Raw genomic sequence first — 288,358 nt, 5'->3', positions numbered from 1 at the left:
GCTCATGCTGGTACTTGGTTAGTTTAGCTCAGCATAACGACTGAAAACATGGGAGGCACAATAAAATAAATATACAACAATACACATTCTCCAGAACATATACCACAACACATACATCGGAATATAAATATTGCAATACACATGCCACAATACATATGCTAAAATACACATACAAGAATACAATAATACACTTACACTAATAACCCTTGGAAATGTTCAGTGCAATCAGCTCAGAGTGTGTACAGCTCTGGTTTGCTTTCGGGCAGCACTTGACCTTTGCTGTGAAGGATTTTAAGTCTGGAATGAATTTTATTTCAGTTGTTAATGTGTTCAAGAGTTGACAGCCGTTTATAGAGCTTGTTGCAGTGTTAATATATGTGGTTTGGATGGTGTCACTTGAGAACAGGGCTGGACAGTACCTGTCGCATGTTGAAACGTTGCTGATAAAGACATAATATAAGGAGCACTAAGGTGCTCACAGGGCAGGCAGGAGGTGCAGTGGAAGGGTCCAACAAACCCCAGACTTTTACCTAGGAGGCCAGTGGTCGCTACCCATTTGAATGTGATGGGTGTTTTTTCCTACACCTAACCATGTGCCCTCTTTCCTAGGCCGCACCCTCGGTGCCAACGTATGTTGTTGTTGATGTCCAAATGTTTGTTCCCATGTGCTCTTTCTCATTCCAAACTCATCGAATAGCTCCACTCTGTCAAGGCTTTTGGAGTTAGTAACTTTGATGTGCACATGTAACATCTTTCAATTTCATCAACAATTTGTGCACTGAAGCGTCACTTGAGAATGCTGATGGGAGGAACCTATCACGTGCACATGACGTGCGTCAGGATGACATCAGGTTGTAATGCTAACGCTGAACGTTATAAAGGGAGTGCAAGGGCACTCATAGGGCAAATGGGAGAGGAGGTGGATAGTTGGGTGGCAGCTTCCTGTTTGAATGTGATGTTTTTTTTCTAAACCTTACCATGTGCTTCCTTGCCCTCAACCTAACCATCTTTCCTTTTGTTGCACAACACCACCTAACTTGTAATTGAGTTGAGATGAGAATGTGTTACATGTGCTTTTATTGACATCACAATAGCAGTATCCATGAAGGTAAATAGCAGACGCAGAACGATTCCTGGGGCATAATATGTAGACGTGGAAGTCCACGGCAATATGTGACAATTGTGACAACATGCTGAAAAGCCTCATTACGTGGATTTTCAGTCTTTATCCTGTCAATGCTTTGGTCATGTGATTGCTGCCTTCCCAATTACATGGATAACACACAAATTACTGGCTCATAATTGTGTAGGTTATACACAAATTGTGGTGGATTACGAGATGATTGTGTTGCAGTAGAGGTGGTGGAGTTTGTATGTCCTCCTGCCCTTTCCACCTGCTGTTCACTGAGTGTCTAAAATGAGTCCTGGGGGACAGTTGCGGCCGCAGGGTGTGACAGTGTCCTCTGAAAGCCTTCTGTTGACAGAGCAGCTGGACAGCAGTTCATTGATGCTTTTCACATTGAGCAGGCTGATCTCAGCGAGCTGCTGACCTTTACTGAGTGTCGTCTGGGGGATAATTTAATTGAACCCTCATTTTCTGACCTGAAACCACTTAGCATGGAGCCATAAATTGTAGAAATCTAATGCTGACTGAATGCCTGAGCTAAAATGCTGCTTAGTTTGGCTTACAGGACCATACTTGTGTCCTTGTATGTTTCACCCCATTTACTACTAATTATATATACTTAATGTTTAATTTGCATTCCTGCTGGCCATTTTGAAAAGCAGACTGTGCAGCTTTTGGGTTGTTTTGAAAGTGTTTTCATAAAATCCAGATAGCTGTTGCTTTTATTTAATTGCCTAACATGATAAAAATCAGTTTGCAGACTGAAACATGTTCGAGTTCAGGTCTTCTGGGGCTCCAGCCTCAAATGTTTTCTCAAAAGCCCCAAATCTTTTCTTTACCCTGCCAGCTCCCTTAGACCGTATAATGTCAGATTGAGCCTATGTGTGAATCGAGCGGGTAATTGTCCGGAGATTTCTAGCGAGAAAGTGGGCGTGTTGATGATGTCTCTATCTTGCGGCTTGCGCAAAACCGGAGGGAAAACAAACATTCAAGGGTGAAGAAGAAGGGTCATTTCCATGGAGACTACAATGTAAAATGTCTAACTGGAGAGACGACGAGATTGTGGAACTTCTTTTATTAAAGGTGGACGCCCAAATCATCACACAGACAGCAGCAAGACTCTGCTGCATGACCAAATTACAAGCTGGCTACTTGACCGCGGTGTAATCTGTGTCATGTCCTACCTCCTGCATGCCTTAACCAGGAACCACCCTTTGTCTAAACCAAAGTATTTCCAGTAGGTGCAAACGCTTCTGATGGAGATAATCTCCTGTTGTGTTTACTGACACAAACAATTAAGATATTTGGGTCCAAATAATAAACAAAAAATGTATATATAAGATAAACCCATTAATAAAAACATTAAAAGAAAATAAAAATAACGCAGAGTTCCATCTTTCAGGAGAGGCTTGCTGGTGCTCCAGTAATGCAAGACAGCTGTAACATGACAAGTGTCCACAAAGAGTGAACTCAGCTCAGTGGAATCATGCCCATACTTTGTACGGATATCCTGTGCACAAGGGCACATGGGTATGTCTTCTTCATTTTGTATGCCAGTCTTACAGCAACACACACGTTTTGGCTTTCCCTTCCCATTTCCATTCACACACTGTGAGACGACAACCGGAACCATGCAAAACTCATTCTCAAATGGTGTTTAATGTGTGATGTATTGCTAGTATACAGACGATTGACAGAAATATCTTTTTTGATAGATAGGTAGGTCTTGTATCTTGTTCCCTCGTATTTTCTCAGTCATCTTTTATATCCGGACCTGATTGTCCAGACTTTGCCCAAAGCTCATACTAGGTTCAGGTTATGGTAAACACAATGCAAGCTCAACAGTTTGATTTTTTCCCCCCTAAATTCTGCACAAATTTTCGGCATTCTGTTATCTTAAATTGCTTGAAAAATAGTGCATGTAGCTGCTGTAAATTTGAAAAACTCTTCCCAGGGGACCATGCCCGTGCAGCCCCTTAAATTTGGGCTCAGCTCTGAATATTTACAACATCTGGCTCCACCAAAACTTCGGTTTATTTTAGCTTGTTTTCATAGTTTTGTCCATCAGAAATTGGAAAATAAATAATTTATTTTTAAAATTTTTATTAGATTCTGAAATGGTTTTCAAAATCCAATTAACAAGAACATTATGTGTGTATATTTGTAATGGACTTAACTTCTGCTGCTAGTCTTCTATTAGTTTCTCTTGTAATTGTCATTCTTACTTTTAAAAATGTTTTTATCACAACTGTCAAACCTAAACAGAGGTGAAAATGGCTATAAAGGGTTTTAGTAATTTTCTGAGGACTGTTGTGTGTTATTTTACCCTTATTATCTTCTTAGCAGACCCCAACCCATCTGTTGTTGTAGTACAACAACAGATGGGTAGGGGTATCAGTAAGAGCACAGATAAGTATTGATACCAAAAATGATGTACATTTACTCAAGTACTGTACTTAAGTGAGAAATTCGAGGTACCTTTATTCTTTTACATTTCATATAATTATAACGCTTTATACTTTTAGTTACATTTGCCTTATTATACTGTCAATCAGTTTGCAAACAGACACTGCTTTTCTGTCACTTATAGACACTTGGCCCTACATAACACACTTCTCCCCTCCTCTCACTAACACACACACACGCACACACACACACACACACACTTTCCTCCCTCTTAACCTCTTGGTTGCCTGACTTCCTGTCTCCCTGCAGCCTGAAAGCCGAGCCAAATCAATTAGTCTGCAGAAATTACAGAGCAATAAATAACGAGGGCCAGTCGGCAGCAGCGGAGACGGGCGGAGGGGAAGCCAGAGTTATGGGGCCCATCCTGTCTGCATGTGTAGCTCAGGATGCCGGGGCCTCCAACTGCTAACAATATCACAATATGAGCTTTCTATGTACTGCACTGCACAATGTTTACAGAGTGAAGAATTTCTGTAAGGAGAGAAAGAATAGAGACTAATGATCACGGCATTTTATTCTGTAATTTTTAACTTGTGCTCTGTGTGATGGGAAGTAATAATAATGTCTCAAACTTCATGCATGTAAAGTAAGAGAAGAAAAAAGATTTCGTAAATATATTCTTTAATACCATAAGCTCCATCCATCTGTATTTCAGCACTGTGGGTAACCACAGACGCCAGGCAGGGGGTTGTCTACAGTTTCGGGGTGCTGCATCATTTGTGACCTTGGGCTGTTCTCTGATGTTACCTGATCCGGCCTGTTGCAGACTGTCCCAGTCACAGCATCGCTATGTCTCCAACACACACACACACACACACACACACACACACACACACACACACACACAAAACACTGATATATTTAAGGCTTTTAATAACGATGTGTTCATTCATAAAAGCAGAACAGATCTTTTCTCTGGATATGAAAAAAGGTTTTAACCTTACACGATACTGCTACAGGTCTGGTCAGACATGTTTTAAGGTTAAGTGATACTTCCTTACAGCCTGATATTTGATGACGTTATGAAATATTTCCAAACCAAATATTTCCAAATTCGAGATTTCTTGTACAGCTGCTACCGTTTTTGTACTTGAAGATGTGCCGTGATCTGAGGCAGGTTATGGGGATTCTTGAAAGCATGAAACTGTACAATAGGATGTGCATATTTTTAATGGAAACAGTAACTTCAAAAGTGACCTTGACACCATCACCAAAACTGACCGTGTCCCATTCATAATGCTACCTTTTTCCTGCCTGGGTCCGTGGATGTGTTGCTAAATAAAGCATAATCCATAAATGCTTTGTTAAGCAATAGTTCAACAAAAAATAGTTGTGTTTTGATTTCAATGAGCTGATGAATGGATATAAGGCACTTGGATGAAGCTATGCAGGAATTTTCACAACGTTTTTGGGATGTATTATAATCTGTCTTGCTGTCTTTCTTCTGTCAAAGTCTGTCTGCACTGATATGCACTCTGTTCTCCTGAACGCCATTCAATAGAAAACCTTTTCTGGGACCATAGGGAGCCGATTTGACGTTGATGGATGTATGTCATAGCTTATGATAATGTTGATAATATCATCGTACAATCAGCATACGTTAACTTAATGCTGTACCCACATTTATTAGATCCATGTTGCACAGTAAAGCTTGACCTAAACTTATGAGATTGCTAAAATCTCCCAGTCTGTAGAGGAGTTTAATGAGCATGTCTCCTTTTCCAAATATTCTCTATTCACCTGACAGGTGTGGCATATCAAGATGCTCATTAAACAGCATTATTACTGCACAAGTGTGCCCTGGGATGTTCACAATGAAAGGTCACTCTAAAATGTGCAGTTTAATCACAACGTGATGCCACAGACGCTCCAATTTTTGAGGAAATAAGTCATTGGCATGCTGACTGCAGGAATGCCTACCAGAGTTGTTGCCCATTTACTTCAAGTTTATTTGATTACCATAAGCTGTCGCCAGTGTTGTGTCCCTGAATTTGGCAGTACATTCAACCAGCCTCACAACAGCATAAGCCAGTTTTAAAGATGAACTGCAGTCAGGTCTGAAATTCATGGGTTGTGAAAAATCAGCTGCAGCTTTAAGGGAAGAATTCCTGCTAGTGTCAACACACACCAGCTCTCTAAAAAACAAATTAATCACAATCATTCAGATGATCTGCACAGCTCCGCTACTGTATACTGAATACTTTGTGTCTGTATGAATAATGTGTCCAGTCTGTTGTGCTGCAGTGTCGAAGAAACCATTGATTTCTTACTCTTTCTAGATGTTTTTTGTTGACAGAAAAGACAGATAGCAATGGAAACATAATGACAGGCTTGTGAAATAACTGGTTTGAATGTTGCACAACAGTACTGCAATTTTATTGACCTTCTGAAATGGTGAATATCAACCACGACCTCCTGGAGATGTCACAGCTCCGCTCTCTCACTTGTGTTTAAGGCTCCCATTGTGGGAGTGCTGGGCTTAGCGTTGCATATTTCAAGCATATTTGCATTTCATCAAACTACCACAAACCAGCCAATTAAAAGCAGATTTGGGGCCTCTGAGGATTTGCTTCATGCGAGCAGTTGCCTGGTCAGTAATAAAAGTTTTTAGCACTATTTATGCAAACAATCTGTCCATCTAGCAGCAACAGTGGGATTTTGTTTTCATAAATATTAAATTATCATACTTTTTTAAAAAAATGTTTTTGGAGAGTTAATGAGCTCTTTAATGTAACTGGTGACCTCCTTCCAGCAGGCTGTGTCAGCACACACCAGTATGGATCCACGTGGCTGCCTGTTGTGTTTCTGCAGCTCCTCTGTGTGATAAGCTGCTCTCATGTTGTCCCAGTGTTAACTCAACATCCTGTGTCCACACTCTCTTCCTGGCCTTATCACACACTGTGTGTGTAGACAGAATCACAAATACTTCCGGAGGTCAATAGATAAAGTAGACCAACAAACATTGCACCAGACACACACACACACACAGTACGGGACTATAAACTGTGTGTGTGCTTATGGTCCAGGGTTCAGTGTGCTGCAGCAAAGCGGTTAAAATTTAAACGGTGATAAACAGAAGAGTTGCTCCATGTCTCTACTCCATCTTCTCATTCTGTTTACAGGCAGATTATATTTTTTAATGGCAAAATGACCAATAAAGCTCAACGTTTTGTCCCACATGTCAGCCCGTTCTCATTCTGAAGTCATCAAATACCACTGATTTTACAGTGCTTTCGGCATAAGATCCCGACGCCAAAAGCAGTCTTTCATGTCTGCATGGAATGCCACTGGATAGCATCAGCTGAGACCACGGCTGGACAGAACCGGTGTTATTATGGCCATGTAGCCACTTTTGCAGTGATTTTGGTGTAAGTTCCAGAGCCACCTTTTGTGGCTTTATGATACGCCGCTGGACAACATCGTGTTCAAATGATGACTGCTTACAGAAGATAAACACAGTGCCACACTTGGTTTGGAAAGGCCACAAAATAAAGACACTACCCTCCAAACCAAACTAAATGTTCAAGGTGTACAGACCTTTCAGTTCACATACAGTAAATGAATTATTTGTAAAGGCATGAGTTTAAAGATCCTTTTAAAAAAATAATTCTGTCTTTCTTTCATGAGTCTGATGATGCTTTTTTTCATTTTTTGTTTTCTTTTTACCTCTCAAATAATCTCTTTATCCTATCCCATGGAGAGTTTACAGCTCCCAGGTAACCAGGACTTTGAGAACTGGGAGTTTGTTTGAAGTTGGGATGGTTACCATTTTTGGCACTGAAGACCTTAAATATTTAGGCTGCAGAGATGAGAGTCTATTACTTTTGGAATTTCTATGATGTTATGAGGATGACGAGTCAAGAAAGACGAGACAGATATTTTCAGTGGCGCAGTTTACTTTGCCTCTGATAGACATTTTTCTTGCCTTTTTAAGGATCAAAGTGTCTCGTCTTGGTGCCTTCATAACAAATATGATCCTTTGATTATTGAAATTCTCCAAGCGATGATAACTGCTGTTGATTCAACAAATATGGGCCGGAATCTACTGAAAATGGATCTGGAATATGTCTTACTCTCGCTCCCTGTTCAAAGCTGACACATGTGTGGATGAGGATGTGGGTTTAAACCTTCAAACAGTCAGTTATCATGACCTCCAGTTCACTCAAACACTGGACTTTTCCCTTCTTGTTTGGCATATTTTGGCAGGTGAAGAAAACTCAATGAACTCACATAACTCTAAATAACAGCACCAGGACGCCTTAAACTGAAGATTTCTGATGTTTTAAGAAAACTGTGGTTTGTGTGGAGCATGAACACACAGACCATAAATCAGATATGCTGTAACATCTGGGGAGATAACAGTGTTGAATTGCTGTGGGACATTGTTGTACCAAAGCCCTGTTAAGATTTAACGTAGAATGGTTATCCAGGAAGAAACTGCTTTTTTTCTTCCCTTGTGAGTTATTCAGAGGTGACCTGGTCAACAGGGAACTGAGCGGTATAACGGCAAATTTAGGAGAACTGGTATGTGCCCAGTCGGATTAACTGTGTGAGAAACAAACTGGACTAATTAGATAGAGGTCTCTGGAGGTCTACTGCCAAAGGTATCTGTGTTTATATGTCTAATACACAAAAAAGCACAAAAAACGGAATATAGGGTATATCCACTTCATCCTCAGTAACCTAGTACATCCACCTCATCAACTACCACCACACCACTGCCTAGCTATAAATGCTTCGGCTTGACACACTGTGACTAATGAGATCCATGCCTGAAACAAACGTGGATGTCGGAAACCCCTGCATTTCCAAACTAAATTGTTGGAATTTAGTTTGGAAATGCGAAACTCTTTCAGATTTAGAAAACTTTGTCTGTCGTGGCAGAAAATCGTCTTGGACGTGGCTCAACATGCAGTGCAAAACAAAGTGGGCAATAAACATACAGCATGTGTTCCTAAAAACAGAATAAATACATGATGCAAATAATTTAGACAGAATAAAAAGTACAACTGCTTTGTGCAAAGTGGCACAGTGTTTATGTAGATGTGCGGATCATTACCTTTTACTTAAGATATTTATGACAGTGGGAATGAAGGAATTTTTATAAGTGTTTTTCTTGGCCAAGGGGACTTCATAGCGGTGGCCTGATGGTAGTACCTGAAAACACCTATGCAGAGGGTGAGTGGGATCTTTTGTAATGTGACTGGCTTTCCTTTCAACTGCTTCGGTTTGAAGTCCTGTCCCTATAAAGCTTCACTGTGATTGACAGTTATACGCTGTAATGTAACCGCTGTTGTTTTTTACAACATCTATTGCACGTCTGTCCTGAAAGAAGGATCCTTCCTCAGCTGTTCTTCCTGAGGTTTCTACCGTTTTTGTTTTTCCCCCTGTTAAAGGTGTTTTTGGGGGGAATATTTCCGTAGCCGCCTGTGAGGGTCCAAGGACAGAGTAATGTTGCAGCTGCAAAGCCCCCAGAAGCAAACTGTGATTTTTTATGTTGGATTTTTTGAAAATAAAATTGAATAAAAACAGCAGCAGCATTTTCAAAAGTCTGATTGCAAACATGGCAATAGTTTTACATTTTAAAGGTACTAAAAAAATTGTGCTGGTAGAAATAAATGTTAGACACACACACACACACACACACACACACACACACACACCTCCAGACACCCAGACTGAGAGTTTAATCAGCTCGAGCAGGAGGGGAGCTCAGAGAGAGACTCTATGATCAAGATTTATTGTACATGAGAGATAAGACACACAGACACAAAGACACACACATACATGAGCAGACCACACACCATGTACACAGGACATAACAGTCACACACACTGACGTATAACCATGTACACACACACTCACACTCACACACATCAAAAGCCTGTGCTGGATGGGATCACTGCTGCCCTCTCCTCCCTCCTCTTGACCTTTAACCTCCATCTCTTCATTCTTCTGTCTCGCCGTCTCTTTGTGCCCGTCTATGTCTTTCATCTTTTTCACATTTGTTTTTTTCGCTGTCTGTTGCTGGCTCTCTGTTTTTTTTAATTATTAATTATTTAAATTGCTGAATTGAAAATAAAAACATTTTACAAAATCACACAAAAGTCAAAGGAGCTGCAAAAACAGGTCAAGTCTCGCAAATTTAAATGCAGATTTTGTCAGAAATTCTAGATTAGACATAGATTCTAGATTAGATTAGTTTAGCCGATGTGGGTTATAAACTGAGAATTAATATATAACGCAAATATTTTGCAATGTGTATGTACAAGTGAAAAGAAACAGCCATGTGTGTGTATTCAAACTACCTATGGGCACATTTGCCTATATGAGGACTGGAGAACCAAACCAGCCACATTTTTGCTGATGTAGATCTGTCTCACGAGATCTCAAAATCCTGGACGAACATCCATCTTCGATGTTACAACTTCAGAGTCTATGCAAGAAGTTTACTTAAACAAAATTCTTGAACGGCAGCTGAAAACCTATTCATTTAGCCTGGCTTAATATCAGTTCTCTTATTTTTACTGTTCTTAATGGTCTCTGTACTTTTTTACTTCAACTTTTATATCTTGTTTATTACCGCTTGTCTTTTGATGGTCTAATCTTGTTTTTTGTGTTGCATTTTTTAACCAGTTCCCTCCTGAGAGCCCAAACATGACAGGCTGAATGGCCTTTTTTAATGCAAAAAAGGAAAAAAAAAGCACCCAGAGCTGTTTTATTTTAAATTATACTTTATTTCATATAAAAACAAAACAATAAACAAATAAATTAGATATTTCTAAAATAATTCTCTTGAGGAAATGTTTAAGAACGCTGTGATTGTTTGTATCTGGGAGAAGAGCAGATAACTGGAATGTAAAGATGCAAATGTATCTGGACACTTTGTGTTTGTATGTAAATGTAAAAAGAGCGTCTGTCCAAAATGAGACACCAACTGTCAACAGATGATTGACAGCATGAGGAGAGAAGATACATGAATCCTTCATTGACAGAACGGGTGGCTGGTTTTCCACACAGGAAGATGATTGGATGATGCATTTAAGGCATTTTGCAATGAAACCATGCACTTTTCTTTACACTTTACAACACTTGAAAAGGGGGACCAAAGAGTAAAGGAGCAATACAAGAAAAGACGCTGGCAAATGACATGTGTTTCAGGAGACTGAGGGAGGCTGCAAGCTTTGAAAACTGCTAAATTTTGGATGAATTTGAATTAAAAAAGGCAATTTTTTTGCTACGCTTTCAACAAGAGTTGGGTCATTTCCATCCAACTGTCAATATTTATTTTTTCATGTGTCTTAATTTTTTTGTCAGTGGTCAGATTCAGGACCTAGTTGGCATTTTTTAGCCCACAGGGGAATTTTCTGCAGCTGGTCCCGAATCTGAATTAAGATTTGTAATTTAAAAGATGGTGGCTGTGGGGATAAAGATAGGGGCGTTTGGGAGAGAAGAGGACACATTAACATAATAAGAGCCTCTTCATTTGCACACAAGCCCAAGCTATCCCCACACCACCACCACCAACCCCCCCCAAAACTCCCTCTGGTCCGTAGTCACACCCATTAAGCCTGCAAAGCCTTCATTGTCCAGCCAGGCTGCGGACCTGAGGACCCCTCGCCAACAGATTGGGCTGGGTGAAGGGTTACAGCCAGACAAAGGAGGCTCCCTCCCCATTCTCCTCTATTTGAAATCAATCACACTGGCTTTCACATTCAGTACCCCCCTCTCCTTGTCAGTAGTGACAGTGGGCTTGGGCCAGCTCCCCAACAGAGTCCCCAAGGCCGAGTCATCAGTCCTCCTTTTGAGGTCGAGTCCTTGCCCTGGACGCACTGTCTCTGACAAAGCGATCATGTAGACTGGAAGAGCAAAGCTGTTGTTAGAGGAAGACCACGACTCAAAAGTTTACTAGTTGTTTGAACACGTAAACGAGTCCTGTGACCTTTGAGACTTTGTTCAAAAAGAAATGCATTACAGTGAAAACATTTTTGGTGGTTTTCGTCCAACAAGAGCTACAAGAACTGGAAGTCCTTCTGGTATTTAAACCACAAATTGTTTTCCTGGGCTGGAGGTCGAAGCAGATTTACTTAAAAATGACAAACAGAGGGTTTCATTCCAAAATTTCCAACAGTAAGGCATCTTTAAAAGTCCAGTCCATCATTTTTTGACCACACAAATTTTGAGGTTTGAGTCAGAAAATGAATATTTTGTGCGTTGATCAAACTACAGGCTTGTTTTTCAAAAATGTTTACAAAAGTAGCATCCACTGTTTAGGCATGACTTTAGGGGTGACTTATGTTTTAATTTGGGAGATCATTGGAATATTTTGGAGTGAAACTTGAACATGAAAACAGCTGCGACAGGTTTGGCACGTTGAAATGATTCAATTCCTCTCTCCTTTCGCCCTCAAATAACCTTCATTTTCGTGTCATTCAGAATAATTTATAAAAGGCAATCGTCTATCTGCTGTTGATATGTACATACAATATTTTAATATTCTAATATATTCACAGGAAATCGTAAATTCAGGCACTTTGCTGCAGCTACAGCAACTTCTTAGCACAAGAGATCCTGAGATTTAAGACCTTTTTTTTTAAATAAGCAACACAAAAGTAAAATAATCTTATATAGAGAGATTTATATTTAACAATCAGTTTCTTCTTTTTTATCATAGCAAAATAAATCTTTTTTTATGTTAAAAATGTCTTTATCACAGAGGTTTCACGCCCTGGTTTTGGGTTGTGTGAGGAGATCATTGTCCTTCGCCTCTCTGATGATGAAAGAAAGCATTTCGGGGCATTTTTGAGTACCAGGGTCTTTTTCTGTTGTGTTTAGTGCCACAGTTTTCCAACGTTTACAGCTGTTCTTGGGCACAGAGCCAGAGCTGAAAGTACCACATTTTGTTTGTCTTCTTCTGCCCACGATGAAATGTTTTTCTTCAAACCTTCACCATGTGATGAAGCCCACCGGCCTCAGTGCTCCACGTGCATCCATGTAATTCTGTGTGTGTGTAAATGCCCCTCTATATCTAAAGGCTTCGTCTGGTGCCATAATGGAGGTTCAGAGGAAAACTTCATGAGGATAACTTAACTTTGCAGCTGTGGACCTCCAATATGGCCACCAGTGGATGTGTTAGTGTTGTGTTTGTGTATGTGTGGGTGCCTTCAGTTGGAAGTCTATCGGAGCGCTGTCTTTATGTCTATCCGGGAGCGCACGTCCTGGTAGCCCAGGAGGCAGGGGTCGGTGGACAAGGCATCGTGGGTGAAAACAGAGTCGTTGTCGGATGAGCAGGAGCTGGACGTGTCTTCGCATGATGGGGAGTACTGCTCGAAGGGCGTCGAAAGGTCCAAGTACTGCGGGGAGAGAGGGAGTGCAGATGTAAGAGAAATGTTGGCGTCTCAACACGGGGAAAAAAAAAAACGAATCCACATTTAACCCCTTGAAACCTGTATCAACATCAGTTGTTGTGCTGTGTTGAGATGGGTTTATAAGCAATTTAACCCTTGAATCCCAAGCAAATTAGTTAGATTTCTTTTGAAAACATAAGGAAAAAGGCAATGAGCAACTTGGCAAGCAATGTCTTGCGAATTGTAAGAAATTAATGAAAGCTGACAAGAAAATGACATGAAAATTAGTGAAAAAAAAGTCCAGAGAAAAATGTCTATAAAACAAAGCAGCCAAACATGATTTTATTTCTGTTGTTTGGAGTTTATAAGCTCTTGATTCTCGTCTTTGTGCATTCACTTTCTTGTACTGAGGACATCTGGACGGCAGATTGCGAAAGAGAGGAACAGAATGTGTGTGCATACATGCGCGTATTCAGTTTCATTGGGAGTAGGTGCGTGAATGTGTGTTTGAAACCTACCTCGTCAGAGATGGACAGCAGCACTCTGTCCAGCTCCTCAACCAGCTGTTTGAAGGTCGGCCTCTGGGTGGGAACAGCATGCCAGCACTCACGCATCATCATATACCTACAGAAAAGACAAAAAAGCACAAAAATTATTTCTACAATCTAGAAAATCTACAGTGACAAAAATGTTTAACAATATCTGTCACTCTTTGTCTTATTGCCCAATACGTGTTTGTGTTAGACTGGACTGTGTTGTTTTATTTTGAGGACTTTGTTTTCTAGGTTTTGGGTTTTCTGTTGTGTTTTCCTTGTTTGATGTCATTCATTCATGTTGAGCCTGTTTCCTGTTTTATTTTGGAGGTTACTCCATGTTATGTCTGGTTTTACTTCCTACACTTGTGCATTTTCCCACCTTTGTGATTCTCTGCATCGCCCTGATTTGTTTCACCTGTTCACCTACCTGCTGCCACTTGTCCCTCGTTATCACCCTCCTCTACTTAGTCTTTGTGCTCCTCTTGATAGTCTGTCTGTGTCTGTGCTCCTTGCTGGATTCCCTCCCTGTGTTTCTCAGTTTATTCCCAGTTTAGTTTTAGTTTTTTTCATTTGTGCTTTGTTTTTCCTCAGTCTGCTCATTCACTTTTGTTTCCCGCCTGTTTTTCTCCTTTGGTGTTAGATTTATTTTATTTGAACTCACCTTTTGTTCCTTAAACTGAATTGCTTGGTGTTACACTTTTGGGTCCTGACATATTAAGACCAAACAGTTCTGGGAAACCTCTGCATGAACTACAGACCTTCAACATAAGACAACCTATGCATATACTTTTATGATGAGTCTTCCCTAATGGTCCTCTTGTGCAACTTTTCATTTTATTTATTCCAAAATCCAAAAACGCCATTTGTGAGCTTTGCAAAGTTTTTAATGACCTAAAAATACACCCTGTCCAAAAAAACTGTCTGTGAAATGACTGTTCTGAGGAAAATAAACCCCTCTCAATGCTGTAGTGGAGGTGAAGCTCGTACAATATTATATCAATGTTGCACTACTTTCTTTTTTTTTTTACATAAATTATCATTTAAAAAAGCTTTTGGCTAAACCTCCTACCTCTATTGGACCCCTCCCTCACTGCTTTTAGCTAAAAACTTCTGAAAAAAACCCATAAGAAACTCTTTAGTTAAAGAGGAGTTGCTGCTTACAGTTCATGTGTGCAATTGGAGGGTTTGTCCATGCGGTGTCCCTCCTTCAGCAGCTTGAAGAGCTCCTCAACGGGGATACCGGGGTACGGTGAGCCACCCAGTGTGAAGATCTCCCACATCAGAACGCCAAACGACCATCTGAGCAAAGACAAGAGAAACGAAAGCGTGTTTGTGATCTGGAGTTTTGTTTATTGCTGGATGAGAGGGTGAACAAAGATGTTAGCTGAGGTCTACGTTGACTAGTACAGAAGACTCTGTTATTAAGAACTTCATGTTTTCCTGCAGCGATTTTTCTCTATCGACTTACACGTCGCTCTGGTGTGTGTAAACTCTGTCGAACAAAGCCTCTGGTGCCATCCACTTCACCGGCAGCCGTCCCTGCAGAGCAGACATGGAGCACATTTACCACAGCGACTCAACACTTTTCATCATGAACACATTTTTCTTTCTGTCTCACTGTAATTTTTTTTCACTCCATGCATGCTTGCTCACAATCCTCCCCCTCCTCCCTCCTTGTCTCCCCTCTTTTCTAATTAAGTCCCATTAAGCCTGCTGCCAATCAGAGGAAAACATCAGACATCATCTGTCTTGAGGAGTATTAAAGCTGTGAAAGGAACCATGGGGGCACCTGGCTGAGGGGCAGACATGTTTACAAGCAGTTTTTTAATAACAACCAGCTTCCCATTTCACCTTTAACATCAAAATGTCTTAAAATGAAGATATTTAATTTTTGATCCCTCAGGGGAAATGTTCACGTCATTTGAAAGGGTCAGAGGTCAAATATTTACAAGCACAGAAACTTAAGCAGTAATTTAGCTGCACTCTCCTGACTGGAAAACAAAACTCTCCTCTGGAAAGCTACAGGAGCAGGAAACCTGAGAACACAGCGCAACAAACTGTCACTCACGTTGGTGGTTTTCTTATAGTAGTCGATCTGGTGGACTCCTCTGGCCAGGCCAAAGTCTGCGATCTTCATAACGTTGTCCTCCGTCACCAGAACGTTTCTGGCGGCCAGATCTCTGTGGATGCACTGCAGAGAGAAAAGAGAGAATTAAAGAGTGACACAAAACCCAAAAGTGAGCTTAAGCTCAACTGCTGGGTCTTTAGTTTCGAGTATTGGTATGAAGTTTAAATAATAAATAATATTTTTTAATGTGCTCAGAGATTTAATGTCTTTTTATGAGTGCTAAATTTGTGTTTTTTTCCTTTTCTTTGTATTGTTTTTAACACTGCTCTCCTGTTGGCTAAAGCTTAAATTTACAGTCAAACTTGAAATTTAGTTTTGTTAACTTAATTTTTAGAATTTGCAAGTTGAAAGATGACATTTTTAGTTTGATCAACGTCAGTTTACCAAGAACTGTGCTTTATAGAATCTGTATTCTGCTGGCTGGGCAATAAGTTTGCAACTTGTCAGATTTCACAGTGATGAACCTGAACATCGAAACTAAACTTTATTATCGAAGCTTTTACGTTCATGAAATGCTCTTTTGAATTCAGACCTGTGACGCGGCTCATTCTCGTCTGTTCCACCTCGTGGTTTTGGCGCAATCATGTAAAAACATGGAGGTAGAAATGATTCACTGCAGATTTTCTCCAAAATGAAAAGACTCAGGAGTCTAAGTCAACACAGAGCGCTTCATTTTAGTGAACGCTACAAAATGAAAATGTCTTAATATAGAAACCCCGCAGTTTGAAGAAAAAACAACCCCTTTGGGAGGGAAAAAAAAGAAAGGCGCTGTTTGCCCACATTGAATGGATGTCATTAAGTTTATTTTGGTTTTCATTCGAAATAGACGTGGGATTTGTGGGGACGTGCGAAATGAACCAGTCTCGGTTTGTGGGTCTCCCCATAATGGAGGGTTAGTTTCAGGCTCCTGCATTCTTAGGAGGCCGTAGAGCCAGAAACCTGATGCCTACACCCAGATGACGGCTCTGCTGCCTGTTTGCTAACAGATTTATGGCAGCGCTAAAAAGGACAAAGCCCTGCAACGGAGGGACAGACAGATGGATGGAGGAGAGTAAACAGGACTGAAGCTGCGGCAGCTCTCTGCTCAGGAATGCCTGTCTGAGACACCGGCTGGCAGACAAAGAGACGTGTTGATAAGAAGCGCACAGACAGAGTGCATGCTGGGAAAATGAAAGAAGTAGAAACATGGGGGGTGGGGGTGGGAAGAAAGGGACAGACAGAGGATGGCAAGAGAGACAGGGGAGAGGAAAGAGAGAAAGGGGAAGGCTGGTGTTGCTGTCCATCTGAAGGCCAAGTGCTAAAAATCCAAAAACACTGAATTATATAAGAACTCAATCTTTATCATGAATAACTATCCTTCCTTCATTTGTGGCTGTATTTCTATGTTCTAAAACGTTATACTATAATACAGAAGATTGTCCATTATCCATGCAGAGTTTCCGCTTCAATCAACAAAAATTTTTTATAGTGCACAATGAAAGCTACATTACTCTACAATAAGCTTTGTGATTTTTTTCCCCTTATATCAACTCATTTAGTCTATAAAACATCTGAAAAACATCAACGAACTTCAGATCATGTCCTAATATCTTGATTTGCCAGACTAAAAGTATAAAATGTACTTTTGTAGTGACATAAAACTGAGGAATAGTCACATTTAAGATGCTGGAACCAAATTAATTTGGCACTTTTTTAAAAAAAAAAACTTGATTGCTACATAGTTGTGAATTCACACAGTGACAGTGAGCCTCTGAGTACAGACATGCAAAGGATCCCAACACAGAGGAGCAAAACACACAGCCTTTGGTGGTTTTGCCTGTTTTGTTGTTGTTTTGCATTCTTTTGTAGTCGTCATGCATCTTTTTGTCATTTTATATCTTTTTGTGGTAACTGTTAGTCTTCTTGAGGTTGTTTTTTGTCTCTTTTAGCTCATTGAGTCTCTTCCTGGACAATATGTGTAAATTTGAGTGACATTTTGCAGGTAAAGGCCAAGGAGGACTCTAGCACATTTGTTCTGTGCTTTCTAAGCCCATTCAGTAATCCATCCATACTTGCATCCATGACACGGTTGCAGAATAGATTTATAGCCACCAAAGACCTAGATACCTTCTCAGATGCTTCTTCTTCCTCTATTACAACTTATTTACACTCCTTGATAAAGTGAACATACCCTTTTAGAAGCCAGGTACTCCATCCCTCGGGCCACCTGGTAGGCACAGGACAGCAGGTCTTTGAAGGTGAGCTGCTCCTCGGGCACCTTGGTCACATCAAAGGTGTAGTCCATGCCTGGGGGTCTCCGGGCCCGCAGGTACTCCCTCAGACTGCCTTTTGAGGCGTACTCCACCAGCACATACAGAGGGCCTGAGGGGGAGCACAAACAGGATGAAGGACGGGGGTTGTTTCTATTGTTTTTCCAGCCTGGAGGCTCGGGACCACCATCGTTGAAACACTCACTGAATTAGTTGTTTGTTGAGATTTACAATGACAACAGGAAGGTCGGAGCAATCTTTTTTACCCAAACCCTCAGTTGAAGCAGGGAGGAAATACAACAACAGACAAAGGTTTCGGACACTCACCGTCCTGTGTGCAGACTCCGAGCAGGTTGATAATGTTCTTGTGTTTGTCCATCACCTTCATCAGCTCCATCTCCGAGATGAGGTCTGCCAGATCTTTGTCTGTGGCGTCATCTTTAGGAAAAATATACTTTATTTAGAAAAGACAGCCAACTTAAGCTGATTTCTAGTTGTATTTTTGTATCTGTGTTATTTCTTTTCTACCTTTGAGCATCTTAACCGCCACTGTAGAGGAAGGATCCGGAGAGTCCTTGTTGATGCCGTAGGCCTCAGCTCTGACCACCTGACCGAAGCAGCCTTCTCCTAGAGGTTTGCCCAACGTTAAACTAGAGAGCGCAAAAGCGAAAGTTAGTCAAAATAAGTATGGCCAAATGAAAACTGTACAAATCCATAATTTGAGGCTCTGGTTTCTTAAAATATAGGTTGGGTTGAGCCGAGAATGGGCTGCGGGCTCGTCTCTTTTTAGGTCCCCACATGATGCGAGAGCAACAACGTTTAAATCCGTCCCAGAGGCTAAAATAAACTTAGTGAAGAAATAGTCTCTTTGCAAGAACATTGAAGTAAAATCCATAATCACATCTCTCTCTTTGTGATTTTAAACACAGGAGTGTTTTTTCTTTACAAATGTGATTCTAAGTTGCTGATAACTTACTTCTCTCGGGGGAACTCCCAGTCTGGATCGTACGGCAATTCAAACTCCATGACTCCGGCCAGCATCGGGGAGCAGCTGGATGATAGGCGAGCCACCCTCATCAGAGACGCACTGGACTTCCCTGATGAGTTGGACTCCACTGAGTACTACAGAAAGATATACAGAAAATTCAGTTTTGAGAAACAAGAGGGTGTGCATGTGGCTGTTATGAGCACTTTGTTTTACAGATGATGCTTCGTATGAACTTCATGCAAATCTCATCCTCAAGTCATTGAATACTTTCCAGCTGTTAGAGAAGACAAAATCTAAGTTCCCATAATGTATAAGTACCTGTCTGCGAAGAGGAAACTTGGACAGCTTCTGAACAGGGAGGGCGTCAAAGGGCTCCCTCCTGGGGTGGACCTGCATTCGGCACAACACCACGATGACGATGGCCATGATCAGAGCTAGAAAACCGCAGGCGTAGATAATGATGTCGGTGTACTTTGTCTCCATGGTGTCCATAGCATCCGCTGCTTCTTCTTCTGTAGGAAAAGGAAGATTATAAAGCATTTTTACCAGTTCAAAGTTTGTCAGTACCAAGCTGTGACTCGCTCAATCTCTTGATTTAAATTTTTCATCTTGATTCAAGCATTTTTTGAAGAATTAAAAGTAAAATTAAACAAGCATTAAATCATATAGCTTTCACTTACCTGAGAGGACAGTGAGCCAGGCGGACTGGTGCGCAAATCCAATTGAATTTCCAGCTAGACAGGTGTACTCTCCTGCGTCCTCCATGGTAACTTTGGACAGATAGAGCACCTCCACCTCTGACATGTTCAGACTGCCGGTCTGCACAAGACGGATGAAAAAAAAAAAGTGAAAAACTGTATCCAACAATTATTGCAATACAACTTCTTTAAAAACTTCCGCTGGTGTCTTTTGCTGTTGTTGACTGTGAATAGCAAACTAATGCTACCTTTTTTGGCTCTTATATACAGTATCAGGAAATCAGTCTTTTGGTTATTGATCAGAACTGGAACAAACATAAGCTTGAGTTTGACCAACCTTGAGGACCCGAACGTAGGGCGTCCCATCAGAGCCATATCGGCTGCCGTTCCTTTCTATGTGTTTGAGCCACTGAATGTGAGGCTGGGCATCGCTGTAGACCTTACAGTGGAACTGGACGTCGCTGCCCACCACTGCTGTGGTGTTGGCTGGTAGACCGGCCTGCAGGATGGGCCGGTGTGGGGAACGCTCTGGATCAGAAAGAAATCAAAAGGAGAGATGAGCAAAGTGGACAAAGATGAAAGATCACATTGAGCTCCAGAAAAATCCGGTCAGAGCTTAAATGATTCCCTCTTTTCAGGGCAACAGTTCAAAGGTGAATCAGGGACATGACGAAGGAGATTTAACTGATCTGCCAAGCGTGACTCCGAAAATACCCATCTCTCCAGGAGTCTATGCAGGAAGGACAAACATAGGGGAATCTAGGAACTACAACTGAGGACATCCAGATTTTTGGTGTTTAAAAGCTGGCAAACATAACTGCTTTGTAAACAAACGTCTGAAAATGCTCAACAGTTGTCACTGTCACCTATAATGTGTTTGCATGCTGGCATACAAGAGCAGGAAATGTCATTTTGTGGATGAAATCGGTTCCATTAGTGTGGCTCTTTGTCAGCTGGTCGCCGGGCTCTCTTTGATCTGTGGTTACTCTCGCTCTCTGATCTCGTTAGTTGTCTCGTTAGTCTTCTCCCCCCGTCGACGGGGACGGAAACTGACCCCGTGGTGGATGGACAGCGAACAAATGAACAAACAAACCGCAGCCCTCCTCGATCTCCTGTCACAGGTCAGCTAGAAAACTGGTGTGGACGCCTGACCGTCCACATCCTGCCCAGGCGCCCCTGTCACCCCGGTTATCCCCTCCCTCAGACTGGAGGCTTCTATTTGAAGGCATGATGCTTTTGCACAAAGTACTGACCAATAACTGTTGCTTTTTCTGCCAGAAATACTGTCAGCCAGATCACAAATCATTTAAACCTGGGTTTAAAGAAGAATCTCTCACGCCTGTTTGGTGAATTCAATAATTCAACCCACATTCATGACATTTTTTATTTGCACAACCTTTCTCAATTGTCCTGATAGCGCTGAATCAACTGAATCTTACCCAGGACATCGAGAACGTAGCTGTGAGTGATGGAGCCATATTTGTTCTCCACCACGCAGGTGTAGTTTCCTCTGTCCGAAGGCACGACGCTCTCCATCACCAGGCTCCAGTGCTGGTGTCTCAGCTAGCCAAAGAAACACACAAAAAACATCAGCTTGGATAAACACTCACTTTATCATCCAGATAACAAGATGAAGCTAGAAATATATCGCTGAAAGCTCTGCCCAGCTTCCACCCATCTTACTTAGACTTCAGGAGATAAGAAACCATCCTCACCTTGATGCCTCCGATGCGGTGCTCTCCTCTAAATTCACGTCCATTTTTGAGCCAGCGGATGCTCGGCATGGGACTGCCCATGGCCGGGCAACGAAACTTCACCGTGTTGCCTGCTGGGACAGCATACAGCTTCTTCTCCATGCGCTGGGTGTGTGTCCAGTAGGGACCTGTATGGACAAAGACCAGCCAATTAGAGGACGCTTATAAGGCCTGAAGGTTGAGAATTCCTCAGAGAACAACAACACACCTCTGGAGAAGTAAACCTGGTCGTTTTCGATCTCAGCCGATGAGTCTTCCAAGCCATTGTCCTCATCATCGTCCCCCGACCCCAGCGAGTCTAGAAACAAATAATGAAGGGATTTTAAAAAATCACTCATCGATTATTGTTTGATCTATAAAATATGAGAGTGAAAAATGCTAAGTGCAATCCAAAAATGCTTGAGCTGACAGATTCAAATAATTTGTTTTGTTAAACCAGCAGTCAAAAGCTTGAAGATAATAGACTTATTCCCAGTTGGTCACCAGTCATTATATGTTGATACTTGGTTAATTTAGATGACGTTGACATTTTCTTGGTATGAAACCGAAATCCAATTTTATCCAAATGCCTCTTGCAAATTTATTTTGACATAGAATTACAACATTTAGTCACAAGGTATGAAAAAAAAACAGGAAGTTGTTGTTAGCCATTAAGATATTGTCATCCTGATTTTTATGTAAACCAAAATATAACTTCTATTCGACATAAGAGTCCAATGTCTTTTTGACATCATATTGAAATCTTGTGTGAGCTGGGTTATCATACAAACTTAAGAAAAACAGCATTTTTTTTCCATTTTAGAAGCTGGAACCAGTTAATATTTGAAAATTTTGCCTAAAAAAATAACTTTTAACAATCAACCATTTATTGTAATTGTTGGCAATCAATTCTCTGTTTGTAACTGACACACCACTCATTGTTGCAGCGTTGTAGAGGCATATACTGCATGTGCTTATATTAAAATATAAAGCCAACATTATTTGCTTTGTTAAAAATAAATCTTTCAGTAATAAATCAGCAGTTTTGGTTACCTGCCACAGTGATGGTGAAGTTCCTCACAGGCTCTTTGGAGCCCCTTAGAACACAAACATAAACGCCAGAGTCCTCATATGTCACGTCTGTGATCTCCATGATGGCACTGCGCATCTGGATGCGCGGCGTGGGCAGAACTCGGGCTCCTTCCTTGTACCAGTTCACTGCCATGCCTGGCCGAGTGCTTGTGTCGCAGCGCAGTTTCAGGACGTTTCCCGGCTCTAACAGGAGATGTTCTGTGGTGTCTTCACTCAGGTCCTCGAGAACATCTGTTGAAACCAAAGAACATGCGAGGTGTCATCACGCTGCGATGGAGGATGTTTTTTTTCTCTTTACTTCATTTTCTGTTTATTTTACTTTTTCACGCACACACATCACCGATCTGGCCAGTCGGCTGGTTATTTCTTTATCTCCTCTCTAAAGCAAGTAGCCGTCCTCTCAACTATGACCTTCAACACTTCACCCACATTATCTCCTCTCCCCACAAACACATAATGAAATTACCATGGAGACTAGCAGGCCTGACCGACCCAACCCTCCTGCACACACCCTCCTCCTCCCTTCATCTTTTTGTTCCCTTGTGGGTTATTGTGGGACTGAGAGTGTTCTCGCCAACACTGCAAACTCCCTCCCCCAAAAAAAGGACAAGAAAGGAGGAGGAAGAGAGACTGAAACTAATGAACATGTTGCAGCGTGACAGTGGACGGAGAGTAAATCTGAGGGGCGGTGAAGGTTCACTGGAGATCTAAGTGAGCGACGGGATGGGAGAAGTTCATTCCAGTCTGGGGAAGAGGACGAGCCCACACAGATGGTCTTCAGCAGTCTGTATCGTCTTGTCTGGGTTTTATTAACATATTTCTTACAGCAGCGTAAGCTGGACTGACCAATGCAAGTGATTGCAACTGAAACAAAGGCAAATTTCACACATTTTCAATTTTTTTTAAGGTGTGAGAAAGGGAAGTTACCTGATGGGATGTCAGCAGCCGTCAGGTCCACAGTCTGGGAAATGATGGTACCTGTTGAAGGGGAAAGTTGAAGTTAGAAAATTTCATGATACTTGGTCAGATAAGCTTGAAACATTGTTAATAAGAGTGTCTTACCCGGCAGGACCTCGAGCCACGCTGTCTGCATGGCCTGTACCGTCTGTCCTCCGTGGGTGCTCTCAGCCATGCAGATGTACTCTCCTGCATCCTCCAGAGTGATGTTGGACAGATGCAAAGTGTTCACCTTGGACCCGTTGCTCTGCAGGGCCTGCACGGAGATGCGATGGATGTGAGATAACTTTACCATCTTTTCAATATCAAACAAAGCATGACATTGTTTGTTTGTATCTGTCAGCTAGTGCTTCCTCACCGTCAGAGCCCTGAGCCGAGGCGGTCCTCCCTGGCTAGCCTCTGTCTTCAGCCACTGCACCTTGGTGGACACCGGCCGGTGGACTTTGCACACCAGCTTCGCTTGACCACCCACCACCCCTGTGGTGTTTTCTGGGTAACCTGGTAAGATCAGAGGCCTGGAGACCCGAAGTTCTAGATGACAAAAAAACAAAAGATAGAAAAGCAGTCGTGACTTTAGTTTTTTTTCTGGACGCATTTCACTTCCTTTAAAATATCTTTTTCAGGGATGACATTATGGGCATGAAGAACTTTTTCCTTTGAATGATTCTTGCAAAAGCAAAACACTGTGTTTAAAGTGGAAATAACGATGACTGCACAATGTTATGACGATAAAATGATGACATCTGCATTTGCAATACTTCCCTATAAACCTTGTTTTCGCTTTGCAATTCTGCCAGCGGGTATAATCTCCTGGGAAAATGGAGGCTTATTTCACTGCATAAAGGAAATGCATCAAATATTGCACAACCACAACAGGAAGTAGCTATCTCCAGCTATCCTCACTTACCAAAAAGTATAAATGTAAGTTTTTTGCAGTTACTATCATCATTAGCAGAAATGGCAGATGTGAAAGAACCAAAGTAACTCTTTAAACTGTGTTGCTAGGCTCTGGGGAAAAAAAACGGAAAGTTGTCTTTGTAGCTACGGCACCAACAATAATATCACTTAGTAAAGCTCTTGGGGAGAAAAGCTGAAAAACTGTCAGTTTTCCACTTTAAAATAAGCAAATTCCAGTTGTCATGTCATGGTTTTGTCACAGAATAAGAGTTGTCTTAACAAACTGCTACAAATTTCCCTGGCGTAAATGCCCCTCAAGTGACCGAGACAAAAATTATCAAAAAACATCCTCTCGGTTTTAGTTTAGGTGCAGCAACATCAAACACACCATGTTCTTGAGCAACTACTGTCACTTAAAGCCACCAGAAACGGGGGATAGACAGCCCTGGCAGCTGCTATCGTGTCACCATCAGCCACAGTGCCATCCATTCAGTGGGTCACTCGCCCATTCATGGGCTCGCCCACTCACTTGTTGGAGCATATGTGCGCCCTGGCCGAGGACCTCGCTCACTCTGCTCAGTCACTCAGAACGAGCAATTTCGCAGGGCAATTTTCTGTTTGATTGCTTCCTGTGAGCGCTTAGTGAAAAGGCAATCTGTTCGCTTGTCAGGAGTGAAGTGCTGCCCAGAGTACACGCAGAGGTAAAGCTTTCAGGAACAAATACACGGTTAAGACCTTGTAAGTGGGAAATCAGAAACGCTGATTGGTCAAAGCAGCCACAGGGAAAAGAAATTAAAAGAAACATCTTGATGGATAGTTTTAATAAACACCAAATGTGTCCTCTGAGTTCAAAATATTACAGGATCCTAACAAGCCAACGCGTCTTCATCTAATGGAGCAAACTTGAACTCAGTAAAACAGTCGGCAGTAAATCACAGAGATGAACACACACACACACTTACAGCCATGCTAATGAACTTGCAGAGACAGGGACGGTGCCCTGGATTTGAACTCGCAGCAGAGTGTGAATTGTCACCCAGAGGCGAGGGGGCAAACAAAACACAACACAACACAAACAAACCGCTCGACTGGTGTGTGAGCCAGCCATCAGCCCGCCGGCTGGGCTGGCAGAGGAGCAGAGGGGAGCCCGCTGTGGAAACCAGTTTGGGACAATGAGGAGTCTCATGCCCTGACCCGGGACCATAGCAGCAGAGCTACGGGTCTGTTTTATAACTGCATAACTGCAGAATCAGATTTATTACCAAGTAGGTTTTCACTTACAAGAAATTTGCTTTAGTCGTTTTTGGTCTTTGATGCACACAATATTAAGAGGAAATAAAAAATGAAGATAAAATGCATCAGTCAAGAACATAATTATAGAATAGAAACAATCAAAATATGTAGGAGACTTAAAAAAATATTAGAACATGCCAAATATGTCCAACAAAGCTGTTTCAGAATGAGAAAGCTGAGCAGTTTTGTGCAGAACATGCAAAAATATTAATTATAAGATGTGCAAAAGTTCACAGTACAGCATGTATATGAAATGTACAGTCCCAGTTTTGTTCCTGATGCTGGATAATTGCTGAAATTCCATCCAATCAGGTCAGTTTGCTGCTTTAATTTCAAGAAGATGGGGTAACTCTTTACTTTAACCCCCTAAATTTAGAATTTATAGGAAGTATATTAGAATTAATAAACCATTTATAACACACTGTAAATTGAATTTTAGGAGTGTTTATTGATGTTTTCAGCAACTGTTACTTCTCTTGTGCAGATAATGCATGATGGACGATGCTGATTGCTTATTTTACTCATAAATATTAACTTATTAGAAAAACCTCTCCACCCTTGTGACAAAGAGAGGTGACTGAAAGCTCTGGAAGAATTATAATAAGTGGACCTTAAGTAAATAAATTCTTGTCACACTGCTGTTTCTAAGCTCAACATCACTGACTTGTATAATAATTAATCAAAGGATTTCCTCTTCAGTGTCATTATGATTATATTTGTGTTATTCTTTGCTCACAATCATCCATTATCTGTTTATGCAGCAGTTACACATTCTCTTCTATATGAGAAGTTGTAATAAACAGAACACTCTGCATAACCAGCAGATTCACTCCTGAAAATAAATGCCAAACCACAAATTATGTACCGAGACCAAAGCAAAAGATGGCAAACACACTGTTCTACTTGATGTTGTGCATTTAAATGAATAATAGCATCACTTTGATTTGTGTTTAGAACAAAAAATGCTGCACAAATATGTTGAAGGGAAATGTTTTATAATCTCTCAAAAACACAGCAGCCAAAGATTTACATCGTTGACGATCCTTTTAAACTTTGACATCATCGGTCTGCATTCCTTGTTTTTATATTCTCTGTGTGTGAATAAAGAGCAGCCAAAATGTACAGACAAATGCTGCACTCAGACTTTTCTATAATCTGTAATGATGTGGCAGAAAACACGACTGAAATGAAGTTTTTTTCCGCGGGGGAGGAGAAAAAAAACATTGGGACAAGTCAGATGCCTGCATTTAGCACCATGTGGTTAGAAACATTAGATGTATAATTACATTTAGAAACATTACAGAAAACGCCCCATGGGCTGAGAATACTTTAAAAAGACTAATAAATGTTTTGTTGGATTAAACACATTCCTTTGCAGAAAAAGATGTCTTTCTTTCAATATTTTTTCTCCATCGTCCTAAATTTGAGCTATTTTCTAAAACTCTCTCTGCATCACATCCCTCCACTGGATCACCCTGTGTCTGAGCAGTGCATTGTGTTTGTGTTTATTGTGCCCCATTCTTTAGACTTTGGCTCCTAAAAGTGTTTTAAGCAGAAAAGTAGGAACCACTCACCCAGTTTGAACATGGACTGGAGTTCATTCTTGCGATCACAAAATCACACATTTGTTGCAGGCGAAACTGTATGAAACACCAAGATAAAAGTTGCAATTCTGCCTCCACAGCTGCAACCTGCGTGTTTTATGACCTAAAGATCTTTCTATCATCAATCCTGGTTTGACTTTTTGCTCATCCATCTTGTAAGAAAACCTGAGTTTTTTTTTCCCCTGGGCCCCTTCCAGACTCCTGCACATTGTCGTCTGAACAAGCAAGCCCCGGCTGGCCTCGCCGGGCCCTGAAGTACAAAGTGAGGCCACAGAGATGGAAAAGAGACAGCTTCTGTTCTCGACACCTTCGGGGCAACAATCCACTTTGTCTTTCATCAATCTACACACAGAAAAAAAGTCATCTAGTCCTTTAATCTGACTTAAAATCATCATCTACTTCACAGCAAAGAGAAACAACTGATTTTACTTATTGTTTTGAACAAATATACTGATTACGCCAATAGAACTGACAATGGTTGACTTATTGTATTGGCTTCTGTTTGGAAAGCATCAATGAAAGAACCTCTACACCCTTCCTCCTCCTCCTCCTCCTCCTCCTCTACAGCTGGCACACAGCCAGGCAGATTTACACTTCCGAGCCTCAGGGCCTTGGATGGATCAGGTAGCTCAGTTTACGGCAGCAAAAACACTGAGAGGTTTTTTTCTCTCCCTCACTCCATCCAAGACACGACTGCAGCCTCGCTGTCATTTTTCTTGTCACCTTGACTTCCTCTGTGCTCACTGCTGCTGAAAAAACTGACACTTTCTAAGAAGGGAGAGTGGACTGAGGCATAAAAAACACTTTTTCTGAGCAGTTAATGGTAAAGGAGGATGTTATACAATTCACAAACCTTTCAGCCACACACTAATGCAACACAAGCCCCCAAAAGATAAGGATGGAAAGAGTCTGTAAACCATCTGAAGAAGATGTTATTTCAGTTTCAGGCATCATGATCTGCAGAAAAAAAGAATTCAGGTCTTACCTTTAGTCCTTCCTTCCTCAATGGCCCTGGCCGACAGTTTGTCCACCAAACAAAGCAGGAGAATGCAGAACGTGCAGATCCTCGCCATCTTCTTGACGTTTGTCTTCTGATTGAAAAAGGTAGAAATAAACTCTGGAAGCCGTGAAGTGGCCTCACACTCCGGCCCCTGGCATTGGAAACTTCAGAAACCCACAAAGTCTCTCAATCTGAATCCTGCAGACGCAAACAAACAAAATTGGAGACAGTTATCAGTTGATCAGAGACTTAAGGAGATCTGACTGCAGAGACACAAACGTCTCAGTTCAGTTTTAAAATAGGTGGCAAAAAAAATCCACAGACAAATAGTATAGGAGCCTGTTTTGACTGCGAGCAGCTGTATTCTTTTATTCTCAGATGTCCTGCTAACTGTCCTGCTCGTCGGCCTTACATTGTCCAGGCTCTCCTGCGTCATGAATAAGGAGCAGGGCTGTTACCGCCTGTTGTTTGTCAATGGATGGCCCGGCTCAGTCTGCCCCGGGATAATGGGCCCTCGCTAGGAAAACACTTGAAACTTGCCAGGAAGCTACAGAATCTGAAGGAGCAGCAGAGATTCGACTGGCAGCTGATGAGACTTCAGGTGGAAACAAACAACAGGCAGATATATACTGAAACAGGTGACTTGTTCACTGGAGCGAGAAAGGGAGCATCATCTTCTCACTCTGACTGCACATGTGATACCTTAAATTTGAGCATTTTACATCACACCAAAACTCTAAACTTCACTTACGATCTCTACTGGGAGCAGATTTGGCAATAGGACTGGAATTTGTACCTCATACCCTAGTTTTGAGGGTACAGATGTGGATGTTTTCTGTTTAGATGTCTTCTGTCATTGTGTTTGATTGTGAATGTAGCTGCCGTATTAAGTAATTTTCATAAGAATCAATTGTATTTATCTAAAAACAGGCTTGCCACTAACAATTTCGGTCCAGAACTTGTCATAAACTGGCAAAACAAATGTCTAGTTTTGTCTCATCAGCAGTCCAAAACCCCAAAGGCACTTGCGTTGTTATTACATAAGACAAAAACCCTTGCAATTATAAAGATGGAATGATGATTGATCTTTTCGTGGCATTTTTGCCAGACTAAATGACTTAACCTCAACATATTTGAATCCTTCTCTTGTTCCATCTCTAACTTAAACATGTTTTCACCTGTTTAAACTGAAGAAAATATCTTTAACTGCTGTATGCATTGATGTTAAAGTTAATTTAAAACTTTCACTTTCTGCAAACATGTATCTCTGTTCAATGGTCCAAATACCTCAATAACTTGGATACTACTAACTACTTTTATCACTTCTGGAAATATTACTACCGAAACCTTTTTTTTAAATCATAAACTAGTTCTGCACAGAAAACTATAGCAACCTACAGAAGGAACACTAAAGGAATAATGCGCTGATTTTTCTGCTGCTAGTCGGGCCAAACTGCGCACAGGCGCCAGACCCTGGTGCGTGCGCTCCATGCAGGCCGCGCCCACACACACACACACACACCGTTTAAAGAACCAGCCTACTGAATGAAACGTATTCTTTCTCAATTAAGGGCTGGAAAAAACTTTTTTCTCCTGCTGCTGCTAATTCCGCTGGCACGCTGCCTCGCCGCTGCAGCCAAAACACTTCTACTGTATTCTACTCTTCAGCCCCCAAACACGGAAACACTGTGTAGGCTTTTATTTTTTAATGTACTGCATATTTATGTAACATAAATCACACTTAATAAACCGGTCATATGCACTATTAGACTCAAATAGCCCTTGTAGGTGAACCAAAGAGAAAAAGCTACTATATATATGTTAAAGCCTGCATTCATATTGACTCGCAGGATCACATTGTGCCGTGAATCAATTAGTCATCCTGGGATCAATAAAAGAAAAAAAAATTATTTTTTAATAAACACATTTTACTTTAAATATGCCCTAAATAGATAATTTTCTTGCAGAAGTGTCTCAATGTTGATTTGTAAACTGCATGCGTGTGAAACAGCAATTAAGTGTGTCATTTTTAATTATTTGATATGTGAGATGCTTGTGGTCTGACAGGAGTTCAAACTCCGCTCTGAGCGTCTTCTCTCCTGACAAATAGTCCGTGTGTGTGAAAGGTTCAATGTCTAATGAGTGACTTGTTTTGGATCTGTTCGCGTTGCAAAACACAAGTTTAACTTTGCCTCATATCAAAGCCTCAGAGTCTTCCCTGAAGTCCCTGTTTAAAATGACAAATCATGTATTTACAATGCAAATGAGCGATCGTAGTAGGTGGAGAAGTGGACCTTCTTGTGCCTTATTTCAAGATGTGAGTTCTTGTTTATAGAAAAGCGCAGAAAACAACTGAAAATAGAATTAAGTTGCTCTCATAACGTGACTTGAGGCTTAACGTGATTGAAAAACAGGTTTCTGGTCGTAATCTAACCAATATGCTGCCGCTGAAAATGAATGAACCACCAAATCTCCAGCTGTCCCAGTCTGTAGTCACCCACCTTTCCTCCCGGCCTGATGACTGGCACCACGGGGGAATCACTTCTTGTCCCGGTCGATACGACTGAATATTGAAATCCTCATTTGGAGCTCTGTATCCTTTCCCAAAATGTGTATCTGTGTCTTTTAGCTGCTGTGTATCCGGCTGAAAACAAAGTTATAAATCCATCAAAAAAAGCCCCCTGGAACATGAACGACAGCTGCCGGGCTCGGCTGGTGATCCCCCTCCTGGGCAAAGTCCACTGCAGCCGGCCGCTCAGAGGGCTAAATCCATGGAGAGAAAGAAAACCAAACACGGAGCGAGAAAGTGGATTTGCGAGTACAAAAAATGTCCTTTCTCGCTATAAAAAAATGTTAAAAAGGGATCCGATGATGTGCGAGAACAAGAGAGAGATTGATAGAGAGTGACAAAAACGTGCCTCGTAATTCAGAGTCCTCTCTTGGATAGCTCGTAACGTGCGTCTTTACGCACAAGCTCTCCTCTCCTGAGTGAGTTGGTCCCGATGAGTTCTGCCGCTCAAATGTGGAGCTCAGCCTCCTCAGTCCGTTTCCTTTCTACTGCAGAGAGAGACTGCGACCGTCACACACCAGCTCTCCTACAGCACTTCTGCTGCTGCTCTCCGGACGGCAGTCACAACAACAATGGTCTGAGAGCGGCCAGGGGAGCAGGAGGAGGAGGGAGAGAGAGGGGAGGGGTGCGCTTCTGTTACCCCCACACTAAAAACACCCCCCATCCCTCCAAAGAGCTGGCAAATAAAACCAAATACCCTCTGCCTCTCCCTCCTCTTCCCACAGCGTGCTCCTGAAAGTTATATTACTTTTATTTTTCTATTATTTCACGAGTAAACTACACTTGTTTAAATCATATCCCGCGTGAAAGGAGAGCGTGCCAAAATGATTCACTTAAAAAAAAAATCACGCCTCATAATTTATTGCGGGCTAATTGTCCTTTATGCAAACAGAGCATTAAGGCCTCTTTTAGAAGGCGCATTCAATTAAGTTGCTGCAGTGAGTCAATGCGGTGAACTGCCTCCATGTTTTTAATTGCATCAGTAAAAGAACAGAACCGCGTAATCCCATTAGCTGCAGCGAGAGAATCAAGATCTGCCCTGTTTTTTTTTATCAGCTTAACACTCTGAGCCTAAATGTGTCCCTGCATGTTAAAGTAAGGCCCGTGTAAATGTCTAAAATTGTGTAAATGTCTCTTTTTCATTCACAAAAAAATATGGAAAGCAAGTTATTATGGTAAATAAGAGCAATAAGTTTTAGTTGCATGACAGAGGAATCCATCTACATGAAATCAGCATACAGGGGAGATTAAAAATCACCTGATAATCACAATAAAGTGATACAAATGTGAAAATAAGATCACATGAATACCCTTTCTAACTCATAAACTTCTCATTTTCTTCCCTTCTTCAGTTTAGTCTGCTGGCCTTTTAAAAATTTGACAAAAATTAGCAAAAGATCTCTTTCTGTATTGATCCTCAACACTGTTGTGCAAGTCATTAAAAATTCAGAACAAACAAATATTTTTCCCTGTCTTTGACTTAAATTTTGAGCTTTAAATCTGTGTTCATCTGATGATTTAGTAAAAGTTAATTGTAATAGAAATACATTTTTAAAGGATGATCTTTAGTGTGAAAGAAATAAGATAAAAACAATTATCTATGATGTCTAAAGTTCAGAAAAAAAGTTTGGATTTTTGCCTCTTTTTTTAATGTTACTGTAACCTCTTCTGTACTTGATGGCATTAAAAGCAGCTTTTCAACCCAGTTCCCAGAAAAAAAGTTTGCATTAAATGTTTCTGCAAACCATGGCTGTCATATGTTGGTATGTTGTTTTGTAGTGGATACGTTGAAACTTCACGTTTCTCAACAATGCTGTGCTGAAGGTTATGCTTAGGCACAAAAATCTTACGTTATGGTTAGGAAATGATCAAGTTTTGGCTTAAAACACCCACATTTGAATTTCAGGGATCAAATGCAGCTTAGAAACATTAAGGTGTGTCTGCGAAAAACACCCAGCTCTGGTTCCAAACTGACAGAAACGTTGTGAAGGGTCACCAAAAGACAACCATTGTTGTTTTTGTTGGTTTTGAACAGAGGTCCTTATCTTAACAGGCATCTCATTTAGGTACTACGCCATCCACAATCCCCTCCACCTCCTGATGATAAAGGCAGCTCATGTACTACGCCACTTTAAAAACCTTGATATGAAGCATATGAAATGTATTCATAGTTTGCAGAAACATGCAATGCCAACATTGTCTTCTACTTACTGGGCTGGTCTTTTATAGGATTTTATGAACGCATCACTACATCACTCAGGACGTATTATTTTGGCATATTCAGAGCATAATTGTACCATATCTATACTACATGTCCAAATACCACCCATATAGACACTCTTAGTTCCAATGAAGGGTAATCTTACAGCATACAATTAAGTTTTAGATAATGTGCTTCCAACTTTTTGGCAACAGTTTGAAGAAGCCCCTGTGCACAAAGCCAGGACCATAAAAAAATGGTTCTCCAAGTTTGGTTTGGAAAAACTTGACTGGTCTGCACAGAGCATTGACTTCAACCCCATTAGACTCCAGCACACTTTGGACAAGTGTGAGTCAAGACCTCATTGCTCCTGTGGCTGAATGAGAGCAAATCCCTGCAGCCAGGTTGCACTATGTGATGAGTGTGGAAACTTTCCCAGAAGAGTGGAAGGTATTAAAGATTAACACCTTAAGCTTGATATCTCATGTGCAAGGGGTGTGAAAGGGGTGTGTGTGTGTGTGTGCAACAAGTCGATGTCTTTCTGGATTTATGTAGATGTATAGATACACTTACACCAATACAGAGAAAATATATTATTTCTAGTCAAATAATATGTTTTAACCACAGTTGGTTCGCAGTCATTCAGGTTTGCCAGTTAGCTAACTTGTGTGCCTATAAATGCCTGCAGTGGTTAAACTCAACCAGTAAATTCATTTTAGGATGATTTTTTTTTGCCTGTGCAGGACAGTTTTTATTGTGAAGAGGGACAGGAAGTGCTGGGGAGAGAGAGGGCAATCACAAGCTACAAAGGTCCTGGCCTGGATTCAGACATGGTTACGTGATACTTGCTTTAGCTGAGCCACCAGGACGCTCCGAGAAATACTCGACTAAAGCTAAAAAGCTCCACCAACTTCAAAATAAAAGTCCCAAAACAAACCAGGGAGGAAGCATACTCGGTTTAGTTTTATCTGTGGGTCAAACTCCTCAAACGGGCACAGTGTGAGTGTTTTGGATGAAATTTATGTGCTAAAATAAATTCCAGATTTGACCTTTGACTATTTGTGGTGCTACTGCGGGTCAGATGGAGCTTTACGGCGAAAGTCAAAGTACACAAATAAATGAGGCAGAGTGGAAGTCATAAAGCAGATAAGAGCTGTGCTAATGCCAGCCGGCGCTGCGTGGTGGACTGCTGGGTCAGCCTGTGTGTGTGTGTGTGTGTGTGTGTGTGTGTGTGTGTGTGTGTGTGTGTGTGTGTGTGTGTGTCTACACTTCTACAACTATCTTTGTGAGGACCAGCGTGAGTTTTAGACCTGTGTGAGTGAGGACATTTTTGGAAAGTGAGGATATTTTGGTCAGTCCTTACCTTCAGACAGACTTTAAAAGAGTTATTTGAGGGTGGAAGCACCGTAAACCTGCACTCTTTTTATGGCCAGCAGGAGGCGACTCCACTTTATAGAAGCCTATAAAAAAATGACTCAACTTCTCACTTGATTTAATACTACTGTAAACATTTTTGTAATGAGTTTATGGTCTCAATAACCAGTTTCAAGTCTTCTTTAATACAACGCAGTGTTCATTTTGTGAATTATGGTCCCATTTTGAGTAAAATAGATGATAAAGAAGAGTATGCTTCAGGAGTGGCTACTTTTTGATTGACAAGTTGCTACCATGGAGAAGATGGGTGGGTGAGTTCTGAGTCAAATCCATTTCCTGCTCCGCTTCACTCACCTCATCCAAATATGGTCACTTCTGACTTCAAAAAACACAAAATGGTGAGAACTGAAATGCCAAATTTGAGGCTTCAGAACGGTAACTCACAGATTTATGGGTTGTATGAAGGTGACTACATCCATTTCTTTTATAGTTCATGGATTTGGGTTATTAGTCCAAATGGATAAGATCAGGGATTCTGTTAATCAGGGGTCCTCAGAAGTAGGTATAGGGTTGTGCGTGTGTGTTTATACTGATCGATGAATAAGATAAATGTGTTTTTGGGAGGGGACAGCAGTGTTAATGTTATTGCACCTTGTTGTTGTGCTAATGAAACACAGGTATGATTTCAGCCGCCTCAATAGCTTCAAACACACATACAACACACACACACACACATGCACACTTTACATTTATTTTAAAGCCCTAAATTGAGCAATTGAAATAAATACAGCATGCTTTTTGGAAGCCAACTTTAAATATTTAACACCAACTTATGTGTCAACTCACAGGCAGTAAAGAGACTTAAGTGATGTAGCAGAATGCTCTCTGACAAAAAAATATCATCATCTCACATGAAAAAGAGCATTTGGGACAGCTCTGAGGTGAAAATGTATGAAGTAATGTAAAAAATAAAAATAAAAAAAACACCACAGAAACTTTATGATCTACAACTTGAACTTTTAGACACCTGCAAGCCATTGGTGTTTCAGGTTTCCAGATAAAACTGGAAAAATATACTGACACTTTTAGCGTCTTTATCATGTCATACTTCAATTTTATGACCAATGCGTTTTTGTTTTTTGTGCTTTTTATAGCTTATTCTATTTTGTTTGTATCCTTTTTTCTATGTTAATGTTTTACATTCGTAAATTAGTAAATTATAAAAGTTTTGCATGAGACACTGTCTGAAAATGTGCTGTTTTCCCATATTTAACCCTTCGAAACCTGAGCAAATTGTCTTGTTTTCTGAAAGAAATTATCCAAAAATCTGTACAAAAAAAGGAAAAAGTTAAAAGACAATCACCTGAAAATTAGCAAGAAAAGAAGAGTTAAAAAAAATTAAGGAAATAACCTGGGGAAAAGTGCTGTAAAATATATGATTTTAATAATCATAGATAGACATTTCTGGACATTTGTCCCCTTTTTTCAGGTATTTTTACATTTTAATTTCTTGCTCACTGCCTTTGTTCATGTTTATGAAAGACATCAAACAGAAATGCTTGTGAAAGGCATTCAAATGCAGTTAAACTCACTATGACTGCCAGTTTTTAACTTTTGATACTAGTTTGACCACTTGCAGCAGCTATAAACATCTTTGATTTCCTGCACAAGATATCGTTTGAACCACATGTTTTCTAGGATAGCCCAGTCATAAGTTGTTTCCCATAATGTTGAACTATTCCCCTGATATTTGTGCTAACACATGTGTGTTGCAGCACACCTGAAGCAGAGCAAGAAACACCATACAAATATCAGATACCACTACTACAATTTCATGATAGAATCAAATACCTTAGCTTGAGATGTCCCTCCCATCGACTGGGTCCAGACCTTCTTCCCTCCCAAATCTTTATCTGATGACATCAGAGATATGGTGGATCGCTCCCGACCCTCCCGGTGCCCCCGGGTCCAGATAGCATTGATAGGCTGCTGCATACAGATGTAAATGCTAATGGGGAATACCAGGGCTGGTTGGTGCCTGACAGCTGATAACAGATTGTGGAGGAGGGGTGATGTTGGGGTGAATGATAATCATCGGGGTGAGGTGAGGTTAGGAGGGTGTGTGTGTGTGCGTGTGTGTGGAGGGAAAGTGAGGTGGGATAAAGGTCAGGAGGAATGTGCGAGGTGTGGCTGGTCGCTCATTAGTCTACTTCACAGCAGGGACACATTATGGAAACATCAGGTCCTTTTCACATTTAAATTTTGGAATGTTGAGCGAATGCTACTCTCGAAGATGTAAACAAGAGTGAATCTTAATTGAAAAGCGTTATTCCCTCTAATGTGTTTACACTGGAGCCAAAAATAACTTAAGTTTCCTCTCATAAACGGAATTATGAAAGTCCGAATTTGGGGTGTGTGCTTCTGCACTTTTTGCCAATCTATGCAGAACATAAGCATGTCTGTGTCACAGATTTTGTTAAGTTAAAGGCAAAGAAATTAAAGAACATTTATCAGGATTTCAAAGGCTTTTGGGGGGGATTTTTGCAACCTGAACTTCATTTAAATGCTGATTTAATCTAACTCGCTTTAATTCTTTTAGCATGTGCAATAGATCTGCATGCAACAACCTCTAGAAAAGTGTTTGTCAATTGATGTTTCAGTTTGTGTTCCACTGAAATGTTGCACACGGTGCAAAATAGTGTACCTCACTTTCGTGCATGGTCACGGTAATTTCTGTTGGTAAATGTGGCGCATTCATGTCACTCATCTCTGCTGGGTTGTGCAGAATTCATGAGGATCGGCTGTATTTGCATTGACTGATGTGATAGCAAAGGTGGAACATCCTTGGGCAGTTTGCAGACACCCAGTGTACTGTCTGAGCTTTTGGTCAAACAGACTTTCGGTGCAGCATCAGGCCCATTCGAGAGATACAATAAACTCTGTGATTGTGATGAAGATAAATACGCAGATGCACTGTTTTCTTTTGTATTTACACACTTATTTTGTCTCCAGCAGCCTGTTGATTTTTGATATATGTGTGATGGCTCCGGATATTACAAATCAGACCAAACATTGTGGTTTTCCACAAATTTAATACTCAGTCTCTTATCATTTAAATATTGGATATACAGACTATTAAGTCTCATAGTAAGGAGTCCATCCACTAGGAGTCTAAACAACAAGAATGCACTGAAACACATGCAGGTGAACAACACAGGGAAGAAAAAACTTCAACTACAAAGCTGAAATCATGCAGTATTCTTGGCACCTTGTGGCTTTGGTTCATCCCAAAACCTTAAGGCCATCGACTTCATTGCTGGCTGGGTGCTGCAGCTCCCATTGTTGTGTGTTTGTGTTAATCATTACCTGCGATGTTCGCAACACAATGGGACAAGCTGAGAGTACGGGCTTTGTGATGCAGGGCAGCACTGCTGCCAAAACACAGGGCTGAAAGAGAGACAGAGCCGAGAGGCAGAGGGGGGAGGGCAGAGAGGGCAGGGAGGAGGCTCCCACAGCAAGAGACCTGAAACATGTCATCGGACGTACTGGTGGTCCTGTCAGTACAAATGCATGCTGTGCAGCCAAACTCTGCTCAAACCTGCAAAACTGTATTTTCAATTGTAGCAGAGATCCTAAAGTTTTTAAATATACTAAATGTGTCAGGATGAAGTCTGAGAGAAAAAAAGAGATTTCATTCTGCTTTGTTTCCATGTGATGGAGTGGTACAACTGTATACAACATGGAGTCCATCAATTTGAATATTTCACTCAGTTTAAACATCTACAGTGAAGAGCTGGAACGAGCAAATACACAAAACATGTAATGCAGTTTGACAATAAGATGAGTTTAACACTATTAGAGCTATTCAATACTTACTTAATTTTTCTGACTTCTTAACTTTTTTTGAATTTTTATGCGTTGCTGGTTAATCAGATTTTAAAATTGCAGTTAAGTTTATACTTTTTGGTTTTCAAACTGTTTGTCTTAGTGTAGTCAACCTTGTTCAGCTTATGTATTATTATTATTATTATCATTTTTAAATTTAATTTTTTTTTGCAAAACAGTTCCTGGAAAAAAAAAATTCAGTGGTGAGATGTAATTAAGTACATTCACTCAACTACTATACTTAAGTATTAAGTTGAGATTCAGATTACAGTGTTTCACCCCCTTCCTGCAGTTGAAACATCTAAAGATGTGTTTATTTTTAACTCCTTTCTATACTGATGGGTAGTTTAATCTACAGTTATGCATCACATTCGTTAAGATCGTCATATGTTTGCAGCGTGATGGTCCTGTGAGAACTACTTTTGTCTAAAAAGTCAACGTTTTGTGTCAGAAAAATTGTCAGCTTTGTAATGATGCATTTTCCAGATGATCCAAAGAAGTTTTTAAAGAGTTTATTTAGCTCAAGAATTGAGCTTCATCCCCCAGTTTATCACAAATCTTAATCCCAAAACATCAGATATAATAGTTAAACAATGACAGGGAACATTTCACTGCACAGTTAGTCCCTTTTTTGAGACACTTTGAGTGCATTTGGCTGATAATACTTGTACTTAAATGAGGTTTTGAATGCAGGAATTTTACTTGTAGTTGAGTATTTTTGAAGTACTTTTACTTTAGAGAAGGATCTGAATACTTTGTTCCATTACTGCTGGACTAATATATTTTTTGTTACCTAAATCTTACTTAAAACTCAGAGGGATGTGACATTACTGTCATTACAAACACACACACACACACACACACACACAGCTGTTTACATGAAGATGGATATCAATGACAGCCACTGTTTTGCCTCGCCTCTTCTCCCTTTCTTCTTTGGTTCCCTAATCACATCCAGCAGGGGAGTCCCTGTTCCCCCCTCACACACACAGAAGGCTGAACCCTGCCTGAACCCTGCTGCTTTAATTAATCTCACTGACTTTGTTAATTATTTGTTTGGCTGGCTGACTGCCTGTGTGTGTGTGTGTGTGTGTGTGTGTCCCCATGAACACGTCCCTCTTTGAAGTATTTGGGACGTATGCCACGGCTGAAACAACCCCGGCACTGATGATAACCCCGAGCACAGGAGGAGGAGGAGGAATCCCTCTTTTTCTGATGTCAGTTTTTGTTGTATCTTTCTGTGGAGAGAGTGATGTTAGCTGAAGTTACAGGATGCTCTTTTGACCCTTAACGCCATACCAAACAGAAAAAAAGATGAGAGACAGTGATCGAGAGAATGTATATGAATGGACAGTGCCTACTTTACATTTCTATTTTTATGTTGTTTTCGGCAGAAAAGAAGAAAATATAGAAGCAGGCAAAGTGTGTAAGACGCAGTACTTCGTTGAGGTTGATGTCACACGCTGCTCATGCATGTAGTGTGTCCCGTGCATAAGCTTTCTCAAGAACAAGCCATCCAAATAACTTCACAGTGGACACTGCGCTTCTTTGGGTCCTGAGCAAAAGACCTGCCATGACGGAGTTGTGTCCCCAAGCATTGCCAGAAAATACACCTCATAGTTTTTTGGTACTAGGCTATTTCCTGGGAGCAAAGGCATTCATTTGAAAAGTTAAATCAATGATGCTTGAAATATTTTAGTTTGCTAGAATTTAACATCTCTGGCCTCTCTTTCTTCATCTGTTCCTGAACGTATGGTAATAAGCAACAGTGAGGAAACTGTACCTGGCATGCATGTGTAACAGCTGATAGGGGTCCTCTCACGACATGCTACACAGTGTATACTTCTTGCAGTAGTATCACATTATGAAAGTTTCTCTTAGATCTCAAGAGCTGCACTCCACACTGCACTTCCTTGGGTCCTCAGCAACACACCAGCAAAGTGTGAAGTCGATCAGATTGTCAGGTTGTCGGGAAAATCAAAGGACAGATATACAGTAAGACAGCGACTTCTTCAATTTTAGTTAAATGTTTAAGAACTCTTTGCACTTCTGGTTGATGAAATCTTCAAAGATGAATTCTGCTGTCCTGTGTAGGCTAATTCTCTTCGCCAAGGAGGTTATGTTTTTGGTTGAGTTTGTTTGTCTGTCAGCATCATTATGAAAAAAACTACTGGCTTGCTTTTCACAAAACTTGGTGGAAGACTTAAGCATGGATGGAGGAAGACCACATTACATTTTGGAGATGATCTGAATCATCGATGCACAAATCGCTTTTCGTTAAAATTGTGAGATAGACCATTCTCCAAGAACACATCTAGTTATATGTTATGTTTGATTGTATGCCAAGTTTATTTTGACATTTAGGCTGAATTGTAGCACCATCACCTCTATGATCTTGTTGTCTTGCAGCATTCGTGAGGTCGTAAGATAAGTTTTAGGGGACAGGGTTGGAGCATTACTGTGAAAACATTGACGTACGAGGTGGTCCACCTGCTGTTCTGTCCTTTGACTTGTGGAACGAAGGATAAAAAAATAACTATATTCTCATGTAGTTTATTCTCATGTGTGTTTTTATTGTTGGCTGGCAACAGAGGGGCCGCTGCCGTCCAAACACACTGTGTGATATACCCAGGATGTACATGCGGACACATGTTTGGTTAACCTCAGCACAGCATGTTCTGAGCAAACGCAGACTCCCGGCTGCAGTGTTCTGGAGGAAATCCGGTAACGTGTTACATATGGGGGGTATTATTCATGATTACAGTTCAATAAACAGAAAGAGAGGATGGAAACTGATCTGTGGTCTGACTCTTCTGTCTTCTCCACTTCTTTCCGGTGTTTTCTTCCTCTTCTCATCACTTCTCTGGGCAGATGGTTTTTGGAGATCTTTCTGATTAGCTAAAACAGTTAAAACATATTTTATTTTTAATATATTTTCTTGTGTTTGTAGGACTTGTTGTAGAGCTTCAACGTCAAACACAAACAACTGTGTTTGCAAAACAGTTAATGTGAATATAACAGGAGATTTCAAACTTTTGAACGTTACATTTTTTGACAAGTTGACATTCTGACAATACTGTTTTCGCCCAATAAGAACAAACTCCTCTAACATTCAGCAAACAACACTGTGAATGGATGGTGACTCCATCTGGACACACCAGGTCTCCTCTCTTTGAAAGCCCTCAGGTCTTCGCTCCTCCGCCCCTGCAGCCTGCTGCTGTGATCACATGAAAGGTCTGGAGCGCCCGGTGTCACAGTAGCTTTTGCTAATGGATCCGCCCTCTCCATTGGGGCAGGAAGCGAGACACCCCCTCCTTCACATTAAGAGCCACGCACTCCAGCTCTCCGATGAATGAACCCCACACACCATGTAGTCTCTTGTTGGCCTCCATTGACTTAAAGGTCCAGTGTATAGGATTTAGGGGGGATATATTTTCAGAAAAAGAACATTTTTATTACCTTTTCATAGAGTTTAATCTAGGTTTTAATTTAGGTTTTTTGCATTTTCATATTTTTGCATTTTCACGTCGGCCTCCGTGGTTCTTTTACACACTTGACACATGGAAAATATTTCAGTTCTGTAACATCATCACTAGACGCCATTAAACCCTCCACCAATACCCAAAGCTCATGATATTCAGTTTTCTAGTTTTTCTTCTTTAAATTGTTTATCAATAATATATATGCAACATCTAAAAATTTGTAATACACTTTGACACTGGTGGTAATCGCTCAGTATAGCATGGTAGCTCAGCTACCGTGTTAAGAAAGAGAAGAAGAAAAAGAAACAAGCAACAGACACCATAAGCCTTTAACACAGCACCTACAAAATAGAAACATAATGTGAAAACATGTACGGTGAAAGAAATATGTACAATTCAGTTATGTAAATTGAATTAATTAATAACACAACACTTGTATTTTATTCATTTTTTTGGTAAATCTAAGTAAAGAGTTAGTTAAATTAAAAAATATATATATTTGTGTGAGAATTTCGTTAAAAAACCCAAAATACTAAAATATAAAGAGTGACCTTGGAAGCCGAAGTGATACAAATGATACACAAATGAAAAGCATCATGACCTTTACACACCAGGGATGAAGCAGAACAGAAAAACTAAATATGTGCTGAATCTTTTGTTTTAACACTTAACATCAACACCGACATGAAAGCTCTAACTCTGTGCCCCCAAAAACTGAAAGTTCACACCATCACAAAAAGCAGACTGTGTGTATTTACAACTCAAATATTTGATGGAACACTATTTTTTATCCTATATGGTCAGGCTGATGCTGTCCTTATGATCTTTACTTTGTTTTGTTTGAAGGAAAACAAAGTTGCAATTCTGTGACTTTTTGGTAGGATGTGTGTGATTATTCTGTTTTTCCATCCAGTTCTTCCAACATACATACAGGAACATACGTAGCTGCTAACGCTCTGTTATGTGCATTTTGCCTTCTTGGTTGGTCAGTGTTATGAATAGATGTAATCATGTGATTAAGGCAGAGGAGAGGAGATCTTTCATGGAGGAAAGGGGGATGGTACGGGGGCCACAGGGTGATGGTTGGGTTAAGAGGTGGCTAAGCAGGGGATGAAGGAAGGCTTTTGGATGGAGAGGCTGAGGGGGATAAAAAAGAGAGCTGGAGGCTTTCCTCTCATCTTTCCCCTCACCCAATATAACATCAGCCACCAACCACTCATTTTTGTATACCTCTCACTTAGCCTTAACCAAATCACCAGAAGAAATGTTAGCATTGTACATTTCTGCAAACAATGGATAGGTTACATTTGCATGTTATTACGTACAGATATGTTACATTTTAAAATTTCAACAACACTGTGGTTAGACCATGTTTTTGCTTCAAATACCTGGTTTTGGAGGCATGATCCCAGCAGGAACACAGCAATGTCTCTGTAGAAAATAATTACTTTTTGTAGCACTGTCACCACTGGATACACAGCAATGAGCCTCTTCAAAGCACTTAGTGGCTAAAAAAGCAGCTGGAAACACAGCCATGACTTGCTAAATCCCAACTGTTGTTGTTGTTTTTTGGTCTTAAACTGTGGTCTGCTGCTCAGCAGGCATCACAACTTAACAGCAGACACGACTACTTTAAGGTACCACGAAGTGTATTTTATGTTTATCAAAATGAAGAGCCAATCTGACACTTAAAGGTGCAGAGAGGGCGATTCTGTTCATCACAACTCCTCCTCCCTGTATCACTGCGACTTTCACTTATCACTTGCAAAGTGCAAGACCAGCAACAGCCAATAAAACCTCTTCATAGTAGGGGTGTAACCAAATCAAATATTTGGAAATATACAGTTTAGAAAATCAGACGTTGAACACCTTGCTACAATAAGGATTCACAATTTACAGCACTGTCTGGAAACATAATGGCCAGAAAAAATATTGGCATTGTGCATTTCTACAAACCACACATACATTACATTTGTACCTTATTATGAAGTAAATATGCTGAAAACACATTTCTGTATGTTTCAACAATGCTGCGGTTTACTAACGTGTGATTAGGTCTAAGCACAAAAAGAACTTGGTTATGCAACATATCCTCGTCCAACGTTTCATATGATATCCTATGAATTTACGCCCCACGAAGGGTAAGATGTATAGGCAAGAAAAGTTAATATAGTAAGGTTTAGGAAAAGAAATGGCTCAAAGTTCACACACTTCCGAACACAGGTCTCCTGGGGAAAGTCCTGTGTTTAATGACCTGCCTCCTAATAGAACTGCTTCCTTCTCTACTCCGGTCATTGCATTGGTCATGTGATCAGCCATCCCAAATACGTGATTTATACAATAATTATTGGCAAATGATTGCATGGGATATATACAAACTTTGGTGCATTACTTGTTGTAAGAAAATGTACAAACAATGCATGATAACAGCCTGCATTAAGGAAAAGATCATATTTTGGCTTAAAATACACACTTCTGGTGGCATTATTCCAGCTGGAAAAGCAGCAATGTCTCAGTAAAAATCATCTGCTTTTTGTGGCACTATACCCAGTGGAAAAACAGCAATAGATCACTAAAAATATACCCAAATTTGGTGCCTAAAAAGGCACCGGAAACACAACCATGTCTTGCTAAAATCCACCAATTCTGTTGTTTGTTGGTCTCTGACAATATACGTGATGAGATTGAGATTGTTCATGTTTGCAGCATGAACAATCTCAAACTGTTAAATCATGTATTTTTGCATCTTAGATCATAATGCCTTCCATCCTTATGCACCTACGCTTTTCTCTCCTCCCTCTATCTTGCCCTCCTCCTCTCCCATAAGGAGGCCCCTTCTCCAGGGTAGATCTCTCTCTCAGTAATCCCATGGATCAGGCTGCCCGCTCCCCCCGTCATCCCAGCCCTCCGCTGCTTATTAGATCAGGCCCTCTGTCAGAAAGCAGGGATCTGGGCTCTCATTGTTTGGCCCCTGATTAAGAGCTTCTCACACCGGAGGATCAGGGAGTGAAGGAGAAGGGAGCTGGGGGTAAAAAGAGAGAGGATCTTTTCTTTCTTTTTGTCTGGGGGGGTCCTATGGGCCACATTGTTGCAGGGTTCAGAGAAGGCTTCTTTTAAAGGTGGGCAGGATTTGGGGGACAATGGGATGTTAGACGATGAGGGATTTAAACCTTAAGCTCATACTTTTGGGGCCTGTGGCCGTCCGTTTGTCCACTACTCGGTCCCAGTCCATCTTTAGATGTGAAGTGACACTGAGGGCAACATCTCAATATAAAGTGATTGATCACATCAAAACATCTCAATATAAAGTGATTGATCACATCAAAACATCTCAATATGAACAGACTGATCACGTCAAATCGCTTTGATTCAACTGAATATGAAGTACCGCAAGGTTTTGTATTTTTCTTTTTAGACTAATTTGTGTAAAAATAAAAAACAAAATAAACATATGTTTGCTCTGTTGGAAATGTTGGAAATGCTTAAAGACAGTTTCTTTATCTACATAAAATATGACATTAAATTTGAGCAAACTCATAAATGTTGGTTTCTGGTAGTTCACAAAATAATAATCAAGTTTGTTGAAATATTGGCAGATTGCACAGGGACAAGAGCAAGACTCTTGAACCTTTTTTGTTTGTGATAAATTTATTGATTTTATTATCTTCTTTTTTACAGGCACAATAACCAAAAACAACATAAAGGGACAACATAACCACAGGAGTCACAACACATTCTCACTCCCAACTCATCAAACACGTCCAACTATGATGCTCTGAGTACCCCTCCAGCATCGGTTTGGGATGCTCTCTGTTGGCGTGTTGGCGTCAATTTATGCTTGTTACATGCATTTCAATGTTCAACTTAAACACCATCACACTGACAACTCTGAGCAATTTAGAGTCTCCAAACTAGATTTCATGTTTTAGCACCAGTGGAGAAACATGCAAGGTTAAATCCAGGATCTTGATGAATAAACACATCACCATGCCACCTGAATTGCTTAACTGAGTTAAAGATATTTTTGTTTAAACATGAGATGTTTGTAGTATATTAAAAACAAAAAGTAGAGCCAATTTTTACAAATCAATCAAGACCACAACTCAAACAAAATCAGAGTATTTGTAAAGGACAGAGGGAAACCTAAAGGGCCATTAAATAATCAATGATTTTTAATGACCCACATAGGCATCGGCACGATTGTAACAACAACATAACAGTGAGAGACAGAAGCTTTCTCAAAGAAAAGAAAGTGTTGAATATTTTAACTTGGATAAAAAACAAAGTGGTGCTTTTTTTGTGGCCCCATCCTCCTCTTTTCAGACACTCCTCACACAGTAAAGTGAAGCCAGTGATCTCAGCAGCTGTTAAATGAAATTACAACCTGAAAGTGTGTAAATACACAGTTAATATGATCATTTTGTGTTAACTTGACAGTGCAACAGGCCTTTGCTTATTAAAAACACCCTACTTTCATGCAGACAGAAACAAACCCGTGACTCCATTCAGGACTCATATTCTAATTAGCCCTGATTGTAAAGAAAGACGTTAGTTTGAAGGGACAGTGGTGCAGCATTCCAGAGGGATTGAGAGGCCATGTGGGAAAAGCAAACCGAGGTGTTAATCTCAACAGAGTGACTGCCCTCCCTTCATGTCCCATCATCCTCCAGGGGGGTTTCTCTTAATCCCACAGTTTCTCCGGCATCAGCTCGTTCATTCTCTGACATGAACAGGCCCTCTTTACCATCACTGGACACACAAAGGGTTAATTAAAGCTGGTCAAGCTGGAATACGAACAGACGATTGTTGTTCGTCGTAGGTGCTGATTGGTCAGCAGTCGAGAAATACTGTATGTGTAAGAACAACCACGTGCTTCAGATGGATGGTGAGAGCAGGAATCACTTAAATATATAGTATTATGTATTTTTATGATATTTACTATCAGATTGCTGCCTGCAGAACTGGAACTAAGTACATCTGCTCAAGTACTGTAAGGTACAAATTTGAGTTTACTTGAGCAAAATGGTGAAAACAGTATTTAGATACTTTACTTAAAAGAAGTAATACCACAAAGTACAAAAACTCTGCATTCAAAATCTTAAGTAAAAGCACATACGTATTGGCATCAAAATTTAAATATGTATATATAAAATACTGTTGCAAAGTGGCCCATTTCAAAATAATATATATTATATATTTGGGTTACAGTTATTGATGCATTAATGTCATCAATGACTTAAATGTTGCGGCTGGTAAAGATGAAGTGAATTTACTTCTGCTGCATAGCTTAGTTCTTGATTTTACATCATAATTAATCAGTTGATTATATTTTGTACCAATAAGCAACATCTTATTTATTAGGTAACAAATGACAAAAAACATTAAGTCAAAACAGTGAAGTACAACATTGGCTCCCAACATATAGTGGAGAAGAAGTGTAATTTAGAATAAAATGGAAAAGTTAAGAATAACTACCTCAGTACGGTAACTTGGTAAAAGTATTTAGTTACATTCCATCACTGCTTTCAAATCTACATTTTGTTGGAAAAGTTAAGATGTTTCAGAAATCTTAACAGCTGTCAAAGGCTATAATTCTCATATTTGTGTGTATGTGTGTGTTTTGTTAGCAGGTGTGTCTTGCATTGCGGCAGGGAGCACGGATCAGAGACGCTTAATCGCACAAAAAGCCCGCTAACCACCTGGCCTATACACACACACACACACACACACACACACACACACACACACACACACAAACTAACACAATGGTCCTATCACTAAACCACACAGCCTGTGTGTGTGTCCATACTTCACTATCACTACCATGTAAAGCTTTAAAGACACACACACACACACACACACACATACACACCTACACACAGTGTGTATTCCCACTCGGTGATGGACAGAAAGAGGGTGTTGGTTCCGCTGAATGTGCGAGTGGAGAAGACAAACAACAGTGATGATAAACTGGCAGCTTTTCTGTGGAAGTTTGAGTCCTGCTGCTCAGTTGAGGGTAAACAAAAAAAAAAGAAACAATGACGAAACACCTGGGAGAGAATCAGAAACTCCAACGGCCAGCAACACAAGTTACCTAGGTAAAGCATTGAAATATTCTAAAGATAGCTACATCTACAATGACACTTATTTTTTTAGGTGGCTTATTACTAACTAATTAATGCAGAGTTTACTGTTTTATTACATATATGCAACACAGCAGTTTTCTACCGCAAAGTTATCGTAAATAAACAGTTGTGATTATGATTCGGCCTATGTCATAGACTGTATAAACAATATAGGTTTATAGCAACTAGCTGAGCAAGAGCATATCCACCTGCCTTGGTGAAGTCTGACATATTTTCATCTATACATGGATTCTCCCCCAGTGAATGTAGTATACTGGGACAAGGACAGTAGTCCAGTTAAATGGCCTAATCGAGGTATAACCGTAGCTCGACTTAACTGTGCATGTAAATGTACCGTGGGTGGGTAGATCATAAAACAGGAGATGCTCTCGACTTCCTTTCCTTTGATGATTAAGGGGGAGTGGTCTTCACTGCGTCTTCTGAAGTCAATAATAAGTTCTTTATTGATTTATTATTTCATCATTTGTTTTATTTTGAAAGCTGCATAATGACTTACACCTGCCAGCCAGCGAATCAGCCTTTTATGGCCACAGTGAAGCTCCACTTGAGCTGTAGGGAGTAAAATGCCTTGCTCAAGGGTACATCTGTGGTCACTATTAAGGAAGGGAGGATCAAATATTCCCCTCCCCGGCACCCATCTCTCAATTAAAAATTTGAGAAATTGATCCCATCCCTAAAGAAAGCCGTCTCTTCCCTCCACACCAGCATCATAAATATCTCAGTTCAGAGGTTGACAGTTCAAGCTTGATTCATTTTCACGCATGTACATATTTGTATTGGATCCCTGTCAAAAACAATTATAATGGTCCCCGCAGGATTTCAGCCCCCCTCTCCCTCCAGAGAGGCGTCTGCTGTCAAGACTGCTTGGATGATTTTCTGGAGTCGGGGTGTCCACATCTGTGCCTGATTAGCACAACAATAAGGCCCAGCACCCCCGACTTAATGAGAAGGCATCTTCAGCCGGGGCTCGAGGACCCCACTGACAAAGACGCTATACAACCACTACACAAGTGTTTTCCTCCAGATCCATTAGGCCAAAACCTGCCACCGCTGCACAACAGAGTTTATCAGGGGGGCAAAACTAAAAGTCTGAGGCAAGTTTTTCATATTCAGAAAACGGGTCTTTGTGCTCCAACCTGAGCAAGACTGTAAACTGGAAAATAAAATGAGGCTAGACATGGAGCTAAAAATTACACCGCCAAAATTAGAGGGGAAACCTGGCTCTCCGACGTGCTTCCATCGATCTTTTCATTTAAACGGCAGCTTGTGATGCTGTCTGTTTTCCTAAAGTCAAATTACCAAAAACTTTCCCATGTGTGCAGCCTGTTGTTAAGGGTCACCTCCCCGAGCGTCTGAGAAACCTTTTGTGTAAATGTTACATAAAATTATAAAGGAGATGCACTCAGACTCACAAATATACAGTCGCACACTGTATGTTTAAATTCCTGGTGTTTCACTGACGCTGTCTGTCAGAGCAGCTCGCTGAGGGGTGGGCGCAGACAACAATGGCTCTGTCATTATACCACAACCGTATGTGTGTGTGTGTGTGTGTGTGTGTGTGTGTGTGTGTGTGTGTGTGTGTGTGTTGTCCATCTATGTTTGTGAGGACATTTTAGAGCGAGAACAGTTTCTCATTTTTGGCTGAACCTTCAAAAGGCTGTTTCAAGTCTATCTATTTTATTTATGTAGCCCAGTTTTAGAAATTTGCCTCAACAGGCTTATGACTCACTCTGTCCTTTGACCCCTGCATCCATAGAAGGAAAAACTCCCTCAAAAAACTGTGATTGGGAATAAAAGAAGAAACCTGAACAAGAGCAACCGAGGAGGAATCCTTTTCCCTGGGTGGACAATGTGCAATAGATCTTGCGTTTCGCAGAATAACTAACATAATCAATCTACAGTAACAACAATCAGGATAACAAAAGTATAAATTGATTTTATACTTTAATGAAGAGTGGCTCGTTTGATGAACATGTTCTTATGCCAACTCATCACATGGTGCAGCTTTGTCATCTTCTGTTGTCTACTTCTGACATTTTTGGTAACTGTCTACGTCAGTTGTTTACGCTCCATGTGGGCACAACCGTGATGTCAACAAATGCACATTGTGCAAAGACGCAGCACTAATGTTTAGAAAACATGGGGACATTGCAAGCATCGTGTACACATGGTGAGGTGGAGATTAAAAAAAAACATAATTCAGACGGGAAGCAAACACCAGACTCCTGCATCAAAGTCCACATCTGTGGGACCAACCCAACACCCCTCCCACCCGCCGTCTAAGTGTCCTTGCACTCATTACATTACGTTTTTACAGGCAGCGTTTAAACCTGATGCTGTCCTGCACGCAACAGGTTCACCAGTGTTTCATCACACTTAAACTGGTTTTGTCCAGTAGTGTTCTCAGCTGATGTCGTCCAGCAGCATTTTATGCACATGCAAAAGGTGTGTGTGTGTGTGTGCGTGTGTGTGTGTGTGTGTGTGTGTGTGTGTGCATAAAGGACTTTGATTTCTCTGTCTCTCAGAATATTATAACATTGTTTCAATATTGTGTCATTTTCATTAATTATACATTCTAGGTTGATTCTTGCAACAGCAGCAGAAAGTGACTTGATTTGAAATAAAATACTGCAGAGACTAAAACTGAGCAGCTCTGTCTGCCTCCCTCTCATTGACATTTCATCTATTCATTTTGCAGCACATGCTCTTTGTAATTTCTTTGTTTAAAAATGTGCTCCTTTCTCAAACACACAAAACAAACCTCACACGGAGCATGAAATTAACTCTAAATTGAAACAAAGATGCCATAAATGACAAGACAGACAAACTTAAATGGTGGCATACAAAATTTGGTTTTGTTTCATGCCTTACTTTGATGGAGATACTGTTTTGGAGGTTATATTTCAAGGGGAACATGAAAGGAAAATGAGCTCTTATGTCCTCAAACGAGCTGAATGAGTACAGAAAAATAAAAAGGCTAGAAAGAAGGCAAGCAATGTATAATAAGAGTATTATCCATTCAAAGCTGTCAATTAAGATCTTAGAGCAAATTTCACATTTCTGTCGCTGCTCTATTCTTGCTCCTACTGTGAGAGGATTTGTTTTCTGGAAAAATATGACTATCTTTCTATATTTTCTTGAGAAAGGGCACAACCGTCAGTGATTTTTCTCCTTTTTTATTATTGAATTTAACAACAAATCCATAGAGGTCAGTTTAATACTCATGGAATCAAAGAGAAAAGCAGAAACAGAATTTGTGATACGATTCCTTTGACTTTTGTCTCTTTTACTGGATTTGTCTTTTTTTTTGGAGGCTAACAGACAGTTTAAAGTCAGTCCAGCTCATCCAGAAAGCAGCTTTTACCCAGCCTGCTCCCTCGCCTTGTTGTAAACGGTCAATTAATCTAAATCTCTCAGTGTTTATTGGTCTCCGTTAGCTAAATGAGTGTAGACTTCTCCTCCCTCTTTGCGCTGTAAAATGAAAAAATGGTGCTAGAAAAAGAGACTTGCTGATTGGCACTGGCGCCCTGTGTGGCCTCGGAGGAGTGACGGGAGGCGGAGGGGAGAAGGGGGGGCTTCTCAGTCAGTTTTATGAGCCCCTGTAATCACCAGGTGTTAAACTCAACAATTAGGAGCTGCTATTTTGTCGCTGGTTTATGGTAAGAGGCCGCTCAGCCGACAGGCAGGGGGAGGATGGTCTGAGCTGGAGAAAACACAAGACATTATGACAACTGAGGTGCTGAGTTTAAACATATTGTTTCTGTTCTGACTCCCTTTCCCTCTTGAGTGAAATTCACGATTGTCACTAATAAAATGTCTTGTTGTGAGAGCTGCAGATTACTTTTATGGCTGGGAAAAGATGCAGATCTCAGGTGGATTAGAGACTGAAGATTGTGATGTTGGCTCCCAAAAGAGCTCAAACGTCGCTGGGAGACTAAAACCTGCAGGGAGGGTGGTTTTTTGGGGCGAGTGGAACTTATTAGTATTGGGAGTTTGTGTTTTTGGATAATAGACTGTTGGAGAAATGGGCTGTTTGGTTCAGTTGGACATTTTTTGGATTAATGTGGCTATGGAGTTTGAGCCATCGGAACAATAGCTTTGCTCCTATTTAGAGGCTAAAGAATGTATTTCCCTCAAGAGTTGGTAAAGAACAAAAGCAGAGGCAAAAGAAAATGCAAACTTTACATAGGTGTGTCAAGAAATTTGCCATTAGGTTATGCTTATTTATCAATGTTCACAACCTAAAGAATAATACTCCTGTAAATAAAGGGAACCTAACAGGAGTTAAGCACAATTATGTGCTGCAGTTTTTTTTATCTGGATTCGGCTAACCACAAGAGAATTTCGCAGAATTTCTCAATTTCCTCAATTAAATATTAAAGCCAGCATGAAAAACATACATTATATGGTAATGCACTAGTGTTGGCATGTGTTTACAATCCAGGAAACCATTTCTAGTAATATTTTTTGGCCAATACAGTGTGTTGCTGGATAACGTTTCAGCAACAGTTTATCTCCTTTTTCTTTTTTTTTCTTTTTGCCAGATACAATGCAAAGGTCTCATTGAAATGAATGAGGAAGCTGTGTCTTTGATGTCGGTCTGAACATGACCGTACTCATTACTTAAATTTCTTCACACACACACACACACACACACACACACACACACACGGTGGTGTCAATGCAAGGAATGGCTCTCACCTTAACACTTAAATTACAGGTGTACTTTGCTGGGTCCTCTCAGGCCACGGAGGTTGGAATGTAATTAGACGTGTCATTGTGCCGCGAGAAGATTACATGCAGCGGCTCATCAACTGACCGCCTCTGACCTCCCTTCTCACCTCACTTCACCTGACATCGCTTTCTCTCAGGTTAAGTCAAATGACAAATGCTGGTGGTTTTTAAAATGTTTTCTCAAAGTGTTAAAAGACATGTTAAATGTTAAAATGTCTTAATTTCCCAGATTCAAAAATATTCTATTTTAAGTTTTATAAAACAAAGGAGAGCAACAAATCCTCACATTTTGATAAGGTAAAGCAGGCACATGTTCAACCTTGTTGCTTGGAAACTTTAACAATTGGGCAATTATCATAATAGTTGCTGATTCATTTTCCATTGAGTGACTAATCAGTTAACCAAGACAGCATCAATTTCACCAAATACCCCCAAAACAACAAATGCTCCTGTTAAAGTGACAAAGCCCAGTGATATCTTAACATCAAAACTCTCGCCAAACAGATTTAACATCCAGTATTTCAGTCATACCTACGTCTAAAGGATCAAAATATCAGGATAACATGATTAACGCTGTTTGTCCTGTTTTAAGTCTCATACTGTTGTTGTCTTTTCATCACATATCCTCTGCTCTTGTTCTTACATGGTTTGTTTTCTTATTTAACATGGCAATGTGGTATTCAAATAGTTGTTGTATGATATACATCAAAGGCACTGAGCTTCTTGATATTGTTTGCTTTATGCTGTCTGTAAACTGCCTAAAACATTTTATTTTGGCTCCCAAACATTTAACAAATTATTGTAGAGTATGGTAATATCTGTTTATCATACTTCCACACGCATGTTAAATCTGTAAAAGATAAGTTAGCATACTAGTAGACTGAAAACAGAGTTGGCTCGGGTTCATTATCATTTCTAAAATCAGTTTTTTTGTCTTTGGGTATGTTGAAAATGCAGCTCCAAGAGCAAAGGTTTCGTCCCCTGACCTCCTCTTATCTAACTTCACCTCACCTTGCCTCACCTGCTCTGCTTCCCTCAGGTGACACTGCTCAAACACCTGTCACCCAAGGGTGCTCTGAGCTCAGATCATTTTTCTTTGACTGCTGCAAAGACAGCGAGGCAGGTATTTTAAAGTGCATGATGTGAGGTTAACGCCTGTAGGAATTTGTGTTAAAAGTAAAACTTTTGTGGTTTCCTCTTTCCATACAGGTGAGCTGCAAAACCAAATAAGATAAATAATTTTCAAAGCTTAGGCATTATGGAAGGCAGCATGCAAAGCCAAATACAAATAACTTGAAAGCTATCATTGATGACTGATGCAGCAAGCTTCAAGTTGTCATATGCAGGGCGGTTGCAGAGAAACAGTTGCTGGAATTAAAATCTTAGATCCCACGCTCCCTTTAACAATACTCATTTGAATATGGATATTTAAAAAATCTAAGACCTACACAACACAGAAATGCCGCAAAAGGACAAAACAGCTTAAAACAAGTCATAAAATTGCCCCCTAAAACATATACTACTTCTCTTACTTAGACTTCAGTTTTTTGCTGTGTATCTTTTTTTAATCCACACATTCTTCTTCCTTGTCAGAATGCTTTGTTGCCTACATTACCCACAATGCAACTCAACCACAAACAGTTCCGTCATACATTCAGGTGTGTTGAGCTCATGGCTACAACCTGCAGCAGAGATGAGGAGCAGGCTACCGAGGCACGGTAAGCATAATTCTTTCTAATTCCACACCACAAAACTTTAAGCCAGCAGCCCAAACATGCTCAAGTGCAGTCCAAGCGCCATGACAAATGTTGGCATTGCACATGTCTGCAAACTATGGATATATAACATTTGTATGTTATGTTGGTGGTACATTGAAACTTTATGTGTGTTTACATGTTTACAAGGCTGTGGATAATGTTTGGTTATGCTGCGGCGTAAAAAACTCGTTTAGAAAAAACACATTTGGTCTTGAAATACCAGTTTTAGGTTTAGGGGTTATGAGGTTGGATTAATTTGGTTTGTTTGAATCAGTGGCCTGCAGATTGGCAGCCGTCTTGCTTTGGTGTGATGCCATCCACGATCCCAAAGTCAGCTCATATGCACCTAATCTGGACTACGTCACTTTATATTATAGATGTGTTGGTATGATACAAGTTTGTCCACATAGTACTTCCAAAATCAGCAAACAGACTATGATGTGTTAATTTTCCAATAAATAACCAGTGAAGAGAATCTTCTAGTTTTTTAAACAAAGCGAATCCTCCTCAAACTGGGAGTTTACTGGATTTTTCTTGAACTTTACATGGTCCTTTTCACATTTTCGTGTGAGTGTGTGTGTATTTTGTGTGTGTTGTCAGTAATGACAGGCAGGTGGTCAGAGCTGTCCAGCTGAGCTCTCATGGGAGAGATCTCAGGTCACAGAGATCAGAGGTCAGCGTGCATGTGTTTGCACATGTGTGTGCACATGTTGTAGTCTGAAGGTGAAGGTAGGTGTGTATTTAAGTGTGTGTGTCTATGTGTGACTAACTGACACGCTGTCATCAGTGTGTGCAGACCCACAGCTGCAGTGCAGCTGATTGGTCCTCCGGGAGAACAACAGAGGAGCTTTTTGTCCGGTCAAACAGAGCACACACTCACACACAGCTCTCGTCCTTTTGGCTTTTTAAAAACAAACTTATTGCACACTTGGAGGATGAGAAGCAGCATCCGTTCAGAGACAGGAAGCAACAGGATTTATCTGAAATTTGTTGGCTTAGAAACATCCGACTGTCATCCAAGAAACTATTTTTGTCCTTTTTGATGGTAAAGGATTTATTCATGGTGATAAAGGGAAAACTTCCTTTTTATTATGCTCAATGATGGGTAGCTAATAGTTTCATTATCGCAACTTAGCACATCCACTTCTAACCCCATTATACTTTGCCTAACTGCAAGATGTTAATTTAGTTTATTCCTTTCACTGAACTGGTGTCTGTGAGAGTAAGTGGTGTGCTACATGTGTCTTCTCTTAGAGTTTTGGAAACACAGCCTGTCTCAAGTTAAATTAAAAGTATCATTTTGGCGTGTGTCTGCGAGTCACTTTTCGGGATGAGGAAATCAACTCTCCTCCTGCAAACTCTGATAACAAGTCAAGGGTTTCAGGTGTAAACATCAGTAAACATCGAGAAAAAGATGGAGAAGATGGGCACCGGCTAAAATCCCGACCACATGGACAAGCAAGACCATCTCTGCGTCCATATCTACATCAGAGGGAGCGAGGCAAGCATGAAGGGATCATTCACAGTCTGCAGTGGTGATCACCAAACTAGAATCCTGATATCCATTTTACAAGCATTGGATGATAAACTGGGAGACCTCCATGCCATCATCAGTGTCCAATGTGATATCAGGAACTGTAATATCCTTTGTTTTACTAAACCTCAGCTAAATCCTGGACAGCCCCATTCAATCAGGTGACTCTGTATCTCTATCTCTATCTGTATGCCGATCTAACAGAGCAGAAGACTGGTGAGAGAAGGGAAGAGGCGTGTGCTTTATGGTGAATATGGACTGGTGTGACAGTGGGAGTATGAGATGCTGTCCTGTTCCTGCTCAAACTGCAAGGGGAATAAATGCTTAAGGTCACTGCTATACGGTATTTGTGGGCGGATTCAGAGCGAAGTTGCTGCCCATGTTCGGAAGGACAACAATGTGGCTGTCTTGTCGAGGTCAAGGTGTGTAATATGTGTATGTAAAAAATTGTGACAATGTCCAGTAAAAGAACACGAGAACAAGAGTTCACAAAAAATGAAAGAAGACTTGAGTTAACGACAAAGAAAGCAAATTGACCTTTTCAAACTGCTTATTAAAATACTTTTCATTCATGAAATCTGTCGTGATGAGTAATGATCTATCATTTACCACAGACAACAAAAGCATCGGAAAAAAGTGTGTAAAAAAGATCTCATCCCTAAAACACACCTCATATCTGAAGAATATGAAAAAACAAAAGAAGCACACTGTGCTTTGAGCAGCCACCCTGATACCAAACAAGACGAAACTGTGACAATAAACCTAAAAACTACCATCCTGTACATGAAATACAGGTAACTTCAAACCACGAGAAACGTAATCAGACGTGTAAAAAAACATAGAGTTCAGTATGGAAGCACTTTGAGCTCTTGGCCTGAGTGGTGAACCGTGTAGTTTTGTGGTGCCACACGTCTTTCCTGTGTTGGTTTATGGATGTGTGGTGACATAAGTGATTCCAGGCCTGTGTGGTAGTGCCGTGACGCAGATACAGCCAAAGAAAACCCTTCAGACAGACGCGCATGTGTGTGTGTGTTTGTGCGTTCTTAAATCTCTATTTGTGAGAGAAGTACTGTAGTCACTGTATCAGAGTGTGAATGTGAGCATGGTGTTTGGTTTTAAAATAGTGACAGGTTCAGAGTGTGCATGTTTTTTAAGATCTAAATATTTGTTCTTACGTGTTTTCTTAATTTCCTCCCATTTTAAGAGTTTTAAACGCTGTTACATTTATTGTGTAAAGAAGAATTTATAAAAAAAAGTATCCTGGTCTTTTGCTACTTAATGGCCTTTGTGTGTGAATCACTATGTTCGTGCATTTATAAGCACAAACCCCTGCTCTCCTTTTTTCCCCTTGAATTGCAGTCATTATGTCCATTAATTACCTGTGAAATGGCTCTCAGGCAGAGGCAGGCCTGCTGCATTCAGGCTGCCAGCAGGCGATTTGGGTTGGCATCAAGCCACTGGGCCAAATATCCAGGGCAACGCACGCATCCACCTTTAGATTTTATATTTCAGCCCATTAGCACATAAACCACACTGATTTATTGTGACTGCATGATAAGATCATACTCACCAAAAGCAACTGAGTCTGACGGGACCCCAAAAATGAGATCTTAAACAGATGATCTTAACCGCTTTATTTTGAGGCAGCGTTTGGGAATCTACTTTGAATATGCAGCCAGTGAAGCTACAAGCTACTTTTCACTGGAAGTTACAGTTGTGAAAGAAGAATTAACTTTTTACATACTAAGTAATACCAAAGTATAGAAATAATCATTAATAAATAAATGTCCAAAATCTCACCTAAAGAAGCAGGATTTAGAGCTAGAAAAAGTATTGGCCACTTCTTTCCATTTGTGTCAATATTTTTGCCTGCCAGTTTCTCAGAATACAAGTGTAAATATTATTGCATCAGTCTTTTTTAGAGAGTTTTTGTGCTGCAGCACTTTTGTTTTTGTTTTGAAATCTACTCTACTGGCTCACACACACACACACACACACACACACACACACACACAAATACGTAAGAACCTATATCAATAACACTAACCTAATCGCCAAAAAATGTTACATTTGCACGTAATTATGTAGTGGCAACAGCAATGGGTTGCTGAAAAAAAAAACACACTTTGGGGGCAAAAGAGCTTGTGGTAAAAGAGTCACGGTTCAATACAAAACACCAACATGTTTTAGGGGTAAAGGTCTCTGCGATGTCTTGCTAAAAATGACCTATTTTGTTGTTTGTTGGTCTTGATCATTGGTCTGCCACCAAAAGTAAGCTCATACACTACAACACTTAAGAAACGTTGATATGATATGTATGAAACAAAAACATTTGTACCTTGCAGACACGTACAGTGCTCACATTTTCTTCTGACGACTGTGCTAAAAACACAGATGTGTGTAACTTAACCCCACAGTTCGGTTGAAACCCCTTTAATTGACTCAGTCATGAACAAACAAACACACAAACACACACTTGGAGATGGCCGCAAGCGTTTACAGTATTTATGCACAGTAGCCGACAGCAAATATGTCTGTGATATTCTGACCACAAATGGAGCAACACTGTGGCTGGAGCTACTTGTGTCTGAAGTGTCACACAGTTAAAACGTCACACACACAGATGAAGAGTTTCATCCAAAATGATTTACTAAGAGAAACACAATCAGTGGACCTCCTTTATTAAAAAAAATCTTTAATTTCTCTCACAGTTTGGCAGATTTAAGAATGAAAACTTTAAATGTCTAAAAAAAAAAAGAGAGAGAGAGAGGCAAATTTATTTATATAGCACATTTCACACCTAAAGGGAACCTAAAGTGCTTTACAGATAAGCCAGATCAAAGTTCATTATGGCCTTATCATAAAGCATGCCTCAAAGGGCTGTGCAAAATAAAAATGGTTTCTATTCAATTTCAGTTTTGTCAATAAAGTCCAACACATCACAATGTGCCGCAGAGGGCTTTACAGCATACAACAGGATCATAACCTTTTTTTTTCTTTTTTGATTTTTGGTGCTACAGAGTTCCCATTAATCTTCAGGTGATGCCAACAGAAAGTTTTGCCATGAAGTCACACAAGCCCCACATTTTTAACCTAAATTCGTTTACACTTTGGCAAATGTCAAACGTTTGGCTGAAACACGAGACCTTGCTCAGTCAGCCTTCGTGTCTCTACTTGTGTTCTCGGTCCAGTGGTTGAAGAAGTGCTCAGATCTTTTACTCATGTAGGAGCAGTTATAGCCTACCACGAAATAAAACCCCTGCATCAAAATCTTCAGTCAAAGTGCATCAAAATATATTTAGGACATGAAAAAATGTAGGCACTGTACAATTTCTGCAAATCACGGACAGTTTACATTTTGAATTTTTACGTTTAAACAATCCTGTGATGAACCTGTGGTTAGATTTGGACATAAAAACACTTGATTGTGTTTTGACTTTATTGACTTGACTTTCAATACGTAGTTCTGGGAGCATAATCCAGGAAAAGTAAAAAAAACGACCACCTTTCGTGACATATCATATCATATGATACATATAAAACATGCAAATATCACATATATCCGTGGTTTCAGAAACATACAACGCAAACCTTTTCTTCTAATGATGGGGTTGATTTATTAATTGATGTATAATTTGTATTAATAATCAGAATATGCAAAGTAACTCAAGTTGGTGGACAATTGTGGGGGAGTAAAAAGTACATTATTTGCCTGTGAGGTGTAGTGGAGTAGAACTAAAACATTTTGTGAGTCTGTTTTTAGCCATTACGCTCCAAAACGCTGGCACAGCCTGTCGGAGGATCTGAGAGGACTTAGAAATAGTGATACTTTTAAATGTAAACTAAAAACTTATCTCTTTAGTCTGGCTCTATGTAGTGTCTTACTATCACAATTTTCCATCCATGTTGTTCTTGTTTTTGTTTCTTTAATGAAACTGTGAAACACTTTGAATTTCATTTGATTTGTTTGAAAGGTACTACATGAATAAAATTTTAGCAATTGATCTGGAGTAGAATTATATAGGAGCAGAAAATGGAAAGTACTTCATAGTTGTGAAAAAAAGCTAAAATACTTCAGTGAGTTAAAGTACTTTTCACTACTGAGTACATTTACTTCAGCTTTCCAAATATCCCTTTCATGAACCAGATCCTCTGTCCTTTGTAGATATTGCATCATAATCAACCTGATATGTTTCACTCTCCCAAATTTACATAATAATGCTGCAGTATACTTTTGTCTCAGTGACTGTCTTCAGAGTGGACAGGCCCCTCCCAGCATGCAGTGCAGCGAGGCCCCCGGCAGCATGCATCCTCTCACTGAAAGAGCGGCCAGGTGGAGAGGCCCATTCACTGCAAACTGACCTTGACAGAGTTTGATTGAATCCTGCTTCCTCTCGCTGTTTCCCTCTCTGCCGCCCAGACGGCAGGAGTTTCCCTCCCTCCTCCTCCATCTTTCATTCACCTCCTCTGACTGACACCTCCCATCAATGTGCTTTTTGTTCCCAGCTCCAGAAGTTTCTGTCTCTCTGTCCGTCCTGTTTATCTCCTTTCTCAGCTTTTCTCTCCCGCTCACTACTTTCTCTCTCCTCGAACAGGATGAAGATATTTGTCACGCTCCGCTGATTCCCGTCTTCGCCCTCTTTCTTTCTCTCCATGTATCTCTCTGTTTCCTGTCTGTCTCCCTGTCTTCCTCTCCCTCCTCTGAAGGATGAAGACGTCTGCTGCACACGACTGCTTCCTAACACACTTCTTTGTCTTTAATGGGAAGTAAAATGTGCAAAAGCAAAGGAATTTTGATACCGATAAAAGTTTATAAAAACGTAACCAAACTGTTTCGTTAAGTTTGTCTGTTTTTTTTTTTTGAATTGATAGTCAGTTTTTTTTAAAGTATTAATTCATCATTACCCTCTAAACCTTAAAAAACTATGCCAAGTTTTGGTGGCATTTGCTCTTTTGTCAATTTTTCTGTCAACATACAAGCCAACTAAAGTGCCACTCTTTAATTTATGGGTTAAAATTCAATAAATTCTATAAAAATGAATATAAGAGACAATGCACAGTTTAAGAACATGGATCTACAGCCACATGGGAGGTCCTGTGAGGCTCTGAAGACTTGAAACACGTCTAAAGAGAAAGTTTCAATCTATAAGGAACATGACTTTTTTTTTTTTAAAGATTTTTTGGTAACAAATTTGCTAAAATCTGTGTTAGTGAGCACTTGTCCTTTTCCAAGACAATCCATCCACCTGACAGGTGTTGCATATCAAGGTGCTGATTAAACAGCATGATTACTGCACAGGTGTGTCTGGGGCTGGTTCACAATAAAAGGCTGCTCTGAAATGTGCAGGTTGCTCACACGGCATCACACCACAGATCTTGCAAGCGTGCAACTGACAAGCTAACTACAAGAATGTCCACCAAAGCCTGTGAATTTAATGTTTATTTTACTGAAATAAGACAACTCCGGTGTCATTTTACCTGAATTTGGCAGTGGCCAAGATCATGTTTTGGCTTAAAGCAAGGGGTAAAAGGATTTTAGGGCCACACTCCTGTCTGGAAACAGAAAAAAAAAAACCAAAACATTTTTTTATCTTTTGTAAAAACATCCCCAGTGGAAAAACAGCAGTGGGTTGCTGCACAACACCCATGATTGTTGTGTAAAAAAAGCTCCTCGAAAAAGCAGCAGTGACTTCCTAAAACACAAACAATTTTGTTGTTTGTTGGGTTTGAACGGTGGACTGCAGCTTGGCATCTTGCCTGGGTGCCATGTAATCTCCAACACTTCCACCTCATGATGACAAAAACAGCTCATGAACTACGTCACTTTACAACGCTTGATATGATATGTATGGAACTTGTAATGTTTTGTGGTTTGAAAAAACGCACAATGCCAAAATTTTCTTCTGGTGACCGACCTGCACTCTTCTGGTGGCTCCAGGTTCAAAAAGCCAAAGTCATTGGTGCACATTGTCTGGGAAATTAAAATAAAAGAAGTACAAAAATACAATACCCAGCTAGCAGGGGACGTTCCCACAACATTGGCCAACGTTGCCTACAAGTTGCAATAATGTAAAAAACAACATTTTAATCTAATATTGTAAGAGTGTGTCAAGGATGTTTATCATTTCAGATAACGTCCCTGTAAGGTTAAATGATGACTAAGACGTAATGTTGTAGCTGCAACATTCTGAGGGTGTTTTGGGGATGTTGAGAGGGGACAGATCAGAGAATGTTCTTTTTAAAAAACGTTTCCACAATGTTACATGAGAACAAAGGCAGAACATTTTCAAAGCAACGTTCACAAAATGTTATTGAGGCCTGAGATTGCAGAACTTTAGGACAGAACTACCCTAACTTTGAGAGAAACATTCTGGGAAATAAAGAAAACTTTTCACTGGAAACATTACTAAAGTATTGCAGAACATTTTCAGAAACCCAAATTGCTAGCTGGGTACAAACAAAATACAAATATAAAACAAACATTTAAATAAGACACATCCAAAGTTCTTTTACAGTTGCTGGATCAAAAAGTCAAATTTGATTTGGAAATGCCTGACAAAGATCTCTGTTAGATCAAAGTGTTGCAAAATTAAAATTTACTTGGTGCTTTTAATACAGTGTGCAGATCTTTTGTAAAACCGCTAAAGTTAACCTGCTGGTGAGGCCAAACAAAGAGTCAGAGAGTCACCAAAGTGTTCAGGATTCATCCTCAGGGAAACATTGACAACATGACATTTTGTTAAATTATGTCAGTCTGCACCACTATGGTCGAACATCAATACTGCCATCCATAGAACCATGCTGCTAATAAGAAAATCGTGTTGTTTTTATAAATTTGGATTTAGATGAGTCAGTTTTGCACCAATCAGATTATGTACCAGGGATAAATTGATGACGCTGGTGCTCATGTTCTCACGATTTAATGAGTAACCCGGTCACGAGGTCAATCTCTCAACAACAAAGATGGTGGGAACATTTGGGTTCTTTATGTCTCCCAGCAGGACGCTCAGTTGGCTCTCTGTTATCGCTCTGAGGGAGCCTGAACGTCGGACTCTCGTTACGTTTATCTGCATTTCTCAGTCACTGCAGTCCTGAAATAGAGACTGAAAAACAGCTACGATGATCTACACTGTACCTCATGGCTGCTCTTGGGGGTTAGAGGTGATGTCATTGCTCAGCTTCTTTGCCAAAGTAAATCTGCTGTGTAATGAGCGGACAGCGTAGACGGGTGGCCATTTTCAGTGTTGGAAAACAACCTTTATGCAGAAGTTCCAAAACAAACAAATGTTGCTTTTCTTGTACAGTTCATACATGTCAGTTTCATGGATTCTGGTGGGCTCCACATCTGCTGTCATGATTCCTCCAGCTTCTTTTGGCCCGATTCAGAGACTCTTAGCATGTGGATGTGAACAGTGACAAGAGTTGAACCCTGAGATCATCGAGTTCAGGTATCAGTATTTTTTTTCATTTTTGTGTGCTTGCAGAACAAACCTGGATCTGTTTCCCCTCGTTTGTTTCCACTTTAGTTGCTTTAGGGTTGTTGAAATCTTCATATTCCACCCTGATGCTAACAGATCTGTTGTGTAGTAAAATGTTTACCCCAGTGAAAGTGTTTTTATTTTCATTGTTATTGGGAAATATTCTGCATAGTTTTAGATACATATCCCGAAAATTCAGCCAGAAAGAAATTGCGTGCATATCTAAAAACTGTTTAAGTCAGGTGATGGAAAATAAGAATAGCAGTCATCAACATGAAAAAAGGTCTGCACACTGTAGCTCAATTATGTGCAATTTATTGACACATCCACAAGTGACGTTTCAAGCTCTTTTCCAGACTTGGTTTGATATGAAAAGGTGCAATCTTTGAATACCAATGCTGGATCACATGATAGTCACATGGTATTTTATGAAGAAATATGATAAATAGCCCTCAAATACATCATATAATATATATACAATATCTACAAATACATGATTTAACTGTTTAAAACAGCACAATTTGAGAAAAACACAGTTATACCTACATGTATATAGAGATGTGTATGTGTCTAACAAAAATTGAGCGTGAGCCCAAAATGCGCCCTGACAGTTTTTGTGCTTTTGGAAACTTTGCTCTCTACCTGCAATATGAAGTAAAACTATGCAAAATTTCCTGCAAAGCATGAGTTTGTAATGACAGAAAACACCATATCAAAGTTTGCACTATTTCCTGTCAATATTTCATGAGACTTTGGAACAGTTGTAGCTAAAAGCACGAGTCCAACAAACACCCTGTCTTTTGTAAACTTCAGGCTGTCTCTGCCTTTCCTCCTCCACCTCTCTCACTCTCTCTGTCCCTGTCCGTCCCTCTCTTGTCTCTCTCTCTTTCCTCACTTCATACACAGCTGACAGAGCGTGAAGCCTCGCAGGTGTACTCAGTCTCCAACAGCCTGGAACAGCACTTCCACCCTGGAAGCAAATCAGTGAACTGCGCTGTAAAACAAATAAAACACTTTAAGGGCCTGTCTGGTGATATTTAATATATAATTGATTCTACTAATAAGTCTTTTGTGGTCATTCCTCTGTTCCATTATCTTCAGTAAATACTCACAGTAACAGTAAGTTCATATAAATCCGCCACTGAAAGTAGTCCCAGAGTGCACCATACAAACTTCTGTTGAAGTCACCTGCATTTTTAGGAAATTATTGAGCCTTTAAAAAAATGAGCTTTTAAAAATGTACATCTTTAGTAGGGGCTAAGATGTCAACCAAGGTATAGTAGTTTATTGTCAAATGCACACAGTTACCAAAAATACCCATGCAAATATGAACAAAAAGAAAAAAAAACACAGCCATAAAAAATAAGAATGCAAGACATATGAAGTGTATAACTTAAATTATAGGGGTAAAATAGCATATAAAAATTTTAAAAATAAAATGATACATATTTTCCTGTTGACAGGTATACAGCAATTGGAAAGTGAAAAAAATATAATGTAAACAAGGATGTATTAAATATAAGCAGAGATGTAGACAGGTAGTAAGACAGTGAAGGTATAAAAAGGCAAAGTGACAATATAAAAGAAAGGTTGGTCTTTCGTGAAATTTTCTAATTCCTTTACAGATTTTATATTTTATTCTTTATATGCTTTTTGGCAGAGTAGAAAAATATAAATTATAAATAAAAAATATTCTCTTTTTTGTACATCATTTCACACTTGGTACGTCCCCACAGATATTTTCTCACTTATTTTAATGTGCTGACGAATCAAACCGCCTTACTTATGATGTTAGTGATGTATATTGTCTGTTTCAGATGCTCTTGGCCTCCTCTGGCTATCTCGTTATTTTAAGAGTGTATTTTTTGCCCGAGCAGCAGCAGGCTCTGCTATCAGCCCTGCCTGCGGTTAGCGATAGTCTGCAGCTTCTGGAACAAGATCCGCTTATCAAAAAAGGGGCATGTGTTCCTGTGATGTGGCCCTTCAGGCTGCTATCAGGGGAGCAGGACAGTCGACCCCCGGCCACCAGCCAAGACGTCCTTTTGGTGGGCGGCTTTATCAGGGAGTGTGGAGGCGTGGACGGAGAGGAGGGAGATGAGGGGGGGAAATCAGGTTTGATGTTGTCATGTAAGAGGCCTTTGTGCTCCTAATATTTGTTTCTTTGGCCGTCTTATTACAAAAGAAGTTTTGTATCATTTACTTGATGTACGTGTTTATCTGTTTTTGGTCATTTATTCAAAGTCAATATATCAATTGATTCCAATGTACATAATGTTTATGAGACTGCATAACTGAATGGATGAGCTATGTAAATCTAATTTCTGTTATGGCACTTTCAAGTGAATTGTCACCTCAAAACTAAATGAAAAAAGGAAAAAACAATCAAAAAATTGGTCTCAAAAATAAGTTTTGTCTCTTTCTTATATAACACAAGTTGCTAAAACTTTGAACGCAGATTTTACCTTTAAAGAGGGAAAACTTTTCATGAGAATCCAGCAATACAAGCACATTAATGCTAAATTAATTTCAGCATTTTACTATAAGGAGATGGGATAATTTGATTTTATGCTGAAACCAGAAAATGCACACTCACAGCTGTAAGTTATGACATGACAGCAAAATGGCAAACCCTGAACTGTTATGCTCTGAAACAGTAGTACAAAAAAAATGACTGGTGTAAAACGCTCATTCTCACTTAGCCTTCTCTGTGAATTATGAGGAAACAAACACTGATTAATTTATTTCAGCTTCCACACACACAAAACAGGTAACGGACTCAGTAAGAGAAGATTTGTTCCCCAGAAAACACCTGAGTCATGAAGAGGTGCTGCAGAGTGCAGCTGAACAATAACTTAACTTTAAATATCAAGTCCACTGACTCAAAGTACATCGTAGCTCTAGTTCAATAAAAAGAACAATATTTTCCTGCACAAAATTGAAATACTCAAGTAAAGTACAAGTACATGCATGAGTACAGCATGTGAGTAAATGTACCAACAGTAGTTAGATTCCACCTCTGGTTGCACTGTTGTTTCCTATTGTTAAATCTCTGCAGGCTGTGTGAGAGATAAACCAGGAGGAGGTCTGTTAGTCACACAGATAAACTGTGGTATGTCCAACACACACACACAAACACACACACACACACACACACACACACACACACACACACACACACACACACACACACAGCTTACGGCGCTGATAACACTTCGGTCTTTGATGTGACTCCTAGAGGGAAGAAAGAGTGATTGAGAAAGAAAAGAGAAAAAAGTGATTGAGAGGGAGGGAAATTGAAAGAGATTACAGGAAGAGCTTCAGGGATGTTGTTTTGTGTTTGTCACAGACCCTTCCGCCATGCGCATACATACACACACACACACACACACACACACACACACACACACACACACACACACACTTTTACAATTTAATTCTTATCAGTATACTTTTATCTTATTTCCTTTCAGGTGGAAATAGAGTCTGCACAAATAGCTGCTTCAAACAGATTTTGATATTAACGACGTTTTGTGGCCAAAGGCCAGAAAATAGTGCCGCGTCCGGCCCTGTGTAAGCAAGGCGATTTAAGATTGAAAATGATGTAATGTCCATTCACATAGATGAGACAGATCATAAATTATTTTTATACTTATTTCATAGTTGTTATTCCACTAATCTGGTATTGTTTGTGTTATGTTTTTGTACAGCATTTTTTAATCCTTTTTCATAATAATAATGATAATAATAATAGAGGAAAAAGAGGTTAAAAAAATAAACATAGTGCAACTCATCACCTCAGAAGCAAACCTGCCATCATGAAAAGCTTTCCTCAAATACGCCCTCATTTTTTACATATTTCTCAGGTCCATGCTGTGGTGTTATATCGTCTCCATAGTAACAGTGAGTTTGTACATGGATGCGAAGGTTCAGGGTCACTGGGTCAAATATCAATCAGCATCAGAGCCAAAAATCACAAGATAACTTCAAGTGCAGTTCATTTTCTTGGTTTCTATCGACATACAGGTGACCATGTAATGTAGGTTTTCAATAATCTACTATATAAAAACAATGATGAGCACTTCTCAGGGCATCAGTATAGTCCTGTCTGCAGGCTTGGGTTCAAGGTTGGTAAAATAGCAGCATTTGTTAAATCTCTTTATAAATCTGTTATTTCCCATTATTTTACAATAACTTCTTTTTTCTTTTGCAGTGTGCCACACAGCCATCATCTAAATAAAGTCAAAAAACTTAATCCATCAAAAACCTCTTTTGTCTTATGCTCGCTGTCAGTCACTTGTATCAAAACTGTGACTCAATTTTTAATAAACAAGGCAAGTTCAAGTGATCAGTGGTGTGCAGGGTTAATCTGGATAATTGAGACGTGGACTGAATGTTTAGCAGAGAGAAGTAAAGAGAAATAGATAATACATATAGATAATAAACTGATATATGCAAGTTGTGGAGGCAAAGGCACCCTCCTTGTTGAATTGTATTGTTTAGGCTACATGTGTTTCCATCATGTGTTTCCACTAGTTTGCAATTAATAGTCATACCTTGTTGGCTAAGGTCCCCACACACACACACACACACACACACACACACACACACACACACACACACACACACACACACACACACACACCCCTGTCCAAAAAGGATAATTTATGGGATTTTTTTTTTAGGAAGAAATGACCTTGCACATCATTGTTTGAGTAATATGTAAATTTTTAATTTCTTGAGGACATCATTCCTACGATTCTTTAAACTACTTTAAAACTGTGAGAAGCAGTTGAGCGGATAACTCTAACACACACACACATACAGATTCACACACACTTCTTCCTACAGGATGTTATGCTGTGAAATTTGAGTATGACATGAGAAAGAAGAGGAGGAAGAAAGGGGTAAAAGGTGTGTGAGTGTTTGTGTACATGTGTGTGCATGCGTCTGTGCATGCATGCCTGCATATGTGTGTGTGTGTGTGTGTGTGTGTGTGTGTGTGTGTTTGCTTCCTGTAGGATGTTGTTCTGTGACCTCTGAGGAGGATGAACTTAGGGTGAGAGTGGAGGCTTTCAGTGCATCCTGATACTAATAAGATGCCCCCGTTTTGGTTGTTATGTGTGTGTGTGTGTGTGTGTGTGTGTCCTAGTGCGTGTGTGTGTGTGTGTGTGTGTGTGTTTCTGACACACTGCATGCACTGCTGAAGTATCCTGATAAACAGATGTCCAGTTGAAGCTCTGGACAAGCAGCTCTTCGTGATCGAGTGGAAGGAAGTACTTCAGCAGACTGATAGCTTAAGTGTGTGTGTCTGTGTGTGTGTCTGTGTGTGTGTGTGTGTGTGTGTGTGTGTGTGTGTGTGTGTGTGTGTGTGTGCGTGTGTTACACTATGCTGGTTTGAAAGGAACCAAAAATCCATGATACACTGATTATTGCAACCACAGCAGGAAGCAAACACCAGCACTTCAGCGAGAAGAGTGTTGGAGGTATTACTCTTCTCCATGTAATCCTGATGGGAAAACAACTTATTTGCATTTTCAGGTTAAAACATAATGATCAGAAATTGGCGATAAATTAACAATTTCAAACACATACTTTCTCAAGGCAAGGCAGCTTTTCTTGTTTAGCATATTTAATACAACAGAGCAATTCAAAGTGCTTTATAGAGCAATAAAATAAAAACATAATAAGAGATAAGAAAAGAGAGATAAGATATTCAAGGAAAGGTAAAATTAATTACTAAATGATTTAAATATTTTTAAAATAATAATCACCATTAAAAATAGCAGAAGTGCAGAAAAGTTTGCCTGGTGCTCCTTTCTCTTCTTCCTCCTCCCCTTCATTCATCTCTCCATCTTTCTCTCTCCATTCTGTCAGCGTCTCCCCTGGCAGGAAAAATAAACTTGACCCCTGCATCCTGGCGAGAGGTGACCTCCCACCCTCAGCAACCCTTAAACACACACACACACACACACATACAAAAACACACACAATCACTATTCATTCCTTCGACCCACTTTTCTCCTTCCCTTGAATTTCGTGACTGCTTCAGGATGAATTTTTAATTTTTAATGACTTTGGTGATCGCTGACATTTTCTTATGTGCCACCAGCAGGTCACATTTTCACTTATCCTGATAACTATCTCAGCATCTAGTGAATGGAGAGGGAAAGAAACGTTGCTGGAAACATTCATGTTCCCCTCAGGATGAACTCTAATCACTTTGGTGATTCCTTTACTTTCAACATCGTCACTTCTTAAAATGGCAATCTCGAAGATTTTAGTCCTGCTTAATTTGGCGACACTTGTAGTTAAAATGTGGTTTAATGCTAAAGTTTCAGGGAGCAGCAAATAACAATAAAGAAGTCTGACAATAATTGGCATTTTTCCACCATTCTGTGAACAACCGTGATCTGATTTTACACTGCACAGGGCCCCCCAAAAATTAATGCATATATGTATAAGTGAGACACACACACACACACACACACACACGCGCACACACACAAACACATGCACACGCACGTAGTAAGACATACATCTCTACAGTGGATGCAATATGCCTTTCTGTTATTTTCTGGTGTGTCACATTTAATGCCACAAACACGCAGGAAAGTCAGATGTTTGTGGGACACATCCACCAGTCCTCTATGCACATTGGCACTCCTCATTTTGTATCGTCACTGGCAGCACGACTACCTGATGCCCTCCTTCCACGTTTCATGCACATGCAACCGGTTCCATCCAGCCGAGTTTTCGAGTGACACTGCCCGTGCACATAACATGTGGACGCACCTGGTGCCGTCGGACCAGCATATAAAAACAACACCATCAGATCTGTCTGACTGCGTTCTCTGCTGACGCCTTACAGCTGCGATCCAGGCTGACGCAGAAAGTGGCCATGGGCATCATGAAAGCACTTATGGAGCGGATGAATTTGAATTTGGTGTGTGGAGGAGCTGAAAATATGCAGGAATTCAACTTTGAGTGTTCTGGTCTCATTCTTTAAACAGCTACACCTCACAACACTAAAAATGACTTTGGGGAGAGATTGTCTGATTGTTTGTGTGATGCATTGTGTCAAGATCACAAAGGCAAACATATCAGAATGGATATAAACGTGTTTGACATGGTGAGACAGCGCTCCATATCCACCCAAGAGTCCCGAAGCCTTGAAGAGTCATGGAGGAAACTGAAGAGAAGCAGGAGCAGTGCTAACTGTATGTGCCATAGGGAGAGGAAGAGGAGGAGAAAGGAGGAGGAGGAAGGCTGCTTTTAGCCAATGGAAGGGGATGGAGGAGGAGGAGAGGGAGTGCAGCAGCAACAACACATGGTCCCAATTTCACGGTTGTGGACGGAGGAGTGCCGGCGGATGCGGGGGCAGGAACAGGCCTGCAATCTGGAGACATTAATACCTCAGTAATAGTCACATTCACTTCCACAACCAGGAAACTACTGCTACGGACTTACTACGTGCGTGTGCATGTGTTTGTGTGTGCGTGTGTGTGTGTGTGTGTGTGTGTGTGTGTGTGTGTGTCTCACTTTGACGTTTTCTGTACTCACATACCCTGACACTAAGACTCTAAGTTCTTCTGGAGCTCATTCTCTCTCTCTCTCTCTCTCTCTCTCTCTCTCTTTCTGTCTCACACACACACACACACACACACACACACACACACGCTCACGCTGAGACAGAGCAGACCATAACAGAGTAGTAAAAGGCATGCAGCAGGGCAGAGCAGGACACAGAGAGCCCAACTTCCTGAGCTCTTAATGAGACCTGTTACAGTAAACTACCGCCTCCTCTTTCAGTCCATCTCTCCTTCAACCATCCAACCCTCCTCCTCTTTTTCTCTTTCTTTTCTTCCCCCCTCCCTCCTTTACTCTCCTACTCTTCTACAACTTTTTGCAAAACGACCAAATCTTTGGAATCACCTGCTATATTGATGTTTGTCCTCGCAGTTTTCTTCCTTGCTGCTTTTGCATGTGCAATGCAGTTTTTCATGGCTTGTTTGCGCCACCTTTTGATAAGCAGAAATGTCACCCACATCTACAAAACATAGCTTTTTAGTCCTACAATTGGTCAAAAACCTCAACAGGGTATTTTTAGATCTGATATCGGGTCCACTTGCAGCCAGCACAACTTGCTTGGGGAAAAAAAACAACTTTTGGGCCTCAGTGATATCAAACAGCTACAGGACTGACTCTTTCATGAATACCAAGATGAAGCCTATAAAAGTAAAGAAAGGCAAATGTTTTCCTTGGTTTTGCCGTTTGACCAAAGAGGACAGTGAAAACACGACTTCAGAGCTCCTCTTCCACCACCAGCCTCTTCTCAGTGCTCGGAGGCTATTTTGATCATTAAAGGCATGGGCTCAGAGCGCTGTGGGTGTGTGTTGGTCGTCCGATTAAAGGGCAGCCATTGAAGAGTGTGTGTTTGTGGTTTAAACCAACGGTATGCAGGACGCCATTCGGGCCTGGGCTGACGCAGCAGCACCACACTGAGATCTGAGCGTGTGCGGTCGAGGGGTGGGGGAGAGGTTGTGGGATTGGACAAGGGTTGGGTGGGGGGCATTAAAGCATCAGGTTTTAAAACATAAACTAACCCCAATTTTAATGCTTAACCAGACTGTCAGCTTTAAGAAGCAAGGCCGTGCTAAAACAACTTCACATTACAATGAATGTCACTATATTAAAGGTCTACAATTGAAAAAACAGACACAAGCACAAGGCAAAGAAAGTTTATATATATTGCACATTTCAGCAAAAAGTCAACTCAAAATGCTCTCCATAAAACATCACAAAGATCAAGACAAAGTGCAAAAGACACATTATAAAAGGAATAAAAGAGCTACAGAATGGAAAATAAAAGTGAGCCAAAAAATCACGACTAGACAGGTATAAAAATACAAGAATAAAAGTTACAGCACAATGCAAGAAATGAATAAATTTTTGATTATTAAAAGATAGTGGCAAACAGAAAATATGTCAGCCTGATTTTAAAGGATCGAGAGTGGCTGCAGACCAGCAATTTTACCAGAGTTTATCCCAGATATGTGGTGCATAAAAACTAAACACTACTTTCCCATGTTTTCAAAACCTTCTTATTTTCCTTCTGTCTAAAAAACAGGAAACACAACTGAGGGTGCATGCGCGACCTGTTAAGTATAATTTAAACAAACCCTTTGTTTGTGTGTTGCCCAGGTAGAGTTGTCTCTTTGGGTTGGTTCAAAAGCAGTTAATTAAACCGAAAAGACCACTTACAATGAAGCGGCCTGGTCCGCTACATACTACGTGTCATTTTTTTTTTTTTTAAAAATTCATTTTTTAATTCAGCTATTGTTTGAGACAACCAGTTTTTAAATATATTGCATTTCTTTAAGAATTCCTGGTAAAACCAGTATACTGCCTTATGGTACACCAATACTGCATAAAGGGGGCTGATTGTTTAATCAATGTCAGTCATTTAAAAAATAGTTTAACAAGGAATTATGAAGAAAAAGAAAATGAAAAATCAGTTTGACCCAGAGAATGTGATGTTTACTACACTGTCAAAAGTGAATAGTAATAACAAAATATCCAAAAATATGTGACATTACGAGCAGTTTTTAATCAGAAATTGTTCCATGGTAATATCCACTTTGATATTCTTTTTTAACATCAGCAATACCAGTTAAAGGTTGCTGGACTGGTTTGAGATCTATACCTACCATACATAATGCACCAAAATTAATTCATGACCTTAAAAATCATGAGCAAGTAATCATTGTAACCTACATACCTGGGAAGGCTGCTATCACATGACCAATGCACTAACAAGAGTAAAGAAGGAAGTAGTCCACATAAGGAGGAAGGTTGGTGACTAGCCCACAGGAAAACAGCGACGGGACAGCATGAAACTAAGTGAACTTTGAGTCATTTTAAGGTACGCATGATTTTATGTTAACCAGAAACAAGCTACCTGCTGCTATCCTGCCAGAGAAAACCATCTGACCCTGATTAATCTAATGTGAGTGATAATGATGGCTTATTTAAGTACTGTAATTTTTTTAACAAGATATTTCACATTTAAAATATGTTTTGAACAAACATATCAGAGTGGACATTTATGTCAAAGGGTTTCTGTTGTTGGTCAATGCTTCAGCCTGAGACAAGTTACCAGTGACTCACTGACTTCTCTCTTTCTGTTTAGATCCCTCCATCTCTCCTGCTTTCCCTCCCAGTAAGCGGCCCATTGACTTACCAAGGACCTCTTTCAGCATGTCTTCAGGTCTGTGGCTCTTTTAAAGCAGCCCGAGTGTGGCCCGACAGAAGACGTTTTCAAACTGGCCCTGACATTGATGAAACACCTCCGGTAGTGTCCAGAGGCTGCAGTTAAACACACAGTGGTGAGAGTGTTGACTGTGGCCACAGAGTCTGTGTGTGTGTGTGTGTGTGTGTGTGTGTGTGTGTGTGTGTGTGTTTAGGAGTTCTCTAAAAGTTAAACAATACATAGAGGCCTATTTGATGTCTGACACTCTGAGGATCCATAAGCGTTTGGAGAAAACTTGTTACACTAGTGGCTGCCCAGTAAGGTTTGATTTTCTGTATGCGATATACATCAGGGTTCAGAGTTTGAAATCAGCTGTTGTGCTTTTAAGTTGTAGACAGCCCTCTTTGCAAATAGATGTTATTTTGTCTGAAGGGTTTGTTCTGTGCATGGAGAACAAAATGTTGTACAGTGGTTTTTGACAGTTTTTTAAATTCAACAAATTGCTTCAGTTGTCAAAACTGGCTTTTCAGTTAAGGCTCTTAACCAAAGTTAAGTCCTAATCTCCCCAAATTGCTGTTATTTGAGTCTTTAAGTGATCTGACGCCACCTAATCGATAATAATTAATGTATCTTTCTACTCCAGTTAGAGCACAACTGATCAGACTCAAAACCAGCAGCAACCAAACCCTTGTGGTAGCAGCCCAGACGCTCTGGGACAGCTTACCTGTACAAATAACAGCAGCTCAGATATTTAAAAACCGTAAAGTCATGACAGAGGACCCACCAGTTTTTGTTGGTGTATGACTGAGTCGAGCCTGACAAAGTCCAGCCTGTTAAAAAAAAAAAAAAAAGCCAACATGTTTCAACCACTGCCAGTCTTCCTCAGGGCTTTAAAGACAACATTTAAAAAAAAGAAAAACATGTTTTTTTATGTTTCTCACACTTTTGTAGTACCAGGATTTCCATTCTGTTTGTTTCCATGCTGTTCGTTCCTGTTTTCTTTGAGCACCCGATACAATTTTTTAACCTACATTTGATTGTAGTCTACAGAGCAACCAATCATCTCTCCTTTTTTCTGATTTAGTCTTTTGTTGTGCATCATCCTTCTTGTGCTGCTTGATTATGTTTCTTGCTATTTCTGTTTGCTTCTGTATTATCTGTTTTGTATTTAATGACTGTAAAGCACTTTGGTCAACTTTTTAAATGTGCTCTACAAATAAAGTTGGCTTGACTTGGATCAGCCAGACTGACGACTCAAAGGGCAAAAAGAGAACACGTATAACAATTTAAAAAAAAGAAATTATCAATCAGGTTCATGTGATATACATGTTTCTCAGACAGCGTAATTTCCCCTGGACCCCTGAGCTGAAGGAGGGTCTCTGTATTTACGGACGTGTCAGGGGTCATTAAGGACGGGCTGGAGTACAGTCGAATCTCTGTGGTGCTGACACTTCCACAAACATTAGAGGAAGATTTGTAGGTGAAACCTGAAAGCCTTCGCTGTCTGTGTGGCTTTCAGAGAGGGACGTTTTCAGCCTCTCGCAGTTGAATGAAAGACGTTACTGTGATAGTACACCACCTATCTATCTTTCTATCTTTCTATCTATCTATCTATCTATCTATCTATCTATCTACCTATCTATCTATCTTAATAAATGAATAAAAGCAGAGAGGGAGGGATAATGGGGGTGTAGAGGAGGGAGGGAAGACGTCTGGGTCTAATTTACGGCCCCAATAAATCCCCACTCTTTACCCTCTAACCCCTGAACCAGCCAGGCAGCTCCCTAAAATCTTAATCACTCCCCTGTCGGCCCACTCTGTATCCTCACGGAGGGAGAGAGAAAGGAAAGACAGCGAACAGTGGCCATATTATTCTGCTGTAAAACCAAATGGCGTCCTTATAATCACCTGACTGCCCCGTCAGCCAGACAGCCGCTGGAGCAGTCGGCCAATGAGACAGTTAGTTATTCAGCGGCTGGCAGCCTGGCTGGGTGACTTATGGAGGCCCCACTAGCTCCAGCACACTCAGATTTATCCCTCATCCATTCCTGCTAATTCTACTGTGATAAATCTGTCTTTTTTGTCTGTCTTGTGGCCTTATATTCTCAGTTTTTAACACCAAAAACTTATTTTTTTATTGTGGATACATTTAGAAAGTCATTTGTAAAGTGGACAGAAACAGAATTGAGTCACATTTGCTCTGAAATTCACAAAAAGGGTGGTTTTCTGTCCTGTTATGCTACTTTTTATTCTTTTTTTGGCAGTTTTACCCTCCTAAAACTTACAAAAGGCCCCTTGTCTTCTCTTTTCCTATCATTTCCATTGACAGCAAGATGATATAAAAACTTGTAAAAGTTTGCATCAATTACTTCATACAGGTAATGTAATGGCATCCAGAAGATTTTGCAAAGATCACTCTTCATTTCTGGATTTTTACTCGCCTCAAAGCCACTGCACACCAAGTCTGTATTTTTCGTAACGTGTTTAAAAATCAAAAACACCGATGTGTCCGTCACATTTAAACAGTGACAGATTTTAAAGAGTTGTCATGGTGCCAGATGTAAGACACACATATATACACACATATAAATAGCTTAAATATTCATATCCAGGGCTATTTATAAAATTTTCAGGCCTAGAGCCTCCGACGCCAAGGGCTAACACCAGTGAGACTCACTGTGCACTGTTCTCTGCTTAGTGGTTTTTATTGGATGAGGGAATAAAAAACACATATGAAAAATATGGACTATGTAAATAAGGCTTTAATTGTACTGATCAGACCAAATGCACATCTTAAAAATTCATATTCAGCCACAGACCATAACAGGAAGCCTCTGATATACTTCAAGGAAGGGGAAGGAAAGTTTCCAAGAAGACGTGGCCAGAAATGTGACAAAAGATGCAGGCCTCCTCATTCATTTCAATGATAGAGCTGTGTCTCAGTCATTAAGGACTGAAAAAAAAAGTTGTGCAGGACAAAAGGTTTTAATATGTACTTAAATACTTGAGTAAATGTACTTGTTTACATTTCACCACTGCCTGCAGTATTTGAGTATTCCTACATTAGCACAGGAACTTTTTTTGTGTTGTCTGCTCCACTGCCAGCCTGCCTGACTGGTTAACATCACACCCTCATAAACACGCTCGCTGGCTTCTTCTCTGACGGACTGCAGCACTAACTGAGTGGCCGGCGTCCTGAATCCTGCTCGTCTGGCTGCAGAGCCGGCCTGTCTCTGGTTTGCCGTCAGCTTTGGCCGCCTAACTGGACTCGCTGACTGACTGACTTGTTTCCTGGTTGGCAGAGTGGTGGTGTCAGAGCAGATTTATGTCGTCCAGCCCTGGTGATAACTCATTTCAGACACACTGAGCTCCCAGCGGGGGAGCCATAAAACCTCTCAGTGTGTTAACCTGTTTTCTCCTGAGTTCAGTGAAAACACTCAGACGACTGCAGAGGCTTTGTCGATGTTTACGTTTTCATCTTTAGGCCCCTTGACGATGCCTTTGTGCACACTAACTGAACACAACAAGCTTCAAATGCCTCATTATTGACATTGCAGCAGTCAGAATTAAACCAGTCACACAACAGATGACAATTTCCCATGTTGATGATGCTGTTTTGAAGATACAAATCAACCAAGAAGTCCCTCAAGTTAAACAACCTCTTTATGAACACATAGAAGTGTTTTCTGTCGTGGCGTCCTATCAACAAGGCGTCATTTCAGAGATCTCAATAGTCTTTCTTATTCTTGTTTATTATACCCAATTATGCTTCTCAGGAAATTTTAACATTATTTTTTCCTTTTTTATTTTCATATATAAAAAACAAGAATATACAATGCATAATAAGAATGTAAAGGAGTATTGCAAAAAAAAAACCTTCAAGGGCTTGAAAAGTGGCATTCTCCAGGCAGTGATACAAGAAAAAACATAAGAATCCATTAAATTTATAACATTTTAAGAGAAAAATAAACATTCCTTGACAATAATTCTTCCTATAAACATCCATTTGTTTCATAAGTAGAATAAATCAGTCAGGGTCACATTAACACACATTAATTAATTAGTATAAGAAGTGTACACAAACACTACTGTTCACAAGAACCGACTCTCATTTGATGTGACTCAATGATTACATAAGACAAGAAAGTTAAAAAAGAAAAACATGATTACACAAAAGGAAAATAAGCAATATTCCTAAAAAGTTGGAAAAGACAGACTGGGCCCAGTTTATACTGGCCCACTTTATGTAAGGTATTGACTGCACACAAGACGTGATTTTAGGGCTCTTTTGTCTGGAAGCTCCCATTATCATTCTGATATAGGGAAAAAACAGAGTTGTTTGTATTTCTGTAACCCAATTACAATCTTCATAGGCAGCAGTAAGCCAAGGATGCAGCAATGGTGCAATGGTGCCTTCATTTCTTCTTAAACATTTAAGAAAAATGATAATAAAGTTACCTTGTACCTTGCAAAACAGTAACATGCAGATAGCTTAAAAGGATGCTGGCTGAAATAGACGGTCAGTGGCAGGTTTATACCCACAGTCTACATCCTGTGAGTCATTCTACATGTATGGGAAGGTTTCAGCAGAAAAGCACTTTGGTTAAGGGTAGGAAATGATGGTGGTTTTTTGTTAAATGTTAATAAAATAAACACCTAGACTCATGTTAAACCAAGACCACAATCTCTGACTCTTAACTGTGAGTGGCCAAACAAAAACACCCAAATATTTATATATATTACAAATATAAACATGTTGATAATAAGATTTCGCTGATACATTTAACAGCAATATTTTTTTAAACTTTCTAGATATCTCAATCAGCAACATTTCCTCATTATGTAGATTTAAAAAATTGGAGTTGTGTTATTATAAGAGCAATAATAATAAAAGAGGCAATAAATAAATCTAATACATTGTAGAATCTGATTCTTTCTTTCACAAGAAATGATCAAATTTCTCCACCTTTGTACAGGGAATGACCCGATCTCCTGAACTTGACCATGGCATTAATGTCATCCTAAAAAGGCAGGTGATGTCTCTCAAAAGTAAAACTCTGGTTTTATTCCACTGTTGATGATTTGTTGACTGCTAAAAGTCCAAGAAAGAATTTGGAGTCTGTTGCACTAAATGAATATAAATGCTATTTCAGTATTATAAGTGAAGACGTGCAGCAGGTTGCAGGACGTGTTCATTGCATCTCTGAGCTTTGTCCTGGTTCAGCAGGTTCGAGTCCTCCACATTCAAGGACACCAACACAAAGGAAGCGGGCATTTAAGAGTGTGGTGTCTGAGAGACACTCAGTCGTGAGGAAACTGCAGCTGTAAAGACAAAAGAGGAACCCAGAGGTCTCATAAATCACTTTTTAAAAATGCACCACTCACACCCACTTTCAACAACAATGACAACCACTTCCTTCAAGGAAACCACATGCGCCAATAACAAGCTAAGAGGGGGATTCTTTAAAATAAAAAAAGGAGTCGGATGTTTGTCTCATCTGCCAGACCATCCACATGGGTGGAGCAAGGCACCAACACTGGCAGGGTTGGAGGTTTGATACCTCGAAGTGTCTTTGTGTGTTTTTCAGGAGGCATAAATTATTGCGGGTAAAAAAACTACGGATGTCGGTGTTTACAGGAAGTTTTGATTCTCTTCCTGTCGTCTTTAATTACTGAAATGTGCTAAAAGATCAAATCAGTGGTTTTGTTTTGTATGGTCTCCTCTATTATGTACAAACAAAATATTTCATATCACCGCATGTCATTTTCCAACAGTCTCACAGAAAGCAGTCCCTCCAGGATTTTGCGGTCTATTTTGAGATTGTTCAAGGCATCTTTTCTTTAAAAAAAAAAAAAAAAAATGCAATTCATGTTGCAATGTCTGTAGATGTTTTTTGCAACGAAACTGCGGTGGCAATTCAAAATTGCGTAAATAGTTGCAACGTTTTCTGGGATTTGGAGCTTATTGTGATATGCATTTAGTGTTTCCCACAGAATAAGAATGTATTTGTGATGGTAGGCGGTGAGAGCCACTGAAGCTTCAAAAGGCAGACAGCAAGGGCTACATATGTCATTAAAGGTGATGTTAGCTTCGGTGTGTCCATGAAGATTATAACAGTCCTAACCATCCTCAAAATTTGGCTTTCTTTTCAACTTTTTTAACCACCACATATCATATCTAACAGGAAAGGGGAAATTTGAGGTTCTATGTTCCAAACTAGTTACTGGAGCACAGAGCGAAAAGGGGCAGGACTTTGGAAGAGCTAATTGCTCAAGAAAAGACTAAAGAGTAAAGAGTATTTTCCTCCAAAGAGGCTGCAGGAAGCATGAGTTTGAACACCCAGTTTTAAAAACAGCCACTTCCTTCTATAATACACAAAAGTGTCATTTGACTCTGAGCTTTTAAAGAGTCATTACTCAGCTGATGTGAACGATTACCGTCCGCTGAAGCCAAGCAGGCCTGTAATCGTTTTTGCACGGAGCCCCGAGGATGTAACTGATTGGATGTTATTAAGTCGAATGTGCGTCAACGGACATGTAGCAAGTTTATTACAGTCAATCTCCCTCTTTCTCAACCCTGCATTTTCTCCTAAGAGGGCAGCTAATGAACCAGAGGGTCCAGGTGGCAATTTAGACCTCTCAAGTTGTAAATGCTTTAAGTGCACGCATATACGTAGTACTGAAGGAGAGGGTTTAATTCTCTCTACAGTAAACATAGTAATTTTTCATGTAAACGTAGGGAGGAAAATAAAACCTGAGGGCACGCATCTGAGGGTTAGGCTACTGGTATAAAATGTTTTGGGAATACTTCCTGATGGAGGTTTGTATTTTTATTATTTATTAATTTATTTATTCATTCATTTTAATAAAGCACTTTAACCTTTTCAAACCTGGATCAACATCAGTTGTCTTGTGCTGCATTCAGATGCCTTTCACAAGTATTTTAACCTAAAAGGCAATCAGCAACTTTAAAACATTAGTAAAAGGTGATGTGAAAATTAGCCAAAGGGAGAGAGAGAGAGAGAATCAAAATTAAGGAAAAACACGAAAAAGTATCAGGAAAACTATATTCATAATAGCTGTAATTATATATTCAAAATTAAGTTACAGAAAAAAATGTATTGTTTTTCTATATATTATTTTTAAAGATATCACGCCAATTTGCTCTGATTTCAAAGGTTTAATCCCAACTGGAGGAATAAACCTTCCATAAAATTAGAATAACTTTAAATATGCTTGATGTAGAGTAAAATAATGGTGAGATGTAACATCTGGGTGTGAATATAGATAGATAGATAGATAGATAGATAGATCGATAGATAGATAGATAGATAGATAGATAGATTTTTTTGTGTTACTTATTTTTACTTGTTGCTTTTTTCTCCAATGTTTATTAATGTTCAAAGTCAGATCCACCAGGCTTCTCTAATCTGCACAAGCCTGTCATCAATTACTCATTTCAGCCTGATTAATGCCACCTGTTCATGATGGGGAGTGTCTGTGAGAGGATACCTCTTCAGCTCTGTGTGGGCAGGTTGCACTTATGTCAATCTCAGTTAAAAAAAATGAGTAAAAAGAAGAATATCACTCCATCTTCTAGTCCTTCATCAGGAAATCAGCAAACAGGTTTAGCAGTATCAGTAGTGTTAGTGGACCTCTGTCAAACAAATAAACAAAGAGTGAGCACGGGAGACCAGAGAAGAAGCTGTTGCTGTCTGGGAGGAGATGTCAAGCATAAAATCTGGTTATGTAAAACCACAAACACTTTATCTACAAAACAGCATCCAAAAGAAAACACGCAACCCTGACTGAGGTGGCTGGGACCATGTCAAACTTTTTCATCACTTGGAAAGAAATCATGAAAAAAGGTAAGTGTAAATGGTGCTAGCAAAATTTACTAGCTGTTGTTATCAGTGTGCTTCTGTCTGTACCAAAACTCTCTACTCCAAACAGAAAGAAAATTAATATTAGCTGTACATACTGTATATATGGCTTTAAAAGAGGCACATGAAGAGAAATATTCATTTGTTTTTATTGTTTATATAAAATTTAAAGTGGGACTTATACTTATGCGCCACAGCTTGATGTGAGCAACCACAGAAATGTATCTTCACCTTATGGTGACACAGACTTCCCTGTTTATTTTTGTACGCTATATACATAAATTTTAAAGACAAATTTAAAGCCCCAAAGACAATTGTTTTATCTATGAATCATAATTTAGCTGAATTTTATGACATTACCTTTGTTAAGTGTTGCTGTTTATCCCAGCTTCATACTAGTAGAGGAAAACTCCATTAGCCACTAGGCTAATTTATGCAATGTAAAATGTCACAGGCTTATGCTAAGAATGCTAGCATTTTGTATTTGCGGTAATGTTTCTGGCAAAACACAATTGTTTTGTTTGTGAACATTGTGAGTTATAATAAACAGTGTACAGCAGCAGGAACAGAAGTCTTTGAAAACTTCTCAGTGGTTTTATCTCTTTATCGCTCACTTATTCAGTCTCTTCAAAGTCGGTGCAGATATATTTGGAATCAGTGTTTTAGCGCCGCTCAAGAGGAGACGGAGGGTTATTAGTGACGTTGCATCATTGCATCTTACCAGTTAAAGAGCTGAGATTACCGTGTTCACTTAGGTGTTCAGTTCTCAAAAATGACAGTCGGAGCTGGATTAATACCGATGTCTACTGCAGAGTCATTTGATCCAGGTATGAATGCCGATCATTCTCATTGCATTAAAAAGCCAGATGTTGGTGGGTGTTAGCAGGTTTTTTCATGAGGTGGGAATGAGACTTAAGTCTCTATACACGCCTGTTATGACTTTGTCTCGATTTAGATGGCATTGACTAAAACACTTCTTTAAGTATATTTTGATACTAATACTTGTGTACTTTTACTTAAGTAAGAGTTTGAATGCCATACTAACTTGTAACAGAGTATTTGTCACACTGTAGTATTGCTATTTTTTCTGTGTGTTCAAGGACATTCATCTCCTCAATTATGGAGTTTATTGATATTGAGACAGACTCAAATCAGGAGGTGTTAAAGCTGTGTGTCGAAGCTTTGTGATTTTCGGGTGTGGTCGTCTTTGTGGGTTTATCTCTTGTGCGTTTATTAAGAGGGAATTAAAAACATGTTCAAAGACAACTGACTTCTGCAGGATTTTTATAACACTCTTGATTTCATGAGACCGTTTTATGGGTGGACTTAACAGCATGAACAAAACACATCAAAGAGCTGAGAGAGCTGAGGGTGTTGCTGAAAATTAACCAACCAAATACAAGAAATGCTTTGTGTCTGTATGTTGTAGCGGTGTCTGCATGTTCCTTATGGACAACACGTTTCAGTTAATTTTGTAACAAGAGTCTGGAGCCACATGAGAAGCTCTATGAGGCTGTACTGAGACACATAGCTGCTTTGAACTAAATGTTAACAAGCTTACAGTGTCAATGCTAAAATGTTGTTGTTTAGAAGGGAAAATAGTTGTTGAAGTTCAAGTATGTCAGTTGAGTCACATCATGTTTACTTTGTAACGCACTAAAAGAAAAGATGTAGCTCTCACCTGAGTGAAAGTCCTGCATTTGTTTTACTTATCCACCTCCAAACGGGGGTGTTGTTTAGTTGGTGTGTGTGGTCTTTGAAAACCTTTCAGTGGTTTCTTCTCTTTATATACCTCTTACTTATTCAGTCTCTCTTTCCAAGTCTGTGCTTTAGCGCTGCTTAGGAGGAGATGGGCAGTAAGTAGTGACAGACATACATACAGTATCTACTTACAGTGACTGCAGCATTATTCTTTAGATTTATTCTAATTATCATTGGAAGACTTTCCCTAATCTTTACCAAAGTGCTTTTGGTGCCTAAACCTTAGACAGGAGTCTGGACATGAACCCAGGATTCTGGTGTCACAATTCTTCATATTGTATCTGCCCAGACCACCTCCCTGTGACTCCACAAAACATAAATGTAGTGTTTCATTATCTCATAAAAACGTTGTCCCTGAACATAATCCAGACAGCGATTACGTTATCACCACAACATAATTATGAATGCAATTTATTTTGTAATAATTTGTGGGAGACAGGGATGACCTCACTGTAGCTAACAAAAACAAACTGGGATTGTTAACAGCTGGAACCCACAAATATCTGTATATACAGGATGGTTTTGTCTACTGTTAATGACACTGAATATTCTCTTCATTCTGAATTTGAGTTAATGCCCTGTAAGTGATTCGTAACGGATTTTTAGTGCCATGTGCAATCAGTATAATTAACAACAAATACTAAAATATCCTATGATTTGATTATTTTATTGTGTAATGTTTACTGTTTTCACAGTATTTATTTATGACACCAAGACAAATTTCCTGCCCTGATGGGACAAAGTTTTTTTTACCCTAGTGTATTTATTCCAATACAATGGTTATGGCTTTTAACTTAAAAACCTCAAAGTCTTGAATGCATGGGCAATGAGTGAGTACTTTTTAAACACTTGCTTTAGAAACATCAACAATCCTCCTTGAAACATCACTACCTTGAAAGAGGTTTATATGATTTACAACTAAAAACTTAATGCAAAATGTGCCAGCACTTTTTTACTTTTCAAATGCTAAATATATAAATATAAAGTGACCATTTTCATCTGGATTCAATGCTGACAATTATCTTCAGAGACAAAATAGAGTATGTGATTTAAGTTTCAAGCATATAAACAGTGAGTGCTTACTGGAAGTTAAACCAAAGCATAACAATCAAGTGTCTAATAATTAAAAACGGCAAATGTTTTCTATTAGTTGCACTGAAAGCCGGAACACTTATTTAGAGTTACGAGTGAAAATGCCCCTTTAAGCCCCTGGGAGTCTGTGGGCATGTGAAGCACATGGAAAAAATAATAAAGAATGGACAGAAAAAACAAAGAAGAAGAATAAGACTGTCATCATCACTCGCTATTCATCCTTCATCAGTGAAATATGTAATTATCAGTCCGGAAGAGCAGCCCTCCTCCTCCTGTTTATATTTTCTCTCTTTCCTCTGTGAATGTGTGTGTGTTTGTTTTCTCAGCCTCCTTAAAATCTCTCACACACACATAGTTCATTAACACACACATCTGATCCTCTGCTGAGCTCCGCTGCATTGTCAAAGTGGCATTGACAAATCTCAATACCATGACTGTTTTATCCCGCCCCACAATCATTAAAATCCACTTTTTATTTTCACTCCCACATTTAACAACAAAGTGCTGAAATTGTGGAAACAGACGAGGAGAGATTTTAGGATCTGGAATTGTGGGAGAAATCTCGTAACTAATTTTATCCATGTTTTTATGGATTATCTGCACAGTTAATGTATTTTTAAGAGTAATAATTCCTTTAAGGGAAACTCCAGTATTTTTCAAACCTAACCCGTATTTTCCCACATTTTTCAGTCTATGTGACTAATGGAGACAACAGTATTTGAAATGCGTCCAGTGTTGAGAGAGGCAGCTGCAGCTGCAGTGGCGAAACAGGCTGAAAAGTAATCCCTACAGGCAACTGTGCACCATCAATTTATGTTATTATCAATTTATTTAATATTTTTGCCACTTACTGTGTTTGACAAATTCACGGTTTCACCCCAGAATTGTGTTTATGGACCAATAAATCATATTTTTCTACCTTTTGTCCAAAAAAATCATCAAGCAGCTGCTGAAAGGTTTTAACTTCTTTGCAGCTTTGATATATTTTAGCTGAGATATGAGTCACTTTACAAGTTGGAAAAATGTTTTAACCCTTGAAACCTGGATCGACGTCACTATTATTGTGCTGCATTCAGACACATGTCACAAGTATTTAAACCTTTGAGCAAATTGGTGCAATTTCTTTCAAAAACGGCAAAAAAAGGGCAATGAGTGACTTGGCAAGAAATATCACACAAATTGCAAGATATTAGTAGATTTAGAAGATTATTTTATATGAAAGCTTGGGGGAAATGTCCAGGGAATTATGCATTTGTAATTTTCATAATTAGAAGTTTTTTGGTTTTTTGGTTTTTTTTTCTTGCAGGGAATTTCCTTTCTTGTTTGATTGTTTTTATTTTCACAATTTTTTTTTAGTTTGCTTTGTTTTTGTTTCGTTTTTTATTTTTGGTATTTTTCAGGTAATTTTCTTGCACTTTTAACTAATTTCTTTCTAATGTCTGGGTCATTTTATCTTAAGTAACTAAATGCCTTCCTCCCATGTTTTTGAAAGACATTAACTCTTCCTCCTGAAATATTAAATTCTGGCTTATATGATTAAGACACCCGTTTATGAAACAGCCCTCTGAGGGTTGGCAGGAGGAAAAACACAAAAAAACATCCAGACTTTCAGGTATTTGAAGCCACATTGAAGCTTTTTCTCTAACAGCTATGCTACTATGACTGAGATAAACTGAGTTTCACACAGAGAAAATTTAGACTGGCAGGTCAGATATGTTTCAGTGTTAATAGGCTCCTGTGTGGACAGGTTTCAATATGAACATGTTTGTCTGTAAATTTGGTTTCTCTGCAGGTTGATGGAGGTGAAGTCTCTGCAGCTTCGGTCTGATCTTCTTTCTCTCTCTGGTCTTTGTGTTGATCGGCACCGGAAATGGTCCAGCAGTTCAGGACAGCAACCAGCAACGCAGGGACATGGGTGGACATCCCGACTGAGGCAACATGAGCTATGTCTCACAGGTATGTAATGAATGTGTATGTGGTTTCATCTGTCTGCTCCAAAAAACACATGCGAAATATTTCAAATGTTGCGTTCGAATTGTGATTCAATTTCCACTTGCGACTTTTGATTTCGTCTTGCAAATTTCAAAATTTCCATCGTCAACCATCAAGGACGAAACAATACGAAAGTCAAAGTCAGCCAAAGTGGTTGAGTAAGATAGTTTAGCAAGCCCGCTCACTTGACAGGCATTTTGGCTACTTTTTAATATCACATTACATTATCTGCAGTATTTTAGTCTGCAAGCTGCTCAACTGACTCTGCAGGTGACAGAGGAGCTGCATATCACGTACTATTCAATAAACCTGCCTTATTAGGGCTTTTTAATAGATCAAATGCAAGGTGACATAAACGCTGTTCTTACACTGCGATAGCTGTCAAAGGGTGGACAGGTTCTGCGTACTCGGTGCACTACAGCTGTGATGTAGTAATGGTGCAGACCCACAGTGCACTTAATACGATGTGAGATTCAGGTGGATATGTTGTTCTCTGATGGTTGGTTTGGGAAAATCGAATCCTTCTCCCCCCACAGAAATCAGTTGGAGCCGACGTAATGTCAGACTGAAGATAGAGAAAACAGAGTGTAACAAGCTGTCAGTTCTGTCTGATAAGCTCATTTCTGCATTTGGTTGTTTTCCACATTTGCAGCATGTTGAGCTCTCAGGGCAGCCGTAGAAAAGGTCTATTAGCCGATCTAAATCTACCAACCTCACGTGAAACTCTTCAGAAACATGTTTGTCAGCAAACAGTTACCATTGTTGGATGTGGAGACTTCAAATCAACACTTTGTTTACATGCCCTCGGTGAGTTAAACTTGTAGCCGAGACTCGTGTGTTCAAGAACCCAGGAGATAAGAATATCCCCGGGAGTCCCGTCTCCTGCTGAGAAGTAACGAAGAAGAACATTTGCCTTTTAGTTTGTTCTCCAATCAACTTTTACTGAGGAGCACCAACATAACAACTCATATTTGAATGCGTGATTCAGATGAAAAATAGCTTGTGCTTGTGTTTATTGTACAAGTACAGAGGAACGGGGGGGAGAGATCCAGACTGGGAGTGTCTCCTCCTCCTGAGGAAAAGTGGGCAGCAGCTCCTACACTGGAGACCAGGGAGGATCCCAGTAGGAGGCTAATTAAAACAAACTGGCAGCGCTGTCGAACACACAGATGTAGGTGAAGCAACTGGAGCCTCAAAGTCTCTCGAACAACAGCTGCCACTGAGAGGACCATTCCCAGACTAATGTGAATCCATTTTTTTGTGGTTCATATGTTTATTAAAAAAGTGGTTTCACTTTTTGGATAAATATGGTTCTTTCTTAAAGAAAATATGCCTGCCAACAAACTAAGTAAATAGTGTGGTTTGTTTAATCCAAACAAAAACTGATACATGAAAACATACTATGTGTGGGTTTTTATAATTCATATCATATCCTACGACTTATCGTACCGTGTATTTTTTCTTCCTTTTAAAACTATTTTCTCATGGTCAAATGGAAAGTGTTAATCTATCCGACATTTTGTAATTGCACCAATAAATGAAGCACATTTCAATAAAAACAATCTTTAAAAAACTTTAAACATGGCTTACCCGTATTCTCCAAAATGGCTTTCATTTTCTTAACACAGGCATTAATAGCTTGTTATTTTTTTATTTTTTTATTTATTTTTTGTCTGCTATGGGCAGCAGAAACAAGTTGTGAATACAACGCTGACGTGTTATGACTTTAAGTTATTATGACAACCTTTTAAGCAAACAGTTGCTCATTTCCTCAAAGCAGCATTAATCTTTACGTTTGTGTCCACCTGATGAATGTAAGTCCAATATTCACTCTCTTTTAGCTCTGTTTTTAGTCTCTACCGGCTCCTGAGGGAAATATCCGTCTCTTTGGCTGCTAAACGCTCCACTTTGTTCAGTAGTCTAGTGTCTTGTGTCTGTCTGCTGTTATACTGAGCACTCTGTGTACAGTGTGGTTTTTTCTCTGGAAACAGTTGCCTGTTTCAGCCAAAAACAGTCTCAGTGAGAGGTGTCACACTTAATCAAACCAGTTAAAAAACAAAATAAAGAGCTGTGAGCCAAATTAGTCTGAGAGAAACTGTAGATTTTGGTGATAATTCTCCATGGGTTCATCATTTTAAGTGCTTCTTTGACATTACACGCAATAATTTGATCCATTGCTCACTTAAAATATTGCTTATAGCAGCTTGAACATTTCATCCACACTATGACATTTTGAGATTTTTCTAAAAGTTTGCAGTCAACATGGAAATGACAAAAACATAAATAAAAATAAAACTGTTATCCAGGGCAGCCTAATACGCCACCAACATTTTCGAACTTTTCTAAACAAAGTTTCAGTATTTTGCTGAAAATCTTCAGCTAAGTGTGAAAAGTCGGACAAAACAAAAAGAATGCAGTTTCAAATTGATCGATGTGAGTGTAGACTCGGACAGATTGTTGATAAAATCCGGCAGATGTTTGTGACTCTGATCTCTCTGGTATGTCCGTGATTGTTGTGTTTGCACCAGAGATGACAAATCAGCACTCCTCCCTCTGTTTGTTTGGCTTTGTCTCACTTTTAACAACAAACCTCACAAGGAAAAGACAAGGAGCAGCTGTTCTGATCAGAGGAGGAGGAGGAGGAGGAGGAGGAGGAGTGCAGTGAAAGTGGCCCTCTGCTGTCACACAAAGGTCAGCCATGAGGTTGGGTTTGTTCCAACATAATCACAAGTTTAAGATATGAAAATAAGTTGCGCAACTTCAAATTCAGAAATGAAATCAAATGATTTTTAAATATTTTATCTTATTTGCATTAATTTTAGGCTTAAACGTTCATATATTTCTATTTGGAAATGTAATGCCAATGCAATTAGACTTTTATTATAATGACAAAATATTTTGACTGAAAGTAAAAGCAAAATCAAGAAGCGCTCATACTGATGAATCAATAACTTGGTTGTTCATGATTTGTTTCGTCTACTCCATAATTTCCATACCTTATTATAAAGTGAATCTTTCCCTGACCAATGTGTTTAACCCTTTGAAACCTGGATCAGCATCAATTTTGTTTTGCTGCATTCAGATACCTTTCACGGGCTACTTGACTCTTTGAAACACGAGCAAATTGGTTTGATTTATTAAAAAAAAAAAAGAAGGAAAAAGGCAATGATCAACATGGCAAGATATGTCCCACAGATTGAAAGAAATTCGTCCCAGAGATAGAAAGAAACAGGTGACATAAGAAATTACCAAAAGATTTTTAATTATTTTTTTTTAAAGAAAAAAAATTTCATGGTGTCAGAAAAAACGGCCATTTTCAGCTTTTTGATAATGCGTTTTGCAGCTGATCCAGATTCCAGTGTTTTTAAAGAGTTTATTTAGCTGGAGAAGTAGAAGTATTTTATCAACACAAACATTTCATCCATCAGTTTATCATTATCAGTTTAACATTCATTATAAACAAATCTGGAGATACATGGTTTCACTTGACAGAAAAGGTGTGAAAAGCTGTGATCTGAGAAGTTAAGAGTAAAAAGTACAATATTAGATGATTTAAATTAGGAGTTCAAAGTTGTACAAATTGGAAATACTTCCATTAAGCACTTGAGTTAATGTACTTCTTTACTGGTCTGTTGTCAGTCAGTCACTGTTGAAATTGTTGTCATCCGGCGATCAGGTCAACCCGGCCTCCTCCCTTCTCTTAGTAAAAGTTTCTCTCAGCGGCTTGTTTTTTTTCTCAACATCCAAACATGTTTTAGTTCATATTTCTTAAACGAGCTGTGAGCTGCAGGCACCTGTCTGTCTCTGAGCCGTGCTGAGCGCCGTAGGGTCGAGACAGTCTGGCGAGAGCCCCGGTGACCGGGAGGCACCAGCGTCCGACCACACAGCTACGGGTCAGTCTACACAGAGACAGACGGGGAGACGACCACCAGGGTCTCCACCAGAAGACGTTAATGATCCAGAGACAAAGAAACAGGGCAGAGACAAACATACCGGCTGCAGTTAGAGGCACCAGTGTTATTCAATAAATGAGCCGTATCAAGAAATAAAGTCATTGGCAATGGTTGGGAGTACCAAAGTACATTTACTCAAGTACTGTACTTAAGTATAACTGTACTGACAGCAGGGCTGTTTCTAGGATAAGAGGACACCGGGGACTTTGCCCAGTACCCTAAAGAGGGGGTCCCCGAGGGGTCCTCCCCCAGGGTTTATTTATATTATTTTATTTTTTAACAAGCTCTATTTTCATGTTTTTTATGTACATTGGTATGATATTTATTTTAGAAAATATTTTATTTATTTATTTTTAATATTATTATAATATAATATTTTCAAACTGCTGTCGTTAAAATTTAGAGAATTTTGAGGCGCTTGTACTTAAGTATTTCTATATTATGCTACTTTATACTCCTACTCCTCTACATTTCAGAGGGAAATATTATACTTTATACTCAACTACATATTTGTGTTTTCCTAATTAACAACACAAAATCTAATCAACTGATAAATAATAAGGGATAGTTATAGATTAAACTACCCAGCAGCGTATAAAGTGTTTAAATTAAGCTCCACCTTTTCCATCTGCAACATTTAGGTAATTACCAGTACACTTGTGCTCAATCACAAAATGCACTGCTTGATTGACTCAAAGGATATTTATAGTACATATAGTACATAGTATATGTATTTTTGATCAACAATTCATATATTTTTTAAGAGGGGTTTTATGCATGAATGAATTGACACATTATTAGATATGGGGCTTTTGTCATGTATCTTTTTATCTTTTTTTCTTTTCTTTTTTTTCATTAATAAACAAAAAACCTTATTAGCTCAGCGTCTATCCATAAAACATTCAGGGCTGAAGCTTTGGACGCCCTGGCCTAACAACGCCACTGTCTGACAGCTTTAGTTACTATTAAGATTAATAACATAAAACAAAATAAACAAATAAAAGATTATGTATTATAGGTACGTTTACTTTGAAGTATATTTTGATGCTGATACTTTTGTAGTTTTAGTTACATTTTTAACTTTTGCATCTAACAGAGTATATCTACACTATGGTATTTCTTCTTTTACTCACATGAAAATACTCCTTCACTACTGTACCAGTGAAACAGTGAATACCACAATGAGCTCAGTGTTTCGGGGAGTCCGCTCGGCTCCTGACTTCCTGCTCTTCCTCTCCTCTCACCTTTTAATTGGTCAGAGCGGCGGCCGGTCTGTCAGGACGTCTCGGCACTGCGTGACACTCATGTTCCCTCCCTCACAGCTCAGACAGAAAGGCCTCTGTCTGCCTCAGTTTCCATGCTGAGCAACACAGAGAAGAAACTTACCTGTTTTGTTAATTTCTATTGTGAGTTATGAGTTTATAAATGTTTGCACTGGCCAAATGTGTCTAATTTTAGCAACGTGATTAAGTAGACTGTGTGGAAAAAAAAAACATTTTCTGCTGTTGCTGGAACTTTCCTGTGAGTGGGCTGTTAAACTCTCCTTGGCAGTCAGAATCTGGCACAAAGACGTTTCATATTATCCAGTCTGGACGCTCGTTCATTTATTGTCACTGGCAGCTGTGTATTTATAATGAAGAAGTGTGCAGCTTACAGACAGTAGTAGACTTGATACAGCTTAAACAAGCAACCGCATTGTAAAAGATGCCATTCAGGATGGTCTCACTCCCAGGGCATCAAATCACACCGTTAGGTTGGAGGGGTGGGGAGGGGACCGTGAAAGTCCAGGGTGGGTCCAACAAACACCAGACTTTGACCCATGAGACCTATGTTCAGGACCAAAAAACAACAACACTGGTGGTATTTGTGCCTCTCAAAGCCAGGTGTTCATTTAGCGACATCAGTCATCTTTTCCTAATAATAATCAAATAGTTTTGTTGCCTAAACCTAACTGCTGACGTCCTCTTAAAGATGCGTTTGTGCCACTCGAGGTGCCATGTCAGCCATGTCTGTGACACTCAAAGCCGTGTGTCTTTAGCAACATCCACATTTGTTTCTTCCAAGCCATAATCAAGAAGTTTTGTTACCTAAACCCTAACCACTGACCCCTTCTTATCGCCGAACACCGCTGCATCAACCAATGCAAAGCAATGCAAGCAAGGCAATGCAAAAGGCTGTAATGTCAAGTCAATTTTATTTATAAAGCCCATTATCACAAATCACAGTTTGCCTCAGAGGGCTTTATAGCAAATGTCATCCCCCTGTCCTTATTTCCTCACATCGACTAAAGAAAAACTCCCAAAAAAAACCCCTATATTGGGGGCATTATGTCCCTTGCATTACTACAGTAAACATTGGGGATGGCAAAAAACAACAAGTAACGATGACATCACGCTGCAGCTGGATAAACCAGGCGGAAGTTGTAAAGTTAACAAATACATATGATTTTTAATACTGCATTGGCTTATGGTGTTTTTATATGCTTCAAAGTCAACAGTCATTCTTTTGGAAATGACTGTTGACTGTGAAGCATATAAAAACATCACAGTATTCAATAACTAGTGATGGAAGAAGCTAAGATCTTTCACTTAAGTAAAAGTCCAACAGTGTAGAATAATCTGTTACACTAAAAGTCTCCTGCATTCAAAACATAAGGATGACATCAAAAGTACGAAAGTAAAAGTGGCTGTACTTTAGGTCGGGATGCATTAATGTCTTTATCACTTTAATTATGTTAAAAGTTTGACTACTTGATACACTGTCAGCTTGTGAATTCCCCCTTTCATTTTTTCGTAACTTATGACTTATTAAAGATCACCTGAATCAAACACCTTCATCAAAACGACCCTGGCCTCCAGACAAACTCGCCACATCAGAGGCCTGTTTGTGAAGCGTGGATAGTGTTATTTATTGCCTTGTAAATGGGCTGTTTTTTGCAGTTTGTGGGTTTTATTCAGTTGTTCTGACTTGATACATCAAACCCACCTCCAGTTCTTTAAATATCTTGAAGGAAAAACATGTCTTGCTTGATGTTTGAATGTTGCATATGCACACTGTCAGCCCAGAGCTCTTAACAGCAAATGTACTAAAGCACAGAACAAGTCAGTCGTAACTTATTAAAAAACGTCCTAACTACAGCCAACAGTTTTAATAAATAATATGACAATCAGCAAATAACATTTTGCGTCTATTTTAGTGACATTGCAGGGGGAAAAAAAGCCTCTAAACATTGAACACGTCAGTTTTTTTGGGGTTTTTTTATGCTGAGGTTGAAGGGAGCATGTCTAAGTCCTCTTTAGACCCTCCTGCCACAACAGATCCAGACTCACATATATAAAGTATCATTAGAAACCATCAACAGAATGCTGTGATAGCTTATGTTTCCTCAGTGCATTGCTGTCACCTGTCAATAAAATATAATTAGATATACTGATTTTAATACAGGCCTTTTGTCTGAATTATGTCAAAATCATACAAATAACAGTTAGATTTAATATATCCTGCAAGATCAGGATAAGACTAGTGTGCACTTGTGTGCATGATATTATATGTTGTTCTTGATGTGGCTCAACTTATGCTGCAGAAAGAACATAATGTGCGAAATAGGTCAGTCATTTGGATCTGGATTTGGACTATTTCTACTTTCTTTAGCCCTTGATTGTAGAGGTAAATGTACTTGTCCTTGTGCTGTGAGGTCTGGCGGGTCCAGCTCAGTGTTGATGGTTTAGTTTTTTTCAAGAGACACGGCAGCAGAGAGGCTCACGGTCGTCTTTTGATGAGGCCAGATGAGACCTTCAGCCACATTCCTGGTCAGTCTCCTGGGCTGCAGCTCGCCACATTACTGCCTGCTGTCCAAACAAACAAGGCCGGTCCCAGAGGGCCTCCTGAGCCGAGCCGAGCCGTGCCAAGCCAGAGCCGGGACAAACCACCCACCTCTGACGGTCCTAAAATATAGACTCTCCATTTTTAACTCCAGGAATAAGAGGCTTTTTCAGTTGGTCACAAACAAAGTCGTTCCACATGTTGTGGTACAAGCTGTTGTTGTCACTTCTGATGTCCAGACGCCACTAACCGGTCACTGGAAGCTGCGTGTGTTCCTGAAAGACGTTAAATGTCACCAGTTGCTTCTGGAGTCTTGTTTGTTTCTATGTTTAAAAACTGTGCTGTAGAGGAATGAAGTAGTTTGGCCATTTGCTAAAACCTTTCCACATGGTCAAGTCATAGCTTGGAAACTGTAACGATCAAACAGGCCTGTTGAGTTAAGGATTTCACCACAATATGGCATTTAAAGAGTTAAGACAGTTATTTGAGTTTTGCCTTCTCTGAGAAATTTTTATTTTTTAAAAAAACATAAGCAAAAGTGTAGATTAAAGAATGTGTTAATCTGCTCCAAAATAATCTACAATTGTTAGCATGTCTGGCTAACTAGCATAATATCTGATACATTTTGCTATCTACAGTTTTTTGTTAATATCGACAGATTTTTTGTGGTCTGTCTGCCACTGTTACTTTTGTAAATGTGTTTAATATGAGAGAGCTTAACAGGCATAGCAGCTAAATAAAATACATGATTTGGACGGTAAAATATGCTCTCCTTTCACACAAATATTTGTATATAACACCGTTCTTAAGTAGGAAGACAAGTGAAACAAGTGAAACATTATAATCACCTACAAATAAGACCATTAATATTTTATTAATAAATTCAAACACGACTTATATTACAAAGACAAAGAAAATAAAGACCTAACACCTGAAACCTGAATTCACTTCAACTATCAGAACAAAATGTAGAACATATATACTTTTTGCAGTGTTTCAGACCTTTAAATAGTTAAATAGTATATATGTGACAGTTGGAGGAAAGCAGCTTGTGTTTTTGCATAGTAGTGTTTAATTATGAGTGTGTGTGTGAGAGGATGACATATAAAGATGCGTGTGACACAGAGACCAAACACAGCTTGTAACACATGCCACAGGATTTTGATTCACCGTAAAACTTTACCAGACGTTTCTTTATTTCCGGGGTTGTTTCAGTCAAGACAAGGGAAGCTCTTTTAAATCAAACAAAGGACACGCATAGCATATGATTTAAATAAAACAGAATTCAAACTGCCACTCAGTGTTTGCATTTTAGGATTGAGACCATTAGTCATGTTTTTAAAAAGATGTTCAGACAAACCATGGCAGACAATTAGCTCCTACAAATTTAAATGTTGTCAAATTAAAACATTTCTTAAGAAACAGAATATTTGCATATGAGTACTTTTAAGGAATTATGTGCAGATAATTCTGCATCACATGATTCATGTCCAACATTCAGTGCCAATGCAGTAGTGAGCACTTTTCTTACAATTTCTATATTTGGGGATAGTGCCCTTTATGTACAAGTTTGCAACAGTCACAGACCTGCAGCTATTGTTTGCCTTTTTATTGTTTGCCCCAGTCTGTCCCTAACAAGTGTTTTATTTGCCTAACTTTAACCACTTTTGAATTGTCACAGAAATTGTAAGAATTAATTAAGAATTTTAAATGAAAATAAAAAAAACCCTGTCATAAACCGTAATCCACAGTTTTATGAAATCATCCAATATTAATGTTCTTGTGAGGTGATGTGGTTGTTGTAACACTAGAAAGGTCAAAAGATGTTTTGAGTTTGCAGAAGGAGCGGGTAACTTCAGTGTTGTAGTCAATTTAAATTTGACACATTGCAAATAATTGTGATTAGTTTGGGTTTTCTTGTGAAGCTGTATGACAGAAATCATCCAAATCAACAACAAACATGCAATGAAAACAGTCCACAGTGAAGTCTGTAGATTCAGCTGTTTGTTTTTGTCGTAGTGTTGTACAGTACAAACTACACTGCCACATGCAAATCCTTCCCCTCTCTCTCTTTCCTTCCAGAAGCTCTCTCGAACTTTGAATCCCAAATTTAAAGACAGAATTTTACATTTTAAACAAATGGTATGGTATTTACATTCTGATACATGCACAGGGGCGACGTACAGGAGATCAGTGGTCACCTAAAATACATAAATCACCTTTCTTTTATCAGATTGATTGTTTTATTTCATTATAATCATTAAACGCAATCATCATAATTATAAAACTGGAGCCATGAAATGTTTTTACAAGTAAAATAAATTATATATGAATCATTTTCCAACCCCTCAGATTTATCTAGTGACCTTTTAGCGGGTGTCAACCCCTAGGTTGGGAGTCACTGTACTAAAGTAGTTTACTGTATATAAAGTAGTTAAACCTGGCTCCACCTCAGGCAGTTACAACAATAAAATGCTCCTTGAACATTGATGCATCAGTATTAATTATTATATTAGTCACAGATTTTCTGCAAAACTAATACTTTTACTTTTGATACTTTAAATAAATGTGGCTTAAAATACTTAATTTATACTTAATTTTAAAGTCAGGATTTGTACTTGTAATGGAAAATTTGTACATTTTGGTATTGTTAAAGTAACGGATGAGAGTACTTCTTCCACCAATGTTTTTTGTAAGTTGTGTTCTAAAAGTTGTTTCGTCACAGTATTAGTATATTTTGTGGACTTGGCATCAAATAATAACAAATAATCTTGCCCAAAATCACCTGGCAGTCATTAGAAGTTTGCATGATATGATGCTGTTTCACAACATTCATCTGGCGTTGAATTCCTGAGTGGGACTGAAGCAAAAGTCTTTATCATGGTTGTCAAATCAGATTGACACGTAACCTTTGAAAGAGAATCTGTCATGATGCCAGACTGTGACTGCGTGTGTTAATATGTGTGTGCGAGTCTTTGTGTCTGCATCTCAGTGACAGACAGAGACGTCAAGTCATCAAACAGGACAATGCGTCTGGTCCAGAGCTGAACTCTGGGAAGACGGAGACAGACAAAGAGTTGGTGTGATAGGTGGAAGGAGGTGACGGAGAGCTAAAGGCCAATGGGTGAAGCTGTTTGTGTCGCCACCTGCCCCCTCGCTGTCTGAAATGACTGCGATCAAAGGATGCAATCAGTGAATTTTCTTTACTGGAAACTTTTTGCGTTTGGTTTGTTTATGGTCACGCTGCACTGCACCCTCTTGGCCTCACTGGCTGTGTCTCATTGGTTCTGTTTGGATTGAAGGTTTGGTGATTTGAGGAGTATGTCTCCACCTTTTTGCTGATGATGCAGTTCTGTTTGCTTCATTGGACCGCGACCTTCAGTGTGCACACTTTAGCTAAGCTGCAGCTGAGGTTGAAGTACCTCCAAGTTTGAGGCCATAGTACTTTGTCTTCCCACAGTTACTGCTCCAAGTAAAGGACTTAAAATATTTGGGTTTTCATCACTTTTCGAGTCAGTAATCATGAGCTCGTGGTAGTGACCTATATGAATTAGATAACTTGGTAATGCAAGAAGTATCATGCAAAAAAAAATAATAATAATTTTATTGAGATTATAATTTACGCCCTCAGTTCAGAATAATTTATCCACTTTATGTCATTAGTCTTGTCCAAACATGTAACAGTCACACTCTCCTCATAGATAGCTTTATTTTGATACTGGATAGACTTTGGCTGTTCAACACAAAATTGTGTTATCTTTTAGATTCATTAATATATATTACAAGATAATTGACTGTTGCTATCAACAGCGGGGGTCAATGAAAGCCCAATAAATATTCCATTGATCTTGAAAACACCTCTGATCCACCATTAACCAAAGATTAATATATCCTTGAGTTTGATGGACACAATGATTTATAACACTATGAGACAGGACCTATCAGAGACTTTTTGTCCTTGATCGCTATGATCCCTCAGAATTTTTAATGTCCTCCTGCACATTTAATTTGCCAGTGCATTGCGTTGCTGAGAGATGTTTGTTCTCAATCTGTTTGTTGTAAATGTTGGCTAGCATATGTTGGGAAAGGAAAGTTAACAATGCATTTCTATGACTGAGAAAGTTGTATTAGACTTCATGTTAGTTCATTTTGTTTGTCAGTGTCCGGTGTGTTTATGCCAGTCATAGGTTGGTTACTTCATCTCGTGTATTTGAGTTGATTCTGTAAAAAGCCTACATTGACGACATAAATTATGAAAGAAAAGCAAAACAAACAAAAAAAAAAACCAAAACATGAGACCAAGACATGCAAATATCAAAAAATATGGAATACATAAAACAAACTAGAGACTGCATATACGACAAAAAACTGAGGCATCACAGGATGAAAATAGTAAAAGTTAATACAACTTCCACTTGTCTAACTGTTACAAATTTGGGGGAAAACTGTGACATGCAGATTATTTTTGACATGTTCATTCATTTTGCTGTTTTTGTTGGGATTCTTTAGAGAGCTCCTTTTCTACAAGGTGTTATTATTTTCCCCACCACCTGTATCTCTTGAGGGTCTTCCAATCTTCCACACTGACCAGTGAGCCCTTGTCCCGTGTCCTGATCGGTCCAACCCATGTGATGCCATGGCGCCACGGGGGGTCGTATTATGGGCCGGTGGGGGTGTCACTCAAACTCCTCAGAGGAGAAAAGGGAGGGAGGTGATGTCGCATTAGGTCATCCCCACCCCTCCTGGTCCCTCTCTGACAGGTCTCATCATACAGGAGACCTGCCGAGCAGATTGACAACTCAATGAGTCGTCCAGCGCCAGGCTTTTACAAGCACCATTTCACGGCTTCAGTCTTTGTATGACAAACCCCACACCACCCAATATCCCCTCCGCCACTACCCCCACACTCTCCGCTTCAGTCTTTTTTTTTTAACGTTTTACAACCCCTCCCTGTCTTTCCACTGTCCTGTCTCTGTTGTGCTGGGTTGAGATGGGATGTAGCAGCTCCAGTTATTATAACTGAAACAACAATAAAAAGTCAATTAGGGCTCCATAAAAGTATATTTTCATCCATTGCCAGAGAGATCTACTTGACTGGGGATTTTTTGTAAACAAAAAAGCTCTTGTTCTTCCTCTTCTTGGAATTATGCAGAATTAAAGTGCAATACGCAGAAACACACACTAATCTGCAGATAAAACAAAGAGAGACACTCTTTAGTTAGCTTCTGCCACACACACAGGTTGAATATGAGAAACCCTGTTGGCAATTCTTAAAAAAATCCTCTGATTCTGTGTTTACATTTTCATCCATCAAAACCCAAGTGTAAAAGCGTCGCAAAAAAATGTCAAAATATTTAACATAAAAATGCATGGATGAGGTGCAAAAGTTGCAGTATTGATAACAAGGAAGATTCAAGATTTGTGTGATTGTCACACAGTTTTGGAAATTTGGATGGGGCTTCAACCAATCATGGATAGATTACTGAATGCGACCCAAAGTGTCGGGGGGGCCTCTGTCCTTCACCTGCAAAATTTTACTGAAATAAACACATACTGACCAAGAGGAGACACAAAAGACCACAAAGAGATACAAAATAACTGCAACGTCGTCCAACGACCATCTGATGTACACATATGTTTTTGGGGAGATCCTGGGCTGAAGGAAGGGCAGAGACATGGATGCAGAAAGAATGTGGAGGAGAATGAAGGAAGGAAGCAAAAGAGGGGTATGAGGAAAGATAGGGAAAGTGGGAGGCATGGGAGGGAGGAGAGATACCGTCACGCTTTGGTGCCTCTCAATTGAAGTCTGAACACCGGCCACAAAACCCGGCTCGCTCCATATACCTCATCTTTGCATGTGAAAGGACGGCTCTATTGTCCGGGCCTAACTGCACATTTAACCTGTCTGGACTGAAAGAAAGGGGAAATTTCTCTCCCTGTCTCTCCCCTCACACCCTCTCTCGTCTTAACAAACCAATTAGCCGGACATTTCTCCTGCAAAGACGACTTCTTTACACTTGCGCTTAAATAGTGAACAAGCTGCTCTCGGATGTTTTAATTTTTTTAGCCGGAGTGAGAAAGAAGTTTTTTCTCTTGTGTGTTGTGGATTTGGGCCTTGAGGATGTCCAACATGTTGTTAAGAGAAGATGCAGCTTTTAAAGTCTTGGTGGTCAGTGTGTCCACAGAGCAGAAATAAAGCTGATGGTTGTTATTCAGCTTCACATCCAGACATCAAGAGTTTGACAGTGATGCAAAAGTTCTAATAAGACTTCAAATTTTCGTTATGCTGATTTCTCTTGTCACTCATTTTAAAACGGTTGTTCAAAGAGTTTGGTGTTTTTGTTTTGTAGAGCCGTAATGTAACTACAAGCATTATTATTTCAGGAATGTACTTAAAACCTCTCCCAGTCCACAGCGATGCCAGCGTCCTCGGACAACATTATTCTTTTAGAGGCTGTACATTTTTAAGTGAGAACATTATACTTCTACTCTACTATGTCTCAGAGTTAAATATTGTACATTCTACTAAACTACATTTAATTAACAGCTTTACTTTCAGGTAATCAATACAACATGGATAATAAATCAAATAATAAATATTGATGTACAGATCTGGGTTAAACCACCTATAACATTAAAGTGATAAGCACATTGGTGCATCAATAATAATAATTCACTAATATAACATATATGATTACAAAATTCTGCATAATTAGAACTTTTACTTTTGGTATTTTGGTGCTAATATTTTTGTACTTAAATTCAGGACTTTTACATATTTTTTACTCTGTAGTTTTTCTTATTTTATTAAAATAAAAGATCTGAGTACTTCTTCCACTACTTCTAATACTCAAAAAAAACAGACCTGGTTTAGTGGAAATTCATGAATTGAACATGCAATATATGGTACTGGCACATAATGTGTTAAATTCCATGTCAGCACCACAAAAACATTGCTTATGGAAAGACATCTTACTTGTTTCTGTGAGATAAGGGTGGTGTTAATTACTATTAATCTGTATGGTATGAAGACTCAAAACATATTTTATAATTCTGTTGGAAAGTGAGATAAAATTTTCTAAATCCCAACTCTCATATACTTCACTCCAAGCACTGGTGGGTTGAAGATGAAGTGCAGCCATTTTTGCACTTAACAGTGAAACGAAAGCCTCGTTTTCTTTCAGTGGAATAGACGAACAAAGAACCCAAAGCTTGTGTCCACAGAGAGTCCGCTGCTCACGCTGAGAGCCCGAGTGGAGATCATCTTTTCTGCCAAAGCCTCCGGCTGTGCTTTGAGTTTGTGTTTGGCTCTGAAATGGCACTGACCAACACAGTCCAGCTCTGTGTGTGTGTGTGTTGGAGACATCCTCACCCATAAGTGCTGATGTACTGTGCTGGCATCGTTATGGTCTTGAAGTTTAGGTAACATGTTCAATACATTAAGCAGTTTATGGCTTATCGATAATCATCAATAAATCACCTATAAATGCTTTATAGATCAGGTTGTGATGGCATACATCCTCCTCCAGTAGCATGAAACCTGCTTTTCTTTGCTGGTGATGTTTTTTGTTACAGTCATCCACAACTGTTTGAAAATCAACTCCTATTTGTGTCATCCATTGAGCCTGATTTTAACTTGTTGTGGTTCAATAAGGATCAAGGGATGCTTTCTCTTTTCTGGACTGGAAAACAAATTCAGAATCCAAGTTACAACAGTATTTTCCTCTGTAATGCTGTGGGGACACTGACGAAATGGACGTTTGAGTCACTCAGTTCTCATTCTTTGGGGGTCAAAACTATTTCAAATGTAACTACTACATTTAGTGTCTGAATTATAAAGTTTTTATCTTTGTTAAAATTATTTAAGGAATGGAGTGAATTACCAATATAACAGGTTATTACAAGCTTTTGAATGGTAGAAATCTACTTCATGTTTTGTCTTGACACTGGTCAGTCTGGGCTGAAACTCTAAGTCTGAGACCGTGGACTTGACTGTCATTGAATCACCAAAGATGTGAATGTGAACAGCTTTCCTGCTCGCTCCCCTGATGCTCCATCATGAATACTGGCTTCCTGAGGAGTCGAGTCCCGGAGAGACGACGCCGTCTCTCCACCTGTGAAGCCGTCAAACAGCCAACTGGGGGTTTGTTTGTGTCGGCAGCTGAGTTGATCCTCAGCAAGAGCTCTCTCAACACAATGTCGGACGCCCCGGCCCCTCTCTCTCTGAAGCTCAGTCGAGGGGAGCATCTCAGCCGGGGGGCCTGATGGGGCCGAAGCGGGTCCAAAGGCCTGGTGCTGGGAGGCTCTGACAGGGGCAGCTGAATCCCAGCGACCCCTCAATTCCCCGCTTATTCTTCTAATTAGACACTTGGAGAATTAACTCCTGCAAGCATGAGATCGGCCTCCACTCCCCTGTAGCCAGAGAAGAGTGAAAATATTCACTCGATTTCTTCATTTTTTAAGTTTCATATTTCTCTAAAGGAGCTGAACAATGTCAGTGTGGTGAAATGATTTTTCAAATCTTCGTCTTGTCTCATTAGAGCAGCATAGGTGGATTCCAGTGTCTGGTTTGCAGATAGTTAAGCACCGTTTCCACTTGTTGAACTGTCTTTCATGTATGTCTAACATGACACAGTCAGCAGAGATTTGGTCTGAAAGATTTTGGAGACAATTCTCTCTTCCAGGCCCAGCAATAGTTTCCTCATGTTGGCCGAGGTCAGTGGAGGTATGTGAAGCATTGTGGCAAGCATCAGCTTGTTGTAAGTTGGGGTTCTTTCATTGACTCTACCATCTCATATTTTCAGTTGCACAGAGTTGTAGTTGATATCTCTGGATTTTCTCAACAATATATCCTACATTACTACCCACTGTACTCTGTCCAAGCCAAACCCAGAAGTTGTGATTTAATCAAATACAAATCTTTAAAAATATTTCGTGAGCATCGGTATTTGACAATCTGGGAATGAGACTCAACAATATGTTATCCTTCTCCAGAGTTATATACAGCAAGTTAAGTGAATGCTTGAAAGCAAAAATAACGTGATCTCATCCCTACTTGTCATATTTTGCCCCTTGGGCAAAAGCCCCGGCATTACTAAAATGATGCTGAAGGCAGTTTTTTGCCTTGTAACTTGAAGCAGAAGGGTCAGCTGTGATAAGTGGTCAGCAGTTAGGTTAAGGCAACAAAACTCAGGGTTTCCCACACATTAATTTATTTGGGCAGCCTGCCATGAGGAAAACATCTGCTGCCACAAAGGGATTTTCTATTTTTGGAGCTGGACCGTTCATTAGAAGCATTATTCATTGTAACACACTCTTGTGGCAGGAGAACGTCAGCTGCAGTGAAAGTGAAACAGCACTCGGTCAAAAAGTTTGCATTCACTGCCTCCATAGTCCTCCTCCCATCCACCCATTGATCTGTTCTGACCAGATCAACAGATCAGTTATCCACCCCAAGACTCAAACTCCACAAACTGCTGCTGAGAAAACGGAGCTCATGAGAGCTGCACTGTATTCACAGACCTGCAAAAAAAACAATTTAGAGAGGGGACACAGAATGATCTTAAAAAAGGGACACAAACACACGATAAAAGAACCATTTGCTGATTTGTCACATGATCGCAGCCTTCCAGAAAAATGAAGATTATTCTGAAGTTACTGGCTCATGGTTACGTGAGATATAAACACATGTTGGTGCATTACTTTTTGTAGGAAAATGTATGAACAGTGTATGAGAACAGCTTGACCTTAGCCATACTGTACCTGCCGCGCAGGGATATTGTCGGAAAAAAACATATTTAAAAATGTCCTTGTCTAACATTTCAAAAAGTCATAAAAATCATTAATACTACCATTGTTATTTTTTTAATTGTAAATTGACACAAAGTAGGCCAACATCCAAGCAGCATGAAGAGAGTTGTGCAGATAGTTTACATTAATACTGTGTTTGTTGTCATTGTTTTGTATAAACCTTTAAAATGAGCAAAAAAGTTATTTTATTTGTCTAAATTTACATCTTCTTTGATACTAGTTTTTGACGCTCTGTGTGTGTATAAGTACAGAAATCATACTGACCACCAGAGTCAAATCTAAATAACTTTCAATTTTTAAAATTGTTTTTGCATGTTGTAGTGATTTTGGCTGAGAGGATTTAAATGTTTATCTCTGTGGTAGTGGAGACATTTAGTGGCTGATGCTCCTGCCCGACACTCATCAGTGTGAATGTTCAGCAGATTAATTAGTGGGGATGGGACGCTCCTCCCTGCTGCAGCCCCACTTTGTGAAGGCAGGTGCAGCTTTAAATGACTTGACATTTTTTGCAGTGTGCAGAAGGTGGCAGGTTGTGATCCTACAACCCACATCTCATATACATAATCCAGCAGGCAGGCGGGCCCCTGCTCTTGTTGAATGGGGGGACTCTCCCTTCCTCTGGGGACATTTCAGGGCTGAAAGAGAACCCTCACCACCCGGCTACCGGGGGCCCGTGGGCGCAGTGAGAAAATGAAGACCTCTGCGCCCCTCTAAATCCCCAGGAATTTCTCATTAAGCGAGGGTCCCGGGCTGCCGAGGGCCCTCTGGGTCCTCACCCACCCCCCGTGAGGGGTCTCCCTCTCTGGCAGGGAGAATGGAGCTCTCCACTCCACTTTGTGCTGGCTGCCGGCTACCAGGGCCTGTTATTCACCTTCTCCTTTCTCACCAGCACAAGAGCTTTCTCCCAATCATGCTTTCAAAGCCCTCAGGACTTCCTCTTCCTTTCATTCAGTTTTTACATAAGTGTGTGTGTGTGTGTGTGTGTGTGTGTGTGTGTGTGTGTGTGTGTGTGTGTGTTATAAGACCCAAAAGAGAGAAAGGCATAATTGAATTTGACATTTTTTTAATGGTATCCTGAGATATTTTTGTCTGGAGGCGCCAAAGCTGGAATGAAGCGGACTCTCATTTCAAAGGGTGTTTTTTTCTTCGTTTTTTCACACGTTGTTCACGAGTACAAGGGGGATTAATGAGGATTATGTATATGAGGAGAGGTAATGAGTTTTGATGAGAGTAGAGAGGATATTTAGTGTAAGATTTCAAAACATCCCAGCGAGTCAGGATTTGGCAGCATCATCTCCTCCTGACTTTTCCTGTTGTGAAGTCATTTTATCCTCAAAATTTTCTGAGGGTGTAAATGCAGGATAATTTAAAAAGAACAAAACATAAGACAGTGATTTTTGTTTTTTTTAATTGAAAATGCACAAATAAGATTAAAGGACAGGACACTCTGTATGTCTATTTGATTCTTCCTAAAGTGATGCTGTTACCTCCCCTGTGTGGAGAAGAGCTGCTGCTACAACGACACTGAATGACACTGATGAAGGTTTTTCACACAGTATTTATTTCATAAAGTTTCAAACGTGAATTTTGTGATCATTTTACTCAGTAGTGTTTCAAAACATAAAACATTAAAAATGTAAAATACTTTTGGAGTTAAATTAGGTCTAAATAAAACACTTTTATAAAACTTTTAAACATGCTCAGATGTAGATCCACATAGCTTATCTTATTACTGAGATATTTTTTTGTGTATTTATTCTCAGTTTTTGTATTTATTCTTTACTAATATTCATTGTTGTAATTTTGGTTTAAAAGAAAAAACTGTTATTATATTTGTATAACAGATCAAACCACAGACAAATTGTATGTTTGCAACCTGCTGAAAGTATTCTGTTCAATGACGTCCATGCCAGATGGGAAATTATTCAGCCAACAAAAAGAGAAAACTAATGAATATGAGAGTACATGTACTCAAGTGTTGTGCTTAAGTACAAATTCACGGCGCTTGTACTTGAGCATTACCATTTTCGGCCTCATAATACTCACTACAACTCAGAGGGAAATATTGCACTTAAAACATCACTAAATGTATTTTCCATTTATATTTACTTTTTATATTAAAAAAAACATGATATGTTTACATTATATGATGCTGTACAATGAATCTACTCAATAGTAACCAAAGTTTACAAAATTGGCTCCATATTGACAAATTAAAATACTCTTATGTGTATTTGTCATGACAGAGACCAAATAATATAATATTCTGTAGTAATATATCACTGCAAAAAGAGCAATTTGCATAATGAGCATTTTTACTTTTGATAATTTAAGTACATTTTGCTGATAATATATTTTAGATGTCTGTATTTTCACTTTACTTAAGTAAACGATCTAAGTACGTCTTCCACCAGTGACTACTTGACATTGCTGTAAATAAAAGTGATAGCTTCAGTGTAACCGAAGTGAACTGAAACTGAGAAAAAAAGAAAAAGTTGATAGAGAGAGGAAGAAAGAGAGAGGGAAAGAGAGAGCTGTCCCATGCGAGGCCAGGACAGCTGACAGCTGGGTTCAGCGGGGGTCAGGGGTCATGGATTGGCAGCAGTGGGGGAGTGAAGTGGAATCTAAAACAACAGGAAGACACATACACACACACACACACACACACACGCACACACACACACACACACACACACACACACGCACACACACATGCACATGCACATCCAAACACACACACACACACACACACACACGCACACACACACATGCACATGCACATCCAAACACACACACACACAGACTGACACACTGACACACACACACACATTTCCGGGAGAGGAGGCGAGCGTGGGCCTCCAGCCGGATCTCTGGTGTGACAGACAGTTGACTAAAACTTCATCAGTGTGGTGTGAATGCTTCCTCCCACATATCTAATCCAGGAGCTTTCACTCTGATTGTGTGGCTCTGTGGCTGCATAGCTGCATGCATGCGTGCATGCAGGCTTGTTTGTGTGTTTTTACTTATTACCATCTTTATGAGGACCAGTGCACAATGACCACATTTTAGTAAAATGAGGATATTTTTTTAAAAAAGAAAACAAAAAGAAAATTTCATCAGGAAAATGGCATATTTTAAGGTAACATTTGAAAAACCTGATAGCCCTGTGGTTAAAGTCCCTCATATACTGGCTGTTTAAGGCAGGAATATCACATTGTTGTGCCACCTTGTGTGCTGTTCTGTATATTACTATATAATGATGATATAATGATATAATGTATATAATGTATAATGATTGTTATTGCCATGTTACTGTTTAGAGAGTGCTGCCAATGCATGTGTTATATCTCACACCAGAGGTCAGTGTTGTTGTGTTACATGTCACGCCTTGTGATTCCACAATGCCAGCATGCTGTCTATAATCACACTCTGCAGTGAAATGATGCTGCCATTGTTTGGTTCTATGTAAAAATGCAAAGGAGTCATAAAGAGGGACTTCTCGTATCATATATCAGCTACAGTCCCTGTTTGTGTCCAACAGGGTTCATTTGTTTATGTTATCCATCTTTAATGATTGTTGTCCATTTCTACACTACTAAAACTAACCAGTAAAAGTAAATAAAAACGAAACGCTCCATTATGCGTAATCAGAACTGAAGCTGTGAGGGTGTTGTAGTTAAAGTGTAACTAAACTCCTGGGCCACTTTTTTCAGTTGAAAAGCAATATATATGAGTATTTGGTAGTGTCGTTGATTGATTCAGGTCACAGGTCACTGATTCAGGCACCCAAGCCAAAAGTGGGGGGTTTAGTTACCCTTTAAAGGAATACTTCACCCAAAAAACAATATTGATAGTAATCATAGGACTCACCACAGGCTCTGTGGTCCCAGAAAAAGTGTTTTTTATCAAATGACATCAGTTGTTGTGGTTCTAAAATAGAGGGTCGCTTTAATTAGCTGAGTTATTTTGCTGGCAGACATGTTATTAGTGTTATAAGTTAGTATGGCACACTTGGAGTTGCAATGGCGGGGGGTACTTGTCCTGTAGGCTCTCTGCTTATGTTCGGTCACTCCAGCAGGGTGACGCTTAATTATAATGTTAGTATATCAAGCATGAACTGCACTCAGTGAGCCACAGCCGGACACAACACCGGTCTGCGGCAGTCGACATGCTGCTCACCTCAGCAGAGTGCTGCTCTTCGTTGGGTCTAGGAGCAAAAGTGTTAATTCTGAAAGTAACGTCACCGATGTTTGAAATGTTTGAGTTTGTTACAATATAACATCTTGGGTCTCTCTCTCTCTCCATCTGTTGTTGAATGTAACGCCATCGTAGCGAGGGTCAAGAAGTCCTACATAGATAAAAGATGCTCCACTCCACAGAGCCTTGAAGCCCCGGCCCGCCTCTGCACAGCAACACAGAGGCTGTTAGCTTGCTTTTTCAAATTTATTAGCCTAATACCGAACCAGATTTGACTCTGCAAATCCACCCTCTCTATATGTGAGATCACAGGTTTCCAAATCCTTTCAAATTCTTCTAATCTTTCATTGAGGGTATGTCGAATCCTCTCCAGGTGGAGGGTATGAGTCTTTCTTTTTCCACAGCAAAAGAACAAGTTTCTTGGTGCAGAGGAGGCCATAGGACAGGAGGTGGTGCTGTGCACTCCTTTTTAGAGTTTTCTGATTCACCCAGTATAACCAAAAGTGGATCTGGGTTTATTTTAACATTAAAACCTCTGAGTAAAATAAAAATATTGCAGCCCAGAATTCCTCTAGTTTGGGGCATAGTACATAACTATGCAATAAATCTGTATCCGCTTAGTTAACATTTTTCACAGATTGGTGACATGTAGTTTTACCTCTGAATAATGTAATCTGTGTGAACTGGATCAAACAGTGTCTAGAATTAAGGGAACATTAATGGCAACTATTTTAATAACCATGTAAGTCATTTTTCATGCAAAAAACATTGAATGGTTCCAGCTTCTCATCATTTATGTAAACCTTTGCATACTTTTACTTTTAACTTGTAGTTCAGTACATTTCCCTGCGATCACATTTATTTTAAGTTTATTTAATAGTAGATCTACCTCAGTTTCTTACAGCCTTTTTTGAAGTAATGTCTCTGGTCTTGGTCATGTGCCAGAGTCTTTGCATATTGCACAAAACCTGCCCCTATTTAATGTTTAGGGGGTGTTACCTGCGCGAATAGGTGACTTGTGATCAAGAGGGATTCATCAATGGGCCAGATTTGGATGGCTGAGAACATTTGGTGCATCTGTAGTCTACTTCTCTCGTATTTTCTCTTACCAGAAGATTAAGAGAAATTTAAAAGACTGTTGTTGCATGAGGCCCATTATTACCCAAAAACTCCATCTCATACAGTGGGCTTTGCTGCCCTCTAGTGGACGTGACCAGTTCTCACAAGGGATTTGTATGGATGAGGAAATGTTTTCACACAAGGGCAAAGGTAGATAAAGTACTTTAAGTAGATTTTTATGCTTACTCTGCAGTAATACTTAGTAGTCAGTAAAGTATATAATACTAAGTAAAATATCTGAGTTGAACTGAAGGAAGGATGTTGGACTGTAATAACTGATTCTTTGGATGGAAATTCACCGCGGTCCATCGGTCAAAATGCATTTGACAGGACCCCAGTATTCGTTTACTGCACTTAAATCCTTAGGTTGAAGGCACAGCAATGCAAATAAAGTCCACAGATTGATGAGTCAGAGTGCAATTAGAAGTCTGAAGGTCCACAATGCTTGTACATCTTCCCATTATAAAAAAAAAAGTCCCAAAATGCTCTCTGGCTATTATGTCATAATAGTCTATGGACTGCTGTTTTTATTTCTAAAGCATTTAAATAAGTACTTATATCACCTCTGCTCATTAACTACATGCATAACCTATATTAGGTGATGTTTTCAGCTTCCAGTATGTGTTTCATGAATCCAGTATCACTCATAGTTTTCAGCGCCAAAGCAAAACCTTATATTTACATAACACAAAGCCTGTTAAACAAAACGAGGTCTAATAAGAAAATGAGAGCTCTCTCAGTCTGATATTGCTAGGACAGAGTAGTATAAGGAGACATAGGCGTGTCGTTGGTCATTAATGTTGCGTGTGTTTTCGGTAAGATAAATCACCGGTTGTTTTATGTTATTTTGCATGGACGTCATATTTTACGTACTGAAACTCAAAACTGGCAGAGAGAAGCTGATGAGGCGAGACTTTCCTGACTCTAAAAACATTTCACTATAAAGCAGTGGGGGAGGAATTACTCACATCCTTTAACCAAGTAGAAGCTCTCATACCAGACTATAAAAATACTCTATTGCAAGTAAAAGTGTGTTCATAATATTACTAAAAATATGTTTATATATGTTTAATAAGGAAAATGTACTTAAAATATTAAGTAGAAAAATGTCCCCCTAGGCTTTAATCTTGTTTTTTATGATATCACAAGATAATTATGACTTTTGCATAAATGTAAAAACTGGATTTTACTGTTGTAGTTGGTTGAGGGAGAGCTAATTATTTTCTCCATTAATAATTTTTTATCTGTTTGTTTGTTAAAAAAATAATAAAAGTGAAAATAATCTTATATGCTGTCACAATGACCCAGAGCTCAAAGTAAGTAAGGAAGTGGTTTTGTCTAGCCATCAGTCCAAAAATAAATCGGTCACATTTGTGAAGTTTGAACCATAAATGTTTTTGCATGAATGACTGAATCTGTTATTAAAATAGATGCAGATTAATTTTCCGTCAAGAAATTAATTTATTAATAGACTAATCACTTATACATACTTAATATGTTTTGTGTTATTTTCTCTATTGATCGATTGATTAGTTTGTAAAACTACTGAAAATAGTGAGAAATCCATCACAATGACCCAGAGCTCAAAGTGACACCTTCACATTGATTGTTTTGACCAACCAACAATCCAAACCTCATCGTCTTTAACAATGCAATTATTAAACATTCAATACAATATATAACTAACAATAATAATAATCTGAAAGGAGTGCGCCTACGTAATTTTTACAATTCAATTTGCTGATAATCAAAGGTTGGACCAAGTCATTGTTTCGCAAGTCAGTTTTACATCCTTGCACTCGAATCCCAAGTCAAGTCCTGAATCAAGACAGGCAAGTCATGAGTCCCAAGTCCTAAACTTTGAGTTTCAAAAGTCATAATGTGTTTTAACAAATGTAATGCCATTTAACAAGAGAGTATAACTATATCAAATTTCTTAGACTCATGAATGGTTTTATAAATTGTATTGATTTGTTAAAACAAGTTTGTTGGCAGTTTATTTCACCGCAATTCCTTTTTCTTTTTTTCTTTTTTTTTGACCACCTGTAGATTTTTTATTTCAAGTTAAATTATCATTGGTGTCTTTTTTCCCAACTGATGCTCAGCAACAGAACGTTAAATCTTTGTGGTTCTGTTCTTCTACTTTACTGGATGCTGTCAGATTGATTCAAACTAAAGTCAAGTCTGGATGACTTATTGTTAACTTGCTTGGGGTTAGGGTTAAGTTGTTTCAGGAAATTAGGGAAAGACATTTTTAACTTTTTCACTAACATACTTCTTAATCTTTGTGCTTGGAGGAAGAATCAAGTACTTTTAAGTCAAAGACTCAAGTTCAAGTGAAGTCATGAGTCAATGGTGTTAAAGTCCAACTTAAGTCCTTTTGAATTTTAAGTTAAGTTTTAAGTTAATTTTAAGTCATAAGTTAAGTCATATTTGTGACTCAAGTCTGACTCGAGCCCAAGTAATGTGACTCGAATCCACATCTGCTGATAATACTTTTGCACTTTGAGTAAAATTTCAAATGCAGGACTTTTATTTGTAAGGGAGTATTTTTTTACTCATTTCTACCACACATTTCTACTACTACACTTAATTGGAATACTTCCATCACTGACTACATACTCATCTGCCAGTGTATTATTAAGTATAGCTAAAGCTAATGCAGTCAGTAATACAACAGTGCTGCCAAAAATACTACCTTCATTAAAGTTTTAACACCTCTCAGTCTAATGCAAAGTACAGCCTCAAAAATGACTGTAGTCCACCATGATTTATATAAATGGGAAGGACAAAATAACAGAAACCTGTAGTATAATGCAATACAATTCAGCTGCAGCCTCCTAAATCAATCAATGCCTCTTTAAAAGCATTATAACCCTCATGATGGTAGATTTTTTTGCAGGAGTTTTGTCTGAAGACCGCAGTAATTTTAGGTATCGGTATCCCATGCCTTGTTAACTTTAACTTAAAGGAGCAGTGTGTAGGATTTAGCGGCATCTGGTGGTGAGGTTGCAGATTGCAACCAAATTAAACTTCATTGTGTTAAACATGTAAGAAAACTATGGTGGCCTACATGAAAACGTGAACGCCCCTATCTAGAGTCAGTGTTTGGTTTGTCCGTTCATGGTTACCGTAGAAACATGGCAGACTTCAGGGCTGAGAACTGAGGATGTATAAAGAGACCTGGAACAGAGACCGTTGATAAACTGAAACAAATTTTAATTAATTTTTAATGAATTTGAGGTTTTGACTAGATTGGTTGGACAAAACAAAGAATGCTTTTATATTAATGCATGAGTAGTAATAATAATCTAATAATATATACATATTCAGTGTATAAATATCCTAATAGTCTTAGCGGTAATTTTCTGCATTTTACGTTTAATTTAATTTACTTTTAATATTATTTAATTTAATATTATTATTATTTTTAATAGTTTCCTGATAAAACTGCTGCATTTACTTACTTGAATATCAATTCTGCAATAGATCACTATAACTTGTACTACAGTATTTTGCAGTGTTGTGTTAGATCTGAATCAACCACTGGTATTTCTCCATCTCATATATCAATATACCAATAGCTACAGAATATATATATATATATATATATATATATATATATATATATATATATAGAGAGAGAGAGAGAGAGAGAGAGAGAGAGAGAGAGAGAGAGCTCTGTCATCATACATAGTAACATCACATCTTTCTGTTTCACAATTTCAGGTTTATTATATATAGGCTACAGTTTGGAAACACCATATTTTACATATTTTATAAGCCATTCATATGTTTTGTATGCAAAAATCCTACATTTTATACACACACACACACACACACACACACACACATATACGTGTGTGTATTATCATTGGGACTTAAAAGTGTAGGTTATATTTTTTTGGTTCACTGAGCTATAACATCCCAGGGGACTTACATATCTGTTACAGGCTAAGATATTTATTTATTAATTTATTTATTTTGACGTTGACTCATAAAGAAGACTTGACAACACGTCAAATGAAAACCTAGTTTGATGCAGCAGTGGAAAGTCCTGGGGGTAGAAACTTTTGCTGACTGTCTCACTGTTGGTCTAAATGAGAATGAAACCACATTAACGGTCACAGTGATGGCGGCTCACCGGGAGATGCGCGCTGCCGCCGGTCCGCGGCGCTGTTTTGCGCTGCGTAAAACCCCGCAACCAGCGAGGCCCTGTCCTCTCCTGTCTGCCTGTCTCTCCCCCCGGTCTGTCTGTACAAGTCTCACTCTCTCGTTCTCACCAAACCACTTTCTCCTGCTAGGATCGAGGCTCAGAAGCAAAACCCTAAATCATCCGTGCTTCCTTCTCAGCTGAGAAACAACGGCAGAAAGTGAAGCGCTGATATTCACCGAGAGGTTGCAGAAAAAATCGTAAAATGTTCACATTAACAGCCCTGCAGAGACTCGTCTTTTTCTGCTGTGACCCAGTCGAGCTTTATTCTACAGAGAAGAAGGAGGGTTTGTTGTTTTGCGGCCATGTCGATCATATCCGCCGTCTCCCATATCGCCTCCCGGTGACAAGATTAAAGTGTGAATGTGTGCGTGAAGTGTGTGAGGGGGGAGGGGGGGATTTTTTTTTTTTTTTTTTTTTACACCTGAAACACCCTCCTCTACCCGCCCTCCTTGTCCTCACTGACATACCGTCTCATGATCAACACATCTCACCCATAAAAATCAAACACACCAAAGCAGAAATCTCGCATTTCTCCAGCTCAGCTCCGGCCGAGGAGCTGCAGTTGTTTTCCAGCTCTCATTCCTTCGTCTCTAGAAGAAAAGATGTTTCCCCCGTTCACATGCACAAACCCAGTTACTAAAAACCAGCACAATCGACGCTTAAAGTGCAATTTAATGTGTGTGTTTTTTCAGGCGTGCGTTTGACACACGCACATAAACACACACATACAGAGGATGCCTCAGTCCCCCTCTTGTCGTGGCTCATAAGACAGTGACTTTGGGAGGCATTGCATGTAAAGAAAATTGTTCCTATCGTGGCAAGGGTGATTTAAGACTCAAAACAGCCTCCAGGAGCACCCCCAGAGCACAGCAGAGGTGCGCTTTGAGACTCAGTCCCTCCGTGGCTGGATGAACTTTATATCGAGCATATATTAACACTTTGTGGCCTGTTTTTTTTTCCTCCTCTAAGGCTGGAGGACTCCATTTTGAAGGGACCGGGTGTGCAGCCAGAGACTGCACAGCAACTCGTCTCAGGAAAGGAAACCCTTCTGTTTTTCCGGGTAGCCTGCTGCACCATTTCACTGCTGCTCAGACGTGTTAGTGGTGGACATTTTTGAATTACTTCCATTTGTTTATTTTGTCGTCTCCAGGCGCATGTGTGCTGCCCAAGAAGTGCGCGTCGGGGTGGGAAGAAGAGGATGCCAGTTTGTTTGGCACAAGTTTGTCACATGTCATTGGTGGTGACAGCCTGGTTTAGGTTAATAATTGATGCTTGTAATTAAGAAGAGGGGCGGGGTTGGTTTTTGGCGTGTGGTCGACCGGTGCGTTTTTTATTTTAGTGGATGTCAGCTCAGATTTTTTTGGGAGGGGGGGGTTCTTGAAGAGAGAATTTACGGCCCCTTCTGTGCTCCATGCTGTGGACCGGCTGGGGAGGGAGGCAGTGGTGACGACTGGCAGTGCGCACAGCAGAGAGAGACTGACTTTCAAGGGGGCAGGCAGAGTCTGCGGGCAGGAAACAGCCATTCAACATAGCAGAGATCTATACACGGCGATTTATAAAGTTATAGTTATCACAAAACAGAAGGGGGAGTGTCGCTGGAGAAGCTCAACACGCCTGAATCTCTATTCCAGGGGCCGCTGGACCAGGCTTTTAGCGCATGTAGAGAGGAGGAGGGAGGAGGAGGAGGAGGAGGAGGGAGGTGGAGGGGGCAGTGAGTGAGTACGTTTCACAGGATCCAGGCCTAGTAGTATTGCCGCTGGGACTCTCCTCATCCGCTTTCAAAAAATTGGAAATTGGCACATTTAAACGCCAAAATGAGCAGGTTGAGGGTCACGTTCGCGGTGGCCGACACCGGAATGGTAAGATTCTCGCGACAGATCCCGTGTCATTTGGCGTTTTCTCCGTGATTTTGTTGTTTGATGCACACATCGCCTGCATCTGTCGGGGAGGGAAGCCTGTGAGAGTGTGTGTCTGTGTGTGTCAGTGTGTGTGTCAGTGTGTGTTCGTGAACTTGTTTTGTGTCGTGTCGTCTCGTGTTATGTGGCGTTTTAGTGTTTTGTCTCGTGCAAGCATGGAAGCCCATGCAATCCACGAGCGACACACACAAACACCCAGACACACACAAACACACATGCAGTTGCACACACCTATGCACACGCGCGGTTATGCTCGCGCGCGCGCACGAGCGGGTCCATTTTAATTCCAGTTCGTGGTTGCAGCGCCGGCGTGTTTAACGTCGGCTTGATTTTTGACATGACGCGCTGTAATTTATCGCCTTCATCGTGTATGTGTGTATGCATGCGCGTGAGCTAACAGGCTGATGACCTTATTGTAGGCTACTTGATGTCATTTTTCATCATATCGCGATAATTTTTCTTAAAGGCTTTGCAGCGGGAGGTTGCGGTGTTTGCTGTGAATTGCTCCCCAGAAAATGTCACATTAGGTCGATCCGCTCGTCGTCAGTGAGTCTGTTTACGTTTTATTTTGACATCATGTGAAGGCAGATTGTGCTGTTTTTCACGGATTTTATGTCTGAGCTGTGTCACTTTTGAAAAAATCTCATTACCAGCTGCCTCGGATAACTTTAGATAAGCTGCAGCAATGTTATGACAGATTGTAGAAACATGCTCTGCAAAAAAACATGGATGAAGTGTAAATATAGATATTTTAGAGGAATATTTCAATATTATAGAAAATACTAAAAAAAAAAATCACACATAGAGTCTGATATGCATATTATAACTAGCCATAATGTTGGCAAAAATCTGCAATTTATGTTTTAAAGTCATCCAAACTTTGATGTTTATGATTTTTTTCAATTCCACACTGACAATTTTCTGTTTATGTTTCAGGGAGGAACCATGCCAGCATGAGTGGGCCTTACCCAGGCCCTGGCAGGGAGACTCATCAGTCCAGCTGCCCTTTGACCCCCGGCCGCGACCTCTCCGCCCACTCCTTTGCCTCCAGACAGCATGACCACAGGATCGGTCTAACCATGTCTGCCACCACCTCCTCCCTCAAACATGCTTCCATCTATGGATTCACACACAGGGACCACTCTTCCTCCTCCTCTTCTTCTTCCTCCTCCTACAGTCCCCTCAGGAGGCTGCAACATCTGACCACCATGGTGAGCCAACCTGACCTGGTCCTGCCAGTAAGGGAGCCAGAGAGGAGCTGGGAGTGGGGGATGAGTAAGAAGGAGCGGGGGAAGGGGATGGAGAAGGACTCCTGGGCTGACCGTACCAGCAGTGATTATTCTGGCACCCAGAACACGAGCAGGGAGGAGAGCTTTGGTAGCTCCTCTGCTGGACAAAAAAAACCTGTGGCCCAAACTAAACGTGGAGACCTGCCAGCACCCATTCGTAGCGATCCCGTAGTGTCCGAGAAAAAGACAGAAGGTTGTTTCTCAGGCCCGCCCAGCCCGGCCTTCTCTCTCGATAGCAACAGCCCCTTCGCTAACGGCTTCCTTCACTTTGAATCTTCTTTGTTTGAGGATGACGACAATGATGAAGAGCAGCAGACGGTGTCACCTCTGGGAGGCTTGCAGGACAAACACGAGCAGGTGGAGAATGTTCTTCCGCCCACTCCTGGACACGTGAATTCGGACTCCAAGGATGCTACCCTGTCGTCAGCCAAGGTCATCACCCGGTCGCAGTCCTCGGGTCAGCGCAGGAGATACTGGGACGGCTCGGATGACGAGTGGGAGAGCGACACCGAGCTGTTCCTGCTTGGAGATAGTCCCTCAAGGCATTCAATGGCAAGTAAACTTGTCACACAAGAACAGCTTTTCAGGTTTTGTAGCAAAAGCAAAACCTCAATTATACAGACAGCTGTCTTTCTGGTGTAAAGAGATGTAATGTAGTCAAACTTCAAAATTACCCTCAGTCAGAGGAGATTCACCTGACCCAAGAATATGTGATGGTTTGGGATTACATAACTTTACACACATAAACTCTGTGAATGACATACTGAACACCAGCACCTCGTTTGACCTGTTGTAACAGAATATCACTTCCTAGTGAATAATGGCCGGACTCAGGCGACACACGGCTCAACAGCTGCAGCTCTGTCACTGATAAATATGGTTGACTTCTTTTCACAAAGAATGAAAGGAAAATGTTCAACTTCTCCAGAGCTTTTCAAACTTTGGAGAGCTGAAGGAGCTGAGTGTGAGGCTATATTGCATAAGGGGAAAGTGGCAGGTGCATGCAGGTGTTTTGAAAACAACAGGAAGTTGGTTATTGTGGATTGGATGCTGATTTGACATGCTCATCTCAGCAGTCGGCAGCTGATGCAATGGCTGGTACTTCAAAACTTTGTGCCTCATTGCAAATATTGCACCACTAGTTATAGACTCTACTTCCTGTATACAACCCCAAAGCATTATGGGAACTGTAGTTCCAAAACTTACAACATGAGTATCCTTCAAATCAAAGTAAGACAAAGAATAATAATAATAGGAGGGATGAAAATTCATTAATATTAACTTATTTTGTTTTACACAATCTACCAGAATTAAGGCTCAGATTGTTCCATTAGTAAGTTTTTTATTTTCCAGGAATATAGACACTTTGTGTATTCATATACATATATGTATTAACTGTCGCAAGTCCTGCCTTTGTCTCTTCACCCTGCCTTAGGGACACTTTCTTTGCTTTTACAAAATTTTGGCACTGCTCCGGAGGTGATAGTAAATCCTAAGAAAGAGAACAGAGCCTATAACTCTGATGCTGCCATGCTAGTTTTATTTCTAAGAATCAGTGTTTCAGCACGTATTGCCCTCTCGAGAATAATCACCAGTTATCGTCTATATGACAGAACAAGACAAATGATTTAAGTCAGTGAGCTCACAGGTCAATCAATGCAAACACATGAGACATTTTGACTTGTCATAGCAGGAAAAGAACAGGTGTTATTAACAACGTCAACAGTGTCTCTGTTCTATTTAAATGTCCCAGTGAGTACGACATGATAGTGTCACAGTGAGCCAGCATGCACAATACCATGACTCTCACAGCTAATTGAAATGCAGCCACCATTTACTTCATTATTTACACCTGTGCTTTTCCTACTGTGACATGTCAAAATGTCTTTTGGTAAAGAAGGCCCGTGTAGGATAGAATAAGTCAACAAAAACGTCCATGTGTCCACATGCGTATATAGATATAGAATATGCATATAGAACAGCAAGGAGGCAATTAGCTGAAAAGGATTACATTTATTTGCGTCAAGGTCATAATAACACCTATTCAGATACAATTTATACAGTTTATAGTGTTTTAACCTATGTTAAGAGGTTGGTAGGAAGCTGCCCTGAATCTAATCGCGCTTTAACTGGACTCTGCTTGGGCCTCTTATGTAAAAAAGTTGTTGTCTTAAAGGTATTTCCATAAGATTTTTTTTTGGCAATGTGAGGTTGCCAGGCAACTACTAGAGACCCCAGGAAACAACTGTTCCTGGCCACTATATGGCTACAGCACGCAGGTCCCTGTAAAAATATCACAAATTTTTTTTTAAATATTTGTTTTTGTACAGATTAACCGATACAACACGTTTATTAGTAAGTTGTAGAAGTGCTGGTTGACAGGTTTTTTTGACTTTGGACAGCGCTTGTATGGTGCAGCCACAAATTTCTCTGTTAGTGTTTCTCAGGGATCAATTTCAGGACCATTCTGTGTATAAGCTGCTACTGGGCCTCATACTTCAGTCTCACATTAACTAGCTAATGAGCAACAGGCTGTTGCTTCATATTTATGGTAAAGATGTGAGACTGGTGTCAATCTTCTCATGTAACTCTTGGCAACAAATTGAATCATTAATTTAATTTTGAAATATTTCTTTAAGAACCTGGCTGTAAACTAGTTTTCCTTATGTTGTTCTGCCAGAAATCTGTCTGTTTCCGATGTTCCTCAGGGATCAGTATAAGAACCACTGTTATTTTCTGCATATAATTTGCAACTGGGCATCAGATTTCATTGGTCCTGATATGGTTTAATATGGCTTTTTCATATTAAGTACTGCAGAAATATTATGTTTTTAAGTAGGACTATTTTACACAAAACAGTCCCTGGCGGCCTTCCTACTTAATTGACCTGAGAGTAATATTAACTTACTCAACTAGCTCTCAGCAAAAAACCAATAAACTATTCTAAAATGTTGAACTATTCCTTTAAAATGCTCTAGCCAGGGTGACATCATAGCACCAGCCAGTATTAGCCCTCTGGCCATTCCTGCTACATGCCGGTCATAACTCAGGCCTGCTCATGTACCCTGCCAGTCTATTTAACCTGCTGCTGTGAACACTTACTCCCATTCACACAAAGGATATAGTTGCCACTAGTGCCACCAGGTTGGGATATTTCCATACTTGGGTTTGTGTTGTGGTTAGAAACCTGCTGTGGAACAAGAGGAGACTAAAATTACACCTCAGAAAAAGCCTGTAGAGAACATTGTTGGTACCTTTGACCCATTATGCAGTGTTATATGTGTAAATTAATATTTTTTTACATAAGGTTTTATTCAGATTTCTTCATTTATACAATATAACAAAACAAGGACCCGCAATGTAAATGTCAAATCAAAACCAAACAGGAAGACAAAACAAACAACACACATTTACCCCACAAATCAAACGCATAATCTCAGCCTCAGTATCTCCATATCTGATCCACCTTAATAAAATATGTTAAATATAAATAACATACACAGACATCATATATAACTCTTCTAATACTGATCATCTCTATCAAGTACTCTCGTCCTTCATTCTTCACCAACTGAAAAAGGATTGGACACCCACAAATGAAATAATATATTAAATCTTGAACTACGTACATCAGATCATTTTAAACAAACAAACATTTACAGTCTCTTTCCCTGTCCTTCAGGGTTGGGTATCGATATTCAATACCTTTTTAAAGGTATTGACTGAAATAACCCAGTACCTTCATTCAGTCCTTTTTTTGACCCAGATCTAGAAACAAAGTAGTATTTGTATAGTTTTGCTCCCACTGTAAGTGTTCTTCAATTTAATGTGACGTGTGAGTTGAGTATGGTGTATTTGACAGAGTTTGCAGTTCAGCGTGTTGAGATGCCACCAAAATTGTTGGAAGTATGGCTTTACTGCACATCTGTGGCATATGGTGGCATTTTATGCAGCTGCAATCTTCCATTCATATGAGTATCGAATGAAGTAGAGAAATAAAGGTATAGAGGACTCTATTGGCATCTATATCACTTAAAAGGGACTGGTATTGTATTTTTCACCCTGCTATGCCTCGTCTTCCTCTTTCATATTTTCTTAACTGTTGAATCAAATGTAAAATACAGAATACAGTGGGTCACAGCGGAAATTAAAATGAAATAACAGGAGCTACCAACACACCGGCAGCTCTGACACAGAATATTTGTTGAGAACACAAAACATATTGACTGATCACAGTTTTTTTTTCTCTACTGTTATGTTTTCAACAGCCGAACAGCCTCAAGAAAAAGTCTGTGCCGCCTGTGAAGTTTTTAGAAGGTGAAGTCATTTGGGCAAAGTTCAACCGAAGACCATGGTGGCCCTGTAAGGTGACCGTTGACCCTGTGCAGGGAATCTATCACAGAGTGAAAGGTGGGCCTGAGACTTTGTTTACTTCATGTGATTGTGTAGACTTATGCATCTTCATGCATACTTCACGTGTTGGTTTCAAAATTAGGTGCTGTTTGGATTCTTTTGTCAATAAGTCAACCAAAAACATCCAAGGCACACCGTTTTGAAAAAGTTAAAAAGCCTATAATAAATGGGCTTAACGCCTACACATTTCAACTCACAGTCCTCATCCAGGCAATAACAAGTCTAACCTCTCCCTCCTTTTTTGTTAATTGTATAAGGGTTGTTTTCAGTTGTTGGATATGCTATAGATTGTTTTGGTCAGCAGTTAATTGACATCCCCAGCTGGTAATAGCAGAACATGAAGGATGATTAATAATGCATCAAAAAGCTGATAAGATTATCTGAGATAAAAGGGCATAATATAGGTAGTGTGCTGAAAAAATATCCATAAATGTATAGTTAATATGTCGTGAAATGTTTCATTTCTTACCATTGGCACGACAAAATGCCAGAGTAGGTCAGTTTAACAAGTGGAAGGAACCATAGAAGAGAAATTTAGAATAAAAGTTTCCCATTGTCTCATATTAGTATCAAAAACTACAAAGTACATTCCACCAGTGTATCTCCTCTATCATCAATAACCATCCTTCCAGAAAGCAGTTACATTGAGCATGTGCACCCACTGACATGTCCACTGAGTACATCATGCTTTCATAAGTCTTTTTGCACTGGATTTTTTCCTTTACAACTGTGGATACCTATAGTTAAAAGGGAAAGTTCAGCCTTAAATCAAAAGTAGATGTTATTATTCTTACCCGTAATGCTTTTTATCAATCTAAATTGATCTTGTGTGAGTTACCGACTTTTGGAGATATCGGCCGTAGAGATGTCTATCTTCTCTCCAATATAATGGAACTAGATGGCGCTTTGCTTTCGTGCTCAAAGCGCCAAAATATGTTTGAAGCACTCAACAGCAATGTGTCTTTCCAGAAATTACAGCCAGTTTGACAAGTTTCATTATGATTGTTAGAAGGCAGACACCTTTACGGCCGATACCTTTAGGGACGCCTTTTCAGCTGATGATTAATATTTTGGCTATGTGACTTGTCATGCTGAAAATTTGGACACTAGTATGCACATTTGACTTTATTTATGTAGAGTTACGAGTTCTTGCATTTTTAAAGCTCCCGTTGCTTAGCTGACTTACAGGTATACTTCCTGTGCAGGATAATTAAGCTTGAATCTGCATCACATTAGATCAAGGTTTATTTTTGTTGTCATCTTAGAGCCCAGTGACCGGCCCTGTCGGCTCTACCATGTCAGGACCTTTGGGGAGCCTGTGGAGCTAACCTGGGTGGAGGACAAGGCAACTCACAGTTTCCACGGAGGCTTTGAATTTGAACAGCTCCCCCTACTGCGCCGGAGGGGGAAGCAAAGGGAGCAGAACTACAAATACACTGTAATTACTGTTTTATGAATAATGAGTTTCTATTTGCATTCCCCAGTAAAAAGATTATCTAAATTGTCACTTTGCTGGGTGATCAGCATGTTAGACAATAAAAGAAAGTTTGCTGACTCCCTTAGGTATAACTTAATTTACAATGGTGATCCTGAACAAGTTTTTCTGTAAACTGGTGTATTGTGTGTGCAAAGATTAAGCAGTATTTTTCTTTATCATTCTACAGATTGCAAAGCGTTATCAGGACTCTTGGAAATCCAGTGTGGCAGAAGCTGAATTTGTTCTACAAGAGAGACCCAAAGTAGCTTCCTCTTTTCCTTCGTCCATAGATGATACCTCCCAAGAAAGTTCCACACCGGAAATAGAGGACAAGGCCCATCAAACCTTTCCTAACCCCTCTTCACCACTTCCTGAGACATTGCACTTGACCAATGGATCCATATCATCCCCAACTACAGCTCCAGTTAAGCCAAGCACTTTAAGGAAATCTACTTGCAAGAAGAACTTAAGTAAATCAAAGGATATGAGTAGCAAAAACTCTAAAAAGACATTGCATAATAGCCTCGACCAATCAGATAGAGACAATGGAGAGTGCCCATATTCTGACCTCGACTCAGTCCCTAAGATTTTATGTCCTAAAGCACTTGAACGTCAATCTAAGCTAGTTCCAACTCAGCCATCTATTACAGTTGTCAAAGAGGTGAAGAAGCAGCCAGAGATTCAGAGTGGTCTTTGGTTTAGTAAATCAGGCAAAGACAGACGACCCAAAACGACCAGTCCGATGCCAGACCGCACTCTCTTTAGTAAGGTGCCCTGTAAGAAGAAGACCTCATCTGTTGTAAGTAAAAAGACACTGGTTCCTTGTGCCTCCTCCTCCAGTGGTGGGCTCAGTGACCAGTTAGGGTTGTCAGAGAAGCATAAGACTCTGGTTCCTGCTGAAACAAATCTGTCATCTGAGCAGTCAGGACATTCAAAGTGTAAAAACACACTGGTTGCTAACAGGCCTTTTGGTACAACTGACTCGCCCACTGACCAGTCAGGATTGTCAGACAAGCATAAAACTCTGGTTCCTGCTGAAACAAACCTGTCACGAGAACAATCAGGACATACAAAGCCTAAAAATACCCCGGGTGCAAATAAGCCATTTGGTGCAACTGGCAGTCCCACTGACCAGTCAGAATCGTTGGAGAAGTCCTTGGTCTCTGTTGAGACTGATGTGCCCTCTGAAAAGTGTGGATATCCAAAGGGTAGACAGACTGCCAGCAATACAACAGACACTGCTGCTGGCTCACTGATTGACCAGTTAGGCAGCTCAGATGTTAAAAAGACCTCAGAGCCAAGCCCAGTCACAGTCAATGACCAATCCAAGTTGACTGTAAAGAGCATCAGTCGAACTGTGCATTCTGACCCGATAGCTGCTAAAAAGGTCCATGCAACTGACAGGATTTCTGACCAAGCAGAGGAAAAAGAAACTAAGAAGAGTCCAGCATCCACTTTAGATATTGACACATTAGCAAGGCTAGAAAAGCAAAGAAGTCTGGTCTCTAAGTGTAGGCTGCCCTTTGTCAAATTAATACGCAAGGACATAAAGGGTAAGAAGTTCCTTAACTCCAGTGTAACCCCTAGTCCCAAGGACCAACCTAGATGTACAAAGAATGAAGAAACACCAGACAGTGATGTGACTAAATTGTCCTCTAAACAATCAGATCGATTGGACAGCAAGGCAAGTGTCTCCATAGATCAGCTAGTCAGTTCAGAATCCATAAAGGTCTCAGTTAAGAAGTTAAAAGCAAGCGGTGGGAGTGGCGTTCTTCGTCTCTCGTCAGAATCAGCACAAGGTAAAAGTATTGTTGCCACCAGTGTGGCAAGTGTGTCTGATAAGTTAGATAGCCCAGAAGCAGAAAGGGTTTTAAATGTAAGCCAGGAAAATGTGACTCACTCATCCTCTAACCAATTGGACCAGTCAGAAGGTAAGAAGACTCCTCCATCCAGTGAAACAAGCGTGTCCTCTGAAGAATCAGGCAACCCACAGCAAAACATTACTCCTGCTGCTTGTGCTGCTCTTAATACAACCCCTGTAACTCCTATCCAACAGCCTTCCTCCCAGCATGAGAATTTAGTCTGTAGGAAAGCTCATGTGCCCGAAAGCCTGTCTTCTGTGAAAGCCAAGAAAGTTGTCCACAAGTCAAAGCAGGTTCCAGATGAAGTAAAGAAAGTCCTACTCCATGAGCAGCCTGCCCACCTCCCAGCTAGCAGTCGACTGATGACCAGGGCCCTGAAGGCCATGCAGGAGGCAGAACAGAAGAAGCGTGAAAAAACCCGAAAGGAGGCTGAGCAGAAAGAACCCTTAAACCTGCACAGAAACGCTAAGGACATAGTGTGCAACTCTGTGCGTAAGTCCAAATTGGACTTTTCCACTAAAGTGAAATCTCATAAATCTCATTGTAATGAAAATGGCGAGTGTGATCAGGACACATTTTCTAGCTGTAGGACTCCGTCTTTGACGTTTTCTGATTCAGTTGACTTTGAAGTTGATGTCAAGAGCGAAGATGAAGACCTCTCACTATCCTCAACTCCACCAATGGACTTCATACCACTTACTTCAAGGGTAAAGGCAAAGAAGGAAGATCATTCCTCTGACTTACACTCCTCTTCCTCGCCTCCCTCACCATTTTCTTTTATGAATGCCTTTAAAAACCTGGAGGAGGTGTCCTTCCAGTCCTTGACAAATGAGGGTGATGGTAAACCCGTCTCTTTCAAACCAGACACAAACTACAAGTTCAGCACTTTTCTCATGATGCTGAAGGATTTGCATGACACTAGAGAGCGAGATGGGACCCCCTTAGAACTGGAAATTGGGCCACCAAGTGCACATGTTAAGGAGGAACCCTTAGTGATGCCTGGGGAAGCTACATTTGCAGGTCAAGATCAACAAATTGAACACGTTAGCATTTCAAATTCAAGACCAGATAAGACTGAAATCAAATACAATGAAGAGATTACAAGTCAGACATCTAAGAGGCCCTATAACAGAAGGAGCAGCTCCACTGGGGTGAGAAAGAAAGTCAACCGCAAAGTGCCTTGTCGTCCTGCCAGGTCTGGACCTGGTTTCCCAGGACTGGAATCTTTGCCAGCAGTGGACTCTTCATCAGAGGTAGATTTCTCATCAAGAGTCCAGTCCCTGTTTGGCATACAGACAAGCAGCTGGGAGAGGCAGGGTGGAGGTGGTGAAGGAATGGTTGGTGAGGAGGAAGAGGAGGATAGGTGGAGCCGAGTAACTGAGAATCTACAGAACACGGTGCCTTTGGAGCAGAGGGGGTGCGACACTACACTGTGTCTGGAACAGCCGAATGGCCTTGTCACGGACTGCACTGGGACTACCAGAAGCTTGATGCACAATGCTGGAGAAAGTGACAAGGCTCCAAAAGGTAAGGGCCATCTACTTCAGAGTTAATCCAAAATATTTAGGCACAGTCTGACCCAAATCCTGGATGTATTCTGTTGCTTGAAGGGCCCTGACACACCAAGGCAACGGTCAACCACCGGTCAATGTTGGGCCATCCGTGAGCATCTGTCACTGTATTTTTTGGTACACTGGCACTGGTCAGTCCTTGTTGGCTGTTAATCGGCCAATTGTGCATGTTGAAGCAAAACCTTTTGGCTGAGACAAGTGACCTGAGGAGATGCAACAGTTGGACTTTGACACCACTTGTTCTCAGTTTGGTGTGTCTGGACCTTAAAATCAACTGGAAGTTGTAGTTATTATAGTTTGCCCCGATGATTTGCATGAAAAAATACATACGGATTTCTCAGATTCACAGCTTCGTGAAGTCTGAACACAGAAATGATATACATATATTTAGATCCACTGAACAATAGAGTTCCACAGATCAGTTTTCTTCAATATAAGAAGATCATTGTAAATCTATGGGCTATTACAAAAAGGACCCTCTGATGGCTAATTCAACATACTTTTAAAGTTGGCAGTTTGCCAAAATTAAAAAAAAGAAAAAAATCAAAACACTACTGTTAAAATGTTTGGAATTGCCTTACACAAAAATTAAACTTAGTAAAAGTAATGGATGAGACACCGTGACTTCACCCATTGGTTTGTTGGCCCCTGTTTTGAACAATCAAGTTTGGCCCTCGGCATCTTGGTTTTTTGGTAGAAGTTGGATGAGAGGAGCAGCAAAGGATGGATCTAACTGCAGTGACACTTTGCAGACATCTTATCACTCAAACCGACCCTGCCCTAAATAATGCGTAATTTCAAGCCTTAACAAAATATAAACCTGCTTTATATAAAATTTTACTCCCCCATACAGTTGTCAAGAAGGGGTAAATTAACTGTAGAGACCTAACCGTGCTTTGTACCAGGCATTATGGGCCAACCTCAAGTGGCCATACAAGATACTGCAGTTTTTTCACTACTGCAAGCTAATGACAGGAAGCGACCCCAGAACGTATAGCACTGTGCTTGTCTATAGAGAAGCGGCAGGCTGTCTAGTTCAAGTGCACACAGTGAGAAGCTTTAAATTTTCTGTTTCTCTATGTAAAACACGTTATAAACTATTTATCTTTTCAGCTCATAAGCGAATAAGAAAACCAAGCAAGAGGCTGATTGAGTGGACTGAAGAGTATGATCAGATTTTCTCCACCAGGAAGAAAACCAAAAAGCCTCTCCAGTCGATTGGAAAGGTAAAAATCATACAAAGTAAGATCTTTTGTAACTTATTAAATTATACGTCATATACGTTATACTATAAAGTAGATATGCACAGTACTATGGCACTAAGCATCACTTGTTTGCAGCTACACATGAAGCTCGTATCACTGATTGACAAGAAAATCATGAGATTTTGTTTTCGCAGGCCTCTCAGCCCGTTACGTCCATGCCCGAACCCCCAGGATCGGACAGCAGTTCACAAGACCACCCGTCCTTGAACCTGCTTCCCGAAATACAGACACCACCTCCTGAGGAAAGTGCTGCAACAACGCCTTCTGAGCTACAAATTCCCAGCACTGAAAACACAACTACCCAAGATGCACCGGTGCTATCCATCGACACACTAACCCCTCCTCCTGAAGCTGACCCCTCGCTGTCAGAGGGCCTCGGCAAAGACAACGGTGAGGAAGTGCTCATGTGTCTTTCTTTGAAACATTTAAATGCTTTCAAAAATAGTTTTCTGTCAGCCAAAGTTGTCTTCTCTTTAAAGGTCAATACACTAAACCAACAAAAAAATGTAGATACTTGAACAAAGACTTGTGGTCAGCACTCCAGTTGCTGGATGGGGTTAACTCTCAAAATCTTCCATACAAAACTGGAAAAAACATTTTTTATGGACCAGACTTTGAAAAAGTTATAAGTGTTATAATTATATGTTATAAATAGAAGTCCCAGAGAAAAGTTTGAGCAGCGCACACATCCAAAAGTGATAAAGGCTAGGTGCTGGACAAAGCAAAAACAGATATCGAAGAAAAGAAAAGTCTGCACACTACTAAATGCTCCCATGAAAGTTAATTTGATCAAATAAACTTTCATGTATGTACATTTTTACAGTTATTAAGAGGAAAAGTAGCAATTGGGACATTTGTAAAACCAGAACCATGATTTATGTTTGCATGAAAAGTGATGAAAAATTATTATCAAAAAAGTTATCAATAATATCTAACAACTAATTGATCAACTGATTGTTCGCACATTTCCATGTTTTGTGTGCAAAATTGTAATTTGTGTTGTGACTAATGTTATAAAATAAATGTAATGGGGTAAAATCACAGTAAAAAGTACATTTAATTATTTACATTCCACTTCTTATCCTCACGCTTTAAAATTTAGCCCTATTGCAACTAGGAGGCAAACCACGAAAAACATCCCCAGGACAAAAATACACATATTTATAGGGTATCCACCTACTTAACAGTGGTGGGAAAAATTTTTCCAAACTTTTAGGTACATAAAGGTACCAATACAATTTAGAGATACTCTGTATAAAGCAAATGTCTTGCATTTAAAATTGTATTTGAGTAAAACTAACTAAGTATTATCAGCCAAATTTGATGTAGTACTATAGAATAGAATTAATTAGCATTAATAGTATTACATGTAAAAGTACTTGTTCTGCAAAAAAAGTTCTTTATGACCAATATATTTTAATGTATTACATTATTATTATTAGTAGTAGTATTAATGGTATTAGTATGCTGATGCTTCAGTATGTTAGAAGCATTTTACGGTTGTTAACAGATAAATCTGAGGGTTCTTGAGATGATTAATAAAAGGGAAAAGAAAGACAAATTAAAATTGTTACAGCACAAAATATTTTTGTGACTGTAATCTTTTCTGTTTTTGTGAAATTTTGGATGATTTTACCTCTCTGGTCCTCAAACAGTTATTTAAACAAAACTTTCAGAGAAATTTAGAGGGGGTTCATTAAGTGGAACAAACGACATCTCGTGGTCCCTTTAGGATATTGTTTTTTTTGTGTGGGGTCACAAGCCAATAAGTCTGGGAACCTCTGGTAAATTATTCAACAAGGAGTCTTTTTATGTAACATTTGATTTTCAGGAAACGCTGCTGTACTGGAGAAGAAGAGGAAGAGGAAACCAACTCAAAAGATCCTGGAGTACTGTCTGGAGGCAGAGGCTGCAACAGGCCCCAAGAAGAAGGTAAATATATTTATAGTGAGTACATGTCTATATCTGTGTGTGTGTGTGTGTGTGTGTGTGTGTGTGTATATTTATACTGTCAGATATCCCTTTACAATCCAGTGCAGAGCAATAGTGCAGGTCTGCAATAAGCTCAAAAAGTTCTGTTTTTTTTTTCAAGGATGTGTGTGTTGTATTGGATTATTTTAGAATTGTTTATAAAGTCAATAAAATATGAAGAGTATCTATATATCCCTGTAATGCTGTTCAGGGTAACAGCTACACTGACTGCAGCCTCCAAAATTACCATAATTAATTAAATCCAATCAATAATTGACCACAAAAAAAAATATTCAGCTCAGTCTGCAGCTGTGTAAAAACAACATGGAGAAATAGAATATCATGTTTGACAAAGGCAATATTCAGGACCGGTGAAGATAAGAGAAAAGGAAAATAATTTACCACAATATCATAAATTAGAAAGTTTCTGAAGGATGCTTTTATGCTGTCATCATAACATGAAAAGGTTTTGATAATGTTTCTCTCGTTGCAGGTCAAAACACTGAAGAATAATTCAAATCCTGCACCTCATTCAGGTCAGTGGATCACCTTACAACAGTGTTTATTTCTACATACATACATAATAATAATTAATAATACATAATAATTATGTACCTTGCTGTTTTTAATTGTGTACATTTTTGTGTAAACATGTGTTCCAACTTTCAAAAGTTAAATTAAAAAAATTATAATAAATCTTCTCATGAGACAAATATGATCTAAAATGACCCAGAATCTAAGTGGAAATAAATATTTTAAATGGACGTTTTCTTGCATAGTTGTGACTTAAATAAATAATTTTACTGAGCCGCTTTCAGTTGCGATAGCTAACACGCCTCTCTCATGATTAACACGTTTCTTACACCCAGATTCTGGACCGTCACCTGTAAAATCAAAGAGTAAGCAGCTCACAGCAGTCAGCTCCACACCGACAACCACAGAGGTTTCCACCTGTGCACCCACGGATCCCTCTCCCAGCTCTCCTGTACCATCCACTCCAACACCGGCCCCGCCAGAACCCGCCCGGGTGGAAACGCCGTCAACAGACGTAGATGCTCGTCAAACAGAGGACAAAAAGGACACAGCAGAATCAGAGGTCAGCCGTCTTTACTTTTGGTCAAGGTTTTGAATGCAGTACATTACATTTTCAGTACGTTACATTATCATCGTTTCTCAAGAAATCATATTTCGTGACGTTATTATGTTTAAGGTTACACACAAACACACAAGTCACAGAATTGTTCTTACTACAAACCAGTGTTGCCAGATGTACAGTAATTATCGTATTTGTAGAATAATTTTGTACGACGTACGATCAATAATTCCAAATAGCTATAATGTACAATAATTTGACCATTGTGACACTTAAAATAAGCACCTAGTTTTGATTACACGTCTCATATTAAGTCATTTCCTGGCTCTTACATCTGTGTTTACGCATCACCTCTCACATGATCTCCTTCCAGCCAAACGTGTTTGGTATGGACCATGATGATAGGAATATCATGTTCAGGTCACGTTAGTCGTTTTTTTTTTGTAAACACTCAGCTGCCTACTACATCAGCATGCTGGTAAAAAAAACTGACGTCAGCTGTGGGCTGAGCCGTGTAGACTGAGAAACAGCTTCTCTCTAAGGCAGTGGGTATGGGTAGATTTTTAAATGTGTCAATAAGTTGTTTAAATACTTATTTACAAAAGTTATACATTTAACCTATTTGTTCTTGTGATTGTGACTGGCGTATGATAAGTTTTGTCAAAATACAGTAATTTTGAGCCTCTGGAACGACAGTTTATCATTTCCAATCTGTTGCTTTAAAACTAAAACAGCAACATCTCACTCTCTCCTCCTGCTGAAAGTAATTGTCTGAGACCTAACAAATAACTCGCAGTCCTCTTGAGCCCTGATTTATCACTCACTTCTTCCTTTCTCTCTGAAGGGTGACCCGTCCAGCTTGGATCACAGTTTCTCCTCCATGAAGGACGATTTTTCGCTGTGTGACGATCCACTTCTACCCTCGCGGAAGATCATAGGGGACCGAGGAGGTCCTGCCTCCATGAAGGAGAATATATGTCAGGTGAGCTTCCCAACGAGATCCTGTTCACATTCATATTTTTCCATGTTTTAAGGGCACATTTCCTCATTACAACAAATCAAATTACTCCATCTTAATAAGACAATTCCTTCTCATATTACAGAACCTTGTTGTTATCACACAAAACCAGCAAATTTTGATTTAATGCAAAAATGGTTTCTCATATAAGATGATGAATTCACATGTTGTTATGACAAGAAAGTGATCCAGTCCAGAGATTGCAGCCGGAGCAATCATATCATGATTGATGTACACAAGTGGCAGGATGTTTTTATGTATTGAATCAGGGCAATGACTTGTTACTGATTCATGCAGTGTTGGCTACTGTTATTTGATCTTCCACCTCCGCCACCCCTCCATCTGCGCCCGGACCAAAGACTGAACACTGAGTTTGTCATTACATATCCAACAAATCTAGTTTTATTAATAGCAAAAAGTTCATGCATGGACTAAAAAGACAAAAAAACGTTATTGAGACTTTTTTCCACCTGATGTCGGCTGTGTCTTCTCTTTACACACTGACTGGATTATTTTCCTAATTTTAACATACATAAGTTCCTTGTTATGACAACATGTCATACTGTGGGTATAATTACACAAAGTTAAACATTTCCATCTCTGCAGGCTTCCATTTAAAATAACTGACATCCTGCTGCTTCCTGCCATTGTAGCTGCCGTCTTAAGTGCCGAACCTCTTTCTGCAGACTGTTTAAGGTTCCACAGGCCTAAAATAGGAATAAACAGTTTGCTACTAAACACACTAAAATATATCCTTCCACTTTCTCAATATTATATCAACCCTTTGAAATCTTGATTTCTTTCAGAAACACTAGTAGAGGGCAATGAAAATTACCCAAAAAAAATTACCCAAAAATTTGCAAGAAATCAGTAAAAAGTGCAAGAAATTTGCCTGAAAAACAGCAAAAAAGAGAGAGAAAAGAAAGTTTAAAAAAAAAAAAAAATTACCTGGAAAAAATGCTTAAAAAATTCTGTAACAAACAATTCTGTAACATCATTTTTTAAGTGTTATTCTGATAATTAGAAATATATTTTTGTAGAAAAAAATCCCTAGCTTTTAAAAAATACTACTTATTTTGTGCAATTTGTGAACATTTCTTACCAGGTTGCCTTTTTCCTCATGTTTAATAAAAAAAGAAAAAGGAAAAAAAAATCAAACCAATAAGCTCAGACTTCAGAGGTTTGAATACTTTTCACAGCTGCTCTGAATCCCTCGTATTGTATCGTGTCTTTAAAGCAGGTTGTGTTTTGTTTCTCAGGTGTGTGAGAAGACAGGGGAGCTGCTGCTGTGTGAGGGTCAGTGCTGTGGAGCTTTCCACCTGGCCTGCATCTCTCTGGCTGAGGCCCCTAAAGGGAAGTTTGTCTGTCCAGAGTGCAAATCAGGTGCGTCTGTGTTAACAGGTGTTTTCTGAAAAACAAATCCAGCTGAAAAAAAAACAGATGCATTCAACATCATAAAGCTATGTTTCAGTAAGGCCAAAAGTCTGTTACTGACTTAAAGAACCAAAAAGTTACCTTTGCTCACTATGTAAAAAGAAAAAATCACACTGGCAAACAGAACTAAGGATGTTCCTATTGACTGATTTCACAGACATTTAAACAGCTGTTTAAACTTAGACTCATAGACCAGTCTAAAAGAAAGAAAACACTCAGAAAACAGTCAAAATTAAGCACAAATTAAATAATCTGTAGTGTTAAATACTGTAAGAAAAATGTTGCCTATTTGAAAGCCATTTGAAATTGTCAATCCCAACTTTCAATAACTACAATATAAGTAAATGTAAGTTAGCAAGTAGCATTTATTTAAAATAATAGTCCTGAAGAAAATACATCTTTAATAAATGGACCTGATTACAATACTATTTTCACTGGGTGAATGCAATTTATATAATAAGTTTAACAGACTAGTTTTTCTGCATTATTAATAAAAAGTGACAATGAACTTGTCTTGTATCAACATGTATGCTCATTGTACTTGTGTGATTGATCGCCCTTTCAATATATGTACATTGCAATTATTTAAGCTTACTGTTACACTACTGTTTTTAATGGATTTATTTCTTATTGTATTTTGACTGTTTGTTGCAGAAAGCCTGTAGGTTATTTATTGTCATTGTTTGTGTCTTTATTTTATTTTTATTTAGATTTTTTGGTTAGCAGGTTAGTTTGGGTTGTATTTCTGTTATTATAGATCTTTTGATATAAATATAATTGCAAAAAATATACTTGATAGATGTAAACATTCACCCCTAGAGGCACAATAGTTTATGATTTATACTTTTTATTTTCTTCAGGCATCCACACGTGCTTTGTCTGTAAGAAGCGCAGTGAGGACGTGCGGCGCTGCATGATTCCTGTGTGTGGGAAGTTTTACCACGGCGAGTGTATCGCCAACTTTGCCCCGACCGCACCTGTGAACCGAGGCTTTCGCTGCTCCATCCATGTCTGTCTCACCTGCTTCATCACCAACCCCAACAGCTCGTCCATCTCTAAAGGTAAACCACTGGACACTCAGAATATTTTACTGTAACAACCTGTAATGCACCTTTCACGCTCTGTCTCTCTCCTTTTTTGTCTGTAGGTCGTCTGGTTCGGTGTGTGCGCTGCCCGATAGCCTATCACGCTACAGACCTTTGCATGGCAGCAGGCAGCGTCATCCTCTCCAACAACAGCATCATATGTCCCAACCACTTCACCCCCCGCCGTGGTGTCAAGAACCACGAACATGTGAACGTCAGCTGGTGCTTCGTCTGCACCGAAGGTACAACTTCAAAGTGAACAGCTTGTAAACTTTCAGCCTGAAGCCAGAAATATGAATAATCAGGCACTTTGGGAAATATGTTTATTTGCTTCTTTGCAAAGATGAATGCAGTCTCATGTCTGCACGATAACCGTGTCACTGTGCAGAAGGTGAAGTAGCCGTAGATGCGAGCTTCCTTTATTTACAGTGATACAGTCGGTAGATATAACTCAGTAGAAAAGAAAATAGTTCCTACGTGAAACTATTCACAAAAATGTGTGGATTATCTTCAGTAACTGGGTCATGATTCCTGGAAAGAGAAATTGCTTTCAAGTTTTGTACACCCTGCCCCACTGGTCACTTGTTGCCTGCAGCTTAATTGGCCGTCTTGACGTTGGCCACACCCCCTCATCACGCTGTCAGCTTGTTCCTCATTGCAGGTATCCCAGCATGCTTAGTGCAGGGAATCAGTTGCTTCCAATGCACAATGAATGATAGCAAATTTCTTGTTACATTTAATCGTGTAAAGTGGGAATGTTCGGTAAATCTGTTAAAACAGTGCAGTTCCTCCTCCCGTCCTGCAGGGGGCAGTCTGCTGTGCTGTGAGTCCTGTCCTGCTGCGTTCCACCGAGAGTGTCTGAACATGGAAATGCCGAAAGGCAGCTGGTACTGCAACGACTGCAAGGCGGGGAAGAAACCTCGATACAAGGACATCCTCTGGGTGAAGGTTGGGCGGTACAGGTCAGTTTATTAATTTCAACAAAACTCATTCACATTACAATAAGGTTTTTTTTTTTGTATATTTAGCCTGTGCCCTGACGTTTAATTCAGCACAGACACAATACAGACATAAATCTGGCATGGAAAATAAAAAAATACTTTTAAAAAATTTTATTAAATTGTTAATATGTTGAACATTGCTTTTCCTTTTGTGTGTTTTTATCTCTCCTGCTCCATGAAGGTGGTGGCCAGCGGAGGTCAGCCATCCCAAAACAATCCCAGAGAACATTCAGAGGATGCGGCACGACGTTGGGGAGTTTCCCGTCCATTTCTTCGGCTCCAACGACTACCTGTGGACCTACCAGGCCAGAGTCTTTCCTTATATGGACGTGGACGCCAACAGCAAAGAGAAAATGGGGAAAGGTGTTGATGCCACCTACAAGAAAGGTATCCAGTGCGTTCAGGCAAAGTTGTGTTTTTGATTATATCGTCTGTTTGTGATGATGACCGAGTTTCTGATTGTTGATCTTTCTTCTCAGCTTTGGAGGAGGCGGCTGTTCGATTCCGTGAGCTGCAGGCGGAGAAGGAGCTCCGGCAGCTTCAGGAGGACAGGAAGAACGACAGGAAGCCTCCGCCATACAAACATATCAAGGTGAGGGAGAAAACTTGTGGCCTGACTTCACTTATTCTAAAGGTTTCATAAAAGTGAAGCATTGGTGTCTGTTTTAGCTAATTTATGGTATTTATTTTATTGATTATTTATCATTCTGCTGCTGAGTGGAGTTAATGTTTCTCTCTGACTCATTCAGGTGAATCGACCGATAGGAAAAGTTCAGATCGTTACAGCTGACCTGTCAGAGATCCCGCGCTGCAACTGTAAGGCGACAGATGAGAGTCCGTGTGGGATGGACTCGGAGTGCATCAACCGCATGCTGCTGTACGAATGTCACCCACAGGTACAATAAACACCTCCGTCACACACAAGTTTTAGAGGCGTTTTATAAATTTGTAGATGTTATAGAAAAACTCCACAGAAAAGCAAGAGCAAATGACTCTTTGTGTCAAGGTGTCGCCCACTACTCAAAACTTTAGCTAAATTCAGTAACAAGAACTGGGATTGTTCGACTTTGTGTTAGTTTGTTTTTTCTACATCTCCCTTCATGTAACAGTTTGGGAAAGTCTAATATGCACAAATATTTAGAATAATGTGGTAATCTTATCTGCATCAAATCCTCAATGTTATTTTCAGATCTTAGTTTTTTTGAGTAACAGACATGTACATTATATATACACATACATACATTAATAACCAGAGTGAACGTTCATTCTCAACCCTGGAAAGAGTCGCTGGACAAAATACTGAAGGCTCACACAAGCTGAGAGAACAGTAAATAATACAATACAATCACATTGTGTTGCAGTACCATCAAGAACTAGTTCCTGGAGGTATTCAAAGGGTCTACCCTAAATCTTAAAATCTTTTTAACTGTTCCATATATGGACTACTAGAGACACAACAAGAGATTTCAGAGCTGAAAACAGCCACTTGCTGCAGCTGAAAACAGCACAGATGAGAGTGCTGGAAGTGAACCAAAACCAGCTGAAGTTGTGGTCGGTAAAACCTAAACAATGAGCTCAAAGACGCTGCCATGTTTACAGGTTTGCCCAGCGGGCGAGCGCTGCCTCAACCAGGCGTTCACAAAGCGTCAGTACAGCCAGGTGGAAATCTTCAGGACGCTGTCTCGAGGCTGGGGGCTCCGCTGTGTCCACGACATCAAGAAGGTAACCGCACTACGATTATTTATTTTGCTGTAACTGCTGTATCACTGCAGAGCTGCTGTCAGGAGCCGTGTTTGCTGTTCAGTGGGACTGAGTCAGGAAAAAATAATGGCTGTTCGCTGTGTTTTATTCTCTCAGGGTCAGTTTGTGAGCGAGTATGTCGGGGAGGTGATCGATGAGGAGGAGTGCAGGTCCAGGATCAGACACGCCCAGGAGAACGACATCTGTAACTTCTACATGCTGACTCTGGATAAGGTATAACTCCAGATTCAGAGTGTGTTTGAGGTTTCCACAGCAACTGTGTCCCAGGTACCACAGTACCTACTGTTGCCAAAAACTAGGGATGTTACTAACGTAGCAGATAGTAGATGGGTTTCCATTAGATTTATGCAAAAATTAAGCAATATATGTCAATAAAGCACAATTGTGTAATGAGTGCATTTCCATTGAGTGATTTTAGGCAACTTCTCATCTGGCAATAACATTCAAGGAAGCATGGCGATGGATGTCCAAAATATTGCAGCTACCACACTAGCCACCATTCTTTCCAATCAAAGGCAACGTAAGCGTGGCACGCGGGCGAAAATGAAAAGGCAAGCCCCTTATACATGGGAGCGTCCACTTCTGAGGGATTTTTGGGAGGTGATAGTCCACAATTTCACAGAGGAATTATGGATTCAAAAATTCAGGATGATCCTCTTCATTTTGCAGTTATGTGATGCAATAAAACCTCTTGTAGCGCCCGCTACATCATGAGGGAGCCAGTTCCTGCCGACACTTAGTTGTACACCATGTGACCTATAAAAGCGCGGGAAAAAATTCCATTGCAGTTTTGCGAAATATGGCCTTTTTTTTTAATTGCCTGAAGTACTACGTCATGCAAGTGTAAAAAAACTTTTTTGCAGTAACTGATATGTTTCCGTTAGGCATATTTTTTATTCGCAATTTCAATTTGTGCAGTTTGAGGGTTATCTGAAACCCGCCTGTTGTTGTGTTCTACCTTTACTGCTTTGATCTCTGCATTAACACGATAGTAACCTCCTCAAGTGTCGCCATGTCTGTTGTTTACATCCCACATATTCAGTAGTTTTATAGGCCTGAGTTCTCTCGTGTGCCGTCTAGAGGTCCTTAAGTAAGAAAATGCTCATGATGCAGCGGGACGCAGGATTAACCAGCGACTATATCTCCGGCCTTAATTGACTCGTCAACTAATCACATGCATCCCTATTGTTCTACCAAAACAATACCACCGGTCTTTGCACTAATTATCTTCAATAATTATGAATATGTTGTACTGAGTTCACTGTCTACATTATGATCAAACTCAACCGAAAATTGTCTGTTCAACAAAAACACACATGCTTCAATGAAAAACTGTGTGTGTGTGTGTGTGTGTGTGTGTGTGTGTGTGTGTGTGTGTGTGTGTGTTAGGACCGAATCATCGATGCCGGGCCAAAGGGGAACGAAGCTCGCTTTATGAACCACTGCTGTCAGCCTAACTGTGAGACACAGAAGTGGACGGTGAGCGGAGACACCCGGGTGGGACTGTTTGCCCTTGTTGACATCGCTGCAGGTACGCCGCTTCAAACTTTGAACTTTTTAACTATTATCTGCTTCAGGAATCAAACTCACCATGAAATCAGATCCAATCTTTGGTCAGCAAAGAAAATTGACCATTGTAGTCGAGAAAACACAAAAAAAGGGGCGCTAAATACATTCATAAATATTTAAAAAACTATTTTTTTTGGTTTATCATTATGCATATTGTGTGAAGGCTGATTGTAAAAAAACAACTTTATTTTCAAGGACGAGTTTGCATTTTTTAAGCCTGTCTTAAAACAATACTTGCACGCTTATATTTAGATTAAATGTGTTATTACTCACTGTAATTGTTCCTCCTGTCCAGTGAAATAATCTCTTCCTCCAGTGATTCGATTGTAACATGATCAGAAATATAATCTGCAGTCCATGAAGCAGGTTTTTTGACGACTTGATCAAACCCCCTTCCCAAAGGGGGGATGACTAACTGAAGCTAAATTGAGGCCTAAACGTTGCAGACTCTCAGTTGTTTGTGTGTTTTTGTTCAGGCACAGAGCTCACCTTTAACTACAACCTGGAGTGTTTGGGAAACGGGAAGACGGTCTGTAAATGTGGAGCACCAAACTGCAGCGGCTTCCTCGGTGTCCGACCAAAGGTGAGTTACACCAGAAGAATGTGTGTGTTGTAGGGCTGGACCCAAATATTCAGCTATGTGAGTATTTGTTAATTGGGTTGGTATTCGGTTTTCAGTTTAGGCATTCAGATTTTTAAAAAATATTTTTTCACCTTTTTTTCTTTTTGCAGAGGATGAATGCTATGTCAGTGTTTGTGATCCTGTTGCTTCTCAGCACATAAAGGAACACTTCATCCTTCAGTTTATCACAAACAGTCCGAATCATCGCTGATTCAGTCGATGACTGACAGATCACAGCATAAAGTCATCTAAGAAGAGGCATTATTAAAATTTGCTCTCTTCTCCAAATCAGAACAACCCTCCGTCTGAAGACAAAGGTCGCAAGCTGAAGAGGAGGGGTCACGGCAAGAGGAAGAACAAGCAGGTGGTGACCAAAGAGCGAGAGGACGAGTGTTTCAGCTGCGGAGACGGAGGACAGATGGTTTCCTGTAAGAGACCCGGCTGTCCCAAAGTTTACCACGCTGACTGTCTCAACCTCACCAAGAGGCCTGCAGGTCAGTGGCTCCACATTTAATCAAATAACCCACGTTTTTGTCTGGTTAAATCTGTGGTGTTGGATGTTACATGCTGCATGTTGTTTTTAAGTGGATTTTCAATTTGCAATAAAAATGAAAGTGCAGAAAATTTGCAAAAACAACTTAAATTATTGCAAAACAAAAGTTTTTTTCACTTGGTTTTTCACTGCTAAAAGCAACATCGAAACCGACATGGAGAACAAGTCATGATATACATGACCAATTAGGGTTTGACTGGCGTTTTTTAATAAAACCATCTAACTGTGCCCTCTTCTGCTGAAATAGGATTATGGCATCCGATTGGAGATTTAGTTCAAGCTACTGCTTAAACTGCTACTGCTAAACTAACTTCTAATGTTCTCACTATAGTTGTGGATGAAAATAATAAATGAAATGATAAATCAGTATTTTCTGAAAATTCAGTTAAAATTTGAACTATATTTGGATGGAAACCTGACCAGAGAGAGAAAAAAAGGGCGAAAAACCTCATAACGCTTGTGCCTTTCATTTCTTTTAATTTACAGAATTCACAAGACAACATGAGTGTATCTTGTCCGTGTAGGACGTACAACAGGACACAAGAGATTAGCAAAGAAAGAAAGACAGTAATTTATTGGGTTTAACCCTTTGAAACCTGAGAAAATTGCCAATGAAAAACGTAACAAGAAATGACCCCAAAATGAGCACGTGATTAGAAAAAAAGTTAGAAATATTACGTGGAAAAATAACATAAACTTAAAAGAAAGGAAATAAACAGATGGATGACCTAGAGCTGTCATGCAAATTGGAGTTGGGGTCCCAAACCCCCGTCAGTCATGTGATCAGCTGCCCACATCTTCCCTCCCAACAGTGAGAGAGTTTGAAGTCTGATGTCTCCGGGGGACAAAGGAGTTTCTGAGGTGCTGTTATACTGTCCATTACATTCTTGTCTGTATTTTCATCGTAGGTCGTTGGGAATGTCCGTGGCACCAGTGCGATATATGTGGTAAAGACGCCGCGTCCTTCTGCGAGATGTGCCCGAGCTCCTACTGCAGCCAGCACCGCGACGGCCTGCTCTTCATCTCCAAGCTGGATGGCAAACTGTGCTGCAGCGAACACGACCCGTGTGGACCTGAACCGCTGGAGCCGGGTGAGATCCGGGAGTACACACCAGAGACCAGAGCCCTGCCCCCGGGACTCGGCATGGCCGTCATCCCCTCTGCTGCTACTAACACCACCGCCAGTCAGAGCCCGACCGCCAGGAAAGTCCAGGAGATCAGTGCTGGCGCTGGCACGTGTGCCTCCGAGTCGCTTCCTGCTTTTTCCATCCCGGTACCCATCACTATCCCCGTAGCCGCACCAGCGTCCTCACCTCCGCCCAGCAGCTCCGACGCTCCCAGCAGCCCACCGGTGTATGACCTCCCGCACTACTCGCCCATCTCCTCGTATGAGGAGGAGAGGGATGTCTTAGAGGACGATGAGGACGAGGAGCTGCTGGAGGAAGTGGAGGAGGACTCAGAGGAGGACGGGGAGGTGGGGAGGCAGAAATCAGATCACGAGGAGGATGGAGAGGTGATGGAGTACCTGGAGATCAAAGAGGACGAGGAGGAGGAAGAGGAGGAGGAGGAGGAGGAGGAAGAGGAAGAAGAAGAAGAAGAAGAAGAAGAGGAGTGACACACAGTGGATTATTATTTTCAGTGGCACAGAACAACTGCTGCACATGAGCAGTCACTACAGCGAGGAAGATTAACCAATCACAAGCAGCCCAGTCTGTCACTGTTTGTATCCAGAGAGCAGGTGGACGCACGGAGGCATTTCTTAGGACAAAACTAAATCAACACAAATAAATTCATAAATCAAATAAATAAACACTGTAAAGAACCATAGATACACAGACATAGATATTATTTATTTAGTATTTATTTAGTTATGTCCTATGAATCGCTCCTCGGCTCATGACGCAGTGACTTTGCACACACTGGCGCTGACTGCACCTAGATATGGGAGATCTGACACCGAAAATTATCTGGAACTTCTACACACAGTAGAACTTGGGATTTGTAAACATATTTCACTACTTGTTTTCTCACCTGCTGGTTTGTTTTGGTATTTCTTCTCACTAGTATTTGAGCAAAAGAAAAAAAAAAGCTTAATGTAGTTGGAGACTGTTATTGTATCTGCAGAGCCGGTGTGTACTGTAGGTGTTTCGTGCTAGAAAAGACTGCACTGTAGCTTCCTGTCAAGGTAGGGGGAACTCTTCGGTCTTCGGTAAACGAACTGGATTTGGTAATGTTTGAATCAGATGGTGGCCACGTTTTAAAAAGCACCACAACATTTCATTATTGAACTTTGCTCCAAATTATGGCTGCAGTCAACAGCAGAAAATTCTGGTTGACTGAAGTTCAGCCTTGTCTTTAACAAATCAGTTTATTGGTCAAAAAGTTGACTAAATTGGTCACAGTGTGCCCACAGTGTGGTAGCGTTTTGTGGCCACCAAAGGGTTTTTTCTCAAGGCCAGTATATTTTTGTTTCTTTTCAACAGGAGCGCTGCATATCTACACTTTACCAAGAATTCCAGCAGATTGAGAGGTGCTATTTGAGTGTTTATTTTGCACTGACTGCTGCATGTTTGACATTTTTTCTGGTTGCCAAGAGTTGAAAAATGTTCAGTTTTGGATAAAACGCTGTGGCTGCTACTCTGTTACTTTTTACCAAGCCATCTAATCACAGTGGAAAGAAAAGAAACCATTACCAGTAACAACAGAGGAGAAATTAAAACACAAAGGCCCCCAGGAACGCAGCTCAGTCTGACTTCCAAATTTTCCAGTGGCTAGTCACTATACTGCAGCAAAGACAGCAGCTCAAAAATGATTTCCCCCATAGACCACCACCATAAAAGAAACGTTTGTGAAACTGCAAACAAGGGGAATTATAAACTTTTGAACCATGGAGGTTGTAAATTTGTGAAACTTTCCTTAAGCTAAAAAAATCAAAGTTTAAATCAGTGATGTCATCACAACGTAAAGTCTATCAGCCGAGCCGGAGCATGTGGGCGGAGCCAGTGGCGCTAACACTACTGTACATATTTGGTCGGCTGCATACCGCAAAAGTAAACCCAGAAGCTGGAATTTTTTTCACCTATAAACCAAATTAGCAATTCTAATGAATTGAATAGGCACCTTCATGGTGCCCTGTATCTAGTTATGATTATACATCCGTGGCTCATCCTCTCTCCCTACGTGCTGTTTGCCTTTATTTGATAGGACAGCTTAAGCGTGAAGCGGGGAGAGAGAGGGGAAAACATACAGCAAAGGGCCAAAGCCAGAAATGAACCCACGGCCGCTGCTGCGAGGACATAGCCTCTGTACCTGCTCTACCAACTGAGCTACTGGGGGCCCCTGCTGTCATTTTTTCCTCCCTGAATATTCAGGATCAAAGCATCCAGGTGCAATCAAAATGTCTTAGCTAAACAAAAAAATGCTGCACCTTCAAAGTGCTCTGGCTCTCCCAGCTGGGATTTTTAGAAAAGCACCAGGCATCTTCAGCTGGGAAAAACACACTTTGATGGCGCACAGTCTTATGAAAGTAACATCAGTGACTGTCTGACCAATGAGAGCGTACAAAGCAACCAGTGGACCACAGTGTGTCAGCCCCAATGAAACGTGACCAGCTGCTCCTGGACTTAAACTTGTTATTTGTGGTCACTTTTTTCAATCGGTTCAATGATGTATGATCAGGATTTGGCCACAGGAGTCATTTACGATGGTCTCGGTTCCATCTCCAGGTCTTCTTGATGCCTCAGATCATTTGATGGTGCTGGTGATCAAACTGTCTAAGTTGAAATGTGCAAGTGCCACATGGCTGGTTATCAGCTGTAGCCTCAACATGAGTTCACACAACAAGCGACTGACAGCTAGTATTAGAAAGTCTCTCAATTTGATCATTTCATGCCAAAAAAAGGATTTCAAACTGTCAAGGTTTCAGGCTAAGAAAAGTCCTCATGCCTCAGAGAACGTGTTTTTACCATCATTAGACACTGAAGCTCTTTCATAGGTTATTTAGCAGCTCCATAAGAGGACAGATTGGATCCTGAAGCTCATATCCTTTAGTCTGGCGCTGGTGGTCTGAATGCAGAGATAGTTTGCCCCGGTGTGAATGCTGTGCTCTGTAGTCATTATTTATAAACTGTTCTGTGACGCACAAATGATGACGATGAGGAGAGTCAGAGGGGCGTCAGCTCCTCGTTCCTCCCTCGTCTTATTTCTCCATCGAGGGGTAACAGATGTCTTCGATGGGATGCTTGAAACGACGGACTCCTGCTCTGATGCTTGCACTTCAGTATGTGTTTTTGCCACACGTGTTTTTCGCTCTGTCTTCAAGCTTAATATTGTCTGTGTGTTATCTGCCAATGCCTTAGAGTGTATTTCTTTGGAGATATTTTTAAGGAATGGTTTGGCGCCTGTGAGAGCCAAGTGTCCCTACTAATGCCTTTTTACAGTTGCCCAACAAGCAATGTTTCATTCCAGTGTAATTATGACCTGTTAGATCTCAACCATTGACCTGTTAAAACAACGGCTATATAAATATATAAGAAAAAGAAGTTATAAAATAAGCTTTTTAGTGGCCTTGTTTTTTTTTCTTTCTTTTACTGATGTTTAAAAGGCTACATAGAAAATGTGAATTATTTTGATGACAACAGGAACTTTGTAAACGAGGTCTCTGGTGTAAATCCGCCTGTGTTGTGATCTGTCCAGAGTCAAGAAAGTTCTTCACACCGACACCAAGTAAGTCCTGTTTTTCGTTACTTTATTTTTTAATCCACACTTGTTTTAAACTTAAAATACTGTAAATGACTTGATGGATTTGTTTTGCAGCAACATGAAGATGGAGGTAGTGAGAACAACACTGCTGAAAATGTCCAGGAGACAAAATGATTTTCAAAAAATAAACAGAAAACAGGTAAGTTTGCACATATTTTCTTTCCCACTTGTTTTAAGAAGAGACACATTTTGTGCTCCTTTTAAAACAGCCTATATTTTAAATTTCTGCCATTTTTTCCAAAGCCCATTCTAAGTTTCTAGATTAATTACTACTAATACTATTTTTCATACAGGGTTTCTGCTCTGTTCACCAAGTTAATTTTAAGCCTGTTCACACCTGGTTTTATAATACATTTTGGGTGATCCGATCAACAGTGGACAGCTCTGCGTCTGTTTACACCGGGCATTAGAAAGCATCTCCACCGGTGTATTGAGTGACCACTTGAGATCCGATCTCAGTTAAAGTTCAGAAAAAGATATCTGTTTTTATTATGATTATTTTAATTTAATTTTATTTATTTCTTTATTGCAATTTTCTAGTAATTTTCTTGTAACTTTTTTGTTATTTCCTCATTAATGGATAGATCATCAAATTGAAGGAAGAATTCATTTAATGACACAGTATGTGATTTTGGAGAAAAATGATTGTTGAGTCATCGCAGGTCGTCAAATACCGATGCTTCGGGTTGGTGGTTCAATCGTCGATATTTTACAATCTGTGAATGAGATTCAACAATCAGCGAACTTTCTCCAGAATTACATAATGCACCTTTCAATTATTTTAGGTTTTTAGTTTAAATCAATATTTGCCCATTATGAAACGATTAGTGTGTAAATTGGATTTAAGGCCTTTTTTGAGGGATCTGAATCCACTTTTTAAGACCTGCATATTTCCTGATATATGACTTTGTTTATTTATTTTCCAGTGGCATGAAGATAATAAATTTTAACATGTCAGAGAATCTCAAAAGATGCCAACAAGGACAGTTTTTGAAAATGCTCACAACCTGGAAGGAAGCTGGAAACCCACAGGTGTGTTATTTTTAAAAAAGGTTTGCAGTGTAGAGCACAGGTGATGGGTGAAGTGTTCAAACCACAGTATGTAGGATTTTACAGTAAAGAACTCACAGGTGACTTTTTCTTGTGTGTCAATTAGTTTAATTCCAGTGAGTTTTGCCATTTAAAGGATTTCACTTATTATAATGTTCATTTTTGAGACACAATTTTCATTTTTTTTTGTTTCAGGGTGGTGATGGTCGGCATGTGATGATACCACTGAGGTAAGATGTTTTAAACCAGTAGAATTATCAACCAGTGGTTTAAGAAAAAGGTAATGTAAACACCTTTTACGTTCTGTAGGCCATGATGCGGTAATGCTAAGATTTGCATCACATTTTACAATTTTATTTACAATTTATTAAAGCTCAGATAATAAACACAAAGGCAAAATATGTGAATTATTCACAAAAAATCTGTCAGAGCACTGAAACATTCTTTTAACAAGCTTTTAATTTTACAGAACGGATTTGTACTTTATGAGTCCGTCTTAAACGGCCCTTAAATACAAAATATTGTGCATTAAAATATCAACACACGAAACATCAACACGTCAAAGCAGCAACATAGAGGAAACTGATGTGTTCATTTATTTCCCCGCATCTTCATGGCAGCACAACTTAAAAGGCAATAAATTAGAGTCTTTAAGTTAAATACAGATGTAAATATTGTTCTGAGGACACTGAGACGACCGTTTGAACCAAGTTACAACATTCACCCACGTTTTTTTGTGTTGGTGAAATCTTAATTTTCTCAACACAGTGGAGGGGAACTTGGATCATCCTTCTGTTGAGGCGTTACTTAAAACCTGTCAAAGCTTCGAGGGTATATTTCGCTGCCACAAGAGACTGAAAGAAAAATTTGACAGTCACATTTCTGTGTGTGCACTCTGCATTTGTAAATACAAAATAGAGCATTTAGAGTTTAAATACAGAAAAGTAACTGTCCCCAAAACTTTCTTTCAGTCAGCTCACTTCATGCAATTTAATTTCAGAGATGTAACTGACACCTTAAAATCAGAGTCGTAGCTTATGTTGCAAAAGGTAACGGACCAGATACATGTCACGTGTTGTCGCTATGGATGTATTAAAGGAACTGGATAACGGACTCCAAAGACGGCCGCTGTTCATTTGGACAAAAGTTGCTCATCAAATGCTAAAGCTAAAAAAGAAAGTTTACCAGCTTCCGGGTTCAGTTCCACCTGCTGCAGCACGTTCCCACTCATCCCTTTGACTAAACTAATTTTACAAGTATAAATTCTCCTTGAATTAAACATTCATATTACAAAGAGTCAATAGTTTTATAGATGTCTCTATGGGCTCAACCCCACTCTCGATCAAAGAGACGCACAGACCTGCATCTTGCATCCACAAAGCAGAGGAGTGAGACAGAGACAGCGGGTTAACATGGTCAGCTGCGTTTTTATAGTGTCTCAAATTGGCGCTGTTATTAGCTGGGGGCTACACACCACCACAGAAACCAAAAACAAATCAAAATAAGAAGAAAACACTTTCATATGAGTCCATACATCCTACATATTAATCCATTAATACATCCATAATGTCATAGTAAACACTTCGGGACACGCTCTGGAAAGTTGATCTTGGACCCACAAATGGTCCCGACATTTCTTCTGTGGGTAATAAGGCCTTTATAAATATCATTGGTACCATTCATTACACCAGATATGCAAAGGTATAAGAAGAATTCATCTCGATTAAGTATGATTGGGAACACAGGAGTGTTTTTTGGACACTTTATATCTTAGTTGGCTTCACTCCATTCTTTCGGGCTTCATCGAAGATGTGCAGGACAGACTGGTTTCCACAACAAGGTTAAATAAGATTGGAGGTAAACAAAAATTAACGGCTGTAAACAAACCATTCACTCTCCTGAAGCGCTGCTACAACAATCACATTTTCTCAGCCAGTCTCTGCTCAGTGGGATCCCTCTGTTTGACTTCCAATTGTTTAACGGCGCAGAGTTAAGGATATTTTCACTTCCATGGTCCAGCCCAAGAGAAGCTACACAAGGGACCAAACTGGGTGAAAAGTGGGAGCATTGTTTTTTTTTTTAAATCCCTCTCCACCCAGTAACAGTTGCAGCAGAAGTAGATCCTCTTCCATGAAGTCTTGTAGCCGTCAGTTCTTAATGGCACAAAAGAAATAAACATGTCGAACAAAGTGTAACAATAGATCCCAGTTCCAGAGCTGAGTTATGTGACCACCAATCCAGTATATCCAGGTTTTTTACTCCAGCCGAGGAGAAGGTGCCCTCTTTTGTTTTCCGTCCTGTTGCTTGGCATCAGTTGTTATGGCAACAGGAGTAGAAATATGAGTCCTTCCTCTGGCCCAAGTCCACGCCTGTTTCCTCTGCTGAAACAAAAAGAAGAGACTTTATGTTTAAATCTTGTATTTTTAGCAGCAGGAAATCAGATATCTTTTTTTTTAATTAACAAATTACAGGGATTTAACAGACCAGACAAAATGTAGTGATCTTTAGAGGTCCTGATAGGCAAATTTTATCACTTTTGGCCACGGTAGCTGTTTCCCCTTGTTTCAGGTCTTTATGCTAAGCTAAGCCCCTAGCTTGAAATAGATTTGTGAGAGATACTGGCAACTATGAATATTTCCCAAGATGTCATAACTGGTGATGAATTAGTGTTTTTTTGTGTGGTGCAGTCAGAAATTTCTCAGTTCTGGAGTTCCCCAGGGATCGATTTTAGGACCACTGTTTCTGTGTACAAGCTGCAACTGGGCCCCATAATAGACAATATTAAATTTGATATTCTGTGTTATGTTGCTGTACTGTATATTATGTTTTATTTTGTTACCACATTTCACCTTATAATATATATTTTATCCCATTAGTGGAGGAAGCATTACTCAAATCTTGAAAAGTCCAGATGAAACAGCTAGTTGCTAACTAGCTAACTTAATCTTAGCTATGTGCAGCTAAAAAAATGCAGATTAATTGATGGGTGAATGTTGTGATATTATTGGTTGAAACTGGTTGGTGCCAGCTTATTTAACCACAACTCATATATTTTGTTTTACAAAAAGAAAGCACGATTGGATTTTGGTTTAAGAAAACAAATAAATACATTTCTCTTTGTTGGCATATATTGTTAGGTACCAAAAAAGGCCAGGGAGGTGACCTAAAAGTGTAAAAAAGCATTTATCATTTCATCTTGACTATAAGTAAAAGTAGTAATACCACAGTTAAGAAATACTCTCAAATTCTAGTTAGGTAACAGTAGAAATGTACTAGTATCAAAAGAACCTTAAAGTACAAAAAGTAAAAGTACAAATTATGCATATGAATGAAACACGGAAACACTCACCTGTCATATACTGGAAGGCAGTGTTGTTGTAATCCTCAGCAACTTTGTGGAACAACTCATCTGTGGAGTAGAAAATAATGAGGCTGGTGAGTTTCCATCAGTTCATTCAGAAAAATAGGTACACTCGTGTTCATAATACCAGATTTATGACAAGCAATAACTGCCCAACAGCTAGTTTCAAGTATGTTTGGTCAGAGAGGCTCCAAAACCTAAAAGCCATTACTCGAGTTTTCAAGCAGTATCTGACTAAATTTGAATAACACAGTAGGTTTGTATGTAAAAGCTCAACTAGTGAAAAAAGTTAAAATCAGCAAACGCTATACACTCTGTTCAATACAACACTCATACTCTGTACTGGAAAGATGTTAAATTGCATCATTTCTATCAAATAAAAATAAACTCAATTCAATTCAAATTGAGGCCAACTTGATGTTGCATGTTTCGGGCTGTGGCATACTGTAGTACTGTAAAACATCATGTTGACGTACAAAAAACTAAATCTGAATTGCCCAAAAATAAACGCCTATGTTGAAACACTTTTAATAACATAACCACTGTATTTTTTACCATTTAAAAAGACAAAAACAAGGATACATTTTCATTGTCAGGTCTTCGATGTGTGTTACATATATTGCTCTGTTTTTAATGCCTTGAGCTATAGAGCGCAGAGAGTGTAATGATGAGAAGAACCTGATTAAGTTTATGCTGAAACAACACGTTGACCTGTAGTGCAGCGTGGATTTTTTTCTCTGATCTGTAAAGTTTGAAATGCACTTGTGGAGGTCATGACTGGATGTGAGCGTTACAGGCATCTATGAAGTTAACTGAAGGAGTGGCAGCCTCTCAGTGTTTACTTTTGTGTAAAAGCTGAATGTCCATGCTGATGTTTTTACTGTTCTTAAGGGATTTGGTCCTGCTGAAGGCTCTCTGTTGTGCTTCTTTGAAAAGGATCCATTTCGATGGCTTGGCTGACTTAAGAAATCGTACTGCTAGTTATTGTCTGTGCTTAAAACAACATTATGTTCAATTAATTTAAAACTGTCTCCAATTAGATACATTGTGGGCCTTGAGACTCTTCCTCCTTCCGCTTTGTTTCTTGAAGAGACCAATGTCTTCTGTGTCTCATCTTGACTCATGTCCTAAATGCACTTCCCTTTTTCAAAATTATTCAAGAAATGTTTACAAAGTGCAAACGACTTTAATATTACCTTCCTTAACATTGTTTAAACTTTTGCAATCAAAGAATTTTGTCTTATTTAGTTCTCTTTATTACTACAAATGATGAGTTAAGGTTTAAAGCTCATTTTAATTAGTTTGATTGGCCGACAGCAGCAGCTCTTCTGCACAGCTCTGTTCAGACAGTGAATATTTAATATCTACTGTGCTGCATCTTTTAAAGTAACTTTTTTTGGTCATTCACACATGAGCATCCAAGGCGTCAATTTTCTTTTGGTCTTTATACGAACATGACTGGAGAAAAACTGTGAGCCAGAAAACTTGTTTTGCAGTTAAAGCCTTAGTAATGATCATCATGATACTACTATATTTTCTCAGCAGTTTCATCACTGATTTATTAGATAACTCTGCAGCATATTTTAGGATGTCAGACAGTGAGAAAGTAGAATAACAAGGCATAATTTAACTTGGCTTGAATGAAAATCGAATGCAGAGGAAGTCGTGGTTTGATGATTCTGAGGTTATATGAGGGGTTAGGGACTGTTCTGACATCAAGAAACAACTTAAAATTGTCTTTTTTACAGTAGTCTCTGGTTGTATGAAGCTAGTTTTAATGTGCATTAGAGATTGTGATTGAGCAATATATGTTTTATATTTTATACATTTTATACTGTTTTTTTCCTACAATTTTCTATAGTTTTTCTAACCTGCTGCAGCCTGCAAATTAATCTGATGACATTCGATTCAGATACAGGAGCTCAACCAGAGAGGGGAGCGACATGTTAAATAACATGTGCATGTCTGAAAGAGGCTGAATTTAAATCAGGTAAACCTGCTTGATGGATATTATCCAGGTTTAATGATCCAGAAGTTAGTGTGACATCAATGAAGTTTTAAAAAATACGGAGGAAGTATTGGTCTGATTATTGTGGTTGTAAGAGTACAGTAGAGAAGTGTGTGAACCATGTGCCAGTATTTTCTAGATGCATTAGATATGAAAACTTGGTGTTACATTTACTACTGATGTCTTAAGGGGGTGAAACAAGTGATTTTTGTTTTAGTTTTATGCAAAGTTTGAGCAGGCGTTAAGGTGTCTACTAAAGAACCAACTATCGGCGATGTTGGGCGTTCCTGTACTATAATCAGTTGTGCTTACATGCTTAAAAAGTTGCCCAGATTTTTCAATATCAGAATTTGGGGAAACCCACTTCCTCAGTTGACAAACCATGAATAAATACAGCTGTGATCACAGCCAGCTGCCCGTGTTAAATATGTCTGCAGATGACTGACGGTGTGACTCACCCACGTTGTTTCCTGTTTTACTGGAGGTCTCAAAGTGCTGCGCACGAATCTCTGTGGAAGCAAACAAAAACAGCAAGGCTAAACGTCACTCAGGCTGCGGCACACAGGCGCTGACAGAGGTCAACCATTTCTTAATATCCTTTGACCATGTTCAGGACGTTTACAAGCACTTCAGTAATCTCATTATTTCCCAGTCTGGGCGGTAACATAACTACAGAAATGTTCGTGTAAATGGAAATCATGGTTTCCCCTTTTTTTGTTAACAGCTAGTATGTAGAGCCTTTAACTGGGTTCTTAAACAGGATTTCTGCAGGTTCACTAAGTTCAATCTAAGACTTTTAAAAACTCTTTTCATGCCAAAGTCTGAAAACGTGATGGGAAACCATTAGGGAAGAATTGGGTCATTTCAGGAAAGCTTTTCAGTACTCCCGAGCTGTAAAACCGTTCCTAATATTTTAATTAATTAAATTATCTGGACCCAGATAGGCGTCAGAATATAGATGGATTTACAGATTAAAAATGATTAATTTATGTTTTTGCTGTCAAACTGATATATGAGCTTCCATGCCCCTGTACTTAAGCGGTGGCAGTGACAGTGTTAAAAATAAATAAATTAATTAATAAATTTCCACAAAAAAAGGATTAAATATCCTCCAACAACAACAACCTCAATTTCATTTTATAGGTAACACCTCCCTACAGCCTGCAACAGATACAGAAATATTTTATAACTAATGTTATCAGCAAAAGGAAATATTTATGGCATTTATAAATCACATTTAAGACCTGTAAAATGTGATTCACAATCGGTATTAAGCCATTGTTGAGGAAACTGAATTCAGTGCTTTTTAAGACTGTAGATAAGAACTGCAGTTTTAAATGTGCACATGTGCATGGAAAAGACTCGGGAAAGGAAAGTATCACTGTGGCTGCAGCACAGCAGGATGAAAGGCTTGTGGCTGTACATCATTTGCTAGAATTAGAAACTTCCACGGCTAAAAGATATTTGTAAATATCAAAACGCATGCAGCTCTGATTCTAGTTTAAAAAACTGCCCAATTAAGAAAAATAATCAGTGATAAAATTACCAGTAGTATCAGCCAGATACAATTTCTTTTTTTTTAATAAGTAACTCAAAAATTTAAAAATGTAAGAGCAATATTACTAGATTTCTTTATTTTCTTAAAGAAGGCTAAGACAGCTTTACACTCAGAGGGCTGTAATTACCTTCAGCAAAGTCCTGAGCATCATGGTAGTCGATTTGGCGCAGGCTCCGATCTCCTTCAATCAAGTCGCTCTTTGTGCCACACAGGTAGATCTTACAGTGCTGGAGAACACAGCACAGAAAAAAACAAAAAACAGCACAGTGTTAATGAGTACAGAGGGGCAACAAGTCACTTTGAAGTTTTTAACTTCAACTGGCTCACGACAAACTGCATATTTATACTGCGTCTGTAAACAGAGCCAGACAACCACTGAGACACAACTCTGTATAATGCACACTAACAGACATTCAGTCTTATACATTAAGACATATTTGCTGTAATGCTCAATACTTATCAAATGTGTCCTCAACAAGGTTATAGTTAACTAAAAGTAAGCGAACAACATGTCTAACCTCCTCGCAGTTCTGCAGCTCTTTCACCCAGAATCGAGCTCGCTGGAAGCTGCTGCTGTCAGTCAGATCTGAAATTTAAAAATGAGATATTTATATAAACTAAACCTGTATGCAGTGCACAAGGAGAAAAATATTAAAACAAACACTAGAATCCACAACCAGTCTACCAGCTCTGATTATTGCATATACAATGGAAAGTTCTGTGAAATTAATATAAAGGAGACAAAATTAAAACTTTTACATCAAAACAAAAACAACAGGATGATAAAATCGATCAAATACAATTAACAGAAATAAGACGGAAGGTGAAGAAGAGGCACATTTTAAAAGATGTTAAACATGACAGCAGTGTGAGTAATCTGCTGGGAAATGCCATCAGCTATTTCCTTAAAAAAGACAAAGTTTCCCAATATGGAACAGAGAGACAGACTTAAACATTATGTATTTTATTAGCATCAGAACACCCTGTAAGCCTTATCATACTGCAATTATCTTCATATTCTGCTGTTGATCACTCTGATTATCATCCTCTATGCAATTTAACTGTTCCCTTTCATTTTTTAAAGCTCTGTCTCTTATCCATAGCTCCACTCATTCCTCTTCACGGGGACTTTCCTCGATTTTACATCCAGAGTTTCAGCACTGATGTAACTTGAGAAGGTACTCCACAGGGCAACCTCAGGTGAGCTCAGTGACACCACAGTCAGGCTCCACAATGTGTTTATTTGAATCGATTTTGAAACACGTTATAGTGATCCTGGAGTTTCAATGTTTAGCTTGGGTCTCTCTTTATTCCTCAGTAGTTTTGGTTAAGTTTGCTTCTATGCTGCTACCATTTAAGGCGTGGTCACATTACACTTCTGTGCCACCAATATTTGCTCAGTTTTTCTTTCTACTGAAGCGCAAACGATGGACAAACACAAGAATAAGTTTCCTGTTTGGTTGCGATCTCCATGTCAGAGATGTGAGATTGCTCTGATCAATATTTCTATATTACCTGCATCAGAAACATGACATCATCGTGTTTTTTCAGGGCCGAGAGCTGAACAGTTTCATCAGGACAGAAATGTTTTGTGACTGTTTGTTAAGTGTGGCAAAAGCTGGAAGTTTCTTCACGATCGCTGGTCCGAATGCAGACAGAAAAAAATGCTGAAGTTTGGTAGTTCTCAGGGAGCTCCCAGAACTGTTTGATCCAAAAACACCTAGATATACTTAAAATTAGCTGCTCACCAGAACTGAGTACACTTTATTATCTATTTTTTTAATATCATTATGGTGATATTAAACAAAGTTGTTGCATATTTTCCTTATATGGCGCAGTTCTACTGAGCTTCTCGATAACCTTTCCACTACAGAAGTAACGCTTGAGGTTCAAGTACTACCGATAAAGAAACTCTGTTTTAGACTACAGAGGCTTTAAAGCTGTTACAAATCTAAAAGTAAACCAAAGCTTGATGCTGCGTTAGCATTAGGAAAGAGAATCGAGGTTTATTCTGCGGATAGTTAAGTAAAGAGGCCAGCATCTCTGCACAAAAACACTCTGGGAAAAGTCAGATAAAATGTAACTACGAGCCAAAATCAGAACAAATTCATCTGACAAAAGTATCTGCAGCACAAAGCTCCGTTCCACATTAAAAACACCACAAAAATAACCGTGTGCTTTCAGTTCTGTAAGATGTGAAGTTAATTTATAAATGCATCCAGCTGTTTTTGCCCAATTACTAAACAAAACTCCAGTGCAGCCCCCAGATGTTGTGCAGTTATGAAACCTGACAGCTCTCTTTAAGACGATAAGAATCAGTGTAGATTTACCGTAGCAGACGATGGCCGCCCGCGCTCCTCTGTAGTAGATTCTGCTCATGGCTTCGTAGCGCTCTGATCCAGCTGTGTCCTGAGTGAAACACAGAGGAGAGAAAAAACTGAGCTCCAGCATCCTGCTGAACTTGCATGTAATGTCTGTGCGCACAGTCGACATTCCTGCAACCCCCATGCAGGCTTTAAACGCTGTGTAATCCCCCCAGTGTGACAAACTCTGCAGCTCCAAACTAATTTCCCCTCACTGCCATAAAGTGAGCTCAGCTGTTCCTTTTGGCTTTATCATTATTTCCTTAAATTGGCATTATTGGTTCAATTTCTCAAATATTTTTCTCCTAGCCAAGTCTAAGTGTTGGTAATGGTCTCAAATCATATTTCCTCTAGAAAAATTAAACAGATTGTCGTATTTATCCTGAATTAATCTCAATTGCTGGAAACGGATTTTTTAAAAAAAATAAAATAAAATCTGCCACGTCAGAGGGTTTAGCACAGGGAGTTCTCAGTTTATGTACATGGCCAAAGAGTTATTATTATGGGATATTGTGGGTTTGTTGTGCATGTGCTACTAGCATAACACACCTGAATCTCTGACTGAACTGTCAGTGGTCGAGTTACCTTGTAATGTAGGTGCAAGGTTTTTAGAAGAAATAAAATAGGTGATATTCTTTTTCTTCTGCATCAATTTTCTGGCTGTCCATCTGAAGCCCAACAATGTAGGAGTTCAATACTAACTTGGTTAGTGAGTCCAGGTTTTAGGCAAATATTCAGATCTCACCTGGGCAGAACTAAAATTAATGCAGCAGAAGATTCAAATTCACATAAGGTGACCTCCAACTCACCCATATTCCCAGGGTAATCACCTTCTCTCCCACCTGGATTGGTTTGGCAACAAAGGCAGCACCGATAGTCTGTCAGGAAAAGAGAACATGGATGAAGCATGGATGAAAATGTGGAAAAATACTGGAAATGGCATATAGAGGCCAAGCTGAACACATTTTATCATTTAATATTACAGCATGGTACAACGTAAGTGCAAAGACCAAAAACAAGTTTTCAAAGATTGTCAACAGTGCAGGGACGGTGATATGAAAGTCACAGAAACAGCTCAGCAATAAATGTGACAATGCTGTACGCAGGAACGCCAAACATATAATGTCAGATGCCTCACATCCATTACACTCTGAGTGTGAGCTGATCCCGTCTGGCTGTTTAGCATTTAGGGTCCCAAAAACCAGAGGAAACATTTATAAGAAGTCCTTTTGTTCTCTGTGCCATACGGCAATAAACACATCATGACTGTCTCAGGGAACACTACTATTTTGTTAGAGGTGCTCTGTTTATTATTTATATAATTTATTGTTCCTTCCTGCCTGTTTTCACTATTATATCTTGTATTTTGTACATTTGAGCATTTAATGGTGTATTGTGTTATGTGCTTTTATGTACATTTTCTGTGTTTGAGTGAAGCCAAAGACCAATTTCCACTTACAATAAAGTCTATTTAATCTAATCTAATCCAATCTAATCTGGTCTAATGTCGGGGTCCCTTCAGACTGTGGTTACTCTGAGTCTGAACTTTGAGTCTGAATACTGGTTCTTAGTTTACTCATTAACATAGAGCTTCTTCTCAAATCCTGCAGTTAAACTAACTTAAGTTGCATTTTCATTGCAGTTGGCTGTGAACTGGTGATGAAACAACAGACACTGCATGCAAATGCCGAGAGCAGGTGAGAGAGTTTATTGCAACATGTTATCATGCAGTTTTAGTTGGTTGAAGTGATAAAATCACAGGGAATATAACACGTGAAACATCACTCCACAGCCGATTTAATTTTATACTAACCATATTCCAACTGCTTAAAGGTTAAGAATTATGAAAGTCTGGCTTATTATTTAAGGAGTTCATACATCTTAAGGCAAATTAAATGTAATACTTTTTAATGCCACTCCAGATGAAAAAAAATTACATTAATTGAATTTAAAATCAGATTAACTTTCAAGAATTTTTATTAAGGAAATTAAGGAGCTGGAGTATAGAGAATGTGAAAAAAGCTTTTAAAAAATTATAAAGACAGCTATAAAAAAAATACAAATTTAGAAAGAAATTAGTTACAATTTAACCCTTTGAAACATGGAGCGACATAACTTTTCTTGTGCTGCGTTCACTCTTTTACAATATTTAAACCTGGTTTGATTTCTTTCAGAATGTGGCAGGGAAGTCTTTTAACTTTTAAGAATTAAAAAATAAATTAAATAAAATGAAGTTTAAAAAAATAATTTTAAATTAAATTAATTTTACAGTAACTAAAACTGAAAATAAAAAATAAATAAATAAAAACACATGAACCAACTTTTTTTTTTTTTTACACAGCGTAATGAAAACTTTTTGCCAAAAAGTTTATTATAACGTCAAAAAATGAAAATGTTAGATCTGGCTAGAATTTGGAAGTTTCGAGTATTTATTGGTGATTTTTATTATTGACTTTGTGTGTCTTACTTTGTATGTGGTAATCTACCACTGCTTAAATACCCATCATGAAGTGGTGTGTGTCATAACATCCCTAGTCTGCTTACTTTCAAAGCCACTTTGTCATTTTATGCAACTGTCAGGTTATACAAACATCATGGTGTTCACAGGACGAGAGAGGCGTGTCTAATTAGCCTCCATGTAAATATGTAAGATTCTCAGAGCAATGCTTGTCTAATGCAGCATGCGCTTAAAGACGCATACCGAAACATCGCTGCATCAGTTTCTATCAGAGCTTTTTATGCTTTAAGATGATCACAGACTTGAGCTTGATTACCACAACCTCCCCCCCGGCTAAACTGGAAAAATAATGCCTTTTTTATTGCCGACATGGAAAATTGTAGCAGATCAGCAGACACTCACATTCTGGTACGGGCCAACCAAGAAGCGATGGTGAACATATCTCTCCACCAGGCTGGTCTTCCCTACACTCTCCTTTCCCAGCATCACCACTTTGGCATCCACACGCATTGCACTCATGGTAACTGGGTGTGGAGAAGCCGAGACGAGACCGCAGTAGAGCAAACAGGAGGAGGGGGGGGGTTAATATACAAGGAGGCTGTGAAGTGAAAAGACAACACACACAACAGATGAGTGGTAACAGTCCTGAAGTCAGAAAAACTTACTAAATGTAAGCAATCCCTTTCTGGGATTGCTTACATTTTTTTAATTCCTCTTCTCATCTGTATCATTTGTTATGTCTGCAGATATCTGATGTATTAGTCAAATCTGCAGTCGCCTTCCCTTCCCTTCGCAAGACATCTCTCCATACATGAAAGTGAAACCAAACTGTAACTGGCACAATTGTCACTTTCCCTCCAAACTTTATGATAGGCCTTCCACTAAAGGCAAGACAAGTTTCAGCAACAAGGCAATTCAAAGTGCTCCACATAAAATATCAAAAGCATCGAGAAACTGTGCAAAATAAACACATTATTAAAGACATTTAAATGTGCAATTAAAAACGTTTATTAAGGAAATTAAGGAGCTGGAGTATAGAATATACAAAAAAAGCTTTCTTTTTTTTTTTTTACAAAGATAGGGATAAAAAACTAAAACTTTACAGTGCAGTGTAAAAAAATTAGTTACGATTAAACCCTTTGAAACATGGAGCGACATAACTTTTCTTGTGCTGCATTCAGACGCCTTTCACAATATTTAAACCTGGTTTGATGTCTTTCAGAATGTGTGGGGAAAAGACAATGCGCAACTTGGCAAGGAATGTTCTACAGATTGCAAGAAAAAAGTACATTTATGATTTTATTTTAAGAAAACGAAAAAGGAAAAAAATGATAGAGAACTATTTCAGAACTAATTATCATAATTATATATTTAAAATTATTTCTATAGAATTATTCACTTTTAAGCACTTTTTTAGGTTATCTTTTTGTTTTTTTGTTTGTTTTTTTTTGTTTGGTCAGTTGTATTTTTATTTTGTTTTAATTTTTTTCCCCTACAATTTTGCAGGGGAATAAATCAAAGGATAAATCTTGCCAATTTGCCCTGGATTCAATGGGTTAAAGAGCTAGAGAATATAAAATAAAAACAAGCTAAAATAATTATTAAGACAGGTATAAAATGCATAAAAAAATGGGGCGTAAATAATTAATTAAAATGTAATAAAAGGCAGTAAGGGTCAACAGATTTTTGGCCTGGCTGATTATTGTGGTTGATATTTGGCATTTTGCTGATTATCTGTATTGGCATTTTATTTAATGATCGCTGATAAAATTAATTTATGAAAAAGTGTGCATACTACACTCAACAGACACCACTGAATGCAGTCTGCAATATATTCAAAGAAAGTGTCAGCATGGGAGTAATGTTTACTTTGTAAACCTCAGGGAGCTATTTTTATTCTTTCTTTTTTTTCTTAATTTTAATTTTCACAGAACTTTATCAGGTTTTCAAGATGCTGGACACTTGCTGTATACGATGTTGAAAGTTTCAGTTTTGATAAAAAAAATTTGGGGGGCATTTAAACAAAGTTTTGTGTTTGTATTAGTTATATTCCAAGTTCTAAATTTCAACAAAAATATCTTCATTTTTATTGTGAATACATATCCAAATATTGGTTATAATTCTCATTAAGTACTAATAATCTGTATCTGAATTGGCCCTGAAAAACCAGTATCAGGCAACCCCTAGAAAAAAGTCTTCAGTCTTGATAAAATAATTATAATAGTACATAAAGGTATTAAAAAAAATATTATATGTCTATTAGGAGTTACCTGAGTCCAGTCTTAAATACCTTTTTTTCATTTGACCAACAGAGCAAAAATCTAAACTATTCACATTATAAAGACATTAAGAGTGGTGGAAGAAGTGCTCATATGTCTGTTATTGTTGATCTAAGTATTGAGTATTTCCATTTTCTGCAACTTTATACGTCTACCCAACTACACGTAAGAGGTAAATATTTTTATTTGAATTCCACAACATTTATTTGGTAACTACAGATTCACAATTATAATACATATTATAATAAACAAATAACACACAATGTATTATTATAACTCGCGTTAAGAGAAGGGGAGGTTGACAAGCTGGCAGTGTATAAAGTCTACAGATTAAACCGAGTATTTTTGTGTTATTACTACTTTTACAGATCTGAGTACTTGTTGTTCCTCTGAAGCCTCACCGGGACAAACATGACAAAGCCAAAACACCAGCCGTTAACGTTAGCTAACCGAGCTAACTTTAAACACTCACCTGGTATTTAGCTTGACTTAACAAATCTTCTTCAACATCTGATTTTTTCCGAGCAGGAGCCGAGCCGGAGCAGTCATCCGTGTCTGTCAAACCTGTTTTGAAGTCCTGACGGTAACCGACAGACCGCTTGTCATCTCTCCGGCTGCAGCTGGATACTGAGAGCGGCAGCTAGCTAACGTCAGGCAGGTTAACGATACTGTTGCGCAATGACTGTGTTTACTAACCGGTCAGTTAGAAAACGTTAAAGAGAGAGATGGTAACCGGCTGACATCGTCTCTCGATTTTATAAGAGCAAGTCCAGCTAACTGGTGGGGATCAGCTGGCCGGAGACAGAGCTGTTTCTGAGGGGGAGAAAATCTCCATCTGAGCTTTGTTTGTTTGGGTGGGAACCAAAGAGGCGTCACACAGCGGTTTCCAGAGGCGGAAGTGCCCGAATATAACGAGACACTCCCCGGATGTTTGGGTTATTTTATTTTTTAATTAAAATAACATGAACCCCCCCCTGTGATATCAATGATTCTTATCTTGTTACTTTACTATATTATTTTAATTTTAAGATATGTTTAGGTTTAATTCTACCTCATATTTTTACATTGATGCACCGAATGTATTCGTTATATTTTGAGATGATTTGCACTAAGCTGTTGTTCCCTCGGCAATCTCTTTATTTTATTACAATGTCTGTTAAATGTAAATTGCCATACTTGTTTATACTTTGTTATTTTGTTCTTTATCAATAAAGCATTAAAAATTTAAAAAAAAAAAAAAAAAAAAAAAAAAAATTATTTTATTTTTTAAATATTTTTTTTTAAATATACAGCAAATTGTACAAGTATGCCATTCATTTTAAAAAACAGAAAAAATATAATTTTAGTTACATATCAAAAAATAAAAAACAAGAATACAGATAACATTTAATTGTATGAGGGAGCTTTAAACCAAGTCATAAATTTATTTGTTTTAATTAGACAGAAATTTTCTGATTATTTGAGTGGTCTTTATAGATTTTTTGTTTGCTTTTATCTTACAAATAGAGTCAAAGAGATATTGTAATTTAATATGAAACAGGTGGATAATATTTTGAAGCACTTTGTGAATGTGATATTTGCTAATAAGATCTATGTAATATACAGATGTTTGGATTGTTTTAAATGTTTTTATTAAATTTGCTTTGAAACTATCAGACATGAAATAGTTCTGTCTTAACAATTGTTTGTTATGGAGGCCATTTAGTTTTTGTATATCCATATCTATGTATGTACGGTTGTTGTTGCAAAATTATACATATGTTGTAATATTAAGTACTTCTATCACTGTAAAAGACTGGAGAAAACAGAAAATGTTAATTTCTGAGACACTGAAACCAATTTTTTTTTGTTTTATTTTGTTTTTTGCCTTTAAAAAAATACTCAAAGCAATTACCAGAATAGGCTACGTGTCTAACTATTGTTAAAGCTCAGATATGTTGAAATTATTGGTTGATTAATTTGGGATTATGCAAAAGCTGATGAGACAACTGTAACATAGCCTTAATTTTGTCACACACAGTCAGCTGTATGCAGATATTGGCTCTTTTTTTTAACATGAGGGGATTTAATGATTGTAGCAGGATTTTCCTATCTGTTTTCCATACTTTGTAGTAATTTTCTGTTACATTGAAGCTGCCCTCATTTTATGGTTGGATATTGAGCCACTTTGTGGTTGTTCTGAATTTATGAAGTATCACATCTCTTTGTGGACGTTTTGCATGGTTTTGTGGTTGCCTAGATCCCTTTTCGGTTGTTTTGTATCCATTTTTGGTCACTGCATTATTTTCTTGTACATTGGGTCACTTTTTGGCTGTTCTTCATCAAGTTGTAGTTTCACATGGTTGTTTGCATAATTTTGTGGTTGTATATTGTGTAACTTTGTTGTTCTGCATCAGTGTGTAATTTCACATCTCTGTGGTCATTTTTGCATAAATTTATGGTTGTATATTGTGTCACTTTTTGCTTATCCTGCATTTATTTGTAGGTTACACATCTCTTTATGGATGGTTTGCATCTCTCTTTTTTTGTTGTTTGGTATCTAATGATACAAAAACAACCATGTTGTATATTGTAGTAATTTTATTTTTACATATCTTTGTAGTCATTTTATGGTTGTATATTGTTTTGCATCGTGGTTGTGTAGATCAACTTGTGGTCGTTTTGTGTGACTTTGTGCTTGTTCTGTGTATCTTTGGTTATTTTTCGTCACATTTCTGTCACTGAATGTACCAGTTTCCATAAAAGCAAAAAAAAAAAAAAAATTAAACAAAGGGGCAAATGAAAGACGTACTTAAATTTTTGTTTCTTTTTTTGTCATCTATACAATCTACACACAATATAGGGCTGAAATTAATGGAGTTATTGATCGATGGAAAACAATTTTGATAATGCAGTAATTTTGGCACGCAGCTAAAAGAGCGTGATTGGTTAAATCGTGACTCGACGCCTCTGAAGCTGCAGCTCTGATTGGTTCAGGGCGCGGGAGCTCCGCCAGTACCACCCAACACGCACACACACGGACGCAGAGAGGAGCCAACATGGCTGAGGAAGAAGTAAGCGAGGTAACTTCTGCTGGTATTTTTCAGGAGCTCTTCACCTCCCCGCTGAACCTGACGCTGCTCAGCCTCTGTCTGTTCCTCCTCTACAAAATCCTCCGCGGGGATAAACCACCGGATCTCGGCGAGATGGAGAAACCGCTGCCCAAACTGAAGAAGAGAGATTTCACCCTCGCAGAGTTGAAGCCCTACGATGGACTTCAGAACCTGAGGATCCTCATGGCTGTCAACGGGAAAGTGTTTGACGTGACCAGAGGGAAGAAGTTTTACGGCCCAGGTAACTAAAAACGTCCACCCCCCCATTAAGTTGGTACGACCTGTCCTGTCGTCCCTCGAGGATTCGAACCATGATTCGAACGTAACATCACCAAAGGCCGCTCGCGTGAGTTGGCTTTTTGTGATATTTTATTCATAAACAATCCGCTTACGTATTTACCAAAAAAACCCCAGATAATCAGAGTTTTTTTCCCCAAAAGCTAGCGCCACACCCCCTTTAGTTGGCTATTTGAGATCCCCTTTCACAACAGAGTTACTGCTGTAGCCTTGGAACCACAGATCGTCTCTGAGAGAAGTTGAGTTACTCCTCAGTGAAAAATAATAGCCCACCGTCCGCCATGTTTTAAAAGTGCAGAAAGACAGTGAGCGAAATAGCCTTCTGTAACCTCTGAGTTTAACTTTAACTCCTGACACAGATTCATAATTAAGCCTAATATGCCAACAGTGTATATTTACACTGGTGGAAAAGTACCCAGGTCTTTTATTTAAAGGTCCCACATTGTAAAAGTCAGTTTTCCATGGCTTATTACAAATAGACATAATAGACATAAAGCAGATATATTTTCTATAAAAACACTGTGAAAATACTTAATGCTGAATCCACAATGAAGTGAACACAGTCTGTATTCAGATACTTTGCAAATAAATGAGCCGTCAGGACTTCTTTGAAGTTGTGATGTCACTGTACTATATGCTGCGTTCCACTCAAAGTTCGAGGTTGGAGTTGAAATTTATGACTTCCGAGTGCTCCAGGTGCACAACACCACACAGACAGTTACAAACTGGTGTTTGTGTCGCTAGTCCATGAACAAAATTGCACCATCAGTGCGCCTCCTTGCACACATGAGCGAAACAGGTTCAGAGTTTGTTTACAATAACCAGCAAACTAGTAACACTGGCAATATGTTTTGACATCAGTTTACATTCAAAACAGATTTTTCTACATAATAGTACATCTATTATTTTAATGAAATATGTGCAGATGTACTTGCATTGCCTTTTAGTTGATTTCTTACTATTTACAATTTGTGTCTCCATGGATGCTGCCATTGTTGTGTGACGTGAGACCGCTGAAGTCGGGGTACATGTACTTCATAAGTAGGAACTCCGACTTTGAGTGGCGTTCTGTTGTACTTTTTGTAGTAGGAGGAGAAGGTGTGGCTACTGTGCCGTCACATATGAGTTCATGGGTTAATATGTCCATTAGTGCCTTTAAATTGTATGCAAGCACAGTGCTCTAGTAAATGCACTTAATTATTTCCCCACAGTATATTTATGAGCATTACCTGTCCACATCCTGCTCTTAACTGTGATTTGACAGTTTCAGCCAATCACAACAGACTGCATCATATTTGTTAAATTCATCCATAACTGAACTGATAGTAAACGTCACATTTACCTGAGAAACTTTATAGATCTCAATTTTTAACTTTAAATGCAAAGAAAAAGAAATCCTGTGACTTTACAATATCTTTGCAAAAGGAGGTCTCATATCTGTTCTTTACAGCAGTGCGGTTATACTGATGTAGGATTGTACTAGAATAAGCCATCCGCTGTAACTTTTCCATCACCTCCAGTTGTCTAAAAACAAGAATCTGCCCTCTCATGCTTTCTGTTAACTGAAAACAGACGCAGAGTTGGACCTCTCTAGTTTTTATCTTATCTCAGATTGTAACCTCTGTTGCATGTAACCTCTGGCCAACTTTATTCCTCACTGTCATGCAAACCTTTTAAGCGTGCTGCACAGCCAGGCCTAAAGCCTGCAACCCTGCTTTGGTGTGTGAAATTAAAGGAATTTGGTTGATTTAAAGTATGTCCTATAGTGAGATCTCATGCTAAAAGGTCCATTTAAATCACCAGTTGTCTTTGCTGTCTGGTAAACTTGTAATATTTATGGTCTGGTGGAGTTTTGGTACAGTAATGAAAATGACACATAAATGCTTTTTTTTTTTTTGCCCCACCAGCAGCCTAGTGTAATACTGTCTTACACACAACCATCCAAAAGCTCAATACTGTCTAAAAACTGCAAAATATCTATTAAAATCAGGAAATATCCAATCAAAGATTGAATAAACATTTTCCTCTGCTTCCTGTCATTTTTTAGAGTAGATGGTAATCATTATAGTGAAGAAAAAAATATAGGCAAATTAATTGATAATTTCTTAAGAAATCTAAATAAATCTTTAATGTAAAACACTCCGACTTTTTCAAAGACTTTAACAGTCTGAATGAAAACATATTCTGTCTTCTGCATGGTAAAAAGATTTCAAGAAGTGTCATTATCAGTTATGTTTTTGTATTATATATGGATAATTTTTAATGCAAAATAAAGCAGCTTGTTTTGTTTTGTTTTTTTTGTTATGTATAAAAGGACACAGTTTGTTTCCAGCTACATGAAACACAATCTGGAAATTAAAGACTTGTGATATTCTGCATTTTTAATACAATAAACAAATCCCTTAAAAAAGACCCAAAACAAACATCACAATACTTCTTAACATCCTAACCCTGTCAGAGGACCATTGTTTTGGTTTTTTTTAAAGACAATCTTCAGAAAACCTCTTAGAAATTTACAACTTAATTTTGTAATAGGGTTGAGTTATTTCCTTAAACGACTGGGCACTGTAGTTTTTAGCAAGTTTCATTGCAGTGAGAGGAAACGGTACATTTGTTGTGGACTATTTTCAGCAGCAGATTAATCCACATTTGGTGCTCTAGTGAGCTCAGTGCAACAGTGTGGCTCATTGATATGTATTAAATAGTTTTGGGGAAAAGGGATAAGAGATGTCAGGCTTTGGTTGAACGGACAGTACTTTTTGGTAGAATCAGGTCATTGTTCATTTTGGTCTTTTTGTGGTTAAAATATAGAAATTCACCAGCCATATCCTTTTAAATTACCTTAATTTTTCAAAGATTTCTATTTTTATATGTATATTTCAGGGGGAAAATGGACTCCAAGCTCAACATCAGGCTCCTAGAAAGAAAATGTAATGAAAAAACAAGCTTTAAATGATCTTTTTTTCAGTGTAGGAGCAATTGTGGCCCTTCTGCTGTTGTTTCTGCAGCAATCTCCTCACTGTGTCTCTTCACTGTCTTGCAGAGGGGCCGTATGGTGTGTTTGCAGGCAGAGATGCATCCAGAGGTTTAGCTACGTTCTGCCTGGAGAAGGAGGCCCTGAAAGACGAACACGACGACCTGTCTGACCTGAACGCCATGCAGCAGGAGAGCCTCTCTGAGTGGGAGACTCAGTTCACCTGTGAGTGTGAGATGTGACGGTTTCACATTCAAACTCAACAGTTATCATAGCCAAAAAATATCACATGAAACGGTATTTTCACCGCAGTATATCACACTCTCTTTTTTAGCTTGGTTAATGGTAAAGAGTCGGTGTATTGATAAAAACAAGGTGTGACAAAGTGCAGTAAAAATAGACCAGTGAATAAATGATGAACCACACGACTTAAATGACGGAGCTGAAAACTTCAGATCTGTGTGGAGCAATAAGGAGACTGTAACCTTCCTCAGATAATACACAAAACAAAGAGAAATTATATATTAATCATGTTTACTATATGTTTTCCTGCCATTTGGAGTTTGATTGAAGCTCTGTTAAGATCATCATCTTGTCATTTCCTCCTTTTCTGTAATGCAACTCCTAATATTCACACAACAGAGGTGCATAAAACCACATTTATTTTATTTATTTTTTTAAATGTTGTTGAAATTTGTGCTAAAATCGGGTGTAAACCTGGCTAATGTCTCTTATTTTATGCATCTATTACTGTTTTTGGATTTCTTTTACATTGTAATGAGTAGAGTATTTTTTTCAAGCAGAAGTTTGTAAACATGCAGCATTGATGGTCCACTCTGATATTTTTGTTTTGTTTTCGCGACTTGATTTTGTAGTCAAAACAATTCAGGAAGGAAACAATAAGGAAGATAATTACTAATTTCAGAGGACTCTTTGAAAAAACTGGCTTTTGTGATTATTTTCATGAAAACTTGTTCAACAAATTAGATTGTTTTTTTTAAGGAGAAAGCTACAAACATAATGGTGTGTCCTTGATTTTTTTTTCCTGAGAGTTTTTGGTCATTGAGGCAGTGAATAATTCTCTTTTATCTCTCCTCCATCACAGTTAAGTATGATTACGTCGGCAAGCTGCTGAAACCAGGAGAGGAGCCCACAGAGTACACAGACGACGAGGAGGGAAAAGACAAAAAGGCGGACTAGAACAAAAAAAGTGAAGTGGATAAGGATGATTGATGCCTTACTGTTTGTAATTTTGCTGCCTGTTGCCTCCTGTTAGGGCCGATCTCTTCTTTTGGACTCTCACAATCCTGCATTTTATATGCTGACCCAATTCCATTTGTGTCCGTTTATCTCGTGGCATTAACAGTTCAATTTGCTGCAGTCTGATGTAGAGCTGTGCAGTGTTGTTAGAGATTATCAGCTAAAATCGATTCTTAGCTTGTTGCACAGAATCAAGAACTTGGACCAATTCAGATGAGCGTTATGTGTCCTGTAGGCTGAGACCAGTTTGTTGTGTGAAGACGAAGAAGCTTTGTCTGCGAGATAATCCACCGCTCTGTCATTCACTTTGTTAGAATCGCTGCTGATGTGTTGCAGGTTGTAAACATTCCTTTTATCCTAGTTTTGTCCCAGCTCAGATTAAATACATTTTCTCAGGACATCTTTTCACTCAAAATTAACAACAAATATTGAGGGTTTGGAGCCTGAGGGAAGATTTAAAGTATATTTTAACCTGGGGTATTCCAAATAAACTTCAGTTTTACGGAAATAATTTAAAGCTGGTTTGGTTATTCAGCAAGGGGACTAATTTCTGCTTGTACTGTGAGTGAGAGATGGAAACAAACATTTGAAATGATTCATGTGAAACCAGAAAGGCACTCGGAGAGCACAGACCACTACCAAGGCCAAATGCTTTATCTTGCAATGTAAACACACTAAAATAAAAAAAACAAATGTGTATCCACCCGATGACTCTGTAATCCTGCTGAAAACCAAACTGAAAACAGCCTGCTTGGTGGATGTAGTTAAAGTTTGTTTGGAAAGTTTTCGTACGTTTCCATTGCTTGTCTCAATGTTTTTGGATACAGGTATGAGATAAACACCCAGGCTAAAAAATACAGGAATTTCCCTGTGTACATGACGCTGATGATCTGATGTAAAGATTAAAGATGTCATCACATAAACACTGCTGAACATCTCTTTTAAGCACTTTTTCTTGTTAAAATGCACCAACCACATTTACTTTATTCACCGTTCTGTAAAGTTTCAACTGGCCACAACAGTTTCTTGTCTAATCGTCAAAAAGAGGAATATACAGATGTTTGGATGTTTGTCTGATTTTCAGTTTGAAGCCTTTTCAATGATCCTGAGATTTTTGGCAGGGGTGTAAAACCCACAATAAGACTCTAGCAGCGTGTCTGTATTTTTGCTGCAGAATCCAACATCCCAATTTTATAATCTATTAAACATTTTAGTCATTTATTTTTTAAAAAAAAAGTATTTTCTCTGCTTTCAGCTTCTGCAATATAAGGATTTGCTGCTTTTTCTCTGCTTTGTACATTTGATTTGATTTCTTTTCAGATTTTAGACTTTAGATTGGACAAAACACATAATGTGAAATATTAAGCCCTCATTCATGTGTTGAAGTGATTTTTGTGATTAGTTCATTAGATGGTGCAGAAGGAAAAGTGTCAGAAAGTTCAAAGTTCACTTTAAACAATAAAAAGCCAGGCTGCTGCCAGTAAGGTTAGATTTTGTGGGTCTCACACAAGAAAATCAAAATTTCTTTTAATATGCCATTCAAATAATGTGTTATTTACATTCCTTTTGACACTAAATCCATAATGTTAAATAACCAAAAAAATTTTGTAAGGCTAAAACCTCTCTGATGCTCTCAAAGTCTTGTCAACAAGATAATGACTTAAAATTTGGATTGCTAATCAGAGCCTTTTTCAGCAATATTTTATATTCCAAGTTCCCAGGCTGTAAATAATAATAGTAGACTAGGAACTTTTTGTTTCCACAAATATGTCCATGAAGTGCTGCAGAAAGTTTTGCAAGGAAATATTGTTAATTTTTAAGCCTGAAGTTATATTGAAGAAGTTTGTTTAAATTTCTCGTTAAATCATATGTTTACAATGCTTTTGTTTGCCTCCATCGTCCATGTAAAAACTGGAGAGCTTGGCCACTTTCCATAAAAAAGTAGATTCAGTGAGGGAATATTTTCAGTATGCATGTATGTATGTCATAATCCTGAAAATGATATTTTGATTCAATAAAGAAAACTATAAAATTAAGTCACACTTACAAGATTTTTAACAGTAAACATTTTTAGAAAATCAATGAAATAACATGAACTGTTGATGCAATTAACATACAATAATCTGACATAATTGGACTGACACTCATTGATGAAGTCACATACAGTATACTTTAGGATCTACTACAGTTGGGAGTCACCAGAGAACCAATGATATGATATTATCACAATACTTCAGTAACTTGACAGTATTATTGCCATTTTAAATGTCTTCCGATATGCTGGGTTTTGTCATAATTTATAGATTGCCATTTATTACCTTTTTCAACAGCCAATTATCTCTCCAAAGGAAAAACTTATCAACATCTGTTTTATGTAATAATATAAAGTTTTAGAGAAAATATTTCTCACTTCAGTCGACTATTTAAGCATTTTTTCAAGGCCATTCCCTGTTTTTTTTATTATTATTATTATTTATTTATTTTTATTTTCTTTTGGGGGCCTAATTTCATTTGATTTTCTTGTAACTTTTTCTATTTTTTTGCAAATGTTTTGGTCATGTAATGTTAAATTGCTCAATACCTTCTGTATATCTATCTATATTCTATTTTTTTTTTAAGAAATCAAGCCAATTGGCTCAGGTTTCAGGTACGTTAATATACACCACTGTAATCATGCTTGTTTCTGGCAAATACCAGTTTGTCCCTTGGCCAGATGTGAAATTAGCCACTAAAAAACAATTAGACTTAACAATTAGAACAAAACACCGCGAGTGCTGCTGCAATATATGAGCTTTTTCTTTGGAGGTTAACACCGTGTTATTGCTATGGTTGTTATTTATGTAAAATAGTCAAAAGGTATGTGTCAGAAGTGGGATTCGAACCCACGCCTCCATTCGGAGACCAGAAGTCCCGTTTCAGTGGAAGGTTGTCAACCTTGAGTCTGGCGCCTTAGACCACTCGGCCATCCTGACACGGTGACAAAATGGCTTATCAGTTAAATACTTATTTGTGATACAATACCATTTAGTAGTTGGATATTTGGTTGCGTTTCTAACACACATAACTGATCATTATCTTGTGTGTGTGTGTTTCATTTTATCTGTGTCTAAAAGTTAGCGTTTCTCTTCCGTTTTCACATTATTTAACATTAAGTTTGGGTCGGCGGATGCTCGCACTGGCAGTCGTAATTTCCGCTGTGTGTACGTGCGGCGGCCATATTTTTCTACCGTTCTTCAAGGGTATCTGAAGGCACAGGGCTAGACGACATGTACCGATTTGCTAAAGCTGCTGTGAACATCACGGGTAAGTAAACTAGTTTTGTGCAAGTGTACGTTGTCGGTATATATCTAGGACTATATACAGTTTAATATCAGTCCACTAACAAGTTTGACCGGCCTGCCTTTGGTCGGTAACCGCGGTCAACGTGCTAACGTTGGTAGCCAAGCTAACATTAGCATCTTCCGCAAAAGTCGAGATAACTCTCCAAAACAGTTATTTTTATTTAATTGTCTTGAATTTTCTTCCTTAAACACATCTAAAGTGCAACTCGAAGCAGCTGTTTTAGTATGCCTTTGTTTCTTCATCCATAGATCTACTTTAGCTCAAGTGTTAGCTACATTTGTTGTAATGTTAGCTACAATTTAGTAATATTAAATTTCCCTTTCGTTTAACGCTAGTGATGAAAATATTCAAAAGTAAAAGAAAATTAAAGATCTCGCCAAACTGTGTAACTGATGTCCATGAAATTAGACTGATTAAGGAAGGGCAAATAAGGACACTTGACATCTGGCTAACAGCCTATTTTGCAAAGCAATGACTCGCAGTGTTTTCAGACAGCACTTGAAGTGTCACCATTCACAGTTTGAAGAAAGGTTTTACTTTGATAGATTAAAAGGGATATAGCATTTACTAGTCTAATTGAAAATTATGCCTTTTCTCTGAGGAACAATGCAGTGACTTGCACATTTTGTCTCAAACTACAAGTTATGGTGATTTTATATACCATATTTACATCTGGCTCCAAAAAGTCAAGGTGCGTCAGTGGGAAAAGGGTGGTACAGTCTCCATATCTATGCAAATATTTTGAATTATTATCACTGTACACTGAACATATTTTTAATGTGTCATACTTGAACTCTTGAACAGTCTTTGGTCAAAGTTTTGCACATTCTTGTGCAAAGATAGACATATTGTACAAAGTTTCATAACCTTTTTCATATTTCTTTTGTTATTTTTTATTTTATTGTACACATGCACACATATGTATATGTGTGTATACACACACACACACACACACACACACACTTTTTATTTTTCTCACTATGTGTTTTGATATGGACCAAATCACCAGGGAAATTCCTTTTATGTAAAAACCTGAACATGATTCTAATTCAAGGCTATCCGGAGTCACTGTTATTTATGATGTAACTAGTTGTGGTAGTTGCTGTTGTAGTTGTGTTTCTGTAGGACATTATTGCAGTCTTTTTATGAAATATATATCCTGAATTAATCAAATATTATGCTAGCCATGACTCTGGTAATGCAGATGAAATAAGATTAGAGTCAGAAGAAGAGCATGTAGCTCAAAACATCACTGGGTTTGTGAGTATCTCAATTTAAAAAAAAAAAACTGAATTAAGATTAAAAATTGTGAACATAGGATTCAGATTAAGAGAAGATCCAAAAGGCTCTTTTATCTTTTTTAAAAGAAGATGGAGGTATTTGTAGTGCATTGTCAACTGTTTTACAAAAAAAATCATGTAGTTATTGCCTGTGATTGTGGAGAAGATGTTGTAAACTCAGACAGTTTATGACGATGTCAGAATATCTAGTTTTATGATCATAGTAGCTCATGTCACTTCTCATTGTAGGTGTATTTATATTCAGTTTTATTCAAGCCGTTTTCATTTAGTCTCCATAAAGAGTACTGCAAAATACCATAAACTACAAAGTTTTTAAGAATTAAAGCCACTGTGTTTTCTTGTCGTCCAGGTCAGGCTGCCAGGCAGGTGAGGCATGGATCCACGGCTCCTCAGAACTTCCACACCAAGTACGGCACCGGCCTGATGATCGGCGGAGCTGTCTTCTGCACAGCTGTTTGGTCATATGTAAGTGATGCAGTCGTGTTTTGCCATGTCATAACACATTTGCTAACCACTGGTGAATTTTAGCAGTTTCCTGATATGTCTGACAATGTTTTATTATTTTACCATAATGAAAGCCTTTAAATGTGCACCAAGGTGTTTGAATTTTAGATAAATCATATATCATATTCATATTTGGTTTATTTGCTCATTTCAGTGAGTAATTTCCAAAATGGCAAGAAAAACCCGTGATACATGTTTTCTTACAAATTTTCTACGCATTTCATGAACGAATAGGGGCAGGAAGAAGAGCAAATTATACCTGCCCTTTTCTTACTGATAACAGAAGCTATTGTGGCTACAGATACAAATGGCCAACTTTTCTACATTTACCTTTCTTTTTTCACAAATCATATTAAATTTAGCAATAAAAAAAACAATCAATTATAGTCATCCTTACATTACTGTTACCCAGAAAGTTCATAGCATCCCATTCTATGACGACAAATAGTATTTATAAGATTTTTTGTGTTAATGCTAAAAAAATACATAGTTTAGTTTAAAATTTGGAAACAGATATTGTGTCTTTGGTCTTTATCTTAACTCTGGTGTGAGCTTGGATTTAAATGTGGGATTTCTTTGCAATAACGAGTACATACATTTCCAAAACAGTTTCATTGCCCCTAAAACTAGTTATTTGTCTTCATGCAGGTGCTGACTCAAACTGGAATCACCTGGAATCTGTCGCCAGTTGGGAAGGTCATGCCCAAACCTTGGAGAGAGTCCGAGGAGGAGTGAAGAGCTGCCATGACGGACCTTTGTCCCTCCTAATAAACCTTTGGTTGTACAGATGAATAACAGTGAATGCCTGTGTTAATTCCAACATGTTATTTTGTCCAATAAATTAAGTGTAATTCTACTGAGCATTGTTTGTGTTTTATGAAGATGTGTGAGTTCTCTGCACACTGTAGCAACCATCTGACATCAGAGAGTGTATCATCACACTGTTAATAGGTTTCTCTCGTGTCCCATGTTGAAAGGGTGGTAAAGTGTATTTGTGATAAGTCGTATTTGCAAACAACTGTCCCACAAAATAAGTTACACCAAGAAATTTAATTTCAGGCCCTCTTTCAATATTTACTTCAATTATCATGAGTTTTTTAATTTGGGTTAATTTGACAGCCCCCAAAAATGATAAATTTGGTTTTATTTAAATTTAATTAAATTAGTTTATTATAGTCAATGTTCTAAATGAGCCATTATTCACAATAAGTACTTTTACTTTTGGTATTTAAATATGTTTTGATGTCAGTACTTATGAACTTTTAAGAGTTTAAATGCATGAATGTGTGACTTTTACTTGTGGGAAAGGTCAAAGTTCTCCTTTCACCACTAATTTTATTGTAGTACTGTTTTTTTATGTAATGTACTACTTACTTTTTTATTTTCTTTTTTCCCCAGCACAAATAATTGACATTCAGCGCAGAACATAATAAGAAATAATAATATCAATACATAGAACAATAAAAATCTTTATTTTTTTAAAAAAACTATTATAAAAACCTAATGTACTTACTGTTTTTTATTCAAATGTACTTCAACATTTTATAAGGCAAATAAAGTCATCAGGGGAGCGACCAATCAAAGAGAGCGATATATCTACGTCACAGAACAGACAACCATTGCGTCCAATCGAATACCCCGCTGCGCTCCTGCTGTAGCCAATCAGCAGCGGGGGAGTGTCCCGGTGCCGCCCAGCCGCTGCTCGTCTGCTCTGCACTAAGGTCACTGCTGTCACTCGGTAGCTAACCAGCCGAAGGAAGCGGAGGAGACCCAGCTAAGGAAGGTGCAGGAAAGAAACGGCATAAAACCAGCAACATGTCTCTGTCTAACAAACTCACCCTGGACAAGGTGGACGTCAAGGGAAAGAGGGTCATTATGAGGTGAGCGGTTAACGCCTAGCTAACAGGCTAACCGAAAACGGGATTCATTGAAGTTAGCTAGCTAAGTGATATTTTGGGGATGTTCAACTCTATCTTTCTTGTGGTAAAAACCTGCTTTGTACTCTAACAGTGACACAAAAGTGAAGGTGTGTATAAATAACGGTGTGTGAGCTTGTACAAACCGTTGGACAAGACGACAGGAAGTGAACTTGTTGGTTGTCACGTTTTTTCCCATCCATCGCTGGTTCAGTAACGTTACGTGCCTGTGAGGAGATGCTGCATGGATGCAGCCGTCTGCATCCTGCATGAGTCAGTACTTTCCATTAAAGTACAGTTACATCACTGCAAAAATCCAAATAACCCTGTAATATGTTAATGACACGCCCCTTAGATAATTTGAGGAAATTCTGTGGTAATATGGGTATTCTTTTTTTATTCATATGTGAATTATGTAATCGATTAGTTTGTAAAACCATCGATTTAATGACAATTTCTAGAAAATATGAGTGAAGTACGTGAGGAGTTAGTGCTGTTTCCAACACTGAGGACTTCAAACGTGTATTTTAGTCAGTGCTAATATGTAATCAGGTACATTTACTCAGGTACTACAAAGTACAAGTATAAAATTGTATGTATAAAATGATCATATTGATTTTATGCCACTTTTTACTTCATTTAGTCTTTATTTTGCAGCCAAATTGTACTCTTTACTCCACTTGTACTTTTACCACACTATATTTACTGATAACATTAGTTACTAGTTACTTTGCAAAGTCAAGTAAGTAATACATAGATGCAACCAACTGCATCTGGTTAGAGTCAGTCTTTCAAAATTAAATTACAGTAAAATCACTACAATAATCAGGTGGTGCATGTAATAATAAAACTCAGTGGATTTGTGACACACTGCACTAATAATCTAGCTTTTTTTAAGTAATATGCAAATTATGTAATCTATTAGTCTTTCAAGTTATGACACATTCCCAATCTTTTTGAGCTGTAAGTGCTGTTTTCAAATTGTCTGAGAAACAATTATGAGCTCCGAATCAATCAATCACTTTCACAACTAATTATTTAGTGTATAAAAAAAGTATAAAATTGTGATAAAACGCCTGTCACAAGTTCCCAGAATCCAGTATTTTGATATCCTCTTATTGCTTGTTTTGTTCAACCAAAATAGCCTAAACCACAAAGATATTCAGTTTATAATGATACAAAACAGAGAAAGGCACATTGGAGAATCTAGAGACAGGCCATGTGTGGTGTTTTTGCTTTAAAAATAACCCCAAAACTGATTTAAATAGTTGCAGATTAATTTTCTTTTTATTTACAAATTGTCTGTAGGTGTAATCATCAGTTTTTTGGCATTCGTACTTAGTAAACTGTATTAACAGATATTGATGGGTTATTTATTGAAAGATTAATTCGTTAAATTTGTTTTACTTGACTAATTCAATGTACACATCAGCCAACTTAAAAGCAACAAGCTGATTTAGTGCCTTGCTCACAAGCAGTGAAGTCCACATGTGTTTTAATCCCCTCCTCCCTAGTCCAAGGACAATCTCTTTAGCTGCAAGGACGTCTTGCTGCCTGTCTTAACACAACTTAAAGTAGTTTTTTTGATACTTAAAAGGTGCAGTTATACATATCAGAAATACAGCACTGTTATATTTTATAATAGCAAAGTATCTTTACTTGCTGGATATTTCTACGGACTGTAATGGCCATTTATGACGGAAGTGCTCTGGAAACCGACACCCTCTGTGGAAATGTCACAGGGCCGTTTTGGTTTGCCCAGCTTGGTGATGCAACGGCAGGCAGCATAGGACAAGGTTCACCAGCGACAGCAGCCCCCAGCTCGCTGTGCTCAGTGCTAAAAGGTCAAGTACTCTCAATGCTGAGTTTTTCTCAGTGCAGAGACAATAAGTTAATTCATATCACACCCAGGGCCTGTCACAACATGCCGTGTATTCAGTTTGCTGTGTGTTTTATGAACTTCCGACTGTAGGCAGAGTGTAAGGGAAGTATTGTGGGAGCTGCTGGTCCAGAATTAAAAAGTGGGAATGGGGCCGTTGCTGTGGAGACCCGGCAGTGTCCGACAGAAATCTCTGTTCAGCAGCCAAATCCAGAAGAGGCCAGGGACTGATTTCCTGAAAAAGCATTGCATACGCTCACCCTACATTCCTCTTATCTCATAGCTCACTGTAGTATCATTAAAAGCACTGTTTCTTTAAAACAATAGAGTTAAAGTTGAGTTAGTAGTCAATAGTTGAGTTACTATCAATAAATGGAGCCAAATGGGCAGTTTGTCTAAAGCTAAGACACATTCATATTTTAGTCTATCGCTCTGCTACTAATAAAGTTAATTCACTTAACCAACTGACAATTGGGAGTTGTAACAAGTCATCAAACCCAATAGCAGTGTAGGTAAGAAGGAACGAAATCTAAAATTTATTAAATAATTTTTCTTTTTGGGTGGTAAATAGGGATGCAACAATATTGGATTTTTTTTGCTGATATCCTATATGCTGATATATAACAACTCATGTGGTTAATAACCGATGTCAATGTCGACTTTTTTTTAGTAAATTTTTAGTAAACATCAAGTCTCTTCTGTAGTGGAATTACCATCATGTTATAAATACGTGATGGCCCTCCAGCAGATAGAGACATAAATTGTAATGCTTTTCAGTGCACGTAATATTTTGTTATTGTGTAAAATAAGAAAAAAATACTTCAACTTAAGGCTGATGTTTTGCACATGTTCACTTTGTCATTAAAAAAACAAATTAAAACTATCAATTTGTCATATAGGCAGAAATCAGCATGTTGATTCTGATATTTCTTTCTTTTTAAGCCACTATCAGCCGGTAACTGATGACATACCTATATTATCATGCATCCCTAGTATTAAGTTTGCCCTTAGTTAATCATTGCTGTGAGCAACTGCAGTTTTTTCAAGGTATAAATCATCCAGTGAGCTTATATTTGCAGCTATCCCTCTGACAAATGTCTAAATCCAGTGTGTTTGTTAAAAGAAGCAGCAAAACCTTCAATGATTTGCAGATCCGCTCTCAAAGCAACAGATGACACAAAATAAGAGCGGAAAACTACCGCAGCTGCTCGATGGCACGGGAGCTGTTGAGCCACGGAATTGCTGACTGTTAGGTTTCAGGCTAAGACAATGGACTGTTGTTGTTATAGCCGTGTGTGTGTGTGTGTGTGTGTGTGTGTGTGTGTGTGTGTGTGTGTGTGTGTGTGTGTGTGTGTGTGTGTGTGTGTGTCTGATCATGCGTCTCAGTGCATCAGGTCCTTTAGACAGGGAGGAGGGAGGTGGTTATGTAACTGCTTGAAGTACGAGGGATGCCGCATGTTCTCATGAGCTGCCAGCGTGCAGCGCTGCATGTGCATCCAGCTGATTGGTCAACTTAACATAAAGACACTGTGGCTGAATTATTCTGTCTGAACATGTCTTTTGTACTGATGCCAAATTATCGTACAGTAACTAGACTGCAGTACAGCAGCAAAACAAGTTGTAATGTAAGAGATAAAAGTGGTGGTAAAAAAAATCCTGCCTTGACCTATTTCTCTAAAAAAAAATAAGAAAAAAAAGGTTTCTTCTTCCCTACCTTCATATATGTATTTACACTTACAGGTTTATTTTAATCAACATCAACATGGACTGCTAACTATACAGTTTTGAAGTCGTCACAATGTATATTTTAGCCATTAGTTTCAACATTAATTTCAGCTTGAACTTTATGTTCAAAAACTTAAGAAAACCAGAAGCGAGACATTGATAGCGCGTTTCTCTCTGGTAATTACGTTTTCTTCTCTTTCAGGGTCGACTTCAATGTTCCAATGAAAGACAAGACGATCACAAACAACCAGAGGTAAAGTCCATCTAACAGTACTCTGTAATCTTAAATAAAAAAGAAGTCAGGCTTTATCCTTTCACAAACAACCAAACAAAAACATTTTTATTAATGGTGTGTGTATGTTTTTTTTTTTTATTGATTAGTTAAATGTAGGATAAAAAAATCTTGGCAGCAGAGTGCAGAGTTTCTTCAAGAGAAGAGGTTGAAGAAGTGTGTTTTGTCTGAATTTCAGGATCAAGGCAGCCGTTCCCTCCATCAAACACTGCCTGGACAACGGAGCCAAAGCCGTCGTGCTGATGAGCCATCTGGGCCGACCTGATGGAAACTTTATGCCTGAGAAATACTCCCTCGAGCCCGTCGCCGCCGAGCTCAAGACCCTGCTGGGGAGGTGAGTCCATGAACTGCATATATGATTTCCATCTTCGGATGCATTCAGTTAATTTCCTAAAGCCTTCATGAATTAAAAACTAGAATGTTTATGCTTTTGTATTGAAGAAATTAAAGTTAGAATCCTAAAAAAGTTTTGGTTGTATCATCAAGTGTATTTCTATACCTCCAAGTCCCACTTCTGCCAAAATCTCACTCATATCAACCCCAACATGCCTACTTTCTTGAGATTACAAACTAATTATTTAATGATCACAAATAGAGGAAGATTGTAAAATAATGTCTTTGATTGAGAGAACCCACCAGGAATTATTACATATACGTTTCCTCACTGTTTCCTCTGTGATTCTGCAGGGACGTCACCTTCCTGAAGGACTGTGTGGGTGCGGAGGTGGAAGCTGCCTGCGCTAACCCCGCCACCGGATCCGTCATCCTGCTGGAGAACCTCCGCTTCCACGTCGCCGAGGAGGGAAAGGGCAAGGACGCCTCTGGAAACAAGGTAAATTGCTCAGTCTGTTCTGATTGAGGGCACAGGCGTTGATTTTTGGTTTTGTCAAGTTAACAGTGAGAGTTCGATGTCGCGCTCACACAGGACGCAACGTGAACATTTCATGTGGCAAGTTTACATACAAGGTCAGTGCAAGGAGATGCAAACTAACGCTGGTTGGCGCGATGAATGTGCATTTTGCGTCTTCACGCAAGTTTAAATTTTTCATCTCGAGCTAGAATTTCGCTTGACGCTGTGTTGCGATAGCCTGTCAGTTGAGATTTTGACGTCACCGAGATCCAGAAATGAAGGATAAACAGTGTGGCTGTCTGTGGACATAAGCAGCGTCACTCTGCATCAGCACTGTATAGGGACAGAATAAATAAGGACCTTAAAGGCTCCGAGATCAGAGAGAAAAGCTATTATATTACATTTAAGAATAGAGACTTACAATACAAAGAGTATAGAGATTAATAACTAAATTATGTTTTTAATCTGCATTAAAATAGGAGAATTAGGCTGCTTCAATGTCAACAGGACTGTTTTTGTGCAAAACACTGGCTGTTCTTTGGCTTTCTTTTCTGACTGGTGATTCACCTGAAAGACAACGTAGACTCACTCCAGCTGCAGCGTCCTTCTAAAATAGCTGTGTCACCGTCTCATGATGTCATGGTCAGAGTGCTGCAGAGACGCTGGCTGTGTCTGAAATCTCCCATTTGCAATCTACTGCAGAGCACTATGTTAAATTAACATCTTTATTTATGAAATGACAAATATACAACGCAGCTTTTTAAAAAAAAAATCCACAACACAAATTCTTGTCTTCAATAACCATGTAATTTAATGTAATATGGTGCTGCATTTGTCTATGACTGGGATTCATAAGCATGTTCAAAAAATCTGTGTGCTGCTCACTATAAAGGAGAATAGTGTGTGTTTATTACACAGGAAATAACGTATGGTTGAGTGATGACAGACACAAGTTTAAAAGCAAAACGTTCAAAAAGGTTTTTTTGAACTGAAGAGAAAAAGTGACATCTCAACTTGCACTCTGGCGGCAACCAGGAAGGGACTTAGAGTATTTCTTAGTCATTACACTGAGATGCAGATGGTCTAATATATAACTACAGATCCAGACTCAGGACCGTTCTCACACATGATATGAATGTTGGCCTGCTGAAAATCAGCAGCTTTGACCTGCTGACATTTACCCTGAAGGTCAGCGGGTCGTCATGGCTGGACATGTTGCTTTTCCTGTCCTGAGAGGCCTGGTTGGTATGCAGCCTGTGTGGGATGGTTTATACTGTAAAGCTGCTACTGTATCAGACTGAAATAACCACAGAGGAAGAATCGCAAAGTGGGTCCCAACTCCCTATGATAATACTAAACAGTGCATAAGCAACAAATACAAGAATAATTTCGTTTCTAACAGAGCATTTGGTGGAAAACTCGAAACACAGCAGTAAGTTACGAGTTTTTGTCTGTATAATCTGAAGGGGGAAAACTGTAGCATGCAGCACTTGTCTGACATTTGAACGACACTGAAGAACTCTCTCGACCTTTTTCTGCCCTCCACTTACACAGTCACGACCTTCAGCTGTTAAAGTGCAGCAGAAACATGATCCACAATGACTAACTCAGTGTTTTACTGATCATACAGACACACACGATGCAGAGGATCTTAGAGATTGGAGGCAGTAAGCCGGAGCTCTAATGTTTTGCCTCAATGAATTTCCACAAAGCAGATCAATCACTGTTATCTCCTGAGATGTGTCTGACAAATCAAGAAGCATTTCATCTTGTGATCAATGTAGTTATTGGAGGATGGCTGAGAAAAGAGGCAGTTCAAGGTTTCTATATTGGTACACAAGGGTAAATTTGTTGTGCAGAGAGGAAATTCAGCAATCCACAAAAAGACATCACAACTATACAGAATACAAATACATAAATACATAAAAACAAGTATGATCATGTTAGGGTTTATTTTGGTGAACTAATGCTTTATTGCTGTATTTAAGAATTGAAACCATTTTTAATGGAAGCATTAGTAAAAAGGCTCTCTTTTGAAAATAACTTTAAAAAAGGGTGATATTCACCAACCAGTTGCATTTTTTTAAATATCATAATAAGCAAATGCACACAGTATGAATATCGTCAACTTTCATGTCACAGTTTACCTTAAAACTGGTATATCACTGCAACCCTACATCTAGTATCACAGTAGTATCCAAGCATAAGAGCTCCTATGAATGTCATGACAAGAATACCTTTACACACACACACACACACACACACACAACACACACACACACACACACAAGTGCATCATCTCGTACTATGTATTTCTATGACCTGGCTACTCAACTTATGAACAGTTTTATGTGGGAATTATTTTCTGTCTACTGAACAAAGCCCACCAACCGTCTTTGTTTTTGTCCCTCAGACCAAGGCCTCCCAGGGAGATATCGACTCCTTCAGAGCATCTCTGTCCAAACTGGGCGACGTTTACATCAACGACGCCTTTGGCACAGCGCACAGAGCCCACAGGTGAGCAGGATGGTGATTAATGAAGGACAGAAGCAACAACACTGGTGATGATATTCTGATAGTGATGTCTTCTCTTCCTCTTCTCCCCCAGCTCCATGGTGGGAGTGAATCTTCCTCAGAAGGCGGCTGGTTTCCTGATGAAGAAGGAGCTGGACTACTTTGCCATGGCTCTGGAGAAACCTCAGAAGCCCTTCCTGGCCATCCTCGGAGGGTGAGAACAGTTCGTTTCAACAGTTCATCAAATATGATGGTGTTAGTGGATGATCATGCTGTCTAACTGGCTACAGGACACATGTTGCGCCTTTCTGTGCAGGTTTGTTTAAATTGCGTAATAGAAGTGCATATGAACGGATTCAGCCCACAGACGGCGAGCTCCAGTATTAAGCGAAGTGGTGCATTATTTGGACGCTTATTTGCTTTTAGGACACGATGTCACTATGTTCCACTCAGGAGTAGCTGCTCAAATGTGTCAAATGTGACACCTAGTGGTAATATTCAGTAAACTGGTCCGTTTCCGTGTTTGGCTATATTTCGGACTTGTTTAGTTATTTTACACCCGCTCAACCCTTAAAATGTACATTGTTCACAACAAAGTACTCTACCAGTAATTTGCATGTATTTGATTGAGCATTGTTGTGTATTGGCAGAAAATATCATGTTGCATCACATTTCAACCACAATACAACATTTATTTTAACCTCCTACACTTTTGCAGTGTTAAGCTGCTGGTTGGATTTAGACTAAAACAAGAGACAGAGACTGCACCAGGCTAAAACAACACCAGTTTTTACTGTAAGCACTGTTTGATTTTAAGAGGAAACCTCCTCGACATTGTTTTCCTCTCCCTCTCCTGCGGTTTAGATATCATCACACCGCAGCCTCTTTTTTTAAAATACCCAGGTGGCCATCCAGGAATAGAGACTATAAGCTCATTACGCAATCTGTGGTGTCACAGTACAACTGCTTTCTTCGAGACTCTCCCTCTGCTCAACACCGAGTGCGCAGATGGTGAACAGGCAGAGAAGAGAGATCATACACTGTTTAAATTTTTTCTTTATTGGTTTACATCCCACACTTCTTATTTCAGGAGTATTTTCAGGGTTGTGTGGTCAATGATGAAGTTGAACTGGTTGTGTGTTGTTGAGTGGACAGAAAAGAGCAGTTTTGTTTCATGCAGATATACAAATATTGCATATAAACAGACATAAACATAGAGCTAGTGTTTATTATTAACAGGAGGCAAACTAAATTATTACATATTACATAGGTTTAATGACAGAAACTATAATAATTTAGAGTTCCCAATCATTAAAACATCTGTAATTAATAATGACAGGTTTCCCGCAGATCCTTAAAAAAGGTCTTAAATTCATTAATCTAAAAATAAGGCCTTAATTGTTATTATATTGACTTCGATTAATCTTTCAGAAATCTTAAAAATGCTTAGACATGGGAAGTAGGAATTTCTGAATCATTTTTTCCAACAACTGTCCAGTAATCCAAGATGTTTCCCACCCCTCTTAGTACACCAAAGAAATTTTTTATGATAATATGATATATTCATCGTCTTATTTGTGTTCCACTTTAAAACGGGTTGTTTTTTTAGCATGCAATGTAGATAATCTTTTTTTTTCACTGGACAAAAAAGTCATGTTTTATGTTACAATAAACATTTGGTCAAAATAAAATAGAAAAAATTAATGAATAAAATAAAATTCTTAAAACATTGGTCTTAAACTCCAAGTCACATTAAACAAAAAGACTTAAATCTACTGCAAGAACCCTGAATGAGTAGGCTAGAGGTTTTAACCACAGCAGAAAGTCAAGAAAAATATTTCTTGTTTCAATACAACAAAAGCACCAAATTTCTGCTTCCTATTACATTTTATATTTGTTTTCCTGTGCTGGTTCGAGTTGTGAGAAACGGCGAGTGAAGCTGCTCAAACAGCGGGTCAGTTTTACTGAGCTGCTGGTGTCTGCATGTGGGTTTTGGCTTTGTTTCAGAGTCCATTTTAACTCTTAAGTGCATTGTGCAACTGTCACTCTCATTCAGCGTCGAGCAGCACAGCCAATCACCTTCCTGTAGGTCACAAACAGAGGACATTGATCATTAGTGTGTAATGATAAGCCAGTGAACAGCTGCAGAGTTCATTTGACGATGGTGAAACTGATAAATCACTTTTTCCGTAGGCTTATCCTCTGTCTGTGTGATCAAAGATTTTATCAGTAATGATGTGTTGATGCAAAGTCAGGATTGGGCTGATTTTTGGTGGAATCCTTTGTGTCCAAATTGATGATCCCAAGAAATTTATAATCAATAACTGACTAGAATGAAGGAGGTCAGCTTGAGTAACAGGTTTATGAGAGGCCAAAACAGACCTACACAATGATTTAAAATGCTACGAGGTAGTGTATTGCAACTCTGGAAAAATATCACAGTGAATACTACGTGCATTTTATGCTTTGTTGCAACAATTGAGAGGTGAACATTAGTCATATTTCAAGTGAAAAGGCCAAAAATTCACCAGTGCCAACACATTAATTCTCTTATCTTATATGACAATAAACAAAATATCCTGTTAAATAAACAAAACAAGCAGTTTCAAAACATTGCAATCTTCTGTTTTAAGATATTGTGATGTTTTTTTTTAAACTATTTATTTACATTTATACTGTTATATTACATTCTGTAGACCAACTGATTACTCATTTAATTTAGAATCTAATCAACAGATTAAGTGGATGCTGAAAATATTGGTCGATTGCAGCCCTAAAACAGCCTAAACGTAGCCTTATTAAAATTTAATTTTGATTAGGGGTTGACTGATATTGTTTTTTCAAAGCCAATACCGATACTGATTATAAGTAGTTATTGAGACAGATAACCGTTATTTGGAAACGATATGCATTTACAATAAAAATGGAAATATTTCCATCAAACTTTAGAATTTGTAGTATAAAAAACTCCAATGCAAAACTTTGTTCAAATGCCTTTAGCAAATGTTTAAACTGAAACTTTCAACAGGGAGTTCCCTGCAACTTTTTTTTATAAAGTTAAGTGAAAATTTAAATAAAAATGTACATATCAGACTATCTCAGGCTTGCTTTTGTTTTTTTTAACTTTTCCCCGTTGTATGAGCTTCTTATCTATACTGATGTGTGCTGCCTCTTCCTGTCTGTGTTACAGAGCAAAGGTGAAAGATAAGATCCAGCTGATCAACAACATGTTGGATAAGGTCGATGAGATGATCATCGGCGGCGGCATGGCCTTCACCTTCCTCAAAGTTCTCAACAACATGGAGGTGAGGAAGTCAAAAAAACAGTTGAAGTCAAGGTTTCAAAGTTTTTAATTCCTCTCATACTCAGTATGTCTCTACATTGTGCGCTGCAGTGCTTTTTTACAGTTCTGTGCTTTTACATAAATATAAAAAGTACAATATGTATAACAGAGATGGTACACTTTCATAGTGTCTGAAGTTCTGCTGCTCCCTCTGTGCCCAGAGTACGCTCTGCGCTCCAAGAGAGTGGTGCAATTATCCACAGTATATATATTGCAACAGCGCTCCAAATGAATGCTTCAGCTCCAAAAAAAATAAAAACAAGACGTGGCGCCAGATGTTTTAATTGTGGTGGGCTGCCAAAAATAAATGAATGTGTGGGAAACCCTATACATTACATGGTGCCCACAAAGTGTTTCATCTCTGTCTTCCTGATGGATACAACTATCCTGTCGGTGCTACACCACTGTGGCTTCACTGATATAACACGTTTACTTTTTTAACAATTTAACATTTGTTTCATTTCCAAAGCTGTGTGGCTGAAATCTTTCATTCATTAATATAATACTCTATCCTCACTGAAAGAGGCGTGTGTGGAGCCATGACTGCTGTGGCTCCACTAAACTCTTAACCTGCCCACTTTTAGTGGTCTAATAAAAAAGGTGAATTATTTGATTTAAATCCCTCTTCTAACTGTACTCTGATCACATATTTTTCTTTTTTTTTATTTCTGGTAAATAAGTCAGTACAGAGGCTAAAGACACTCTAACCTCTTTTTCACTGGGAGTATAAAGTTTTTTTTAAAAAAGGTGATGTTTTCTGTTAAATTCGATGTTTGTTTGTGAAGGAGTGAAAAGGTTTCTTGAATGAATCCTGTATGACTAAAAACCACTGGTGTTGAATTTCATGTGTTTCACAAGTTCAGTGTCTTTACCACTCCATGCTGTCGTAATCGAGTTGCAGCACTCGCTGTTGGACATTGGTGGTGTTCAAACAGACTTGTGAAACTGCTTTTGTTTTGTTAGTTTTGTTAGATTGAGAGGCACGTCATGACCTGAAGTCTGACGTCTGACTGAAAGATTTGAAAGTTCAGCTCAGTCAAACTACAAAAGAGCATATTTTCTTACTTCTCAAGCTGTATCTAGCCAAGCAGAGTTTGGGTTTTATTTTATCAGATTTTGAGATATCTTTACCCACCACCACTCCAGTGGCCTGCATACCAACACAGTCAGCAGTTAAAGCAGCAGCTCATCATAGAGATAATTAAAGTACTTAAATGTGCCAAGAATCATACTTTTACTCTGAGTCATGGCTGTCAGATCTGAACAGACATGATTGACATATTTTTATATTTTTAGAGGATATCCATTTATCAGATAAATGTGCATTGATTATGATATAAAAATGATATAAAAAAGATAGTTCTTATAACTCAGAACTTGCGCTAGAGTAATCCCATTTTTCAGTTTTCTTCATTTTCCAAGTGGTAGAGTAAAAGTTGTCTGTACACACAATTTGTCATACTTTTAATGCTTCCAGTAAGGCAAAACATAAACATACAGTATATAGGCTTAAGAAACCTGACTCAATGGCAAGAGTCTCCTGTACACTAGAGTTGGTAAATGTCATTTTTGAGTCTCCATTGTATGGGTTAACACAGCAATCTCAAGGGGCTGATAGCTTTAAACAGGGGCAAATAAAACAAAATGAATATCTGCATGGCTCGATACTGCTACAGGGAAATGTGGAAATGTGTCCTTTTGTTGTTTGGGTAGACTTACTCCTTTAAACAAAAGCTTTTCTTTTCAAATCTTTTTGTTTAGAGGTTAAATTCAGGTCTTGACTGTGATTACCAATCTCTGCTTTCACAAGACTGTTTTAGCACCACCAACGTTTAAATACTAACGTCGACATCTGTAATCAACACCTGTATCTTTCTTAAGAAGATATATATAACATTGATTTAATTTCCTCCCCTCTCTCCCCTGTCAGATCGGTACTTCCCTGTTTGACGAGGAAGGTGCCGGCATCGTCAAGGACCTGATGGCCAAAGCAGAGAAAAACAACGTCAAGATCACGCTGCCCGTCGACTTCATCACAGCAGACAAGTTCGATGAGAAAGCCGCCACTGGCACTGCAACCGTTGCTGGTGGCATCCCCGCTGGCTGGATGGTAAGAAAAGAAGATTTATCTCAATCACTGATGAACAGATTTTATTGCCCTTTTATCGCTTCTGTTTTGGTAACACTTTCCTCTGCAGGGTTTGGACTGTGGACCAGAGAGCTCTAAGGCCTACGCAGAGGCAGTGGGCAGGGCCAAGCAGATCGTGTGGAACGGCCCAGTTGGTGTGTTTGAGTGGGAAAACTTTGCCAAAGGGACGAAGAACCTGATGGACAAAGTGGTCGAAGTGACCAAAAACAACTGCATCACAATCATCGGTAAGATAGACGAGTGAGGTTTTTAGTTATTTGTTTGTTTTTCACTTGATAAGTCAGTCAGTGTGCTGATCAATCCATTTTGTTGGTCCAAATATACTGTTAGCATGTTGGTATGCTAACAGTGATTCATCAAAGATGTATTTCACTGCTGGAAAGATGGTCTTTTCATAAAGCCATGCGGTAAAAAGAGACAAATACTTTTGAAATCAGTGCTACATGACTAGTGAAAACAGAGAAAAAGGAGGCTTTTGCTCAAGAGGAAGAAAGCCTACAACTACCAGAATGCACTGCACCGTACCAGACCAATAGCAGTCCTGCTCGTGAGTGATGGTGTGTAAATGCGTCCATACCTGTTTGAAACGTTGGCAGCCATCTCATTGATAAGCGAACACATGTTTTGTAAAACAATTTAGGTGAGAAATATACAACTCAGTAACAAAATCTTGGTTTATATTTCATTAGTTTTACTGCTTGATCTCATTTTTGTCATTGTGTGGGGAAACAGTATGGCGCTCACTTCCTGTTGACAGACTCGCAGGCAGTGGATAGATGGGGGACAGTTTACCAAAGTTCATTTCATCAACATACACTACCCCCATTGTTATGATACAAAGTCGATTAAAAATCGGTGAAGTATCCATTAGAAGACGTTTGAATAAACCTTTAAAACATGTATAATTTGTGTCCAGGTGGTGGCGACACCGCTACCTGCTGCGCCAAGTGGAACACAGAGGACAAGGTCAGCCACGTCAGCACAGGAGGCGGCGCCAGCCTGGAGCTGCTGGAGGGTGAGTGAGCAATAAAACAACATGATTTTCTATTCTTTTTTTCATTCTTTGTCTTTGTTGTTTTTCATTTTATTTTATTTTATTTCATTTCATTTTTATTTTAATTTTCTTGCATTTTAAGGAATTTTTTAACATTCTAAAACTGGAGTTACCAGTCATGAAAACGAATAAAATGGGAAGTTTAAGAAATAAAGAAAGCTAAAAAATACAAAACATAACAAAATACACTATATAAAAATGAACTGATGATGATGATGATGATGATGATAATAATAATAATAATAACAATATTAATAATAATAATAACAATATTAATATTATTATTAATAATAATATTAAGAATAATAATAATAATAATAATAATGATGATGATGATGATGATGATGATGATGATGATGATAAAAATAATGATAACTGGTACATGTATGTAAGTTCATATAAAATAACTATTTCTTAACTTTCATTCCATTTTCCCATTTTCCCCATATTTCTTCAAAGATATGAACTTGGTTTCTGATTCTCGTGGTTATTTTTTCATTGTATATATTTAATTTACAAGATCCCTCCATTTAGAATTTACCAAATTGTAATTTTTCTAATCAGTTTGTTGCAAAAACAGAATGACGTTCATTCACAAATAAAAAAACATGAATCTTAAATCACTCTCACTGAAGCCTGATGATGCGGACTTGTGTGTTTTCTCTGTTTTTCAGGTAAAGTCCTGCCGGGTGTGGACGCACTGAGCAGTGTCTAAACTTCCCATCAGCCTGCTGGTGTTTGGGTGAATGCGTGTTGAAGTGCGAAAGGTGTGTAGCTACTCAACCAGACTTGTTTCCTCCTGAAACCTTAAAAAAAACATCTGCTTTTACAGCCATTTAATCTTCTATTCAGTCTTTGTTTTTTAAGTAAAGTTTACTTTGCCTCAGATCTATCGATGTAGAGCCTTCTGCCTTACTGCAACATGCTGATGTAACTCGGCAAGTAGAGGAGTAAAACCTTTAAGACAAAAAGATCAAATGGTTTGTTAAGACGGGAGGTGTTTTTTTTTTTGCTCAGATGATAAATTTTTTTCTGTCGACCTGCTGAATAAGCGGCTGAAACACAGCAGATATGGTGTTACTGTCACCTGAATCTGTGTTAAAGCTAGCCGTTCACCCCGAGACACTTAAACACTGGCTCGTGTGAATGTGAGTGTGTGTATTGCTGCGTCACTTTTGCGTAACCATCATGGTAAGCGTCACTGCACCACCCTCAGTGTGTATACATACAGTATATATATATAAAGAAACGGTTCGTGTGATGTGTGCGTGCGTAGGCGTTTTGTTTTCGTCGGCTCTGGTCATCTGTCTTTAAATCTGGTTGTTGGTTTCTGAGCGGCTCAGACGGAGACGTGCCGTTGATCTCAACTGATCTGCTCAGAATAATAAAACCGTCTCTGTGTTTAAAAACGTGTCTGTGACTGTTTCCTCATTTTAAGTACAGGTAGTAATCAGAGATTAATTTTCAATAAAAAAAACATGCCATAGCAGTTTATTGTGAAGACAAATCATCCATCAACTCACAGAAAACTAAGTACATTTTCTCAAGTACTGTACTTTAGTATAAATTTGATATACTGGATGTGAGTGTACTTAACTTGAGTGATTTTTTTCTCATGTCGCCTTTTACTTCAGCTACATTTCAGAGAGAAATATTGTACTTTTTACTTTACTACATGTATCTGACAACTTTTGTTACTTTACCGTTTAGATTTTTTGCACACTAAACGTAGATAAAAATACAGCTAACAGTTTGGAGCTTTTGCAAAAAGAAATTTATTTTCAAAAATTATAATACAAGCTTTTTTAGGTTTGTAAATATAAGTGAAAGTCACTAAAGTAATAAATGTCACTTTTGAAATAGTTAATACTATGGGTGAAAGTTTGGGGGACACTCAGGAGACGCATCCCTCCTCAAAATTTAGAACATGTGCATTTACCCTCCCAATTAAAACATGAAAGTAGCAGAGGACTCCTTTTTATTAAGACATTTACACCATAAAATGATGCTGAAAATGCTTAAATTGGTGCATAAAAAGTCACCAGAATTCACAAAATTAAATATAAATGCTCAGATTTTTTTGGCAGCAGACCCCCAAACCTTCCATTTCACATGTAAACCCACAACCTTGTTCATTACTCTGAAGTTCACATCAAATTCTTCGACAAGATTATAAAAAAAAACATTTGTCTTTTATGTCTGTGGATTTTTAACCACTAGATGGCAGCCTCAGTTTTCGCACACAATAAAGATCCAACCTCATTTTATTCACATGACAGTGCAGGAATAAAGAAATGTAACTTTTACTCTCAATTTCAGAAAATAGAAAGTACAGAGTGCAGGCTGATGTTTTCTGGTGCTGTCAGTGGAGTCCGCATCAGGTGCAGTCAGCCATTTTCATTCACATAATCTGGTTCATCTGTTACAGAAGACGATAGATAAATGCAAGATGTGTTTTCAAAACCTTTATGTAATAACATCATATCCGCTATATTGCAAGAAAGTTATAGATTTGGAAAATTATATTTATAAAAGCTTGGGGAAAATGTCATGGGCAAAATATAATATATAATAAAAAATATATAGCCTAAGGAAAAACTGTATCTGTTTAGCATAAAAACATATTTAAAATGGTGTTACAGGTTTGTTATATTTTTAAGCATTTTTTCCCTAGTTTGTTTGCCGTTTGTTTTGTTTTTGTTTTTTATTTATTTAATTTTATTTTGTTTTGATTTTTTTTACTGATTGTTAGGTAATTTTCTTGTATTTTATATTACTTGATTTTTTAAAAATAATTTCTTTAATTGCCTTCTTCCTATGCTTTTGAGCCAATTTGTTAAGGTTTCAAAGGGTGACAATAAATAGATAATTAAGGTATGATTTTATTATCAGTTTACTATCTATAGGTCTTTAAAAGTCTTCATACAACTCATTGAGTTTCCTCCAAGTTTCCTCCTTCCTTATCAATTATTTGGCTAAATGTTGCAGCTCAGCTTCACTTAATTCTATCTGTAGGTTCAAATCTGGTCATGTATTATACAAAATTTCCTCTGCTTTAGGAGAATATTTTGGTATTCTCCAATCTTGGGCAACAAAAAAACCATAGAATATACGTCTTGTGAAGGTAAACTTAATAAATAAGTATTAGTCATGACGCTCACCGTCCTCTTGCTCTTGCACTCGGCCCAGAAAGTCAGAGTTCTCGTAGTCGTCATCATCTGTCCGGTAAAGCAACAGTATGAATGAGTCCAAATTTTGCATCCTGTAATTTTGAGATATTATTTTTATTTCTGCATCAGTGTTATGATACAATGATTGAACATACCATCTTTTATTGCCAATGATGTGATGATGTTCTCATAGACACCTGGAGTCTCACCAGCATCTATAAAAGAAAAAGAAATACATATGATTAATGTTAAAACTAGAAACAATTGGTTATTAACACACTTCCAGTTTTTTTTCCACTATTTAAGTTTTTATACAGTAGTCTGAAGGATACAGATTCTGACCTGTTAATCTTGAGCCAGTCTTTTCATTTTCATACACTGAGATTGGGAGTGGATCTCTATAAAACAGTATTCAAATATGACATGTTTTAAGCTTTCTTTATCTTTATTTAATGAGAAAATGTATAAAAATAGCTTAAATACTTACACATATGTATGTTCAGGACCTCCTGTTTGAGCTATGGCAACACAGGAATGATAAATATATGTGAAAAATTATAAATTCTTAAATGTATTTTTGTGAATTATGTGTGTAAACCTACCATCTGAGATATTTTGATAGTCTGACTGTTCATCGTTTGCAGCTGTTACGCATAAGACAGTAAATGTAAATCTCTTGCATAATAGAATAGAGTCAGTATTGTTATTGGTGTCAAAATATTTGACTAGAATATATTCAAAAGCACGAGGAGTTTACCTGTTGAAAGGTCCTCAAAATTCTCTTGAATTTCACTGTAAAACATGAAATTGTATTATTCTGTGAGGTCAAATATGTGTCACATTTTAAATCTGCCAGAGACGCAGCACCTCATTAACTGGTAATGAAGTGCTTAGCGTATTTTTTTTATAGGGAAATAATCCCTCCATTAAAATAACAAATTGTTGTTTTTATATTTATGTTAGTGTACAGATTAAACAAAGGAGATAAAATGTATTAGCCCTTTGAAACCTAAGCAAAGTTGCCTGATTTTTTTCAAGAACATATGAAGGAGGCACTTTGAAAGAATTTACCCTAAAAAAAAATTGTAAGAAACAAGTAAAATTTACAATAAAATATCCTGAAAATTAGCAAAAAAGGACAGTTAAAAAAACAGACAAGGAAATTACCTGAAAAAAGTGCCAAATTAATATATAAATATATTTATGGAACATCATGTTAAATATACTATTCTAATTAATAAATATGCATTTCTCATGACATTTTTCCCTATTATTTTTGTTAATTTTTTCTTTCTCTCATCACATCATTTATCTTGTCACATTTGACTAATTTCTTGCAATTTGTGGGACATTTTTGCCATACTGCTCATTGCCTTTATTTCAGTGCTTTCAAAAGAAATAAAAGCAATTTGTTTCTAAAGTTTAAATGCTTGTGAAAGGCATTTGAACACTGCAAAAATAAAACTGTTGTTTCCCCCTGCTTTTAGTATTTATGCTAAGCTAAGATAACCACATATCTCCAGCTCATAGTTCCCCCGCTAAAAAATATATATATATATATTTTTTTACATTTCTGTTTGTGTTCCAGTTTAACAAAGGAGATCAAATGTATTAATTTGTGATATTTTGAGATTTTGGTAGGTGTTTTTCAACCTTTATACAAAGCCAGGGTAGTTGTTTACCCCGGCTTCTATGCTAAGCTAAGCTAACCACATGTCTCCAGTTCATACCCCACTAAAAGAAAAAAAAGGTGGGGTGTTATATTTCCATTTGTGTAGCGATTTAAACTAAGGACGTCAAATGTATTAATTACTGATATTTTGAGGTTTGAGTGGGTGTTTTTTTTAACCTTTAACAGACAGGCTAACTGTTTCCACCTGTTCCCACTCTTTATGCTAAGCTAACAGTGTCTCTATAGCTCTGTACTGAATGCACTAACACGAGAGTATTATTGATTTTCTCATCACGCGCATGGAAAAAAGCCAAAGAAAAGCGTTACTCCCCCAAATTTTAAACTTTAAAGACATGTTAATACTTTGCCAAAACACTGTTTAATAAAAGGATTCTAGTTCACACTGCAATTACAAGTTGATTTGAATAGATGGTGTGCCACAGACTAATAGCCTATCAGGAGGCCTATGTTGTTATAATAAAATCAGATTATGTGATGTGGAAATATACATACACTGTGGTTGAAGTGATCTGATTTGCTCTGGTAACTGAAAAAGAAAACGGCAATAAAAGTCAGTTAAATACAGCGGTGGAAGGACGGTTGCAACAAGTCGTTGATGGTTGCAACAAGTTGTTGCAACTGTCCCAGAGTTAAGCAGCCATATCAAAACAGCCCACAAAACAGTATTTTCCAACATGTGTCACTGTGATTACATTAAAGGATAGTTCACCCAAATTTTGTTTTTAAGTAACCATATCATTGTTATGGTCCATTATTAAGTAGTGAGCCATTATTGTTTATCATACACTGAATAAATCCTTTAAAAGTAGAATTTTTACTTTTAAGTTTTCACTATTCCATATATCCAAGAGGGTTACTAACAGAGGAGTTCCCCAAAAACAAATTCAATAACTGTTATTTGATAAATATGACAAAATAAATAAATAAATGCTGAACTAATATTAATGTATAAATAAATGATATTAGGATATAATAATACAACAATGCATATTTTCAACATACTTTTCTTATTGAGACAAAATGAAAAAGTTAACTAATTCAATTTAATATATTTTTAACATATTGCAACCGTCCTCAGGGTTGGGGTCGGCAGCAACATCTGACCTTTTTTGTTCAAATAAATATTGGGAACAATTTGAAGTTTAAATGGTATGGGTAAATAGCAGACAGATGTAAGGTTAATAAATTTAAATTTGGTTGGGGTTAGTTTAAATAGTCTCTGAGTTACTGAGAGAATTGCAAATCGTGTTGCAACCGTCCTCAGTCTCCCCCTACAATATTGGACTTGAAATGCAGTTGAGTAGTAGTGTGGAGTTGGAAATACTCAAGTGAAGTAAATGTGTCTCAGATTTGTTCAGTATTTGAGTAACTGTACTTCCATCACTGGTTAAATATTTTTATTAAAAGCAAATAATGAATAGAAAGAACTTCTCACTTACCAACAACAGATACAGAATCTGATTTACTTTACCTGTTTTTGATTGTGTCACAGCAAACATACTTCCCCCACGTAGGCTGTAAACATAATATTGTCAAAAAGTAAGGATGTTTATTATTACATATTCAATTAAACAAGACTCACACTTTACCACAGTGTAAACAGACTGACTGATGTATGCTTTTTTACTTTAGATGAAGGCCAATGGTAAAATTAAGGTTTTTATTTACTATTAATGATTGATAAAATAATGTTTTTATAAAGACTTTTAATTATAGGTTGTTTTTTTACATTTATAAAAAAAATGGATAGTATGTAAAGGTGATAAAGATTCTTAAACAGGTAATACAGGAGATTTTTATCCATTTTATCATTATACATTACCTTATACATCCATGATAAATTGTGATGGATGTAGATAGTTTGGGTTATAATTTTACAGTTTTTGGTTTTTTTTTTCTCCTAGTTAAAAAAAATCGAGTAGAAATAATGGTTAAAGCTATGATCTACTGTGGAACAAATTAAGGCGAGATACTGTCTTGTGTTGTCTTTTCCTAGTTTTTAATGCTGCATTACAGCAAATTGTTGTAATTTTCTGATGACTCACCCATGTAGTCATTATATCCACATTACTAATGATTATTTGTCAACGATCTCATTGTATAAATACTTTATGCGCGACGATATCATCACATTATCAATTTGTGATCAAAAACATTGTGACATTTGATTTCCTCCATATTGCCCAGCCCTAGAACAAATTCTTTATCACTTACAATGTCTGTGGCTGTGGGTCGTATATTTGGTGCTCCTCGTGTATGATTTCTGCAAGAGATACAAAGCAGTGAAGTAGTAGTTTGTGATACTTTTATAATGTCCACTTTGAATTTAGCTGCTTATGAAGACAGACATTTGTGCAGAACTGTGCAACTCTAACGTCTTTGACATGTGGACCTGAATGCACCACAATCAGTGCCAGCCATGCAGCACACTCTCACTCATACACTCCCCACACCACTCAGAATACAGAGAACCTACTACTTAAATCTATAAAAAAAAAAAAAAAAGCACTAGAAAAAGTTTAGTGTGAAAAGTTGCCTCCGCAAAATGTGCCTGCAAAAACAGGCGAAGCAGCCAAAAACAAGCCCACATTTGACTCAGATCAAGTTGTTCATCCACCACTTACTACTGTGGCATGCACAGATAACATACCGAGAGACACACACTTACTGGATTTCTTTTTGCATCGTAGGCAGAGGACCGACATCAGACTCAGTGACAACACCGACACAACTGTCAGGACTGCAGCCAGCACACTTGAGTTTTCTATCATACCTAAAACACACAGAAATACGCAGCTATGATGTGGCTTTAGAGCGGACTGACACACTGTGGCAGGCGTTCACAGGTCAACAGTTATTCATCATGTAATCGTGGCTGAAGTAGCTGCTGTTTTCCTGTGAAGATACAGCGGTCCACAGGATGTGGTTGGCCAAAACAAAACTGAAACCCAGTTTCCCCTTTATATATGAGACTAACACCAAGTGCACTGCCTCTTAGGAACCAACACTTGCTGCCATTAGCATTGAGTAACAAAGTACATTTACTCAAGTATTGCACTGAAGTACAAATCTGAGGTACTTTATACTTATACTCCACTACATTCCTGAGTCAAATATTGTACTTTTTACTGCACTGCTTTTTCTGACAGCTTTAGTTACTCTTCAAATGACATTTTTAGTAATTAGTAATAGTTCTTTATGGTTATTTCCTGCACTTTGATTGGGTCACACAATGTGGATCTGGGGGTATATTGGGAATTAATAGCGTTAATGTTAAGTAGATTCAGGAAAAAGAAGTGAAACAATTTGTGGTGTACTTTTTAAATAACTCCGGGCTTGTGGGGAAGGTATCAGGTATTTAAAGTAAAAAAAGCTCAAGTCTGAGTGAAGTCATTGGAGTTAGAGTCCAAGTCCAGTTGCAAGTCTATTTCAGATTTTGTCAAGTTGAGTTTAAAGTCATCACAGGCTATTTGTGACTTGACTCTGACTCGAATCTGAGTCATTAGACTTAAGTCCACACCTTTGCTGAATACCTCTTCCATCAGTGCCCAAAGAACTGATATGAGAATATTTTAGAAAATATTATACAGTCTTAAAGTTATTTATATCTATATCTACAGCAACCATTTTTTACAAAGGTCAATTATAGACTCCAGTTTAAAATCAATAGTCATAAACAACCATTTCAGATCTAAAAGCTGTGTTTCTAAAGTGATACGGCGGTTGACCCAAAAAACAATTTCATGTCTCACGCGCCACATCTCTTCTCAAGCAAGCTGCTCAGTCAGCAGGTTTTTGAAGTTGCTTCATGTACCTAAAATAAACAGCAAATTAGTCCTACAGCATAAGATAGTGAAGAAGAAAAGAGATGAACTGTATTCTCTGATTGTCTGTCTGAAGACTGGTTATCTAAGTGACAGATTTAATTAGGATTTGTGACACAGATTAATAGATAAAAATGTTTTGGTTAATATACATTTGAATAAATCTAATTATAAAGGCTGAGTCACACTAGCTTTTAAAATTTTCAAAGTAAAATCAATGGAAGTCAATGGAATCTGCGTGATTAGTGGATTGCCGGGTGTTTGAGTTATTGGCCACACAGATGTCTGCCTTTTCTCCAATATAATTCAACTAGATGGCGCTAGGCATGTGTTGCTCAAAGTGCCAAGAAAAAAAAAATTCAGTTGGAAAACTCAACAGCAATGTCGCTTTCAAGAAATAATGATCCGGCTATTCAAGATAATCCACAGACTTTTATTTGAGTGGTTTCATGTAGGAACTATTTTCTCTGTAAACATAAGTGTGCATTTACTGCCAGCGCATCTAGCGCCACTGAGCTATCTGATGTTACAGCTCATCTGAGGAAGACGCCATCCGTGCAGATGCACGCTTCCTAATGCGAATTAATTTCCTAATTTCCTCACACCAAAACAATCTAATTTGATAAATAGCTCTACAGATAAGAGGCAAAATATGTTTTTTCTTAACTTTGGACATACACTTTCTCTTTGCGGTCTCTACTGCAAATTACATCTCATTATATCACGTTGTGAGGAGCTGAGTTGTGATTGTAAAAAATAAGATGATACAGCTGAGGAGGTTGGAGTCCCCTCAGCTGTTTGTGTCTCTGCTGTCCATCTCTCAGCAGGAGGTAGATGAGCTGTTGAGTCCGATAGCCTCAGGAAGAAATGACTTCCCATGGTGCATCATGCTTTTATCAGTCTGCTGCTGAAGGTGCTTCTGTGCAGGAGGTTGTAGACAGGGTAAGGGTGAATTTTCACCGTTGAAAAAACAGTGAGCCACCTTGTCTTGATCTTTTGAAGAGCCAGAGAGTCGAAACATGATGGAAGGTTTCCTAACCAACTGTCAGTGTTGCACCAGAAACTCTTTTGAACCTTCTTTGTCAGAGTATAAACTGCTACACAAAAATGTGCAATTTGTTTTTGGATAGAGATAGCACAGATTTTGCTTGTGAACACTGTCGACAATACTGTTCAACACTGTTTCCTTGTGCACATTAATTATTAATCCTACAGCATGATTTATTAATTAGTTTGCACATATGACTTATTTCCGTCTGTGACTTGTGCCGCGGGTTTTATATGCTGGACTGTGGTTGTTCCATTAACACTGTTGTTGTCGAAAGGTCTTTGTGGTTTTAGTTGTACGTATCGAGTCGTGGTCGTACTGGAAAGTACTGTAAATCTTTCCACAGTCACCGCTCTGTCAAATTGCATCAGAAATTCCTGTGTTATTTCTTTGTGTTTATTGTACTCACTCTCTGCAGGGTCCCTGTGGATCCTTTAAAAGTCTGGCGTTAAATTAAATTTTATTAAATTGACATAAATTAATCTTTTAAAAGTCTTGACAATGCTCAGACATAGACAGTAGGATTTTATGAATATTTTAATTTTATTTTAATATTTTAAAATCTCAAAATAATTGGTAACTTTTGTGTTAAATATTTGACTAAATTCCTTTTCTTAACCTCGTCATGATGGGAATCAAAGCAGTGCAATCTAATATGCAGACTGAGAAACACAAAATTGCCCAGAAAAAGCCAAAAGGAAAAAAGAGCCAGATGTTTCTCACTCCTATCGGTAAACCAAATAGACACTTTTATGATAATATAATATGTTCATTTTCTTCCATGCTTTCCACTCTAAAAGGGTTGTTTTTTCAACATTTGACGTAGATAATCTAGCTTTTTCACTTGACAAAAAAAAAGTCATGTTTAATTAGTTAATAACATTTGGGCAAAAGAAGTTGTCCTTCAATTTTGGTTATTAGAAAGTTGGTCTTAATTCATTCTGAGTGGCATAACAAAAGGTTAAAGAGGTCTTAAATCTATCTTGGCTTAAACTGCAGGAACCCTGCTCTGTCTTCATGAGGCTTTCAGGAGCTGCTGCAGAAAAAAGAGATTGCATTATACTGCTGTTTTTTTATATGATGCCGTTAGATTAGGCTCACAGGTTGTAGATCACAGGTGGGTACAAGGTAGAGGAGACAAAGGTAGAGGGAAAAACAAGGTGACAACTTAAACTACACATTTTTTAAACTGTAACGTGTACACTAAAACTACTGGCTCAGGTTACTAACCCAGTTTCAGGGTGGGCTTTGGGTCTTTCTTTGGGTTGTTTTCTGACGCAGAAAGAATAATGACTCATACTAGCTAGTGTTGACCCCACACAGGTGACTCATCCTCTTACTCACAAGACTTTTTTGGGGTGTATTTTATGATTTTATATTCATGTATTCATGGGAGTCGATGCTAGATTGACCAAGTATTGACTGGCCCAAATTGGGTTAAAAGTGACCCTTTTTTTTAAGCGCTTAAGCTTTTTTCTGTTTGTTTGTTTTGCATTGAGGATTGATTATAGTGTATACTAATATTGTTTCTGACTTAGTGTGGACTAAATATTACACAGTACAATTCAACAGCCCCACAGGCTACATTTTTCATAATGACTGTAAAGTTCAATCAAAGCCTCTATAAAACTGTTTATGAGACTGCATTGATTTCAGCTCAGTGTACCTGATAAACTGGTAGCTAAGTGTACGCTATATAAAAATGAATGTTATTAATGCCATTCAAATGTGACATATTTGTATATACAGAATAATTGAACGGCATCCCACATATTGACTCAATATACTGGAGTTAATACATACACAGTTTTAATACATTGACTTTCATCTTATTTTTCTCATATTACAAATATTGCATACTAGCCTGTTTGCGCAGCTTCAAGTGTATACCTCCCTATATGTCACTGCACATATTAAATAAGCATGTGAAAAATAAAACCTTCGAATCTGAAATCATATAGAATATGCACTTAACTCTTGTTTTACCCCCTAATTATTAAGCACCATTTTTTTTAGGAAAAACACCTTAAAATGTACTTTTAAAGCTTCTTTTTGATTCGCTACAATACCAAAACCATATCATGTATCGTAATTTCAAAAATGAATTATACTGTAACTGCTTTATACATTTCTCCCGCACTTACTGTCTGAACACTGTAATTATGTTAAAGTAATTTAAAGAGTTATTTAAAAGCTTATTACAGTATTTTAAGGTAAAAAAAAGTATATACAGTGTAATTTCAGTATATTCTAACCCATTTATTCCCGCACATACACAATATTCTTTATTGATAGTCTACCACACTATTAAAAAAAGGAAAGAAAATACTTTATTTTTACTAAAGTCCTGTATCCACAGAGGCAGATGTTGGTTCTGCGTAAGGTTTCTGCCTTTAAAAGGAAGTTTTTCCTCCCAACTGTCCACTGTTACACAATACAAGGAAATAAAAAATGCTTGCTCTTCATAGGAATTTGTTTGAATTATTGAGTCTCTGTAAATTAAAGTAGTACTGTTTAGACCATGTTCTTAATGTGTGAGATATTTTTTTTATGATTTGGTGCTATTTATAAAATTGACTTATGACTTATTCATTCTGCAGCAGAAATGTTACATATCACTGGACTACTTTTACTAATGAATCAATTAAAGAGAATACTAATGCTTTTCTTATGTTTTAGCCAGTTGAGAGCATGAAAAAGCAAAACTATATAAACAGTTTGTTTAATCTATAACAATACTCTTTTTTAATGAGATGGTCACATATTATTTGTAACTAGGCCTACTAAGCAGAATAAGTTGTAAAATAACCGCAACTGTATAACTCAGTCATAAATGTTAAGTATACTGAGATCTCTAAAGCAGCAGAACCACACTGTAAAAATACTCCATCAAAAGTAAAATATATATTATTTAGGTGCATATACGCAGCCATATGTAGTATCAAAAGTAAACTCATGATGCTGAGTGTTTTTTCTGTTGTTTTATAATTTCTGATGTATGTGTGCTAACAATGTTTCGGTTGTAGTTAGTCAATATGGAGCTCATTCGAACCAATCTGGATACTGCTGGGTATTTTCATTTATTCTACATACAAAACACATCATGAAATTATTAAATATGAGGCTGTTGTTATCATATTTTAAAAACTCATCATATTCTTTTTACAAACCAAGTCACTAAAGCTGTCAGATAGATGTAGTTAAGTATAAAGTACAATATTACCCCCTGAAATATAGTGGAGTAGAAGTATAAAGTAATTTCCATTATTCTTAAGTGCAGTACTTAGGTAAATGTATTCAGTTTTAACACCTCTGATTTTAGGGGTATTCATGTCGACCCAAATAAAAGAAAAACATGCCTAAAAAACACTCCACTTTTAACAAAAGCACTCAGTAGTGGTTATTCACAAATTTGAAAGTTTGTAAAGTATTCTATGTGTTTAATCAATCTGGACACATGTAAGTTGTAAATATCTCCACTTTGAATCCAGACATCCGTGCTGATAAAAAAAACTATGAGTCCTACTTCAGGTCCAACACAAACACACACATATATACTGTCCTCAACTTTAGCTAAACACAAGATTTCTTATCTGATATGTTTGCTTTGTTTTACCTTCAGTGTTGCGACTGTCTTCATTCCTCAGACACTGGCAGCAGTACAAGCTGTGCTTCCTCTTTCAACACCACATCCGTCACTCTCAGGGCCAAGCAGACCTCCCCGAAGAACACATCTACAATCTGTGTGGTTTGAAGTGGACAAAAAACATCAAACATTTTCATTTCATTTTATTCAAGTGCATAATGATGGTTACAAAGTCATCAGTGTTCCTGTTCAGATGTTGTTAAATGTACAGTGGTTGAAGAAGTACTCATATTTTTTTCTGTGTAAGTATACTGCCTTGTAAAATACTTTGTTACAAATAAAAGTCCAACATTCTGTATTTCACTGAAGTAAAAGTACAAGTTAGTAAAATCAGGAGAATCAGAAGGAAATATAGTAACAGAAAGTCAAACAGTCCCACTAAAACATAAGCAAGAAGAAAACTAAAGTTAGGATAAATATATATATAGAACTGATATTTATAGACTACATTTTATTCAATAAAAATAAAACTATACAAAATATATTATTATAATATAATAATAATAAAATAAAACTATGTTAAGAAAAATTAAAAATAAAAAATGAAGAGAAGAAATACATTTCCCTATTTGTTTACTATCAGTGGGGGTCATTGAGTCTTATTGATTAAAGACACTACAATGTGCCAGTATAAAATATTTTCAAGTTTTTATTTGAACCTATTTTTAGACTTAGACTTAGATACGTTTATTTATCCCACTTGTGGGAAATTAACTTGTCACAGCAGCCGTGTGTACAGAAAAAAATATATAAAAATATCAATATATACAAAATATAAAATATAAAATATACAATAGTGCAAAAATAGGCATGTATCAAGAAAAACAAAAAAACAAAATGATATCATTTGAGAATGATGAACAGATGATATTATTTTTATGTGTATAATTTATGCGTGTCCATTTTAACGTTTTCTATTCGAGATGCTGAAGTTTCATGTTATAGCAGATTTTATTCCCTCGTGGCCAAGAGCGCTCCTTGACGTGATGACGGCGTGCATTTCTGACACGTGACAGCACGCATGAGCAAGAAAGCACGGGGCCCAGCTTGGACTGCTAACCTAAAACGCTTTGGATTAAATACCTGGCATACCTGTAGTGTTTTTATTATAATCATTGAAGGCGGAATCCCCCTCATTAACTTCCGCTTTCGCTCTGAGGGCGGGGGTGTGTTTCTGCAGCTGCACGAGCCCCACCCTCTGTTGTTGTTGTTTTTATTATTAATAACGGTCGCGCGCTGTGGCTCGTGCTATCAACCGCTGATTTGTTGCCGCCGCCGAGAGTTGGCTCGCCGCGCGCATGCAGCAGAATGGCTCGAGCGGTTCCAACGGTTCTGACGGCGGCAGCAGGGATCGCCAGGCTCTGTCCTTCAGCCCGCTGCCCGCCGCCACGACACGGGTGAGGCGGTTCATCCAGGAGAGACGGACGCTGCCTCTACCCAGAGTGATGGTGGTATTCTCGGCCGCGGGGGACACCGATAAACCGGGCGATGCCATGTCCAGCTCGGACTCTGCTGCGGAGGACGAGTTCCGAAAGCCGGCCTCCCCAGCCCCGAGCTTCACCCTCGGCACGCCGCTCCGCTCCTCGCTCAACCCGCCGGAGCAGGAGGTAACGTTAGGCCGCTTCTGTACCGGCCTGTTTAACCGGAGAAAAACACGTTAAATCAGCACACAAACAAGCTAGCAAGCAGCCACCACGCTGACATGACATTTAGCATCAGAGGATTTAGTATTTAACCCTTTGAAACATGAAGCTACACTTTTCTTTTGATGTCACCTTTTTCAAGTATTTAAACGTTTGGATCTTGAACAAAATTCTGCAATTTCTTTCAAACACATGGAGGATAAGTCATGAGGTAACTTGGAGTAACTTTGAAATGTTCCAGGAATTGCAGGAAATTAGTAAACCTAGCAAATGGTTTAAAAAAACTGAAGAAAAATGTCTAGGAATAAAAAAAAGGAAACAGCCTGGGAAAAACTAGGCTATATTTATAATTTTTTGTAACCATAGTTACTGTAGGCTACACATATTTTTTGGTTATTGTAAGATTAGATATGATAAAATAATTCTTTTTTAGTCCCACAATGGGTAAATTTGTAGTGTTACAGCAGCAAGCAAAAAAAAATAATTAGTAAAACAACAAGGTGCAAACTCAACAGTTAAAAAAATATTTACATCAACTGCACATGGAGGATAACTGCGCTTTGAGTTACTTAAGTCACCATAATACTTACATACTAGCGGAAATAATTCCATATTATTTTGGACACACAGAGTTACGTTTTATTATCACATACAGCAATTGCTCTCCTATCATTAGTTGCATTTGAACTATTGTTTGTTTCTAAATATAATTTAATGAGTTCCTTTAAGTTGCTTGTTAATAATAAAAATTGAGTGAGAGTAAGAGTAACCTAAGTTTTTACCTGCCATTGTTTGCTGGGAAAGTGAGTGTAACAGCCTCAAGTTGTCTTGTGCTAGAGTTGAGTGAGCAGAGAAGCTGGATGTCTGCTGTCTTGCTGTTTTGCTGTCAATTATAGAAGTTTAAAACAAGATATTGTAGCCCGCTTACATACCAGAAGGACTGGACAACACTACCAAACAAGGCAGAAGGGTCAGATTATTATACTTTAATAGTTAAAATTATGTTACGGAACTACTATAAATTTTGAAGCACCTTTTCCAGGTCGTTTTCTTTCTTTTTTTGTTGGTTTGTTTTGTTTTGATTTAATGTTTTTTTGTCGTTGTTCATTTTAAAGCTAATTTTCAGGTTATTTTACTTGTGCTTTTTAACTAAATTCTGCTCATGTGTGGGTCATTTCTTCTCATTGTTTTCCTTCCATGTTTTTGACAGAAATTGAGCCAATGGGCTCAAGTTTCCAAGGGTTAATTACCAGTGGTGGAAGAAGTACTCACATCTAATACCACAGTGTAACTACCTCAAAAATGTACTTAAGTACAGTGCTTGAGTAAATGTTCTTTGTTACTCTCCTGCCCTTGGTAACATAAGAAATAAGTAACAGCTGTTATCCACAACAGTAGAAAATTATTCAAAACACTAATTCTCATCATTCTGATATTCACCCAATTCAAGTTTCAATACTACTAAAATAATATTACTATCACTACAGAATTATGACTTACATCTTAAGCATATGGCTATTTATACAGGGGTCAGAGGTCAGCTGGCAGGTTTCTGTCATGATTGGCTTGCAGGTTTGTCACATGACTTGTGATAATGAGTGGCTACAGCAGAATAATCCAATTATTTCTGTGGTCTGGCAGTGAAGTCAAAGACAGGCTATTCACAGATCTTTGGATAATATGAGGAGGTATTAAATTAAATTCTTTTAAAATTAAGTTTGGTCTGGTGAGGATGCAGTTTGTTAAACAAAAACAACAATGAAGAAATCAGTACTCTTCTCATAGGGTAGTGTATCCATTGTGTGCATGTGCAGGTGGTGGGTGCTGTATGCCATTTAACTCCTTTAAGGTAATGCACCACCTGCAGAAATAGTATAAGTAGTACCGGTCATGGTTACAGAGTTAATCACCCTGTTAAACTTTTAATTTTAGAAGGGATTAAAGAATAATGCACATTGTCAAACACTTACTTTAATGATGATGTTTCATTCCTCAGATCATAATCAGGTAAGATTATTATAGACTAATAGTGCCAGACCATATATTGACAGTACATACTGTATGTATACATATTTAAAATATAAATGTAAATGTAAATATCCATTCAAATTAAGGTCAATTAGATCTTCCAAGTTTAAAAAAGATTAAAAGATTAACCACTTTCCGGGGCTGCAAATCATCCAATACAAAAATCGAATATACAAAGAGAAATCAAACATCATAAAAACAGAAACTTTCACGAACATGCAACTAAAACTGGGCCTTTAAAAAAAAGTGAAGTCACAGAACTTTTTTCATAACATTAGTAATGTTATGAAAATAAGTTACGCTAGTAATCTAGTTAGTAGATGTACAGGTTACTTTTCAGTTTCTGGAATATAGCTATATTATTTTTTAATGTTTGACAAGCCTTGTTTAAGTCTTTTAAGTCCATTAACCCATTCATCTAAAATAGAAGGCCTTAATGTATTAAAATGTCTAAAATAAATCTTTCACAAATATTAAAAATGCTCAGACATGAGAAATAGGATTTTATGAATCTTTTTTTCTGACATTGTATTGTAAATTTATAACTGGTAACATGTTTCGTTTTTGTTTTACTTATTGTTATTATATTATTTTTTATTATTAAATATGAAAACATTGCCAAATTTGTCACACATGAATGTCACCAAAAACATGTTTTATGATATGAAAATATTTGGGCAAAATTGTCCTTAACCCATAGCAATTAATATGGATTCCTGTTTTCTTTTTTTATTCAATTTTGGTTGGTGTAAAATTGGTCTTAAATTTTCTTCTGAGTGGCATTAAAAAAGTCTTAAAAAGTCCTAAATCTAACTTGCCTCGAGCTGTAAGAACCCTGATTAACAATTAATGACACAGTACTTAAATAAATACACCTGTGCACAATATTCTCCGTCCTAACATAGAGAAAATATCTGGGTAAAAACAAGTATTCGTTTGTGGTAAAACATGCTCTTTTAATATCTCTTGGTTAATCAAAATAAGTAATATTATTAATCAAATAAAACACTTTTATCCTTTCTTGTTGTACATTAAATCTGTAAATTCTTGATGAAATACCCAGCCGTAGACCGTGTTATGGCTGGAATATCTCGATGTTTTTCATCCATTCAACACTTTGTTTTTATGTTGTGTTACAGGACATGCCTTTGATTTCCATGTTTTCTTAGTTTCCAGAGGTCATCTCTCTGAACGTTGGGGGCACGTACTTCACCACTCGCCTATCCACGCTGCGGCGATACGAAGACACCATGTTGGCCGCCATGTTCAGCGGGCGCCACTACATCCCACGTGATGCTGAGGGACGCTACTTCATCGATCGGGATGGAGCGTATTTTGGGTGAGTTGCATTGTGTGTGTGTGAGCTTTTTTTAGACCGGAGAGCGCGGCCAAATATTGAATATCAACAGTAGATTTACTGTTGATTCAACGGACATACACTCACGCTTGATTGAGTCCAGTCAGATGGCTGAGAGGACTACGCTATATTTCTGAATGGTCTTTCATGCTTTTAGGTTGTAGAAAGTCCTCTTTATAATAAATGTTATTTTGTATGAAGGATTTGTTCTGTGCATTGAAAACAAAATGCTGTATGATGGTTCAACCAGACTGAGAACTGAAAGAGCTGAAAAAGACAAAGAAACCTCTGAGCAACCATCAGACAGAACTGTCAACGCTTTACTCTGCATTTCTGTCTTCAATCTGACATTGCGTCTACAAAGGGATTTCTGTGGGGGAAGGGGATTTGATTTTCCTGAATCACTAGAGATCAACGTATCTGCCTGAATGTAACGTCAATTGAAGGCCAAACTCATAGGTAGCGACAACATACCTGTCTTGCCAGGGTTTTAAGAGCCAAGCGGGGCAAAGAAAGATAAACTACGATATCAGCCGATATTGAGAATAACAGACTGAATTATGCTAGTCAATTCAGATTTGGCTCCTCAATAGAAATATTCAACAATTCGTTTTGTTTTCCATGCAAACTTTTAAAGTTTGAATGGGTTTAGCGGGGGCTTTCAGTGTCACAGCAGAAATCACGTAGCCTAATATAGTAAACAAGCTAATGGCGCTAACGACAGGTTGGATATGTGCAACACTTTTTGACGACACTAGATATCAAACAAAAGCCTGAGACTGTGTTATTGTATTAACTTTCTGTGAGCTGCAAATTCACTACTGAGAAATCTCTGTGCTGCTGCCTGCATCTCAGCAGCTCACCTCTCCAAAGAGTGGCGAAAGTCAAGAGGACGCACTCCGCAGCAAAATCTGGGGATTCGAATAGCAGCATCTCTCTTGTGTTTAGCACTTGCCATTGTTTTTATTATTCCTCATTGGTTATGTTGCACCACTTAACAAACATGATCACAGTATGACAACGGCGGAAGTCTCACCCATAGTGTTGTTTGGTTAATTGTAAACCCCCCCCCCCGCAGTGCTCATTGGACATTTTTTGTGAAAACCAACCCCAGATTTAATTCAGTTCTTGTTGGCTATATTTGCATTTTTTCTGCACTGTATCTGATATTTTCTTGGCTTCCTCTTGGATGCATGCTGCTTACAGTCAGGTACTTGGTTGCTTACTTTATAATATTATAATATTTCAAAATTATTCCCAACCAGGAACATCTTGCACGGTGCAAAATAGAAATAAAATAAGAAAATACAGGCCGAGGACAGAGTCTCTGCAGATAAATACACTGACAAACACTTCTAGTGGGTCCTAAGTGGTGCTTGAAGGGTATTACTTTTGTTGATACATTGTTTTCTAGGACAGTCTCTAACAGTATACCCCAATGTGGTTGTTATTTATCTGTCTATGGACATCTTCTTATAAGAATGCCAGAAACACTTGGTAGAGGAGGGTTTTGTGAGAGAGTAGGATGTTTATAAAAGGCAGCTGAGAGATAGCAGAGGATAAGAAAAGTTCACACTCTGCAGTCTGAAAGAGGTTTTAAAGCCGCTGATGGCAGCTCATTATATTCTGACAGGTATCCGCGAGTCTCTCTGGCTTCTGTTTGTGCTGATTTACATATCTATTTCTGTGCTTATTTATGGACATACTGCATATACCTGTACCAATTAAAAAACTGGCAGATGCATGATGCTGCCAATTCAGTCTGTGTCTGGACAGTTACACAATAGCTTTTTATTTGGTTGTGTCGTTCTGCATTGCAAAGGAGTGAAGAGGGTGACAACGTTCTGTGCAAAGCAAAAACTGACAAACAAAGAAAGGTGTTAAACTGTGAATACTGTTTCAGCCATAGACAAAACAAATTATATTTAACTGAGAGGATAGCTTTTTTAAATTGGTGCAAACAGAAAGAGTTAAATAAATATCCTCAGAGACCCACAAGCTGCTACTGCAGTAATTACACTTTACACGTATTGTTATACTCTTATTTATATTTGTACATTTCTGTTCTTTTATAACACAGTTAGACTAAAGCCTATAGTCATGCTTAAATGTTTGCAGTTTGTTTTTGTACAGTTTTGCACCTGTTTTGTTGAATGTTGCATAATGTTGCATTTTTCATTTTTTGTTTTGCAGCATAGGCCAAGAGAAACACAATTTTGTTCCTTTATGCAATGTATTGCACTGTGCTATATACAGATGGAGGAAAATTAAGTCTCTTACTTCCAATTTTATTTTAAACATAAAGCTTGCAACATAAAACAATCAATATGAAGTGCAGCAATAAACAATTGACAATGTTTTGAGTTAGTTTCAGTTTTCCACCTCTGCTCTGCTAAAGAACAGCACAGAAAAGAGTCCCAAACCAGGTTCTGTGTCTGTTTTTTGTTTTGTTTTTTTTCCTTTGTCTGTCAAATGGTCTGACTGCAGACTAGTTAGTAACAAGAAAACATTATGATTTATTCTCATTAATTGTGATTATTATTATGGGAATATTACAACTTTATCTCAAAATATTACAACTTTTTTCTCAGCTTCCCAGAGAAAACAGATATGTGGGATGTGTTTTAAACATGCAGAAATACTACTGAAGCACATATGGGCTATTTAAGTGTTCATGATTAAAATACAATGAATTAATTCATCATTGATGTGAATAGTTGGCACATGCACATTTAAAGAGTTGCCCCCCCCCCAAAAAAAACAACAAAAAATACAAAATGCAGCGTAGGCTGATGGGAATGTCATTAATATTGCAGTTATTTGGTTATAAAGTTTAAGTTAAGAGATCACTATAGGGACATGGATGTCTTAAACAAATTTTCTTAGCAATCTTTGTCAAGACATTTTACCCAAAACCACAAATATTGACCACATGGTGGCGCTAGAGCAAAGACACTTGACTTGCTTTGCTTGGGGGCCACTGGATTGTGATTTTTAGGATTTTAGGGTATTTCTCAGATTTTAGGAGGTTTCCAGAATTTTACGTTGTTTCTAGGACTTAAGGACATTTCTTTGATTTTAGCACGTTTCTTGGATTTTAGGATGCTTCTATGACTTAAGAACATTTCTACTGACTTCAGGATGTTTTAAGATTTTAAAGGGAAGGGGATTCTCAAATGACACTTTAAGAATAAAGCAAGATAAAGAAGCTCAATGCTGCTTTGTGCACTTTGGCACCTTATGTATACTAAAAGTCCAAAAACAATTTCCAGTGTGAATCACTTTATTTTTATTGTGAATTAGAAAATAAATAGTTGGGGGGCCACCTAGCACCCTATCAGGGGCCACAATTGGCCCGTGCACCGTAATTTATGTATCACTGCGCTAGAGGAAAAGTCGGAGTTTCATCAGGGTCTGTGGGCATCATCGTCTGGAGAACATGAATGTACAAAATGTCATAAGAAATTTAAGTTTGGACCAAAGTGGGCCGCTAGCGTTGCTAAAAAGCAAAAGCAAATAGCTTTAAATATGAATGTGATGACAAGCTGAGTCAAGATGTATGACTTATGTAAGAAGTGGGCTGGGGTAAGGTCAGTTCTGTACGAATGTGTCTATGTGAGGGGGTGTGTATTAAAGATTTAAAAAGAAGGAGCAAGCAGAATGAGAATATATGTAACTATATAAAGAAGTACAATAAGAAACCCTCTGCAGGTGTAGCCAGACACACAGGAGGAGCCTTTTCATTTGGGACATTAACGCCAACGTTTCTAGCCAACCCTGTATTTTTGTAGCTATTGTCTTTCCTGGAAAATAAATCATCTTCCAAGCTGCTGTTGTGTTGTGCACTGCAGCAGCTTTTTCCCCTCCAGGAGTTCTCTGTATTTTTCTGCATTCATTTTATCTACTGTGTTCACAAGCCCTCTACATTCTGCTGCAGACAAGCAGAAACAGAAAATCTACTCTATTGGCCATTAAGGATTTTGAGTCCAGCTGTCAGTAGCTCTCAGTACACTCACACTCGGTGCTGAGAATAAATGAGCAGGGAGATTCAAATATACACTGCTGTCCAAAAGTTTGGAATCAGCTTTTTTTAAAAATGTTTTTCTTCTTTCCATCAATAATAGTTATTTTAACAGATGGAAATGTTAGAATTCAGACACCAAATGTTCATTCAAACCGTTATTTAAGACTTGGGAAATTAATTGAGGGAGACCCCCATTTTCAGTGATGCCGAGCGTGAACAAAGACATTAGAAACAATCAACAAGCAAACAAAAAACGGTTAAAATATGAATATAATCATACAAAACAACCAACAATAATAGCAATTTTATGAGTTAAAAATAATAATACATGTAAAGGTGCAGAAGTATAATTAGAAACATTTTCACTTAATTAAACAAGATTTGAAATAAGGCATTTGAACAGCTGCAGTGGTGGAAGAGTGTCCAAGTTTAAGTTCCTTTGTAGGATATATTGCTAAATAAAGACAAGTAAACATAAACTTTAAGCTAGTTTGTACAGTTTAGCTTTAAAATAGAAGTCATCAGGTAGAAACATTGCATCTTGTTGATTTGTTCTAGTGATGCCTTTTTCTATTTAAAGTGACATCCTGAACTTCCTGCGAGAAGGTGAGCTTCCTCACAGGGACCGGGTGCGGGCGGTGCACAGAGAGGCTCAGTACTACGCCATCGGCCCGCTGCTGGACAGCCTGGAGGACACTCAGCCGCTCACAGGGGAGAAAGTCCGACAAGCTTTCCTGGATCTGCTGCCATACTACAGAGGTACCTGGAGTCTGTCTCCCTCAAATATGCTGACATGAGCATGGATGTAATCTGACACTGTCAACTGTAAAGTCAGGGAGTTAGCTCGAGGTTAAAACTTGAGCCTCATGTTTTTATCCTAGGTTTGTTTACATTTTGTCATTAAAGTGTGCCGAAGTAGTTATCAGCAGCTCCTGTTTGCAAGTACCCATGGATGTACAGACAAGCATCACGGGAATAACTTGACACTGAAGATAACATAAAAACGTGATGATTTTTAGGCAAACTCTGCAGTTATGAGGATTGTCTTTATAAAGCTTGTTCAAGGATGTTTAACCTGGGATGGACTGTGGAGATGAAGATATCCTCGTGAGATGTAAGTCACACTAAATCTCAAAATGTGTGTTATCCTGTGTTTGTTCATATTTATGACTCCGAGAAAGACTTTGACTATGATGCAAATTGTGGCAGTCAAAGTGAATTTTAAAGTAGCTTAATTGCCTCCATGAGCTGTGCGTCACAAGTTTAGGTTGGTTTTCTATTCCTCTGCACCGGCGACAGCCGTGGCCAGGTTGCCCGTCTGTGTCTTGTGACCTGGATACTAAGAATGAATGAATGAATTAAAAAATTGACAGAAAAGCAGACAGAAAAAAAGTATAATGAAAAAATAAAGCAAAAGAAGTGGTCAAACACATGATGACTTGGTCAGGGGGGAAAAAATTAAAAATCCAAATAAATTAGCAGTATCCGCTGTAAACACCTGGTGACTGTCTCATCCCCTCTTCATCTCATACCTGTGATAATCAGATTTTTATACAGTATTTTAGACGGTTTTATGGCACAAACATCCATTGGACTAAAAGATGAGCTGAGCACTTTTTTGGCCATTATTCAGCCCATATCTAAGGATCAAAGGGGGAGACATTTGGTCAGATACTGAATTGGTGAAACTAATCGTGGGTGTCCACGTTGGAACTGTGCTGATTGTATAGATCTTTTGTGCTGTCAGGATGAAGACGTGTGTGAAGCATCCATGTGTTCACAGACATGGATGTAAACTTTAAGTGCAACAGAGGCATGTACTTTAGTTTGAATTATGTATAGCAAACCATACTCTGCTGAGCAGAAAACATGAATAAGTCTATGTAATATTTAAAAATGCCATTAATAAATGTAACTGTTGTCATTTCAGAGAATCTGGAGCGTATCGTGGAGATTGCGAAACTGCGGGCTATGCAGAAGAAAGCACGCTTTGCCAAGTTGAAGATCTGTGTCTACAAGGAGGAGATGCCCATCACGCCATATGAGCGTCCTCTTTTTAACTCTCTGCGTTTTGAGCGCTCGGACAGTGAGGCCAAGCTCTTTGAGCACCATTGCGAGGTAGACGTTTCCTTCGGACCCTGGGAGGCGGTGGCGGACGTATACGACCTGCTGCACTGCATCGTCAGTGACCTGGCCGAGCGTGGCATCTCCGCCGAGCAGCAATGCATCGGCGTCTGTGACAAGCACCTTATCAACCATTATTACTGCAAGAGGCCCATCTATGAGTTCAAGATCACATGGTGGTGAAGCAGGAGGGAGACAATCAGGGCTGATGGGACCAAAAAGCAAATGGATGGATGTTCTGTTTTTACTATAACTCGGCCGATATTGGTTTTTTATTGAAGTTGCCAATATTTTGTGCTGATGTCTTAAAATGCGACCCTTTAAGTCATGCTTCAACATGTAAGTATTCTGTGTTGCCCCAAAACATTTTTTATTTTCTTTCTTTTCAAAATGAAGAACACTCTAAAGCAAACTAATTACACTAAGTTACCTCTTTATTAGGTACACCTAACTAAAGCCAATGCAACGGTCCTGCGATATATCTTACATCTGAAACTATTTAAACAAAAACTTAGATTATAACTCTCACAAGGAAGGATTTATAGTATAAATCCTATAGGACAGTAGCATTGCCTAATAAACTGGCAGCTAAGTGTAAGTACCAAAGCACTTCTAAGACTTTAAAGAGTAACATCCCTTAAAAAAATCTTGTTTTTGTTGACCTCCAGTGATTTAACCTCTCAGCTTGATGCAGGGATGTAACGGTGTACTCCAGGACCCTGTGACATCACTGTCGGATGTGGTTACAGGTGCAGCAAAGCACACTTCTGACCACACCCAACAGTTATGAAGAAACAGTTTCAACAAGAGGGGAAGAACACCACTATTCAGTTGGTAAGTTACAATTTAAAAGTAATTAGTAATTGTGAAATTTAGGACACAGTCAGGGTGCGTTTCAGATTTGGTAACGGCAATAGTCTGGTACATAGTCTCTGTAGTTTCATGCAGGTCGAAGAAAAAACAAATAAAAAATGATACGCCTCTCCAACTTGCGTGTGTAACTTCAGAGACTGTGTGCTGAAGTTTTGTAACTGAATGCATCCCTGCTGTAGAAGTACTGATGAAGGATTGCAGCTGCAAAAATGTGCAAAAAATTAAAACTCTGAGATGTTCATTGCATCAGACGAGAATGGCATGGCCCTATATATCCCAATCAAAAGCCAGTTCCACACATTATCCTAAATGTATTGTTATATTTTTATAATTTACTGATAGGATTTATTCCTAGCTTTGCCCAACCTGAAATGATGTGTGATTGTTAGTAAACTGTCGCTCCACATTTCCAGAACAAAGAAATTAAGCAGTAAATGTTAAATATTGTAAGTAGGTAAAGTCTGAAGTCAAATGTGTATTTTTTAGGACTAAGTTTTGTTTCAGGATGCAGAGTAAACTGTGAGCCTGTTCCTTTTTGGATAAACAGAGTATATTTTAATTATGCAACCTCCTGAGGAGCGCGTTTTTACAGATGTGAGAAGGTTTGGGTGGTATCCATTTCGTCTCTATATTTTAGTCGTGACTTAAAGCTGCAGGGGATTGAACGTAGCTGACGTTAAACACTAATGCAAATTCGCAAATGTCAGAAATACAGCTGTTTACACATTCGCTTAGAAAATGTATAATTATTGTCACTGTCACAGAGTAAATAATATTGTTATTTTACGTTACTTCATTCCACCTTTTTCAACATTATAAAATTCACCGAAGCTGCGATATAAAGATAAAGGCTAAGCTAAATGTTATTTCCTACTGTACTTGACAATGACGTCTAAGCACTTTGTGATTGTAACTAATGTTTTATTTTTACCTCAAGTGCAAGTATCAGATAAACAACAATAGAAAGCAACATCAGTTTATTTATAAAAGGCTTATTTTGTTGATCTACAAGTAACAAATAATGCAGGAAAGATGCTACAGTGCTAATTTACACCGTTATGTTTGCAACGTTTTTATATTGTTATTTATCTGTTTCTGTTAGCTTCTAGGAAGCTATGGTTCTATAGTATTATTTGGGTTTAGTTTGCAGTGAAAGAAATGTAATTTTTATTATTTATGGTAAAAGTAAAAATAACTGTTAAATGATTTCGCAGTGTGTCATTTTTTTAATTCATGAAATCCTCTGAAACTCATCTTATTTTACACTTTAAAGAGTTTTTACAGGTTTAATGTAAAACATCTGGAGGGGGCTGAAATCAATCAAAAATTGCCTTAAAACGTCAGTCTGGGCTGAAGACACCAAGTTTGAAGATGCATTTAGAGAGAAGTACTGACGAAAGAAATACTTTTCTACTTAGGTACTTAAATTTCGTAAATCATACCTAAAAACAGTGATGGAAGAACTGCTCATATTTATATTTGAATAAAAGTAGCAATACCACTGTAAAAATACTCATTTACAAATAAAAGTCATGCATTTAACTTTTTAAAATACAAATGTATTAGCATTGAAATTTAATTAAAAGAGTGCAATGTACACAATGTCCAATTTGATAATAATATATATTATATTAATGGATAATAATTTGTAATGAATGATTGTGTTGATCACTTTCATGTTGCAGCTGGTAAGTTTAGTTAATTTATATACAGCTTGGTATCTCAATCCATAATTAAAAACATTTTTTCTTGATTATATTTTGTATTAATAGTCTGAATCAGCAAGTGACTTGAAGTTAAAGTTGTTTCGCATATTTTTAATTTCTTCCTTTGTATCTACATTTAAAGGTGCAGTCGGCGATTAGCCCTGGCTTTGTAAATGGAAACAACAAAATTGGCTGTGATCTAGCAACACAACACTGTTCTAGCCAAGCAGAAGCAGGGGGCGTTCGCCTTCATGCACAAGACAGGAAAAAGGCAGAATATGTACAGTATAAAGAGAAAGGAGGTGGGAGCAGAGAGAGACGGTAAATGTGTTTGTTTAGGTGTTGAGTTCAAATATTAACAATTTCTCTCCAGAATTGCTGATTCCACCTTCAAGTACTATCGTAAAGCGGTAAGTATTTTATGGGTACCTTATTCATACAACAAAATAACAATGTATTAAAAAGTTTTTCACCAATGTTTCCCTCTAAAATGTCGTGGTATAGAAGAAAGTGGAAGAGAATTAAAGTAGAAGTACCTCAAAATTGCATTAAAGTACAGCACTTGAGAGAATATATTTTGTTACTTTTCACAGCTGGAAAGAAGTGAAGAAGTTTACCAGACTGGAGGCTTGAGGCTACATTAGCCTCTACTAGTGTAGCACACCTAAATCGGGGGAGGTGCACTGTGGGTAATGTAGGCACTAGCTTTGGACAAGACAGAAGAACATGTGCAATATAAAATACGTATAAAGTAGATTAATTGTAATTTTTCTTAAACATGGTTTCAGAAGAAAAGAAATTGAAGTTGATCCTTGATCCTAGATGATATTTTTCCTTTTAATGGTAAAATGAAGCAGTGATTAGTCCCAAACATTTTATATCTACATCTGCCATCCAGATGGCATTTTACTGTGATGATTCCACAAAGCCATATTGTGTATCCCTTTGTCTCATTTTCAGTAAACATGACAGAAGACCCACCAAAGCTCAGCCACGAAGACTTAAAGAGCCACACAAAGGTAAAGGCAGAGAGAATTAAGATGATATGAACTCATATGAACCTTTCTTGTTCTGTGACAAACTGGGCCAGCTGAGCAAAGGATGCCATCTCACACTGAAGGAAATAAGCGTTGACATGCACTTTAGCAGCTCTGAGGCTGAGTGCAGCCTCAGAGCTGTCAGCTGTCGACTCTTATTCTTGAAAATAGTTTTAAATGTTTTAATTTGTGTCTGTGTGTGTGACTGTGTGTGTGTTGCAGTGATATATATTTGTAATAAGTTCTCTTGTAAAGCAGATCTTGATCTCAATGAGACCTTGTAAATAAATACAGCTAATAAATAGGTGAAGTCAATGGGTAGAAATAGGAAGTTACTGACTGGAGCTTGGTGCAGACAGAAGATCAGCACCATGGAGAGCTCCAGCTGGATATTAGCTTTACTCGATTGCTTGGGATTAACAGATTCAAATGTTTTATGTGCAAATATCAGTAACTTCAAAATCTGCTGAGCCCCAAAAGTCAAAAAGGTGATACTTTTCAATCTTGTGTGCACAAATTAATTATCCTGTCAGAAAAAACATTATCTTTTGCACACAAGGTATTAAGGTAATCAATCATGTTTTGATAGTGTGTGTAGATTTTTATGGTTATGCATAGCTATAAACACTTTTACTTATGTTGCAGTATTTAACAGTATGATATTGCTACCTTTACTTAAGTGGAGGATCTTCTTCATCTGGAAGTTTTTTTCCACCTCTGCTACAAATATATTACCTTTAACATGCAGTAGTGTGTAAGTATACATAGTATTCACTCTTATTTATCCTGATAGAATGTAACTAAGTATTAAATATGCTTAAGTATTGTACTCTGTCAACTCTTGCACTAAAATGTTTAGGTACTTGCAATTTTCTGACAATGACTGACAGCCAGTGAACATCTCATAGTTAATATATAATATATAAAAAGTAGCAAATATACACATTTGCTGCTTTTTATTTTAATTATTAAAACATTATTTTTAATTTATTTGTAATAATGTTGAGTTTTGGACTGTTGGTTGAACAAAACAAACATTGTGAAAGGGTAATTTTACGCTCTGGAAAATTTTGACAACATTTCTCACCATTTTCAGAATTTTTATTTTAACAATTGATAAACAATTGATCAACTGATTATCAGTTAAAATGAGCTCCACCTCATTACTCATCACCATTCTCCATTTACAGAAATATCTGCGTGTTTGTCAGGAAATTGTTTTTTTTGTTTTTGTTTTTTTTTACCCAGGACAACTTTTTTTTTTGTCACAGGACAAAAAGATATATATATATATATATATATATATATATATATATATATATATATATATAATTTGATAGGAGAAAAACAAAAGAAAATGGAATTTCCATTCTCTATATTCAGTGTCCGACCCCGAAAACTAAAAATGGCTGTTTTTTTATTTTGGGATTTTAAAATGAAAGTCAAATAACGTGTTTTTTGTTTTTCCATTACTGTTTCTGAAAGTAAAATTCAACGACCAGAAGGTACAGTGACCTATCATTTACGTAGTCACTCTTAACACCTCACATTTCTCCGCCTCTCTCTCTCTCTCTCTCTCTCCTAGGTTTCTCCTATGTCTCTCTCCCAGCTGAGGGGTGGAGGCTGACGGCCGATGCCTTTTCTGTGGAGAGGATGGAGGAAAGAGGGAATTAGTGGCTATTCTTCAGTCGGTTTTCGCAGAGAGAGAGAGCGAGACTGCGCGACTTGATAATCACAACCTACAACCTCAGCAGGGAGTCTTTTTTCATGGGGGACCAAACGGCTTAAAATGACTCGGGGAGTGAATCTGCTGCGCGAGGTATTGCGCACCTTTCCTCTTCTTTTCCTGGTAGCGATGCTCATGATGGCTTGTTAAATGTAATCATCTGTTAGGCTATATGGGGGGCGGTGGTGGTGGGGGGGTGGATAGTTACATAACAGCGCAAGTCGAATCAGAGATTAATTAGGAATGATTAAGAAAAACACGCATGTAGATATGAATTTTAATTGTAGAGGGCTTCTTTTTCCTCTCCCTGTGACATGGTGGAGGAGAGACGCAGCCGGTTATAGATGGAAGAAAACTGGAAGGTGTTGGAGGAGAAAAAAAACGTTCCGGGCTGTGAGAGCCTGCAGGCCTCACATCACCACAGGACCAACACAAACGAGCCAAACTGGTGCATTAAAAAATAGAAAAGGCAGGAAATGAAGATTAATCTTATTGTTATCATTATCTGGATCACCTCCGTCTCCATGACAACGGGAAATCTCCAGCCTGTTAGTTTGCTCTCAGCTTCCTGCACCTGATCCCATCATCCCCCCATCATGTAGCCTAGCCTGGCTCTGCAATAAAAAAAAAACCTCTGTTATTATTATGCTTATTATGTGCAGGTGAATCCCAAAACACAGCGGGCTAATAAAACCACCCACTCTGTCATCAGCTAACCACATATTTCAGGTTTATTCTCTTAAAGAAATATTTTTAAAACAAGTGTAATGTTTCAAATATAATATTGGAATAGCTTTATAACTATTTTTCTTTTTGTAGTCCAATTAGAATGTAATTTATAGAGCTACCATACACCAGTATTTACAAAATTACTGCTTACATGTCTAAATGCAGTTTATAATTTATGTTACAACTGAAAGTGCGCTCACAATCTCATTTAAGTAAAATTAACCAAGTAAAGCATCAAAATACACTTAAAGCAAAAGAACACAAAATGGTCAGTTACAGAATGATATATAATATCACTGGATAAGCTGGTTATGATGGAGCCACTATTTCAACAACTTTACTATGTACTCCTATAAATGCATAATTTTAAAACAAATATATCAGATAAAAGATTTAAATAGCTTAATCATAATTTTTGTTTTTCTTGTCTCACAGTAATGCAAATTATAGAATTGTAGAAGGAGAAAAACTACAATTACTAGAATGCACTGCACCATAGCAGACCAATAAAGTTTCCCGCTGGTAGGTGATGTAATGCGAACACATCAGTTTGGTACCCAAGTGTTAAACCGTCAGCCAACATTTTTCTGAAAATGGACAATACAATAACAGAATCTTGGTTTTATATTGATTCAGTGCTGCTTAGTTTTATCATTTCATCTACTGTTTATCCGGCCTCTGATTTTTGTGCAAGAAACACTATGGCGCCCACTTCCTGTTAATAAAGTCTCACTATTACAGCTAAACACGGCACTAAAATGTGTTAATGAAAACATTTTAGGTGAGAAATTGGCAGTGCAGTGACATTATGTGGGTTTATATTTGATCAGCACTGCTGCTAGTTTTACAGTTTGATTTGAGTTTGGTCTGAGATTGGGGAAAGGAGAAAGGGGCAGAAAACACAACATTTCTTATTTTCGTGTAATTATGCACCAAAGATTACATAGTTGTGATTATTATATATCATTTCTGCCAAAAGATGCCCCTAAATCCCACACACTGGACGTTTAAACTTTATTTAAACAGACAGTATTGCTGACATTTAGATCTCATTTTTAAGATCGCACAAATAAGACCATCCATAATCAACACATAACTAATAAAAAAATTATTAAAAGAGTAATTAAAAACATCAGATAATAAAGCTTCAAATCACTAAGGGGAAGAAAATAATCTATCATGATGACAGTTTGCAGTTTATAACCATTCAATAAGCAGTTCTGCCAATTTAGAGGGCTGTCTAAAAATAAGTAATATTTGAATCATGTATTCTTCTTACAAGCTTTTAATATGAGGTTCTTTGAAAGCGTCAACAGTAGAGTTTAGATCAATATCATGAGATGATTCAAAACCATGCCAAAGCACCAGAGAGCAATAGCAGCTCATAATGACTAAGCTAGTTTTTAATTAATGTTTATTAAATCTCAAATAAAACCACATCATCTAAAATTAATCCCGTTAATCCATAGGCTGTAATCTCAAGTAAATAGAGTTAATCACTAATGAAATCAATACTAATTATTTTAAAGCCAAATTATGAACACCTTCCAATAAATAAAAATAGTTTTTCTCCTATAAAATCTGTCAATGTGTAATGAAATCTTTTTGTTTTTTCAAATTACAGTTGTTAATTAACATAATTGCTACTGAAAAGATGTTCTTATAATTTAAAAAAAAAAAAACTTGTTTCTTTGAATAATATGAACCACAACTGTTTTTAGTTTGCTGTATCACCAGTGATGCACAGTACATTTACCCAAGTACTACTTAAAAATGTAGGTACTTTATTTGAGTGCTTTCATTTTATGCTTCTTTATGCATCTCATAGGCTTAAAAAGCTATGGTACCTTTGTTACACTGCCTTTGTTTGAAAGCTGTAGTTACTTTGAAGATCAAGATTTTACATACAAAATCTAGACTCATAAAATATGATGCATTATAGATTAATTATCAAGTAATTTTTAGAGATTACTACGTAACATAAGTTAAAAGTAGCTCAGTTTTGGCCAGCTGTAACATAAAATGCTGCATTTGTAATAAGAATCCAATAATCCTGCTGCCTAATGAGTACTTTTACTTTGATACTTAGAAATCATCTAGCTGCCAATGCTTCTGTACTTATATTTGAAATTCTGAATGCAAGACTTTCACTTGTATTGGAGTCATTTTACCCAATTGTATGCTACTTTTGTCACTACGAGGTATCACCCAGTCGAGTCATCGTAGTGATTCTCTGCAGGATGGATCCTGGTAGTAAAACAGTATCCAGGCTGGTAAAAGGATTCAGCACCCACTGACACTCAGTGCTGGAATTTATTTATATTTAGTCAAGTGCTGCAGTTAGGTTCTAGGGATGCTAACAATTAATCGACAATCGATTATTCGGTCGTTAAGAATTTAATCAAACGTGAAATTTAATTAATTACTCAATAGGCTATGCAGAGCTATAAAAGTATATTCAATATGTAGTTGTGAGCTTTGATTGAGGTAAAAAATGCATTTGGTATTGTTAGCAGAGTTTGTATGGTTTATTCAAATAACAATTAATAGGTTTATCGATTGTTCATTTACCAATAATCGATTAAGAAAGTGCTTACAATTTGCAACCCTATTAAGTACAAATTTGAGGTATTTGAACTTTACTTTTTAGCTTCACTACAATTTTATGACAGGCCAACAAAACAAACAGAGAAACTGAAATTAATAATTGGCAGATTCATAATGAAAATAATCATTAGTTCACACTTAAAAATTAGCTCCAAATGCTGCTTTTACATTAATGCATGAGTCATAAAACTCTAACGATATAATAGTACCAGGGGACATTTCTTTTACTTTTAAATACAGTTTCCCAATTATACTTACATGCTTTTACTGAAGTTACATTTTCAATATACTTGCAACAGACTATCTTTATATATTCACAGTGCGGTATTACTACTTTTACTTAAGTAAAGGATCTGAAAAATTTCTCCACCATTATCAGAACGGTACCAGTGTCATATTGTCCCACCATGCTTGAGAACGTGTCTTCCTCACTTTTACAGTTTTAGGTTAATTTTCTCACCAGTGTCTCTCTGATATTGTTTTCTTACTGTCGAGACACTAAATTGCAAATGAGAGAAGATCTAAGCTCACGAAAATGTTAATAGACTCACCCAAATGTCTTCATTTGTGACTACAGGGTGTTTGCCCCAAATTCACTTGTAAAGGAATACTTGTAGAGTTGCAAGGCTGCAGAAAATGTACTGCCACCTTTGTTTTTTCTGTTAATATTTCTTACAGTAAATATTCGTCTCAAAAAAGACTAAATGATCAAACATTACTCCAAAACAAAACAGTAAAGCTCTTAAGAGGCAAATACAACATTATGTCAGGTGTCTATAAAGGACAATAAAATTATTTGGGATGATTAGTCCATTAATTCTTATGTGTTGGTTAAAATGTGTCAGTTTTTGCAATCCAAAAAATCCAGCTCTCAGCGTTTAATAGACCACAACCTACCTCGTTAGTTTAATAAGAAAAGATGATAGATTGCAACATTAAAATACCAGCTTTTGGATGTTCTCCTTTCTCAGTAGGCTTTTATTGTGAAACAAACCCACATGTTTCCTGTTAAAGAGTCAGCTCATCGAAATCACAAAAAAAAATTTCCCCTCATAAATCTGTTTCGGTTTCCCCTTCGATTTTGAGTATTTTGGGTGAACTGATCCTTTAATTACAGTGGCTGGTCTTGCAGCCTGCATAATTTTGGATAATTAGGCTCCATGCACCAAACTGAAGAGCAGCAACACTGTTTCACATCAACAATCATGGCTAATTTGCTGTATTTTTGATAATTGGATGTTAAATGAGGCTAGTTTTCATCACTGTCAGATCTAAAGAGCTAGTGAAATACTGAGGTAACATTTGAAAATTATTTGTATGAAACGTTCACACCGTCTGCGCTCAGTTGTTTGTGTGTGCCTAAAAATAGCCGTGTGTCCCCATGTGGCTTCAGCTCGATTTTGGCCACATCTGGATCTCTACCTGATAAACAGTCTCCACAGCAGAGACGATGAAAAGGAGAACTGGAATCATTATCACGAGTAAAATGAGAGCCCACTGACGCGTTCACACGTCTTGTCCGCATCGATAGACTCTCCTTTGAGTTCATCTGACACAAAGGCACCACATCCTGCCGCAGGACAAACGTTTTTCAGCATAAATGCACTTAATAAGACCGTAATAACCTCCAGTGAATCAGTTTATCCTCATTATTAACTTCTCCTGCTCAAACAGTGCAATTAACTTTTCGCTAAACTCTGCCTCCATGTTTCTGCTCACCTCAGTATTTTTAAACCTTTTTATTTTTGCCATGTAACTTAAATTTTATGCTATACCTCCAAGCAAGCATAGTGTTCATCATTCATCGTATGTTATGCCAAAATGTCAGCACAGTGCTTGTTACATCTGCAGGATTCAGAGACTACATGTTATCAGCCCGATTACAGCCCGACCCAGCAGACGTAGGGCATCCGCTCAGTCAACAATCACTTGTTTTACACTTAAATGTTTTATTGAAACAAGCAGGTGCTACATAGAGCAAATAAAAACAGGCAATATTTTCTTCTTTTTTTTTTTTTTAAGACTTCATTCTGACCATAAACCTTATTAAGTCTCACCCCATCTCATCCCACAGACCTCTTTAATGGGTAGCAAGTGGCCAGTGGAATTAATGAAACAGTAGAAATGTACAGTATGAATTGGAAAATAACAGAAAATTAAATAAAATATAATAATCACAGATAGAGCATTAGTAAATGTAGAGCATAGCAATAAAAATAAGCAGGAATAATTAGAAAAATAAATACATTTTAAAAAGTAAGTAAATTAAAAAAAAAAATTAAATAAAAAAAAAAACAGTTTGTATACAGATGAAGAGGCACACATCTTGATGCAGACAATCCCTTGATTTAATCTGTGTTGTGATTCATAGTGGACGACTACTGACACCGTATCTGGGAGCCTCACGATTCCAGACAGACCAGCTTGTCTGAATTTGTTTTTCCTAACGTGACATCCCTCACGTGTCTCTGATCAAAATGTCATACTAACATATCATTCACATGATCTGGAACTGAGTATGTGGCATGTTTTAAATGCATAGTATGTGGATTTTGTGTGCCCAAGAAATGCCCAGATGTTTACTGACGACATGAGCTACTAGATAAACTCAGCTGCCCCTAAATGCTCCTCAGACTGTCCAATGGCTTACTGCGAGGCAGACACTTTAAATAGCTGTTTCTATAAAATAATCATGGTAAAGTTGTTAACTGTTATAAAAATAACTTTGTGTCTGATTTGTTGAAACTGACACTATATTCTGAAAGAAATACAGTCTGTGAAAAGAATCACGTCCCTCCTCCTCCTCCAGCTTCTCTAATGGCATTCACTCGAATCAGACCTCGGCAGCAACAACAAATCAGAGCCGAGGAGTCTCTAACGCAGCTGTCAGTCACGGCTCGTGAACTGCGGTCAAATTGTCAAACCAGGCAGCGCTAATTAAATAAGAATCAAGATTCTGTTACTGCATTGTCTATTTCTGACCTCAGTGTTTTCTGAAACTTCATTTTATTGACCTGTTTAGCTGTAAAATGAAAAAGTTGGTCTTGCACTTGAATGGATGATTTTATTTGTGTTTCACAGAGAATTATATGACACTAATACATTTAATCTGTAGCTTCTGGTACAATATTCATAAAAAAAACATATTCCAGTGGTTGGTGCTTGGTACTCTGTTTATATGTATCCAACGTGGCGGCCGAGTCACCATCTTTCTCAGTTTACTCTCACTGGTTCCACCTGACTGCAGCGTAGTCTGATTCTAGTGGATGCCATTAGAGTCAGTAGGAGCGGAGGAGGGACATGATTTTTTTTAATGTTTTTGTTTACATGCAGTAAGGCTATTAGAAATACTACAAGGAAATAGAGTAGGCAGAGGAATATGATTATTTTTTTCACAGATTATCCATCTCACGTAGTGCTGTGTGAATAAAATAGGAGTTAGCAACCGCAGCTTTGAGTTAAAAGGAAAAACATACATATATGTATATATATATATATATATATATATATATATATGTATATATATATATATATATAAGAGTAAAGCGATAAAATATAAACGCTAAAATTAATTTGTAAATTATTTAAACATTTTAAAATAAGAGTCACCATAACAAAAGTGCAGACAAGAGATGCAAAGATAAAAAGATCATTTAAAATGATTTAAAATCAAGTTTAAAATATGTTTGCAGTCATTACTGGGTGGAGTAGGCTGTGTAAAACAGAAACCTTTTTAGCTGTGACTAAAAAGTGATCCAAGTCTGGGCTTGTCTGATATCATCTGGGACGTTATTCCAGGTCTGTGTTGCATGACTACAAATCAGCATTCATTTGGAGTCTCTTTTCGCCCAGTACTCACTCACTTTTTAGCTCTGAATTTGGTCTCAACCAAGAAGGAGAAATGTGTCTAGCTGCTGAATGCCCCACTATATTCACCAGCTAATTCTTACCTTTGTTTGTATACCTTTTTTTGCCTTGAGAACACTCATAGTAAATCAAAACAATAAATTTGCAGGCCATAAAACAAAAACAATATGTTAAAACATGCTAAAATGCTTGTATGAGCTGAACTGCAGTCTTGTAATAAAAACATACACAATCATTTCATCCATTACTAATATAAAGATATCAAGTACAGCAGCTGTAATTAAAATATTCCCTGTGAGAGTCAACTACAAGACTATTAACAATTACAACTCCTGTCGATCATATTGGCCTTTATTATCATTACTATCATAAAATACTTTCTCTAAACAGGCCTGTATTACGTTAATGCTGGCAGATAATCATCTATTGAAACTAATAAATAAAACCCCAGATGTTACATGAATGACAGCTTTATGCACAAAGCAGATCCGAGTACATTGTTCCTCCTCAGGCCTCCTCTGAAACAAGATGAAACAGACAAATGTTATCCAACGCTGTGTGGCCTCATCCAGCACATTCCTGCTATATTGTGAGCACTCGGGTAGACTGAGCTGTGCGTTACCATGGAAACCCGTGCTGCTCAAGCTCATAATATTCTCCCGTGAATGGAGAGCAGAACAGCTTCAACACAGCCATTTGTCCCAGTGGTAAAAAAAAAAAAGAAAAAGGATTAGGCGATGTGCATAGTAAAGAAGAGCTGTCACATCTGAGGTGTCACATCACTGTAATATCATAATTCACAGGTGTTGGATTTATTTTATTATTTATTTTTCAACCATTGGGGGCTGAATTGTCCCCTGGAGGAACGTGTTCTTACATGCACACACAAAGCAGTGAAGAAGAGGGTCCAAACAATGTTTTGAATCACAAGTTCCCCTTGCAAACCTTTGGGGAAAACTTAAAAATGATCTTTCTTTAATTGTCTCCTGCAGCTGCTTAATGGAAGATGTAAAACGCCAGATTTAGCCCTTTAAAACCTGGATCGACATCGTGCTGCATTCAGACGCCTTTAACAAGCACTTAAACCTTTTAGACCTGAACCAATTAGTTTGATTTCTTTACAAAACTTGGGGAAAAAAGCAACTTGGCAAGAAATCTCCCACAAATTGCAAGAAATGAGTAAAAGGTGTTCTGAAGTACAGTGCAGGAGTCCACACGCTGTCTGAATCAAAGCAGAAACAACAGGGTTCTTGCCCGCGCACTTTTCGAACTGCTAATCACCTCCATGTTTCTTCTCTTGCAGGCTTGAATCCACCTAGAAACCCCATGGAGCAGGATGTGGAGAGCCCGGCCTACATCAAACAGCCCAAATTGCCAAAGCAGGCCCGTGAGGACCTGCCTAAAAAGCTGGCAGAAATGGACAGAGCAAAGAGGATCCAGCGGTACGTCCAGAAAGACGGCAAGTGCAACGTCCATCACGGGAATGTCCGAGAGACGTACCGCTACCTGACAGACATTTTCACCACGCTGGTAGATCTCAAATGGAGGTTCAACCTGTTCATCTTCGTGCTGGTGTACACCGTGACATGGCTCTTTTTCGGCTTCATGTGGTGGCTTATTGCGTACCTCCGAGGCGATCTGGACCATTTAGCGGACAACCAGTGGACTCCTTGTGTCAATAACCTCAATGGGTTTGTATCAGCGTTTCTGTTCTCCATTGAGACAGAGACCACCATCGGTTACGGATACAGAGTCATCACAGACAAATGTCCCGAGGGGATCCTTCTGCTTTTAGTTCAGTCGGTGCTGGGATCTATCGTCAACGCCTTCATGGTGGGCTGCATGTTTGTTAAGATCTCACAGCCCAAGAAGCGAGCTGAGACACTAGTGTTTTCCACCAATGCGGTCATCTCCATGAGAGATGGACGGCTGTGCCTGATGTTCAGAGTCGGAGACCTCCGAAACTCGCACATCGTGGAGGCTTCAATCAGGGCCAAGCTTATCAAGTCCAAGCAGACCAAGGAGGGGGAGTTCATCCCTTTGAACCAGACGGACATAAATGTGGGTTACAACACGGGAGACGACCGGCTCTTCCTGGTGTCGCCGCTCATCATCTGCCACGAGATAAACCAGAACAGCCCCTTCTGGGACATCTCACAGGCCCACCTGGCCAAGGACGAGCTGGAGATCGTTGTGATTCTGGAGGGGATGGTGGAGGCCACAGGTGAGTCCAAATGTTTAACCCTTTGATACCTGAGCAAATTTGCTTAAGTTCTTTCAAAAACAAGGGAAGTAGGCAACGAAACAAGAAGAAATGACCCTAAGATTTATTAAGAAATACAAAAATTCAAGAAAATTACCTGAAAAAAATTAAATAAAAAGCAAAAAATAAAATAAAAAAGAAACAACATTGGAAAAAGTGCTTAAACATTAAAATAATTTTAAATATGTAATTCTGTAATTATAAATATAGCTTTTCCCTATTTTTTTTTTTTTACCGCAGACATTTTTCCTTAGCTTTTTAAAAGTAGTTTAAAAACAAATGTTACTCTGTGCCTTTCATCCTACATGAAACTTTAAACACAATTCTTGTGATATAATTCTTGAGATTCTTGGGAGACAGTTACTGCCCCAAGCAAAGGAGTTAAAGTAGGTTCTTGTTTGCATTTGAGGGGAAAATGGAGCATGAGATGGAGGGAGTTTTGGTGCAGCGTTGCACTGGAGCGTTGTGGTGAAGAGGGAGCTGAGCTGGAAGACAAAGCTCTCAATTTACCAGTCCATCTATGTTCTAACTCTCACCTATGGTTATGAGCTTTGGGTACTGACCGAAAAAATGAGGCAGCGGATATAAGCGGACAAAATGAGTGTCCTCTGTGGAGTGGCTGGGCTCAACCTTAAGGCTCAGACACACCAAACGGACATTAGAGAAATAGCAGCGATTAATTTGTAGTTATTCCACCAGTAAGCGATGGATTTGTTGGTTTGTCATTTGATCTGTTACTTTGGTCCAGCAGCAATATCTCAACATTTTTGGATAGACTGCCATGAAATATTATACAAACATTTATTGTTTTTCCAGAGGATGAATCCTACTCATGTTGGTGGCCCCCTGACTTTTCCTCCAGTAGCACCATGAGGTTTACATTTATGCAGCGGCGTAAGTTTAATTTCAACATTCAGGGGGACACCTATTCAGCAGGGTGTCTGAGGGTCCTCCCCAAAGAAATTTTGAGCATTAAATGCTTTTTTTTAACCTGTATTCCGGTGATTTAATACACCAAATGTGCTTTTTTGCATCAATTTATGGAGGAAATGTCATGGTGCTCCCTGCTTCAATCATATAGTTGCTTCAAAACTTCCAGAGTCTGTCATGCTTGCAGCTAAAGACTTCCACTCTCCCGCTGCTGTGACTGATAAAGCACATCGATCAAATGCTGCCGTTTGAGCTAAATGCCTCAACAACCACTGGACTGATTGCCACATAATTTGGTACAAACAGTTTCATCTCCTTCACAATTAATAGTAATAACTTTATTGATCCGCTGACCTTTTTTCTTGGGCGTCATAATTACATCACAGTCAAGAAAATACCTTTAAATATAATGTCATGCCCATCATCTTTAACCTTTTGAAATCTAAAATCATGGGAAGAGGGCATCGAGCCACTTTAAAAATGGCCCTAAAGTTAGAAAGAAATTAGTAAAAAGTTAAAAGAAAATACAAAAAAATAAATAAAAAATAAGTAAAAAGGAAAAGAAAATGAAAACCTTGACAAAGTGCAAAAAATATATTTTTTCCCATAACATGATTTTAAATGCATAGTCAAGATGATTATAAATTTAGTTTTCCCCTTCGTTTTTTGATAATATCTAATAAAAAGTATATGAAAATTATATAAAATTACTTAAACACATGACAGTTTGTTTTTTTGGGCGATTATCTGAAATATGGTGCTAAAAATGTTTTAAAGGGTTAACTGTACTTTGTGTTTAGTGCTCATTTCAGCATGCTGACATGACGAACATGGTAAACACGATACCTGCTCCACATCAGCATGTTGTCATTGTGAGCAGTGCGGACTCAAAGGGATGCTCGCATGGCTCTTATCTCTTCGTTTTTTATTACTTTCATCTCTGTTTTACATCCACAGTGGGTGCAGTTCTTAACACAGAAGCTCAGATCCTGCACTTCACACTATAGTACACATGATTTTCTCTGAGGTGCAGTGTGATAACAGTTCATTTCACCATTGCTGATGTGTGGGTGGAAAGTCAGACTTCCATTGTAGTAGGATACATTTCTCAGCTGCTGTCATAGCGCGATCTCCTCCTAATGATTGCAATGTAAACCTGCCAAAAAAAGGTGTCCTCTCTGAATTCTCTAAAAACAATTGGACATTTTTCCTGGAGAACTACTCCATATTAAATCTGGTTATTTTTACCTGGGGTTTGGTTTCTAACAACATTCAGTACCTGGTGGATACGGAGGTGTTTAATGCCAAATTTTAAATCTGACCATCTTGCCCACCTTCAGAAAAGTCCAGTGCCCTCCCTACAACAGCTTTATCATATACATGCAAGCACATGCGCTCTGTCTCCTAGTTATGATCAATACATTTCTCAGGCCATGTGACTGTACATCTGCTTTTTTATTTTACTTTATTTTATCTTTTTAGAAACCACCTTTATTTTATTTTTTTAGAAACCAGAAATTGATTTGTACCATTTTCAGGAGAGATAACTTCATTGTAAAAACAGGCTACATTTTACTGAAGCAAAAACAAATACAGTGTTTGTTTTTGTTGTTTTAAAAGACAATAGTGAATATTTTGGTTCAAAATCTGGTTATCATTGCTTATATGAAAGATGAACATCTTTCATCCCTAGCTACTGGGCCCCAGAAAGCTTTCCCCTTTTGTCCTGCTGCCAATCACAAATACTTGTTTATAAATCCACTTAGAAATCATAGAAAAAAACACCCCTCATAACTCCAGAACCTGCTTGAGAATTGTTTTTAGGTTTCTTCAGTATGAAACTAATCCAGTGATAGTTGCCTGTACATCTGTGGGCAAACAGTAAGCAGGAGCTGCTAATTCGGCATCATTCATTTGGCATACTTTTAACCATTTCTTAAATTTACCAAAATTTAAATAAATTTAGGCAAAAAACCCACATAGCAATGTACAATATCTCACTGACTTCACAGCAGCATTATACTTATAAAACGTATTCTTTGTTGCATCCCCCAAAGCATTATGTGAATACAGCGAGCAGCACAAACAAAATTCCATTCACATCATTTGTTTTGGAGGCAAAAATTTCTATTTGTGCAATTGGAGGGTTAATGGAAACCCACCAACTGACTCACGTTTTTGTGTAGTTCTCCTACACACTAGGCACACGGGAAAAGTTTTCATTGGTTGCAGTCTGCAACTTCACTGCTAGATGCCACTAAATCCTCCACACTGGACCTTTAAATCTATATGTCACAACATTTAATCCTCAATGTTGCATTGTGTCTTTACTCCAGGCATGACGTGCCAGGCGAGGAGCTCATACATCAGCAGTGAGATCAAGTGGGGCTACCGCTTCACACCAGTCCTCACGCTGGAGGACGGCTTCTACGAGGTGGACTACAACAGCTTCCACGATATCTACGAAACTAACACACCCACCTGCAGTGCCAAAGAGCTCGCGGACATGACCAACCGAGCCCGCTTGCCCCTCACCTGGTCGCTGGCCAGTAAGCTGAGCCAGCAGGGGCTGCCAGAGTCAGAGCAGGAGGGTCAGGAGACCAAGACCAGCCTGGAGAACCAGGGGAAGAGCCAGCAGACGGAGAGGAACGGGGACATTGCCAACATAGAGAGTGAGTCCAAAGTGTGAGAGAGAAAATTTGAGGTCCATATGAGATTATTGTGTGCTGTACGTCTCCTGTTTGGGATGGACACACAAGCCTGCGGCGCACAGGTGAGAGTTTGAGGACCAATGAGCACAGTAGACCAAGTATCCCTGCACCAAGAACCGCTTTTTCTCAGTGATTTCACAGTTACCCCAAAAACAACAAACCGCGTAGACATGTGGCCCACCGCTGAACTGAAAACCCTCTGCGGGACGTGCATGTTTCAAATATAATGTGATGTCCTCCTGATGAGATTCCTATTATTTTTTCTATTAAGATATTCCTAGGGGCATTTGCATAAGTATTTTTGTATATACTATAAAATGTTTTGAATTCTTTGTTTTGTTGCGGTGTGAATATTTGACAGATGTTTGATACAAATTCTTTTAGGTTAGTTCTGTATATTCTCTGCCTTACTGTATGTATAAAGCTTTCATTATTTAATTTTTCAGAAATACTATATTAGCATGTATAAACATTATCTGCAGTTAATTTATCTTGTATTGTGTATATACTGTAATGTTATAAGGAACACACATCTCAATGGATGCAAGACACTAGTTTAAACCAATGACAAATACTTCCCCACATAATAAATGTTTGTTTAAGGTAGAACCAAACACTATGTTTCCTTTAGAAGCCATGACTTGCTGTTTACAGCCGGGTGACTTCAGACAATGGCCCTTTAAAAACTGCATCTCGTCACTTTTGCACAGTGGAGGCCTCTGATGGAGAACATCAGTCGCTGTTTCTGTCTCCAGAAATCCCTCACATGTCACCTAACAGTATCAAAAATTAATAAACAATAAATTGAATATTATGCACTCAATGAGACTTTTTTTTCATGTCATCATTGCATCTTAATATGTGTTTTAGTGGTGGAAGAAGTACTGAGATCATTGTAGTTCTGCATTTCAAATAAATCTTAGAGAAAATAAGTATGACAACAAAATGAACAAAGTAAAAGTTCTCATTCTGCAGTAAAATGTACCCTGTAACTGATACCATCTGACATTAGAGGACTGTTGATACAACGTTTTATTGTTGCAGCTGGTCGTAGAGGAGATAGATTTATTACTTAGTTAAGTCCAGTGGTTCCCAACCTAGGGCTTGAGACCCTCCAAAGGGTCATTAGAAAAATCTGAGGGGTGGCGATATAATTAATAGTTGAGGAAAGAAGAAATTCACAAATTTGTAATTATTGTCTGGACTTTTCTATAATTTTTGCTTTTTCTCATTTTATTTATTTATCTAAGAATAATTTGACCACTTAGTTAGCTTGCACATGTATATTAAAAAAACAAAACAAACAAAAAAAAACAAACAGGGATATATATACAATTTATTTATTTTTTCCCCATGTTTGTTGTTGTTTTTTTTGTTTTTTTGTCGTCCACGCATCACAAGCCAAAAAGGTTTGGAGCCACTGGTTAATTTTTTAACAGTGTTTGCAAAAATATTAATAACTATTGCTGTTAGAAAAAGTACAATTATGAAGTATTATAAAACTGAAACACAAAAACAAACCAAACCACAAAACTGCTGCTTAAATACATGTATTTAGCTACTTTACAAATTTTAACTTTTTTTGTTTGTAAGAAAATGTCACAATCCTTAAAAAAAATAAAAATGGAGCAGTCCATGTCTGGTCCTGTTGTTGCTTTCACTCCATTTCTTGTGCTTCACTGTCAGTGTCATTTTTAATGTGACCACCAAGTGATGCTAAAGTGAGGTGTTTTCAGACTTTACTCTAATGATGACTCCTTATTCTTATCTGACCTAATATTGCAGTAATATTCATCTCAAATTGTAGGCTACACACATTTGCTTAAACAGGAGCATGCTGGTGGATTTTAATGTAAATTTTCGATCAGCTTTCACTCCCTCAGGTCCTCCCTGCATCTCTGAAGGACTCTCCAGGACTTGCAGTTCCCCATCTGCCCACCAGATGCCCTCAGAGCTTCCCCTCCAGTCACCTGACTTCCTGCTGCACACCTGTTCTCCATTCCCCAACCACCCCGACACTATTTATACCTGCTCAGTTGCTGCATTTGTTCTCCAGCCACCTGAGCTGCTCACCTGTTGTGCTTTTGAGGATGTGTTTGCCCGTTCCTGACCATCGCCCTTCATCCTGCCTGGTGTGTATTTGTCTGCATTTGGGTCCCTCTGTGGCCAGATATCAACAGCTGTACCTGGTGGTCTAATGTTTTTAGGTATATTTACTCAAGTACAGCATAGGTACTTGTAGTCTTTTCTTTTTGTGGCCTTTTATACTCATACTCCTCCATTTCAGAGGGGATTGTTGTACTCAACCATATTTTTTTCAAACTTGAGTTAGTTTACACATTGACCTTTGCATGCTGTTTAAGTCATAATGTTGAGGATTGAATTGTTGGTTAGATAAAAAAAAAAATACTGTGAAAATATCACTTTGGGCTCTGGGTAATTGTGACATTGTTTTACTTATTTTCTGAATTTTTAAAAACCAAGCAATCAATTGATTAATAGAGGAAATAATCAGCAGACTAATCCATAATGACCATAATCATTAGTTCAAAATGAACTCTCTCTTCACTGTCTTTTTTATTTTAATCATCTGAAGAAAAAAAAAAGGCAGTTACTACATTTCATAAATTCTTTTATTAATTGGCATTATCCACCATCAGGGCAATCACTCATTTTTAACTTTTTGTTTAATGTGATACATTCACAGTTTACAGCACTTTAGCCCAGTTTATTTACAAATAATGCCCAAAAAAAGTTTCATTATGGTAATTTGAATAGATTTGTCATGAACACTTAAATGGATGAATGGTATTTTAATTTGAACATGACATATGTATACTTCGAACTTAAGGCCATAAGCTCTCAATTTTATGTTGGTTGGTTTCATAAATCCGCTTTATGGGAGATCTTTATTTCCTACATTAGAATTTTTGACAGATATTTTGTATTTTTCTTTAATGCTTTTAACTTCACTGTCTGTCTGTAGCACTCCACCCCAATTATTATAATATCGTTATAATACAATGATATGAGAGCCGATCATATTCTCTCTACTCGTGGTGCCTAAATTTTCAGATAAAAACACATTGTGTTAGTAAATATGGTCATTTACAGCACTGTTATTCAATTTGGCAACATAAAAATAAAAATAGCAAATGAATCAACACAAAAACAAAAACAGCAGTCAAGACATCAGCCTGTCTTTACACCCAGTGTTATACAGTACATCACAAACTGACAAACAAATCCATATTTAAAATACGTTATTCAGTTTTCTTTCATATAACATGCGTATTGCGCTTTAACACTGATTCATTATGGAGCTGAATGAGCAGAGAACCTGCAAAAACACAGTTCAATGTTAAAATAGAGTGTTTTATAAAAATAAAAACTGAAGAAAATGTGATCTCGTTCTGGAGTGATTCTGTGTTTATTCTGAATATGTTAACAGCTGGATTATAGTCCACAATATTACACAAAATATAAAGATTTTTAAAAAAAAAATTATAGACATTGTAGTGGAACAAAAGGAAAAACTAGGAAAAAAAGTTTTAAAAAAAAAAAAGGCCTCAAATAGAAACTCAAACACATCACAAACAAACAGAAGTTCATACTTGCGATTATTTTGTCTTTGTGCGATTTCAGACGAACCACTAACTTGTTACTAATGGTGAAAATGACAGCAGTTGGCAGCTGTGTAATAGCATTAAAACCCGGTCACACCAGAAACTGGCAAAGTTTATCTGTGCGTCTATAGCATCTGACACGCTGGATTTTTTTTTTTTTTAACAATATTCAAAATCTAGCAGAAAAATCACAAGTGTCGTCTCTTCCTGGTTTTAAAAGCTGGATTACAGTAATATGATGTAATTTTATTAATTTACCAGATTTTTCTTGCTGTTCTAATATTTGCCTTTATCCAGTTAGTCATTTTATCCACATTACTGATGATTATTCATCAAAAATCCCATTGAGTAAATATATTATGAAAGCACCAGTAGTCAAAGGTATTTGGTCAAAAATACTGTGACATTTTCTCTGTATCCCACTACCCTACTGTAAAGGAACTTAAAGGAATAGTTCACCCACAAAATAACAATTTGTAAATCTATAAGTCATGTTGTGTCACCTTGAATTTGTAAAGAAAACCTTAATTTTCTCAAATGCCTCCACAGAAAATGGCAACAAATTTATTTATTTATTGATTCACTACATCAGTTTATATCACATGCATTTTCACTAAAACCTCACTATTTAAAATTGAACTCCCTTGAATCCCTTTTGGTGGATAGAAAAATGAAGATCATGTTTATTGATTTCAATGCAATTTGTGTTTGCATCTTAATTGTAACGAGTCTGCATGTATTTATTTATTGTCAAACAGACATTTGTTTTATAAACACATCTAATAACTGTTTTGTGATCTTGCCTGAATCTGAGTGCATGCAATACCTCAAAAAATTAAGGTTAACCGTAAAATGTAATGGTTAGATGTGTGCCTAGGTTTGACAGGGTTAATTCTAAACAATTTCCAGGCCTGGATTTCATAACTTTTCCAAGAATTTCATGACCGTGGGAAAACGGGTGCTTTGAGTTTTGCTGTTCTTTGACGTGGTCTCTAATCAGTCAGTAAATCAATACGTTGCCGTTTTCCGTGGAGACATTCGAGAATAAGATTTCTTCTCAGACTCAAAGTAGCATGGCATGACTAATTGATTTTAGAGAAGAAAAAACTTCTTGTTTGACTAATTGATTTACAAATGGTCATTTGTGGTTGATATAGCAGATTTGAAAGTATGATATTTCCCTTTGAGAAGTAGTGGAGCTGAAGGATAAAGTGGAAAATCTAAATCGTCAAGTAATCGACACGTACCTCAAAACTGTTATTAAGTACAGTACTTGAGAAAATGCATTTCTTTTCCTCCACTAATAATCCTTTATTTTGGATTCTCCGTCTCTCTCTGTTCCCCCAAAGGTTAGCACCATCCAGCTATCAGTCAAGGATGCAAATTTACTGGTAAAAGTTCACCAAAGTTGAAAGATTTATACAGATTTGTTTCACCCCTGCAAGCAAATCCACTGAAATGAACTGACTTCTCTGTTAAGAAAACCGGTGTGACCGGGCGATTTAGGAGCACAAGAAGCGTAGCGAGATACTCAGGAGGTTAGTGCATGTGGGAAGTTACCATGAAACTCTAAACGCTGTGGGCAGTGAGCGGACTATTCAAAGCAGGTGTACCGTTGCTGTATGTGAAATGTTTTCCCTTTTCTTTGTCGACTGCACTACCCAGCGAACACCTGAGGCGTTAAGGGTGGCGGCAGGTTGTCATTGTCCACGTTGTTGGCATCAATAGCAGAAACGGTGCGAGACAGAACCTCTAGAGGGTATTTCTCTATGATGTCGTTCACCTCCCGCTGAATGCTCTCAGGCCAGGCGAGGAGGTCGGCCTGCAGACTCTGAGCCGCCTCCATCAGCGTCTCCTGCCGGCTGCTGAGGCCCGACAGCACCTCCAGGTTGTGGTTGAGCTGAGCCAGCACAGGGTTGGTCGGGGCAGGTGCCGGGTCAGCGTGGGCCCAGTCGCCCTCTGAGCTGTTGCACCGCGGCGAGGCTTGGCCTGACATGTAGCGCTCAAATTCCTCCGGGGAAAGATTTAGAGACTGAGCGTCCAACTTCTCGATAAAGGCCGCAGCGCAGCACTGACAGACAAAAACAGGAGAAACACCGTCATTGAACGAGAGCTGAGACAGCACGTTTACATCAGCCTGAGACAATCAGAGTCAGATGGCTTTCTGGTGCAGAGTCAGATGAGAAGGTCTCATGTTGTGTTTATTCACTGAAATAAGGTTTGAGCAAGCAGCAGTTAGCTTAACACATAAAGACTGGAAACGGGGGAAACGCCTAACACGGCTCTGTCCAGAGGCAACAAATACTGCCAACCAGCACCTCTAAAGCTCACTGTTAACATGTTATATTATGTTTGATGATTGAAACAGGGATTATATGCCAGATCAAAAATGATAAAGCTTATTTAGGTATTATTTATATTATTATATATTATATAAATAAATATTATATTATTTATTTATTTTACAATTTTAACACTCAATGAAATCTCGTGAGAATAGTAATTAACTGTTTAAACTTTGCTGGAAAATAGTGACTTTAGTACTTATTATTTAGTTTATTAGCATCTAAAATAATGAGTTAGTATCTCAAAACTTTCTGAAAGTAACGACTAAATATCTCAAATTTATGACTAAATATCTCAAAATAATGACTAAAAATCTCAAAAATAATGAGAAACTTACTCTACTTTATGACTAAATATCTAAAATTTATGACTAAAAATCTCTAAATAATAACTAAATATCTTAAATTTGACCAAATATCACAATTTATTACAAAATGAGAAACTTTCTCAAAATAATTACTTTGTCTCCCCAAATAATGACAAATGTTTAAAAATAAAACTTAGTATTCCAAATAAATTGGTATCTGAAAATAGCAGCGAAAAATATTGAAATAAAATAATGATGAAATACCTTTAAAATATAGAGAGACATTTTATCAAAATAATGACTTTGTGTATCAAAATAAGAAAAAACTTTCTCATTTCTCTTTGTACTGTAAAATAAATCATTATTTTTGAGTAGTTTCAACAAAGTTTTTTCATTTTAATGACTTATATTAACTTTTTTTGACATCTTAACATCTCTGCATGAAATTGTCTGCCATAATGCAGTAACCTCCCACCCTTAAAAATTTGGACTCTCCTAAAAGCCACAGTTTGATTTTAACACTCAGTAAAGTAAAAAAAACAAACAAAAAAAAACAGACCAGGTTGGTGAAGTAGTATCCGTCCTCTCCGGTCATCAGCCTGCTGGGGTTACAGAAGCGGGTGATGTACTGGATGTTGGACTGAAGTCGCGGAGGGTTCGCTTTGAGCACAATGTAAATGAGCGCGGGGAGGAAGTCGTCAGCTGAGGCCGGCTCGTTCTTGGTGATCCTGATGGCGCTGAAGATGTGTTTACTGCAGCGAGTGATGCACCCGAGTTTATCCCGAGGAACCCTCTTCGAGTCCATCTCAATGATATCTGCAGGAGACGAAGACACAGACAAGTCAGGGGTTGGACAGACGCAAGTGTTATAAACAAAAACCTTTTAGTTTTTAGGTAACTGACGGAAAATTAATTAGCAACTTTTTTTGATAACTGCTTGATGTTTAAGTCAGTTTTAATATAAGTACCACAAAACAAAATCAGCTGCTCAAATGTAAATATTAATTTTCTTCGTCTTCTGTGACAGTGAATTTAAAGCATTTGGATTTTGGACTATTCAGAAAAAATTTTGAAACTGTCAACTTGACTGTTCTCCATGTGCGTAGACCGAGAAACACGTGCAGATTTAATGTCAGTTAAACAAATACATGGTTGAAGCACACACAGATTTTGTAACATTTGTTTTTCACTGTACAATACAGTTTTTTGCAAGAATATTGGACATATACTATTTTGTAACTTACTTTATTTTATGAACCTACTTTTTTCTATTTCAATCTGTAAAACTGGAAGATGACACATGCTTTGAATTGTGATGGTGTCTTTTAACTACTAACTAACTCACTAAACTACTTTTGTAATTGTTTCTCTTTTTCATTTCATGTGAATCATCTTTGAGTACCCAAAAAAGCAAAATATAATCCCTAATTTTTAAAATTTTTGTATAACTAACTACTTTTGTATTTGTTTCTTTTTTGCATTTCATGTAAAGTGTCTTTGGGTACCTAGAAAAGCAACATATAAGTCCTATCTATTATTAGTAACTAACTAGCTAAACTACTTTTGTATTTGTTTGTTGTTGTTTTTTTCATTTCATGCAAAGTATCTTTGAGTACCTAGAAAAGTCCTATATAAGTCCTATCTTTTATTACTAATATTATTATTTTTATTATTATCCCTAACTGCTTTTGTATTTGTTAGTTTTTTTTTGTATTTCATGTAAAGCATCTTTAAGTACCTAGAAAAGCAAAATATAAGTCCTCTCTATTATTATCATCATCACTCACTCACTCTGACCTGTTATTGCTTTGACCACATTCTCAGAGACTTCAGGGATTTCCTCGTCCATAGACACACAGAGCATCTGGATGGTCACCCAGTGTAACGCCCTGCAACACAGAGAATCAGAGCAGTGAGCTGAGAGCTTTTCTTGTTTGTGCATATGATGCACATTTGTTACAGTCGCCTCCCCCTGGATGACAAACGTGCAGTCAGCAGCTGCTACCGTGCGTTCACATGACAGCGTTCAGACAAGTTTTCACAGAGATTAGAGACGAGCACTGTGTGCGCTCCCCTCAGTACAAAATGTAACCGAATCAGAAAATGTGTTTCCTATCCTAATAATCACTGCAGACACACAACAATGTTTTAACATTTTTAATTAACTGTTAAAGATGTTTTTCTTCTTTCCTTCAACAATGGCTATTTTAACTGAGTGTGATTCAGATGCCAAATGTAGGCTATTATTTACATTTTATTTACATTTTGACCCACTAAGATGAGAATTAAATTATTTAAACTTCTATTTAGTCGATGTCCCCCCATGTTACATGAAATTCTGATTTTGATTTTTTTTGCTCGGACTGATATTTGGCATTTTGCTGATTATCGGTATCAGCATTTTAGTTTAATGATCTCCGATAAAATAGAAAGTGTCAGCATGAAAGAAGTTTTACTTTATAAAACCTCAAGGAGCTATTTTTATTTATTCATTTTTAATTTAAATTTTCTCTTGACTTTATAAAAAGAAAACGTTTCCGGGAACTTGCTTTATATGAGCTTTTCAGTTTTGATTTAACATTTTACAAAGTTTTGTGTTGGAGTTTGTTATATTCCAAATTCTAAGCATTGACTGAAAGATTTTGATTTTTATTGTAAATGTGTATCAGTTTCAAGTGTTTATCATCGGTCTCCTTAAATACTACTAATCGATATCTGCCCTGAAAAAACTTAGTCTGTCAATCGCTATTGAAAATGTTACTCCAGTAAAAATAAAAAATAGAATAAGGAACATGTACTTAAAGTAATAAAAGTAAACGTACACAATCCAGAAGAAAACACCCCAAAAACTCAAAAACAAACAAAAAAAACGTTAATATTTATTAAAAATAGTTGCCAATTAATTTGCTGTCAATCAGCTGAATAATTTGTCAATTAATTATTCCAGCTGTTCTTGTACTAACTATTTTGAAGTTTAATTTATAACAAAACATGATATTTTACCAATTTTTCTTGTGCTTAATTTGTAAAGTAACAAATACAGTGGTGCTAACCCCAGACTATGTTTAAATTGTGAAGTGCAGAATAGTTTTGCTGAAGCAGCCTGTAATATCAACTTGTTCAAGACATTATTGACAAGTTTCTATTTAAATCTGTACACATTTTAATGCAAATTTTCCAGTTTCTTTTCTAATGCCTGGTGATTTCTTCTATTCTTATTGAGCTATTGCTCAGAGGGACCTTTGTCTCTTTTAGTTGTCACTCTGTGTTGAACTATCTTAAAGCATTTTTGTTCTTTATTCACAAAGCAAACCCATCATACAAAATAACATCTATTAGAGAGAATTTTCTACAACCTGAAAGCATGAAACACCATATAAAGTGACTGTTCATTCAAATTTTTGTGGCTTGTGATTCCAAATTTTTGCACACTAGTATAGATGATCATTATTATTATGCAAACGTCAGTGCGCACCTTATCCTGTTCTGTGTGGCCAAGTCCTTCTTCTCGTCATCAGTGGTTTCTGGACAGAACACGCTCTTATACAGACGAGTCATTATGTACTTTTCCACCTGGTCCATCACCTGCTCCACTGACTCTGAGGACCCTGGTGAACACACAGTTATCAGACCACATTAGTTTAAAGCTGGGTAGAAAATCCTGCTTATCCTGCTGTTGGTTGCTACATATTGAGATTTATTGATAAGTTATTAATTTGAATATTTATTAAATGTTACAGGTGAGAAACTTATCTGAACCGACCTTTGAAGTGACCCATCAAGCGGTCGGCCAGGTTCTGGTAGAAATCCTGGACGCACTCCGACAGCTCTTCAGCACTCAGATCCTGATGAGACAAGAGGTAAGAACTCATGAAAACACCTAAACTATTATTATGGTATTATTCCACTGGGTGTAAAATCAGACCTTTTTGCTCGACATATTCACAAGGAAGGCTCTGCACTGCTTGTGGATCTCCCGGCCGGGCTTCTGGAGGTTTTTTAAAAACTCCACAAAGTCCTTGGACACCTGGTCTGTATCAAAGCTGGCATGGCGGCTAATGGACGGACTGGGTGTCTTGCCCTCTTGGGTTTCTGATGAGGAAGTCACATTTAGAAACAGTAATGTGTATGAAAACAAGACTGCTGCAGTCTCCAGGAAATAGATTCAGTATTAAAAAAAGTATGTTTTTATGACATTTGTATATATATATATGTATATATATATATATATATATATATATATATAAATGTACCTTTCTTGGGAGCAGTTCGTGACGAAGGGCTGAAGAATTTTTTAACGGTGGTCACTTTGCGTGTCTTTTCATTGGTCTTCTTCTCCTCAAACTTGGAGAAGGGTCCCAGAGAGGCGTGTCCCGGGTGTGGTTGTGGTGCTGTGGCCTGGGTGTGGGACTGTGTCTGTGCTCCGTGACTACTGGCATATGCCGCCTCCTCCTCTCGCTGCAACCTTGAGCCGAGGACAAGTGACAGAGCAAATACCAGAAATCAGTGGGAGATCACAGAAAAAAACGTAGCATCTATCCAAATAATATACTAAACTGCAATATACTGCAGAACAGTTTGGGAATGTTTCTCCCCAGGAGGTGGATATGTTGTTGTTGGTAATGATGCAGCAGACGGTCTTACTTCTCTGCCAAGGCCCAGTCGTCCTGGATCTGTTTCTGCCGCACCCGCTGGTACTCCTCCCTCCAGCACTTGGAGCACAGGCCCTGCCATGCTGCGTTGCCATAGTAACCGCATCCCTTTTTGCACAGCAGGTCTGATTGGTCCACGTGTATTCCCCCCCGCCGCTCAGTCCGCTGACTCATGATGCTGGACAGCCTGGAATGGAAAAATTCATTATTCATTATAATTTATTGGTGTATTTGTATGCGAAGCTGCACTCGTCTCCACAGAGTGCATTTTCAAATTAGTACAGATTATATCGCACTATGTCTAAAAACAACCTCTCCATATCACATCAATTAGATGTCGATTTAGTAAAGAAGAATATCCGAAACATGCAAACATGTTAGTCAGAGTACCTTTATTAGCTGGTAGTTAAAGGCACACCTCATGAGGTTTGCAGACTTGCAGGGGGCCGCTCCCCTCGGCTTCACAGAGCTTTATAATGAGTGTCAACTTCTTGTTTCTGCCTGGACCGCAACTTTACTTTCTCACTCTAATCACTCTCATAGCATCATTTTTTAAGAGAAAAAAACGTAAAAAAATAGGGGTAGGGGGAAAAAATCGATACAGCATAGTATTGCAATATTTTGTGTGGCAATATTGTATCAGTATGCAGATGCAAAGTACCAATTTTTCAATAATATAACTTATTAATATTGCAAAACCAAATTAAACTGTTGGTAGCTTACTAGAATAATAACTGTGCTGAAATAAAAGTGACTCAAATGTGAAATTTGATATGTAAAACTTTATCTTATTCAAAAAACACATATAACACAATAAACTGCAATACATGTTATTGCAATATGCAGTATATCGCAAAATGTTTAAAATTGCAATAACACTGTATTGTAATGAAAGTACTGTGATAATATTGTATCATGGAGCATCTGGTGATTCCCACACCTAATAAAATCTTTTTATGCTACCTGCTTGGCAGCAGACACGTAGTGAAGCATTTAGCAGCTAAAGACACAAATATTTTTTTATTTTTTATTGCCTGTTTAAGGTAGTAAAATCACATTTCGATATGGGGCACCTCCAGTAGTGGAACAAGCATTTAGATCCTTTACTTAAGTAAATGTACTAATACTTTATTGTACTAAATGTTACTTAAGTATAAATATGTAAATAAAATCTGAGAAAAATGTGCTTAAAGTATTAGAATTAGAAAAATGTCCCCTGTGACTGTTATTATACTATTATATACGGTAACATTCAATTATTATTATCATGCATTCATGTAAAAGCAGGATTTTACTGTTGTAGCTGGTTGACCTCATCATGAACTATTAACTTATAATTTCATTATGGATTAATCTGCTTATTAATTTTTCCATTAATTGATTGATTATTTGGTTTGTAAAAATTCTGAAAATAGTAAGCAATGATGTCACAATTAATTAGAGGCCAAAGTGACTCCTTCACAAGGTTTTGTCCAACCAACAGTCAACATTATTATCATAATACATGACAATTATCATTAAAAGGAAAAGCAGTTAAGTGAAGCTGGAACGTAGGTTGCAGCGGTATGCCAACATTTCAAGGTACACCCTGGTTTGAAAATTCACGGTAATCATACTGTGTAAATTTGCTTATCTAGGGTATTGAAAAGATATGCAACCTGACAACGAATCTCATCATTATTTTAGTTATTTTCAAAACTTTTTACACATACTTTTAACTTAAAAACAAACAGTTTTTTAAAGTTTGAATTATAGTAATGTTGAAATAAACAATAATGTGTTTCTTGTTTCATTTATGACAAAAAAGTATAAGCTCTTATGTTTTTAATGCAAGAATATTAATTTGTAAAGTATTTAAAGATGTTATATATATATATATTTTTAAACTTTTTAAAACAGTACATTCAGTGGCCAATACACAAATTTACAACTGAAATAATAAGACAAGTGGGTACAAATCAGGCAGACAAAAATAAAATAAAATAGACACAGAAACAAACTCACATGGGGTTAACCTAATTAGTTATGTAATTTAGTTGTACAATTTGCATAATCTTATAGGTTTTTCCCTTATTTTTTAGTTTGATATTGTTTTAAGGTATATATCTAGATCTGACTATTTTTTATAGTGGTATATCAATCTTTAAAAAATATATTTTGTGAATGTAAAATGTATTATATATTGTTAATTTTTAGAGAAATTTTGATTTTGATTTTTTAAAAATATATTATTAATAAATCAGTGAAATATTCTTGCCAAAATGTATCCAACAGAGATCCAACAGAAAGTCAGTCCAGAAGAGTCTGGTCACAAGTCACATGTACACAATGAAACAATACGTTTTCTAATGTTTCTACCATAATACAGAAGTAGATGTAGAAAGTAGCATGAATTGAAAATAATGTTCACTTATTCAAGTCAAGTACAAGCAGCCTACCTCACATGTATACTTAAGTGCAGTACCTGTGTAAATGCACATAGTTACATTCCTCCACTGCAAATAATCTGATAACCACACATTAATAACGTGGTAATAACAATAATAAATGCCAAAAATGCAACCTGGGAGCTCCGGTTTTGTAATTATTGTTTTTTTTCCCTTTAATTTGTCGCCCTTCTGCAGGTCAGTTAGCTAAAACATGCTGCAGTACGCAGCGACCGCAGCAGAGTAACGTTAGCTAAATACAAAAAAATTTAAAAACAGTAAATATTAAGGTTACACTAATGTTTAGATGGACATGGCATGCACATACGGCGCCGCTGTGGCACTCACCTGTGGTGTTTTGACGATCAGGAGCAGGAACAGACCTCCTCTGTGGTCAGGAGAGATGACGAAACCCAGAGGGTACGGACAGTGACGTCACCCCGGGCGATCACGGGATTGGACTCATGTTAGTAACATTTATTAAATCATTATTTTTCAAATGAAATCTGAGTTGTTGTTTGTATGAACAGTCTCAAACCCACGGGACTTGATTTCACTAAAAATGAAGGTTAAAGGGTTAAAGTCGCAAATGTATTCACTTCCGCATTGGGGATTAATTTTAAAGGATTGGTACGTGTCGTCATGTGGCGCCGCACCGGACATGCGCACAGCGAAGAACAAAACTTTTTTTTTTTTTTTTTTTTTTTTATTGAACGTTAGATATGAACAGTAAAAAAAAGCCACATCGTAGAAAAACATGTTAACTGAGCTTAGATGTGCTGGTGGTAAAAGAAAAACTTTTTAACAGCTGGCAGTGGTGGAAGATGTAGACTATATTCCGCTATTTTAGGCCTACTTCATGTTGATTTTACATACAAAAATTTAGGAAACCCATTACCTTGAAAATGTAAGTAACTATAACTATTAATCTAAATTTATGTTAACTTTATATCTAATTTTTAATGTTACTTAAAATGTACATCTTTGCATGAAACAAACTGAACGAGAGCAGTAACCAAAATAATCAAAACATGTAGACAGCCACAAGCAGCCAGACAACCAAAGAGTAAATCATAATACACAAAAACAATAGGGGAAAATAAAGAAAAAATTTTTTAAAAAGTGGTCATTCAGGAACTGAGGCCCTTTTCATTTTTTACAGTGTTTCAATGTTGTTTTTAATTGTTGTATTTCATTTAGGAAAGCAATAAATATGGGCGAGGTCTTGAGAAAATGACACTTGTGAATTAAATATGTTGCCAAAATAATCAAATTATTAATGCCAAATTCATCTCTGTTTGTTCTCCAGCTGAAGACCAAACTTTATTGTATGTTAGAATCTGGATATTTTGATCATCACAAGTTATCCAGTGCTGGAGAGCATCCCTAAAGGTGTGTGATTTCGATGTCTAATTACAAAGAGTACAGCTTATTCAAATCTAAATTAAATCTTTGATGTAATAGGTCATTACATGGATAGATCTTGCTCATTAAAATGGACTTCTTCCACCTTTGGAGGAACTAGTGGGGGAAAGGTAACTGGTCCTTATCTTTATTATTGAATTGTCACTCACCCTCTTTAGTGGTGAGGGAAAGCAAATCAAAGTGAGGACACATCTTAACTTCACAAAATTAAGTAAATATAACCAAGTTTTGAGTTAAATGTTAGATATAAAATTAACATAATTTTAGATTAATAGTTATATTTACTTACATTTTTCAAAGTAATTGGTTTCCTAAATTTTCATAAGTAAAATAAACTTGTCTGATTTTACAGTGTCTTTGCACTTTGGTTTTGCTATTTTTTTTTTTTTTTTACTAAATATCTTATACCACCAGCACATCTAAGCTCAGTAGTAAACATGTTTGATCTCTTTTTAAAACTGATATTCAAAAAATGAGAAGTTGTGGTTATATGTGACTGTATCTTGCTTCCTGGGGTGTCCATGTACAGTTACATTTACACATTCACAACAGCTGCAGTCAGACTGTAGATATCTAAAGGTATTTCTTGACAATATTGTAAATCTCAATATATTTTAGATTCTTACTTGAGCTGAGAGGCTAAGCATGTGAATCTATACCTCACAGTGAGCTGACTTCTTGCTTATTGACATTCAGGTTAATGTTCAGTGGTTTTATCTGCGTCTAAATGCCAGTCTGATTACGAAAAGTGCTGTGATATCAATTTTAGTTATCAGCAATGCTGAATTTGAAACAAGTGTTTGTGTGACACTTTTAAATAATGGACTTTTCTGCTCTTTTCTAAAGGTGAACACTGTTGCACTTCAAATATATTGTTTTTTTTCTTTTTAATGGCACAGTGTTTTATCCTACTGAGCCACACTTCAAATAACTCCTGCACTTTCAACCTTCAACAGGAGCGATATATTGACACAAACTGAGTGAAAATGACAAAGAAAATATGTAACAGACAGGCAGTGGTGGAGAAAGTATTCAGATGTATTACATGTTTTACTGAAGTGAAAGTACTAAAACCACACTGGAAAATACTTGTTACAAATAAAGGTCCTGCATTGAAAATGTTGCTTAAGTATTATCAGAAAAATGTCCTCTGTGACTGTTGTACTATGCTATTATATTAGTAGATTAGTATGACTCAAGCATTTATATAAAAGCTGGATTTTATTGTTATAGTTAATTGAGTTGGCACTTATTTTGAGCTATTAACTAAATATTTTTTTGTTGTGGATAAAGTTAAATATTGTAAATGGCTTTTGGTTACTGATAGTGATTTTAATGTTGCAATATTTTATAATCTTTTTTTTCTGTTTCAGAATGTAGCACACGTTTTGATATTGCCTTGTATTTTTCCATTGACAGCTATTGATGTTATTTTGCCTTTTTAATCTTATTTTTGTGCTGTTCATTTTGTACAGCACCGTGGTCAACTCCAGTGCTTTATATATATATATATATATATATATATATATGTATATATATATATATATATATATATATATATATATATATATATTTTAATTTTTTTACATAGTAAAATATATATAAACTTGGCTTGGTTTGATTATTTTCTCCATCAGTTGGATAAAGTGGGATAGGGAAAAATAAGTCTTGGGCTTCAGACTCTCCATTTTTTGGTTATTGACATTGACAGAAAATTTGTATGAAATAATATTTTGTTTCTCATGTAATCAGTGTAATGTAACCAAAATAAAAATTTTCATTCATTCATTCATTCATTCATTCAAAATTTAGCGACTATTTGATATTTGATAAACCTGAATATAGTGAGAAATCAATGTTTTTTGTCCAATCAGCAGTCCAAACCTCCACATCATTATAAATACATTAAAATGATTCAAATAATTAAAAGAGGAAAGTGGCAAATTCTCATTTGTGAGGCTGGAGCCATTAAATGTTTTTGCGTGATGATTTTCAGTCATGTTTTATAAGTACATAATATGCTTTGTGTGCAAAAGTTAAGTTAATTTGTAAAGTAACTAAAGCTATCAAATAATCATAGTAAAATAAAAAAAGTGCAATGTTTTCCTCAGGGGTGAAAACACTCATGTAAAGTACCTCTGATAATGTCTGTGTGACTGGGTCAAATAAACACTGAGAGGGTCAGAAACACAGATAACGAGCGGACACTGGCTGCACGGACAGACAGACAGATACAGATCCAGCCATGATCCTGATGGATCGCTTTTTGTGTCTTCCTTCTCCAGCCACCGTCCAGGAGCTGTTCTCTGTGGCTCGAGACGCCTCCATCATCCCTGATATCTCCTTGGATCCTGTCCTCACCACCTTCCTCTCACTGGACTCCTCGGACGCTCTGCAGCATCAGTATGCCTTCTTACAGCGGAGCATGAGTGGGGAGCAGCAGACTGCATTCGGCCTCAGCCTGACCGGAGAGCTGGGGGGCAGCAGCAGGGTCACCTATGGAGGAGTGGGGGTTGTTGCTCTGGCTCTGTCTATGCTTTTTGACCAGGTTGCCCAACAAGTAGGTTTGTTTTGTGTATTGTCGTATGGCATTATTAAATACTGACATGTGCAGGGTTCAGAAAGTTCAAAACATCCTCTGACATCTCCTCTAATGCTAACGTGAGGTTGCCATGTTGTTTAAAGTGAAATATCTTGATATTATTGGACAGAATGTCTAAATATTCATATTTCCCATTAGATGCAGGGTGCTGACTTCTATGATCCCTTGACTTTCTCTCAAGTACCTGCATCAGCCATGGTCATCATGTTTTCATGTTGTCCATCCATCTTTATGTATTTTTTCATAACTTTTCATTAACAGTTTTGAAAATCGTACAGCCACTGGTCAGTAGATATAGTAAGTACATAAAGTGGCAAGTAGTGACCAATATTCACAAATGAAAATAATGAGACAGGTAGGTACAAACAAGAAAGACAAGAAAATAAATTAATTAATTAATTTAAAAAAAAAATTTAAACAGACATAAGAACACACACAGGTGGCTACCTAATAAATTATAACGCTGCAGGTCCATTCATCTGTATGCCACACTGTCTGTCTGCCCCATGCTTGTGAACACAATGTCTCAAAATGCCTTGAGACATTGTGTCTCTTCAAATTTGTCACAAACAATGCCCAACAATGTACTGATTAGATTTTGGTGGTCAAAGGTCATGGTCCTGCACATGTGCAGATAGACCCCAATTTGTTCCCAAGCACCAGCCCTGTTGGCCTGCGATTAGATAAGTGCCTTTACTCCAAGACAATTTTATATTTCAATTTTTTAAAAATTGATTCATGGCATAAATTCTAAATTAAAAGCGAGATCTAATTCTGTGAGACCACACAAGCCCTGTCACTGCCTCTTTGACGTCACCTGTCACAGCCATCATAGTTAATGCAGGCAAATGGAGCTCCTTACAGAGTCGCATGGACGTGTCCCCGAAATACTTCCTTTAGTGACAGCCAGTCAGTTAAATATAGTGTTTGCCTGAAACCTGTTTGTCACTCTAAAATCAAACCACTACTGCATAAATATACATGCAAGTCAAAGATGCACTACTGTATGTATTGTTATTTTATAAATAAATAATTATGAGAGGGGTGCCTTTTTTTTCACTTGAACCTCTGCCTTCAAAAATGTCTGTGCACGGTGTTGGTCATGGAAACCTTATAAAACATGATTTTTGCCCATGGCAAATCTGCGCTGACTATATAATTTAGATCTTCTGTGCTGCTGGGTTGAAGATGTGCGTGAAGCATCCACGTTAAAGAGTCTGTAGCTTCTTTGCAGCAACATCCACATTTGAAGCACTGTCAAATGTATTGGCTTCATATGTGTCTTGATAAGCATGGATTTAAGCTGCAACTTGACGGGTTGGCAGAGGCACACACCCGTAAGGTGGTAATTCTAGTTTTATAGAGACAAAACTAATATGTTCCTCATACTGGTGCAGTTATAGTGTGCTTTGACACCAAAGCCTGACGTTAAAACCTATGAACAGAAATTCAGATGTTCTGTTATCCCACCAGGTCCGAGCACAAGGATCCACAGAGGGCGACCCATCAGTTCAGAGATCCCAGTCCAAGAGGATTTTTGGGATCAGCAAGTCGTCCAGAATCGGCTGGATCATCCACAGCTACCTCCGCCTCATCCCTGGGATCGCCAGCGACCAGGAGAAGATGGCCGAGACCACAGAGCTTTACGACAACTGGCTGAAGCTCGAGCTGATTGATCACTATGAGAGGATGATCATGAAGAAGAGGATGAGTTCAGTGTCTATGCAGCAGTGGCTGACTGGAGCTGCGTTTCATCTACATGTGAGAATACACCAGGTAAGGACAAAAAATATATAACTGAAGTTAATCCTTTGAAACCAAAGCATATTGGCTTGATTTCTTTCAAAAACATGAGGAAAGGCGATGAGCAATGTAATTAGAGCTGGCCAAAAATTAACAAGACATTAGTAAAAAAAAAAAAAAATAAATAACAAAGAATACTTTTTAAAAAAAGTGCCAAAAAATACTTTTTTTATTTTACATTTTTTTTCAGTAACATAATTTCAAATATGTAATTAGGAGAATTAGAAATATAGTTTTCAGGACATTGTCCTTAATTTTCTGAAAATAACTACCCCCAGCTAACTTCCAGATCATTTTCTTGTTACCTGTACTTTTTTTTCCCCTTTTTTGTGCAGTTATCAGGATTTTTCTTGCCAAGATGCTCAATGTTCTTTTCCTGTCTTTATGGAACAAAATCAAACTAATTTTCTCAGGTTAAAGAGATTTAAATTGAAGTGCACCTGAATGCAGCACAAGAAAACTGACGTTGATCAACCAGGCGTTAAAGGCAAGTTTTTATCACTGCTACAGTATAAATACCTGCTTTTTACTGCAAATTACTGCACCAATAAATGCAGTAATGGATTAACCTGTGGCACTGTTGAGGTGTTATTGATGCCCAGGTTGCTTTGTATTTTTGGGTCAGGTGTTTCATTATTTCGAAATATGCTTTGGTTTTTTGGAAATTAAAATAGAAAAATGCTTGAAATATTTTAATTTAAAGAATTTAATGAATCCGAAATATATTAAATTTTCACATTCTTAAATAACTGATGGAAATTATTGACTTTTTTATCATAATATTCTGTTATTTTTAAATGCACCTGTAAATTCTTAGATGACCTGAACACATTTAAGTCTTGTCCCAACAGGTTCGTCTGCACTCTGTGCCTGTAGGATCAGCTGAGTCGCTGCGTCTGTCTTATAAGACAGCATTGGGTCGCCTGGTTCAGGGTTACACAGCCTATCTACACAGAAACATTCAGGAGACTGGAGCTCCAGGACCCCAAAAACCCAGAGCCACAACAGCCAGAGGACCAGGACAAAATAGCACATTGAGCAGAACCAACATGACCTGCTCACATAATAACAGCTTTAATGAGAGCCTGGTTCATATCTCTGCTGATAAATTTAATGAGACTAAAGCACCCAATTCAACTGCTGAAATCAGCAGAAGTTGTAAAACAGACTTTGAACTTAATGTGTCAAACAGAAGCGATGATTCCAGAGAGGCGATGGCAAATGGAGCAACACTGAACAATACGACTGGAAACGGCAGCGATGAGAATGTTCTGGGTCTGTTAGTCATTGAGTCATGGAGGAACGTGAGTCACGCTGTGCAGCACCACCCCTGTGAGTCTCCGGCCATACAGCAAGCTCTGGTGACACGTATTATTAATGCCCAGGACATGGAGAGGAACAGAAACTTCTTCCTGTACCCTGAGAAAGTCTTCCACAGCCTGCTCAGGCAGAGGGACGACTTTGAGATCAAGACAAGTTAGACAGAAATGGACAGTGGTGGAAATTAACCAAGTATTTACTCAAGTATGCTGTGCTTTAGTGCGGATGAGTATTTTCTTCTCATGCTACTTTTTTACTTTTATCCCACTACATTTCTATAATATATTTTATATATATATATATATATATATATATATATATATATAAAATCTTAAATAATTGAAAAATGCCTTTGCTTAAGCAGCCAATTAAAAGTAAAAAGTAGTAAAAGTAGTAAAATCACAGTAATACACCACACTACAGAGAAAATGTATATTAATATAAAAATACAAAATAAAAAACTTAAGCATACTCTGTAAATATGAGATACATATCTATAGACTAGTATGGAATACACAGTGTAAGAATATACTATAATATACTATAATTAATAATAATAACTTTATCTATATAGCATCTTTAAAAACAGAGTTTACAAAGTAGTTTGACAAACAAAGCAAAGCAGAAATGGGAAACATACACGGCAATACAATAATGGAAAGCCAAACAGTCCTATTAAACACAAGCAAGAAGCAACAAGGGTAGAGTTAGGATAAAATCAAAATCAGAGGACAAATAATGCAAGCTGCAAGCTGCAAGCTGGACGTCAGTATAAAATATTACAAAGAAATAGCCCCAAAACAACAGCAACAGAGACCATAAAAGCAATCAAACCACATATAAAAGGAAATAAAATAGATAAAATATAAATTAAAAAGATATTGCTTCTGGCAGAAATTATTTCCTGTTTAGTCCTTGTGACAGTGACGCTAAACCAGTCTGTTAGAGAAAGAGCTTCACTGTCCCTGCAGTCGGTAGTGCAGAGGGTGGTCAGGATTATCCAAAATAGATAACTGTTTATTTCGTTCCTGTTGTTCTATACCTGTTTTTTTCATTTAACTAAATACTTGTGTGCTCTTTTCACTACTGCTTTTGCTTTAATTCTCTGTATTCCTGTTGCATACACTGTGAAATATGTTCAGCTATTTGATCTTAAAAACATGTGTATGCAGCCCTAATGAGAATTACCTGAACTACTCCTCTTGTAATGTAAAACTCAGTGTTGAGATAGAAATCTTGTGCAGAATAACATATCCTTTGGAAAATGCATTTAATGCAGATTTCTTCAAAAGAATACTATTAAACGTAAGTTTACCATTATCTTAAAATACTTGTTTTGTTGCTCATTTGAACATTTCAAAATGCTTTGTGTGTAATATCCAACTTAAAATGTAAAAACACTGATAATTGGTATGTCGGGCAGGCCTCTGCTGTAATGACAAAACAGTGCAATGTCACTCTCTAGTGGTAGAAAATTCTAGCCGTCAGTAAATGCAGCAAATCTATTATAACTTGAATATGCCCATGATGTCTTGCTGGAGTTAATGTAAGTTAGCTGCTTAGATCACACATATAATATGTATAGATGTTTAAACTTTTGTTAATATTGACATTCTACTTACAATGTTAGCTTGGCAAGATTCTCCACAGTTCAGTTATTCAGTTAATTTTACTGACACCATAAGCACAGTATTATCCGCATAGTAAACAAGAGAAATGCAAAAACAGATTAGTAGATGTAGATTTTTTTTTTAAGTGAAGGAAAAATGTCCCATTACCTATATTCAGAATAATAATTTAAAATTATTTTACAGAATTATTATAATGTTTAAGCATTTTTTAGGTAATTTCTTGCTTAGTATTTTTTGTTTTATTTATGTATTTAGGTTCTTTGGCAAAATGGCATTTCTTCTTTTGTTACATGTTTTTGAAAATAAAAACAGCCAATTTGCCTAGGTTTCAAAGGTTTTTTTTAATTATTGTTTTTTTGACTTAATTTACTTTATTACTTTCCACGGCTGGCCTTTGATTCAACAACAAAAACAGGAAGTGACGCACGGTGGGGCGGCCGGAAATCCACCAGGAGGAGTTTTTATTTTTTATTTTTTTCAAAACGCCCGCCTCGGCCCCGCCCCTTCTTCCTGTTTGTACTGACGACACGAGGCGTCTACGTGATCAAATTTTAACTTCCGCATACTAACATGAACAGGAGAAGCGTACATCACTGTTAGGCGTTCAAATAACATTTATCAGAAGGTATGTGCCTCTTTATTAACTACTTTACTGTCACCGTGTTAGTTTTTAAATAGCTAAACAGTGCGCTAATGGTGACTCGGGTCGGTGTTGTTTCCGTCGCGCTATTATCAAAGTGAACGTGAACGTTGATTCGTAGCTATTAAACTTTACAGAGAACAACATGTTATATATAATAGGGCTGATAAACTAAAAAGACAACAGTTTAATGTTGTATAAAGTAGTTCCTAACTGCGCACACACGGTTTTAGCAATGTTACGCAGGTTAGCTTATCGGCTAAAAATGCTAGCGTCAGAATGACCAATAACGAGCAGCTCCGATATGTGACATCATTTCAGGGAGATTTTTGTTCTGAAAATTATTTAAAATAAAGTTTGGCAGCATTTTTTTCCCCAAAAGACAAGCCGAATTACTCATCGCCACTATTTTGTACAGTGTTTGCTGTCACGATCAAAACAGACTGTGGTAGCGTTTATTACACGACATTAAAGGTGAAAATGTAAATGTTATTGCAATGACTCAGGTGCCCGTTTGTTGCCTCTCCCTTTATGTTCAGTGTCCAACACACAAAATGTGAGTAATGCTACAGTAATGAAGACAAGCTAGTTGTTTTAAACTTGACCACACCCAGCTGCTGTATGTTGTGGTTTTAATGATGTAAAATATATGGAGGGCTCAAGTGAGGGTCGACCGATATTGTTTTTTAATTATAATAATAATGAAAATCTTTCTGTCAATACATAGAATTTGGAATATAACAATGTCCAACACAAATATGTGTTCCCTGTCAGTGTTTTACTATTGTATCTTATGTTTAGTGCTGCATTAAGTGTAAGTTACATTTTTACTGCAGATGTTGCAAATTTTAACTCCATTATATACAATTGGGTAGTTAAATATACGGCAATGCATCATATTCTGTAAGATCATCATTTGTAGCATCGCTGTCCTGCTGTAAGAACCATGTCTCTCTAAGTAAACTTTTCATGGTGTCGTTGAAACAGTCCTGTTTTCAGCTTTGTGCGGTTTATATTTCAGCTGTTCTAAGAGGTTTTTTTAAGGAGTTTATTTGGCTTGAGCTGCGGGAGAATTTTCTTAACACACAAAGGAACAAAAACATTCAAAATTACCACATCAGGAGATTTAAGGTTTTCACTCGATGGGAAGATGATGAAAACTTGTCTTAGAAGTAACCAAAACTGTTAGACAACTGCAGAGCTGTATCACACATGTTCTTCTGGTGAAATTTCATTCATCTCACAGGCTGATTTATGTGTACCACTTGTGGCATACTATATGTCACACTGCACAGCTCTGAAGCAGCACTATTGTCTTTTTTTATGTACTAACGCCATGCTTTGGACCGTTTGTTCCTCTCAGCCGCGACTCTTCATGTCGGAAGTTTCCTGCAGATTAGTAGACGCTTGAGACTGACTTCATTGTTTTGCAATGAGCAACTGTCATTAAAAATGTGCCAGCAGTGGTTAAACACTGAGAAACCAGTTCTCGATTCCCATCCCTAGTCTATTTTACATGTAGGAAAATCATGCGTTGTATATCTTTAAAGTGTAATGGAATATTCTGACTGTGGTCACTGGTTTCATTTCATTGTCAGATTGTAAGAAAATAAAACCTGCTTGTTGGCAGTAATTTGGTGCACTGTCATGTTTGCTTTTACGCTTGCCTGGTAATGTAATGCTTTCACATTAATGCACACTTTGCAACTGCAAAGTCATTCCACATTATTCCTTTGTGTGCTTTAAAAACCTACAAATTTGCTGAAATCAGACAAGATTTTGCAAGGTGAACATTCAAATGTAATTCACTGTTGCATTTTTTGTAGAATGGATTTGACTAATTCCTGCAAATATTCTTACAGATCTGGATAAAATGTCAGACTCAGAATCTGATTCGGACTATTGTGTTGACTGGGAGGAGCCCAGAGACAAAATGAGTCATGTAAGTTATCAATCAAAATAAGAGCATTTAGTCAATGTATTGTTTTCTGTATGTCTCTGATAAATTGTTTTCTTTCACCCTCAGACTCGTATGTCCACTGATAACACAGTTGTCGCCCTTCGCCCATCAGGTAAGGGACATAAAAGTTTTAACACATCATTCATATTATATCTGATGCTACAAGAATATGTTGTTAAGATTTAAGATTATTTTCAGAGTTGCTTAAGTTAATTGATTTTGCTGTTGAAACAATATAGTGTGATGTATTTTGTCATTGATCATGGGCAACTAGAAAGCAGCATGTTTTCACATATTGCACGATATTGCAAAAGACCATAAACACCTAAAACACGGCTGATTTTTGACAAAAGTTATTGGTTGCAGCAATGGGAAATTTGGGTCATTTATTTGCAAACACTGCCCACTTTTTTGTAATTCCTGACTGGATAAATAAATGCTGAGAAATTAAGTAATAGACTTACCTGTGGAAGAAAACGTAATATCAAAGAGTTTGTTTTATTGTACCTTGATAATGTCTTTGTGCAGTTTGAATTCAGTACAGTAACCTCTATGTAGAGGTGAACTTTTACACAGATTATCAGAACGCTGAGTTGTTGAAAGGGGAGCCCAGCCTAGCAGGGAGTCACACCTTAATTATGGGAATCATGGGAAGTAAACTTGTTCCAGAATCTCAGCCGCTCGCCCTTTTGTTGTTACAGTAGCAACACAAGACAATTTACATGTCAGTGTTACTTATCCAGGAAAAGTCCCAACTTGGGTTGCCTTTGGGCCTTGTAAACTGGATGTATACGAGCTTATGTTAATCTCCACGCCTTTTGGTCCTTTCAGAAAACATATGTACGAAATCCATGTTTTTAGGAGTCAAAATGTACAAATGGCTGTCTTTTTTCTGTGCTGCATAAATCTGTTGTCTTCTGAAGATTAAGATTCTTTTGTACAATTTGGACTTTAGCGAAGTTTTCTTTTCAGCAGAAGATTTCCCCCACATACCCTTTTTGAAAAATAAAAAGAGAAAATAGTGGGTTCTGCTGATGGAGCATCTCCTTATTGCTTTTTGTTTGTTTTTGTGTTTTAATACTAAAAATAATAATTAATAATATAGGATTTTATAGCCTACTGCCACTCCTCACTAGTTGGTTTGGGACAGCACTTAATTTAGCAGATACTCCTCATGAACGCTCAAGCTGAGTGGAAGTTGATAGGGAGAGGGTGTAGGGTGTGGTTTAGGAAAGCCCCGTGGCGTTCTGTAATCTACTCAAACATGAAAAACAGTCATGGCTGCCAGTGATGGAGTCGGTTAACAAATGTGATCCGGGAAAGCACCTGTGGTTGAAGTGACAAATGAATTGATAATGCCTGATCACAAATTCCCCCTATGTGATACCTCCAATCATAAGGATGGTAATTTGCATGACAAATAAAGAAGAAAAATGGCTATAATAATCATCTGCTTACATGATCAATTTGACATGCACAGACAGATCACTATAAGGGGATTTCACTGTAGTAAATTTTCTATGCTGTTTTCAGGCAAAATTAAGTTTTTGTGCTGCATTTTTTTTGTTTTTCAGAGGAGACTTTTGAACGATGGAGCTGTCTACCTCTAGAAACGAAGAGAGAAGCTGGACAGCGTTTGAAGATTTGTGCCTTCTGGCTTCCTATTCTGCTGCAGCGTGAGAAAAGTCCTACCGCAGACTGGGCTGTGCAAATAGGTCTAGTTGACTCAAAGTAGGTAGAATTATGAATTGTATCCTAATATTCTTTTAAATCCTCCAAATATAACACTCTCAGCCTTAAATGTTTAGACTGTTTAAGAGCTTATTACTCTCTCCTTCTAGTGACAGCGATGACCTGAGTTTGAAGCAGCTGAAAAAGATTGAAACGCTGGAAGCGATCTTCAGAGCCCTGGAGAGAGGAACTGTAAGTTTACTTGAGGTGTTTTCACACTAAAGGATTTTTTTCTTTATTTAAAGAAACCCAACTTTTTTATTGTGTCTTCACCACAAGAACTAGGAACGATTGTAGTTCTTAGAGAGCTATTTTGATGTAATTGTACAGCGATCGGACCAGATGTTAAATGTTTGCTGATTAGTGAAAAACATGAGCCAGAGCAGCACTTGAATTCCTCAGTATTTTGGATGAATTAGCCGCCTCGGATGGCCTCTTCTACATGACTTCAGGGTCCAACAATAACAGTCATTGTCAGGATTTTTTCCCCAGCAACCCAACACCAAAGAATAGTCACTTTTTTTCCGGCACAGTTTAGTGGGATTTCATACAGAGAACTCCAATTAATCATATTTCCTTGTATTTTGTATGTACTCTGTGTTAACACCTCAGTTTGAAAAGCAGGCATAGTGTATCATGCGCTGTTTCAATGCAATTGTAGGTCAGAATACAGGCTCACTCCACTTTCAGCGGCTAGTTTGACCACAGAGATGCTACTGACAGCTAAACATCTGATGCTGTCTTTCAAAGCTCATGTTGGAGAAGCACACGAGAAAAAGATTTGACCTTTCCTGACTGAGAAAAAGAATGCAGTCCAGCTAGCTGCCACTCGAAACTCTGGTCAGCCAGCTGACGCTGTAGTTAGAGTCAGGCGCTGGCAGGGTTAAGTCTTTAGAAGCATTGTCTGGAGAATTATTTAAAGTATTTTTTTGTGTGTGTGTGCGTGCGTGTGTGTGTGTGTGTGTGTGTGCGCATGTGTGTGTGTTTCTCAACAAAAACAGCAGCAACATATTTTTTTTTCTTTTCTACATGATATGGAAATGATGTTTATAAATTGCACCCACATTTCAGCAAATATTCTGTGTCGCATCATGAAAATTATAGAGCCCTACTATGCCAACTGCCAGTCCACTGACATCACTTAAATGTTTTTACTGGCAGTGCGGATGCAGACAGAAAAAAAAGACAATGAAGGTTGATACTTCTGGGGGAAGCTTTCCAGTGGGCAGTTTCTCTCAGGGGAGTCTTAAGAATTGATTGGTCCAAAAAAATGCCTCATGTAGAAGTTTAGTCACGTCCACAAACAATGGAGCCAGAGGAACTTCAACTGTGAATTAAAATAAAATTTAGGGTTCTTCTGAAAGATAATCTGAGTTTAATTGTGAACAGTATGTGAGATCAAGAATAGATTATTGGGTTTGACAGACATGCCATTTGTTTTTTGCCATTTTGGAATTTTTGCTTTTTTATCTAAACTGCTTTCTTCTTCTCTGTTTCAGCTAAAAAAGGAACAGTCGAAGCGCATTGTGTGGTTAAGCAACATGTTTAACTTGGTAAGTCTGGAGAAAGTGACTGTATGCATTGAATATGCAAAAGATTGTCTCCTCATAAGAGTAGAGGTACTTCAAACACCGTTTTGGTTATTAACATAAGACTTTTTTTTTTAAGATTCACCTAGATGTACTCTCAGTTACCCTTAAAAATAAAAAGTTTAGTACCTGACCCCGGTGATTACACACATGCTTTATGCCTCAGGTTGATTCTGCTGTGATTTAGGATGAGCCTAGACAACTGTAATTTTGGTTTTGTTCCTTTCATTTCGAGTCGTTGTTGCATATCAAATTTGTAACTGTATGTACAGTTGAGTTGTCTGTGCAGCTGTGAAAACGAAATGGAGCTTTTGGTTAAAACCATCATGTTGAGAACAAACACTAATATATCTAGCAGTCTATTTCAAAATCTCTGCAACGAGCCCTCCATTTATGAAGCTTCGTAAAAGAAGTTTATGGAGCTCTGTTGTAATTTTTGAGGCTGCAGTTTGTGCTGCTCTTCCTTTATTTTCAATGGCGTTTGTAGGTACAGTCCAATTCTATATTGTATCTGCGCAAGTATGACTGCTGTCAGTTAATAATGCATAAATATGATACACATAAATTCTGTGCTCTGAGGCACAGATTTTTAAATCTGAGAAAAACAAGGCACTGACGTCAGATTGGTTTTTGGTATTGGCAGAGAAAAGTGCATCCCTAGAAACAAGCTAAACCTAAATGCCAAAACTATCATAAATTAGAAGAAATACTTGTGTGTACTCTCATTGCCTCTGTACTGTTCAGTGGAGATAGTTGAATAATTCTCTGTTTGACAACTTTATTTGACTTTATGTCGTCAGCGTTCCAAAGAGGTTTTGGATGATGCGATGAACTGGTTGGAGTGGGCAGGAGAACCAACGATCCGGCGACGTATCATGGAACTCGGCCACCGACACATCTGCCTCTCAGCTTTGCACCTTATCTTTACAGAGTGTAAGATACATTAATACTATAGTTCACACACACTGCTGTAGCCATTCGTAATGTGTTTTGTGATTCGTATAAAGAGGAACATTTGTGGCTTTGGAAGTTGGTCAGTTTGCTTTTATACATTCAAAGAACAACATTTCGTATTTACAGAACAGGAATATGCAGTGTTTGATGAGCTGTGCAAACACTGAAGCTACATTTATTGAAAGTAGAAATATGATAGCAAATCGCAGTTGGTTTTAAAGGTAAATTAACAGACATTTCTCGTTCTCTTCAATCAGTTGCTAAGTATATTCAGGAAATGGGTTCAAACTTGGAGCGAACGATGAAGTCGCTAACAGCCCGACCATCTGACTATCAGATAGAGGTAAGACACAACAACATGATGTGATATAACACGTTTGCTTTAATAGGCATTTTCTATAACCTATACTTATTGTTTGCATACTCAAGATGTCAACAAAAATATTTTTGAAATGTAACAGTGCAAAAGAAATGTAATAATATTCAAAATATATATATTTTTGACACGTAGCACATATCAACAACAGAGCAAAGCGCAGTAAATTAAAAGAGTGCGTTGTCGAAGAAAGGAAGCTCTTCACAGGGGTATCAGATTTATGACACCGTAATAAAAATAGGATATTTCTTAAAAAAGCAGAGAACAGCTTCCCCTTTGATCCATAATCTTTCCATCTGTGGTGTCAAATTCAAAATGCTTCCTCACATTACTTCATTTATGGTTTGGTGTCGTGATTTTCCATCAGGTTCAGTTTCTCCATTTTCCCTAAAGCAACAACAAAAGCATTGTAAACTGATAAAGCAACAGAGCATGCAATGTGTTAGAGGCGCTTAAATTTGGACAGATAATTACAGCTTGAATATTCAGTTCTATCATGTTTGTCCTTAAATGTTTGTCTTATATGTTTGTCTTGTTCCTCATCTAGAAAAGTGAAGAAATGAAGAAAAAAGGAAATGACAACTTCCAGAAAAAGCAGTATGACGACGCTGTGAAGTTTTACTCAAAAGCCATCAAGTTTTAGTAAGTCAATATTGTAATATATTAAAAGTGTCTTTTTCTCAGATATCAAAATGGGTTTTATTTTTTAATCCGTGTAGTTGAATTTGGTTCATGTACAATAGGATATTTCTATTTTTGCTGTGACGGTCTTTTTCATTGATGTATGAAGGGGGCAGAAACACTTCAATATAACACAAAATTTGAAGATAAGTTTCAAAAAGACAGTATTAATTTCAGAGTGATTGTATTAGTTTGTGTAAGTGTAACAACTAAATTGGTAAATATTGTAATTTAAATTTTTTCTCCATGCAGTCCTGACAACCACATCATTTATGGGAACAGAGCGCTCTGTTATATCCGATCTCAGAAATATCTGTAAGTACCACTTACTCTGTAAGTACGCTCCTTTTGTTTTGTGAATATAAACTTAAAAGAAGATGTGAGTGAGTCTTTAGTACAAGTCCCATAATAGAACGAGAGTGAATTAAGAGCTTTTGTGGGAAATGTGTTTTACTGCTGGTGTTAAGACTTAGGAAATGTTTTAACTTTTTTTTTTTTTTTTTACAGAAAAGCGGTCGGTGATGGAAAACGTGCTACTCTGATAAAACCACTCTGGGCAAAGGTACTTTATCTCTTTTATGATCCGTTGACAAACATGTAGGAAAGCTCGACATGCAATGGAGAAAATAATGCAATGTTTAATATACAGAAGTTTGGTTGTTGGGTTGTTGCTGCATCGGAGAGGCGAGGTGAATTTGATAAAGATAGGCGTTGGTTTTGCGCACTTGATTTTTGTTGAGAGAACTGCTGTTGACTCAAGCTTTACTTCAAGTGTTGAGTTTGATGTTAATGTGTTTTTGTGGGTTTTTTTTTTTTTGCAGGGTCACTACCGCTACTGTGAGGCCCTGTTCTCCTTGGGAGAGTTCAAAATGGCCATTGAAGCCAATAAGTTAGCCCAGAGTCTTTGTAAGAACGACCAGGAGGGGATGAAAGACCTGGAACAGCAACACCAGAAATTCATCGCTGAAAGGCCGGACATCAAAGGTATTGTCACTCCACTCATGTCATGTTCACAGCTGCACTGAAATTCACATTTATTTGTCCAAACAGCATAAGTTTTTAAGTGAATTTGAAAATTGTAGGTATATTTAAAAAAAGGGTTTTTTTTTTACCTAGTTTGAACGTTTCAAGAACATGTTCCAACACGTCACTTGTCGTTCATGTAGTTTAAAAACTTCGACTTCAAGACTCCCAAAGCAGCAAATTGTGCTGTGTCAACAGTGCAGCGATCTGATGACTTTGACAGTTAACTTAGGATAAGCAGCCTCTCACCTGAAGGATGTCACATCCTCTTTAAAGCTTAAAAATCAAACATGGAAAAAGTTAAGGGAAAAAAACTACTTAACATCTTGAAGCTCGCTCACCTGGTAGAACGATCGCCCAATTTCCAAAGGCTAAGTCTTTGCTGCAGCAGCCACATATGTGATCAAACCCTCGGCCCTTTGCTGCAAGTCACACGTGCAGTGAGTTCCTGCGAGCTGTGAAAATGTCTTGTATGCTTGTGTTTTTCCTTTTCCTTTTTTTATAGTTAGTTTTGGAGAAATTCGTGTTTATTCATTATTTATTTGTTTATGAAGCTTGCACTTTAATGTGTTTTGCACTTGATGGGGATTGCATCCAATTTCGTTGTGCGTGTACAATGTCAATAAAGATATTATATTCTGTTCTATCCCATTTCTCTCCGCCTTTCATGCTTAGCTGCCCTTTTACGATAAAGGGCAAAAAAACCCCTAAAAAAAATCTTAAACTAAAAAAAAAGACCTTCATATTTTTTGTCGTGGAATAAAAATAACCGAATTTAATGTTTGTTTATGTGCTTTGCTTTCAGTGGGACATCCTAAGAAAACTCATAGTAAAAGGTAAGTTTGTGCTACCTGATTATGAACTTTGTGCAAACATGATTAAATAAATGTTGATTAACCTGTTAATGGTGTGTTGTGTTGACAGACTGGGCAGCACTAACCGAGCACAGGGAGCAGACACAAGAACACAGCCAGTAAAAGTTGTTAATAAGCCTGAACCTCCTCCACAAAATAAGGTTAGAAACATTGCCATTTTTCTGTTTACTAAAATATAAAAATAGTTAATCAGTTATTTTTTATCCCTTTATCCCTTTTTTAATTTTAAGTATTTTAGTGAAAGTATCCCTTCACCAAACCAAATAAATTTTAAAATTCCCCAGTGATGAAAATAATTGTTGCCCATAGTTTCGTCAGTGTGAACCACAAGCTTTATGGTAGTTTAGCAGACATGTAGAAGACACATTTGTTTATACACTGTGTTTGTGTGGCTTTAGTTGAAGTTTATTAGTTAATCTGTGTGTGTCGACAGGTCACAGATGTTAAATTGGAAAAGCAACCAGGTGAGTCTGTTTAAATGTCTACTGACTGAGTTTAGATTCTGGTAGCGTTATACAAACTATGTCATGTTTGTGTTTTATGTGTTCATATTTTTGTTTTTTACACTTGCTGCAATACAAATTACCCCTTGGGACAAACAATAAATTGAACTGAATTGAATTATACGAGCTGCTATTACATAATTGTAATATTACATTAACATTAGTTATGCAGTTTAAATTGTTGACACCTGAATAAATGTTTTTTCAGAAAGTGTACTCTGCTTCAGGGCTTATAAGCTGATCGACAGAAACACTGAACATTCATTGGCACCAGCTTCTCAATTGTGGGGGTTTTCTGCTGTTCTATGTTTTGTATTATAGTGAATTGAATTAGTTAAAGTAGATTGTTTGTATAGTGTCTTATATTGTTTCTGTATCAGTGAAGCTGAAAAAATAATCCAAATAATGGATTGGTGTTCATGACATTGAACTTCATGGATAATATTTTCTCTCTCTTTAGTGAAAAATGAAAAGACTGCACAGACAGAAAGCAGCACTAAAAACTCTAAACCATCAAAAAGGTGAGTGGAAGTGCTTTACTAATATCAGTGTTTTTATAAATCTCTTCCCTCTCTCTGCCCCAGATCATCATTTTAACGTGTGCAATTGATAATGTCGCAGCATTAAAACATGACACTGACAGATGACAGACGCAACAGCAGCACCGAAAAACACTGCGGTCAAGTCAGCTGTCCTGTTCTGCATCTTTTCAAGCCACTTTTGACAAAAAAAAAAGAACTGCGTCAAGCACATTTCCACGAATAAAACGTCCTTCAAATTTTAATAAAATTTCATGTGATAACTGTCAGTATGTTCATTTTTTGCAAATTTGGCTAAATATGATTAGTGCTTAAATTTTCTGAAACCCAAAACATCTTGTGTGATTGATCAAATTGGTCTGGTGTCCACTTCAGGTTTCTGCCTAAGAAAACTATAAAAGACTTACAAAAAGGATCTTTTTAAAGATTAGTTTGTCCTACAGCCCTGATTTTGAAAGTGGATTTCTTTTGATCAGATCTGGCCGTGCCACAAAATAAGGACACTAAATGGTGCTGTTAAGACGTTGTTTCTACTCAGTGTGAACAGAAAAACAATATCCTGAGTCCTGCTTCATCTGAGTTGGTTTATATGCTGCTTCCTGCGTTCATTTCATCGGCAACTTTGTTATCTCTTGTAATGATCCACCAAGCTCCAGTGAGTTTAAAAGCAGATGACGAGGCTGTTTTTCTGACTGTTAAGCTGATTTAAAATGTTGTGCTTCCAGTGAGGTTTCTTCTAAGACTGGGAAAGGAGAGTCCAGCACCACAGCGAAGAAAAAATCAAAGAATAAAAATCAGCGTGAAGAAAAGGTAATGCTGTGTTGAGGTTTGGAGTTCTGCTCTCGTCATTTGATCAACATGTTGTATCAGTCTTTTGTCATGAGTGTGGTGTTAAGACTTGTAAAGCTTCTCTGGTGTGGGTCAAAAGAAACCTCTGTTAAGACATGTAGCCGCACAGATCCTCGAGCATTGACTCAATGAGGCTATTGTTTGTCCTGCGTTGCAGAAAGATCTTATCAGTCTTTCACACGCTTGGTGGATGGAAATATGCTTTGTTTTAAGAGCACATTGATTTTGCAGAATGTCCAATTTGGCTTTGAAGTCGTAACAGTATGATCAAATGACATAAATGACCTTCTCTTTGATGTGTTTCTGTCTGTTCAGACCCAGAAGGTAGATGACAGTAAAGCGAGTGTGTGTATACAGTTGAGATCGATGGTGCAGGACGCACACACTGCTCTGACTGACCTCCGCAGCCGCAACGCAGAGCAAGCCTTTAGCCAGGCACTGGTCTTACTGGAAATCAACACACCAAAGGTAATCATATCTCTGATGTGTAAACATTATGTACATGACATGACTTTTAGTTTTTGCACAAATGTAAGTTGAGCTTTAAGAACATAAATCTAGATTTGGCTGCAGCTTTGTGGTGCTGTTTATGCGCACGTTTGTCCCACCTGTAACACCCAGTCAACAGTATTATAATCATGAATTCATTTTTTTTTTCGAAGGGAATTTTTGTAAAAATCTCTCTCTCACTCTCCATATCTTCCCTGTCAGTCTCCACCATCAGCTGTCAAAAACGGTTTTAAAAAAATGCCCCAAATGCTGTGATTTAAAAAAAAAAAACACCTAAAAAAACCTGTGAATATATTTCACATTGGCTGTGAAACATTTGGGATTAAAGTTCCTGTTCTCTTCGCAGACACCTACTCAAATGATCTGCAGTTTAAGAACCGTATCAGAGCTTACATAAGAATCATTAGTTTATCTCTTTTTTTTCCAGGAACTTGGACTTTCTACTGTGGATGTTTTGTTGTTGCTGTACGGTCGCGCATCCGCCCTGACAGAAATTGGACAGCCTGAGGTAACTTCAGGACACATGTTGGCTTGTTAGCTCTGTATGGCAACAGCAGTCAAGTTGGACCATTTCATGATGTTTATGTCTTTATAACCTCTACCTGTATTTGGGAATCAAACATCATGTCTTCATGTCTGTAGAGACCTTTGTACTCTTTTGGTCAAAGGAACATTTAAATTAACATCAAGACCTGTAAGTAAATCTCTTGTGTTGTTAAACAGGAACTTGGAGAAGCACAAAGACTTCTGGAGAAGATCAGATCATTTGAGGAGAGGACATTTCAGTGTCTGGTTTACTACGCCGTCGGAAGAGTTTATCTCAAAGAAAACAGGTACAGCGGCTTCTAGTCTTTACCATTTTTGTGTCATTGATTCACAGCTTTTGCTGTTTCAAATGCATGCTTCTCTTTTTCTTCTTCGGACAGGTTTTCAGTTGCTCTGGAGCAGTTTTTAGATTCCCTGCAGACCGTCAAGAATCAAGTAACTCCGGGTAAACTCACCTGGCCTTTAACAAAAGAGGTTGTCAAAGAAACACAGCCGGACTATTTCAAGGTAAGTTGTCCTTGTAGGTTTATATCAATTCCTAAATCTAGTTGCATGTAAATGCCTTTAAAAACTAATCATACGAAATTGGATCAGAATGTTTGGACACTCATTAATAGACTAAAAGGAAAAATAAAGAAATATGTGTTTACATTCCACTATGACACATAAATCATCAGTGGATTTTTTTGGTAGTTTTTGATCACTGGTGTGTAATTCAGAGTTTCTATGAAATTTGGATGGAATTTAATTTGAGTCATTCTCAGGTCTGGGTAAGTATAGAAAAAATAAGTGTGTGGAAAAATATTTGTTTCACTCTTCACTCCTACGCAGAGTTGCCCCAATGCCTGTGTATCATAGCCTGGAAAACAGCTCCGAATATCAGTGAATTGCATATATACATCTAGTGATTTGTACTCAGATGTCAAGTATGGTTTGAAAAACCTACTGAGAAGTCTGGAAAAGCATTGAATTTTAAAATGGAAAATGTCACTGAACTCTGATCAAGTTTGAGCGATACCAAATCCATTTTAACACGCTTATGCACGTGACTGAAATCTGAGAGTGCAAAACTTAAATGACTCATATGTTGATATGTTGATTCATATGTTTGTGTTAGACTACACTTTTTTATCTGCTTATTGGACTCATCTGACTTGCATTTTCTTTTTCTTTTTATTAGGAAGTTCTGGAGAGTGCTATAGAACTGTGCAAATTTCCTCCTATTCCTGATGCCATTTGTCGACTTGAGAAATGCCTCGGCTCTCCGAAAACTGAAATCTACTTCACTGACCCAGATTTTAAGGTAAATGGCACCTGTGAAACACAGCCACACATTATTCAGTGTTTTAATTAAACTATAATGACGTATATATCTGCTTTATGTAGGGCTTCATTCAGATATGCTGCTGTCAGAGATGTGTCGTTGAATACCACATCGCCTGCTGGAAGACCCTCAAGACATCATCTTTCTCTGAAAAGAATGAAAAGGTACAGATTTTATGATCCATGCACATGAAGCTAAAAGCCAGAGCTGTAGCATTTTCCACCTGCTTCTGCGTCTAAGTATTTATTTTTGTGTTGCAGGATTTCTTACATGAGTCATGTTTGACTCCGGACTGTGTTGGCCAGATCTGTGTAATAAAGATCTATGGTCCAACAGGCCTGGTGAAGTGTAAGGTAAGATGTTTCTCTGCAGGTGAAGCTAAAGAGTCACTGCGCTAAAGATTTACAAGATCAGTGTTGACCCAAGTCCCTCTTTTCTCTTTAGTTTGAAGTTGCCATAACCAAACCACAAACTCCGAAGAAACCCAAAGTGAATCAGAAATGTACAAGGTAAGTTGAGTACAGTCATGCTGGTGTGAAATTGTAAAAGAAACATTAATTGATTTAATAAGGCGCTAATAGCCGCTGGCTCTGCCACCTCCATGTTGAGTATCGTGTCCAAGCAACTCATACACTCTCTCGCAACTCACTCACATAGAGCGCCTTTAAAGGGTCATATACTAATTGACAAGGACTTGATATCTAAAAATCTGCCTTTTTCTCTGTTTTTGATTTTCAGTCTGAAGAAGTTGAAATCCAAGGAGGAGCACAGGCTCAAGAGGAAGCAGCATAAACAGTCATTTCAAGAAAAGCAGGTTATCAACGATGAGATCCTGCAGCAGAAAGACTCAGACTCAGCAACACAGAGTCAACAGAAAGGTAGTGCTCCTTACATCGTCAACATTTTCTTAACTGTCTGGAAAACTTGCGTACAAGGTAGATTTAGTTATCATTTTTTAAATGTAGTTTAAAAAAAAGATAAAAATTTGTGCTTAAATCCTGCTACATCTTTGAGAGTCGAAGGAGGAGTGGCCTGTAATAAAGCCTGGAGCCTAGAGTCTGTAATATCTAATCACTTAATATTTCATACATTTTTGTACCTATAATAGATCTTAGACATACATACTACATATTGCAGGATCCAGAGCTATGATGTCTGTATTGATTCTTCTTTTATCTAAATACAGGTTGCTCTTGCTTGCAACTTGCTCTTAGTTACATATTTCTTTACTCAGCTCTTGGGCAACACATTTGTTCACTGTCAGCCAGCAGTTAGCTAAACTACAGCCTAAAAAATGTGTCAGTCACCTTTTTTTTTCCCCGCTGTGTTTTCAGCCTGGTTGGTGTACAGGGATCGAGTTCTTCTGCAGATCAGCCAGAACTTGGAGCTGCTAAGACAGGAGAAGGGCCTCCATGTGTCGGCCCTGATCGGTAGCCTCAAGCCATGGTTGGAGCTGGACTCGTCGAGGGGGAACCAGGTAGCCGTGAGGATACTGAACTGGCAGCAGGAGCAGCTGGAGACTCTAAGTCAGGCTGTCGAGCTGCTACTGGAGAGGAAGAACCGGGTTTGGGCTCGTGTCCTTATCCAAGTACTCAGTTGCTGTCTGGATATAAATCCTAAACTGAACAAATGGGCGTGCCAGCTCAACAATGCAGGTCAGCATTTATCATGTCACTCTAACATACAGTATGAATCCTCACTGTTAAATTGCTCAAAGAATATGAAACAGAAAACATGGAAGAAACCTAATGGAAGTCTGTCACTCGGGTGGTGGATTCACTTTGAAGTTCACTTTGGCATTGATCGAGGGCTGGGGTCAGCAACCTTGCGCACGCATACAACTATTAGCATGCAGTAGCTTCACTAACAGCACACTAACAAGAATAGTGATTAAACAGTGAAAAAGTGCAGCAGACAATTGATTTCACATTTCCACAGTATTTAACATCGCGCTTGATGAGAGCATGAATGTGAATCACATACTGCATTTAGCAGTCGTGACAAGATACTGAGATTTGACTGTCAGGGAGGAGGTCTGCTGCTCAAAACAGATGCTTCAAACAAAAACGGTGGCATGACATAGTTTTTATGGAGCCGTTTGAGGTGTAAAGGATTGACGTTATATTGATGTGGCAAACTGATAAACAAGAAACTTTAAAAATGGCACTTCATCTCAAAAAGGTTGCTGACCCCTGATCGAGGAGAACACATACACTACACTGACCCACTACTTTCTGCTTTTTTTCAGGTCTGAATGCTTCCAAATCCTTCATTGACCGTTATGGAGAGCACTTGGAGCAGCTGGATCTGAGTTTTCTGCTCAACTTTGGCCCGTTGCAGGACGCCATTATAGAGAAACTCGGCACTAGGCCGGAGCTTTTTTCAAGCATTGGCTTATCTGTGACTGAATACCTAAAACAAGCCTCACCACATGACACAAGACTCTTTATCTGGACTCTGGAGGAGCATAGGGACGAGTATGTCTCCTGCCACCCTATACTGGATGAGTATTTTGATATGATGGGTACGTATATTCACCTTTACTAACATTTGATCTGAAGGCGTTCATTTGTTGTTCATGATTTTATTTCCAATATTTTGTTTCAGATGGACATTGTTCGGTCTTAAAAAAGTCTGATGAAAATCAAAATGTAAGTCTTTAGAAAGTGAAGTAAACTGAACTGACTAGTTGGACATTTTGGGAAATAAATCCGTGCAGTACACACAAAGCCAGCAGCTTGTCAGTGAAGCTTAACCTAAAGACTGGAAACCAATGGAAACAGCTAGCACAGGGCATCTGCAGGTTTTTAAAAGTCTTAAAAGACATTAAATTCAATCCCTAAAAAGTCTAAATTTCACTTACAAAGGTTTAGATTTTTTTTTTCTTGCATGGTTTTGGAAGCTTAGTGTCTCATAATGGGCAAGTGCCAATTTTAGCAATAACTTGAATTAATTATTTTTCAATCACTTAATCCACCCATCAATTTACTGTCGCTTCTCTGAATCTAGGTCAGGTTACTTCCAGGAAACTGCTTTTTGCAGCTCGTAAAAGTAGTAGTACAGCTGCCGTCTGCTCTCTTCCTGGTGAGGTGGTCTGTAGCGGTGGGAGGAGAAGCAAGGGGCACACTGATTCGAGGCTCGAGTTAACGTTAGTTACATAATCGTCAACTTGAAACCCTCGCTGTGAGCCTTTGTTTCTGGTTAGCTGAGGCTAAACTAGTAGCAAAGTGTTTTCTCCATCTCTGAAAAGGTTTGTGGATACTGACTGTTTTATTTTGTTTATTGTCAGACCCTGTGATTAGCCCAAGTCTCCGGTCCCGGCCTAGATTTTTAAAAGCCTGAAATTGAAGATTAGGAAGCAGAAGTCTAGTTTTCTCTGAAACTACTGGAATTACAACATTCTCAGAGTTTATTATGGGGATTTTGCTCACTGACGTTAAAATTAAACTGCCTACTCGAGCTTTAATTTGTACAAAACCGAAGTGAGAGCCTATAAATAGTCAAGCACATAAGTGTATTTCCCAAAATGTAAATCTATTCCATTATAACATGTTTTAACCATGTGGATCTGGCAGTTTCCTCATTCAGTTGTTTTTAATTTCAGAATTCTCCTATGAAGAGTCGAGGCAGGAAAAAGAAACAGAAGGAGCCAAAGGTCAGTAGAAGTCTGATTGTTGCTTGTAAAGAGGAAAAAGTCTTAATAGTGTCACTCTGAAGTGTTTTCTCTTATGTTCCTCTCAGGGTGTTATTGTTTTGTCTGGGATGAGGGGCATAACTCCAAGAGATGAGTGGGAACAAGACTTTTTTGAAGATGACTCTTTGTAAGTTACATCCTCCACATATTTTATTTATATCTATAATAATTATAATGATAGCTATTTTTATAACGTTGAGATTTGGTGTCAACAGATCATTCCTTCACCCCGGTGATCCGTTCAGTGTGCCAAGTCACCTTCGAGAGCAAGTGGCTGATTTTGAGGACCAGTACAACACCACCAGACACAGAGCACACTTTAAAAGCATTTTGGACAACAACCCCGACCCAACAAAAGAGAGTTTGTATGAGTAAGTACAAGTGGAATAATTTTGAGATATATAATATTATCATTTTCTGCTACTTTATACTTCTACTCCGCTGGATCTGACAGGGAAATACTTTATCTTTATCTACTTCATCTTTTACTCCACTACACTGATATTAATTATACTCTTTACATATAAAAACTAGGGTTGAGTCTATTGTGAAATTCTGTGCCGATACCGATTTCTTTGTTATTATGCGGTTGTTTATACTTTTTGTTATTTATTTCCTTTTTGTGACAGGGAAACAAAGTAATCTGTACTAATAATTGACTGTTTAAAGTCATTAAGCCCAAAACTTCAGTGATAAAAATGTATGAAGCAATCTTAAGTATAAACTTTCACTTAGAAAAAAAAAACAAAACAGCTTCAGGGCCTGTTGTAGCACACCTGATTGCGGAGCCTCCTCATGTACAGAGGCTGTGTCCTCACCGCAGCGGCCATGGGTTCAACTCCAACTTGCGGCCCTTAGCTGCATGTCATCCCCTCTCTCTCCCCCGTCCACTTACGCTGTATCCAAATAAAGGCAAAAGCTAAAAAGCTAAAGAAATCTTTCTCTCTCTAAAAAATACTTCAAAACCTTTTTAGTATTTATAAACTATCATGATCTTCTCTGTAATATCTGTTTTATATTGCTGTCTTTAAAAAAATCAACAAATTTCCTCTTCAAACACAGAATTTATTCAAGTTTTTTGTCAAAAACTAAATTTTACAATATTACACAAATTTCATCTTATTTGCAGATATGACAGTCAACAAGGGGTATGTTGGCTGACGCTGATGTTCAGCTAATAAATTGGTGCACCCCTAGTGAAAACATTCAATAAACATATATATATATATATATATAATGTACATTTGTTACACTGCCTCTGTTTTTGGCCTTTTTGGCTTTTTACTTGCAACATCTACAAATATATAAAAAACCAAATACTTGGAATAGTGGGTTTAGCTGCTAGAAAAGCAATGACGATGCATACGATAATCTTCATGCATATTCTCCTCTTTGATTTGAATATTTGGATGTCTCTCTGTGCAGCTACTTTGCTCAGATCTTAGAGGAGCATGGTCCGCTGGTTGCTGATGACCCTCTGCTGGTTGGTGAACTGGTGAATTTTCCCGCCGAGGCTCAGCAAACGATCCAAAAATCAGGCGGCTTCGAGTCCTTCCTCCTGGAGTCCCTTCGCTTCATAAAGATGGGGCGGTGTATCGGCTTGACTAGGCACGCCGTCTCCCTGCAGCAGGCCGGACACGGAGCCTGCCTGGACGACCTGGATGAAATAGACTCAGACTCTCCTGATTTTGTTGCTGGTCATGATCCTGCTTTCACAAGATATCTGGGCTGTTATTCATCAGCACAGACTGAATTCTGTCCCGTCCTCCCAAGCGATTATTTATTTGACCCTCAGCCTCCTCCATTTGGCCAGTCAGCTAGTGGAGTAACTCTAAATCAACTGAATGATCCATTATACCTTTGGGCGAATGGGGACAGTCAACAGCATGCCTACTTTTTACCTGATGACTTCGGGGAGCTGGATCTACCTGCCACTGACGGTCATGGGGGACTTTTGGAAACTTCTTCGGTTACTTCAAGGACAAGTGAAGAAAGCCCTTTGAAGAAACACGCAGAAGTTCAGGTCAATAACTTGACTGATTTTTAAATACATTAGATGGAATATGTAAAACGTAAGTGACTGCTGAATTGTGTGTAAAATTAAAATGCTGTTTTGTTTCGTTCTCTCAGACGTGTCAGGAGACCATGAGGAGCGTAGCGGTGAATACAGAGATGCACGAGCGTTTTGAGAGCTGCCAGGTTAGTTCCACATAGCTTCGTCTGTTACCTGTGACTGTTAAAGTGGCGGCGGACTGATACTGGAGGTTTGACACTGATATTTATTTGAATTTTTGGACATTAATCTGATTACAATTTTCTTCGTTTTTTGAAATCAACAAATAATTTTGACATCTGTTAAATTTTTCTTTTATTTGTGTTTTGTTTGATCAACTTAAAAATGAACTGTTCTCTGGTAATGCCGTCAAAATTATTGATTCATATTGATTCTGAATATTTGAAACATTTTCAAAACTCATTTTCCACAGTATTGGAATATCGATATAGATAGTAGATGTTTCCGGTTGCACCTTTAAAGAGTTTTGTTGTTGACCGTTTTTGGCGTTGTTTGTTCTTCAGGGCGACATCAATAAAAAATTAAAGACCAACAAGGAGTTGGAGCAGAAGATTATGAACATGGAGAGGGGCTGTGACAAAGTCAACCTGAGACACAAAGAAGACATTGCTGTTCTCGAGGAAGACGTTCAGAAGATCAATGCCAATATACAAGTAGGTCCATACACCGTTATAATTACAGTAGATTTATAGGATTATATAAACCTTTATTGTTCCCCAGAGGAGGAATTTTAGTTGTTGCTGCAGCTCAGTGAAAGAAGTAATCACGGATAAATAGTGAAGGCAAAAAAATTATCAAAGAGGTATATAAAAGTAAAAAAGAAGATATCTTAAATTTCTTTTAAATTTGTATATTTTTTTTCTAATGCACCTGATGGAATATCATTCAAACTGGTGTATTATTTAGTTAGAGTGGCCTTTATCTGTTTTTGCAAATTAACTAATATAAACAGAATACATTAGACTTATATATCATGAGATTACTGATATTAAATGGAAATATAATTTACATATATTACAGTATATAATGTAATAGATTACACATTAACATAATATAGTATTGGTCATAAGATATTGTACAAGGCAAGGTTAAAGGTATTAATATATTCTAATAATAGGTTAGTAAAGCAATCTGAAATAAGATATGAAATATAATATTGTATAGTATACCCTAAATAATTAAGTATAACATAAGTAAAAGTATAACAAAAAATATATGTAAAAGGTGATGAGCTGAATTATGATAACTTAAGTGTTAACAGATGTTTTCTGTCATCAAGGTGACCAAAAAGGAGCTGGCGCTGTTCCAGCAGAAACTGGAGGAGGAGGTGAAGAAGGACCAGAAGGAGAAGAAAGCCAACCAGGAGGGACTGAAGTCTCTGAAGCTGGAGATAGACGAGCTGGTGGAAGAGCAGGGGAGGTGAGACTGAGGCTGAAAAGTAACGAAGTACAATCACTCAATTACTGTGCTTAATTTTTGAAGTACTTGTATTGGAATAAAGTTGTGATATGAAACAGACCAAGCAGCGGAGAAGTGCAGCCTGCGGTGAGCTGCCAGACAGTGTCCATGGAAAGATCGCTTCAAGCTGTGTTAGTTTGATTCTGTGTGTGGCCAAACTAAAAGCTTGAAATAAGTTTTATTTTTAACTTTTAGCAGTGAGTTGTGGCCAGAGAATATCTGCAGCCAATCAGTGAGCAGTCCTGTGACTCCTGTGACATGTTGACCTGTGTAACAGAGAGATTCGTCTCGCCTTAAAACACACAAACAGCAACAAACTAATTATTTCGGCGAGCCACACCGCGCCCCCTGCTTGGTTTGTTTCCGACATAAAGCAGAAAAAAATGGAAGAAGAGAATATTACACTTTTACTCCACTGCATTTATTTCATAACTTTAGTTCCTACATATCTGAATGTTTAGTAGATTGACACAAAACATAGTCAGCCCAAAATTAGGATGTATTACTGTAGATCAAGATGCCCAGTGGTCCAAAAAGTAATTAAAAAAACAACGCGTCAGTAATTACAATCCAGTAATATAATGTTTAACTATGTATATGTGATGGGCCTTTTGGTACTTAACGTGTATTTTGAAGTGCAGAGTATTTCTACACTGTGGTTTTTACTACTTTTACTTAAGTGAAAGAGCGGAGTACGTTGATCACTTCGGACATTTTTGTCCCGATTTATTTATTTATTTATTGCTTTCATTTTTTTTTTTTTATTATTGAAGCATCTCAGTTGGTAGCTTGAACCTAATCTTGCATTCTTGAATCATAAATGTTGCTGCATCTTGCTGCTGCTAAAAACACATTTTTTGTTTGTTACTTTCTTTTTTTCCTGTCTGTAGTCTTACCCATAGCATCCGAGAGAAGAAAAGCAGCTATGACACAAAGTTTCATGATTTCATAGAGCTGAGGTAAGTTGTGAGCAAAGACTTAAAAATGAAGCATAAAGTAAAAGACTTCCAGATTGTTTTTGGTAACTTCTTTTCCTCTTTTTTTCCTCTCAGCAACCAGTCAGCAGCTGAGAAGATGAGTCTAGAGGATGAGATCAAGCGCTGTAAGGCCTTGTTTAGCTCAGTGACCAGGAGGTCTCACGCAGCTCAGGTACGTCTCATTTTTTGATCCCAGTCATACTCATATGATTAAGTTGGTTCTCACCTACATATCTCTACATTGTGCTGTGTAATGCTTTGTTGCCCCCTCCAGTTGAAATATAACAATAAAAAATGATGAATGAATATAAATATGGTGTAGAAAAAATATTAGATATAGTTCAGAAAAATATGATGTAGGAAAAAATTAAAATTTGTGCTAAAACAATGTTAATATTATGCAGAAAAAACAAGTTGCAGGAAAAAAGTACAGAAAGTATAAACATAATGACAAAAAAATATTTAAATATGCTGCTGAAAAAAATAAATGATGCAAAAAATATTTAAAATGGTACATACAAATATTTAACATGGTGCAAAAATATCAGATATGAAAAAAATTACCAAATATGGTGCAGAAGAAGTAGATATTTTTCAGAAAAAATATTCAATATATTACTGTGTAGAGAAATATTTAAAAAATCACTGCAGAAAAATATTAAATATAGTGTAGAAAAATATTGAGAATGGTTCAAAAAATATTGCAGAAGTGCAGAATTTTTTTTTTTTTAAATATTAAATTAATCGCAAAAAAATGTTAATATATTGTGGAAAAAAGGAGCCATGCAGAGGAATACTGGAGTGAATGAAATGTTTGTAATAACCGCCATCTTTGATCCAAAAATATTCAAATTAAAAAACTCTTCTAAAATAAATGTACACTAAATTTAAAATATTTCACACCTTCTTTTTTTCAGCATATTATATTGAATAAAATGCATGCAGGAAGTGTGTGGGTGGGACTGGTATTCATTTCCACTGAAACTTGTTTAATTAATCACATTAAATTCACAATATGTAAAACAGATTACAGGAAAGTTTTAGCAAATATGCAGAGACAGAAGAAAATGGCATTGTTGTATCCATTGTAATTCTGCTGTGTCTTTAATTCTATTAGAAATATCAAAGTATTTTGAAACATTTCATTGCATTTATCAGTAGAAGAAATGGGTAAAAAAATGTTATTATTAAGATAAACTTACTTTGCTTTTCTTCTCAGCTTTTCTGTGCTCAGGTTGGAGTTACTGTTCATCAAGCTCAGTAAATTACTTAACCTTCATTGTTTTGCTCTTCAAGGTGTCAGTCGTGGAGAGCAGTCGTCAGGGTTTGTACGGCCTCTACAGAGAGCTGGCCAACGGCAAGGCTCTGCTGACCAAACTGGACAAAGCACTACACAGGTTTATTAAAGAAGAGTGAAATCACACTTTTTAATGAGACGAGACCAGCTGGTGTCAGACTTATTCATGTTTGATGTCCTTCATCCCCTCCAGATATCCAAACCAAGAGCTGGAAATAACTCGAAGCAGCTGGAGAGTTAAAGTACAAGAAGTTGAAAAGAAAATCGCCGCCGCGGAGGTAAAAAATCTGACAAATAGACGTCAAAGAAGAGGACTCGTCTGTATGATATGAGACTTAATCTCCTTTTGTTTCACAGGCTCGTTACAAGGAGCAGCTGGATCAGGTGAAGAACGGCGGAAGAGTCAGTGAGCTGCCTCCAGTCGCCACCACCAACCAGCCTGAACCTGCAGCTGCACCAGTAAGACACTTAGACCAGTCTAACCAGTACAACATATTATCATTATTTATTAACAATTATTTCAACTTTTCTGTTTTTATCATCATAGAAGAAAACCTTTGAAGTTATTTTTTTATACACAATTCAGATTTTTTGCTTTTTATTTTGTGAAATCTGATGAAAAAGCATGTCTGATTTTTGTAGATGTAATTGTAATGACACAATTTCAATCCTTAATATAATACTATTGTTTAATGGCTTATATAACCTTTTATCTTAGGTTATACACATTTTAGAGATATAAATTATTTGAAGATACTCCAAAAAATCACATCCCAACAAGCAAAAATACCAGTGTAGGCACTGGTGGACCATTTCTATTGCAGTGTTCAAAGGGTTAAAGTCCTTAAGATGTAACTTTTTGTGTGATGGTGAATTAAAAGATTTTAAAAAGATCAATAAGTGATTAAATAATAAGTGAAATATAATCACTACTACTGCTATAATCACTACTGCTACTACTGCCCCATCTACTACTATTACCGCAACTACTGCTGTTTAAGAAATTAGAAACAATATAAAAATCACTGATAATTTACCAGTAATACCAAAGTAAATGTAAACTCTCTCCTGTCCTCTGATGATGTTGCAGCTGTTAGCAGCAGCCAAAGAGTTCGCTCCTCCATCTTTGGCCTCACGCGGTGCTTCTCCGATCGTCCACCCGCCTGCAGCTGAAGCATCGGCCGCTCCGCCTCAGCATAAAGCTCCGACCAGGACGCCGGAGCCTTCGCACAACACGGTGTTTGACAAAGCCATGGAGCGCCTGACCACCATGTTCCCTGACTATACCAGGTAACACTGAAATGTTAACTCTGCATCAGCTGTTAAAAAAACTTCATTTTTGTCTCACAATTTGTGTATCAGGTTGGTTTCCTTTTTTTCAGTGTTTAGTATTCCCTACTAGAGCCAAATTGATTTATCAGACATTAGTTTTTTGCAGATATATTGTTATCTTTGTATTTGTAAGCCTATAAGCATTGATGGAAAGTATATTTACCCAAGTACTGCACATAAGTACAATTTTAAAATACTTGTTCTTGAATCGTTTATTTTCAATTTTAGGGTACTTTATACTTTTACTCCACATGCAAAATATTGCTCTTTTCTCTCCACTACATTTATTTGACACTTACAGTTACATTAAAAAAATAATAGTGTGCTTATACTTTGCTACACAATCAGTAAAGGTTTAATCAGTTATTGTTGGTTATAAATTTTGTTTTGACCAGCTCATCGATTATACAACTATCGTTGCAGCTCTAAAAAAGATTCACTGTTAAATCCGTTGTTTTTTAAAATTACGGTACGTCCTGCTTAGCATATATCTTGGTCATAATAAGTAAAAACAAAAATAAAAAATGTTTTGTTATATTTTCTAAAAAGAAAAAAAAACTTGGCAGATATATTTTGTACTATCAGGCTCTAAAATCCAGTATGTGTTGGGCTTTACTTGTCAAATTCAAGCAAGTTGCTTTTTTGGCAATTTTTTTTTTTTTTTTTCTACACATCATACCTTTTTATTTATATATTAATTTGCTCATTCTTGTGAAGTACAAAGAATGGAAGCAAACAAAAGGACAAACTGAGCATTTAAACTGAAGAAATAAAAATGGACTCTGTGTTTGTATCTTCAGATCAGACTTGTCGAGGTTTGTTCAGGAGCTGCGCTCATCCAGCGGTGGAAGCCTCAGCAACATGGCGTTGCAGGATATGGTCGGCGGAGTGACACAGCTCATCCTGGACCATCAGGTAGTTATTTTAACAGAGAGATTTGGATCTGATCTCTTACAGACTCGGGGGAAATAATCCCCCAATTTGATGTGCATAAATAAACCAGACCTGATTAGAAAAGAATAAACCATATTGGACAAATATAAGACAGCAGCTCATTCTCTAACAGCTGTCCTATCCTGTAAGAGATATTTCAAGGATAAGATATCAAATCCTTGAAGCATTTTTCTTTAAAACATAATTACTCCCATTAAAGCAGTTAAAAAAAATCATAATTACATATTTGAAATTATGTTTCAGAATTAATGTAATTTCTAAGCACATTTTCAGATGTTTTCCTGTTTGTTTATTTTTTGTAAACTTTTTAAAACTCAATTTATGTAATTTTCTTGTATGTTTTACGAAACTAACTTATTGCTATTTTTTCATCTCTTCTTTTGCTGTTTATTGTCTTCACAAATTCAAATCAAGCCAATTTTCTCAGTTTTCAAAGTGTTAAACTTGTGCTTGAAGAGCACTCCGCAAAAACCGTAAAACTGACTGAAAACGTGCAAACTTAACAATTTATAGGCTACAAGCACCTGACAATTAAACAGGTCAGCTTGGCAAAAACAAAACGAAACAGATTCATCCGACAGTAAAACAGATGAAAGAAAAATAGCACACAATAATTAACAGTAAAATAGACAATCAGACAACAGGATGACAACAAAGGGTGAAAATTAAGTGGTTTTATTGCAAATAGTAGATGAAATAAAATGAAATATTCCCTGTGTGAAAATATTGTGCTGTTCTGAATTTATATATATATATATATATATATATATATATATATATACATAAATAACTTTCTCCCCCCATATTATAAAATGTACTTTCCAGAAAAAATATTGATAATCTTGTGTCTCATGTTAATCTGTACCCGGCCGGACACAGAGGTTCCCACTCAGGTCTCTGTTTGGCTCTGTGAGGACCTCTGGTGCTGATTATCTCCGTCATTTGTCATCTGAGAACACTTCATTTTGTTTTTCCTCCCAGGAGAAGCTCAACGCTGCCAAATCAAACACCGTGGGACGTGGGAGTCCGGCTCAAAATGCCACCGCGCCTTTTGTCATCCCAGCGTGGCAGTCACTCGGACACCAGAGAGTCACACACCCCAACGCAGTAAGTCCAAAAATCATCTGTTAGAAAAGTTGTCACTTTTATTTTCTTTTACTACCTGTTTACAAATCTGTATATACTGTATACATGTATTACTTCTCATTTCATATATGCATTTACTACATCCTTGTTTACATCCCAGTTGAAGCATTTTTCCATCCCAATGTACGCTGAAGAACAAGAACTAAACTCTGTGTGTGTGTGTGTGTGTGTGTGTGTGTGTGTGTGTGTGTGTGTGTGTGTGTGTGTGTGTGTGCGCGCACGCCTTGGATTCAGCTGAATGCGGAGGATCCTTGCATCATCTGTCATGAAGATATGAGTCCAGATGACATCTATGTGCTGGAATGCAGACACAGCTTCCACCTCAAGGTGAGCAGAGATACTCTCCAGATGTTGATAAATAAATAATAAATAAATAAAGTATAACATGCTGTTCTGTGTCATTTATGACATACTATACTACACTTTTAAGGATTTTTATGACAGGCTATACTGTGACATTGTGTGATTTAATTTTTTTTGTTTTTGACATGCTACATTATTATTTTTTTAAAGAATTAATGGTATTTGCAATGGTATATGCTCTTTAAAAGACTTTTAAAAATTATGATTTTTTATATTATTTCACTTTTATTTAATATGACCCCTTTTTTCTTTAAAACATTCAATAATGACATACTATACCATGGCTTTTTTTTATGACATTAGAATTTGACTTTAAAAAAATGATGTTTTTGATAATTTTTTAGGGACATACTCTAACATTTTAAGGAATTTTTGGACAGCACACATTACTGTGACGTTTTCAATGGTGTTTTTGACGTCGTCATCTTTTCAGATGACATGCAGTAGTATGAACTCTTAATGTCTAGCATTTGTTTTTATTCAGTGCATAAGGTCGTGGCTGAAGGAGCAGAGCACCTGTCCCACCTGCAGAGATCATGCATTGCTGTCTGAAGATTTCCCTGTGCTGCCTGGGAGAAAGCGCCAAGCCCTGTGATGTCTTCACCCAGTCTCAACACTCCTTTTCCTCAATATCCCCTCAATATACCCTTCACCACTCACATGTGTGATTTTTTTCTTTTTCTTAAATATGTGATCTTTTTTTTTCTTAAATCACAGTTTTTTTGTACCCTGAAAAATGTTCAATCAGGCGATTTATATTTGAATAAACATGAAATAATCTTGCCTTAGTGATCAAAATTTTTGCTTTTCAAACTATTAAAATCTTTAATAACTGCCCTTATTATCGATTTCTGCGAGAAGATATCTCAAAATATTTACTTAAAAATATGTTATTAAATAAAAAATATTAAAACATAATAGATTATACAATTTTTTAACATACTATAGAATGGGGTTTTTGATTGTTTTTGCAAGATTCTATGCTATGCACGCTATTTTGTGCTATTAATGGCTGTTTTCAGCTTTTTACCAGGACATGTCATATTTGACATTTTGCGCCTATAGCCATACTTTTTACCATTTTTCGAAGCCATTATATTGTATTTGGCAGTTTTGCAGTAATCTAGCACTTATGGCGTGTTTCAGCACACTATTTTTGTACTGTTTGGGGTGTTTTCAGCTGTTTTAGGACGTATCATATTTTTGACATTTTGCCTTACTATAGCCTTGCTTTTTGGCTCATTTTTTTGGACATGTAATGCGTGTTTTGGGCAGTTTTGCAGATTCTATGCTATGGCGTGTTTCAGCATGCTATTTTATACTGTTTTGAGATGGCTGAGAAAATGTTTTGGTACACATGTGCTATTTTGACATTTTTGCCTTACTATGGCACACTTTTGCTGATTTTTTGGACATGTGTTATTAACGTGTTTTGGGAAGTTTTTGCAAGATTCTATGCTATGGCGTGTTTCAGCTCGCTATTTTATGCTGTTTAAAAGTGTTTTCAGCTGTTTTTGGAATATGTCATATTTTGACATTTTTGCCTTACTATAGCCTTGCTCTTTCAATAATTTTTTTCGAAATGCATTATGGTGTTTTTGGCAGTTTTTGATATTCTAACACTGTTTCATGTTCGTACGCTATTTATGCTGTTTTAAAATTGTTTTCAGCTGTTTTGGGACATATCATATTTGACATTTGCCTTACTATAGCCTTTTTGACTCATTTTTGGACCTATGTTTTATAGTGTTTTTAGGCAGTTTTGCAAGATTCTATGCTATGGCGTTTCTTGGCATGCTATTTATGCTGTTTTGAGGTGTTTCAGCTGTTTTTAGGACATATCATATTTTGACATTTGCCTTACTATATGCCCTTTTAGGTCATTTTGGACATGTGTTATTTCTTCAGCACGCTATTTTATGCTGTTTTCAGGTGTTTTCAGCTATTTTTGGGACATGTCTATTTTGACATTTTGCCTTACTATAGCCTTGCTTTTTGGGTCATTTTTGGACATATTAGCGATGTTTTGGAGCAGTTTTGCAAAGATTCTATGCTATGGCGTGTTTCAACCGCTATTTTATCTTCATTTAAAAAGTCATTTTCAGCTGTCTTTGGAATATGTCATATTTTGACATTTTGTATACTATATGTATAACAGTGTTTTTTAATGCATTATTATAGTGTTTTGGTTTGCAGTATTCTATGCTATTTACGTATTTGACACGCTATTTTTATGGTGTTTTTGAAGTGTTCAGCTGTTTTTTGCAACATGTATTATTTGACATTTTGCCTTACTATGTGCCCTTTTTTCTGTCATTTTGGAAATGTGTTGTATGGTGTTTGGGCAGTTTTGCAAGATTCTATGCTATTTAGTGTTTCAGCACGCTATTTATACTGTTTTAAGTGTTTTAGTGGTTTTAGGACATATCATATTTTGATATTTTGACTTTTATAGCGCCTTGCTTTTGGCTCATTTTTTGGGCCGTGTTTTATGAATGTTTTGGGCAATTGTATACAGATTATACTATAGGCGTGTTTCATACAGTATTTTATGCTATTTAAAGAGTGTTTTTCAGCTGTTTTGGACATATCATATTTTGACATTTTGCCTTATGCCTTTTTATCATTTTACTTGGACCTGTGTTTTTTGTTATTTTTAGGCGAGAATGTTTTGCAAATTCTATGCTATAATGATGTTTGACATGCTATTTTATGCTGTTTATAGGAGTTTTCAGCTGTTTTTGCGACATGTCATATTTTGATATTTTCTGTCATTTTTTTCGAAATGCATTATTTTGGTTTTTTGGGCAGTTTTTTAAAGATTCTATGCTATGGCGTGTTTCAGCATGCTATTTTATGCTGTTTTTAGGTGTTTTTATCTGTTTTTGCGACGTGTCATATTTTGACATTTTTGACTTACAATAGCCTTGCTTTTTGGATCATTTTTTGGACATGTGTTTTTATGGTGTTTTGGGCAGTTTTTGCAAAATTCTATGGTATTGCGTTTGTTGGCACACTATTTTACGCTGTTTTGAGGTTTTTTCAGCAGTTTTTGGAATATAAAATAGCGTGCCGAACCATGAAAAAGCATAGAATGTACCAAAAATTATAATAACATAATAATGCAGATTAACATAAAAAATATAGCATAGAAATTACATGTCAAAACATGGGCCAAAAGCAAGGCTATAGTAAAGGCAAAATGTCAAAATGGGACATGAATAAACACCATAAAAATGAGAATATAAAACAGCATGAAATGGCGTGCCAAGCATACATGGCATAAATTTTGCAAAAACTTACATGTCAAAAATGAATATGAGTATAATAAAATAAAACATGTCAAAATAGGATATCCCAAAAACAGCTGAAAACACCTCAAAACAGCATAAAACAACGTCCATCGCTTTATCATAGCATAAATTTATATATTATGTCCAAAAACAGATGAAAACACCTCAAACAACATAAAATATTTTGATGCCAAAAACGCCATAGCATAGAATTTTGCAAAAACTGCCCAAAACACGTTAATAACCCGCTGTCAAAAATGGAGCCAAAAGCAAAGGCTATAGTAAGGCAAAATGTCAAAATAGGACATGTCCCAAAACAACTGAAAACACTGCAAAACAGCATAAATAATACGTGCCAAGCATTCATAATAGAATTTTGCAAAAACACCCCAAAACACCTAAGAAACATGGGTCAAAAATGAGCCAAAAAACAAGGCTATAGTAAGGCAAAAATGTCAAAATATGACATGTCAAAAAAACAGATAGAAAACACCTCAAAACAGCATAAAATAATTGCCAAGCATATAGCATAGAGGCTGCAAAAGCACCCAAAACAAGTTAATAACACATAATAAAAATGAACCAAAAAGCAAGGCTATAGTAAAGGCAAAAATGTCAAAATAGGACATGTCTAAAAACAGCTGAAAACACCTCAAAACAGCATAAAATAAGCGTGCCAAGAAAGCATAACTGAATTTTGCAAAAACACTTAAAACACATAAAAACACAGATCCAGAAAAAAATGAGCGAAAAAAGCAAGGCTATAGTAAAGGCAAAAATGTCAAAAATATGACATGTCCCAAAAAACAGATGAAAACATACCTCAAAACAGCATAAATAAGCGTTAACAGAAACGCGCCATAGCATAGAATCTGCAAAACTATCAAAACACCATAAAAACAAATCCAAAAAATGAGCAAAAAGCAAGGCTATAGTAAGGCAAAAATATTAATATAGACATGTCCAAAAACAGATGAAAACACCAAAACCAGCTATAAAATAAGCGAGCTGAAATGCATATAGCATAGAAATCTCTTACAAAAACACCCAAAACACCATAAAAACACAAGGTCCAAAAAATGAGCGAAAAAGCAAGGCTATAGTAAGGAAAAATGTCAAAAACAAACATCCCAAAACAGATGAAAACACCTCAAAACAGCATAAAATAAATTGCTGAAACACACACTATAACGTATTGCAAAAAACTGCCCAAAAATATCATAAAAAACATAGGTCCAAAATATTTAAAAGCAACTATAAAGAGCAAAATGTCAAAATATGACATCCCAAAAACAGATGAAAACACCTCAAAACAACATAAAATAAGTGCTGACTTTTATAACATAAATTTACAAAAACACCCAAAACACCATAAAAAACACAGGTCAAAAATGAGCAAAAAGCAAGGCTATAGTGAGCAAAATATCAAAATATGACATGCCAAAACAGCTAAAACACCTCAATACAGCATAAAATGGCGTGCACCAGAAACACACTATAACGTAAATTTTGCAAAAACTACCCAAAACACCATAAAACACATGTCTAAAAATGACCCAAAAATGAGGCTATAGTAAAGGCAAAATGTCAAATATGACATATCCCAAAACAGATAACACCTCAAAACAGCATGGAAAATAGCGTTATAAAGAAGCATATATAGCATAGGAATTTTGCAAAACTTCTTAAACACCCTAAAACATGGGTCCAAAAAAAATGAGCCAAAAAAGCAAGGCTATAGTAAAGGCAAAATGTCAAAATATGACATGTCCCAAAAACAGATTAAAAACACCTCAATACAACATAAAATAGCGTGCACAAACAAGCCATATGTAGAATCTTACAAAACTGCCCAAAACACCATAAAAACACAGGTCCAAAAAAATGAAAGCGAAAAAACTGAAAGGCTATAGTAAGCAAAAAATCATCAAAATATGACGCTTAATCCCAAAAACAGATAGAAACACCTCAAAACAGCATAAAAATATCGTGCTGAAACACACTATAAGCGTGAAATTTGCAAAACTGCCCCAAAACATCATAAAACATGGGTCAAAAATGACCCAAAAACAAGGCTATAGTAAAGGCCGTATCAAAATATGATGTATTAAAACGAGTGAAAACACCTCTCAAAACAGCAGCATAAAATAGCGTGCTGAAACACACTATAGCATAGAATTTTGCAAAAACTGCCCAAAACACCATAAAAACACAGGTCCAAAAAATGAGCGAAAAAGCAAGGCTATAGTAAGGCAAAAATATCAAAATATGATATGTCCCAAAAACAGCTGAAAACACCTCAAAACAGCATAAAATAGCGTGCTGAAACACACCATAGCATAGAATCTTGCAAAAACTGTCCAAAACACCATAAAAACACAGGTCCAAAAAATGAGCCAAAAAGCAAGGCTATAGTAAGGCAAAAATGTCAAAATATGACATGTCCCAAAAACAGATGAAAACACCTCAAAACAGCATAAAATAGCGTGCTGAAACACACTATAGCATAGAATTTTGCAAAAACTGCACAAAACACCATAAAAACACATGTCCAAACAATGACCGAAAAACCAAGGCTATAGTAAGGCAAAAATGTCAAAATATAACATGAACCAAAAACAGATGAAAACACCTCAAAACAGCATAAAATATCGTGCTGAAACACACTATAGCGTAGAATTTTGCAAAAACTGCCCAAAACATCATAAAAACATGGGTCCAAAAAATGACCCAAAAAGCAAGGCTATAGTAAGGCAAAAATGTCAAAATATGATATGTCCCAAAAACAGATGAAAACACCTCAAAACAGCATAAAATAGCATGCTGAAACACACTATAGCATAGAATTTTGCAAAAACTGCCCAAAACACGTTAATAACACATGTCCAAAAAATCAGCGAAAAAGCAAGGCTATAGTAAGGCAAAAATGTCAAAATATGACATGTCCCAAAAACAGATTAAAACACCTCAATACAGCATAAAATAGCATGCTGAAACACACTATAGCATAGAATTTTGCAAAAACTGCCCAAAACACCATAAAAACACATGTCTAAAAAATGACCCAAAAAGCAAGGCTATAGTAAGGCAAAAATGTCAAAATATGACATGTCCCAAAAACAGATGAAAACACCTCAAAACAGCATAAAATAGCGTGCTGAAACACACTATAGCATAGAATTTTGCAAAAACTGCCCAAAACACCCTAAAAACATGGGTCCAAAAAATGAGCCAAAAAGCAAGGCTATAGTAAGGCAAAAATGTCAAAATATGACATGTCCCAAAAACAGATGAAAACACCTCAAAACAGCATAAAATAGCGAGCTGAAACACGCCATAGCATAGAATCTTACAAAAACTGCCCAAAACACCATAAAAACACAGGTCCAAAAAATGAGCGAAAAAGCAAGGCTATAGTAAGGCAAAAATGTCAAAATATGACATGTCCCAAAAACAGATGAAAACACCTCAAAACAGCATAAAATATCGTGCTGAAACACACTATAGCGTAGAATTTTGCAAAAACTGCCCAAAACATCATAAAAACATGGGTCCAAAAAATGACCCAAAAAGCAAGGCTATAGTAAGGCAAAAATGTCAAAATATGATATGTCCCAAAAACAGATGAAAACACCTCAAAACAGCATAAAATAGCGTGCTGAAACACACTATAGCATAGAATTTTGCAAAAACTGCCCAAAACACCATAAAAACACAGGTCCAAAAAATGAGCCAAAAAGCAAGGCTATAGTAAGGCAAAAATGTCAAAATATGACATGTCCCAAAAACAGCTGAAAACACCTCAAAACAGCATAAAATAGCGTGCCAAAACACACGATAGCATAGAATCTTGCAAAACTGCCCAAAACACCATAAAAACACAGGTCCAAAAATGAGCCAAAAAAGCAAGGCTATAGTAAGGCAAAAATATCAAAATATGACATGTCCCAAAAACAGATGAAAACACCTCAAAACAGCATAAAATAGCGTGCTGAAACACACTATAGCGTAGAATTTTGCAAAAACTGCCCAAAACACGTTAATAACACATGTCCAAAAAATGACCCAAAAAGCAAGGCTATAGTAAGGCAAAAATGTCAAAATATGACATGTCCCAAAAACAGATGAAAACACCTCAAAACAGCATAAAATATCGTGCTGAAACACACTATAGCATAGAATTTTGCAAAAACTACCCAAAACACCATAAAAACACAGGTCCAAAAAAATGAGCTAAAAAGCAAGGCTATAGTAAGGCAAAAATGTCAAAATATGACATGTCCCAAAAACAGCTGAAAACACCTCAAAACAGCATAAAATAGCGTGCCAAGAAACACCATAGCATAGAATCTTGCATAAATTGCCCAAAACACCATAAAAACACGTCCAAAAAATGAGCCAAAAAGCAAGGCTATAGTAAGTCAAAAATATCAAAATATGACATGTCCCAAAAACCACTAAAAACACCTCAAAACAGCATAAAATAGCGTGCTGAAACACTAAATAGCATAGAATCTTGCAAAAACTGCCCAAAACACCATAACAACACATTTCCAAAAAATGACAGAAAAAGCAAGGCTATAGTAAGGCAAAAATGTCAAAATAATACATGTTGCAAAAACAGCTGAACACACCTCAAAACAGCATAAAATAGCGTGCTGAAACACACTATAGGATAGAATTTTGCAAAAACTACCCAAAACACCATAAAACACATGGGTCCAAAAATGAGCCAAAAAGCAAGGCTATAGTAAAGGCAAAAATGTCAAAATATGACATGTCCCAAAAACAGATGAAAACACCTCAATACAGCATAAAATAGCGTGCGAAGAAACGCCATAGCATACAATCTTGCAAAAACTGCCCAAAACACCATAAAACACAGGTCCAAAAATGAGCGAAAAAGCAAGGCTATAGTAAGGCAAAAAT

General features: G+C 38.0%; 12 protein-coding genes, 2 long non-coding RNA genes and 1 other non-coding gene across 23 annotated transcripts; 10 read left to right on the top strand and 5 right to left on the bottom strand.

Moving 5' to 3' along the window:
- Nucleotides 1–10,308: 10,308 nt before the first annotated feature.
- fgfr4 (fibroblast growth factor receptor 4) lies at nt 10,309–31,236 on the bottom strand. The gene is made up of 21 exons (XM_042498815.2): nt 30,616–31,236; nt 28,100–28,312; nt 23,679–23,851; nt 23,426–23,576; nt 23,291–23,341; nt 22,325–22,594; nt 21,501–21,590; nt 21,254–21,420; nt 20,978–21,101; nt 19,876–20,066; nt 19,521–19,659; nt 19,159–19,352; nt 18,829–18,974; nt 18,381–18,502; nt 18,180–18,290; nt 17,774–17,964; nt 15,544–15,666; nt 14,944–15,014; nt 14,637–14,774; nt 13,458–13,563; nt 10,309–12,945 (listed from the first exon to the last, which is right to left on the bottom strand). The coding sequence occupies exons 2-21, from the start codon at nt 28,185–28,187 to the stop codon at nt 12,769–12,771; spliced, it is 2,823 nt and encodes a 940-aa protein (XP_042354749.1). The 5' UTR covers nt 28,188–28,312; nt 30,616–31,236; the 3' UTR covers nt 10,309–12,768.
- Nucleotides 31,237–81,040: 49,804 nt separating this feature from the next.
- LOC148187241 (uncharacterized) lies at nt 81,041–87,784 on the top strand. Its single transcript, XR_015778984.1, has 3 exons — nt 81,041–81,390; nt 86,051–86,214; nt 87,275–87,784. It is a non-coding gene; the product is annotated as an uncharacterized LOC148187241 (long non-coding RNA).
- Nucleotides 87,785–114,155: 26,371 nt separating this feature from the next.
- Nucleotides 114,156–143,808, top strand: nsd1b (nuclear receptor binding SET domain protein 1b). 4 transcript variants are annotated; one of them, XM_088088713.1, is made up of 24 exons: nt 114,156–114,427; nt 116,220–117,124; nt 120,841–120,982; nt 122,251–122,423; nt 122,650–125,851; nt 127,009–127,121; nt 127,295–127,550; nt 128,992–129,092; nt 129,625–129,667; nt 130,001–130,227; nt 131,069–131,206; nt 132,502–132,625; nt 133,537–133,737; nt 133,824–134,003; nt 134,567–134,723; nt 134,944–135,149; nt 135,242–135,354; nt 135,512–135,658; nt 136,362–136,484; nt 136,620–136,736; nt 137,913–138,054; nt 138,569–138,675; nt 139,007–139,208; nt 140,176–143,808. In XM_088088713.1, the coding sequence occupies exons 2-24, from the start codon at nt 116,237–116,239 to the stop codon at nt 140,880–140,882; spliced, it is 7,809 nt and encodes a 2,602-aa protein (XP_087944839.1). In that variant the 5' UTR covers nt 114,156–114,427; nt 116,220–116,236; the 3' UTR covers nt 140,883–143,808. The 4 variants fall into 4 exon arrangements, with proteins under 4 accessions (XP_087944839.1, XP_087944838.1, XP_042354671.2 ...); XM_088088712.1 differs by having other exon boundaries at nt 114,156–114,463; XM_042498737.2 differs by lacking the exon at nt 114,156–114,427 and adding an exon at nt 114,486–115,226.
- Nucleotides 143,809–145,519: 1,711 nt separating this feature from the next.
- rab24 (RAB24, member RAS oncogene family) lies at nt 145,520–159,718 on the bottom strand. Of its 2 annotated transcripts, none has more exons than XM_042499332.2 (9): nt 159,578–159,718; nt 157,229–157,424; nt 155,178–155,246; nt 154,336–154,414; nt 152,524–152,591; nt 152,133–152,232; nt 150,906–150,956; nt 148,428–148,487; nt 145,520–147,459 (listed from the first exon to the last, which is right to left on the bottom strand). In XM_042499332.2, the coding sequence occupies exons 2-9, from the start codon at nt 157,343–157,345 to the stop codon at nt 147,389–147,391; spliced, it is 615 nt and encodes a 204-aa protein (XP_042355266.1). In that variant the 5' UTR covers nt 157,346–157,424; nt 159,578–159,718; the 3' UTR covers nt 145,520–147,388. The 2 variants fall into 2 exon arrangements, with proteins under 2 accessions (XP_042355266.1, XP_042355267.1); XM_042499333.2 differs by having other exon boundaries at nt 145,520–147,456.
- LOC148187240 (uncharacterized) lies at nt 149,870–159,769 on the top strand. 2 transcript variants are annotated; one of them, XR_015778973.1, is made up of 4 exons: nt 149,870–150,429; nt 153,109–153,205; nt 156,011–156,065; nt 159,634–159,769. It is a non-coding gene; the product is annotated as an uncharacterized LOC148187240 (long non-coding RNA). The 2 variants fall into 2 exon arrangements; XR_015778972.1 differs by lacking the exon at nt 149,870–150,429 and having other exon boundaries at nt 152,221–153,205.
- Nucleotides 159,770–162,111: 2,342 nt separating this feature from the next.
- On the top strand, nt 162,112–167,651 carry pgrmc1 (progesterone receptor membrane component 1). Its single transcript, XM_042499860.2, has 3 exons — nt 162,112–162,438; nt 165,538–165,693; nt 166,574–167,651. The coding sequence occupies exons 1-3, from the start codon at nt 162,144–162,146 to the stop codon at nt 166,666–166,668; spliced, it is 546 nt and encodes a 181-aa protein (XP_042355794.1). The 5' UTR covers nt 162,112–162,143; the 3' UTR covers nt 166,669–167,651.
- Nucleotides 167,652–169,589: 1,938 nt separating this feature from the next.
- trnal-caa (transfer RNA leucine (anticodon CAA)) lies at nt 169,590–169,700 on the bottom strand. The gene is made up of 2 exons: nt 169,663–169,700; nt 169,590–169,635 (listed from the first exon to the last, which is right to left on the bottom strand). It is a non-coding gene; the product is annotated as a tRNA-Leu (tRNA).
- A 177-nt stretch (nt 169,701–169,877) lies between these two features.
- Nucleotides 169,878–172,731, top strand: cox7b (cytochrome c oxidase subunit 7B). The gene is made up of 3 exons (XM_042499655.2): nt 169,878–170,031; nt 171,721–171,836; nt 172,524–172,731. Exons 1-3 carry the CDS (start codon nt 169,995–169,997, stop codon nt 172,608–172,610), a joined length of 240 nt encoding a protein of 79 aa, XP_042355589.1. The 5' UTR covers nt 169,878–169,994; the 3' UTR covers nt 172,611–172,731.
- Nucleotides 172,732–173,588: 857 nt separating this feature from the next.
- Nucleotides 173,589–189,006, top strand: pgk1 (phosphoglycerate kinase 1). The gene is made up of 11 exons (XM_042498748.2): nt 173,589–173,755; nt 177,598–177,648; nt 177,866–178,021; nt 178,375–178,519; nt 180,951–181,054; nt 181,146–181,265; nt 184,242–184,356; nt 186,325–186,504; nt 186,593–186,770; nt 187,460–187,558; nt 188,272–189,006. The coding sequence occupies exons 1-11, from the start codon at nt 173,691–173,693 to the stop codon at nt 188,310–188,312; spliced, it is 1,254 nt and encodes a 417-aa protein (XP_042354682.2). The 5' UTR covers nt 173,589–173,690; the 3' UTR covers nt 188,313–189,006.
- An 837-nt stretch (nt 189,007–189,843) lies between these two features.
- LOC121952218 (uncharacterized) lies at nt 189,844–201,243 on the bottom strand. 2 transcript variants are annotated; one of them, XM_042498754.2, is made up of 12 exons: nt 200,949–201,230; nt 195,129–195,233; nt 194,675–194,723; nt 193,932–193,975; nt 192,953–192,986; nt 191,525–191,559; nt 191,370–191,411; nt 191,255–191,285; nt 191,110–191,165; nt 190,923–190,982; nt 190,759–190,815; nt 189,844–190,016 (listed from the first exon to the last, which is right to left on the bottom strand). In XM_042498754.2, the coding sequence occupies exons 2-12, from the start codon at nt 195,229–195,231 to the stop codon at nt 189,985–189,987; spliced, it is 543 nt and encodes a 180-aa protein (XP_042354688.1). In that variant the 5' UTR covers nt 195,232–195,233; nt 200,949–201,230; the 3' UTR covers nt 189,844–189,984. The 2 variants fall into 2 exon arrangements, with proteins under 2 accessions (XP_042354688.1, XP_087944201.1); XM_088088075.1 differs by lacking the exon at nt 191,370–191,411 and having other exon boundaries at nt 200,949–201,243.
- Nucleotides 201,244–201,982: 739 nt separating this feature from the next.
- kctd7 (potassium channel tetramerization domain containing 7) lies at nt 201,983–214,233 on the top strand. Its single transcript, XM_042498752.2, has 4 exons — nt 201,983–202,585; nt 205,819–205,988; nt 210,611–210,789; nt 211,961–214,233. Exons 1-4 carry the CDS (start codon nt 202,277–202,279, stop codon nt 212,335–212,337), a joined length of 1,035 nt encoding a protein of 344 aa, XP_042354686.1. The 5' UTR covers nt 201,983–202,276; the 3' UTR covers nt 212,338–214,233.
- Nucleotides 214,234–214,844: 611 nt separating this feature from the next.
- On the top strand, nt 214,845–232,239 carry kcnj6 (potassium inwardly rectifying channel subfamily J member 6). Its single transcript, XM_042498750.2, has 5 exons — nt 214,845–215,143; nt 215,694–215,752; nt 217,356–217,589; nt 226,003–226,923; nt 230,229–232,239. Exons 4-5 carry the CDS (start codon nt 226,026–226,028, stop codon nt 230,579–230,581), a joined length of 1,251 nt encoding a protein of 416 aa, XP_042354684.1. The 5' UTR covers nt 214,845–215,143; nt 215,694–215,752; nt 217,356–217,589; nt 226,003–226,025; the 3' UTR covers nt 230,582–232,239.
- A 1,775-nt stretch (nt 232,240–234,014) lies between these two features.
- Nucleotides 234,015–244,423, bottom strand: rabgef1 (RAB guanine nucleotide exchange factor (GEF) 1). Its single transcript, XM_042498747.2, has 9 exons — nt 244,309–244,423; nt 241,527–241,721; nt 241,136–241,347; nt 240,808–240,974; nt 240,646–240,727; nt 240,358–240,490; nt 238,680–238,771; nt 237,442–237,698; nt 234,015–236,300 (listed from the first exon to the last, which is right to left on the bottom strand). The coding sequence occupies exons 2-9, from the start codon at nt 241,706–241,708 to the stop codon at nt 235,887–235,889; spliced, it is 1,539 nt and encodes a 512-aa protein (XP_042354681.2). The 5' UTR covers nt 241,709–241,721; nt 244,309–244,423; the 3' UTR covers nt 234,015–235,886.
- LOC121952216 (uncharacterized) lies at nt 240,623–252,627 on the top strand. Of its 3 annotated transcripts, none has more exons than XM_042498751.2 (4): nt 240,623–240,742; nt 247,671–247,945; nt 249,461–249,763; nt 250,642–252,627. In XM_042498751.2, exons 2-4 carry the CDS (start codon nt 247,811–247,813, stop codon nt 251,269–251,271), a joined length of 1,068 nt encoding a protein of 355 aa, XP_042354685.2. In that variant the 5' UTR covers nt 240,623–240,742; nt 247,671–247,810; the 3' UTR covers nt 251,272–252,627. The 3 variants fall into 3 exon arrangements, with proteins under 3 accessions (XP_042354685.2, XP_087944199.1, XP_087944200.1); XM_088088073.1 differs by lacking the exon at nt 240,623–240,742 and adding an exon at nt 244,334–244,426; XM_088088074.1 differs by lacking the exon at nt 240,623–240,742 and having other exon boundaries at nt 247,589–247,945.
- Nucleotides 252,628–253,226: 599 nt separating this feature from the next.
- ttc3 (tetratricopeptide repeat domain 3) lies at nt 253,227–280,919 on the top strand. The gene is made up of 46 exons (XM_042499126.2): nt 253,227–253,366; nt 255,244–255,323; nt 255,408–255,453; nt 256,916–257,072; nt 257,183–257,264; nt 258,572–258,625; nt 259,462–259,594; nt 259,873–259,958; nt 260,539–260,633; nt 260,925–260,987; nt 261,180–261,234; nt 261,494–261,656; nt 262,501–262,531; nt 262,620–262,710; nt 263,004–263,034; nt 263,534–263,594; nt 264,338–264,422; nt 264,777–264,929; nt 265,399–265,479; nt 265,695–265,804; nt 265,898–266,024; nt 266,698–266,820; nt 266,904–267,005; nt 267,102–267,194; nt 267,286–267,350; nt 267,580–267,719; nt 268,176–268,496; nt 269,090–269,365; nt 269,449–269,492; nt 270,446–270,496; nt 270,583–270,662; nt 270,751–270,906; nt 271,961–272,558; nt 272,666–272,734; nt 273,113–273,262; nt 273,889–274,028; nt 274,958–275,026; nt 275,120–275,216; nt 276,341–276,441; nt 276,535–276,619; nt 276,699–276,800; nt 277,432–277,631; nt 278,474–278,588; nt 279,609–279,734; nt 280,008–280,100; nt 280,621–280,919. Exons 2-46 carry the CDS (start codon nt 255,255–255,257, stop codon nt 280,729–280,731), a joined length of 5,280 nt encoding a protein of 1,759 aa, XP_042355060.2. The 5' UTR covers nt 253,227–253,366; nt 255,244–255,254; the 3' UTR covers nt 280,732–280,919.
- Nucleotides 280,920–288,358: the final 7,439 nt, after the last annotated feature.

The sequence above is a fragment of the Plectropomus leopardus genome, chromosome 15 (assembly GCF_026936395.1).
Source record: "Plectropomus leopardus strain MGB_pleo_1.0 chromosome 15, ASM2693639v1, whole genome shotgun sequence".
Lineage (NCBI taxonomy): Eukaryota > Metazoa > Chordata > Actinopteri > Perciformes > Serranidae > Plectropomus > Plectropomus leopardus.
This window is presented reverse-complemented; position numbering and strand designations above follow the sequence as displayed.

Coding starts and splice junctions, on each gene's coding strand:
- LOC121952216 (XM_088088074.1), top strand. CDS start 247,631: ATGATCCTGATGGATCGCTTTTTGTGTCTTCCTTCTCCAGCCACCGTC. Junction 247,946..249,460: donor TTGACCAGGTTGCCCAACAA/GTAGGTTTGTTT, acceptor TTATCCCACCAG/GTCCGAGCACAAGGATCCAC. Junction 249,764..250,641: donor TACATGTGAGAATACACCAG/GTAAGGACAAAA, acceptor TTGTCCCAACAG/GTTCGTCTGCACTCTGTGCC.
- LOC121952218 (XM_042498754.2), bottom strand. CDS start 195,231: ATGATAGAAAACTCAAGTGTGCTGGCTGCAGTCCTGACAGTTGTGTCG. Junction 193,976..194,674: donor GACCCACAGCCACAGACATT/GTAAGTGATAAA, acceptor TTATGTTTACAG/CCTACGTGGGGGAAGTATGT. Junction 190,983..191,109: donor GACTGGCTCAAGATTAACAG/GTCAGAATCTGT, acceptor TTTCTTTTATAG/ATGCTGGTGAGACTCCAGGT.
- fgfr4 (XM_042498815.2), bottom strand. CDS start 28,187: ATGGCGAGGATCTGCACGTTCTGCATTCTCCTGCTTTGTTTGGTGGAC. Junction 23,577..23,678: donor CTCGGCTCAGGGCTCTGACG/GTGAGGAAGCAC, acceptor ATCTCCGTGCAG/GCCCTGCAGAGCAACGGGTC. Junction 21,591..22,324: donor CTTCACCATCACTGTGGCAG/GTAACCAAAACT, acceptor ATTTGTTTCTAG/ACTCGCTGGGGTCGGGGGAC.
- ttc3 (XM_042499126.2), top strand. CDS start 255,255: ATGTCAGACTCAGAATCTGATTCGGACTATTGTGTTGACTGGGAGGAG. Junction 266,821..266,903: donor TCACTGACCCAGATTTTAAG/GTAAATGGCACC, acceptor TGCTTTATGTAG/GGCTTCATTCAGATATGCTG. Junction 267,195..267,285: donor CAGGCCTGGTGAAGTGTAAG/GTAAGATGTTTC, acceptor TTTTCTCTTTAG/TTTGAAGTTGCCATAACCAA.
- pgrmc1 (XM_042499860.2), top strand. CDS start 162,144: ATGGCTGAGGAAGAAGTAAGCGAGGTAACTTCTGCTGGTATTTTTCAG. Junction 162,439..165,537: donor GAAGAAGTTTTACGGCCCAG/GTAACTAAAAAC, acceptor ACTGTCTTGCAG/AGGGGCCGTATGGTGTGTTT. Junction 165,694..166,573: donor GTGGGAGACTCAGTTCACCT/GTGAGTGTGAGA, acceptor CCTCCATCACAG/TTAAGTATGATTACGTCGGC.
- nsd1b (XM_088088713.1), top strand. CDS start 116,237: ATGAGTGGGCCTTACCCAGGCCCTGGCAGGGAGACTCATCAGTCCAGC. Junction 133,738..133,823: donor CAGCTCGTCCATCTCTAAAG/GTAAACCACTGG, acceptor TTTTGTCTGTAG/GTCGTCTGGTTCGGTGTGTG. Junction 135,659..136,361: donor TGTACGAATGTCACCCACAG/GTACAATAAACA, acceptor CCATGTTTACAG/GTTTGCCCAGCGGGCGAGCG.
- pgk1 (XM_042498748.2), top strand. CDS start 173,691: ATGTCTCTGTCTAACAAACTCACCCTGGACAAGGTGGACGTCAAGGGA. Junction 184,357..186,324: donor AAGTTCTCAACAACATGGAG/GTGAGGAAGTCA, acceptor CTCCCCTGTCAG/ATCGGTACTTCCCTGTTTGA. Junction 186,771..187,459: donor CAACTGCATCACAATCATCG/GTAAGATAGACG, acceptor ATTTGTGTCCAG/GTGGTGGCGACACCGCTACC.
- rab24 (XM_042499332.2), bottom strand. CDS start 157,345: ATGAGTGCAATGCGTGTGGATGCCAAAGTGGTGATGCTGGGAAAGGAG. Junction 154,415..155,177: donor TGATTACCCTGGGAATATGG/GTGAGTTGGAGG, acceptor TGTTTCACTCAG/GACACAGCTGGATCAGAGCG. Junction 150,957..152,132: donor TGCTCAGGACTTTGCTGAAG/GTAATTACAGCC, acceptor TTGCTTCCACAG/AGATTCGTGCGCAGCACTTT.
- cox7b (XM_042499655.2), top strand. CDS start 169,995: ATGTACCGATTTGCTAAAGCTGCTGTGAACATCACGG. Junction 170,032..171,720: donor AGCTGCTGTGAACATCACGG/GTAAGTAAACTA, acceptor CTTGTCGTCCAG/GTCAGGCTGCCAGGCAGGTG. Junction 171,837..172,523: donor GCACAGCTGTTTGGTCATAT/GTAAGTGATGCA, acceptor GTCTTCATGCAG/GTGCTGACTCAAACTGGAAT.
- rabgef1 (XM_042498747.2), bottom strand. CDS start 241,708: ATGAGTCAGCGGACTGAGCGGCGGGGGGGAATACACGTGGACCAATCA. Junction 240,975..241,135: donor ACGAACTGCTCCCAAGAAAG/GTACATTTATAT, acceptor CTTCCTCATCAG/AAACCCAAGAGGGCAAGACA. Junction 236,301..237,441: donor GATACTACTTCACCAACCTG/GTCTGTTTTTTT, acceptor TTTGTCTGTCAG/TGCTGCGCTGCGGCCTTTAT.
- kctd7 (XM_042498752.2), top strand. CDS start 202,277: ATGCAGCAGAATGGCTCGAGCGGTTCCAACGGTTCTGACGGCGGCAGC. Junction 205,989..210,610: donor CGGGATGGAGCGTATTTTGG/GTGAGTTGCATT, acceptor TTCTATTTAAAG/TGACATCCTGAACTTCCTGC. Junction 210,790..211,960: donor TCTGCTGCCATACTACAGAG/GTACCTGGAGTC, acceptor TTGTCATTTCAG/AGAATCTGGAGCGTATCGTG.
- kcnj6 (XM_042498750.2), top strand. CDS start 226,026: ATGGAGCAGGATGTGGAGAGCCCGGCCTACATCAAACAGCCCAAATTG. Junction 226,924..230,228: donor GGGGATGGTGGAGGCCACAG/GTGAGTCCAAAT, acceptor TCTTTACTCCAG/GCATGACGTGCCAGGCGAGG.